A 230,438-nucleotide genomic window follows, 5' to 3' on the forward strand; every position below is an offset into this window, starting at 1 on the left:
GGTATGACGGGATATAAATAAAGCTATTATTATTATTAATAATTCTGTGTTATCTAGTTAGCACATGTAAATCTGAATAATGTGGGAATGCTAGGGACGTCAGATTTCCTCTATAAAAAAAAGGACACCTGGTCCCGCCCTGTTCTATTCCCTAACCTGCCCCATTCTACCACCAACCCCACCCCCAAACAAACCTCCCTGAGATTGGGACTGTGTTTGGAGGGCGTCTGCGCATGCATGGATGTTGCCACGATGACATCACACATGTGTGTGCATACCTATGATGTCATCACATTGATGTCTGCGCATGTTCAGACGCAGCCTTGAGGTCGAGGACTTACAAAACCTGGACAAACTGCCGGGTTTTGGAAATCCCTCCAGACACCTGGACAGTCCTCAAAAAGAGGACATGTCCAGATTTTCCCGGATGTCTGGTAACCCTAGGGAATGTTCCCTTCCAAAAAAGAAATCTAAAAAAAAAAGGCAACGTGCAGGTTAACACATGCAAACAGGCAAAATACTGTAAATTGTTTTAATGTGTTCTGCTGCCCTCCTGTGGCTATGCTGGTGAACTACACAAATCTTGAATTCACATAGAATGGTTTTATTGTTATTATTATTTTTTTTTTTTGGGTGGGTGCTCTTTTGCGGTCTGGGGCTTTTTTTGCAATACATGTTATCCTTAATGTTCTAATTATAAAGTAGTATTTTAACAGCCAACCCTAGCTCTACTGCATTGAAGAGTTTTCCTATGGGCAAAGCCTTTTTCCCAATCACTCAACCTATAACAAGGTAATTCTATAGCTGGGTGCCTGCAGAAAGTGGCATCATAACTGGTGCTTATGTGCTATGCTCTAAGGTATTATTTTACGTGCTATAGCATATAATTGCAGGGTGTACATGGGTAGGGTTACCAGACGTCCAAATTTACCCAGACATGTCTTCTTGTAAAGGACTGTCCAAGCGTCTGGATGGCTTTTCAAAACCCGGCACTTTGTCCGGGTTTTGAAAAGCTGTTGAGATCAGGGCTGAGTCTGGAGCGCACTTCTGCACATGCACGGATGCACTCCAGACTCGGCCCGAAGAGACGAGGCTTGCATGTGGATGGGGTTGGGGGATGGAACAGGGCGGGCCTGGGGTAGGAATGCAGCAGGGCCACACATTCTCTTTTTTTTTCGGATACAAACTCTGGCAACCCATTACATCACGGTAGTGCTTGGGCAGGTCTTGGGTGTATTATGAAGCGTATGCAGCTTATACTGTAGCATACTATCAGGAAAGGAATGGAAAACAAAGATGAAAACGTTATAATGCCCTTGTATTGCTCTATGGTATGGCTGCACCTCGAATACGTGTGCAGTTCTGGTCACCGTATCTCAAAAAAGATATAGCAGAATTAGAAAAGGTACAGAAAAGGGTGATGAAAATGATAAAAGGGATGGGACGACTTCCCTATGAGGAAAGGCTAAAGTGGCTTGGAGAAGAGATGGATCAAGGGCAATATGATAGAGGTCTATAAAATACTGAGTAGAGTGGAAAGGATAGATGTGAATCGCTTATTCACTTTTTCCAAAAGTACTAGGACTAGGGGACATACAATGAAGCTACTAAGTAGTAGATTTAAAACAAGAAATCCACTGCTTATTCCTAGGAAAAGTAGCATGAAATCTGTTTTACTATTTGGGATCTAACTGGGACCTGAGTTGGCCACTGTTGGAAACAGGATACTGGGCTTGATGGACCTTCAGTCTGTCTCAGTATGGCAGCTCTTATATTCTTATGTGAGCCAAGTATAGGACAATCAAACCATTGTGACCTCACTGATGAGGCTGGCTCTTAGGCATTGGTGGAATGAGGCATTATGACATCACAATCTCAGCTCTGGAATGTTGCCGCTCTTTGGATTTCTGCCGGGTACTTGGGACCTGGGTTGGCCACTGTTGGAAACAAGATATTTGGTCTGTCCCAGGATGGCAATTCTTATGTGCACTAACTTACACCAGTCACAAACCTGGCGTCAGTGGTCAGGCTTATAGTTTGGCACAACAGAGCGGCTTTATGCTGGTATTCTATAATGGTTAGGCATTGTAGCTCTCATTCTCAAATTGTGGTGCTCACAGTACTATTATTAATTATTTCTAGAGCACTACCAGACATATGCAGCGCTGTACAAAGTCACAAGGGAGACAGTCTCTGCTTGAGTGAGCTTACAATCTAAACCAGGGGTGTCCAACCTTTTGGCTTCCCTGGGCCGCATTGGCCGACAAAAATGTTTCTGGGGCCGCACAAACGCGGCTGCAAGACAGAGGAGGGAGCCGGCAAGACGGTAAACACCCGGGGGCAGCAGAGGAAAACACTGCGTTGCCCTCAACCGGGGCCGCACAAAATACTTCTCGGGCTGCAGGTTGGACACCCCTGCTCTAAACAATCAAGACAGACAAACAGGATGCCAAGGTCACTCACTTGGAGCCTTTTTGACTTTGCAGTTGAAGTAGAAGGTGGAAGTCATCACTGGACCCAATTTGGTAAATTTTCCTTTTGGTTTTTTTCTTAGAAAATGATTACTGTCTTGCTGTGAGCTTAACTAGTGCTTTACTATATATGGGTGTTTTATCCCCTGAGTCATAAAACTGTCTCCTCTTCCCACCCCCCTCCAGTTTCATAAATCCAGACTCAAGGCACTACCTAGACTGCTTCTTATATCTGCTTGGCAGCTGTGTCCACCACTGTGCTGAGGAGGTAAGAGATGAGTAGAGGTGCTGTAGCTGGGGGGGGGGGGGAGGTTGGTTAGTAGGGGAGGGAGGGAGGGATTATTCTTTTGGTACATTTTACATTTTCAAGAGCTGTTGTCATTAGTAGGCCAAAATCAGCTCAGGAAGAAGTACAGCTTGCACTTCCTAATCCATTGCCACTCTGCAGCAAAATACTAACAATCCCAAACAACTGATCAGTAAATTGAGCAAGTAAAAACATGGCAGTCTCAGAAAACCCTCCTTCCATCCCTAGACTGCTTGAAGCATAAAAGCCAGTTTGGGGAGTGTTGTGCACCCCCAATACTGAGCATACTCCTTTATGTACCTTGTTGTAAACCGCTCTAAACTTATGTATCTTGTTGTAAACATATGTTTCTTGTTGTAATCATCGCATACTCTCATTGCATGAATCTTGTTGTAAACCGCTTTGAACTTATGGTATAGCGGTATATAAGAAATAAAATTATTATTATTACATCTAGGGAGGAGAACTTTTTATTTTGCATGGCACCTTCCCCTAATCATCTTGAAATGCTGGTGCCCACGGCTTGAAGATTTGGAACCCTGCAGATTACGCGTTTCCACATTTCATTTTCATCAATTCAGCTTTTGCAAAGCTCCTTTCACAGATGCAGATTTCCAAGAACAAACCTGCTATGATGAAACCTCTTTCAAAGAGCTCTAGCCTCAAACAGAAATATGCATCTTTATTTTTCAGCTGTGTGTACAGTTGGACATCAAAAAAACGAAGCAGGCTCCAGACCTTTACCTTGGATTGTTATTTAAAAACAAACTGTAGTTTATTTCTCATGGAGAATTTCAAATCTGCCATTTCCCCATTGCTAGGAATGTTTCACGCTCAGCTGTGGCCGGGTGTGTGTCTTGACCCCCACAGTGTCTTATGGTTTCAGGCAGTAGCTCTGGTGTCCCTTAATTAAATAGTGAACGGTAATCCTTGCCCGGCCTAAAGCTGGAGGTCATAGCACTGTGGTAAGGAAAAGTGCAGTCCAGAGACTTAATATATGTCCTGTTGGGAGCTGGTGTGGCTGCCAGGGCCATAGGAAGTGCGCTGAGGAGGTGCAGGAGCAAACTTCGTAGCCATTTTCTGACCTGCTCTCATCATGGTGTCCTTGCCTGGGTTTGGCTCTGGAATTAGGAGAGTCAGATTGCATGCCTGTGCACACCAGCCAGTCCTGTGCTATGGAGCGGGGGTATCCAGCATCTACTTCCATGTAGTTGTCCAGAACTCTCCAGTATTCTTTGCCTCGGAAGAAATATGCTGCCCCTAGAAGGACACAGACACAAGCCTGGCATGAGCCAATACTGACTGCAGAGAAACAGTGAACATAAATGACGGTGAGAGTGAAACAGCGCGGTGCTTTGAAGATGCCTACAGCTTGCGGCATAAATTCAACCAAATAGCTGGGGGAGGGGAAGAAGAAAGAAGGGATCTAATCTAATCCAATCCAAGGCTTAGCTTTATATACCGAGACATCAATCCAAGAAAGCTCGACTCGGTTTACAATAGTTAATTTAACAAATAAAAACCATAAAGAATAAGACTAAGGGGTCCGTTTACAAAGCGCGCTAGCGGTTTCATCGCACGCACCGGATTAGCACATGCCATAGCGTGCACTAGCCGGAAATCTGCCGCCTGCTCAAAAGGAGGCGGTAGCGGCTAGCGCGTGCGATAATTTAGCGCGCACTATTCCGCACGTTAAGGCCCTAGCGCGGCTTTGTAAAAGGAGCCCTAAGTTTCGAAAGATTAATTTTCACAGTGTTTAGCAAATAAAGTGTTTTTTTAAAGATTTATGAAAAAAATTAAAATGGAGCAGAACTTCTTAAAAGGAGTGGGAGATCATTCCAAAGTTGAGAGAACTTAAAAATCAAAGATTGACTAAAAAAATCTTGACTCCTTTAATCCCTTTCTTGGAAGGAAGAGATAATTTAAATTGTTGATTACCTCTTTGCAAAGGAGAATCTGTAAACGTTCCAAGATAAAGGAAGGAGAGGAGTAAAGATACCATATAGGATTTTAAAAACAACACAAACACATTTGAATTGAACTCTAAAATAAACCGGGAGCCAATGGAGACTCTGGAGCAACGGAGTCACCTGATCAAATTTACGTTTCCCAAAGATCAATTTCGCAGCAGTGTTTTGAATCAGTTGCAATCTATGAAGACGAGCTTTTGTGATACTGAGGTAGATAACATTGCAATCATCGAGACGAGATAATATAATAGACTAAACTAATATGGAAAAATGTCGGTGATGAAAGAGAGGTCTAACCTTCCTCAATAAACGCAGGATAAAGAAACATTTCTTGACCACAGAGTTAATTTGATCCTTAAAAGAGAGAGAGGAGTCAAGGGGGACTCCCAAAACCTTAGCAGAAAACTCAATCTGTAGAGAAGATCACCTTTTGAATACTGAGCTCTTAAAAACGGACCAGGGTTTCAGTCTTTTTTTTTTCCAAAAGATATCTGATAAGGCAGCCTTAAGTATAGGCAGCGGCAGATCGCGCCAGGCCTGTGATACAGCCCCAATGTCTGTTTTTAAATATGTACTTTTCAAATGACACAGCCTGGGTGATGGTAGTCACTACTGTTCTTCGGCCACTGCGCACAAAGCATGGAAAGGTACAAATATCTTTGGAAAACAACAAACAAACTGCAGATAATGTACAAGACGCAGGCGTTGCTTATTGATAAAATTGCAGTAACATATACAACCTTATAGCCAACCAAGGGACCCGACACGGTCCGTGTTTCGGATAACATGCCTTCCTCAGGGGTCCATGGTGGTTAAGGTATAAAGCAAACCGCATAAAAGATAACAAACACACGCCAATGACGATCAAATGGAGTCGAACAAGTCTTGCGCAGTGGCCTGCATCTTGTACATTATCTGCAGTTTGCTTGTTGTTTTCTGCTTGCTGCCGTTTCACTGCAGACTACGTTGGATTTTTTTCCCCCAGTCACCTGAGTTGGGCTTTAACTTTCCTCTGCTTTGCTACTCTACACCTTTATTCCCATTCAGTCTGTCTCTCCTCTCTTCTCTTCTGTGAAAAGCTTGCCCTGATTTAAGGGGCACTAGTATTTGTCCTGGTCGTGCAGGGGGTTAAGTCTCTACAAGTCACCTTAAGTTAGGGTTGTCAGATTTCCTCTATCAAAAAAGAGGACATCTGGTCCCGCCCCATTCCGCCCCTAGCTCCACCCCCAACATTAACCTCCCCAAACTTGGGACCACGTCCGGAGGGCGTCTGAGCATGCACGGGTGTAGGCGCGCATGCATATGACATCATCGCATCGATGTCTGCGCATGCGCAGAAGCTCTCCAGACGCGGCCCTGAGGTTGAGGACTTTCAAAACCTGAACCAACTACTGGGTTTTGGAAATCCCTCTGGACACCCGGACTGTCCTCTAAAAAGAGGACATGTCCGGGTTTTCCCGGACGTCTGGCAACCCTACCTAAAGTTAGGCAGCAGGATGGGGTGTGCCAAATACAAATTCTATGTCTGCACTTATGCACGCAATTGCTGTTCTAGAACGCTAGAGTCAGTCCACAGTTGCACCCCTAACTTGAGGCAGGAGCACTTATGCTGGTGTAATTGCTTGCGCTTAACTGCTGTCAGCATACTGTCAGTTACGTGCTTAACTATGTGTTAGCCATACCCCTGATTTGCCCACAGGGCAGGATTAATTCGTCGAGGGCCCCTAGGCACCCAAGTACACTGGGCCCCCTGCCCCGCCCCACCCTACCATGCGCCCAGGCGGAAACAGGAAGCTGCGTCAGAGGAAAGCTTTGGGCAAGCAGCACCGCTTGCAAAATTACAGTTCCCATTGCCTTTCTTACCCGCGTTGCTTGCTTGTCTTACTTTCTGTCGATTGGGGGGGGGGGGCCCGCATTGCCGATCAGGGGGGGGGCCCGCGTTGCCGATCGATGCTGGAGGGGCCCATTGCCATTTGGAAAAAAACAATGTTGATGCCGTCCTTCATCAGGCCCCCCTGACCATTTCGGGCCCTAGGCATGTGCCTACTGGGCCTATTGGTTAATCCTGCCCTGCCTGTCCATGCTCCTCCCTGGCCCATGCCTCCTTGCAATTTGCTCAATGTGCAGAACGCCAACTAACCCCCTCTTTTACTAAGGTGCGCTATGCTTTTTAGCGCGCGGTAAATATTAGTGCCCGCTAATCACACGCTAAACGCTAACACGTGCACGTTATCCTATGGACGCGTTAGCGGTTAGAGCACATGTTGATTTAGCGCACACTAAACACGCGCTAAAACGCTTAGCGCACCTTTGTGAAAGAGGGCCTAAGGGCAGTTATGTGGAAAACTGCAAATTAGTGGTTGATGCCAATTAGCAGCTAATTTAACATGTGCAACATTGTGTGCTAATCCCCAGATTCTATATAGATTGCCAAAATTTGGGTATGGATCCCTGATCCGTGCACAAACTAAATAATGAGCCATTAGCAATCAGTAATTGCTGTTAATTACCACTCATTTAGATTTATGCGCAGATCTGTTCTGCACCCTATTCTAGAAAATGTGCACCTAAATTTTATTGTGTACAACTCAAAAGGGGCGTTCCCTGAAATTAGACACTATGTTATACTACAGGGTCATTTACATTCCCAGTTGCCATTAGTTGCTCACATAGCCAGACCTCAGTTTTTAGGTGGGTCTGGGGGAAGACTGGGTGGGCCTGACTCACACATTTCTTCTCTTGACCCCCTGTTCTGCTGAGCCGAGGCAAGCAGAAATAGGAAAAATAAATAACTTGGGATCCCTGGGCCCCGCCAGCTAAGAATCCTTTCTGGAGCGCCAAGCAGACTCATCTTCCCAGCAGTCAACAGCTTTCCCCACTACTCACACCGCCCTCAACCCTTCCTCTGTCATCACTTCCTGATCGTGGGACAAGGAAGTGATGTCAAGAGGGAAGGCTCAGCCCGTGGCAACACCAGCATGCCTCCCCCTCGGTGCATGCTCAGTTCAACTGACATCTCCCGTGTTTATATGAGCAGGAGGGAGAGAAGTGTTGGCGTTGACAGTTAGAAATGCATGGTTGACTGCCAGGAGAATGAGTCTGCTCAGGAGTCCAGAAAGGACTCTTCAACTGACAGGGCCTGGGGATCCCCGTCAGCTGCATTAACAATGTGCATCACCACTGGGTGGGCCTGAAGAAAAACTGGGCCCACCTGTGGCTATGCTAAACTAATAGTCTATAAAGGGCGCTCTGTGCAGAGTGCCTTTTGCAGAATACCAGTTTAGTACAAATCTTCCCACCACCTATCTATCAATACCATTTATAGAATTTCCCCCTAAATGTCAAATTATGTGCAAAAGTTTCTAGAATAAAGGAGATAGTGTCCACCTTTAATCCCTGTACTTTGCTTCAGATCACTCACCATCTGACCACCTCATGGCATCATCTAGTGTTTCCGGCACGCCCTTCCATGGGGTGGTCTCTGACGGATACCCGGCATCCATTCTCCGCTCCTGGTCATCATATTGCCAACAGAGGTTGTCCTTGAAGAAGTAGGTCTTGTCGTTGTGAGCCCAGGAGAACGCGGCATCAATTCCACCTAGTGGTAATCCGAAGTCTGTGATGGGGCGTGGATAGCCCTCCTCCACATTATTATCTTTGAACACCCAATATCTGTCTCCTGGGGAGGAAGGGGGGGCGAGGGAGGACAGAAGAGAAAATGACTAATGTGGCGACTGATAGAGGCTAAAGGAAGTTGGAGGATGGACAGAGAAAAAGGGATTGGAAGTGAAAGAACCAAGGTCCAGGAAAAAGGGAGGATTTTAATTTAACCCTTCCCCCTCCCTTTTCTGAAGCTGCATTAGTGTTTTTTATCTCTGGCTATGGCAGGAAAAGTTCCGACCCTCATAGGAATTCTATGAGCTTCAGAGTTTTTACTGCCATGGCCGGCAATAAAAAAAAATAATGCAGCTTCTTAAGAGGTGAGATTAATTTAATATCACTGCTCTTTCAGTCATAGAAAGTAGAAGGTGGATTACCACATAATCAATGCAAATAATCCATTTGAAAAGAAAAAGCAGTGTATAAACTTAAATTTAAAGCAATTCTTCAAAAACCCTCAGCCTATGAACACACAAATATAGTTCAAATGCTTAAAACATTTGGTAAATAACAGTTTTCAACATTTGACAAAATGGCAGATAATCAACAATTTCAGAGATCTGAGATCACTTTGGTTTTTTGGGATTTTTTTTAAAGATCCAAGGTCTGGAGATGGGGGAGGTTTGAAAATGTTGAGATTCATGGGGGTTGGCCAGTATCTTTAGCAGCTTTGAATCTCTTCTCACTAGGTGCCATAGTATGTAACCCGTATATATGCAGAAAGGTAAATTATCTAATCTCTTGTTTTCCTGTTTTATTTTCTTTATTCTTATTTTTAGTTTTGCTGAATATTTATTTATTTATTTACCACTTATATCCTAGTGGTTTACATTCTGGTACTTTATCATATTTCCTTATGTCCCAGTGGGCTCAAACTCTATCTAGTGTACCTGGGGCAATGAGGGGATTAACTACCTCTTCTATCAAACAGCGATAGCAGTTTTTAGCGCGGGGAGCCGTGCTGCTCCTGACGCTCAGAGGAACTCAATGAACGTTGGGAGCAGCACGGCTCCCCGCGCTAAAAACTACTATCGCAGTTTGATAGAAGAGGGTCTAAGTGACTTGCCCGGGTCAAAAGGAGTAGTGAGGGATTTGAATCCACAACCTCAGGGTGCTGAGGCTGTAGCTCTAACTTCTATGCCACACACTCCCCATATATGTATATAGTTATATTATTTTTTTTCTCTATTTCACTAGGCACATTGGCTTAGAATGTGAGCCATTTGGGACACAAAGGGAAGTTTTCTCAATGCGCCTTAAGATAATGCAATTTACATAAATTGTAATCCGCTTAGGAATATGCAGGTGGGGGGGGGGGGGGGGGGGGGGGGAGGGGAAGAGGTGGGGACCTGAGCAGTCAGGAGGTATTTCAGGGACGGTCAAGTCTAGTCAGGGGCCAAACCTAGAAGCACCCAGAGTGATAGAGATTTCAGATTGGAAAACGAAAGTAGGAAAATACAAATAGCAGGCAAAAGATGGCCTTAAAATGTCCTTACGTGGGTCATTCCGGAACTCTAAGGCCATTTTTACAACTGGAGTAAAATGACCACTTTTTTTTTCTATTTTTCTTATTAATGTCCATGCATTGGGGAGGGTGGGGGTGTTGGGGGAGTAGTGGCAGCAGAGAGAGCAAGCTGGATCTTTGTGTGGTGTTGGTGGGGAGACAGTAGAGCGGGCGGTGGGGTGTGAGTGAGGCTGGGATAAATGTATGTCTATTTATCTGTGATTTATACACAGGACACACTAATTTTGATCATTTCTAGTCCCAAAACTGCCCTCGATTTATACATGAGATTGACTTATCGTTGAGTATATATGGTATTTTCTTTGGGAGTATGTAGGAGAGAGTATAACGCCTGTGATCTGAATGACTGGAAGAAAATCGGAATGATCTGAGTTTTATGGGGAACTTTTAAGAACTCTAAGGCAGTGTTCTTCAACCGCCGGTCCATGGACCGGTGCCAGTCCACAGAAATTTCCTGCTGGTCCACAGGCCCGGCATGTGCATTGGGCCCCAGACAGTGCTCCTCAGCTGCCGGTCCATGGTGCGATCGATGCAGTGTTGTCTTCAGTCTGGCTCCCTCTTCCTCAGTGCTGCAGTGCACAAAGCCGTGAGCCAAGGCTCCTAAGTGCATCCCGCGCCTGAACTGTAAGCCTTCTCTCTGACGTTGCAATGTCAGAGGGAAGGCTTCCATATGAGGCGTGGGATGCGTGAGGAGCCGCTGCTCACGGCTTTGTGCACTGCAGCACTGAGGAAGAGGGAGCCAGCCCGAAGATAACACTGGGGGGCAGGCCAGAAGGCAAGACACAGCATAGAGGGAGGGAGACAACGGTAGGGGGGATGAATTAATTTTTTTCATTTAGTGATTGATTTACATCTGCTGTCTGTTCAGGAAGAAATGCATTTGTTTCTTTTCCTCTAGGGTTGAACTACATGCAGTCTTGCACACTAGGGTTTGCTTGTATATACAGTACTCTCCCGATATTCTCGGGGGTTTTGTTCCCGGAACCCCCCCGAATCTTGAAAAACTGCGAATATGGTTTATCTTGGGGGAGACTGAAGAGGGCAGCGGGAGAGCAGCCAGAGCGCAGTGAGTGCAGGAAATCACTCGCGGTATGCTCCGACCGCCTCTTCCTGCACTAAGTCGGGCCTTATCCAATCAGGAGCTGCGTGTCAAGGCCCGACTTAGTGCAGGAAGAGGTGGTCGGAGCATACCGCGAGTGATTTCCTGCACTCACTGTGCTCCGGCTGCTCTCTCCTGCCTCTCCCGCTGCCCTCTCCTTGTCGGTGGTTTGTGGTCAGAAAATACCGCGAATGACCGGGACCGCCGACGACCAGGGGAACACTGTATTAGTACTTTTAGTTTTTGGTCCCATATTTGCATAGGGGTTATCTGTGTTCTGGTAGGAATGAATATTGAGAAGCATACGGTGTGCTTTGTATAGTTTAATTTTGTGGTTAACCATTATGTCTTATTAATACGATTATATTATTTTGTGTGTGTATATATGAAAAATGAATGGAAAAAAATGCTGTTACAATTAGTACTATTATGGGGGTGGGGGAGGGGGTGGAGATTGAGTGGAGATAGGTGGGGTCTGGCCCACGACTTAGCCCAGTGTTCTTCAACTGCCGGTCCATGGACCGGTGCCGGCCCACAAAATAATTCTTTTATTTCCGCCGGTCCATAGATGTCAAAAGGTTGAAGAACACTGCTCTATGGGGTCCTTTTAATTAAGGTGCACTAACCATTTTAGCGCGCGCTAAATGCTAAGGCATCCATTATATTCTATTGTCGCTTTATCATTTAGCATGCGCTAAATCGGTTAGTGCACCTTAATAAACGGACCCCTAAATTGTTAAGCGCTATTATATACTGCAGCCTTGTAAGCGGCTTTCATGCTGGTGAAAAGTGTCATGCATATATTTTAAATTTAAAAAAGAAATAAAGATACGAAGGTGCGCTAGTGTTTTTAACGTACGCACCGGATTAGCGCGCGCTAGCTGAAAAACTACCGCCTGCTCAAGAGGAGGCGGTAGCGGCTGGCGCGTGCAGAATTTTAGCGCGCGCTATGCCGCGTGTCGAGGCCCTCACGCGCCTTCGTAAAAGGAGCCCAAAGTAAAGGAGGCAGAGTCCGTGAGTTCTCCAGGATACAGACAATGACCTGGGCTTTCTTCCTACCTTTGAAAAAGACGATCCTGTGGTCCGTGGTCCTCTCGTACACGGCATCCAGGCTGTCCATGTTTAGTGGCAGTCCCCTCCAGAAGCGATGGATCTGTGCCGGCTGCAGGGATACCAGGTGCTTGTTCCGGGTCAGCCTCCAGAAATATTTCCCTAGATGGGCAGAGATGACGTGTTACAGGATGGATAGATGCAAGAGGAGAGGGGAAAATGTATTAATAGTTCCAGAGAAATCCGCTTTTTGGTGAGGCAGAACCCCTGAAGAAAGGCATTTAATAAAGATTTATTACTAGATTTGTCAGGCTTCAGGTAGATAGTTTCCTTTTTTTAAAAAACTTTTCCTGGTGGATAGAGTTACCATAACGCCAGACTGAATGGCCGTTTGGTGGAGGATGGGCAGGGGAGGGCTTCAAATGGCTGGGAGGGTGTACATGGGCTGGAGCAAGTCTTAACAGAGATTTCAGCAGGTGGAACGCAAGCACAGTACTGGGTAAAGCTTTGGATTCTTGCCCAGAAATAGCTAAGAAGAAAAAAAAAAAAAAAAAAAAAATTTAATTGAATCAGGTTGGGCAGACTGGATGGACCATTCGGGTCTTTTTCTGCCGTCATCTACTATGTTACTATGTTACTATGAAGCAGTCATGTTTTTTGCGCCACTGTCGAAGCAGGGATGGAACTTTGAGCTACTTTTTGGAGCACGCTTTGAGACCTGATGTTCCCGCGTGAAGGCATCTACCGCCATACCCGAGAGTTCTAAACGGTTCACAACAATTGGATAACATACAAACAGTACAAGTTATTGTTTATGTCATTGTGGGGATTGCTTTTTCTGCTCTTTCTGGTGACTTTTTGCTCCACCGCAACTCTAAATTTCTGGACCTGATTATCTGACAGTAAATAGGTCTGAAACTAGAAGGAGGCACCAGGAGTGGTCCAAACTGGCCCAATAATCTGAACTCGTTTGGAAATCCCACTGTTTTTCCATCAGGCTGCTAAAGATCCATCTATCTCAGGAGCTGATGCAGAAAGCCGTGCGCCGGTGGATGAGAGAACGGCTTCGAATGCAAACTTAACAAGAACGTTTTGCCCACTAGTGCAATAAGTTAATCGTATGCAAATTTAAAACCTACACACTTGTTCGCTAATCAGGGTAAGCCTGTTGGATTCATGCACTCAAGGCTCTGCACCAATGGCAGCTAATACTGAGCAAATACTGAGCAAAAAAAAAGTGTCAGCACACGTGGGCTAGAATGTGATTCTGCAGATAAACATTGGCCTTGCAAAAATTTCTTGCGCATAAAATTTTTATGATGCTGGTATTTATTCATAGTATAATATTATAGTACAGGCATTTTTTTTTTTTTTTTTTTATAGCTCAGACTTGTACACAGAACCACTTCTTCTCATTCTGTCTTAAAAGCTGCAGGTACTCTTATATTGGCAACAAAAAGAAAAAACTGGTATTAACTCCTCTCAACTAACCCGTCTACCCCAACTCAGATCTAGTGGTGTGCTTGCCTTAAAGCCTTCTGTGCACTTTTTCTGCATCAGGGCAGAATAGCTTATATACCCTAATATAAACCTAGATTTTTGGGCCATTGATTCTGCAGTTCTTCTTCTTGTTTGGTTGACCACCACTGAGAACCACTGATTCAACACGTGGCCATAGATCAGCTTGACTTTCTTCGGAATCTGAGGACCTCCATTGAGAGCCACTGATTCTATACATAGCCATAGATCAGCTTGACCTTCTTGGGACTCTGAGGACCACCATCGAAAGTCGCCAATTCTATACATGGCTGTATATCAGCTTGACTTTCTTGGGGCTCTGAGGGCCACCATCAAGAGCCACTGATTCTGCACATGTCTGTAGAAATTTTTGAGATGATGTGTGCTCTCTCTTTCCAGTTGGTGCATAGCTAGGTTATCTTTAATAATTACATTACATTACATTAGGGACTTCTATTTTGCCTATCTCTTGCAGTTCAAGGCGGATTACAAAAGAGTTAACTGGACATTTCCAGTGAAGTTACAACAGTTTTGGGGGTGCACATAGCCAGGTTTCCAAGTTTATTTAAATTTGATACACCGTCCAATCAGGGGCCTTTCTCAGCAGTTTACAATATCGAAATTACTCATATAAGAAAATGAAAAGAACTCCATAAATAGATAGGATAAGAAATAAAAAGTATGGAATGCATCTGGTGCCAATATTATGGCCCCGGTCCAGAGTCAAGGACCTGCAGAGCTGTTTAAAAGGTCATAATGCTATATTTCATGGTTAAAAGTCAAAAGCATCCTGGAATAGGAGATTTTAATTTGGTTTTAAATGTTTGCATTGAATCGTCTGCATTGATGGGCAACAGTGAAGTATTCCAAAGAGAGGGTCCAATAACATTAAAAATGCTAGAATGGGTGGAGAGCCATTTTTGAAAAGGACATCTAAGTTCGATTTGGACATTTCCTGCTAAATGTCCAAAGTCGGAAGCAGAGAAATGCCCATTTTCGAAAGCCGAACTGCTAGATCTCAAAAAAAAATAAAAAAATATATATATATTTTTTAAAAATAGTCTACTTGGATGTCTAGGCTGACAGAATGTCCAACCCTTAGGATGCCTGACTTTATATCCCATTTTTGACCAAAGAAACTTCCAAGTTGAAAACATCCAAATCCAGACCATTTGGACGTGGGAGGGGCCAGCATTGTGATGGACTGGCCACACAGACATGCCAACAGAGCAGTGGGATATCTTAATAAAATTTTAGCTCCGCCCCCCCACCGCGTCACAGGTCGCATCGGCGCCCGGGCTCCCCTTTAAGTAGAAGGGAAGCCAGGGCACGAGGCAGACCTCGGCAGTTTTGCTTGCTTTGCTTCTTTCTACTTGCTTGTTTTGTAGGTTCGGCTGTTGCAGGGCAGGGGCCGGAGAAGGCAGGAGAGACAGCGGGGGAGGAAGCCGGAGGCAGGCAAAAAGACCCGGGGTCACGGCGAGAGGTAGCTCCGCCCCCCCCACCGCGTCACAGGTCGCATCGGCGCCCGGGCTCCCCTTTAAGTAGAAGGGAAGCCAACGGCGCCCAGCTGTTCAGCGCGCGGCGAAGGCGAGTGGCAAAGGCGCTCGCCTTAGCGAGAGCGCCTTTGCGAAGGAAGCCTTGTGAAGGAGCCCAGGCAGCCCAGCAACAAATCCAATCCAACTTCTAACCTCTATAACTTCTAACTTTAAAAAAACCCAAAAAAAAACAAAACAATTCTATTCTCCCTTATCACTCTTTCTCTCTCTCTACTTTTTCAGACAACTGCAAGCCAGGCACCACTCCCAAATCACCGAGGCCACAGGAATGGAGGCTACAGGAACCCAGGGGAGCTACCCAGTTTTCTGCATCGAGTGTCATATGTATGACTACCTCCCCTCCGGGAGGCAGGCATACATATGCAATCGATGTCAGGAACTGGATAGCCTGAAGAAGGAGGTCGGGAGACTGCAGGTTCGAGTACAAGAACTGGAGGGACTGTGCACCATGGAAGAACAGTGTTGGACAACCGTGGACACCGCCAGAGAGAGCCACATCGCAGAACAAGTTAGGGAGCTCGAGAAATTCATTGAGGAGGCCTGCAGGATGGTGGTGGCACAGGACTACCAACACACCAGGAGAGAACCGACAGTTGGACGACAGGAACCACCAGACACCATGGAACTAGGACCTTGCGGAGGACCTGGGCAGGCAGAGGAGGAGGAGATCCATCAGAGCCAGGAGGAAGGACTAGCGGAATGCGCAGATGACACAGACCTGAGACCAGGGGCGGAGACACAGCAGAGCCCAGAGGACGGACAAATGGACTGCACATATGACACAGATCTGAGACCAGAGAGACAGTTGAAGAAGGGGAGATCGGCTATCGTGGTAGGGGACTCAATCCTGAGAGGAGTAGATAGTCATATAGCCGGAGGGAGAGAGGACAGACTAGTAACATGTCTCCCGGGGGCAAGAACAAAGCACATCATCAACAATATCGAGAGGATCCTGGAGAGAGCCGAGACGGAGGAGACAGCAGTAGTGATCCACATCGGAACCAACGACATCAGCAGGAGAAACTTCAACAGGACTACACTAACTGACCAGTTCATGACCCTGGGGAGGAAACTGAGACTAAGGACAAGGAAGATAGCCTTCTCAGAGATCCTGCCAGTACCGAGAGCGGACACAAAGAGACAGAGCGAACTACAATCAATTAACGTTTGGCTGAGGAGATGGTGCGAGGAGGAGGGTTTCCACTTTGTTAGGAACTGGACTACTTTCTTGGGGAAGAACAAGCTCTACAGAAGAGATGGATTGCACCTTAGCACAGCTGGGACGAGGATGCTGGCACGCAACGTCCAGAACGTCATAGACTTGGCTTTAAACTGAGGAGAAGGGGAAAGCCGATAGTCAACCTGACCTCGACACATTGGACATCAGTACCTGACAAGGATACTGAACTGGGACATTGTAAAGGAGGACTCGGGACTGAGTGTGTATGTATTGAAAAAGGACCTAAGGACGCATTGCAGGGATCGAGGGCACAAATGGACCTGGTAAGCGGCACCAAAACAGAACAACAGGAGCCAGAGGGGCAAAGACATTGTGAAAAAGAGCCCAGGACTGAGTGGGAATTAGGAGAGCAGGAGGTGCAGGGGAAACAGGCAGAGGACGTCACACACACACAACAGGAGGAGGACGAAGCTCAGGGGCTGGCAAACCATGAGGAAAACTGCAGGAGTACCAAAGCACAAGGGAAACAAAAAGAGAGGACTAAAAACTGGGTCTTAAACTGCCTATATACAAATGCTAGGAGCCTGAGGGCCAAAATGGGAGAACTGGAAATCACTGCCAGCAATAAGGACCTAGACATAATTGGAGTCACAGAAACGTGGTGGTCCGAGGACAATCAATGGGATGTGGCCATACCAGGGTACAAACTATACAGGAGAGACAGGACACATAAAAAGGGTGGAGGAATAGCGCTGTACATAAAAGACTCCATACCATCAACCAGGATGGAAACAACAGTACGGGCGGATGGCTTGGAATCACTATGGGTTAAGCTACAGGGAGGAGCAGGAGCAGACATTAAATTGGGTCTGTACTACCGCCCACCTGGACAACCGGAAGAAATCGACTAGGAGCTGGAGGCTGAACTGAGGCAGGTATGCAGAAGCGGAAATGTGGTGGTGATGGGGGACTTCAACCATCCTGGGATAGACTGGAGTATTGGGCACTCAAACTGCGCAAGAGAGACCAAATTCATAGAGGTCACGAGGGACTGTTTCATGGAGCAACTGGTCATGGAACCAACACGGGGCGATGCCACTCTTGACCTAATTTTCAATGGACTAGGGGGGCCAGCAAAGGAGGTGGCGGTATTACCCCCGCTAGGTAACAGCGATCACAACACGATCCAGTGCAGGCTTGAATTTGGATCATCAAAGGGGAAAAGAACCACAACGACGGCAGTCAACTTCAAAAAAGGAAATTATGATGCCATGAGGAAAATAGTGGGAAAGAAACTCAAAGGCAACATAGGGAAGACGGAATCCGTAGAAAAAGCCTGGACCTTACTCAAGGAGACTGTGCACAAAGCGCAAAACATATGCATCCCCAAGTTCAGAAAAGGGTGCAAAAAAAATAGAACAAAAAACCCAGTGTGGATAACAAATGCAGTGAAGAAGGCGATAAGCGACAAGAAAGCATCGTTCAGAAAATGGAAAAAAGACCAAACAGAGGAGAACCAAAAAGTGCACAAAGAACACCAAAAGGAGTGTCACCGATTGGTTAGAAAAGCAAAAAAAGAATACGAAGAGAGACTGGCAGAGGAAGCAACAAACTTCAAGTCGTTCTTCAGATACGTCAAGGGGAAGCAACCGGCGAGAGAAGAAGTGGGACCATTGGACGATGGAGACAGAAAGGGAGTAGTAAAAGAAGAGAAAGTGATAGCTGACAGGTTAAATGAGTTCTTCACGTCAGTCTTCACGATGGAGAATATAACCAACATTCCGGAACCCGAGGAGATCGTAATAGGAGACCAAGACGATAAGCTGGTAGATTTAGAGATGAGCCAAGAGGATGTACTAAAGCAGATTGACAGACTAAAGAGCGACAAATCGCCAGGTCCAGACGGCATTCACCCAAGGGTACTCAAGGAACTAAAAGACGAAATAGCGGAGCCACTTCGACAGATATGCAACCTATCCTTAAAAACCGGAGAGATCCCGGAGGATTGGAAAATAGCAAATGTCACGCCCATCTTCAAGAAGGGCGCAAGGGGGGACCTGGGAAACTACAGGCCGGTGAGCCTGACCTCAGTCCCGGGAAAGATGATGGAGGCACTGATTAAAGACAGCATCTGTGAGCACATCGAAAAAAATGGGCAACTAAAACCGAGTCAACATGGCTTCTGTAAGGGTAGGTCATGCCTCACAAACTTATTGTACTTCTTTGAGGGAGTAAACAGCCAGGTGGATAAAGGGGAATCTATAGACATCATTTACCTTGACTTCCAAAAAGCCTTCGACAAGGTGCCACACGAGAGACTGCTTAAAAAGATATGGAACCACGGGGTACAAGGGGAGGTCCATCGATGGATCAAAAACTGGCTGGCAAACAGGAAGCAGAGGGTTGGCATGAAGGGCCACTACTCAGACTGGAAAGGGGTCACGAGCGGAGTTCCGCAGGGGTCGGTGCTGGGACGCTCCTGTTCAATATCTACATAAACGACCTAGAGGCGGGAACCAAGTGTGAAGTCATTAAATTTGCAGATGACACCAAACTATACAGCAGGGCCCAAACCAGGGAAGACTGCGAAGATCTCCAAAAGGATCTAACGCAGCTGGAAAAGTGGGCCGAAAAATGGCAGATGAGCTTCAACGTGGGGAAATGCAATGTCATGCACGTGGGGAAAAAGAACCCGATGTTCACATACAAAATGGGGGGAACACCACTAGGGGTCAGTAACCTGGAGAGAGACCTGGGAGTGATGGTAGACGCATCACTGAAGGCATCGGCGCAATGCGCCACAGCCTCTAGGAAAGCAAACAGAATGTTGGGTATCATTAAGAAGGGTATTACGACCAGGACGAAGGAAGTCATCATGCCGTTGTATCGTGCAATGGTACGGCCGCATCTGGAGTACTGTGTCCAGTACTGGTCACCGTACCTCAAGAAAGACATGGCGGTACTTGAGGGAGTACAAAGAAGAGCAACTAAACTGATAAAGGTAATGGAAAATCTCCCATATACCGACAGATTGAAGCAGTTGGGACTTTTCTCCCTGGAGAAGCGAAGACTTAGAGGAGACATGATAGAAACCTTCAAGATCCTGAAGGGATAGAAAAAGTAGACAGGGACAGATTTTTCAAATTAAGGGGCACCACGAGCACAAGGGGGCACTCGGAGAAATTGAAAGGGGACAGGCTTAGAACAAACGCTAGGAAGTTCTTTTTCACTCAGAGGGTGGTGGATACATGGAACGCGCTTCCAGAGGCTGTTGTAGACAAGAAAACCTTAAATGGTTTCAAAGAAGGTTTGTATAGATTCCTAGAAGAAAAAGGGATTGAAGGATATAGATAGGTATAGACCATTGCTCAGACAATGGGCCTGATGGGCCGCCGCGGGAGTGGACCGCTGGGCATGATGGACCTATGGTCTGCCTCAGCGGAGGCAACTTCTTATGTTCTTATGTTCTTAATGGGCACTGCTGTGAACTTCATATAAAAAGTGCCAGATGTACATCTCACCATATACCCTTATAATTTATGCTAAGCACTCCAAAACTCCCCCCAAACCTACATCCCAATAGCCCTCATGGCAGTAGAGTAGGGTTTTGGTGGGTTCACACTTTTCACCATAAATATAGTGGTTAGAGTGGCTTATGGGCTTGGGTCCTCCTCTCTATGATTCAGTAGCCCATCCATCAGGTTACTTGAGATACCTGTGTGATACTCTACTAGGCTTTCCCATACCAAGTGCTGCTGTACTAGAGACAGGTATGTATTCTTTCATTTAGATTTTTAGGGGATGAGAGGGGGTTAGTGAGCAGTGGGGTGTGCCTGTGTGTGTGTGAGATCATACTTTAACCCTTTAATTGGCAGACGGTGAAACCAGCTGCTTTATGTAACTTGATGCTGAATGTGAGCAACAGTGCCAATTAACAGGCATTTGGAGATGCAGATCTCCCATGAAAGCCTAAGAAATGCATGTGGCTTCTGAGCAACAATGCCAAATAAAGGGTTAATATATCCAATGGTCATCTGGTCAGTTTGAGTATCTTTGTGGCACTTAGATGCTTTTGAAACAGGTCTAGCTTCGAGCCTCTAAGTTCCGTCCAGGCCGTCTTGGAAAAGGTTTGATTATCGCTGCAAGACGTTCAAATTAATCACGCCCAAAGCCCACACAAAACATGCCCATGACAAGCCTCCCAGCACGCCCCCCTGGAACTCTGGACACACATAGGGAGAAACATCTCACTAGACATTTATGAAAGGGGTTTTGATTATTGGCACTTGGATGTCCCTATGATTAAGATGTCCAAATGTTGACTTTTAGGCAGGATTTTTTTTAATGTTTAGTTTTTTTGATTATGAGCCCCATAGCGTCCAAACCAATAATATAACTATGTACATCCCTACACATCAGGATTTAAAGGATTTAATTATTCACTCATGTAAAATAGCTTCCATACTCTGGAAAACCTTGATACAATTCCACAGGAGGCGTACATGGTGGTGGAGCATGAGTGGGTCATGGGTGTGTTATCAAGTGTTGCATGCAACTTATAGAATCCTATCCGTTATACACACTAACGTATGCCAGCCACAGACCTAGCACAGCATAACTCCAGCTTGGAAAGGAACTCACCTTTGAAGAAAAATGCTTCCCCTCTAATTTGTGCCACAGCATCAAAGTGAGTCGTACACCTGTCCGGCTCATCTTTTCTTGGCCTGGAGAGTGAGGGAAGGAAGAAAGTGAGACCTCTGGGGATGACCCGTCACCTAGCTAATACCCTGCAGTGGCACTTTGAAACGTGTTCTTCTAACTCCTCAACCTCCCACGTAATAACACTCTGGAACTGACCAGTGATAATGAATGTCCGGTTAGTGTTGGAAAAGAAAGAGGTTAAGGGCCTACTGCCAACCATTTGCATTGCAGCTGTGAATATACGGTTTTCGCAAGGACAAAAGATGGATGTTTCTGGTGAAACTGATTTTTGTAAAACCTTTATCACAAGCTGCCAGAGATTCTCACATAAGCTGACAAAATGGCATGGGTACTTTAGAGACAGTGGCATAGTGAGGGTAAGAGGTGCCCGAGGCAGTGATGACTCTCCCCTGCCCTCTTTTCCGCCCCTTCCTCCATCCTGCCGTGCGCGCCCCTTCCATTCCACTGTACCTCTTTAACGTTTCCAGCACAAGCAGTATCACCGACTTGCTAGCCACTCAGCATCGGCTCTCTCTCCAATGTCACTTCCATTCGAAGTTCGAGCAGCAAGAGGTATAGGATGCGCCCTTACGGTAGCAAGGAGGGGGCGGGGAAGGAGCAAGGGGTGGAAAAGAAGGTGGGGGAAGGGCACCACTGCCCCAGGTACCTCTTACCCTCGCTATGCCACTGTCTCTAAAGTAACAATCAGTCTGCAGTTGACGATGGAATTCAGTCATCAAGGTGTTAATCTAAAGCAAGGGTTCTCAACCCAGTCCTCGGGACACACCTAGACAGTCAAGTTTTCTGGATACTCACAATGAATATACAGTACATGAGAGAAATTTGCACACACTACTCCCATTCTATGTAAATCTGTCTCATGCATATTCATTGTAGGTATTCTGAAAACTGACTGGCCTGTGTGTTCCAAGGACTGGGTTGACTTCTGATCCTTGAGAGCTATGAGTGAGTCAGATTTCAAGATACATCTAATGAATATGCATGAGATAGATTTGCATATATGCTGCCTCTATCGCATTCAGGTTCATTAGAGGTATCATGTAAGCCTGAACCATGTGCAGCCCTCAAATGAATGCTTACCATTCAAGAAAACTCCTAAGATACATTTGCTGCCAGCTGGATGAGAAGAGTAGGAAGGTTTGGTCTTGAGTTGGAATATGGTCATTTCACTAAACTAATCACTAACAGGCTTGAAGTTACAACCTCATCCCCAGACTCTGAGAGAATTTTGCAAGACTTTCCATTTGCATTTTGAAACATGCTCAAATGTGTTTGCCTCATCCTATCTATATAATATCAAACCATAAAAATGTCCCCTTATCTCTCCCTACCCCATTTAAAACACAAGGTTTAAAGCTACCTCACCCCCCCCCCCCAATTATAAGTCTCTTTCCCCAAACACCTTAACAAATAACTAAGCCTTAACAGACTTGAGGAAACACTGATAGTTAACTTCACCCTTAGGATAAAGCAGCAACTCATTCTAGCAATAAAGTCTCATATGGCATATTGGGATCACAGAGAGAGCGTGTGTTCCTTCCTGTTTAGAAAGGGGGAGAGAGGAAGTTGGAGGGGGGGAAGTGAAGAAGGAGGAGAGAAGAACAGAACTAGGAAAGATCAGAAATATAAGTGTGGATGGGATGGTAAGAGATTAGAGGGAGATGAGCCCCTCCCTTTCGTACTGCGTAATCTGCAACTGCTGACTGACATTCTACAGACTTCCACTGCCTGCTTGACAGACTAATTTCTGGATCGTTCATAGGAAAACATGGATTATATGTCCCACAATGCCTTGGAACATAATCCCCTTCATTGTATACTTTGGTGCCTAAATTTTATAAGCACCATCTGCATGCTTATAGTACAGCATGTTAGCTCTTATATGGGTATGTGAACCTTTGCCCACGTAAGTGTTAGGTGAGCGCTCACTGTTCTATATTCAAAGTGATTTAACTGCCCAGAATCAGCTTCTGGCTGGTTAACTTGCCCGTTTGGGACTAACCACTCGTTTTCAGCGCCACTTAACTGGTTAGTGCCATTGAAAATAACTAGTTAACACCAAACTGAAAACTAGCTATTTTGGGGGTATCCGGGGCAAAGTTGGCCAGTTATGTGCCAATATTTAACACTTAACCGGCCAGGTTAACCACATAAAAGTCAGTCCTATCTTAACCAGCAATGCATTAGCTGGTTCCACCAACCTGGAAATTCAGGGCTGAAGCCTGAATACGGCCTGGCTTTGAATTTTTGGGTTTAATTTTAATTTTTAATTTTTTCAATTTTCTATACCGTTCTCTCAGGGGAGCTCAGAATGGTTTACATTCATTTATTCAGGTACTCAAGCATTTTCACTGGCTGAATATCAGAATATCAGGCCCGATGTGCACAAATCACGCGGTGCATAAACAGAAATGCCACATTTACCCAGATCCAGGCTGACGATTTTTGGTCAGTCCTGATTTTGAACTTACAACCCATAGCAGCATGGGATTTGTAGTGCCTGATCATTGCCTACTGAAATCAGTGCTGCATATCCAATAATGCACCAGGATGGGGAGGTCAGAAATCCAGAACTGGCCAAAAGTCTCCATCCTGGGACTGGGTGACTTGGCATCATTGTGTAAATGCAAGGGAGATATTCACAGGGGAGAAACATGGGCGGGACCAACATTTACCCATGCAACTCAAAGAATGCAATAAGTTATGCGCTACGGTGCCACACTTAGGTGCGTGCATTTATACCTGCTGTTGAAATAGTGTTAGCGTGTGTGTACCTAAATATAGATGCTGACCTTCATGAATATTCTAGAATGGAATCTTGGTGCCCAGATGCTACTGTGGAATAGCACTGGGCACACTGCATCTAAGCCTCTAATTTGTGGCACCCCGTTATAGAATTACCCCCCGTTGAACATTATTATGATTTTTACCCAGTCTAAAACTATGGCCCTCTTTTACTAAGGTGCGCGAACCGATTAGCGCGCGCTAAACACTAACTCGTGCATGTTAGTCTATGGACGCGCTAGCATTTAGCGAGCGCTAATTCGATTAGCGCACCTTAGTAAAAGAGGGGGTTTGTGAATGATAGCAAGGGATTAGTACTGTGTTTACTGTCTGGAAGGGGGTGGCCACATTTTCCACAGCCTTCGCTTACTGGATGGTGGAGCGATTCTCAGGTAGATCAGGCAGCAGTGGGTGCTCCTCGTTCTTTGGGACTTCAGGCCTGGCAGTTGGGGACACCGACTCCCGGACACCTGATTTCAAAATATTAATACAAAGTATTTTAAGCATTCAATCTATTCTTTTTTTTAAAAAAAAAAAATTTGTGTAAAGTCTGGTGGTAAACAGTACTTGTGTGTTTGCAGCAAAGTCCCCTGATGGAGAAAACAAAAACTTGGGGTTTTTAACCCTCTAATTGACCTAATTCTTCTGTCTGTCACCTATCATCCCTTCTTCCCATTTATTCACTACGGTTTTGATGTAATCTCTGATTTATTGATATGTTCAGGAAACCTATTTTTTTCCCCTCATCTGCTTATTCAGACTGGATTTGAGGAAGGGAATGTTAGTTCTCAACCTCCCCCCCCCTCGCTTTTTACAAAGTCACGCTAACAGCTGACGCTTGGCAATAGCCCCGAAGCCCTTTAAATCCCTATGGGTTTTAGGGCGGTTACCGCAGCAGCCTGTGCTAAATGGCTTCGTAAAAGAGGCCCCGAGTTTGATAAGAAACATCCTAAGTTAGGCTAATTAAAAAAAACTAATAAAACAGCTTATATATTTTTTAATTATTCACTTTTTTGTCCTCATGTAAAATAGCTTCCATACTCTGGAAAACACTCCCTGAAAGGCTTTGCGTAACATAAGACTGTCTCTACTTCAGGAAGCAGGTGAAAATATGGCTTGTCAACCAAGCCTTTAATGGATGAAGTAACCAGCTTGCTAGTATACCATAGCAGGACTTTCTTATCCACTCCTAACCTAACTAAGAACATTTCATGCACCTTTTTCAAGTCCTTGTGCAATTTTCATTAAGTTAATCACTCTCAGTGAACTATTTCTTGTATATGCGGGTAATAAGTCCCTGATGTAATGCAACTGCATAGCAACAGAAAAATGACCAAATATAAATACACTAGTACATTGGATTATTATAATGTGCTCTATCTTTCAATATCCAAGAAAAATCTGAAAAGGTTGCAGATTATCCAGAATACTGCTGTGCATTTGATTTTTGGACTGAAACGATCCAATCACGTGATGCAGTATTATCATAAACTGCACTGGTTGCCAAATAGAGGCAAAAGCGATTTTTAAGTTCGGCTGTATCTGTTTCAAGGTTCTCAGTGGGTTATTACCCAGTTATCTCATGGATCATTTTATATTTGCCAGTAGAAAACATCTACGTGATCTTTGATTTTTCTTCTGTAAAAGGATGTGGGTATAAATGCTTCTTTAGTAAGATCTTAGCGTGTCAGGCAGCATTATGTGATAAACAAATTAGTATGTATCTTCTATCTCTACTTCTTATTTGGCATTTAGAAAATGTATGAAGACTGCTCTATTTGGTAAATATTTTAATTAACTAATTGTGTTTATACTGTGTATACTCCCGAGAGAGGTGGTGGAGAGTAAAACTGTGACTGAGTTCAAAGAAGTGTGGGATGAACACAGAAGATTTAGAATCAGAAAATAATATTAAATATTGAACTAAGGCCAGTTACTGGGCAGACTTGCACGGTCTGTGTCTGTGTATGGCCGTTTGGTAGAGGATGGGCAGGGGAGGGCTTCAATGGCTGGGAGGGTGTAGATGGGCTGGAGTAAGTCTTAACAGAGATTTCGGCAGGTGGAACCCAAGCATAGTACCGGGTAAAGCTTTGGATTCTTGCCCAGAAATAGCTAAGAAGAAAAAAAAAAATAATTTTTTTTTAATTGAATCAGGTTGGGCAGACTGGATGGACCATTCGGGTCTTTATCTGTCGTCATCTACTATGTTACTATGTTACTATTTTAATTTTTGTTAACCGCACAGAACCACAAAGTAGCTGTGGTATATAAGAAATTTTGTGTCTGCATCTATGAGACAAACTTGTTTTTTTCTGTTACATAGAGCATTTTGGACCCCAGTTTGTTTACAAAAGTTAAATAGCTCTAAGTCAAATAGATGCTGGCGCTGTCATCTTGAAGCTGGGACATTAGATCATTTATTATTCTATTGTCCATTGATTCTTGCTTTTTAGAAATCAATATGGGATCAAATAAATTGTATGTTGGGAAATCCAGTGGCATTATCGTATGATACTGTGCTGTTTGGCATGTCAATGAGGGCTAAGAGCCAAATATCATCTAAGAATAACAGGCTTCTACTTATTATGACAGGGGTTGCCATACAACAGATCAGGAGAAATTGGAAAAATTGGGATCGATTGAATTATAGCTTTTGGTGGAACTCCCTATGTCATATATTTAAAATGGAAAGAGTAATTGCCATGCAGCAGGGAAATTTTAGGAAATTTTAGGATATTTGGGGACCATTAACAAAATATTGTAATGAACGAATATCATTTTCCCCCTTAAATATGCACATCCAAGGTGGGGGGAGAAGGGTGGGGGGTATTTTGGTTTTCTTATCAGTGCAAATAATGTGGAGGGGGGTTATTATATGTCTTCTTATGTTTGATGAAAGTCATTGAATATGGGGGTGGGAGGGTTACGGAATCTGAATTAAATTTTAATAGGATATTAAGTGATGTATTTAAATATATATTGATGCTATATGCTGTTGCACTTATTGTAAGTTTTAAAAATGAATAAAGAATATTAAAAAAAAGAAATTTTGTTATGTTATGTTACACTGTAATGAACTTATCATAAAAAGTCCCAAATACACATCTGACCATAACCCTCTATGGTGAGCCCTCCAAAACCCACCCAAAACCTAATGCACCCAATTATCTACCACACCAATCACCCTTATGCCTGCAGGTGTCACCTATATGTAGGTATAATGGAATTAGGGTAGGGTTTGGAAGGCTCACATATTCCACCATAAGTGTGGTAGGTAGAGTGGGATATGGGCCTAAGTCCCCATGTCTGACACTGACCACAAGGCTATTCCAGGAACTTGCTTGCTGCTCGAATAGGACTGGCCATACCATCTGAAGCTGTCATACAGGCAGGCATGTATTGTTTCATTTGCATCTTTGGGGGTGGAGTGGGGTGGGAAGGGGGGTCAGTGACCACTGGGGGAGTAAAGTGAGGTCATGCCTTCATCCCTCCAGTGGTCAACAGGCCAATTTGGGCACCTTTTTGGCACTTATTTGTTATGAAAACAGGTTTAGTCACAAATATCCAAATTGTGCTCTGAGTGTACTCTACAATGTTCCTTTATTGTTGAGAAACAGCCAAATCATAAGCCCACCCTAGCCTTGTCCAAAACATGCCTCCAACATGCCCTCTTGAGATTTAGACACATTACATAGAAACAGCATAGAAATCCATCTAGAAAAAAAGGGTTTTGAAAATAGCATCCACTTTTTTGGGATGGTTTTCTTTTTTGAAAAGGCGCCCCATAATATCAGAAATGTAAACATTTAACAGCAATGTAAAACAATCATATAGCAAAAAATACACTTCTCCCTCGTCATTCGCGGGGGATACGGGCAGAGCCTGACCGCGAATGCCGAAAAACCGCAATTATCCGGCTCTAACCCACCCTCACCTCCCTGCCGCCTTCCCGGCCTTACCTGGTGGTCTAGAGGGCTTTCGGGGCAGGAGCAATCTTCCTACGCTCCTGCCCCGTGCAGATCGCCATGAGGAAATGGCTGTAGGGAGTTCCCGACGTCGTCTCGAGAGACTACGGGAACTCCCAGCAGCCATTTCCTCATTTGCGATCTGCACGGGGCAGGAGTGTAAGAAGATCGCTCCTGCCCCGAAAGCCCTCTAGACCACCAGGTAAGGCCGGAAAGGCGGCAGGGAGGAAAAAAAGATGGATTTTTTTAAACATTAAGACTGTTTTTTTAATTTTCCCCCTCCCCAGAAAAAAAAATTGCGATTATATGAAATCGCGAGTGCAGGAACCGCAAATGGGGAGGGGGAAGTGTAAGATAAAATGTCAATAGAATACAGATGATATAAAGTGAAGAATATATATTTTAGTGCAATTAAAAATTATCCTCTCCCAGTTTTAACTGGTCACTAGATCACATAGGGGCTATTTTACTAAAGTGTATTAGATTTTGTAGCTACCGAGACTTAACCCAGGAAATAACCTCACAGCAGCTGCGAAACTAACCCGGCATCTATTGGGGGTGTTCTCAGCATTTTGTTTTACCGGGCCTGCATTAAAATGCCAAGGTGGTAAGTGGGACTGGCAAACTGCAGAAAGTCCAGTTAGCACATGGTATTTGCCTTGCACTACCTGCAAAATGTTGCTCTACCAACTTACAAAAAAAAGCTCTTAGAGGCAGATTCAAGAAAGTGCTTAAAAAATTATGCGCAAAATATTTAGGTACTAAATACCAATTCTATCATGGCAATTGCGCCTAAAATCGCCATTATGGAATAGAGCATAAGTCGCCACATGCTCCAAATTTTAGGCACAAGCACTTAAGAAAATAAGAATAGCCATACTGGGTCAGACCAATGGTCCATCTTGCCCAGTATCCTGTTCATACATTGGCCAATCCTGGTCACAAGTATCCGGCAGACACCCAAATAGTAGCAACATTCTAGAATCCCAAAGAGTAACAAGATTCCGGAATCCCGAAGAGTGGCAACATTCCACGCTACCACTCCAGGGCAAGCAGTGGCTTCCCCCATGCCATATCAAAGCTGGTGTAAATACTGGTGTTTAAAGTTGGCAATTGCATGTGTAAGTGATAGTACAGTGTTTCCCCGTGAATTCATGGTTCGTGAATTGCGGACTCGCTCATTCGTGGTCTGCTCCGACCGCCTCTTCCTGTAGTAAAGTTAGGCTACACCAATCAGGAGCTGCATGCCAAAGCAGCTCATGATTGGTGTAGCCCGACTTTACTACAGGAAGAGGCGGTCGGAGCAGGCCACAAATGATTTTCTTCACCCGCTGGCGCTCCAGCTGCCCTCTCCTGCCTCCCCTTCCTTTTGACAGGGGAAAAACCGCATTTGCGATTTTTAGAAATTTGTGGGGGTTCCTGGAACGGAACCCCCATGAATTTTGGGGGAGTACTGTATTCTATAACTTCCATGTGTAACTGTAAGACACATTCCTTATCTGTCCATGTGCACGTCCCCTTCGTAGTTGCGCGCTACAGCATTTAGACGCTAAGTTTATAGAATAGGGTCTAAGTGCAGTTACGACTGTAATTACAAATTAATGTCAAATTAGCACTAATTAACACCACTTAAGGGCCAGTGGCGTAGTGAGGGTGGGGCAGTGGCACCCCTTCCTGCCCCCCTACCACACTTGTGCACCCCTTCTCTGTATCTTTTTAACTTCATCGCCAGCAGCCACCAACTTACTGCCCATATCAGCTTCAGTGCTCTTTCTGATGTCACTTCCTAGGAGAGGGTTCCGGAAGTGACATCAGAGAGAACTCTGAAGCCAACGTGGGCAGTAAGTTGGTGGCTGCTGGCACTGAAGTTAAAAAAGGTACAGGGGGAGGAAAGGGGGCGTGTGCGTGGCAGGGGAAGGAGTGGTGGTGGGTGGAGAGGAAGAGGGTTGCCGGGGCGGACTATCCCTCTGCTTAAGGCCAATTGGTGCCTAGTTTAACAATTATAGAATAGTGACAATTGTCACTATTCTATAATTTGTGTGTGCAAATTTGCACACTAGTTAGAAATTTGGATACACAGCTTTACAGAATTTGGGGGTTAATGCACATTTTACCACACAGTAACTGCTAAAACACCCCAAAACCCATTAATGTGGCTGTGCACTAGCAGGTGCCATGTGTTAAATTCAGGGTTGTAGCGAGCCATGTGCTGACAATGAGGCCGCACAGGGTACAAGGGAGGCAGGGGCTCCAAAATTGTGTCCTGTCCATTGCCTTCCCTCCTTGGCTGTGACACAGTGGGTGGGATAGAAGTTCTGGGGTGGGGGGATATGTTTCTAGCTTAGGATGATCCTGGCTAAACTGCCTGTTAAATGTTTAATGCACTTTTGTAATAAGGCTTTGTAGAGTCTGAATTGCACCTACTAATTCCAGTTGACGTTAAAATGCTGCCTGTTGCTCTGAAGACTTCTGCATACCAGCCCAAGTCATAAGTTGGGCATCACTTGTCAATAAAAGCCACTGAGATCCTAACTCATAGGCACCGTTATGCATGATTGTCAATCATCTGCTAGGCACCATTTATAGAATCGCACCTAGTGGAGCCTAAGCGGTCTTAGGTACTGGTAGGCGTTGAATCCTTAGGCGCTCTGCCATTTAGACTAGGGTTTTCTTGGCCTAAATGAGTGTGCCAAAGTCAAACCACACCCAAAACCCATCCTGAATCTGTCCCTAACCACACCTACATGCTGGTAGGTGCCTCGGTGTAGGAGCCTACCTCATTGTGGTAGGCGCCTACTGAGTTAAGCACCTACTGACTAATAAAATTTAATTAAATTGTTTTTTTAATGACACTTTCAATTATCGATGCCAATTAAACCAATTAAGACAATTAAGTTAAGCATCATTTTATTGAATCTGGGTCTGAGTGCTCATTACAAAATGCTTTCCACTCAGTATAGCTGGTCGAGTTTTGGATAACGTGTGAAACTTACCATAGAGCTGCCAGATCCGGACTTTGTCTTCATAAGGCAGGTCATACTTAAGTGGGTCTCCCACTGGGCCTTGGTAGTATGGTCTCATGATAGACTCTAGAGCTGAGATGTGGGTCAAGCCAATTGAATGGCCAAACTCATGGACTGCCACAGCAAAGAGATCCATCCCATGAGCATCTATAATAAAACCCAACAAAGTCATAAGGTGGTATAGAATGAAATCATGTCAACGGATTAAATTCCTCTGGATTTTACCAGCCTTAGGATCCATTCAGGTGAAAAGCTTGGTACAGTGGTTAAAGCATTGGTCCATAATATAGTAGAAGGCCTAGAACATGAGTTTAAAATTTCCCTCTTCTATGCCCCTCCCCCCCAAGTGTTCTCCTTTGGACCTCACTGAAACAAGGAGTTTCTTAATTTAACTTTCTCAGGGTTCAAGCTAATTTGGTCAGATCAAAGCAAGATTTACACTGATCTATTTTCTTGCTGTTGATGAATGACAGTGCATGAAAAGTGCTTGGCCAAATTCTGCCTTCCCTCATGTTTTGCAGGGAGCCTGGCTTAATTTATTTGATTATTGGCTGAGGGAGGGAGAGAGAGGATAGAGCAATCTTGAAGCCTGATTCATTTTTGTGAGTCACACTGTCTCTCATTTCATCAGTCCATCTCCCCGTTTTGCTGATTTTTTTGCTTTCTGAATTTTTTAAAATTTTTATTTATGGCTCAACAGCTTTTGTGTTTTGATAAGCAATGCCTGACAATGAGATGCAGAGTTTCTTCAGATTTAATATTAATGCTACTGTATGAGGGAATATTTTGCCTTTATTTAAAAAAAATCCCCCCCAACAACCAACCACCACACAGAGGGCATGGGAAATGTGCCAGGAAATGGAACAGCATATAAAAGTGTACTCTCCGATCTGTCCTGTTTGCCTCAGTATTGAGCAGGTCTTAGCTGTTCTTTCAGCTGTGCTGTCACCTCGCACTGGAGCAAGAATTCTTTGTCCAGACCTTGGGATACACTAGGCTAGTCTGGTTTTCAAGATATACACAATAAATATGCATTAGATAAATTTGCACATATTGCCCCTATCATATGAAAATCTATCTCATGCATCTTCACTGGAGATATCCTGAAAACCCGACTGCCTGGGCTGAGAACATCTGCACTAGATTAATATGGATGTCGTCTGTTTATGTTTCTCCAGCAAGATGAATTGGGATCTAGTCTACCTGTTCAAAAAGTTGGTCATGGAGATCTAGTCTATATAGACCCGTTGATGCGGTTTTCCCAGAAATGCCTAGTAGAGAATGACATGGGGATAAATTTTTCCCCGTCCCCATGGGAACTCATTTTCCTGTCCCTGCCCCATTCCTGCAAGTTCCATCCTCATCTGCACAAGCTTCAAACACTTTAAAATCATAAGTAGCAACATTTTAGAGCTCAGATTGTGATGTCATAATGCCTCATTCCACCAATGCCTAAGCTCTGTCCTCATCTGCACAAGCCTCAAACACTTTAAAATCATAAGTAGCAACATTCTAGAGCTCAGATTGTGATGTCATAATGCCTCATTCCACCAATGCCCAAGCTCTGTCCTCATCTGCAGAAGCCTCAGACCCTTTAAAATCCTAAGTAGCAACATTCTAGAGCTCAGATTGTGATGTCATAATGCCTCATTCCACCAATGCCTAAGCTCTGTCCTCATCTGCACAAGCCTCAAACACTTTAAAATCATAAATGTTCGAGGCTTGTGCGGTTAAGGCAGAACTTACAGGAATGGGGCAGGGACAGGGACAGGGACAAAACTCACAAGGATGGGACAGGGAAATTGAGTTTCTGCAGGGACGGGAACAAATTTGTCTCCGTGTCATTCTCTAATGCCTAGCTTCTTGATTGTAAACCACATAGAACTCTTTGGGGGTAATTGTGGGGTAGGAGTGCTTAATGTAATGTCATGAAAAGTCTTGCTCTACGAAGGGCTGACTGAACCCTGCCGGAGTCTCCACTCTCAAGTCAGGCACCCCTGCAGCTACCACCCGGCATTTGTTGATATCGGGAGGGGAGGATCTCTCTCTCTCGGGATTTAAACAGCTGTGAGCCTCCATCTCAACCTGTTTTAACTTTATTAGAGAAGGATGACTCCATTTCCATAATAGGTTTGGATTCAACTTCTCCACAACTGACTGATCTGGACCCAAAAAGTGCCTTAACTGGAAAACAATCTGTTTTTGTATCTCCTGTTCAATGCCTACAGGACCTACTATTAGGCCCGAGATGGGTGATAAAATTGTTACGCTACGAGATGTTTGCACTGTAGTGAACAGAATAGAAAATTCATGACAGGGCACAGTGGGGCACAGTGGTCAATTTTCAACTGAAATAACAAGTAAAATGGGTGAACAAGAAACTCAATTGGCTTTAATGGGGGAAAGTATGGACAAAGTGGAAGCATCTGTTTCTGTAATGCAATCTTGTGTTGCATCTAATGTGAAGGATAATACCTTATTACATTTACAGATGGCAAAGATGGAAAACGCTATGAGATCTTGGAAACTCAGATTTCTGAATTTTCCTGTCTCATTATCTTTCTCCTTTGGAATTACTGAAAATATATTTGAAGGATATACTTTGTTATACTCAGGTAGAAAGTTTTTCTCCTGACAATCTTTATTATATACCTAGTGGTTCCAAAATGATTTTAGAAGAGGGGGGGGGGAGATCAATTAGTGTCACCTGATAGTTTAAATATCTCCCAATTCTTAGAATCGTCAAAAGATTTTATAGCCAAAAGAGCAACATTGTTGGTCACTTTGAGGACGGGAATAGAGAAACAAGCTATCCTCAAATTATATTTTCTTAATATAAATGCCCTTTTTGTGGTCAACAGATAAATATCTTTCCAGATGTCTTTAAACAGACGCAATACAGGAGGAAGCAGTTCCTGCAGCTCAAGACTTGTGTCTTGGCTGTGGGAGCTTTGTTTTTTCTTAAGTTTCCATGCAAATGTTTAGTGACTTATCAGAACAGTAGGTATATTTTTGTAGAAATTTTTCTTCAAGACAAACCTAAATTAGATATATTGCCTGTAACTAATGCAGAGGTTGAGACTGAGTGAAAAGTAGAATGGTCCATTTATAAATAATAAAAAAGGTCTTGCTCTACGTGTGTGAAAACGAATGTGACAAACTCCAAATATATTCGGATCAGTTCCTGTAGCTATTCATAGCAGTTTTTCTTTTTTTAAAATAAATCTTTATTGATTTTCAAGTAGTAGCAGTGCAATACATATGAATCTGAACGTATAACAAATCAAGAAAAGCACTTTGAACTTACAAATATTCAAAAGCAATCTTTCCCCCCACCCCCTTTACTTAATCAATATTATAAATGCAATTATTCTTCCAATAACCCACTCTTATTTAAAGTAGTAATGCATTCTCACCCCCTCCCTCCCACCCTGGATGTGTAAAGAAATCAGACAAAAATTAAAGAGAAATGACAACTATATAGAAGCAATAAAAGATGCCAATAGGCCCCACACCAAGTTAAATACATTACTATGCCACAATATTTCAGCATTCATTTTTTCATATTTGTAGCTGGAGCATAAATTCGCCCACCAAAAAGGGAAGTTAAGGCGATCATAGTTCTTCCAATTCCGTTATTATCTGCATGGCTATTCCCGTCATAATTAAGAAAAGCTGGCATTTTGTTCATAGCAGCTTTTCAAAAAAAGCATTGATAGTTCCCAAACATAAAAAGGCTCCCCACTAAGGTTTTTCTTCATTCCTACATCTTCTCATTCAGATCCAACATTATCCAGAAGCTAAACGGTATTAGAAATCAAAGGGTTAAAAAATCCCAAAATGTACTCCAGTAGGTCCAGCCCTCACTGAGCAGCTCATGGGACCTGAAGTATACAAGATAGGCTGGACCAGCAATCAAAACAAGCAAAGTCCTTCAAATCTCTCAGCTTGGGAATACCTCCAGGGAGAGAGACAGAAAAAGCTCATTACAGAAGAGAGAAAAAGGCAGAGAGTCACTTTCAAAAAGAGAGAGGAATTAGTTGCTGAGGAAATTAGGTGGCTGGGACAGTGGGATATCAGTGCAACAGTGTAGGGTGATGAGCAGATTGGCTGATTGAGGTAGCTAAGTCTAAAAGGCAGCCAGCGTGAATTCTGGTGAAGCTGTCAGGTCTGATGTGGCAGTCTGGGTCTTTTCTGCGTTCCTGGAGCATCTCTGGGCAATTGTCTGTTACATAATATCAGGGTGATGAGGGCTTCAGGTGATTATACTACTGCAACATCATTTACCTGGGATCCTATAAAAACACCATCAAACGCTTAAGAATGGTCCAAAATGCGGCTGTTCGCCTCATTTACGATCTCAAAAAATACGACCATGTAAGCCCCTATTACACCAAACTCCACTGGCTTCCAGTAGAGGCAAGAATCATCTTTAAGTTCGCCTGCCTCTGCTTCAAAACTCTAACCGGCTCTTCTCCTATCTACCTGTCTGAGCACCTTGAAATAGCAGGCCCCCTCCCGCACACGAAAAGCCTACCTGTTCACCTTTCCCTCCCTAAAAGGCTGCCTCTACAAGAGATTCCTCGATAGATCCCTAGCATTCCAAGCGGGCAAATGGAACAATTGCCTAACCGCCCTCATCTCCAACTCTCCGCCCTACCAATTGTTCAAGAAGTCATTAAAAACCTATCTCTTTAACAAATTCCTCTAACTCCCATCCCCCTCCCCTGCCCTTGATATGCCTCCAAACTCTGAACCCTCCTACCTTGCCAAGCCACTATATGGCCTCTCATAATCGATTCTGTTTATCTAAACGGTCTGTCCTTGTTACACCTATATATTATATGTCTTATCATTGCCATGTTTGTAACTTCGCTGTAAATGTACAGTCTCTTCCTCTGTTAACCGCATTGAACTTCCATGGTATTGCGGTATACAAGAATAAAGTTATTATTATTATTATGGGCAAGCTAAATTGGTCCTGCTTTTTCTGCCTTAGATCTCACTATTTGCTGCTTTTCTTCAAGATGCAATCAATGGACATTAAAAAAAATCTTCTTTGTCTAGGGGTTTGACAAATTTATCACTTAGTTGAGTATTTTTAAGATTGTAATCATATTTTTTACTTTTATAGTACGATTTTATTTTTATGGTATGAATGTATTTTGCTGACTGTCCAGTTTCTTATGGTGTAAACCGCCTAGAACTTTTGTTAATGACGGTATAAAGGAATAAATTTATTATTATTATTATGTAGGAAAACATGAATTAAAAAAATGTCGTTATTGAATTTCATAAAATGCAATAATTCAACACAACAATTAATCTAATGGCATTTAAGCCCTTCCCCCCCAACAAAATTGTAAAAGTAGACATATTGGGAGTACAAACCAGAAAGACAAGTCAATTAGCATATATTCTACAATAGTCATCTAAAAAAGCCCAAACCCTCTTTAAATATCAAACTGAACATCACCTAACAGCAGTATCTTCTTCAAATTTACACATAAGACAGACTCCAGCCCACCATGCAGGAAAAGAAAGAACTGTACTGTTTTTCTATTCTGATAAAAAATGCTGAATTGTTAGACCCATAAGAACATCAAATAATTTGGCCTTATATTTTTTAACTAAATGCGATAAGATAGTAGAACGCAAAATTTTTGTTTCAATGTATGCACTCACTAAACAAAAGCACATCCCTAGCCTGGCTCTGATAACCAACTAGCTCTTTTTTCTGTCTTGGTTTTCCCAAAATCTAAAAGACAACAAAATGGCCCATTATAATGGTAGCAGTGCTATGCAGATACATGGACCAATAAGATTTTACTTAACAACAGATAAACTGACCAATAAGATTTTACAGTATAATGGCAGCAGTGCCGTGCAGATACATGGACCAATAAGATTTTACTTAACAACAGATAAACTGACCAATAAGATTTTACAGTATAATGGCAGCAGTACCGTGCAGATACATGGACCAATGAGATTTTACATAATAACAGATAAACTGACCAATAAGATTTTACAGTATAATAGCAGCTCTGCAGCAATGCCTTTGAGATATACAAACCAATAAGGTTTTACATTAGAATAGCAGCACTGCCGTGCAAATACATGGACCAATAAGAAAATGTTTCAGCTTTTTTCTTTCCTCTGAACTTTCAGCATTTTTTTTTCTGCTAAATGTGAGGAAGAGAGATTTGGAAGAATTGGTTGGGTTGTTTAGCCAGGGGTGTAGGAATGTGTAGAGTTACAAGATTGCTTCTTTAAAAAAAAAACAACAGAGTATACATGGCCACGCCCCATTATGCCCCAGCCTAGGATTATCAGACGTCTGGATTTCCCTGGACATGTCTTCCTTTTCGAGGACATGTTTGGGGGTCCGGACAGCTTTTCAAAACCTGGCACTTTGGGTTTTGAAAAGCTTCCCGTCAAAATTGTGGTGGGGAGGGGCATGCGCAAATGCTGTCTGGGGGGCAGGGCTAGGGGCAGAACAGGGTATGACACAGGCGGAACGGGGCAGGCCAGGGGGCGTGGCCATGGGTCCGGATTTTCCTTTGGGTTAAAATCTGGTAACCCTAACTCAGCCCCGTCCCATCTCACATTCTTTCAGAGCAATTCTGGTGCCCAGAGGAAGGTGCTACTTATACTATCAAAGACGCCATTATATGACAGCGAGACATTTGTGTGCATTAGGCACCAGTGGCGTGTGGTGACATTTACAACAAGGGAATCCTTAAATAAGCCAAACAAGATAGGGCTGAAAGGAATCAATATAGCATTTCCGATCCTCACAAAAACAACAAAAAGAGCTCAGCATCCCCAACACCATAGAACATCAAGGTATCAAAAAAATCTGAACAAGCCAAATTACTACAGATCGCTAAATAGAAACTTCATGCAAACAGAATACCTGGTCCCGATTACACTAACAGAGCATAGATACCAAATACAAAATAACTGATCAAAAACTAGGAAAAGAAATATGTAGACAGGAAATTAAACTGAAATCTCATGAAGCCAGTCTAATATGTAGCACACCAGAGAAATATCTTTGTGGGGGAGAGGAGGGGCAGGGAGAGCAAACAGAGAGAGAGAGAGAGAGAAAAAAAGACCATGTCATGGCAGTGGTGGAGATTCACTGAATTCCTTGAAGGCCTTGACCTAGGGTTGCCAGATTTTCCTTTCGGAAAATCCGTACCCCTTTAGCCCCGCCCCCAGGCCCGCTTAATTATGCCCACCCCCATCTTAATCCTGCCCCCAAGCCCGCCCTAGCCCCGTCCCCTGCTCTTGTCGGGCAGGGAAGAAGTTCGCGCGTGCACGGACGCTATGTGATGACATCATGCGCATGTGACAGCCGTGCATGCATGGACTTCCTCCTTGCCCGACACAGTTTTTCACTGTGCCGGGTTTTGAAAAGCCATCCGGACCCCCGGATATGTCCTCAAAAGAAGGACATGTCTGGGGAAATCCAGATGTCTGGTAACCCTACCTTGACCACACAAAATTGCTAGGCACTATTCTATAATGTAGGTCCTTTGGCATTTAGGTGCTATTTGCAAGGGGGCAGGCCATAGGTGTGTTTCCCAGTTACACTCATGGTATATAGAATACATGTTACGTACCATTTGGCACATCTAGGCGTGCCAACTTACTCCTGCCACTGACATGGTGTGCTGACTTATGTTACCATTCTGTAATGGAATCTTGGAGCCAAGATGCTATTATAGATATCACACTAAGGGCATGGTCTCAGTGCACCTAGGCTGAGGCACCTATAGGGGAAAAGAGCTGTGACTTAGGTCTCTGATTTACATATTTCCCAGAATCCTGTGTGGTGTAAAGCCTTGAATGGTTTCAGTTCTCAGGCTGAACTATTCCGGTGGAATATAAATAAAAAGGAAGAATAACAAGTCCTACAACGCTCTTACCATGACATACCTGATGATCTAAAGGTCCAAGACTCATCATCATCAAAGTGTGTGTCTCCGGCAGTGTGGTGCTCCCCGGGGAAAAATGCATGTGCCACCGTGCCACCAGGCCCGTCAAATGGGTAGCCGTCGTTGTGGTCTGCTTTGGAGAAGTCAATCTGGATATCCGCATTATTCCCGGCCACTTCGTGGAAGTTGAGTGGGGTGATGTCGCTCCAAACTTTTAGGGCGTAGTACATTAGGGCCCGGATGGTATCGTGACCCAGGTGGGAATCTTTGGGGAAAGCTCGGACTCTTTGACCAAAAAAGAAGAAAAAAGACAAAGGCTGAGAACACAGCATAACTTGAATAAATTATTGGTATTGTGTTACTGAGAAAAGCTCTTTCTGCTGTCTAGAATGTGCAAAGTGTCATATCAAAATGACACTCAATGCACTGGCTCTGTTTAATAAAATACTGTATTATTTCCTGGCATAATTTCATGCCAGTGACTGGTAGTTGCCTCTCTTCCTTGGGTCCTGACCTTTATGAATATGTGTTTGATAGGGAACAACAGAGGAATGCAGATACCAAAACTAGAAACTCCCCCCCTCCCCCACTGATTCTGCCTCACAATGACTGAACTGGAAAGAGCTGATATTCAAAATTATTTAACATTACATTACATTCGTGATTTCTATTCCGCCATTATCTTGCGGTTCAAGGTGGATTACATAAGAATTGTCATAATATTACTAAATACATAGGTGGATTATATTAGAATTGCCGTGGTATTAGGAAATACAAAGGGTTAGTTTGAGCGTTTTAGGTTTGCTAAGGAGTAGATAGTATTGTAGGTGAAGCTTGGGACAGATCTGGATGTATTATATAGGTTTTATGTATTTTTTTGAAGAGTAGGATTTTTGTTTCTCTTTTGAAGGTTGTCATACAGTTTTCTTTGTTTGACATTTTTGGTTGGCTGGTGTGTGAATAGTGTGTGTTCTCCTGTGTCTGGTTGAGGTGGATTGAATTAGTCGGTTGTTCCAGTAGGTTGGGCTGTCTCTCTCTATAGGTTTAAATAGTAGGCAATGGAATTTGAAGTGTATTCTTACCTGTATTGGGAGCCAGTGTGAGTCGTGGTATGCCTCTGTGATGTGGTCGCATTTTTTCAGTGAAGAGATGAGTCTTAGGGCTGTGTTTTATCATGGTCGCTAGGCAGGGAAGGTAAAGTATGTTGCAGTAGTCCATTAGGCCAAGGATTAGAGATTGTACCAAAAGTTGGAATTGTTTTTTGTTGAAGAATTTTCAAACTTGTCTTAGGTTTCTCACAGTGGCGAATGATGTTTGATTCGCCCGTTCTCCCCCCCCCCATGGCCTTGTCATCTTTGGCATCGCTTGCTTTGAAATTTAGGTTTATATGCTATAAAATAGGGCAGAGGCGTGCATAACTCTTAATTCCTGCTAATTAATTACAGTAAGGTAGAAAGGTAGAAAGTTGCATCCACTGGAAACTATCCCCAGATTTGATATAGGTCACCCAAAGTTAGGCACTCACTTTTGGGCATGGATTTACAATCCGTGTGAAAACTAATTTGCTAATTAGGTACTAACAATCAATAATTGATGTTAACATGCACTTAATTAGCAGTAATTAGGAGTTACGCACGCCTCTGCCCTATTTTATAATATGTAAACCTAAATTTCAAAGCAAGCAAGGCCAAAGATGGCAAGGCCATGGGGGAGCACGGGCGAATCAAAGGCATTTCCAGAATATAGGCGCGGTGTTCACAGAATACCTGCATTTGCGCATCCAACTGCCATTAGTTGGGAATGACTATTTATGCCAGACTTTGGCAGGTGTAAATAAGCTCAAATTAAAGTACCAAATGTTCACTATGCTAGAATTCTATCAAGCCTGTTCCATGCAGAATGCCCTTTACAAAATATAAGCTTAGCGCAGATAATCCTAGTGCCTAACTTTGGGTGGCATTTATTGAAACTAGCCCTAGGTAAGCCCTGATGTGACAGAAGAACCCTGGTTTTGACTTCTCTACGAGTCCTGCTCACTTTTTATTGGCTTTTAGAATTTGTGCAGACGCTTCATCTTTAAAGTGTCTTTTTCCCAGCATTGGAGTGACACCTAGTGGACCTATAAACCACACTCCTGAGGAAGGCCTCCATTAGGAGGCTAAAACACGGACCGTATTGGGTCATTGATTATAATAATAATAATAATAACAGCTTATATACCGCATACCGTGAAGTTCTTTGCGGTTTACAAAGATTAAGCAAAGGTACAAATTGATTGACTTTAAGAGGGGAGGAAGAAAGAGGGTTAATAGGACAGGAAATCCATTTTTGAGGAGAGAGTGAAGGCTGACATGGTCTATCCCACTCCCCACTTGCTTTTTTTCTTGTTTGAATTTATGTGGGGTTTCTGTTCCCTCTCTTTTGTTCTATAAAAGAACCCTTGGATCATGACCTGGACGGAACTGTGGAGAATGAAGAAGTTCCGATTACCAAGGACATTCCAATTCCCATAGATAGAAACGTGAAGGAAAAATGGCATAGTGGTAATGTAAGAAAATAGAAGAACAGCATTAGTTCCACAAATGCTGGTACCAAGGCCTATGCTATACGTTGTATGGAAAGAGAGAGAAGATCCTCAGGTACCAAACAATACAGTTAGAGATCAAGACAATATGGCGGAAAGATCCATAAACAATCTTGACTGTATTGGGTGTCAATGATTAAAAAGAATTTCTGAGTGAACCTCGATATATGAAGTACTTTTCTGCATGAAAGAGGAGCAGGACTTGGTGTGATTGTATGTGACCTTAATGTGGTCAAACAAGTAGAAAAGTCAACAGTCAAAGTCAGAAAGTTGCTTGGGTTAGAGGAATGGCAACGGGACAAAGGAAGTAATAGTGCCTCTCTATACAGTAAGCCTCTGATGAGTCCTCATTTAGAGTCCTGGAGACTACACCTTCAACAAGGCATAAACAAGATGGAGTCAGTACAGACAGTGGCTACTAAAATGGTCAGTGGTCTTCATCATGAAGCATATGGGGATTAGGGTTACCAGATTTTCCTTTGGGAAAATCCGGACCCATGACCATACCCACAGGACCGCTCAGTTCCACCTCTGTTTCGCCCTATTCTGAACCGTCACCAGACAGCATTCGCACATGCGCGGACAAGATGCAATGATGTCACTCGCATGCCGCGCATGCGTGTGACATCACCGTGTTGCATCCATGCATGCGTGGATGCCCCTTCCCGACGCGATTATGTCGGGAGGCTTTTCAAAAACCGGACAAAGTGCTGGGTTTTGAAAAGCCATCCGGACATGCCTTCAAAAGAAGGACAAGTCTGGGAAAATCCAGATGTCTGGTAACCTTAATGGGGACAGACAAAGATTTCAATATGTATACTGTGGAAAAACAGCTGAAGAGTATCTTTCAACTGAAAGGAAGCTCTAGAATGAGGGGGCATAGGATGAAGGTGAAAGAGGACAGACTCAGGAGTAATCAAAGGAAATACTTTGGATGCATGGAATGGCCTCCCGATGGAGGTGATGGAGATAAAGACTATCTGAAGTTAAGAAAACTTGGGACAAATACTTAGGATCTCTAAGGGGCAGGAAGGGATGGTAGATGGTATGGATGGACAGACTGAATAGGCCTTATAGTCTTTATCTGTCTTTGGATCTTTTTTTCTGTTTCTGAACTCCAGAACAGTCCATGTATTGATGAGCATTAGCAGTGAATCTGAAAGATTGAGATCATCTCAAGGATACCCAACATGGGGGTAGGATTCATTCTTGTCTTGATAGGTGCAAAATTAACCCTTCTGAAGACATAGCCCCTGACAGCCTCTGGGAGAAATGATTCCCATGAGGTAAGGTTACAAGAACTAGCTGTAAGGCAATTGACCCTCATGTTGCAGCATTACAGGGACTGCTCCTGGGAAAGTGCCCTGTGAAGTTACGAAATGTCAGTGCCTTGTGGTAGATGTGTTGGTTCACCTGATTTAAATCTGTACACCAGTGGTACAGCTCTTAAGACTTCTATCATGAACCCTCAAGTCTGACAAATGAATTCCTATCTGATAAATGAAGAGATAGAAGTGGCAAAAGGATTTATTCCAGGTTCCAAGTCAGAACCTGGAACAAGAAATCGATGCTCATTTAATGAAAACACTTTTTCATGTTCTGTAACGCTGAGAAGTAGGGATGAACGTTAAGAGAAAAGCTGATACCCGGCAATCAGAGCAGATGCAGGAGCTCCTGATAACTGGAGATTGATTTTTTTGGGGTAAGAGAGAGAGAGTATCACCAGTCTTGTCATTCCCATGAAGAACGACTGGGCTGGGAGACGACTTCCTTGCCATTTTTTTCAAAAGGATGGTGCTCTTTCCTTGGGGCTGGTTGAGTAATGCTTTATGTTTGAATCCTCCCATCTGTTGCTCCCTTTGCCTAACCTTAGATTGTAAGCCTGAGGCTCGTAGTTAGAGTATGACATGGGGTTCCCGGAGGAACTCAATTTCCCCGTCCCTTCCCCGTGAGTTTTGTCGCTGTCGCTGTCCCTGTCCTGTTCCTGTAAACTCTGCCTTAACTCGAACACTTATGATTTTAAAGTGTTTGAGGTTTGTGCAGATGAGGACAGAGCTTGCAGGAATGGGGCAGGGGGCAGAAAAAGAACTTGCTGGGACAGGACGGGAAAATGAGTTCCTGCGGGGATGGGGAAAAATTTGTCCCCGTGTCATTCTCTACTTGTAGTCATGTGCATGGTCTTGTAGAGTCCCCTGTGCACTGATACAATTACAGAAATTATTAAAATATTACTCACCCTACCATACCTACATAATATTAACATGCTGTGAGACTTTTGTACACTGATAAAATTGAAAAGGTTGTAAAAGAAAAAAAATTAATAACAATACAGTTTAAAAAAAAAAATAGTCTTTCTGCATATATCTTGCTCCTAAAGCCTGAATTTATACCTTATTTTTGGTTTGGCTGTTTCCTCCTTCTGGATTTCAAAATTTGGGGCCCTTTTACTAAGCTGAGCTAAGCGCTAATGCATGCTTACCGCAGGATAAAGAACACTATTGCAGTTTTGGGACTGGCACTCACTTCCCACTTGCTAAAAAACAGAATTTATATTTTAGTGCTGGGGGCGTGTCTGGAGCAGAGAGTAGGCATATTCTGTTCTAATTGGTTAGTGCAGCTACATTGCGTGTTTACCTATTGGTGTGTGGTTAGCGCATTAGCCTTAGGGGCTGATTCTATAAAGGGCACCTAACCTAATTGGCAAAATTCCCTTAAAAGCCTCAATAGTTGGTATAAAAAAATGTAATTGGGCGATAGGCGTCTATCCAATTCTATAAAAGATATTTGATATACCACTATCTCGCTTACAAGTATATAAAGCGTTTTACAATAAAAATATTTTAAAAATCTAAATAAAACACAAAATAACTCCATCATATAAAGAAAAGCCCATCTCAAAAGCCTCCCCATAGTCAAACCCAAAAAGACACCATCATATACACACACACGCCATACACACACACTCTCATAGTTTCAGTTTTTAATGAAAAGTGAATTCTATAAAACCGGTCCCAAATAAAAAAAAGCTGTCTTTTTCGTACATTCCAATCTTGCATCATGTATATTTGAAACATCTGAAAAATGCGCTACAGAATCACACTTAGAGTTCCTTTTATCAAGCCGCGCTAGCGGTTTAACGCACATAATAGCGCGCGCTACACCGCGGGATGCGCTAGCCGCTACCGCCTCCTCTTGAGCAGGCGGTAGTTATCGGCCAGCGCGGGGGTTAACGCGTGATGACAAGTCATGCGCGTTAACCTCGCTAGCGCGGCTTGATAAAAGGAGCCCTTAGTGTTGCGGGCTTAGGTGTTCTAATCTTATGCAAGGGTTTTCTTGGTCTAAATGAGTGTGCCTATGTCCGAAACAGGCACCTACATGAAAAACACGCTGATGATCTTCCTATCCATGTCTACTTTCTTGGCGCTTTGGACTAGGCGCCTACCTCTAAGCAGTAGATTCCTACCAAATTAGGCGCCTACCATCCAATTAATTGCAATTTACATCAATTACAAAGTGCTAATTTTTAATTATCGTACCAATTAAGCCTTTTAAATAAGTTAGGCATCTAGATTTGCTAGGCACACCTATCTAGGCACTTAAATTTAGGCAACTAATATCAAAAATTTAATAAAAATAAAAAATGTATATAGAAAAAAACTAAATCAAATACAACATAAATTTATGACATAAATCATAAAATAAATCTGAAACTAAAGTGAATGCTCAGTTCAAAACACCAAATAAACTCAGAAGCAGCGTCATAATCTGGTGTTAAATCAAGACATCATTGCACCCACCTGCCTACCCTAGTCATTGATGATAGATAGAGAAATCTCTCAGTGGGTCCATGTACACAAGCTACTAAAGATGTGTAACATATAAAGCTGTTACTTAGCTTAAAGTTGAGGCATTCAATGGGCAGCCTTCGACAGGGGATATTAAAAAAAAAAAAAAAGTCGTCTATGATATCGCTTCTGCTGGAGCTAATCCAAGTGTTGAATAAACATGACAAAATCCCAAATCAACCATAACCAAAAACAAAAAACTGTGAAATATCCAAAACTTCCTCTTCCTCTACACCGATCGAGTTCCACAGATCTTGCTTCATCAGGAGGAAGAATGAAAAAAACCCTCATAGCTCCAAACGTCTGGTTTGTTGAGAAATTGAGCCGCCATTTATAGAATTGGGCCATAAGTGTGAATTATAGAATATCAATTACACATGTAATTTCTGTGATAGAATACGAGCATAAGGCTGCATTTATATACCTAAATTTAGGGCGAGTGCTTAGGCTAGCTCAATGGCTGTGTAAATACTGTAGATATAGTTAGGCGCCTTAATGCTAATATTCAATAAATTGCGTGTGATACTGCTAGGCCAGTGGCTCCCAAACCTGGTCCTGGAGGAACATCAGCCAGTCAGGTTTTCAGGATATTCACAATAAATATTAATGAGAGGGATTTCCATGCAGTGGAGACAATGCATGCAAATCTCTCTCGTGGATATTCATTGTGGCTATCCTGAATATCTGACTAGCTTGGGCACCAAAATCTTTCATCTCTGATGTTTCCAGAATTCCTCTTTCAACCCACATTTCCCCTGGAGTTGCCGAACGCTAAGGTTATACAGTAATTGAAGTGGCTTTTTTTTTGTGTTTTTTTTTTTTAATGTACCAGCAGAGGGCACTCTTATCCCACATAAATTGTACACTGAACCTGAAGCTAGTCCTTTCTGTAATTTTGTTTTTGCTGTTATTGTCACTATTTTGTTATTTTTCTTTTTCTTTTATGTTAATTACTTTGGCCGCACATGTACTAACTGTCGTGCCAATAAGCTTTGCTGAGTCTGAAAGTATGCAAGCAGGAAAAAAAACACAAACCCACCGGGAGGTAGAACTTAGGGTTCCAGGACACATTCCAATTAGAGATGATTTCACCCAATGATCTGCAGCCACTCCAGAGAATTTTAGGAGCATTCAGAGAGCGTGGGAGTAAATGTACGGTTTATATGTGTTCAAATATTAAACAATGGACTGTTTTAGACAAATGACCATGCCAATGAAAAAAGAAGATGTCCTGTCTTTAATAGGGACCTGTCAAATATCTCTGATAGTAATATTACCATCGTCATTCGCATAGCGCTACCAGGTATGTGCAGTTCCTGCACCTTAGAATTTATAAGCATAAAAGAAACAGGAGAAGCTGATTGGGAAAAAACTGGGTGAGTTATGAGGGGTACGGATTAATCAAGGTAGAACCACCAACTGAGCAAAACTGCAAGGAACAGAGGCCACTTAGGAGGCTGTTGAGAACAACTGGCGGGCAGGATGGGACACTAGGAAAGATCACCACCACAGCTTTGAGAAAGACCTTGGACAACTCCTGCAGAGTGCTTTAGTTTGTTCTTCTTATGCTGAGGCAATTTCAGTGTCAAAATCACTCAAGATCTATAAAGCAATTCTACCATACCATGCCATAACAGTATTAACTTCCAGCGGTCACACGACAAGGACTTTCCTAGGAAAAGGCAGCACTGTAAATACTGCAGAAGTAACTAGATCATCAGTATACCTATTAAAAAACTAAACAAGATGGATTAATACAGATCAATCCTGTAGACATCCAGGGTCTGATTCTATATAGGATGCCTCCACGTGGAACTTTTTTTAAAAATTGGCTTAATCAGTGTGGTAGTTTTCAGCCAAACCCCCCCCCCCCCCCCGGTTAATTAAACAAATTAAGAGTTCGGCGCTGAACTCTTAGGATGCCTCGCCCTCCCATGTCTACGGACATCTACTGACATCTATCTAGAAAAGTAGGCATGGGTAGGGGCGGAGAATAGGTGTGGTTGAATTAGGCATGGTTAGGCATCTAATTTAGGTGCTGGTAAATTAGGCCAGTGAAAACCTAGACTAATGCAGCGGCGCTAGGCATGATTCCATAAACTGTGCCTAGTGCCATTTATAGAATCAGGACCTAAACGCCCCTCTTCTACGAAACCGCGGTTTTTAGTGCAGAGAGCCGCGCTGAAAGGCCCGCACACCTCCCGACGCTCATTGAGTTCCTATGAGCGTTGGGAGCAACGCACGACATTCAGCGCGGCTCCCTGTGGTAGAAACTGCTAGTGCAGTTTCGTAGAAGAGGGGGTTATTGTTCATTGAAAGCTTCTATACCGCTACAAATGACTGGGGAGTCAATTCTGAGCGGTTTATGTGAGCTTCAGTTAAGGTGTTACAGTACGCAGTCAGGGGGTTTCTGTGGTGGTTTTCCATACATGAGTTTCTGAAATGGTGTTACAGTACAGAGGCAGATTGTTTCTGATGGAATTAGTATACAATTTATACACACTATCTTCCCCTATATATACACTAGGGAATACTATATTCAGTCTATATGCACAATTTTCTTACATATTTATTAAAAAATTTATAACCCTCAGATCCTACAAGTAACATTGCATACACAATAAAATAACTTACCAATCCTACGTCATAAAATCATTAGAAACATGAAAAACATACATTCAGATTCATATGTATCGCACTGTTACTACTTGAAAATCAATAAAGCTTGATATAAAAAAAGGAAGCATAAAAAACATAAGACATAAAAAAACCTCTAAAAACAACATTACAAAATGACAGTAATCCTTTACAACACAAATTAATTCTGCAAATGTCATTCAAAGCGTAAAAAAATAATACTGAGAACCAGATTATGAAAAAAAAATTGGCTCAAATAACCAGTATTGTATACTATTTCTTCTAAACCCTACTTATTTACACGCATAATACCGGTATTGTGTTCTATAATCATCCTAGATTTCATTCCTCCTGATACTTCTTGTTCTGTGCTTTATTTATTTATTTCCTCAGCATTCTGAGTAAATCTAATGTGATTCATTATCGTGTCATTAGTAGGAGTAGCCGGCTATTTCTTCTATGTTGCTGCTCCCTCTGTTTGTCGCATTATTAGTTAAAGTAGTCTGTCAAAAGAATGGTCTTTATTCTTTTCTTGAACTTTCTGGTGTCCTTTTCTAAGTTTAATTCCTTTGGCAGCCATCACTTAGAAAAGTGGTCTCAAACTCAAACCCTTTGCAGGGCCACATTTTGGATTTGTAGGTACTTGGGAGGGCCTCAGAAAAAAATAGTTAATGTCTTATTAAGAAATGACAATTTTGCATGAGGTAAAACTCTTTATAGTTTATAAATCTTTCCTTTTGGCTATGTCTTAAAAATAATATTGTAATTTATAGCTAAAGAGACATATGATCAAGAAACTGTTTTATTTTACTTTTGTGATTATGATAAACATACCGAGGGCCTCAAAATAGTACCTGCCGGGCCGCATGTGGCCCCTGGGCCGCGAGTTTGAAACCACTGATTTAGAACATTCTTATCCTGATGCTTTTGTATTTAATGTCTCTGAAGGATGAAATTTCCATCAGGTGTTCTTGGCTGAAGCGCAGAGTGTGTGCTAGTGTATGGTTACATATTCTGGCTGCTAGATATTACAGTTCTGAGAAATGAATTATTTTGTGTGTCAGCAGCAAGATCTTGAATTTCACTGCTTTCAATCAAGAGCCTTAGGGCCAGAATAAGGTTACCAGATTTTCCAAACGGAAAATCCGGACCCATGGCCCTGCCCCCAAGCCCGCCCTGCCTCGTTCAGCCCCCAGGCCCCCTGCCCCCTCTTGACCTGCACGAGCGACGTTGGACGGCATTCGCGCATGCAATGGTGTGACGCGATGATGTCATGAGCGTGATGTCACTGTGTTGCATCTGTGCATGCGCAAATGCCATCCCGATGTCGCTCGTTGCCAGAAGCTTTTCAAAACCCGGACAAAGTGCCGGGTTTTCAAAAGCCATCCGGATCCCTGGACATGTCCTCAAAAGGAGAACATGTCCAAGGAAATCTGGACGTCTGGTAACCTTAGTCCAGAATCTATACATGACACTGAGCGGCGTTTGTCAATCAAAAAATAGTGCAGTTTATAGAATCATGCTGACTTAGGCATTGCTAGACGTCCTAAATATAGACACCGTTCCACTAGGCCAGCATTTCACTTGCCTAATTTTGCGGTGCCTATGTTGGACACCTAACCACGCCTATTCTGTGCCCATAGCCATGCCTACTTTTTAACATACAACTTAAACAAATACTCTAAGTTGTATGTTGGAAACTCTAAGTGAAAACAGAAGGTAACAGCCATTTGCACTCTTGATTGAACAGTACTTTTTAACATAGGCATCGTCAGGCATCCCTAGTAGAGAATGACACGGTGACAAAATTCATCACCGTTCCCGTCCCCGCGGATAATCGCGGGAAACCATCTTCATGTCATTCTTTAAGGAGAGAGGGAAGAATCAGAGTATGAATGGCCACAACCACTGACCCACAAGCTTTGCTTTGAAGAATGCTGGTGTAGAAGGACTGAGGTTGAAACAGACACTACAGAATGACAATCTCTGGTATCCAGAGCAGATATTGTGATGTCATAATGCCTCATTCCACTAGTGCCTAAGAGCCAATCACATCAGTGATGTCATAATGGCTTCATTATCCTTGGCTCACATAAGAATCAGAGTATGAATGGCCACAACCACTGACCCACAAGCTTTGCTTTGAAGAATGCTGGTGTAGAAGGACTGAGGTTGAAACAGACACTACAGAATGACAGTCTCTGGTATCCAGAGCAGATATTGTGATGTCATAATGCCTCATTCCACCAGTGCCTAAGAGCCAATCATATCAGTGATGTCACAATGGCTTCATTATCCTTGGCTCACATAAGAATGAGAGCATGAATGGCCGCAACTACTGACCCACAAGCTTTGCTTTGAAAAATGCTGGTGTAGAAGGACTGAGGTTGAAAGAGACACTAGAAAATGACATGGGATTATTTCCCGTGGTTATCCGCGGGGACGGGAACGGTGATGAATTTTGTCACCGTGTCATTCTCTAATCCCTAGGCACTGGATGTGAAACAGTGAAAAGAATAAGCGTTTTGTAACTCGGGCTGCCAAAGAATAGGAACTTTAGTTGTGGTCTGATAAGATATCTTTTAAAATGCAAAACAGTCCATTTTCACACAGTTTGGCCCAATTTCCCTGCAAGCCTGACAAGCCAGCCTGCCTCAACGCAGCATCTCCTGACAATGGAATCTTGGATGAGGCAGGGCTACGGCAGAGGAAGTGAGGCCTGGTGGTTAGAGGCCTGGGCTAATATTTGAGAGATTTGCCAGTTCTGTTGGCATTCCTTTTAGCCCTGGCCTAGTCACTATTGCTATGCCTCTGGGACCCAGAAGACATTTGTCTTAGAAAGTACATTGTGTTTTTCTTACCTCCAGGACAAGTTCCTTTTATTCCATTTTGTCAGGGCCTGAATGGATCGCCTTCGCCTGGCTGTATCTAACTCAGACAGATCAGGCAGTGAACAGCGAGGGGTTTTCATCAGCTCTAGAGTGGCTTTGTCTGGGGGGGGGGGAGGAGGAGGGTTAATTGAAAGAAACAAATAATCAGCATCAGAACTGAAAAAAATTATCTTTTCTAGAGACAAAACTGCCTTATCAATCCATTTACACTGAGCAACAGAATTTCTAAAATATGAATCACAGAAAAAGACCTGAAAAGGGAATATCTCAGCCCTTCTGCAAATACAACTCTTCTTTGGCTCAGGAATTTTCCAGAATCGAGTCTTCCGTGCCCAGCGGCAGGCATGGTCAATGCCTGCGGTGGGGCACAAAATGTAAGTACCTTAGAGTTAGTGACAGATTCCAGGCTGCATTAGGGACTTGGGGCCAGACTTTCCTTAACTTGAGTTCCCAGATACAGTGGGATGGAGCCAGAGGGCAGAGAGCCAGCTGGATCTTGTCCTGCAACTAGTAGTAGCAGAACCCATTGAGTCTGACCAGATTATTATTATTTTTTTTAACCCCATGGTTTAAGCCTTCTAGGAAGGTTGAATCAGATGAGGACTGGTTACAAAGTCAAGGTCTGTCAACAAATTCCAGTATAAAAGGGATAGTTCTGTATTTAGGCCAGTGCCAGTCACTTCTGTGTCTCATATAGATACTGAATTTAGCCATTCATAAAGAATCTAGGGTCAAACATAGGCTGCCTCTCTCTCTTTTATGGCCTGACAGTTTTCCATTGCTTTTAGGTTTGTTTTTTTTAAGGGAGGTGGGTTCATTTTTTTTTTTTTTTTGGGGGGGGGGAGGAGAGGAGGTGCTGCTGCTAAGTACTAGGGAATTTTCTTTAAATATTGGAGAAGGGGAGTTGGATCAAACCAGGTTGGAGGGTGGGGCAGAGATGGAGGATGTTCTAGACACTAGGGATGTATTTTTAGGGGTGTTGGGCAGTTGGGGGTAGGGTCCAGGAAGACCAGGCTCTTAGCCTTTCTCCTCAGTACAGAGGGCAAGTCAATCCTTCTATGCCACCTCAGACCTGGCAGTAAAATTGTTATATTGTGTTCATGTTAAATCAGCTGTGCACTTCTGTTCATCAGGGTAGAATAATGAATAGTCTTGATGTCTACCGTGCAAGCTAAATCCCACGCAAAGCCTATTTCTACATTGCGCAGACCCTTAATTTCTGTACGTACTCATTATTAACCCTATGCTGCTGCTCATGAAAGCTCTCTGCAATGGGAAGAGTTTAGAAGATACTTCTGAGCTTTGTAAGTGATCCGTAACCTGTTGCTAAAATTGTCTGTAGTACCTGAAGATTGGAGGGTGGCCAATGTTAACGTAAATTTTTAAAAAGGGTTCCAGGGCAGATCCAGGAAATTACAGACTGGTAAGCCTGACTTCAGTGCCGGGCATAATAGTGGAAACAATTATAAAAATAAAATAGCGGAATACATAGACAAACATAATTTAACAGGACAGAGTCAGCATGGGTTCAGCTGAGGGAGGTCTTACCTCACCAATTTGCTTGACTTCTTTGAAGATGTGAATAAACGTGGATAAAGGTGAGCCAGTTGATATAGTATATCTAGATTTTCAGAAAGCTTTTGACAAAGTTCCTCATGAGAGGCTCCTAAGAAAATTAAAGAGTCATGGGCTAGGAAGCAATGTTCAGTTGTAGATTAAGAATTGGTTATCAGACAGAAAACAGAGGGTAGGGATAAATGGCCATTTTCCCAATGGAGGAGGGTAAATAGTGGAGTGCCACAGGGATCTGTTATGGGACAGGTGCTATATAACTTATTTATAAATGATCTGGAAATTGGAATGACAAGTGAGGTGATTAAATTTGCAGATGACAGTAAACTGTTCAAAGTTGTTAAAACGCATGTGGACTGTGAAAAATTGCAGGTGGACCTTAGGAAATTGGAAGATTTGGTTTCCAAATGATGAAATTTAATGTGGACAAATGCAAAGTGATACACATTGGGAAAAATAACCCAAATCAGTTACCAAATGCTAGGATCCACCTTGGGGGTCATTATAGACAATATACTGAAATCTATTGCCCAATGTGCAATGGCAGCCAGAAAAGCAAACAAGATGCTAGTAATTATTAGAAAAGGGATGGTAAACAAGACTAAGAATGTTATAATGCTTCTGTATCATTCCATGATGCGACTTCACCTTGAGTATTGTGTTCAATTCTGGTCACCTTATCTCAAAAAAGATATAGCAGAACTAGAAAAGGTTCAAAGAAGAGTGACCAAGAAAATAAAGGGGATAGACCTCTCATATGAGGAAAGACTAAAGATGTTTGGAAAAGAGATGGCTGAGTGGAGATATGATAGGGTACAAGTGGATCAATATTTTAGTCCATCAAAAATTAAGAAGACTAGGGGACACTCGATGAAGTTACAGGGAAATACTTTTAAAACCAATAGGAGGAAATATTTTTTCACTCGGAGAATAGTTAAACTCTGGAATACATTGCCAGAGGATGTAGGAAGAGCAGTAGAAAATGACAGGGGGATTAACATTTTCCTATCGTAATAAATTTTACGTCACGCTGGTTCCAATCGTAATTATTTTAGCAAAGTTTTGTATTATTCACCATTATCATTTATGGCTATTGTAAACATAATGTAAATAAGTCATAAGTCTGTAAATTCAAATATTTTGTGTTCCTGGCTCTTTATTAGTCCATACAGACGATTTATCCACTGTCCATGTCATTTTTGGAATGTCCCGTCATCCGGGACACATGATAGGAAAAGGTTAATTTGTCTTTGTCCCTATGGGATCTATCTCCATCCTTGTCCTGTCCCCTGAAAGTTCTATCCTTGTCACTGTCCCACCCCTGTAAGTTTTGTCCTCATCTACACATGCCTCGAACACTTATGATGAGGACAGAGCTTGCAGAGATGGGGCAGGGGCAGGGACAGGGACAGAACTTGTGGGGATGAGATGGGGATGGAGATAGATTCCATGGTAACAGGGACAAATTTGTCCCTCTGTCATTCAGAGCAGTTAAAGTAGCTGGTTTTATAAAAAAGTTTGGACAAGTTCCTGGAGAAAAAGTTCATAGTTTGCTATCAAAAGTGGGGGAAGTCACTGCATGCCCTGGATCAGTAGCATGGAATGTTGCTACTATTTGGGTTTTTGCTGGGTACTTGACCTGGATTGGCCACTTTGAAGACGGCATACTGGGCTAGATGGACCATTGGTCTGACCCAATAAGGCTATTCTTATTTAATGATTTTTTTATGCAGCCATTTTACACTGTTAGTGCAGGAAGGAAATGTTGGAAAGAAGACTTTCTGCTGGCAGATATTACTAGAACAGGGGTGGATAACCATAGTACTCAATGGCCACAAAGCATTTGGGCTTTCAAGATTTCCACAATGAACAGGCATGATATTGATTTGCATGTACTGCTTCCATTGTATGCAAGTAGATCCCATGCCTATTCTTTGTGGAAATCTTGAAAAGCTGACTATTTCTTCTTTTTTATTTCTAAGGCCATAGAGCTGGCATTCTTAAGGCTACCATCTGGATCCAGATTCACAGGACAAGGTTGATTCAGTCCTGGGTTTACCCCTTTTAATGCAGTGACTTGTAGTTCTGATATCCCTATGAATAGCAAGACTATAAGTCCCAGCATGCACTGGGGTAAACTCAGGACTGGATCAACCTTGTTCTGTGAATCTAGATCCAATTGGCAACCACATAGTGACCCTCGAGGACCGTGGTTGCCAATTGGATCTAGATTCACAGAACAAGGTTGATCCAGTCCTGAGTTTACCCCAGTGCATGCTGGGACTTATAGTCTTGCTATTCATAGGGATATCAGAACTACAAGTCACTGCATTAAAAGGGGTAAACCCAGGACTGAATCAACCTTGTCCTGTGAATCTGGATCCAGATGGTAGCCTTAAGAATGCCAGCTCTATGGCCTTAGTCTTCACTTTACACATGGCAGCTCTATGGCCTTAGTCTTCACTCCCAGTCCTGTAGGAGCACTAATAGATCAGATTGTCAGGATATTCCTAATGAATATACACTACATGAGAGAGTTTTGTTTGCTTATTACCTCCATTGTATGGAAATGCCTCTCATGAAAATTCATTGGGCATATCCTGAAAACCAGATCCGCTGTTGTCCCTGCAGGACTGAGAGTGAAGACCACTGTGCTATACTGACAAGCAGAAGGGTTTCAAAAGAAATAAAATGGCATACAAATGTATTCAGTGGCAAACCTAGGATATGTGATACCTGGGGCCGATCATTTTTTAACACCCGCTCCCCCCTTCGTATGTCACTGCCCGAGGAAGAGGATTTTGGTCTCCAAAAGTTAGTAAAAAAAAAAAAGTATTAAAATTAGTCCAATAAAAGAGATTACCTTATTTCCATTTTCTATTTATAAATGTTTATCAATACAGCTACAATACTACTTTATTCTAAAGCACCAAAAAATATCTTTTTTCTACCTTTTGTCATCTCTGGTCTCTGCTTTTCTCATCTTCTTTTCACTCTTCATTACATCCAGTGTCCACCTTCTTTCTCTGTCCCTTCCATTTTTCTCTTTCTGTCTCCACTCCCTCCCCCATGCTTTGGCATCTCTCTCTTCTCCTTTCCTTCTCTCCTTCTCACCCCAACACATCCCATGGTCTGGCATCTGCTTCCCTTCCCCCATGCCCTGGGATCTCTCTCCTCTTTTATCCTTCCACCTCTCCTTCTCCCTCCATGCTCTGGCATCTCCTTTCCTTCCCGTCCATCCTTCCCTTCCTTCCTGATGGTCTGGCATCTCAGTTTCTTTCCTTTCCCTCCCACATACCCTGGCATCTCTCTCCTCTTCTTCCTTTCCCTCCCTTCCTGATGGTCAGGCATCTCTGTCTCATTCCCGTCCCTTCCCCTATGCCCTGGAATTCCTCTCCTCTTTTTCCCTTCCATCTCTCCCTCTCCCTCCTGCTACATGCTATGGCATTTCCTTTCTTTTTTTTTTTTCCTTCCTCCCTTCCCCATGGTCCGGCATCACTCTCTCCCCTCCTCTCCCTTCAATTCCTTCTATCTTCCCCCTAACTGGATGACTTTCTTTTTTACTCCTCCCTCTCTCTAATCAGGTGCATGGCACAACATTTCTCTAGCCCCCCTCCCGATGGGTACCTGCTTTGCTGATCCTGCCTACTTCCTGCTTTCGCAAAGGCAGGACCTGGCAGAGAAGAAGGTCCAACACTGGCAGAGCAGCGAGTTGTAAAGACTGAGGCACTGATGAAAGGGGAAGTTCCCAAACCATGACGCCGACCCCGGGAGCAACCAAAGCAGAACCCCTTCCCCCCTATTGGTATGCCACTGAATCTATTCCAGGATTTGTTCCAGCTAACATCAGCCCCACCGTTATCCTGTTTCTGCCTCCGAGCCCATACTAACCTAGCACACCAGTAGCTTCCAGACCGCCAAACCGCTGCATGGCTTTGATGGCTCTTGTCAGTTTCTCCTGCGTCTGCAGCTGACCGGTGACAGGATCAGGAGGTGGCAAGTAGCCAAATTTAATCAGCCAGTCCTAGGAAGCAAGGGGAACATCAAACAGAGAGAAAGGACATTTTATAATTCTTGCCATGTCAAGATATCATGGAGCCCAAAATTGTGTCGAGATTAAAACTTTTAGCATTTCCCTTGTGATACAGCGCGCTCATATTAATGATAAGTATTTATGAAATAAGGATGTGCTTTATTTTAAAATGAAATAGGAATGTTCCATATTTCATTTTCCTTCTCTCTCCCCGCCCCCCTTTATGAAATTACGTTAAGCTTTTTTATCGCCGTCCATGGTCTATGGTGGTATTAGCTCTGGTACTCATAGGAATTCTATAAGCATCGGAGCTTTTACTGCCACAGTCGGTGATAAAAAAAAAGTCTAACATGGCTTCATAAAAGGGGGCTTTTATTTCTAAAAAGAAACAAAATGGAAAAAAATCAGTTTGGTTTTCTGTTTTTTTTTTTTTTTTTTTTAAATAAAGTAAAGCAACCATCCCTAGCTGAAAAAACCAGCACCGTCATACTCATCCCCTTGCACAAATCCACTTCCAGTCTTCCCAACACCTCTCAATTAGCCAGTTCCAGGAAAAAGATTTCAGGATAGCTCTGGATTTCTGACAACCCCCTTCTGGTGCATTATGGGGTCTTCAGCCCTGATTTCAATGGGTAGAATTACTAGCGCCATCAGGTGGAGGCTGTTTCTAGGAGCTTCCCTATCCCCTGGTTAGCACACTCGTATACAATGTCACAGGCTTGCAAGTCACAGTGATGTGTTTGTGCTGGGAGTCTGTGATTAATCCTGTAAAAGCAGTGGACCTCATCGGGGCGCTGCACAGGGCTCTCAGCATTAATGCTGATATAGCAGATAATAATAATCACAGTTCTTACATAGTGTTAATACACAAGACTCAAAATGGTTTACAATATAAAAGTGAAAAAGAATTCATAAAATAAAAATGCACAATCCTGCAATTACAATGAATCAGGGCAATTCTACAGAGATGCCAAATTATCCAGTTCCAGGCTGGGGAATTTGGGCAGTCCTGGATTTCTGACCACCCCCATCCTGGTGCATTATGGGACTGGCAATGCAGATCTCAATGGGCAGGATCAGGCATTACAAATCCCATATTGTTTTGGGATGTAAGTTCAAAACCAGTACTGTCCCAAAATCTCCAGCCTGCATCTCTGAGTCTGTTCTAACGCTGTTCTAAGTATTTATCAAATAACCACCTGATCACACACCCCTGATCCATGCTGCAGTGGCGACCTGGAGCTTTGTGTCATGCACATGTATGTCCATGTTGGGGTGTACCTGCATGCTGCATGTGCCAGTCTCAGAGCTGTCAAGTTACTCAGTTCCAGAAATGAGACCTTTTGGCCAGTTCTCGTTTTAAACATACATCCCTCAGCAGTGTGGAATTTGTAGTCCCTGATTCTTCCCATAGCAATCAGTGCTGCAAGTCCCATAATGCATTAAGGTGGGGGGATATCAGAAATCCAAGCGTGGAGAGAAATCAAGATGGTGTCGGGCACAGATGCCTGAGAGGGAGGCTCCATTTGTTCGACTCTGCCACTGTCATCTAACAGCCTTCCCCAGTCGCGAATATAGGGAAGAGGAAGGGAGCCCCTTTTCCTAACCCTCCGTCGGCAGTGGCGACCTCACAATGACTAATCCAGACAACCATTATGGGAGACTTTGCCTGCTCAGGTGAATCTGCACTACCTACCTCGGGGGAGAGCCTGACTTCTTCAGGTGAACCTGGCTTGTGACTTGACCGGACGTCTTTAAGCCCGCAGCAATGGCTGGTCCCACCCCAATCCGAAAGCACACTGGTGGCACGAGAAACTGAAGTATTGATATCCCAAGAGGAAATTTTGGACTTCAGTAATGGAGGGATTTCTCCACCAACTTTGGCAGGAGAAGGAGCAGATGAAAATTTACAACAGTTACTTTACACTAGGGCAGAGGTGCTTTAGGAGGGAACACCATTAAATTTGGAGTGCTGGAAAAACCAGCGAAGATTGATATGGAAGCACTATGGCAAGCCATATCAGTGGTTATGGATTCTAACCTTAAGTTGTCTTTTTCTACATTAAGTACTAATAATGGGACTATCTTTTCCAAAGTGAAGCATCAGGGATTGGCACTTACTAAAGTAAATGAAAAGTTGGAGAAGCAGGAAGAAAAGCTCAGTGAAATGAAAGCGTTAGAATTTGAATTGGTGAAAGAAAGATTTTTTATTGCAAGAAAAATGGAGAGCTTTGAAAATCAAATTAAGGAAAAATAACCTGAGACTTCTGATTTCACCTATTGAGATGGCAAGGAAATATTTCCGTGAAATATTACCGTAGTTATCCCAACAGAAATTTTACCCCTATTGTAAGAACAAATTACATTCAAATAAAGAAACCCGTAGGGGCGTCTACTCTTAATGTGATCCAAGGAGATACAGTAGTGGATATGAACTTATCAACTTTTCTGGAGAATTCATTGTAGATTATAACAGATAGAACAACCTTGCTGATAACTCTCGCTCTGGAAAGTGATAGAGAATATATACTTCTGTATTTACGTCATATAAATGATCAGTTTTTAGGCTCTAACATTCGTATTTTTCCTGACATGTCTCAGAAATCTCAGAGGCAGAGAAAGGAATTCTTGGAATTAAGACCAAGAATCTTAGCCTTGGGAGGGATATTTTTGTTAAAGCTTCCAGTAAAATGTTTTATTACATATCAGAATAAGAATTTCTTGTTTTTTGAGCCTAAACGGCTGTTAGAATTTATAGAATCAAGAGAAGGCATAGTAACCATAACTAATGATATGTAGCTTGTCATATAACCGGCTGTAGGATGTGCAGAATATTGCTGTTTTTTCATTTGATTCTATATATTTACAATGATTTTAATTTCTCTTTGATTTTTCTCAATATTGTGGACTAAGGGCTCCTTTTACAAAGGTGCACTAGCGTTTTTAGCGCACGCACAAGATTAGCACACGCTATAGCCTGTGCTAGCCGAAAAATTACCGTCTGCTTAAAAGGAGGCGGTAGCGGCTAGCGCGCGTGGCATTTTAGTGCGTGCTAAGCGCGCGCTAAAAATGCTAGCGCACCTTTGTAAAAGGAGCCCTAAATATCTGAGAAGTTATTTCTTCTTTTTTATTTCTACTTGGAAGTTTGGATCTGATTCAAGTTGTAACCATTATATTTGATTGTAATAAGATTTAAGTTATAAATAAAGAATAATAATAAAAAAAAGAACTCCATGAGTGCCCTAAAATTTCCCTTCTGGAACTGGGTAACTTAGAATCTCTGTAAATGCGCTATGTAAAATCTTTAACATTTATCCCAGTTCAGAGAAAACAGATCTGTTGGACAGATGCAATAAAGGATGGTCTGAAAACAGCCAGCTTAGAATATTTCAAAGGCTTGTTAGAACTTGCAAGGGGCTGGTTATGTGATTCATGATAAGATTGAGCACCAGTAGCCCAGAAGGACAGGAATAGAGTTACCATATGACTCCAGAAAAAGTAGGACGGATTGAGACATTTGGGTTTTACTTCCATTGAAAGCAATGGAAGTAAAACCTGGATGTCTCAATCCGTCCTCCTTTTTCTGGAGCCATATGGTAACCCTAGACAGGAATTATGTGATAACAGAAGGTGTGAGATACCAGTGAATCTGTAGACCACAGGTGTCAAACTCAAGGCCCGTGGGCTGAATGCGGCCCGCCTGGCCGTTTTATGCGGCCCGCAGTACGATGCCCCAGGTGTTATCTTCTGGCAGGCTCCTTCCTCCTCACTGCCGCAGTATGCACAAAGCCGGCGGTGGCGGCTCCTCACATGTCCCGCGCCTCATCTGGAACTATTCCCTCTGACGTTGCGACATCAGAGAGAAGGCTTCTGGTTGAGGCACAGGACGCGCAAGGAGCTGCCGCTCGCGGCTTTCTGCACACTGCGGCAGTTAGGAGGAGGGAGCCGGCCAGAAGATAACACCAGGGGCATTGCACCGTGGGCCGCATAAAATGGCCAGGTGGGAGCCGGCCAGAAAGAGGCACCTAGTTGAGGCACAGCATGGAGGGAGGGAGAAAACAAAGGTAGGGGGGAATGATTTTATTTTCAATTTAGTGATTGAATTGTGTCACTTTTGAGAATTTACAACTGCTGTCTATATTTTGTACTGTTCAGGAAGAAATGCATTTGTTTCTATTTCTCTGGGGGATTGTACTGCATGCAGAGTCTTGAATCTTAGGGTTTGTTTGTATATATTAGTACTTTTAGTTTTTGGTCCCGTATTTGCATAGGGGTTATCTGTGTTCTGGTAGAGAAGCATACAGTGTGCTTTGTTGTTAACCATTATGTGTTGTTAATAAGATTATATTGTGTGTATCTATGAAAAATGAATGGAAAAAATGGTGTTACAATTAGTACTATTATGGGGGCAGGGTCTGGGGCAGAGATTGGGTGGGTTCTGGCCCATGACTTAGCCTGTGTTTTGGATTTTGGCCCCCTTAATGTGATTGAGTTTGACACACCTGCTGTAGACAGAAGAGCATTTTAGGATATTAGTCAATGAATTTCTGCTGAATTTCATAAATGTCCTACCAATTGTGATGATAATGTTGACTTCATATAATGAGCTCAGAAGAAAACATCACAAGGGTCTGCTCGATAGAAAAAAAAAAAAATCTTTGTCTGGCCAGCTGGGATGTTTGCATCTGATGGATATGACTCAGAGGAATGCCACGGAGCTCATTAATTCTGTCCATCCTCTAAGACAAAAATAATTACATCCTCCAGCAACACGTAACCACTTAGAATAATGCCACTGGGGGCAAGGACTTTGGAAATTAGAGAAGTGTAGAATTAATTTGAAAAATCAAAAATGTTATGAGCCAATTATTAACCTTACTCAAGACCAGGAGAATTATTTGGCCAAGTATTTTATGTTTTTTTTTGCAGGGTCACTTCATGCTTTAGAACTGTGGATAGAATCCAAAAAATAGGCAGTGTTGAACCCGATGGACTGATAAAGCATCACTGAGAACTGGTAATCAAACAAGACAGACATCGTAGGAGCTATATCATGCAAGAAGTTATCTGCCTGTGGGTAGCTTAAACAGACCTGGCCATTATTCAGTGGAGGACACAATAGAAGTTGTTTCCCAAGCTGGAGAGAACCAATGGGAGGGAAGCAGCCAGGTGAATTGTCAAGTATGTAGATAGAGAACATGACTGCAGGTAAGCCCATGTGCCCCATTCTTACCCTGCTGACACATAGTAACTAAAGGGCTCACATCTACAAACCCGCCCAGGTCAGCACCTGGATCACCTATAAGACAGGTTGTCCTAGTGCCGATAATCAGACTGACTTTCTGGACGTGTCGAGGGACTTTTTATGCCTCTGAATGCCGCTGTGCACCCAAAGCTGAAAGGGGCGTATCTGGAGGAATGGTTAGGGTGGGATATGGGCCGACCTAGATTTAGTTGTCCTACAGGGATAATCAAATGTTTTACTAGACATCCTGGACGAAACTTAAACGTTGTGAGTTAGATGATGTAAAAACAGGAATAAGTGCCAGGTATAAGCTGTTAGGTGACCAAATAACCACTGCAGAGACAAAATAAAGACCCTCACACACTCCCCAGTGTTCACTGACCCCCCTCACCCCCCCCCAAAGATCAGAATAAAAAAGTACACACCTGTCTCCAGAACATCAGCACTTGCTATAGGAAAGCTTAGTAGAGCTGCATTCAAGTACAGTGGAACCTTGGTTTACGAGCATAATTCGTTCCAGAAGTATGCTCGTAAACCAAATTGCTCGTATATCAAAGCGAGTTTCCCCATTGGAATGAATGGAAACTCACTTTGATGCGTTCCACCAACCCCTCCTCCCACCCGAGGCTACTGGCGCGGCTCCAATTCCCCCCCTTGAGGCCACGGCCGCTGCTCCATACCCCCCCCCACGATCCGGAATCCCCCCAGTGATCCGGCATCCCCCCCGCTCAGGTCGTCCCCCCCGCGATCTTACATGCTCCCCCCGATCTTACATGCTCCCCCGAGCACCAAAACGATATCCCTTACCCTGATTGGGCACCGGCATCAGCACCAACGCACAGGACATGCCGATGCCGGTGCCCGAAGATACTCTCTCTTCTGTGCTGGGCTGGGCGGTGAATCGGCGATCCTTCCTCTTGCTTGTGCTGGTGCCGGTGCCCAATCGGGGTAAGGGATATCGTTTTGGTGCTCGGGGGAGCATGTAAGATCGCGGGGGCGGGGGAGGACGACTAGAGCGGGGGGATGCTGGATCGCGGGGGGTGGCACTCGTAAATCGAGTCAAACTCGCTTTCTGAGGCACCGATTTTGGCAATGTTTTGCTCGTCTTGCAAAACACTCGCAAACTGATGCACTCGTAAACCGAGGTTTGACTGTATTTTAAAAAGTCTGGGGGGTGGCTAGTGAACCATAGAGAGGAGGACCCAGGCCCATAAGCCACTCTAACCACTACATTTATGGTGGAACGTATGGCCACCAAAACCCCCTAAACCCTACTTTACTGCCATATAGGTGCCACCTGCAGCCATAAGGGCTATTGGGGTTGTAGACAGGTGGGTATAGTGGGTTTTGGGGGGTTTACCATAACCTATAATGGAATTCTAGTGAGATGTTTATCTGGCACCCTTTTTGTGAAGCTCACAGCAGTGCCCTGTAAGGTGCCCCACTGCTCTGTTGGCATGTCTGGATGGCCAGTCCATTACAAGAACATAAGAACATAAGAATAGCCTTTACTGGGTCAGACCAATGATGCATCAAGCCCAGTTGTCCGTTCTCACGGTGGCCAATCCAGGTCACTAGTACCTGGCCAAAACCCATCTCATGTCCAAATGGTCTTGTTCTGGGCATTTGGGACTTGAACGAAATTTTGGTCGAAAATGTGATATAAAGATAGATGTCCTGGCGATATGGATGAACAATAGCCTGGATGTCCAGACAGATGATTAAAAAAAAAAAAATTCTAGACGTATTTTTTGAAAATGGGCATTTTCCCACTGCTAAATTTGACTTAGAAGTATGTTTTGATTATGCTCCTCCACCTTTGTGGAATGTTGGACCTCTCAAATGCAAAATTTTCACCATAAAGCAGGGGCTTTCATCTCAGTCCTCAGATCAAACCCCATTCCTGATGCTCAAAAAACTTGCCTTGCAAGTAAGACTGGTTGTAGCCAGTCTTACTTGCATGGCAGCTGAGCCTCCAATGCTCAAAAGGTTTCTTGGGGGGGGGGGAGGGAGGCTTTTACTAATCATGGTAGCAGCCACTGAGAACTCTATGCAAATGCATTACAAGGAGCTCATTAGTATTTAAAATGAACATTCCTCATAATGCACAGAAGGGAATACCCACCTCTTACCGGGTCAAATTTTCAGGCAGTTCTGGAGTTGCCATTAGCTGTTTATGTGTCTGTTGTTTGAGAGTATGTCCTTTGGCCCCATCTGTGGCTACCCTGTATATGGCAAACTAATTTGAAGATCAGCATGTGAATTTGTCACTCCATTTTGAAAAGGTATTAATGTGGGTAAGATTTTCGGACGATATTTTTTTCCTGTGGAAAGGGGCTTGGAAAGAACTTGAATCTTTTGTGAATGGTCTACGACATCAGATTAACCAGCATTTACATTTTACGATGTGCTGTCAACAAAAACAGATTGAATTTTTGGACATTCTAGTTATAAAGGGAGAATCATCAACTACTTTGTATAGGAAGCCTGTTGTTCGTAACACTTTATTACATTTTGATAGTTTCCACTAGTGCAACCCGATTCACAATTCGAATCGATTCAATTTTTTTTAAAATCGGCCTCCCGATTCAATGGCCGACCCTTCCCCCATGCCTTCCTAAAGCAGGAGCTGTAGCGCTGGCTCTTGCCGTCCGTCCGCTGCTGCTTCTGCTTGAGGAGGGAGGGTCAGTCAGAAAGGCCTCCCCCAGCTTCCCCACTCTTACCTCCTTAAGGCTAATAGGGCAGCCTGCAGGCTCGCTGGTGTTATAGCGATCCCTGCAACTGCCCGTGGTCCTCGGCAGCACGTTCTTTCTGCTACATCCTGCCCCTGCTCTGACATCAGGTAAGTGCGGGGAGGTGCAGACTTGCGGAGGGAGCAGGCGTTTGTTCGCGGCGGAGAGGAGGAGAAAGAGTGCCTTCATGGCGGGGGAGAGGAGGCCTTCGTGGGGGTGAGATAAAAAGGCTGCTTTGTTTACCTCATTGGAATAACTACAAGATGGCATTGTATTTTCCAAAACAGACAATATTCGTTTATTGTTAGTATAAAAACTATAAGTATTACAGCATCAAAGACATATTGGATAAAATATATTGTCAGTTCAGAATATGCAATGGAGAGAAGAATTTGCACGCATATGCTTAGCAGGGGGCTAGCAGTTCCCCGTAGCATAAGTAAGTGAATCTCTCTGGCTTTACCTAGAATACACGTGTTTTTTATACAGAGCAATTCTTCTTTTGTCCCAAGAAAGTCCATCCCCGAATTCTGGTTATGTAATTCCCTATTGGTACATAAAAATAATGTACAGCTAACTCTTCCCATCTGTCCACGCATCTCTCTCACCTCCACACCCCCCCCCCCAGTAAAAGGGGGGCCTTACAGAAACAGAGAACTGTTGCTGAACTTCCTTCTTTCAGCACGGAGACATGCAGCTGCTAATTAGAGGTGTTACTGTGCATATTCGAGCTGGTGTCCTTGTAAGATGAAAAGTTGGCAACGAGATGGCCTTTCAACAATCCAGCTGTCTGGTTCCCATAGCTTGGTTGGGAGACAGGAAACCCATGGTTTGGTACCAAGTTCTTTCATCTCGTTACACCCACATGAGCAGAGCTCCTTGCTCATTATAAAAGTTTTATGGCTTTTTAGGGTGTCTGGCATATGAAGTCTATGAAGTCATATAGCAGTGATAACAGATCAGCATAACCTTGAAGGGATATTCTCCCAGCAGGGAAACAAGAACATCATTGTTAGCATTGCAAACAGTCTGGGCCTGGCTATGGGAAAATATGTCTGTAGTTTCCAGCAGGGTGTCCAGCATACACAAGTGAAAATCTAGGTCTGTAGAGTCCAGTTGAATCATCCATATGTCCAGGATATACATGTCAGGGGGAGCAGGCCTTCGCGGCGGGGAGGAGGAGGAGAAAAAGTGCCTTTGCAGCAGGGGGAACAGGCCTTCATGGAGGAGCAGGCCTTCGCAGCGGGGAAGAGGAGAAAAAGTGCCTTCGCGGTGGGGGGGAGCAGGCCTTCGTGGGGGGAACAGGTCTTCACGGCTGGGAGCAGGCCTTCAGGGCAGGGAGGCAGGCCTGTGCGGAGGGAGGAAGAGTTCCTTTGGCGGTGGGGAGGCAGGCCTGTACAGAGGGAGGAGGAGGAAGGAGTAAGAGAGGGGATGGGAGATGCCAGACCTGGGGTGAAGTGAAGGGAAGAGAGAGACTAAACCAAAAAGAGGAGGAGGAAAGCAGAGGAGAGGTGCTGGACACCTGGAATGCGCTTCCAGAGAATGTAATAGGGCAGAGTACGGTACTGGGATTTAAGAAAGGATTGGACAGTTTCCTGCTGGAAAAGAGGATAGAAGGGTATAAATAGAGGATTTCTGCACAGGTCCTAGACCTGTTGGGCCGCCGCGTGAGCAGACTGCTGGGCATGATGGACCTCAGGTCTGACCCAGCAGAGGCATTGCTTATGTTCTTCTGTTCTTATGACTAATGGAGAGAGGGGGAGAGAGGGAGAGGGCGAGAGAAATGCAAGACCAGAAGGGGGAAGGGTACAAGAGGGACAGATACTGCTCCAAAGTAGGTGGGCAGGATGCAGGATGGCAGGAGAGATAGTAGGAGAAAGCCTGTACCTGGGGAAGGGGGATACAGGAGGTAAGGAAGAGAGAAAGAAGAAGCTGGATATGAGGAGAGATAAGATCCTGGGCATGGAGGGAGCATAGGAACAGGGACACAAGGGGGACAGTACTGGAGAGGAGAATAGGGACACAGAAGAGAGATGCTGAATGAAAGGGTAGATGAGAAAAGGAGAGATGGTGGATCTGTGGATGGTGGGGTCCATCGCAGCAGCTGTGGGGGGATGGAAATGAAAAAAAATGAAAGATGCCAGACCTCCGGGGGAGGAAAAGGAAACAGAAGGGGAGGACAGAGATGGAAGATGGATGGTTGATCAGAAGACAACCAGACCAACATGGGACCAACAAGATTTAAAAAAATGACCAGACAACAAAAGGTAGGAAAAATAATTTTATTTTCTGTTTTGTGATTACAATATGTCAGATTTGAAATGTGTATCCTTCCAGAGCTGGTGTTGGACCACAAACGTGAGCTAGGATTTAATAGAGAGGAAAAGTATTTTTTGTTTGTTTATTTTGTTTACACCACAGGACCAGTGTGGGTAGGAGAGGGCATAGGGGGTGAAGAGGCTATAAAATAAACCCACTAGGATGTTTGGGAAAAACCACCCTATTGGGCAGGAAAATCGAATCGAATTGAAAAATCAATTCAGTAGGCTGAATCAAATCGAATCGAAATTTTTTTCCTGAATCGGGCAGCACTAGTTTCCACCCTTATAAATTAAAATTCAACCTGCTAGTAAGACAGTTTTTAAGATTACGTCGGGTGTGCCCATCCGACTATGAGTTTAAAGCCCAGGCAAAATTGTTATAACATTGTTTTTTGGCAAAGGGGTTATCCCAGCAATGCAATACGGATGGCATACTTATGAGCGAAATTTGCCTAACATAAGCTTTTGCTGCAGGGACTTGGAAAGGGGTGTTGCTTTATTCAAAAGCTGCAAATAAGTTAGTAGAGCTAATGCGTAGATATTGGCCCACACTGCAGATACTGTACATCCAAGCTTGCATGGGTTCTCAATTGTAGCTTATAGTTGGGGCAGGACAATAGAGCAACAACTTGACTGAGAGGGTGGGGCTAGGGGGTGTGTTTGGGGTGTGGTGTGGGCGTAATGGAGCAGGAGTGGGTGGAACTGGGTGGGCAGGTCTAGGGGGGTCCGGATGTTACATACGTAAAATCTGGTAACCCTACCATTGCCTTATGTGGCAGTGTAAGTTTCTGGAGAGGTGGCATATTGTATCTAATCCAGTGATTCCCAACCCTGTCCTGGAGGAACACCAGGCCAATCGGGTTTTCAGGCTAGCCCTAATGAATATGCATGAGAGAGATTTGCAAATGATGGAAGTGATAGGCATGCAAATTTGCTTCATGCATATTCATTAGGGCTAGCCTGAAAACCCGATTGGCCTGGTGTTCCTCCAGGACAGGGTTGGGAACCACTGATCTAATCTAATCTAATCTAATCTAAACCTTAAGTTTATATACCGCATCATCTCCATGAGAATGGAGCTTGACACGGTTTACAAGAACTTAAAATAGTGGGTAGAGAAGAAGAAAAAGGATTACATGAACTTATGTGTAGAAGGGGGGAGAGAAAGGGGGGAAGGATAGAGCTACAATTTGCTGAAAAGCCAGGTTTTCAGTTTTTTGCGGAATAACTGAAGGGAGCTCAGGTTCCGCAGCAGGGTGGTGAGGTCGTTCCAAAGACCTGTGATTTTGAAGAGAATATTTATCACCACTGCATATGTCCAGTAGCACTGTACATTTCTTCCGTATTCGCTGTGGTAGGGGATTAACAGACTCGCGAATACAGAAAAACCGCAAATAACTTTTTCATATGTTATTTGCTGTTTTCTATTAAAAAACATCGTGAATATGGTGAAACTGCGAATAACATGGCGGGAGACCGGGCCTGTTCCTGAAAGAGAGGCAAAACATGGTGAAGAAAGTGCTGGGCATCAGCGATTTTCTCTGTAAACGCTTGGAATCAGCGATTTCTCTCTGCAAGCTGATGTAATTGGGGGTGGGGGGGAAGGAGCCAGCAAGCTAAAACCTGTGAATAATCGAAACTGAGAATGCTGAAACCACAAATGCGGAGGGAGAAGTGTATAAAAAGAAGAAGTCTTTTTTGTACCTGGGATTTACTTAGAGGTATGCTTGAGTGGGGAATTATTCGTACCTCTCTGATGTTCAAAACCACTGTGAATTGCCAAAAATTAGAGTTTGGTAGGGTGGCTCCTTAATCAGGACCCCAGAAAAGTGCAAGTTTCCAACATCTTCCACTTGCACCTGTAAATGACCAAATTGCCACTTATCTGTATGAGCAGTTCTATGAACACACACAAAGGGCTTCTTTTACCAAGCCGCGTTAGCGGCTTTATCGCACGCACATTTTTAGCGCATGCTAACCCCTGCGCTAGCCGAGAAAATACCGCCTGCTCAAGAGAAGGCGGTAGCGGCTAGCACGGCTGACAAATTAGTGTGCTATTATGCGAGTTAAACCACTAATGCGGCTTCGTAAAAGGAGCCCAAAGTCCTGAATGATTCTCCTTCTTGAACATTTTCCTACTGTGAAATGGCTTCTTTCGATGTGTGTCCTTTGGCAGGGTTATGCAGGTTTACTCGCTGAGCCTTTTACTCAGGCAAATCTTAACATCCGTTTTCCTATCTACCAGTCCTGCACAAATGTATTCTCCACAACACTAACCCCTGACCATTCTTAGACTATTTTCCTTATTAATCAGTCCATCTTTTCACCTTCTGCTTTCAGTGCCTTTTTTTATTTTATTAATTTTCCTCTTCACAGATTTCCCTGTGCTGTTTCATTATAATTATGAGATTTTTTTTTCTCTATCAGTGGCAGCTTTAATGTTCTATTCTGCAGGGATTATGTTTAATAAAATTACTTTATTTATATTTTAAAACCTTATATTCCTCCAACCACCATGTTCTCAACAGAAAATTAGTTTGATAGTATTGGGTTTATTCGCTTCTTGGGCTAGACAGTGAAAATTCTACATAGAGGGCATCCAAAACTTTTATTTGCTTTCAGCTGAAATTGAATCTATAGCTGAAATATGCCATTACAGTTTTGGCTGGAGCCAAAGCTGAAAAAGAAAATGTTAATGGCATGCTCCCCCCCCTGTCGAATAAAAGCAGTCCTCACCCCACTCCAGCCCCTCAAACAAAAATGAGCCTCACTCTGTTCCCTGAACCAAAACGTGATTCCACCTGTAGGCCCTCCTGAAATCACTCCTGCCTATGCCAGCTCCAGTCTCAAACTGGCTCCTGTGACTTCCTGTTTGAAGTGGCAGCAGTCATTTTGAGTGTGTAGCCAGCATGGGCAGGAGTGGCAAGTGATCGCTCTTGTCTAGAGTTACCATATTTTAGGCTGCAAAACCCTGGACATATGGTCCCTCCCTATTCTGCCTCTGGCCCCGCCCCATTCTGCTCCAGCCTCACTCAGTTTTGCCTAGTCCTGCCCTACCCCACCTCCACAAAGCCTTCTCTCTTCCCCAACAAGCTCTGGCCACATCTGTAGGGCCTGGAGTATGCACCGACGTATGTGATGTCATCCATGCATTTTCAGAGGTGCTCCAGATGCGGCCGGAGCTCGCCAGGGCTTTTCAAAACCTGGATAAACTGCTGGGTTTTAGAAAGTCCATCTGGAAACTTGAACAGTCCTCTAAAAAGAGGACATGTGCGGGTTTTCCCGGACTTCTGGTATCCCTACTTTTGCCCTAACGAAGCCACCAGGTTTTGGAAGGTTGGCTGGTGGTGGTGCGGTAGTTGGACTGATTTTGCTCAGGGGGAGGCAGAATGGGTATCATAACGAGGTTTTGACCTATGATAAGAACCTATAGCCCAATACGTTGTCTTTGGAAAAACTCCATTTTTTTGACACTAGGGGAATTTGAAGTCTTTTCCCTTATTGTGTTTATCGATATCTTTTAAATCTAATCTAATCTAATCTAATCTTTGGCTTATATACCGGGTCATCTCCCAGTGGAGCTTGACTCGAGTGCATAAGGCTAGAATACATAGCTGTAGTTAAACCATTTAAAAATTGCGAGAACAACAAAGTTTTCAGGAATTTACGAAATAATTGCAGCTGGCCTAAAAGCATAATGGAGTCGGGAAGTTCATTCCAGATCTCTACAAACTTGAAAACAAAAGATCGACTGAGCTTCCCAGCAGATTTAATTCCCTTAAAGAAGAGAAGGCTAACTTATATCTTTGTTTGTTTCTCAAATGGCAAAGTCTAAGGGGATTCCAACAGAAGGGGACAAAAGGATCAAATATTCCATAGAGAAGCTTGAAGATTATGCATGCGCATTTAAACTGGATCCTAAAGCGAACTGGGAGCCAGTGAAGTTTTATCAACAAAGGGGAAACATGATCATACTTTTGTTTCCCAAAAATGAGTTTAGCTGCAGTTTATTAGCTGTGTTTATTCTCTATGTAATATTTTTATACCTGTTGTTTGTATATTTATTATGTGTGTATAATTGTAATTCACCTTGTTAAAGGCAGACTATAAATAATAAATTATAGGGGATTACTCCCTCTGATTTGATCGATTGTGGGATAAACACAGAGGTAGGGGTTACCAGATGTCCATGAAAACCCAGACCTGTCCTCTGCAGGAACTAGTTTCAAGTCAAGTTTATTAAAAGTTTGATATCCCAAGGCGGTGTACATAATTAAAACAAAGGGGAATACATAAAATATAAAAACAAACGGACCACAGTTAATCATGGAATACAAATCAAAACAGAGATTGAATCAGAAACATAAGGGAAATAGGGGAAGAACTACATTATTGTAGAACATCCTTAAAAGGATGATCATAAGTCAAAGGTATCTTTGAACAGGAATGTTTTTAGTTCCAATATGAAGGTATTTAATGAAGTAATTTCTAGGGACGGTTACAGAGAAAATGTTACTTCACATAGGGTTAATGTGTCTTAAAGAAGGGACCGAAAGCAAGTTTTGATTAATTGATCAAAGAGAATGTTGCGATGAGTGTGTGATCAGAAGTCTATAAATGAATTCTGGTTGACCAGAAGCTATAGTTTTGAAAGTCAATAACAAGATCTTGTATATTATCCGATGTTCTACAGGTAACCAGTGGGTGTTAATCAATAAAGGGGTAACATGGTCAAACTTTCTGGTATTGGTTATGATTTTGATGGAAGAGTTCTGAACAATTTGTGGACATCTAATTTCTTTCTTGGTTATTCCTTTATATAAGGCACGAGATTACTAATGAATGAATGAGAGTATTCAGTGAAGAGGAGTCCAACAGTTTGGCGAGTGAGCGTATCATGCGTAAACGATGAAAGCATTTCTGAACCACTGAGCCAATTTACTCATGATAAGATAGTCTTCCGTCAAAAATAACCCCCAATAGTTTGATAGTTTGTACAGTTTATATTGGGGTAGATTTAAGTTTGATGGGGCCGGACAAAGTTAGCCCATCCTTGATGGGGAAAATCATAGATTTAGAGGTTCCGTAAACTGCCTTGACACAGTGCTCAATGTTGAGCAGCTCCAAGACCCAGACCACATTTTTCCCCTTGCATCCTGAGATGACTATGATGCTGATGAAGCATTGAGAAATGCCTGAGAGGTCCTTGCGAGGGGCTAGGGCAATGGCTAGGCTATATCTCATGGTTTCCAATTTCCAGCAACTATTTACGACGCCTAAGGTGGATTCCTTGGTAGCACAGGTTACAAAGCGTACTTCTTTTCCCAGTGAAAGTAGTATGGTCCTGATGGATATACAGGACCGCAGACTAGGTCTGATTTGCAAAAGGCAATCTGAAGCCTTGGTTTTGGATCTTAAGGCAGTAGCAGTGGCTTCCTTCTTGGTATGCGCCTGCCGTAAAACGCTACACCAGGCTCTGGTTTCAGAGGTGAGCACCTACCCCCAGATGTTTCTGTTGGGGGATTATGTCGCAGATGCCATGTATGATGTATTTCGAGTCATACATTTCCACCTGAAGGGCGCTTTGGGTCAGACAATGGGCAGGAGATTCAGCTTCTAAAGCCATGTTGAGCCTTTAAGGGGCAGATGCTTTTTGACATGGGTTAAGAACATAAGAACATAAGAAGTTGCCTCCACTGGGTCAGACCAGAGGTCCATCTCGCCCAGCGGTCCGCTCCCGCGGTGGCCCATCAGGTCTGTGGCCTGTGAAGTGGTCTCTGACCACTTCTATAACCTACCTCAAGTTCTATTTGTACCCCTCTATCCCCTTATCCTCTAGGAACCTATCCAAACCCTCCTTGAACCCCTGTACAGAGTTCTGTCCTATCACATCCTCCGGAAGCGCGTTCCATGTGTCCACCACCCTCTGTGTAAAAAAGAACTTCCTAGCATTTGTTCTAAACCTATCCCCTTTCAATTTCTCCGAGTGACCCCTAGTGTTTGTGGCAGCCCTCAGTTTGAAGAATCTGTCCTTATTGAATTGCCTGTGTGTGTTTTCCATGTGCTATACCAGAAATCACTTTCTCTTATCCATTTTTAATTCCTGTCACCCGTGTGATTGACCTTGTTCTTCCCTTTGCTGCTCCCTCAGTTCTCTAATTGCACCTTGCAAAGATGAGCCCATGTGACAGCATAACCAGATAGAAAGATTTTACAAACACACCATTAATTGTCATATGTCTCTTCCCATTTGTGAAATATATATTTTTTATTTTACAGCACACATGTGAAACACAAGGCCTGTCTGGCCGAATCCAGACAGCCTTGCCATTTTATGTGGCCCGCAGTGACTGTGCCACATCCAAGCGCCTGACCATGCAGCCCCAGTCCCAATGGCGATCCAAACGCCTGAACGCGCTGCCCCAGTCCCCGCAGCGCTCCAAGCGCCTCACCGCGCTGCCTCAGTTCCCATTTGCAGGCAGAAGGACCCAGTCCCAATGTAAAAGCTAGGGCGCTCCACACAAGTGCCTGACTGTGCTTGTTATTTGAACATGATTAATGCATGAGGATGGCATGTGATATGGTTCTATACTTCTACTAAGACTAGGGTCCTCTTCCATCAAACTGCGATAGCAGTTTTTAGCGCAGGGAGCCGCGCTGAATGGCCCGCACAGCTTCCGATGCTCATAGGAACTCAATGAGTGTCGGGAGCAGTGCGGGCCATTCAGCGCAGCTCCCCACGCAAAAAACTGCTATAGCAGTTTGATAGAAGAGAGTCTAAGTATCTTAATAAAAAATTTGGCCCACGACTTAGCCTGCGTTTTAGATTTCAGCCCTTATGTGATTGAGTTTGACACCCCTGGTTTACAGTAACCTACTCTTAGTATCATAAAACCAGACATATAGGATTCTAGTTGTTTAGGATGAAAGATCGTTAGTGCAACATTCTGCCTGCTGCTAAGGATGGGTTGTCATTTGCAATGACACAGGAAATGTCAATGACATCCTATGTTGTTGCATGTGTCACAACCCGGGCTCTTGTAAGGCGCAGCGAGCACCTGGGAATGTGACCAAAGCTGAAACCCGACGTGTCCCTTTCCACTAAGGGATCCTTCAGGTCTTTAGAACAGGCACATTCCAAACTTATCAGCATGCAAAGTATAAAGGCATCTTAGTCAGAAATGGCAAAGCCAAAAAATAAACTTTATTTAAACCACTGGTTGAATAAATCAAAAAAATATAGGCAACAGCCTTGTAGTTCAAGATGGACTGATATTGCATGAAATACAAAGGTTCACAATAATATACTCAGGCAGTTGAATCTGGGTCAGCACTGCCTTCTGTACAGTCCCCTGCTTCTGGACTTTAATCAGTCAAGAAATACAGTTCTCTTCACCAGAGCAGTAATAATCAGATAAGTAATGCTTTTATCCAACAGTCCAGAACACATAAGAATCACAGCATTATTCAGAGTTCAAAATCAAGCAAACGTTTCCCTCTAAACGTTGCTGTAGCAATCAGGCACAGCTGAGCAGGACCATCGAGATTTCCCAGCTGAATCATCATACAGGAAATACATTCAAAATGGTTTGTCAGAAAACACACACATTCCTGCTTTACAGAAAACCTCAAAAATGTGGCTTCCCAGGAGAGCTTCACTGGCTTCAAACGGGTAAGAGACAAGCTTGCAGCATAAAGAAATTAAATCCCAATCTTAGGCTTACTGGGTCTCCATGGGTGTTGGCAGAGTGTCAGCTCCTACACAGCTTTCCTGCCCCTCCATGGCTTCTCCTTCTGGCTGTACTCCAGTGTCCCAGACAGGAGGTAACTCATCTGCCTCAGCATGGGACAGTCTGTGAGAGACTGCCTCCTTTCAGCTTCCCATTCTCCCGTCTCTCCTCTCTCTCCCTCATGTGTCCCCTGTGCCTCGTTATATCCTGTGGATAACCACTCCCCCTCTGAGAAGGTGGGGGAAGGGTTTTCCACACACCGGCTTGCTTCCTGCTATTACAGGCAGGTTTCTCCCTAGCCCTGATTTTAACAGGCTGTTCAAACTGAATAAGCTTTCTGACAGTGACAGGTCTGCATGGAGTGTAGGATTTTTCTCTTAATCTTATCCTGCCCTGTCTCTTCTACCTACATGTCAGAATCAGAGCAGAAGTCAGCTTCATCAATCAATTGGCAGGTCACCTGATCAGCCCTCCTACATCTAGGTGCACTGTGAATACTCCTGATCACTGGGGCAAAACCCGGTACGGATTCGGGTTTGCTTTGGCCAAAACCCGAAACGGACCTGGGTTTGTCACATTCCCCCACCCTTAAAAGCTGACTCCTGCTTAAAGATGAAGGACCTCCTGTATTCTCTGGGATGCGCAATAATCAATGACGTTTCTTATTTCTAGTTTTTTTACCTGAGGACTGAGTGGCTTCAGGTCCCTGTAAACTCCCTCCGAGCTGACCGGGACACAAGTGAGGGAAAAATTGTGCCCACTGCTGGGGAGAGAACCTCACCTCCTCTCCTAACATCATTGGGTCCGGTAGGGATAGATCTTCCTCTACCCTATTCATTTCAGCCTCCTCACTTAACCTAGAATTCCTACAGTCCTTCTCAAGGTCCTGTGTAATGGAAGGAGGGTCCTGAAAATCTTCAGGCCAATGTAGCACTGGTGTTTGGGTAGGCTCCATCTCTCTTTGATCCAGAACTTCTACCCCTTCCACCCGCTGAGCTAGGGCTGCAACAGCCTCAGCCCTCTCGTTCAACCTTTCCTTTTTACTCCTCCCTACTTGGGTTTGAATTTCTTTTAGTGTATTCTCCATTTTATCAAGCTGCAACTTCTGTTGTTCTACTTGGGCATCTAGTACTTGTTTCTGTTCACCCCATTTATTATTTTCTCCTTCCCTATCCTTCCATTTCCCCGATAGGGTTTCTAAGATTTTTCCCAGTTCTTCTTGCTGATGTTGGTTATCAACTACCTGTTTGCCTATTTGGGAGAGTTGCCCAGCCATCTCCGTCAGGGCTTTATTAAAGGTTTCTGCTGACTGTTGTGTATGATCGTACATTTCTTGTTTCTTTTCCTCCCTCAGGGACTTTAATTGTTCCCTCAACTCCCTCAGTTCTTGTTTGAGGACTTCCTCCATACCTGCTCTGCCCTTCCTTTGAGGTTCATGTAGTGTAATTGTTTCTGGGACACTTCCCTGTATCTTATGTTCTTGACTGCCATTCTGTTCTATCCTAACTCCCTGCTGAGCCTCTCCTGGTAGCTGTTCCTGCTTACCTTGCTCTGCGGGAATTGCCCTATCGGATGAGCCAAAGCCTTTAGCACCCCTGCCTGTTACTGGCAAGTGTACCCACTGTTGCAATTTTGCTGGCCAGATCCGCTCACATATCATCTGAGCGATGCAATCCCCCTGTCGGACCCAATAGGGCTCCGACCCCTGATTCACCAATATTACTCCCACATTACCCCGGTAATCGGGATCAATCACCCCAGCTGCCACTTCTATAGCCTTCTTCGCTGCCAAACCTGACCGTGAGGCAAGTCTTATATAGGAGCCTGGGGGTGGTGATACCTGTATGTCAGTGCATACTACTGCTCTCCCCTGAGCGGGCACCTCTACCTCTTGAGCTGCATATATGTCATAACCTGCTGCGCGCTCATAAGCTCTAGTAGGGGCCTTGGCTTTATCAGACATTGATACCCATCTTAATGTCGGCTGCCAGCCTCTCCGTACTCTCCTCGGGTAATTCTGCTTTCTTTTTGTCCATGCCCCTAATATTTGGCTACCCGCCTGTATGCTTATATTATTATGGCCGGCTACTTGGAACTCTCCTCCCTGGGTTCTTAGCCAATCCTGACCTAATATCAGGGCATAAGGTAGGTTGTGTACTAGGGCAACTTGCAATGATACCGCTGCCCCTTCACTCTTCACATTCACTATCCGCACCGGGTATTTCTTTTTATCACCATGGACACATCCTATCTCAACTTCCTTAAGGCTAGTGCTTTCAGAGATGTCACCTTTTATCTGTTGCCACAGGTCACTGGCCATAGCACTCTGTTCCGCCCCTGTGTCTAGTAAGGCAGTCACTGCTTTGTTTTGTACCCATACCTTCTGCACATAACCCCCCTGAGGGCTCCTCCTTACCTCAGTTGTTATGGTACAGTCTCTCCTCTGCCTGCATTCCCACTGTCGGTGTCCTCTTCCCCCACACTTGAAACATTGCACCCCTGTATTAGGTGTAAATTTCCTCTGGGTGTTACCCTGGGTTCTAGCAAATCTTTTCCCACTGGGTCCTATATCCCCAGATGTGTGTATCGGGATGGGTGTGGGTGGGTGTGCTCTAAAAGCAGGTCTCACAATATTTACCCTACTTTGGGCGTCCATGTACGCCTCTAACACTTGCAAAAGCCGTCCCATCATTTGTGCCTGTGCCTCCATTACATGTACAAAGTCCTTGTGGTGCCACTCTGCTGCTTCCTGGCTCGCCTGCCACAGACCTTGATTGGCGTCTATCACCTTCTTCAGCTCCTCGTTCTGCCTGTGACACTCCGCTGCCACTGCCACCAATGCTGAAGACTCCATCCTGGATCTGTGGAAATGTGAGACACAAACACTCGATCCAAGTGTGGTATCCTAACAATCACTGACCCCCCAGTACCACCCTCCTAGACCCTCTGTCTAGTGCGCTTACCGCAGTACTGGTGAGTCTTCGCCTCTGTGCTCCTTACAGGGTGCACCGCCCTTCTTCCAGGACCTCCCGGCCCCCTCTGGTTCCACTGGAAACTCCAGGGATCGTCTGGTCACCGGCTCCACTCCTGGAACACTCTCCTGCGCTGCACTGCTGTGGATTCCTCCGCTGTTGATCCAGCTGCTCCTCTGCAGGCTCCAAAACGCTGTCCTGAAGACTTCTAACTCCCAGTTCAGCAATCACTTCCAGAAGTTTAGTCCAACAAACTTTTCCTCCGGCAACATTAATCCACAGTTGAAAATCCAGAAGAACAAAAAAAAAAAAAAAAAAAAAAAAAATTTTCCACCTTGCTATGCCTTTCTTCACCTGAAGGAGGTACCAAATCGCACTCCTGACACCAAATTGTCACAACCCGGGCTCTTGTAAGGCGCAGCGAGCACCTGGGAATGTGACCAAAGCTGAAACCCGACGTGTCCCTTTCCACTAAGGGATCCTTCAGGTCTTTAGAACAGGCACATTCCAAACTTATCAGCATGCAAAGTATAAAGGCATCTTAGTCAGAAATGGCAAAGCCAAAAAATAAACTTTATTTAAACCACTGGTTGAATAAATCAAAAAAATATAGGCAACAGCCTTGTAGTTCAAGATGGACTGATATTGCATGAAATACAAAGGTTCACAATAATATACTCAGGCAGTTGAATCTGGGTCAGCACTGCCTTCTGTACAGTCCCCTGCTTCTGGACTTTAATCAGTCAAGAAATACAGTTCTCTTCACCAGAGCAGTAATAATCAGATAAGTAATGCTTTTATCCAACAGTCCAGAACACATAAGAATCACAGCATTATTCAGAGTTCAAAATCAAGCAAACGTTTCCCTCTAAACGTTGCTGTAGCAATCAGGCACAGCTGAGCAGGACCATCGAGATTTCCCAGCTGAATCATCATACAGGAAATACATTCAAAATGGTTTGTCAGAAAACACACACATTCCTGCTTTACAGAAAACCTCAAAAATGTGGCTTCCCAGGAGAGCTTCACTGGCTTCAAACGGGTAAGAGACAAGCTTGCAGCATAAAGAAATTAAATCCCAATCTTAGGCTTCCTGGGTCTCCATGGGTGTTGGCAGAGTGTCAGCTCCTACACAGCTTTCCTGCCCCTCCATGGCTTCTCCTTCTGGCTGTACTCCAGTGTCCCAGACAGGAGGTAACTCATCTGCCTCAGCATGGGACAGTCTGTGAGAGACTGCCTCCTTTCAGCTTCCCATTCTCCCGTCTCTCCTCTCTCTCCCTCATGTGTCCCCTGTGCCTCGTTATATCCTGTGGATAACCACTCCCCCTCTGAGAAGGTGGGGGAAGGGTTTTCCACACACCGGCTTGCTTCCTGCTATTACAGGCAGGTTTCTCCCTAGCCCTGATTTTAACAGGCTGTTCAAACTGAATAAGCTTTCTGACAGTGACAGGTCTGCATGGAGTGTAGGATTTTTCTCTTAATCTTATCCTGCCCTGTCTCTTCTACCTACATGTCAGAATCAGAGCAGAAGTCAGCTTCATCAATCAATTGGCAGGTCACCTGATCAGCCCTCCTACATCTAGGTGCACTGTGAATACTCCTGATCACTGGGGCAAAACCCGGTACGGATTCGGGTTTGCTTTGGCCAAAACCCGAAACGGACCTGGGTTTGTCACACATGTCATTAACGAATGAAAATGAGCAGAAATCCACCCTACCCCCATTTTATGGTTTCTTTTTTGTTTGCTGATAATTGTATGACTATCGAAAGGGTGTGCAGCTTTACTCCTGAGATGATACAATGTTGTTAATAAGGAAGAGATGATTACAGTAAGGTGCTGGTCGCCTATGTATTTTATTGTTTGTATTTTTGTTTTGTGTTGTTATAGTGTCTTGTATTGCGTGTGTATTTATTGTCGATTTTGTACGTATTTTTGTATGTAATTATGTAATTTATTGTCGATTTTGTATGCAGTTTTGAAACCCGCCCTGGTTAAGGGCGGGATATAAATAAATAAACCAAACCAAACCAATGGCCAAACAGAAAAGAATAAAAGGAACATTCCCAGAAACGACGTGGGAAATGACACAAAATGAAAAATGTTTGGCTGCCCCCCTGTGAATTGCACAGCATAGTAAAACAAAAATTCCTTCTAATCAGTGTGGGTTTTTTTTTTTGCAAAAAAAAAAATAAAAGCTGATATCCAAATGCCTGAGAAAGGAGTGTGTTTTCGAAACACGGACCGTGTCGGGTCCCGGTTTTCCACACAATTGGACCATACTTTGGATACAAACTGTTCATTGTTCCTATGATTGCGTTTAAAGTTTTCTTTTTTGTTTGTTGTTAGACATATTACTGCAATCCCCTTGGATTTTGTTTTGCTCGTGTGTGCCATCCAAATGCCAGGCCATGGGTGGAGTGATCTCTGAGTGACCCACCCCATAATAGCCAGGCCCCCTGTAACCAGTGTGAGAGTGTGTGGCGCAGTGGTTAAAGCTATAGCCTCAGCACCCTGAGGTTGTGGTTTCAAATAGAGAATGACACGGTGAAAAAATTGGTCCCCGTCACCGCCCCGTCCCCGTCTCACCATCCCCGTCACCGCCCCGTCCCCGTCTCACCATCCCCGTCACCGCCCCGTCCCCGTCTCACCATCCTCTTCACCGCCCCGTCACCGCCACTGCCACCCCATTCACCGCCCCGTCACCGCCACTGCAATCCCATTCACTTTTCTTTATTTACGTATAAAGGAAACATTCTTTAAAACTTTAAAACTTAGTTAAATATTAGTTAATAACTATACAAAAACAAAACACGCAGAGAAAAAATTAATTAATATAAATTCCCTGACTTCCCTGCACTGTCCCCCCTTGAAGGTCTGTCCCCATCCTGAAAGCCTGATGCCCCCCCCCGACGTCCGATACATCCCTCCCCCCGAAGGACCGCCGACTCCCCAACAATATCGGGCCAGGAGGGAGCCCAAATCCTCCTGGCCACGGCGACCCCCTAACCCCACCCCGCACTACATTACGGGCAGGAGGGATCCCAGGCCCTCCTGCCCTCGACGCAAACCCCCCTCCCCCCCAACGACCGCCCCCCCCCAGCTTCAAAATGATGCCTGAAGTTACCTTGGGGGTTCTGAGCACTATTAATTTTAATTTATTACAGCACTCCAGAAATATTTTTCTAATTGTTTTAACTTGGAAAAGCGAACCAGGATTGTCTTAATGAAAGGCTTATGTTCTGCACTGCAGCCCTCCTGCCCTCGACGCAAACCCCCCTCCCCCCAACGACCGCCCCCCCCCAGCCGACCCGCGACCCCCACGACCCCCCCACCCCCCTTCCCCGTACCTTTGGTAGTTGGCCGGACAGACGGGAGCCAAAACCGCCTGTCCGGCAGGCAGCCAACGAAGGAATGAGGCCGGATTGGCCCATCCATCCTAAAGCTCCGCCTACTGGTGGGGCCTAAGGCGCGTGGGCCAATCAGAATAGGCCCTGGAGCCTTAGGTCCCACCTGGGGGCGCGGCCTAAGGCACATGGTCGGGTTGGGCCCATGTGCCTCAGGCCGCGCCCCCAGGTGGGACCTAAGGCTCCAGGGCCTATTCTGATTGGCCCACGCGCCTTAGGCCCCACCAGTAGGCGGAGCTTTAGGATGGATGGGCCAATCCGGCCTCATTCCTTCGTTGGCTGCCTGCCGGACAGGCGGGTTTGGCTCCCGTCTGTCCGGCCAACTACCAAAGGTACGGGGAAGGGGGGTGGGGGGGTCGTGGGGGTCGCCAGGGGGGTCGCGGGTCGGCTGGGGGGGCGGTCGGAGGTTCTTGGGGGGGCGGTCGTTGGGGGGGGAGGGGGGTTTGCGTCGAGGGCAGGAGGGCCTGGGATCCCTCCTGCCCGTAATGTAGTGCGGGGTGGGGTTAGGGGGTCGCCGTGGCCAGGAGGGATTGGGCTCCCTTCTGGCCCGATATTGTCGGGAAGTCGGCGGTCCTTCGGGGTGGGGGGGGCGAGTGGTCCTGCCGGGGGGGGGGGATGTATCGGACGTCGGGGAGTCGGCCGGGCAAGAGGGCTTGGGCTCCCTCTTGCTCCGATCGCGGGTGCGGGTGGGAGCGGGTGCGGGTGGGAGCGCGTGCGAGCGGTCGTTCGGGGTGGGGGTGCGAGCGGTCCTGCTGGGGGGGTGAATCGGGCGTCGGGCGGTAAATAGCGGTTCCTAGAAGGGGGTACATTGGCCCGCGGGGACAAACCTGTTCACCGTTTCCGCGGTCGGTGAATGGCCTTGTCCCCGTCACCGCAGCGACTGCTAGTTTTCTTCCCCGTTTTCGGCGGTGACCCGCGGCTTAAATGCGGTGGCCGCGGGTAAACCGTCACCGTGTCATTCTCTAGTTTCAAACCCATGCTGCTCCTTGTGACCCTGGGCAAGTCACTTAATCCCCCCCCCATTGTCACAGGTACATTATATAGATTATGAGCCTGCAGGGACAGACAGGAAAAAATGCTTGAGTACCTGAATAAATTCATGTAAACCGTTCTGAGCTCCCTCGGGAGAACAGTATAGCAAATTGAATAAATAAATCTATGGAAAAGCAGCACTGGTGTGTAGCTGGACCCTTTTATTAACACTTGGGGACCTCTGAGAAAAAGCCCTGCTTCTAACCATACATATGAGGCCTGGCCTGTGTTAGTACAGTAGATCAGTATAGTGCAGGGATGTCAAAGTCCCTCCTCGAGGGCCTCAATCCAGTCGGGTTTTCAGAATTTCCCCAATGAATATGCAGGAGATCTATTAGCATACAATGAAAGCAGTGCATGCAAATAGATCTCATGCATATTCATTGGGGAAATCCTGAAAACCCGACTGGATTGCGGCCCTCGAGGAGGGACTTTGACACCCCTGGTATAGTGCTATAATCATTGGCTAGCCGTAGAATTATGAATTAAGTTTAAATAATGCTGCTCCATGTTTAAAACCTTCTATGGAAATGTACCTGATCAGTTCCCTGATCTAATTAAGCTATTAGGTAGACAAGTAGGAAATTGCAGTCGTGAAAGGCTTTTGTTATCTTCTCATTCTTTTATAGGTATTAAGTAGAAACGCATGTATCAAGGATCTCATAGTAGCTGTGCAATTAAAGTTTGGAATGCATCACCTTTAGACATCCGTCAAAGTCCATTTTATGAAGTATTCCAAAATACTTAAAATGTGGTTTTGATAACTTTATGAAATTAGATTAATTTGAATAGAATGATTCCTTTTAGTGTATATTGCTGATTCTTGTGGAACTCACTCTGAACCTGAAAATAAGGATATGGCGGGATAAGCTGTGATAGAGGTTTTAGCGTCGAGCTGGCGTTAGTTCTAGCCGCGTAGCGTGGGTTTAGCGCGCGCTAAAATGCTATCGCAGCTTAGGAAAAGGAGCCCATAGTCACGAACTCATAGTGCTGGAAAATCAAAAAGTGCATTTTGCTGGTCTTCAAAGTAAAAGTGAGACCATCCCTAGAGGGATGGAAATCCACTGGTGAAGGTGAAACCTTATAATAGGCTTTGACGCCAGTTGATGCTATTCAGATGTCCAAAGTCAGAGGCAAAGACAAAAATGCCAGGCCTGAGCCGATATGTGGTACCAAAGGAGAACTGAAAATGTTTTCTTAAGAGGATGCAAAGCAAGCTTCTGTCAGGTCAAGTCTGCTGGACCTTGTCTCTGAATCAATGAAAGAAATGTGCCCTGTAGGGATTTTCATTATAGCCCAAGTATTTAAACTACAGGGCCAGTACAATAACTGTGACTTGTGGCTAGGGGATAAGTATGGTTGAGTGGACTGGCTGATTTTCACCAGCACGTGCCTTTTCAATTTGCAGAAGATATTGAGGGGCGTAGATCATGAGGGGCATAGAGAGGGTGGATAGGGACAGATTCTTCAGACTGAAAGGGACAGCGAATACGAGGGGGCATTCGGAGAAACTGAAGGGAGATAGGTTCAAAACAAATGCAAGGAAGTTTTTTTTCACCCAAAGGGTCGTGGACACTTGGAATGCGCTACCGGAGGAAGTGATCAGGCAGAGTACGGTACAGGGATTCAAACAGGGATTGGACGGATTCCTGAGGGATAAAGGGATCGTGGGATACTGAGGGAGGAGCTGGGATGTAACACAGGTATAGAAAGCTAACCAAGTAATGAGTATAGAAACCAAACCAGGTCGTGCATGTGCAAGACCGGAAGGTTAGGACTTCGATAGGAAGACAGGACTTAAATGAGAAACCAAGGTGGCAAGGGAGCCTCTTCTGGTGATACAGACAGGTCGTGACCAGTTTGGGCCGCTGCGGGAGCGGACTGCCGGGCAGGATGGACCTATGGTCTGACCCGGCGGAGGCACTGCTTATGTTCTTATGTTCTTATGACTGGGCTTCTAAGCCACAGATATTCACAACAGCAGGTCTAATTCATCCGTGGGTAGGTATTAAATAGAACTTGATAAAGAACATGGAGGACAAACACCATTTACTTATTTTTCTGATTTACTGGCTCACCAGTTTTTAAAAAGGTACTCTAAGAGAGGCAATACAAAAAAAATCCGTATAGTTCCTCTGAATATCTGCTCTGCACTTTCTACTTAGTGGAGGAGCGGTTGGGGGTGGAGTCAGGACAGATCAGGGAGTTCACTACTATACTCTTTGCTTAGTGGAGGGAGGGGGTGGGGGTGGAGTCAGGGCAGATCATGGAGTTCACTGCACTCTGCTTAGTGGAGGGGTGGTGTCAGGGCAGACCAGGGAGTTCAATCACTACTACACTCTACTTAGTGGAGGGAGGGGTTGGGGGTGGAGTCAGGGCAGATCAGGGAGTTCACGGCACTCTCTGCTTAGTGGATGGTGATTGGGGTGGAGCCAGGAATTCTCTGCACTCTTGCTTAGTGCCAGGTTGATTGCGGAGTGAAGTCAGCCGGAAGTTCTCTGCATTCTCCGCTTAGTGCGGATTATTTCCCAATTAAACTATTTTGACTGGGCTGGGAGTAGACATTAGGGCAGCACTTAACTGTATAGTGCTTCGGAATATCTGCTCCACATTCTGCTTAGTGGAGGGGTGGTTGGGGTGGAGTCAGAGCAGATCAAAACATTCACTGCACTTTCTGCTTAGCGGAGAGGTTGTTGGAGTGGAGCCAGGAATTCTCTGCACTCTCCGCTTAGTGCAGGCCCAGGGTTGATCGGGGGAGGAGTCATGTTGGAGCCAGAAATTATCCACTTAGTACAGGAGTGGTTTGACGTAGGGTCAGGGTGGAGTCGGGAGTGTTCTGCACTCTCCAATTGGTGGTCGGGGAGGAGTCGGGACAGAGCTGAGAGTTTTCTGCATTCTTTGCTTAGTGCAGAAATGGTTGGGGAGGAGTCAGAGTGGAGTTAGGAGTTCTTTGAGCGCTGCTTAGTGGAAGGTTGGTCGGGGGTGGAGTCAGACCTAGATATTGAGTGCCGGTACATGGATAGGGGCAGCACTGAACATCTGCGTCTAGTTTGGCTGGCATCAGCCAACGTTTAAAAACCACTGACAATGGCTGACTAAATATTGCTGCATTGCAGCAATTATAAAAAAGATTAATTAAAAAACCCATGAAACATAATACACAAATATAAAAATAATCAATATCTTAAAAAAAGAAGTGAGCCACTGAGTAAAATCAAATTTCAAAACCACAGAATCAAGTAAAAGTAATAAGAACATAGAACATAAAAGTTGTCTTACCGAGACAGACCAAAAGTCCATCAAGCCCAGTATCCTGTTTCCAACAGTGGACAATCCAGGTCGCACGTACCTGGCAAGATCCCAAGGAGAAAACCAGATTTTATTGTGCCTATCCTAGGAATAAGCAGTGGATTTTCCCAAGCCATCTTAATAAGGGCTTATAGACTTCTCTTTTAGGAAATTAAACCCTGCTTTCACTACATTCTCTGGTAACAAATTCCAGAATTTAATTACTCATTGAGTGAAGAAATATTTCCTCCTATTTGTTTTCAATCTACTATTTATTTATTCAATTTTCTATACCGTTCTCCCAGGGGAGCTCAGAACGGTTTACATGCATTTATTCAGGTACTCAAGCCGTTTTCCCTGTCTGACCCGGCGGGCTCACAATCTATCTAATGTACCTGGGGTAATGGGGGTTTGAACCCACAACCTTAGGGTGCGGAGGCTGTAGCTTTAATCACTAGTCCTAGTATTTTTGGAAAGAATAAACAGGCAATTCACATCTACGCATTGCACTCCACTCAGTATTTTATAGACTTCTACCATATCTCTCCTAAGCCATCTTTTCTCCAGGCTGAAGACCCTAGCCACTTTAGCCTTTCCTCATGGAAAGTTGTCCCTTCCCTTTTATTGTTTTTGTCGCCCTTCTCTGTACCTTTTCTAATTCCATTCTATCTTTTTTGAGATGCAGCTACCAAAACTGCACATAGAGCAGTGGTTCTCAATCTTTAAAAAAAAAAAAAAAAAAAATCCTGAGGACCCTCCAGCCAGTCGGGTTTTCAAGAAATCCCTAATGAATATGCATGAGAGAGATTTATGTATAATGGAAGTGACAGGTATGCAAATCTCTCTCATGCATATTCATTAGGGATATCTTGAAAACCTGACTGGCTGGGAGGTCCCCAGGACAGGGTTGAGAACCACTGACATAGAGTGATACAAAAGCATGATAACATTTTCATCTTTGTTTTCCATCCCTTTCCTGATAATTCCTTACATTCTATTTGCTTTCTTAGCTGTCGCTGTTGCACACTGAGCCGAGGGCTTCAACGTATCCTCAATGATGACAACTAGATCCTTTTCCTGGGTGGTGACTCCTAATATATAACCCTGCATCATGTAGCTACAGTTTGGGTTCCTCTTTCCCCCACCGGAATCACTTTACACTTGCACACAGTAAACGCCATCTGCCATTGTGGTGCTCAGTCTCCAGATCTCACAAGGTCCTTGTGCAATTTTTCACAATCCTCTTGTGATTTAACAACTTTGAATAACTTTGTATCATCAGCAAATTAATTATCTCGCTAGTTATTCCTGTCTCTAGATGATTGAAAAATATGGTACAAAGCAGCAGTCCTTGCACAGACTCCTAGGGAATCTCACTATTTAAAAAAAAACAAAAAAAAAAAACCCAACCCCTCAAATACCCTTAGTGCAAATCCTGTTCTCAAAAAAGATATTTCACTTTTTACTCCTTTACAATAGCATAATTTTAAACCACTTCCTAAGGCTCAACAACACACTGTGGACTTAAAACTCAAAAAGCCACTACTATGCTGCAGGAATCTTGTAAAGGGGGAGACTCCAAGTATCTTCAGTATTAAATATTTTTTCAATAATAAATACTTTTCAAATATTTCAATAATATTTCCATCCACATGCGCTGGGAGCCCAACTCTAAACTCTTAAAGAACAGCTGTGTCGGGAGCCACCATAAAATCGCTTCCCGCTAATGTAATTGGACCGCGTCCGGATTGTGTGCCAGTATATAATGTTACTAATACTGTTATAATAAATGCTTATCTTTCCCAGCGCTGGGCTGGATCAGGCCCACGTGCCTTTCATACACACTGTTGTTCTTGTGGCAAGTCTGCTCAGCCAAAGCCAATCCCACTATTTACCCTTCTCTATTGAGAATATTGACCATTTAACCCTATTCTGTCTTCTACCTTTCAACCAGTTCTTAATCCATAATACATTACCTCCTACCCCATGACTTTCTAATTTCCTCAGAAGTCTTTCATGCAGTAATTTGTCAAATGCCTTTTCAAAATCATGATCCATAATATCAACCAGCTCACTTTTTATCCACATGTTCATTCATCCCTTCAAAGAAATGTAGTAGACTGGTGAGGCAAGATTTCCCTTGACTAAATTCATATTGGCTCTGTCTCATTAATCCATGCTTATGTATATGTTCTGTCATTTTATTCTTTATAATAGCCTCTATCGTTTTGCCTGGCACATACATCAGACTCATCAGTCTATAGTTTCCTCCGTAAAGATGGAATACTGGGCTAGATGGCGCAGTAAGGCTATTCTTATGTTCCTGGATCACCCCTAGAGTCCTATTTACAAATTGGCAGCACGATAGCCACCCTCCGGTCTTCTGATACTATGCTGGATTTTAAAGAAAAATGACAAATTACCAACAATAAGTCTGCAAATTCATTTTCAATTTTATCAGCACTCTGGCATGTATATCATGCGGTCCAGACAATTTACTATGGTTCAGTTTGTCAAATTGACCCACTACTTCTTCCAGAGATTTGTTTGAGTTTCTCTGGTTCATCAACATATACTTTTCAACACTATAGAAATGATAAATAGTAGTAAAAGTAGAAAACAGAGAGTAGGTTTATGCTATTAGATTGGTAGTACAATCAAATTGGTTAACATATTACATACATGTTCTAATGTGCTTGTGCACAGTAAAAGCAGTGAGCTATTTATTTAGGTGCAGGGCTGGCACACCATGTTATGGCACCCCGGTCCCAGACTCACTGTCTATTGGCACCCATGTCCTGGACCTGGACTCACTTTCTTATGGCATCCCCCAATGCTCTGCCCTCCCCCCACCCCGGTCCAGTTTCACCCTCCCTCCTCCGATGCTGCTGCCTGGTCAAGATGCGGTTCATAGGCCAGCTGTCACGAGGAGGGATGGTCCAGAGTCAGTATCGAGCAGCAGTGTCAGGAGGGAGGAAGGACCTCCCTCTTGTGATGCTGATGCTGACACTGGCCCTCCCCCCCCCTCACGTCAGCAGGCCTTTGAAGCCGCATCTTGTCCAGACCAGCAGTAGCGTTGGAGGAGGGATGAGGAGACTGTTCAAAAACCACATCTCAGATTAATTTATGGGCCCGTGATGTCACGGGCCCTGGGTGTTTGGTGCCCTTTAGCACCAATGCCCTGGACCACAGCCTCTCCTGGTCCATAAATTAAGCTGGCCCTATTTAGGTGAGGTGGCCGGTGTGAGTGTAGGCTTATTGCAGATTTATTCAGGATGATATATCCCAAATTTAATTGAAATTGGTCATGTTATAACAGTTTTTACTCTCTCTGTCAAAGCCGTTCTACATGTCCTTATATTGCTTCGTTCAGTTACGCATCTGTTCCATAAGTTCAGTTATGCATCTGTTCTATAATTTTTGGTTGCCTGGAAGCTCGATTATTATAACATCATTTACACTGATGTTCCAGCCTCAGTGCTCAAGAAATAACACACATTTCAAAACTCTGCAATCAAATTACTGAGTGGTGCCTGTTGTCATGATTGTGTCATCCCGTTGCTCAAGGATAATCATCGGTTCCCTATCAAGTGCCATATTGAGTAAAGGGCTCTGATTTTAGCCCACACATTCTTTCAAACTCAAGCCCGTGGGCCAAATTTGGCCCGCAGGGTAATTAAATTTGATCCACGATTTGGCCCGCCATTCCTTCCCTCCCTCTATCCCGGCTTTTGGTCTTATGTACATTAAATCAGCCAGCAGAGGATCGCTGGTTGGCTGTAGCAATCCTAGCGGGCTGCCGTAGCCTCAGCAGCACGTTCCCTCTGCCAAGATTCTGTACGTCAGAGGAGGGGCTGGACTGCGGCAGAGGGAATGTGCTGTGGAGGCTGACAGCAGCCTGCTAGGATCGCTACAGTTGACCGGTGATCCTCTGCAGGCTGCTTTAATGTGAGACCGGGAAGACGGGATGGAGGGAGGGAAGGAACAGAGGGTTGAATCTCGGGCTAAAAGGAAAGATGCCAGACCTCCGTGGGAGGGAAGGGAAACGGAAGGGAAGAAGAAAGGAGACCCTGGTAAGCGAGTTATCAGAAGACAACCAGAGCATGGGACCACAACATGATTTGAATAATGACCATACAACAAAAGGTAGAAAAAATAATTTTATTATCTGTTTTGTGATTACAATATGTCAGATTTGAAATGTGTATCCTGCCAGAGCTGGTATTAGACAGCAGGCGTGAACTAGGACCTAAAAGAGAGAGGAAAAGTATTTTTTATTTATTTTGTATACATCACAGAGCCGGCATGGGGTTGGAGAGGTTGAAACCCTATACTTCTACTAAGACTAAGGGGTCCTTTTATTAAGGTTCACATTTAATATGGACTAAATCGGTTAGTGTACCTCAATAAAAGGACCCCTAAGTATCTTAATAAATAATTTGGCCTGTGACTTAGCCTATATTTTAGATTTCGGCCCCTTATGTGATTGAGTTTGACACCCCTGCAGAGTAGAGAGAGATCTAGTTCTGGATATATAAGTATTATATGCATGAAATAAATAGACACGGGTCTACATACAGTGCAAATAAAGTCATACATTTTGTGTGTTTAGTGATTTATGTCACTGAAAGGCTATATTAAATCATTGCATTGTTTAAGTAAATTACAAAGTTAGATCTCCCTAACAGAAGCACTGGAGGAATGATTTACTAGGCAAAAGTGCATTTCCAAAGATTATAAAATATACTTATTACAACTGGCATCTTTGCAAATGCACATAGAGGGAATAGAAGTAGAATTAAAATATTTCATCTTTAAAGGTTTATATGACAAATAAAAGGAAGAAAGAAATCTCACAGTCAATAACCCTTTACCAAATGCTCAATTTCTGATTCACCTCCAAGGATCACAGTAACTCAAGGTATCCTCAAGGATAGAGTAAGCAAATCGGAAGCCAAGAGAAAATGAGGGTTTTTTTAATGTCAAGGTACGACATGGAAGCCTGTCTCAGCATGAAGCCAATAGTTGAATTGAGATGTGTGGTGCTGAGCTCTTCTGCAAACACATAGGGGAGTGAGTGTGTGGCGCAATAGTCAGAGCTACAGCCTCAGCACCCTGAGATTGTGGGTTCAAATCCCTTGCTGCTCCTTGTGATCCTGGGTGAGTCACTTAATCCCTTCATTGCCCCAGGTACACTAGATAGAGTTTGAGCCCGCCGGGACAGATAGAAATATGATAAAGTACCTGAATGCAAACCACTTAAGATATGTGGTATATAAATAATAATAAACAAATAACTAAAATATTGGGTAAATTACATTACATTACATTAGGGATTTCTATTCCGCCATTACCTTGCGGTTCAAGGCGGATTACAAAAGGTTAAATTAAAGAACAGAATTATAATGAATTATAGATTTACAGGATAGCGGAGTTGCAATGAATTACAGAATTGCAATGAATTACAGAATTACCGAATTACAGAATTGCAGGATTGTAGAGTTATATGAGTTATAATGAATAGCTTGAGGGGTAAGATGTAGATCTTAAGGGTTTTTAGAGGTCGTGTTGTTATTGTTGTTTTAGGAATTTCTTGAAAAGGGTGGTTTTTATTTCTTTTCTGAAAGTCTTGTAGTCTGGAGTGGTCATCAGAAGGTTGGTGATCTGGTTGTCCAGTCTTGCAGCTTGTGTGGCTAGGAGGCCGTCATGTAGTTTAGTTCTTTTTACTTCTTTGGATGGAGGGGGTATGAATGGGGAGTGCGTTTTTCTGTGTCTGATATTGGTTGCTTGTATGAGGCGATTGTTCAGGTATGATGGACTGTCTCCGTGTAGGGTTTTAAATAAAATGCAGTAGAATTTGAATTGGATTCTTTCTTGGATTGGGAGCCAGTGTGAGTTGATGAAGGCCTCAGTGATGTGGTCGTGTTTTTTCAATGAATAGACGAGTCTTAAGGCTGTATTTTGGATTGTTTGGAGTTGTCTTATCGTGGTTGCCGGACATGGGAGGAAGAGTATGTTACAGTAGTCCAATATACTTAGAATTAGGGATTGTACTATAAGTAGGAATTGTGTACTTTCAAAGAATTTTCGGACTTGTCTCAGGTTTCTCATGATTGCGAATGATTTTTGGGTTGTTTTGTTTATTTGGGGTTGCATTGTGCAGCGTCTGTCTATGGTCATGCCTAGTAGTTTTATGGTTGTTTGGATTGGATATTTGGTTGCGTTTATGTCTAGGGTGGTTGTGGTTTGGATCTTGTCATTTTCTAGGAGGATGAATTTGGTTTTGTCTTGGTTGAGTTTAAGTTTGTGATTTTCCATCCAGGTTGTGATTGCTTCCAGTGTTTGGTGAAGTTCGTCTGTCATGGTAGGTTTGGAGTGATCGTATGGGATGAGGATGGTGATGTCATCCGCATAGCTATAGGATGTTATACTTAGATTATCCAGATGAGTTCCTAGAGAGGCAGTGTATAGATTGAAGAGGATGGGGGATAGTGGAGATCCTTGTGGTACGCCGCAGGGGTTTGACCAGGATTCTGATTTTTCGTTATTTGATTTTACTCTGTAGGTTCTGAGTTTTAGGAATCCTTCGAACCATGAGTATACTTTATCTGAGATGCCTATTGCATCTAAGATCTGAAGAAGGATGTTGTGGTCTACTAGATCGAATGCCGCCGATAGGTCCAGTTGTATGAGTAGCATCTTTTTCCCTGTACTAAGTTGTTGTCTGACGGTATCCATGAGGGAGCCTAGTAATGTCTCTGTGCTGAAGTTTGTTCTGAATCCTGATTGCATGGGGTGGAGTAGGTTATGGTCCTCTATGTAGTTGGTGAGGAGTTTGGCTACTAGGCCTTCTATAATTTTGACATATAGCGGGATTGAGGCTATAGGTCTATAGTTGGATGGGAGGTTTTGTGGTGCCTTTGGATCTTTTTGTATTGGGGTGATGACAATTTCGCTGAGGTTGTTAGGGAATGTGCCCTCTGTGAGCGTGTATTGGATCCATTGTAGAGTTATGGTGCGGAACTTTACACTAGAGGTGGTAAGGAGATATGAGGGGCAATGGTTGAGGTCACAGGAGGCATGGCTGTATTTTTTGTAGAGTTTGTTGAATTCTGCCCATTGTATGTTTGGGAATTTAGTCCAGATTCTGTCTGCTGCGATTGCCTCTTTTCCTGTAGGGTGGATTGTGATAGGATTTAGATTGGATGGGTTGAGGATGAGAGTGGCTCTGGTATTGGTGATTTTATTCTTGAAGTGTTCTGCTAAGATGGTGGGTGATGGTGGAGGTGTGTCCGTGGAGTTAGTGTATGGTTTGGTGTCTGTTAATTCTTTCAGGATTTGGAATATTTTTTTGGAATCTTGTGTTTCTGTGCCTATGAGATTGGTTGTAGTAGCTTTTCCTCTTGTCTTTTAGTAGATTTTTGTATTGTTTGTTGATTTTTTTTCCAGTCGGTTTTTGTTTGTTCTTGGTTCTTTTTTTCTCCATTTTCTTTCTAATCTTCTACACTGTCTTTTGAGTTGGAGTAATTCACTGTCAAACCATTGGTCTGATTTCCTGCTGGTTCTGGTTTTGGTTTGTAGGGGTGCCAGATTGTCAAGGGCGTTGGTGGATTCATTTTTCCAGTGGGAGATGAAGTTTTTTGGGTCGCCTTCTTGGATGTTTTCATCTACATGTGACCAGAAGATGGTTGGGTCGATGTGTTTGCGTGAGGTATATGTGGTTTTTTTTGATTGAGGTGTGTGTTTGGTTTTGGTCCATTTGATGTTGAAGTTATAGATGTAGTGGTCTGACCATAGGGATGGGGACCATGTTCCGTTAGGGGTTTGGATTTCTTGATTGGATGGATTGTGAGACATGAATGCTGCAATGTCTAGTTGATGACCTTTTTCATGAGTGGTTTGTGGGTTTAGGATCTGGAAGGATAATGCATTGAGGAATGATAGACAATTGTTTGCTGGTGTGGAGGTTGGGTCTTCTAGGTGTAGGTTTAGGTCTCCTAGGATGAGGTTAAAATCGGCTGTTAATGAGTTTTGGTAGATGAAGTTTTCAAATTCGGGTCTCACTGTGGTCCAGTTTCCTGGTGTTATGTAGCAGAGCAGGCAGTTTAGAGAGTTTTTTTGTGTTGTGTTTGTGAGTTGGCATGCTAGGAAATCCAATTGTGGAGTGGATACTTTCTCAAGTGTGTTTAGAGTTAGGGAGTTCTTGAATATTATTGCTAGTCCACCTCCTCTTTTTTTCTCTCTGCAGGTTACTGTTATTTTGTATCCCGGTGGGCATACTTCTTTTATTCTAGGGTCTGTGTCTGAGGTTAGCCAGGTTTCAGTGAGGAATAGGCAGTCAAGTTTTTCTGTTATTATCCAGTTTTTTATGTTTTCTGTTTTGGGTCCTAGAGATCTGATGTTGACATAGGCACATGTAAGGGAGGTCGTGTTGGTCTGTGGACTGTAGGTTGTTTCCGGGTAAATGAGTGTTGTGGGGGTTGTGTGAGATTTTGTTTTCGGGGGTGTTGATCTTCTTCTCCAGAAAACAGTGATGGGGTGTTGAGTGTTGGAGTGGTGGTTTGGGATTCTTGGTGTGAGTATTCTTCTGTTGGGGATTTGGAAGTTGGTTGTACTTGCGGTTGAGGTTGTGGTGGGTTGGTTGTTTGCTGTTGTTTTCCAGCTAGAAATGAGGAGGATTATCAGGATGGTGGCTGTTTTGTATGTGTTTCGGGAGGGCTTCATGTTTGATGTCTGGTTTGGAGTGTTTGTGTTGTTAGATAGAGGGAGTGTTTCTCTCTTAGAGTCCTGGTTGGAGGGGGAGGAGCGGGGGATCTTTCGCTCCTTACCTTATAGTGGAGGTAGGCAGTAGGTCCGGTGGAGTGGTCTCCGGGGCGTATGTGTTCGCAACTCTAAGGTTCGCTGGTGCTCCTCTCCGGTGCTGCTCTCAGGTGCTCCTCTCCGGTGCTGCTCTCAGGTGCTCCTCGCTGGTGCTCCTCTCAGGTGCTCCACGAAGGCGCCCACTAAGGCGCATGCGCCTTTGTCGTGCGCCTTCGTCGGCACGCCGAACGGCGGCGCGCCGTTGGCGCTGTGTCCTTTTAAGTATGTAGTCCTCCTGCAGGTTCGGGGGGCGGAGCAGGGCTCCCACGCCGGCCCGGTGGCGCTAGGAAAATGGCGAGTGCTGTTGTAGTGTCCTTTTAAGTATGTAGTCCTCCTGCGGGTTCGGGGGGGCGGAGCAGGGCTCCCACGCCGGCCCGGTGGCGCTAGGAAAATGGCGAGTGCTGTTGTAGTGTCCTTTTAAGTATGTAGTCCTCCTGCGGGTTCGGGGGGCGGAGCAGGGCTCCCACGCCGGCCCGGTGGCGCTAGGAAAATGGCGAGTGCTGTTGTAGTGTCCTTTTAAGTATGTAGTCCTCCTGCGGGTTCGGGGGGCGGAGCAGGGCTCCCACGCCGGCCCGGTGGCGCTAGGAAAAATGGCGAGTGCTGTTGTAGTGTCCTTTTAAGTATGTAGTCCTCCTGCGGGTTCGGGGGGGCGGAGCAGGGCTCCCACGCCGGCCCGGTGGCGCTAGGAAAATGGCGAGTGCTGTTGTAGTGTCCTTTTAAGTATGTAGTCCTCCTGCGGGTTCGGGGGGCGGAGCAGGGCTCCCACGCCGGCCCGGTGGCGCTAGGAAAATGGCGAGTGCTGTTGTAGTGTCCTTTTAAGTATGTAGTCCTCCTGCGGGTTCGGGGGGCGGAGCAGGGCTCTCACGCCGGCCCGGTGGCGCTAGGAAAATGGCGAGTGCTGTTGTAGTGTCCTTTTAAGTATGTAGTCCTCCTGCGGGTTCGGGGGGCGGAGCAGGGCTCCCACGCCGGCCCGGTGGCGCTAGGAAAATGGCGAGTGCTGTTGTAGTGTCCTTTTAAGTATGTAGTCCTCCTGCGGGTTCGGGGGGCGGAGCAGGGCTCCCACGCCGGCCCGGTGGCGCTAGGAAAATGGCGAGTGCTGTTGTAGTGTCCTTTTAAGTATGTAGTCCCTCCTGCGGGTTCGGGGGGCGGAGCAGGGCTCCCACGCCGGCCCGGTGGCGCTAGGAAAATGGCGAGTGCTGTTGTAGTGTCCTTTTAAGTATGTAGTCCTCCTGCGGGTTCGGGGGGCGGAGCAGGGCTCCCACGCCGGCCCGGTGGCGCTAGGAAAATGGCGAGTGCTGTTGTAGTGTCCTTTTAAGTATGTAGTCCTCCTGCGGGTTCGGGGGGCGGAGCAGGGCTCCCACGCCGGCCCGGTGGCGCTAGGAAAATGGCGAGTGCTGTTGTAGTGTCCTTTTAAGTATGTAGTCCTCCTGCGGGTTCGGGGGGCGGAGCAGGGCTCCCACGCCGGCCCGGTGGCGCTAGGAAAATTCTATAAATGATTCTATAAATGTCACCACTGAACGCAGTTGTCCATCAACTGCTAGGCACCATTTATAGAATCCTGCTGGGTCCATGAAGGGGAGGATTCATCAAAGGGCAATAAGCTTGTTAGCACATGCAAAACACATTAGCATGTGCTAACCGCTTAAGATGCTTATTATATTCCTAGGGGCATCTTAGCAGTTTAGCGTACACTATTGCGCTTAGCGATGAATTCTCCCCTAAAGCAGTATTTCAGTGGAACTGGTGGCAGGTGAGCTAGTCTGAGCTGCTCCATTGCTCGATTCCCCAAGTTCTCAGACCACTACACTAACCATTAGGAATGCTCCTCCCACTCCGCTTACATTGTCTTCCAAAGTGACACGATCTGTTCACAGATAGAGTTGATGCCACAGGAGGATCTGATTCATCTCCAATCTCTTACAAAATGCAGAGAAATGGCTGAATTAGAACTAGGCAGCTGACCCGTACAGCTCTTTCTCCTCAATAACTGATCCCTTGAGCTGTTAATCACTAGCTTCCACCCTGTTAAGTTCAATCTATTTGTACCTTCTTTTAATCTTTTCAAACCGCATAGAACTTCACGGTCCTGCGGTATATCAAACTGTTGTTATTATTATTATTCATATGAATAGCCCAGTGGTTCTTAACCTGTCCTGCGGGACCCCGAGCCAGTCGGGTTTTCAAGATATTGTTAATGAATGTGCATGAGGCAAATTTGCATGCCTGTCACCTGTATATATGCAAATTTGCCTCATGCATATTCATTAGGGATATCTTGAAAACCTGACTGGCTGGGGGTCCTCCAGGACAGGTTTAAGAACCACTGGACTAACATCTTTATCTTTGTTCCATTGCAGCTCATTCATCAGAATTGTTCTTGTTCTGAGCCAAGGGTGGCAATCACGGTCCTTGAGGGCCACAACCTTGTCGGGTTTTCAAGATTTCCACAATTAATACGCATGAGATGATTTTTTAAAATTAGATCCTTAAAGGGAGTCACGTGATGTCGTGAGCCGGCGTGCATGTAGCTCAGCCAGCTCCGGAGCTCGTTCCCTTCATTTACAGCAAAACGGGACGAACGGCGAAAAAAAAATTCTAGCGAACTTCGGCGCTTCCAGTGGGGCATTATATGGACAGATTCCTTACAAAAAATCAGCTAGCCATGTCCACAAAATCGGCAAAGAAGGACAAGGAGAGAGGTAAAATTACGGAGGACAAAATGGCGGACACAACATGCGGTGTACTCAGACAATTCACGCCGGAGACGCTGGCGGAATTGAAAAGTATAGTCACCCAGGCATTATCTCCCAGTATGGAGCAATTGTCTGCCCAACTCACGAAACTTGAGAGTATTATGGAAGACCATTCAGCGAGGGTGACGGAGTTGGAGGAACGAGTGTCTGCAGTGGAAGATGAGGCCCGCGGGGTAACGACGGACATGGCCCGCATGAAAACACAGTTAGACCAACAACAGGCTAAGTTGGAGGACCTAGAAAATAGGTCCCGTAGGGGGAACTTAAGATTTATGGGGTTCCCAGAGACAATCACAGACTCCTCATCTGATAACTGTGCTAGAAGCATGGCTAGCTAGCGAATTGCCGATGCCTGCAAACATAGGCCCAGCGCGCTTTGAACGGGTCCACCGCGTGGGACCCCGACCAGGGAATGATCAAAGGCCAAGGGTAGTGATTGGAAAATTGCACAACTACAGGCACAAAATGGAGATACTTAAAGAATTTCGCCTTAAAAAGGGAGACACTGAATTATGATTCCATACCCATTCGAATTGGACAGGATTACTCTGTTGCTTTGACAGAAAAAAGGAAAGTATTTTACCCTCTGTGCAGGAAGCTGGCTGATCTCAAATACCGATTCCTCTTTCTTTATCCAGCTATACTGAAAATCCAGCTAGAGGGCAAATGGCATGTGTTTGAATCAGATGTATTGGCAGGGGAATTCATAAATAGACTGGGGAATCCAGGAACTTCAACAACTTGACTAACTGAAAGTTCACTAGAATTATGTGTGATATTTCACTGTATATTCATGCACTTGCTGTCTCTCCCATACTGTTTTTCTATTTTCAGCTTGTTCTGTGGGGGGGACGAGTTTCCATGCATCAGAGACGTGCTCCGCCTTCCTGTATCCTAGTGCTACAGGATGGGTCTCTGTATTGGGGGGGAAGTTAAGGAACAGGGGATTAAGGGGAGGGAGGGGGGGTATTAGCAAGGGAGGGAAAGCACACATATGTTGATTACTGTGTATCGTTAGATTTATCCTCATATGTAGTATGTCTAAGAGAATTAAGTACATATTGCGGGTTCTGTGAACAACCTAGCTCTGAAGATCCCCCAGGTGAAGGCTGGGCGCCTGGGGTTCTCCTGGAAATAATGTTGCGATATGCATGTTACCCAGGTTGTGATGAGCGGTTAGGACGCTTAGAATATTGTCCTGGAATGTAGGGGGAATAACGTCACCTATGAAACGGACTAAGATCCTTACCAGATTAAAACACCACAAGGCAGATCTTGCTTGCATTCAGGAAACTCGGCTGACTATGACCGAACATGCCAAATTACAAAAAGGATGGGTAGGACAGATTTGTTCTGCTTCTTCCCCTAACAAACATGCTGGAGTGGCACTGTTGGTGCGTAGAGGTTTTCAGGGGAGGGTGGAACAAATACATGCTGATCCCATGGGTAGATCCCTACTTTGTAGGGTGACCACATTAGATCAGAAATTTAACCTTCTTATGGTATATGGCCCTAATCAATATGATCATAAATTTTTCCAAGGTCTGGTTAAACTGGGCCAACGCGACCCAACAATATCATTAATGCTTCTGGGGGATTTTAATCAGGTCATGGACCCGGTGCAGGACCGTACTGGACCAGGCATGAGTCACTCCTCGGCACCACACAAAGGCCTACCTTATTTGTGTGACGCCCTGGACCTGGTAGACCCCTGGAGATTATTGCACCCTCGAGAGAGAGATTTCACGCATCAATCACGGGCCCACCAATCTTTCTCCAGAATAGATTACATATTAGCATCAACATCTTTATTTTCCCATATTGAGACAGCTGAAATTGGTCCTCTTTCTATATCAGACCACTGTCCGATATGGCTGGATCTGTTTACTGGGACATCTCAGAATTTGGGGGGGTGGCGTTTCCCTTCTTATTTAATTGATAATCCAGAATTCAAAACTTATTTAACGGAAAAGTGGGACGAATATCTTCGCTTTAATGATCAACACAGAGACACACCCCTTCTGTTCTGGGAGGCGGCTAAATCCGTCCTTAGGGGGGATATTATATCATATGTAGTGGCCTACAGAAAAAGGGTGGCACAGGGCATCATACATCTAGAGCGGCAATGTTTACTTCTTAAAAAACAACACCTAGCACATCCGACGCCTCGCTCCAATGAACAATTGACATCAGCACAGATTGCTCTGAATGCCTTGATTCACGAACGCACAAAAAAATGTCTATACTTCACACAACACAAATACTATAGATACGGGAACAAACAGGGCAGATTGCTTGCCTCTCTCACAAAGTTGAGAAGGCCAGATAGGTATATTCCTTGTTTGCATATGCCGGATGGCACGAAGTTGACGAAAACAGGGGAAATATCGGAAAGGTTTTTTCGTTATTATAAAAGATTTTACTCCTCGGTGGAGGATGTTGGGGGACCCGAGGCAGTGGATTTTCTGGAGGATGCGGGGATGCCCAAATTGACCTCCCCTATGCGTGACACATTAAATAGACCAATCCAGGGGAAGGAAATACAGTTAGCAATAAAACAACTAAGGAACCGAACAGCCCCGGGCCCTGATGGGTTTACCCCGGAGTTTTACAAGCTTTTACTATCGCAAATATGTGGACCCCTAGAGGCGTATTATCACGCCGCAGATGAGGGGGGAGCATTTCCGGAGGGAGCCAATCATGCATACATTACATTAATACCAAAACCTGGGAAACGAGAAACGGATATAGAATCATACAGACCAATATCATTACTTAATGTAGACATTAAAATATTGGACAAGGTATTGGCCAATAGGTTGGCGACTCTGCTTCCTCAATTGATTGTCCCAGAGCAGGTGGGCTTTGTTAAACAGCGTCATTCGGTCCTAAATGTTCGGAGATTATTGACGGCCGTACACAGAACACAACTAGCGAGACAAGATGGAATATTGGTAAGCCTAGATGCGGCTAAGCCTTTGATAAGGTCAACTGGAAATACCTATTTTCAGTGCTATCCTATATGGGAATTACTGGTTGGTTTTCAGACATGATTCGGTTATTATACACATCACCCACTGCTAGTATATTGGTAAACGGGACAAGGACTCCTTCTTTCCAGATAGCACGGGGTACGAGGCAGGGTAGTCCTCTCTCCCCTTTGTTGTTCTTGCTATATTTGGACCCTTTTCTGAGAACACTACAGAAGGATGATGGTTTGGTGGGCCTCCCTGAAGGGGATCTCTCAATTACGTGTACTGGCGTATGCTGATGACATGCTACTGACATTGGCTGACCCTCAGGCCTCTCTGACCAGAGCTCTAGCCATATTGGATGAATTTAGCCTATATTCAGGAATGGTTCTAAATTTTCAAAAATCCCTGGTACTCCCTTTATCTCGAGATATACCAAATAGGTGGAGGGGACCATTTCCATTACAATGGGCAACCCACGTCACTTGTCATACTTAGGAATACAAATACCTATGGATATTAATAGTTATATTCATTGAACGTCCTACCGCTCCTCACTATTACTAGACAGAAATTGTCAATTTGGAGGGACTTTCCAATATCATTAATGGGTAAAATTGCATTATATAATATGGTGATGTTGCCCCAGTGGCTCTATATTTTTCAAATGCTCCCAATCTTATTGTCCTCTAAACATGAGAAAGAAGTGGGGAAATGTTTAACATCATACTTGTGGAATGGTAAAAAGGCTAGGATTTTCCCTGTCTATTTTGATGCTGCCTAAGGAACAGGGAGGACTGGGGACTGCATAGCCTCCGAATGTTCTCTCAGGCGTGCCAAATGAGGCATTTTGAATGACTGGTTCAGAGGACAAGCCCATTTTTTCGGCTACTCCCTCGGAGCTGACACTATGCTACCCATATCACTTCAGCTATTTATTGCACACCTTACGTCTTCCAGGGGGACCATCACCAGTTGGAAAAATTTTATTTCAACCGCTGCGTCAGGTGTGGAGGCGTTTATGTAGACAGTTAAAGATAAACCCAATAGCCACAGCTTACCTGCCTTTCATAGATAACAACGATTTTTCAACCTGGGGACAACTAGATTTCCTGCATCGGTGTGGAGAACTTCTAATTTACAATATATTTCACAGGTGGTAACAGCACAGGGAACGGTGCCGCCATTCACTTGTGATGCAGGGCTGAATATAACTGGACTCCTAGGGACTGGCTAGCATATGCACAGATGACATCTTATATTAGATCACTACCATCGGCAGGGACTTACAAGTCCATAGTCAGGAAGCTATTTCGGAAGCGCTATGCCTGACGGCCCAGACTCAAATTCCGTTGAAATTCCATTTACGTTTTTTGCGAGAGAGTTTGGAGCCCATTTCCTATGACAATTATGCGGCCCGTTGGTCAGGGGATATACCATGTGAGGTGACTGGACAGCTTATTCAGCAGGGTCTTCAAGCAATCTTTAAAGTAACAGGTCAAGCGACCCTTATTGAATTGAATTATAAATTCTACTTACGTCTCTACAGATCACCGGCATACTTGTATCGTGCTAAAATTAGTGCTACAGACACGTGTGCTAAATGTGCTCAACCAGGAGCTTCTTTGGGTCCACCAATTTTGGACATGCCCCTTGGTACAGGGCTTCTGGATACAGCTACAACAACATATCACTTCTATGTGGCAACATGGCTATGTTAATTGTTCCGGAATTGTTATTTTCAATGGACTCAATCCCCCGGGTATCCCCGAAAGGTTTTAGAGATTTTCTGGCCCGGACATTCCTTTTGGGAAAGAAAACAATATTACATTGTTGGATTGCATCGGATCCGCCGACAGTGTCACTCTGGAGAATCCTGATGCTTCGTCAAGCATCAATGGAACGACTATCCCTGGCTTCATTGGACACTCCTACAGGACGTACATTTAGTTCCGTTTGGGAACCATTTTGGCTAACACTGACTCATAAAGCTCGAAGTAACCTATTGAACCCCGTAATAATTGGATTGATAGAGGATGGAATCTTGTTACTTAAGGATGTTGGGGGGGGTGGGGGGGATGGAGGCAGGGAGGGGGAGGAGGGGGGATGATACATGTTTGAAAAGGTGTTATACTGTTAACTTTTGTTTATTCTATAACTCAATAAACATATTTAAACATAATACGCATGAGATTAATTTGCATGGACTGCTTCCACTGTATGCAAATAAATCTCATGCATATTCATTGTGGAAATCTTGAAAACCCGACTGGGTTGTAGGCCTTAAGGATCGTGGTTTGCCATCCCTGTTCCTGAGCTATGAAACAATCTGGAATCTTTTCCAACCTGTACTGCACACTTGCCATTGGTTGAAGGTTTAGGGCTCCTTTTACTAAGGTGCGCTAGTGGTTTTTAGTATGCGCTTAGCGCACGCTACAATACCACCAGCCTACCATGTTTTCCCCGAAAATAAGACAGTGTCATATTCATTTGGGGTCCAAAAGGTACTAGGTTTTATTTTCGGGTAGGGCTTATTTTTTTCATGTACATGATCATCTCTCCCTTCCTCTCCTTCACCCCAATTCTTCCTCTTTGCTTTCCCCCACATGTACAACATCTTTCCTCCCCTCTCTCACCCATCCCCTCGTGCCTTCCCTCTGCAGCATCTTTCTATCCCTCCATCCCTCCCTTGCCCAGCTTTCCATCGCTTGTGCAAGCAGAACCCTTGAGCACCCGTCGCTGCCACAGCTGTGCAGCCGAACCCCGCTGACCTCCTTCCTTCCCTCCCGAACTGATCCCCGCCAACCATGACCATAAATACCTTGCAGCAGAGGAGCGTCAGGCCATCAGCACTTACAGGTTGCTGGGGCCGTCTGTGTACTAATGATATCATCAGTACTCAAACTGTCTCGGCGGTACCACTAGCCAGATGAGTTTTCAGGATCTCCTTAAGGAATATGCATTCAAAATACACGGGACCACACGTTCCTAAATCTTGGCTTTAATTCATTATATCTTCGTTTAATATTGATATAAAGATATTCATGAGAGCGATTTGCATATAATAGAGGTACCAGGACAATGCAAATCTGTCTCATGCATATTCCTTAGGGATATCCTGAAAACCCGACTGGCTGGTGGTCCCCCCAGGATAGGCTTGAGACTACCATGATTAGCCAATCTCAATACTGTGTTAATAACGGATGGAAAGACCTGACTGGCTGCTGAGAACAGGGAGTCACAAGGCAAGAAGCACATGTCCACAGTCTTTACTGAGTCTGAAACAGGGATTCTCCTAGGACAAGCAGGATGAGTCAGCCACATATTGGGTGTTGTCCCAACAGCTCCCAATTTGCAGATAAGCTCTCCAATAGCTCAGAGAGATTTTTTTTTTTTTTTTCTCTGAGCACGTGAGTGCCCGGGCCCACTGGGCTGCCCGAGCCCTAACCCATTTCCCCCTGCTTCCCCCTAATCCCCAGTCTGAAACATGGATTTCTCATCCCAGTCCTTGGCATACACCTCGCCAGTCAGGTTTTCAAGATATCCATAATGAATATGCATAAGATTAGATTTGTAGACAATGGAGGATAGTGCATGCAGATTTCTCTCATGTATATTGGTTGGGTGTGTCCTGACTGACTTATGAACTACTGGTCAAAATACTGGTGTAGCGAGGGTGGGACGGTGTCCTTGGGGGGCGGTGCTCCCATGCTCCTTCTCCTCCGTCACGCCCTTCCCTTCCCCCATTACCTGTATAGCTTCCCGGTGCGAGCAGCATCTCCGGCTTGCCGCCCCCAACGGCGTTTGGATCTCCCTCTGACATCCATTCCTGGTCGTGGGACCCGGAAGTAACGTCAGAGGGGAGCAGGTTGGAGCTGCTGCCTCGTGCCAGTGAGGAACTAGAGGTACGGTGGGGGGAAGGGAAGGTGTACATGTGGTGGTGGGGGGGGGGTAGAGAGGAGAGGTGCCGTTACCCCCACCAAGATGGCGCCTGGTGCGGTCCACCTTCCCCCCCCCTTACTATGCCACGGTCTAAAAGATGATAAAACCTGACATGGCCCTGTTTCATCTGTGGGCTGCATCAGGAGTTGATACAAAATAGGCAGAACTATAACACATGAAAGGACACAGTAACATAGTAGCATATAAATAAATAACATATATATTACAGTTAATGATATGTTCTGAAAGACAATTAAAATAAAAAGTAATATACAACAAAATAAATAATAAACTTGTATTTTGTGACTATTCATTTCATTATGTAAAAGTAGATACATAAAATCTGACTTATAATTACAATAAGTATATATATTTCTAATAAAATAATAATCCTGTCAAAGAGGGAATTATAAGCTATTACAAATGCACAGAGCACATAGCAAGCAATTGTGCATTAGAAGGTACAAGACTGAATTCATTGGAACAAATCTCAGATTCAACCACTTTGTGTGCTGTGTATAAAAAAGTATTCTTGAACAATACTACTGCAGGAAAAAATACACATTAAATTAGAGCCTTATATAAGATTTTGAAACATTTCTTTAAGAAAAAAAAAATATATATATTTTACTTTAAACAAAGTAAAAAAACAAAATAACAAAAAGGTCCTTTTACTGGTTAGTCTATTTGATACGCTAAGCTGCTTAAATAGTGCAACACAAAGGGGTCCTTTTTTTTTTTTAAAGGCGTGCTAACTGATTTAGCGCATGCCAAATGCTAAGGCATCCATTATATTCTATGGATGCCTTAGCATTTAGTGTGTGCTGATTGGTTAGCGCACCTTAATGAAAGGACCCCAAAGGAAGGCAATATCAGAGCCAAATCATAAACTGTGTTAGTCTGAGCTCAAGGAGAGACTACCACAGTGGGATATCAGTGGTGCGTCAAAATATGCTCTAATGGATAGAAGCTTCCAGAGAGAAAAAAACACTTTTTGACCAAAGAGTCTACCTGGTCTTTCATGGTTAGGCACTGGTCCAGCGTTACACCCAGAACCTTTAGAGTGGGTTGAATGGGGTAACTAAGATTATTTGCGTAGTGGAGTTGTAGTTCGTGGGTGTGGCGAAGCTATGAAAAATTTTTTTTTCTGAATTGAGCTTCAGTCTAAACTCAGTCACCATTGTTCCATCGAGTTTAGTGCTTCTGTTGCCAGGGAGTACTTCTGAGAGAGAGGTGGCGAATGGGATGATGATCGTAAAGTCGTCTGCATAACAGAATAATTTTTTCCTAGTTGGGACAGTTGTGCACCTAATGTTGACATGTAAACATTGAAAAGTAATGGGGATAGTTGTGACCCTGTGGGACGCCAGATGGGTTACTCCAGGTGTCTGAGAGATTGCAATCAAAACGAACTTGATAGGTGCGGGATATAAGGAAGCCTCGGAACCAGTCTAACACCTCTCCTCTGATACCAATTGCATCTAAGCATTGTAGCAATTTCTTATGGTCTACTAAGTCAAAGGCGGAACTCATATCAAATTGCATAATCAGGGCATTGAGGCCTCTACTAAACAAGGAGCGTAAGTTATTAATAACATCTGCCACTCACTAATAGAACTATCATTAGTCAGACAAACCTTCCTTCTTTTATAATCTTTAGATGTGAACATTTCATATTGATCCCTCTTCGCATATAGTATCCAATAATTATTTTTGGTTGAAAAATCTATTAACTTTTGACAGCCACTTAACTGAAATGATTAGTGTTGGGTGTCTCAGGCTGCGACAAGATCAGAACCATTAAATACTGTCCACAAAGCTCAAATTACTCAATGACTTATTTCTATAAATAAAACCAATCATTCTTTTATGCCAGATTCCAAAGCAATTAGCACGGTTCTTTCCTTTGTCTTGTTTTTCAGTTTGCTCAAAAGGAAAAATATTCTATACTTAAAAATTTTTGTGATTGCTCCATCCATTCTTTCATAGTCTCTAGCAGGGACTCCTAATGATTGAACACTAAACTAGAACAAGACAAGAACTAGGATTGCTCACGATGAGCCTTAATGTCATTGAACTTCCAAGAAGTAAATCTGGCACAAAAGAGCACACAAGGATTACTGGAAATACAAAACACAGCTAGGCATGTGCTGTCTATGGCAAATTTTCATGAAGAAGAATAACTCCTCCTGGCTGGTTTCCAACCTGAAAGTCACAAGTTCAAGGTTGGCTGTGTCTGATAGCTCTTAACATTGGAAAAAAAAAAAAAAAAAAAGGCTGAGATTTAATTCCAGTAGAAAGAGACCTGCTATTTTGAAGTTTATCTCTGTCCTTTTAGATTAGAAATGATGATAAGGGAAAGGGGAATGCCATTTCAAACAAAAGCAAATCGGTAATAAAATCAGGCCATGTAGTGAACCATTGAACCTAAGGAAAAGGTTTAAGGGGCTCTTTTACAAAGCTGCAGTGAGCACCAACACCTGCTTACCCAGGCAATAAATAGCGTGGGTTCAAACCCCGCGCTGCTCCTTGTGACCCTGGGCAAGTCATTTAATCCTCCATAGCCCCAGGTACGTTAGATAGATTGTGAGCCCACCGGGACAGATAGGGAAAATGCTTGAGTACCTGATTGTAAAACCGCTTAGATAACCTTGATAGGCGGTATATAAAAATCCTAATAAACTTGAAACTTGAAACTTACTGCAGGGCATGCTGAGGTATCCTGCAATAATGTTGGAATGTGCTGGGGTGGGTGTGAGTGTGGAAAGTGAGAGTGTTAGGTTAATGTAGCTAAATTGCTGTGTGCTAAGAGATTAGTGTATACTTAGTGCACGATCCCGTATCGCCTACATAATAGGTGGTGGTGGTCTTTGTACAATGACAACATATAATGACTGGATTAATGCCCATGATTGCTTGGGTCTAGGCGGAGTCCTGGGCCATGACTTCTGGCTGAGGACCGTCACGGTAATGATCAAGCGAAGAGAGTTAGAAGGGGGACCATATAATAGGGTACCCTCCCCCCTCAAACGGTTGAAAATGCAAGTTCATTGTTCTTGTAGTCTAGTGCAGTGGTTCCCAACCCTGTCCTGGAGGAACACCAGGCCAATCGGGTTTTCAGGCTAGCCCTAATGAATATGCATGAGAGAGATTTGCATATGATGGAAGTGAGAGGCATGCAAATTTGCTTCATGCATATTCATTAGGGCTAGCCTGAAAACCCGATTGGCCTGGTGTTCCTCCAGGACAGGGTTGGGAACCACTGGTCTAGTGGAGCCTGGTTCCAACTCGGATGGAAGCTTCAAGAAGATGAAGGAAAACTAAAAGCAAGATTGTGTTCTAAACATGAGATAAAACCAGAAAAAAGTATGGGGATTTTAGCTGTCATAAACAATGCTTGAAAGTGTTTTGTTCCAGTGATGGTGCTTGAAATTATGTCTACAGAGCAGAAGTTCCACTGATTGCTGGATGTTTCAGCTCCTGCAACTTGCTCTCTCAGTTAACTTCTCATTTCATATTAGAAATCTCTAGCTTTTTCCTAGGAGGCCCAAAATGATGAAATCTTTTCAATATCAAAGTCTCAGGAGTGGAGATGTGTAATGACCTGCAGTGTGTTGCCAAGAACAGCAGTAACAGGAATCAGACAGCAGCTTGAACTGAAGCAGGGGCCGTCTTTGATGTCCCTTCCATGAGAGCCCTGAGCATGGAGGCTAGTTTGGGAGGGGAATAGAATATCATAGGCTTCTGCTCTGCTCCCTTCTTTCCCTGTGTTAGTGCTGAGACTGTGCCAGTGCCTCGCATGATGCCAACATGCTTTTCCAACAGACTCAACAATTAATGTTTGCACATTAACAACTGATCCAAAATTTTCCATTTTAGACTAAATAGCTGGTTCTGAGCCAATCCTGGTTTTATCCCTATTGTATCTATGGCTACAGACAGCTGTGGTCAGAAAAACTCAAACTACAAATAAAACCTAGACTACCTAGACTTCCATAGGATTGAGCTGTCTAGCCACCTTAGTACCATGGTGGTGGTTGAGAGATGCTGGACGGGGCCCTCATGTCTTCTCCTTCGTCGAGGGTGGAAGGGATCTAGTTTCAGCCCCTTTACACACCATGCCGACTGCTGCGTACTCCCGTTTCTCTGCCTTTTGAAATTGGACCAGTGGGGAGGAGGATGGCGCATCAAAATGAGCTCAGAGGCAGTGCTTCTGAGAAGAGGATGGCCCCGGTAGGATCCCAATATGTGCGGCCGAAGGAGCAGTCACCCTGCCTGGGAACTGGCCCATTCATTGGAGGGACCCCGAGATCTTTGAGAGCGGCTGACGGGTCTGATAATGGTGGCGGTTGGCCATTTGATACAGCTGATGCACCGAGATGATAGTGGCGGTTGCCCGGCTGATGCGGAGTGCATATGATCCAAATGACAATCTGCATTTTGGCACTCAGGTCTGCATCCTGTGACACCTCATGGCTGAAATAATGTGTGGTGGGTGGGGGGCTTCATACTTCAGGCTCAATGAGCATACCAGCTTTCGCTCCTTCGCATGTCGTCTTTACGAACTTCAAACATCAGATCCTATTGTCTGACTGGAATTTACTTTATTTTATATTTATATATACTAGTATTTTAGCCCGTTACATTAACGGGTGCTAGAATATATGTCTGTCTGTCTTTATTTGTTTCTCTTTTCCCTCCCGTTGTCTTTCTTTCTGTCTGTCTCTCTCCCTGGCCCCCTTTGTCTTTCTGTCTTTCTGTGTCTCTCCCTGCCCCTGTGTCTTTCTTCTTTTCTTTCTGTCTCCCTTCCTCCCGCTGTCTGTCTTTCTTTCTATCTATCTGTCTCTCTCCCTGCCTCCTATGCAGAAGCATTTCTTTCCCCCACTTCCTTGTGCAGCAGCCACAGCAGTATTCCTCCCCCTCCATTTCCCTGTGCAGCAGCCACAGCAGCAGCATTCCCTACCCCTCCATTCCCCTCCCCCACACCACTTCCCTATGCAGCAGCAGCATTTCCCTACCTCTTCTTTCTCTTCCCGTGGTCTGGCCGGCTCCCTTACTGCACCCCTTCCCTTCCCGCGGTCCCGACAAACCTGCCGATTCCATCAGCGTGTGCAGCATTGTACACACGCTGCTTCGGGCCTTCTACTGCCCTGATTTACTCTGATGACATCATCAGAGACGTGGCAGAGCAAATCAGGGCAGTAGAAGACCCCAAAGCAGCGTGTGTAGAGTGCTGCACACGCTGCTGGAATCGTCAGGTTTGTAGTCGGGACTGCGGGATGGGAAGGGGGGGGCAGTAAGGGAGTCATGTCTCTGTCTCGCAGCGGGCTTGCCGGCTCCGGCCAGCCAAAGTTCATTTTTTAGTTCAAAGCCGACGCTGTGTCTCCTTTCTCTGGTGAGGTTCGATAGAGGAGCCGCGGCGGGGGCTTTGAACAAAAAATGAACTTTGTCTGGCTGGAGCCGGTAAGCCCGCTGCGAGACAGAGAGATGCGTGGTAAGCGCGCATGCGCATTCTGCTGGCCACGGAACTACAGATCAGGCAACACAGCGTTAAGAGTGCGCATGTGCGCTTAGCGTTTTATTATTATAGATATACTAGTGTTTAAGCCAGTTACATTAACGGGTGCTAGTAAAGCCTCTTTCCCTCACATGTCCCCTATTTTCAGTCCCAGCTCCAAACCCATTTTTACCCCCCCAGCCCCAGCCCTCTTCACCCATCTTTTCATCAGGAAGGAGCATAACCAGTTCAAAACTGTTCCACCCACCCCACTGCACTGTTGCTGACCTCAGCGTCTTCTGTCCACTGTGGCCAGCCCTACCGGAAACAGAAAGTTGTCAGAGGGTGGGCCACAGTGGAGAGAAGATGGCGAGGCCATCTGCAGCACGGCGCAGCGCTTTTCTTTGAAGTTAAATGCGGCGGGCGGGTGAGCAGACAAGGGGGAGAAATAGATGCCGGCAGGGGCGCCTGTCCCCCCCCCCGTTCCGACGCCTATGGAGGTTTCTCTGGTGGTGAGTGAGGACAGGAGGAGGAGAGTCGCTGGCATGTTTCCTGCCTCCATGTTCGAAAATGGAATTCGAAACGAAGGGACACTGTCAGGAAACACGCTGTCCTAAGTGCACATGCGCGCTTAGGATTTTATTATAGAAGATATTTTTTATTTTATTTTAATTTTTAATTTAAATTTAATTTACTCACTGAATACTTGTTGGGATGTACATATCACATCTCTATCTTTTCTATCTGAATATGTTTAATGGATTTCCTTTCAGTATTCAATTGTTACATTGTAAACCACTTAGGTCAGTAAAATGCAGGAGCGGTACATCAAAAATCTTAATAAACATAAACATACAGTGATTCCAAGGCCAGTCCTTGGGATGCCCCCAGTTAGTCTGATTTTTCAGGCTATTTCCAATGCCTAAGAAGGATTCGTAAGCACTGCCTCTGCTGTATGTAAATTTAATCTCATGCATATTCATTGTGGGTATTCAGAAAATCTGACTGGGTAAACTCCAAGGATTAGTTCATTTGACTGTCACTAGAAAGGTTGATGGTTCAAGTATAACATAACATAATATAAGTTTATTTTTATATACCGCCCAAATGCTTTTCGGTTCAAGGTGGTATACAACAAGAATACATTAAAAAAATTTTGTTAATATTAGAGACAGGCTAAACCATACCAGGACACATAGACATCCCCTTTCTGTCCCAGACGAGATCACAATTTATGCTTAGTAGCCTAAAGGTGAATGGTAGGAACTATATGCATATAATAAAATAGAAATATTAAAATCACAATAATAGAAAGAAGAAAAAAATTGTTAGCATTTAAAGAATGAAAAATGGGATGGGAAGAAAAGCAGGAATGTAATATACTGAGGACTGGGGCTTTGGTATTCAATTCAGTCCTTGAGGGCTGCCAACGGGTCAGGTTTGCAGGATAATCCTAATAAATATGCATGAGGGATTTGCATAGAATAGAGTCTTTAGGCATGCAAATGCCTCTCATACATATTCCTTAGAAGTGGCCTAAAAACTTGACCTGCTGAAACCATTTAAGGTGCTGGAATGAAGTCCAGCATACATTTCCCCAGTCCTGTTCTGATCATTCTACACCCAGATCAGGTTTTCAGGGTATGCACAATGAAAATGCATGAAATAATTTGCATAATATTGGAGAAGTTTCACTTGTGGTGTGTCTCTTATGTTCTTTAGTTTATCCATTGACCATTCCATTATATTCTGAAAAATCGGACTGAAGGTGGTCACCAGGGCAGATTTGGGAATCTTGCATTATGAAAATCAGATTTAGAACACCAGGACTAGATTAATTTCAAGTAGAGCCAAAATTGATAAAATTAAGAGAGACAAAACATAGAAACATGTGGAAGATAAAGGCCGAATGGCCCATCCAGTCGGCACATCCACAACATCCACTGTCTCCTCCTCTCCCTAAGAGAGCCCATGTGCCTGTCCCATGCTTTCTTGAATTAAGATACTGTCTTCATCTCCACCACCTCCATCGGGAGACTATTGCGTCACATCTACCACCTTTTCTGTAAAGAAGTAGTACTCCTGAGCCTAACTTTTAGTGGTGGGAGAGTAACACTAAGAAGAGATTACAAAAGGAGTGCAGAAAAAAAAGGACAAATTGTACAATACAAGCATGGAAAGTTTTTGTGTCACAAAAAGTATCTGTTTCTCATCCTTTTTGTGCACAAAAACCTCTAATTCTATAAAAATGAATGAAAATTACACATGCAATTTGGGTGCACAATTTAATTGCATGACAAGCTAATTAGTGCTGGTAATTAGTGTTTTAACAAGTAATTATTAGCACTAATTAGAATTAATTACAAGTTACATGTGTAAATTTTGGGTGTTGGATCCACACCTAAATTTTACACAAGAGTCAAAAAAGGGGGTGCAGAAATTGATGGGTTATGGACAGATTAGGGTGTTCCTTTTTTTAAATTAGGTGTGTATTTATAGAATAAGGGCATCTGCACCTAAATTTAGGCGTGGGCATTTTGAACCATGTTTTTACTGGTGCAAATAGCTGTGCCTGAAGTTAGGCATGGTTCCTGGGCATAAGCGTTATTCTTTAAACTGCGCCTAACTTTAAGCGCTAGTTTATAGAACAGAACATTTTTCAATGATGATTTTTTTAGGCACCATATATAGAATGTGCCCCAATTTGTTTTCCTCTACAAAAGTGTCATTCATCTCTCTCTCTCTCTCTCTTTCCAGAAGGCAATTATATATTATATTATAAAAGCATTATTGTTCTTGTCCTTCTCTACAGATTTGCATCTTCAACCCTAGGGAGCAGGAACCAGACATAAGACCATAAGAGCTGCCATACTTGGATAGACCAAAGATTGATCAAGCCCAGTATCCTGCTTCCAATAGTGGCCAGCCCAGGTCAAAAGTACCTGGCAAGATCCCAAGGAGTAAAACAGATTTTATGCTGCTTATCCTATGAATAAGCAGTGGATTTTCCCATGTTCACCATAATAATGTCTTATGGACTTTTGTTCTAGGAAATTTTCCAAACCTTTTTCAAACCCTGCTAAGCTAACCTCTTTTCACCATATTCTCTAGCAATGAATTCCAGAGTTTAATTGCACATTGAATGAATATTTTCTCTGATTTGTTTTAAATCTACTACTTAGTAGCTTTCATCTCATGCCCCCCTAGTCCTAATATTTTTTGGAAAAAAAAGTGATTCACATCTACCCATTCTACTCCACTCAGTATTTTATATACCCCTATCATAGATCTCGTATCCTCTTTCTCCACTCCCCCAGACTGTGGACTTCAACCATCAGGCTGGCTCAAGTATAAAAGGGATTTGAAAAGGTGGTTAAGAAGCCATGTATTAGTAGTTCTTAACCTGTCCTATCCAGTCTGGAGTTCAAGATATTTACAATGAATATATGAGAGGGTGCTGAAACGTTCTCAACTCAACAATAAAGAGAACGATGTGGATATGGTTCAACCAATGATCTGAAACAATGTCAAAACATAGATTTTTGCTTCTGCAAATTAGCACTTAACAAAATAAGATAACACTCTTTTCAGCTACAGTGGCAAAATAACGCTCAGAGTTTAGGAAGTTGGCTGGTTGGGCTGAGAACTTTTAAGCACCCCCCTTGTAAGTGATCCCTGCCTGGGCTCTCTTTTGTGCCTCAATCTTCTAACATTCTCTTACCAATTTTCATAGATTCGTTTAATAGCAGAAGTAGTTGATCAGGAGGAAACTTTCCAAATTTTTAAAGTACAACACAAACATATCTTGAAAAATGAATTTCTAAATCAGTGCAAAAGCATATGCATTTTATAGATTTTGTTGTTTTTATCTCTAAAATGACAACAGATTTTTATGTAAGGAAAGGAATAAGAGGAAAAGGAACTCAATATATCTCTCCAAACAAGCATCTGAAGGAAATAAAGGACAAAGAAGATGGCATTTATGAAATACAGAAGAATGCAAAAAAAAAAAAAAAAAAGAAGAGAAAACAGAAAAAGAATACCGCATAAAACTCAAAGAAGTGAAGAAAGAAATACAGCTAGTGAAAGCGTGAGCTGAAGAAAAATATGGCTAGAGACATAAAAGAGAGGTGACAAAATAATTTTGTCAGGTGTATTGGGGAAAGAATGTGACAAACTCCACAATCAGTCCCCTCACGCCCATTGTTTCAAGGTTCTTTCTGTGTGGTGCCCGGAGCATCTTTAAACCACTCTGGGAATCTCATTTCTGCATCACATTCTGGAATGGTGTTGAGTGTGGCTGTTTTTTTGTGTGAAGCAGTCTGGGCTTCTGTGGCCTGTTTTGCCCCTCTCGGCCCATAATACACCAGCCTCTTCATGACTGAAAAAGTTCACTGCCAAATTGTAAAATTCTGAAATTGAAATCTCCCAGAAAGCTGCCTCTATGAAAGTTTTGGATGGCACCGCTCAAAAATACTATTCTCTGAAAGGAGGAAGGCTAGAAATGGAATTGTGAGCCTGAAAGCTGCTGAGAACAAAAACCGCCTTGCTTATGATGCCAGTGCTAGATAGAACTCTAATACCTTGCTAGACAGACTAAATGGACTGCACAGGTCTTTATCTGCCAACATTTACTATGTTACTATGAATGAAATGTCAGGCTTACTCAGCAACAGCATTTTCAAAAACAGGTACCCAGGAGAGGCTTTGCCTTAGAGTTGGACCATATTCACTGGTTTGAAATTAATTTGAAGATATCCATTTCCGAGGCTCATCTTGCTCTTATGATCATCTATGAATTGGATAGAGAAACTGGGCCTCTTTTCCCTTGAACAGAGGAGATTGAGAGGGGACATGATTGAAACATTCAAGGTACTGAAGGGAATAGACTTAGTAGATAAGGACAGGTTGTTCACCCTCTCCAAGGTAGGGAGAACGAGAGGGCATTCTAAAATTGAAAGGGGATAGATTCCGTATGAACGTAAGGAAATTCTTCTTCACCCAGAGAGTGGTAGAAAACTGGAATGCTCTTCCGGAGTCTGTTATAGGGGAAAACACCCTCCAGGGATTCAAGACAAAGTTAGACAAATTCCTGCTGAACCGGAATATACACAGGTAGGGCTAGTCCTCAGTTAGGGCGCTGGTCTTTGACCAGAGGGCCGCCGCGTGAGCGGACTGCTGGCCACGTTGGACCACTGGTCTGACCCAGCAGTGGCAATTCTTATGCTCTTATGTACAATGTTACTCTAAAGATAAACAGTTCTGAGAGTCTCCGCTTGTTCTTATGATGATCTATGGATTGGATAGAGGCTACAACATTTGTTGCCAAGGTGTCTGGTTTAAGTAGTTGTATAGCAAAGAAAACCACCAAGGACCTAGCAGAATGGGATAATTAGAGCTCTCTTTATTGGATGACCCAACACGGGCCGTGTTTCAGCAGAATTGTCTGCATCAGGGGTCCATACAGCTGTCTCCAGATGATCAGTATGACAAAATCGGTTTTGTGAGGTATGCAGGTGCTTTATAAAATAAGCAGTGAGGATTATTTTGAGAGTTAGATTGTGTACTACTGATCATCTGGAGACAGTTGTATGGACCCCTGATGCAGGCAATTCTGCCAAAACACGACCCGTATTGGGTCATCCAATAAAGAGAGCTCTATTATCCCATTCTGCTAGGTCCTTGGTGTTTTTCTTTACTTCACTGTCTGGTGTGTACTTCGATTCCCTCCTCTGATTATCTTGTCTTAAGAAGTACTATGCCATTTTTTTTTTCTTTTTTGCCTGTAGCTTTGACTATTTTTTCTTTTTGGCCTGTAGCTTTGACTATTTAGTGCAGCGTTTCTTAAACTCATCCTTGGAGGTACACCTAGCCAGCGGAGTTTTCAGAGTTAACAAAATAAATATGCAAGAGAGAGATTTGCATATACCTCCAGATTCTATAAATGGTGCACAAATTTCTACGCTAAAAATTGTACGCTATCCTGAGATGCACATGTAATTAAATCGGCTAATGAGCCAATAAGCAGTGGCATAATAAAAGGGGGCGAACTGCCCTGGGCACTATTTTGGTGGGAGTGCCAGCACCTCTCCGTCCTCCTATGCCATGTTTGTGCCCTCTCTTCCCTGCCCCCCCAGTTCCTATTTAAAATCTTTGCCAGCATAGCCAACTACTTCTAGCCTGGCCTGGCTCCTTCTGAAATCACTTCTGGGCCGTGGGGCCAGGAAGTGATGTCAGAGGGAAAGCTAGCATGAGCAGTGGGCTGGAGAAGATGCTCGTGCTCGCAAAGATTTTAAGAGGTATAGGGTTGGGAAGGGAGGGCATGAGTGTGTTGCGGAAGGAGCAGGGTGGGGGTTTGGAGAGGAGGGTATGGGGGATTGATGTGGAAGGTGCGGGGGCGGAGAGGAGAATGCCTGGGGTATCACCGCACCAGTGCCAATAATTAGGTGCTAACAATTAATTCTAGAAACATAGAAACATAGAAAATGACGGCAGAAAAGGGCCACGGACCATCTAGTCGGCCCACTAATGACCCACCCCCTAACTACCTCCATGAAGAGATCCCACATGCCAATCCCATCTTTTCTTAAAATCTGGCACGCTGCTTGCCTCAATTACCTGTTGTGGCAACAATTTTAATTTGTGCGCATATAATGCTAGGCCATAGGAGGGGCATGAATAGTTTGGGGTGCCCAAAGTTTGGCATGGAAATTGGCTGTAAACACTTTTATAAACAGCACTCAACTTGAAGCACCGTTTAAAGAACAGTGCTGCATGTGCAGTAGCATAGTAAGGGGGGGGGGGGACGGTGGACCGTCCCAGGTGCCATTTTGGTGCAGGCGCCAGCATCTCTCCACCCCCCACACCACGCTTGCATCCTCCCTTCCCCAACCCCCACATCTCTTTAAAATCTTTACCAGTGCAAGCAGCAAACTCTAGCCTGCTGCTCACATCAGCCTGGCTCCCTCTGAAATCACTTCCTGGGTCGCAGGGCCAGGAAGTGACATCAGATGGAAAGCCAACACTGGTGCGAGCAGCAGGCTGGGGGTGGGGAAGGAGGGGGGTTGGCATAGGAGGGGGTGGAGAGGAGGGTGTGAGGGGGGGGGCACCACTGCCCCAGGTGCCTCCAACCCTCACTATGCTACTGTCTATCTGGGCTTTTTTCGTTGTTGGTGTTGAGCATCATTTACTGAACCAAGTCCATAATAAGCCTCTAATAAATACAAATGTATCTCATACATATTCATTGTGGTAATCCAGCAACCCTAACTGACTAGGGAGAAGGCTGTGATGTGCTATTTTGCTTTAGTTCATACTGATTTTCAGCCAATGAATTGGTTTAATGGCATTTGTAAGTACTGTACATCATTCATCTGAAGTGGCAGCCCCCTCCCATCCCCCCCCCACATTTTAATGCATTTTCATTCCATCTCCCTTGACTTACTTATTGCAGACTCAGAGGTATCAGGGAGATGGATGTTATGGATTCAGAATCTGATTTGGTCAGAGGATTGGCCTTGGGAAACCATCAATCCTTTCGCCTTTGTATAAAATTTGGGCATAGAAATACTTATATGGGATATCTCACTTAGAAGAAAGCTTCACTTCCTGAATACAGGATGATGCTCTAGATTTTTTCCATGATAGGCAGCAATATCCACTTCCCATCAATTACACTTTCTTCTTTTGAGATAGTTTGAAGTCTGCCAAAAATGCAGTATTTCTGTAGTCCTAGAACCAAGCATGCGAGTGTGATAACATCAGCCTTCCTATCAGGGCAGGCAAGGGAATGCCATGAAGGTGGTGAACTTGACGTAGGAGGGACAGGGAATACCATATCAACCAGTGAGGGATACCAAGGGCGTGTCTGAGAAAGCATTCCTCTTCTCTTGGGCAAACGAGAGGTGTTCATGGCAACTGGCCATACTGTCTGGGTCAAAGGATAGTGGCTAGTATGCTGGGTAGGAAGAAAAGGGAATTCTAGCAAAACCAAAGTATCTTTGAACATGCAGGTGGTTGGAATGGACTCTTGAAGGAAGTGCTGGGCATGGAATAAACACAGAGGATCTCTTATTAGCAAGAGGATGGTAACAATGCAGTAGGATACTTGCATGAAACAGCCATTCTGCCCAAACGGCAGTAAAATGGTTACACTGTGCTTTGCAATGCAGCAAGGGAGTTGTAACCTGCACAGAGTGGCATTTATTTATTCAATTTTCTACACTGTTCTCCCCAGGGAGCTCAGAATGGTTTACATCAGGAGTGTCCAACCTGCGGCCCCGAGGGCCACATGCGGCCCCTTGAAGTATTTTGTGCGGCCCCCCGTTCGAGAGCGATGCAGTGTTTTCCTCTGCTGCCCCTGGGTGTTTACCGTCTTGCAGGCTCCCTCCTCTGTCTTGCTGCCGCGTTTGCGCATTTGTGCGGCCCCAGAAACATTTTTTTCGGCCAATGCGGCCCAGGGAAGCCAAAAGGTTGGACATCCCTTGTTTACATGAATTTATTCAGGTACTCAAGCATTTTTCCCTGTCTGTCCTGGCGGGCTCACAATCTAGCTAATGTACTTGGGGCAATAGAGGGATTACGTGACTTGCTCAGGGTCACAAAGAGCAGCATGGGTTTGAACCCACAACCTCAGGGTGCTGAGGCTGTAGCTTTGATTACTGCAACAAACAAAACAAAACTGCAGACTGTGTACAATATGCAGGCAAAATTTATTGTGACAAGAATAAAAATATATAAAACCCTTTTACCAATCAAGGGACCCGATACGGTCCGTGCTTTTGTTGCTTTGATTACTGCACCACACTCTCCCCCATAGGGGGCAATTGGCCCCAAGCAGCAGTTAAGAACATGGGGAGCATGAACTTGAGACATAGGATGGAAGAATGAAGGGAGTGAGGGAAAGAGATGTTGAGGTAGGGGAATAAAAAGGGAGAATTGTTGGGCATGGGTGTCTGAGTGAGGGAAAGAGAGATGGTGCACAGGGAGGGGAATGAAGAAAGCGGTGAATTGTTGGGCATAGGGAGGGAGAGAGAAAATATTGGACATAGTGGGTGGGAGAGGCGTGGGGAAGAGAGGAAGATATGTTGGATGTGGTGGTGGAGAGGGAACAGTGGGATGGATGAAGAGCGAAAGTAAGTGTAAAATTATTTTTTCTTTCTATTTAAACTACAATACTTTACCTTGAAGACTGGTTCTTTAATGCTTTTATAGTCTGTGTACTGTACAGGGTCAGAGTTACATACAAATTCAACTTAAGAATGGTTTGAAAAATGGAACTTGTTCTTAACCCTGTACCCGGCGAAATGGAGAATTAAGGGACTTGCTCAGTGTCACAAGGAGGAGCAACGCTGCGATTTGAACCCACAATCTCAGGGTACTGAGGCATCAGCTCTACCACTAGGCCACGCCTCACCTCAACGCTTTTGGCTTTTTCCACCTTCTTTTAAACTAAGAATACTTTAATCATTTCAGAGTTTATTGTTTTGTATGTGTCCGACCTAAATTTCATAATTGTAGCCTTGTATCTCCCACACTTTAGTAAGTAGCCTTCGTAAAGGTAAAAATAAATCTTTTCATTTTATTTTTTGATCTCGCTCAAACTTATCCCTGCGAACGACTTCCCTCACTCCTGCTAACAGCCGATGGGGTGGAGCGAGGACCATTTGCAGACACAGGTTGGCTTGAGACACAGATTGATGAAAGCAGCGAGGGCCTCTTCATATCAATTAGAATGGACAGTAAAGCGAAGTGGAAATGAAAAGTGGAAAATAATCATGATTTGCGTGCCTCATTTCATTGCCGCTGCCTTCCACCACATGCAGAATTTAGAGGTTGAGTAATCGGCAATGCACCTTTCAAGGTGATAAAATGGAAAGTCTTTCCAAATACTTTCAGGCTATTAATACTGCCAGACAGAATATAATGAGACGAGGAATAAAAAGGATGGGCATTAATTTTGGGGCGGTGACAGTCCCTACTGTATCTTTCATTACAGTATGTGTGCAGTGGGGAAAAGCCACAGCGTACACTGCCAAGAGATACACTGATATTCTGAAGGGCGATATGTCTTGCCTGCTTTTCAAGGTGAACAAGGCAGTGGTGGTCAGCTTAAGGCAGAGATGCACAAATCCTCCACCCTACGAAACACGAATCCATCCTATGCTTTAACTACTGTTCCTCAGAGGGAGCGGGAGGAGAGGTGATTGCCAGTGCTCCATAAAGATCTCGTGGAATTTATAGCGATCAATGCTCTGGCAATTAATACCGAGCGAATCTATTATAATGGCCCGCTGAAAGCAGTGTGCACTCAGGCGAGCCTGTCAAGCAGAGACCGACGAGATGTTGCTAATTTGCAGAGCTTGTGCTCACTGATGGAATGCATCGTCCCTTCATTTACCCTAGGCGCTGACATTTTATTAAAATAACAACCACATATTGTCACAACGTTTGAAATTGTCTATTTTTTTTTCCCCCTGCGGCGTCTGTTGCTAAAGACAGGCTGGAATGCAGCCTTATTGTTACAACTACCATCATGTCATGTATCTAAAGTGCTACAAGGCTTGAACTGCACTGCACAGATGCATGTAAGAGAGAGAAAGTCTTATAGTCAAGATAAATGTACAAGTCAAGCAAGATTCTACAGGAAATGATAAAGAAGTGATTTAAGATTTCAAAGCAACCCTCAGGGGAGTTTTGGGGCCAGATTTGGAACATGACCAGAGTGGAATCTTGATAACTGAGACTTGGTGGTCGGTATACAGGCGAGACGCTACACAAAGGGAGAATAGCCTTGAGGAAACCCTTTGGGTGAAACATGTTGGCTTGTTAGTCCCTGAGAATTTGACCACTAAAATATTTAAAGCTACGTATTCAAATATCTTTAAGAACCTTAATGGCATAACAACTTATTTGATAAAATATATTTGATTATAAGAAAGACCTGGTGAGGATTGGATGCATAAAGCCAGATACTATGAAATCTTTTGAGTATCATGGTGGCATCTCTGAGGGCCTATTTCATTAACTGTTTTAAGTGAGAGTTCAAAGAGGTAGTCTGAGTTGGACTATCTTCGATGTGGTGAACTGTATGATCTACTCTCTCATAATATATTCCTATACTACATATGGTGCTGGTTAAAAAATTCAGAGTGGAATCATGGCATACCCCTCACATGGGGGGAGGGGTGTGGCAATTTTTATAATTTGGTGCAGGGGTGAAGGGGTGGTGCAGTTGTTAGAACTACAGTCTCAGCACCCTGCGATTGTGGGTTCAAACCCTGTGCTGCTCCTTGTAACCCTGGACAAGTCACTTAATCCTCCACTGCCCCAGGTACATTAGATAGATTGGGAGCCCACCAGGACAGATAGGGAAAATGCTTGAAGTACCAGTATGTCAGGTATCTCAAAGTCCTTCCTTGAGGGCCACAATCCAGTCGGGTTTTTCAGGATTTCCCCAATGAATATGCATTGAAAGCAGTGCATGCACATAAGATCTCATGCATATTCACTAGGGAAATCCTGAAAACCCGACTGGTTATGTAAACCGCTTTGAGTGTGGTTGTATAACTACAAAAAGGCGGTATACAAGTCCCAATCCGAATCCAATCCATGTTGGTCCTCGAGGGCTGCAATCCAGTCAGGATTTCCTCAATGAATATGCATGAGATCTATTAGCATACAATGAAAGCAGTGCATGCAAATAGATCTCATGCATATTCATTGGGGAAATCTTGAAGACCCGCCTGGATTGTGGCCCTCGAGGACTGACATTTGATACCCCTGATTTAGGGCATAGTTTTAAGTACCACAATGGGTAGGGTTACCAGATTTGTTTGATGACACGTGGCTCCGCCCTTTTCTGCCTATAGCCCTGCCCCATTGTCCTGAGCCCCGCCCCTACATAAACATCATCTCTTTTTCCCTGAGTCCAGGCTGCATTTGGAGGGCCTCTGAGCATGCGCAGATGCAATATGATGATGTCACATGCACGCGACATCATTGTGTCACATCAATGGCTCTCCAGACGTGACCCCCCAAACTCAGGGCCTTCCAAAACCTGGACAAACTGCCAGGTTTTGGAAATCCATACAGGCACCCAGACGGTCTTCTAAAAATAGGACATGTCTGGGTTTTCATGGATATTTGGTAACCCCAAATCAGGGGTCTCAAAGTCCCTCCACGAGGGCCGCAATCCAGTCGGGTTTTCAGGATTTCCCCAATGAATATGCATGAGATCTATGTGCATGCACTGCTTTCAATGCATATTCGTTGGGGAAATCCTGAAAACCCAACTGGATTGCAGCCCTCAAGGAGGGACTTTGAGATCCCTGCCCTAAATGGAGATGCTTAGCACTATTTCTGTAATTGTTTCAAGTTTTTATTAAAATTTGATTTAGTCCCTTATCCAATTTCTAAGCGAGTTTACAAGGTAAAATGTAAAAGGGAATACATGATAAAGATAAAAACAATGCCATTGACATTAACAGAAGAAATACAATTTAAAAGAAACATCATCTAATAAATGGCATATTGAAGGGGGGCAAATGTGACAGACAAACGTGAGACAAAAGGAAATTGGGTTAGAACTACAATAGGAACGAAAGCAAAAATAAGGAGAAAACAAAAGGAAAGCGAACATTATAGAATACTAGCACAAATAGGCATCGGTAGACCAAAATTTAGGCATGCCTATATATCACAGGTCAATGGATGGCATAAATTGGTCCAAGGCATCTACCAGAAAGTAGGCTTGGTTAGGGGTGGATCATGGGCATAGTTTTACATATAGACAGTGGTGTAGTAAGAGGGGGACAGGAGGGGGGGAGGTCCACCCTAGGTGCCATATTGGTGGGGTTGACATGGCACCCCTCTTCCTTTCCGCCCCCACCTCTTCCCACTCCTCCCCCTCACCACGTTTGCACCCCCTTCCCCCGTACCTCACATGCTCGTCTCTCCTGCTGACGTCACTTCCGGGTGCCGCGCGTCGGAAGTGACATCAGAGGGAGAGCCGATGAGGTCACAAAGAGCACGTTGAAGTTCTTGTTGCTCGTAGCGGTGAACAACTAGATGTACAGGGAAGGGTGGGCACATGCAGCAGGGGATCATGGAAGGAACGGGGGGGGGATGACATAAGGGTGGGGGAGGGGTGTCACCGCCTCAGGCGCCTCTCACCCTCGCTACGCCACTGCATGTAGGTGCTTGTTTTAGATTTAGGCACTGGTATTTAGGCCAAGAAAATCCTGGCATAACTATAGTGTGCCTAAGGTTAAGAACATAAGGACATAAGAACATAAGAAGTTGCCTCCACTGGGTCAGACCAGAGGTCCATCTCGCCCAGCGGTCTGCTCCCACGGCGAGATGGACCTATGACCTGTGAAGTGGTTTCTGACCACTTCTATGACCTACCTCTAGTTCTATCTGTACCCCTCGATCCCCTTATCCTCCAGGAACCTATCCAAACCTTCCTTGAACCCCTGTAAAGTGCTCTGGCCTATCACATCCTCCGGAAGCGCGTTCCATGTGTCCAACACCCTCTGGGTAAAAAAGAACTTCCTAGCATTTGTTCTAAACCTGTCCCCTTTCAATTTCTCCGAGTGACCCCTAGTGGTTGTGGGTCCCCACAGTTTGAAGAATCGGTCCTTATTCACCTTCTCAATGCCCTTTAGGATTTTGAAGGTTTCTATCATGTCCCCTCTAAGTCTCCTCTTCTCCAGGGAGAACAGCCCCGGCATTTTTAACCTGTCAGCGTATGCAAAATTTTCCATACCCCTTATCAGTTTAGTCGCTCTTCTCTGGACCCCCTCGAGTACCGCCATGTCCTTCTTGAGGTACGGCGACCAGTACTGGACACAGTACTCCAGGTGCGGGCGCACCATTGCGCGATACAGCGGCATGATGACTTCCTTCGTCCTGGTTGTGATACCCTTTTTGATGATGCCCAGCATTCTGTTTGCTTTCTTTGAGGCTGTCGCACACGGCGCCAAAGGTTTCAATGTTGTGTCCACCATCACCCCCAGGTCTCTTTCAAGGACACCTATCAATGCCGGTGCCGCTAGGCATGATTCTCTAAAGTGCGCCTAAGTTTTATAGAATCGTGCCTAAGCGCCACACTACTTGGTGCCTAGGTTTTAGGCACCTTGTATAGAATTGGGCCCTTGGTGACATGTCCATGGCCCACCCATGCTTCATCCATGTGTGTACTGCCCTTGAAGTTACTCACTAAGGCCAGATTCTATAAATAGTGCTTAATCATGGCCCCGATTCCTGCATCCAAACTTTGGGTGCCATAGTTATGCCTGCTAAAATCTGGTGGAAATGCTGGTGCCCAAGTTGACCCATTGTTCTGTAACAGCATGGGCGAATTTTCAAAATGCCCCCTGACATGCACATGCTCCTCCCATGGTGACGCCTTCTTCTGAGATACTTACTATGGGAGTTAGGCACACTGCCTTGTAGAATATGCACAACCAGACATAGGCAAGGGGAACGGAAAGGGGGTACAGGGGTCATGGCCTCCCCCCCAAAATTGGTAGGACCTCTTGTGTGGCTCATAGCTCCCCCCTGGGTTCCAAAGTCCCCTTCACCTCAAAGACTGCAGCAAGGAGGGTGCAGGCTCGGTACCGATTCTCCAGCACTGCCGGGGTCCTTCTCTGCACTGTTCTTCTGCTATGACTAACCCCCACTGTGAAGCAACTTCCTGTTTCTGGTTGGGCGGACCATGGCAAAGGAAGTGTGCAGAGGAGGCCGCGAGTGGCGCAAGAGAATTGTTCCCGCATTGTAGTTTTCAAGATGAGGGGGTGCTTAGGATCCAGGTGGGGAGGTTATTTGGTGGAACAGGTGTGAGGGAAGGAGAAAGAAGTGAGAGATGTTGAATTTGGAGGAGCAGAAAGGAGAGGAATGGGGGACACAGATGAAAGGGAGGGGGAGGAGATGGTGCACATGGATGGAGAGAAGTGTGTGAAGTTTAAGTTTGGTTGTTTTTGTTTTAAGGTTTTATTTGGTTTAGCTCCTAAATACATAACTGAGCTTTTCTCTTTTGCAACCAACAAACATAAGAGAAGCTCACACCTGAATTTTGTTTTTCCGCTGGTTAGAGGATGTAAACTTAAAAAACATCATCAATATCTTTTTTCATATCAGGCAGCATTATGATCTAGAACAATTGTTTCTGCTTGCTGATACTTATGGGGAGACATCTAAAAATTTATCTGTTTTTAAAGTACTTAGGTAGTTGATTTATAGAATTTTATAATGCAATAATCAGATTTTTTAGGGTTTTTTTAGTTATTGGCTTTTACTTTTTTAGTTTTATTCAATATGTTGTATTTTTAACTATTGTAAACCACATAGAACTTTGTGGACTTGCAGTATATAAACTGTTATTATTATCTATATATATAAAATCGGATGTATGTATGTATGTGCCGCGATCACGCAAAAACGGCTTGACCGATTTGAACGAAACTTGGTATGCAGATCCCTCACTACCCGGGATGATATGTTCTGGGGGTCTCGCGGCCCACCTGCACACGTGGGCGGAGCTACAAACAGATAATCGGATTTCACCCATTCATGTCAATGGAAAAAATGTAAAGAGCTGCCAACGCAAAAACGGCTTGCCCGATTTGAACGAAACTTGGTATGCCGATCCCCCACTACCTGGGGTGATATGTTCTGGGGGTCTCACGGCCCACCTGCACATGTGGGCGGAGCTACAAACATAAAATCAGATTTCACCCATTCATGTCAATGGAAAAAATGTAAAACAGCTGCCAACGCAAAAACGGCTTGCCCGATTTGAACGAAACTTGGTATGCAGATCCCTCACTACCTGGGGTGATATGTTCTGGGGGTATCGCGGCCAACCTGCACACCTGGGCGGAGCTACAAACAGAAAATCAGATTTCACCCATTCATGTCAATGGAAAAAATGTAAAAACTGCCTCCACAAAACCGGCTTGCACAATTTGAACGAAACTTGGTATGCGGATCCCTCACTACCCGGGATGATATGTTCTGGGGGTCTCGCGGCCCACCTGCACACGTGGGCGGAGCTACAAACAGAAAATCAGATTTCACCCATTCATGTCAATGGAAAAAATGTAAAAAGCTGCCATTCTCACAGTAATTCACAAACGGCTTGACCGATTTGAACGAAACTTGGTATGCAGATCCCTCACTACCTGGGATGATATGTTCTGGGGGGTCTCGCGGCCCACCTGCACATGTGGGCGGAGCTACAAACAGAAAATCAGATTTCACCCATTCATGTCAATGGAAAAAATGTAAAAAGCTGCCATTCTCACAGTAATTCACAAACGGCTTGACCGATTTGAACGAAACTTGGTATGCAGATCCCTCACTACCTGGGGTGATATGTTCTGGGGGTCTCGCGGCCCTCCTGCACACGTGGGCGGAGCTACAAACAGAAAATCAGATTTCACCCATTCATGTCAATGGAAAAAATGTAAAAAGCTGCCATTCTCACTGTGACCAATTTGGACGAAACTTGGTATGCAGATCCCTCACTACCTGGGGTGATATGTTCTGGGGGTCTCGCGGCCCACCTGCACATGTGGGCGGAGCTACAAACAGAAAATCAGATTTCACCCATTCATGTCAATGGAAAAAATGTAAAAAGCTGCCATTCTCACAGTAATTCACAAACGGCTTGACCGATTTGAACGAAACTTGGTATGCAGATCCCTCACTACCTGGGGTGATATGTTCTGGGGGTCTCGCGGCCCTCCTGCACATGTGGGCGGAGCTACAAACAGAAAATCAGATTTCACCCATTCATGTCAATGGAAAAAATGTAAAAAGCTGCCATTCTCACTGTGACCAATTTGGACGAAACTTGGTATGCAGATCCCTCACTACCTGGGGTGATATGTTCTGGGGGTCTCACGGCCCACAACTCTATGTTGCTTGCTCAAGGGTGGGTTCACCCAAGAATTTATTTGTTCTTGCTCCAGGAGGTGAAACTAAAATTGTTGTTTATAATCACGTTTTGCGTTAGTTGTATTGTATTCATTTTGTCAAATATTTCACATTATAATTTGAATATTGTACTTTTTATTAAGCTGTAAAACAATAATTTCATTCACCACTATAAAGTATCTTTATTTCAATCCGTTTACTGTGTTATTGCTATTATTAAATACCCGTGCAACGCCAGGGCATCAGCTAGTTATTAATAAAAGAAGAGGGAAGAAATGGTGCACATGGATGGGGGAAAGTAAGAGGGGAGGGAAAGGAGATGATGCACATAGATGGAGGGAAGTTGAAAAGGAGGGAAGAGATGGTGCACATGGATGGAGGAGAGGGGAAGAGATGGAAAGGTAGATAGATATGAGATGGAAGCAGAAAAATGGGAAAAAAACCCTGAATATGAAAACCAGTGCCAAAGATGGATGAAGTTCAAAAGGTGAAGGAGTGGAAAGGAACAGCAAATGCATAAGGAGGCCTTGGAAACAGAATTTAGAGCACATAAGGAACAAGATGATCAGCAAAAATAATTGCCAGATAACAAAGGTTTGTGATTGAAATATGTCAATTTAGAAAATTTACATCTGTTGGTTTTATATTTTGAACTGTTCAAGAAGAAATGCATTTCTTTCTATTTCTTTTGTGGTGTACTGTTTGCAGAGTCTGGCACATTAGGGTTTCGTTTATGTACAATAGCACTTTTTTATTTGTGGGTTTGTATTTGAAAAGGTTTTTTTTCTGTTTTCTGCACATGTGACTGAGGACAAGTGTTCTGGTGTGGATGGACGTCCAGAAACTTTGATTGGTGTCGTGGCCCCTAAATAGGACTCGCAACAGCCCCAACTTAAAAATTAGCGAAAATAAGGCTCCCATATATATATCTGCAAGTCTTACATCCTAAGGGTCGCAGTGCGGTTTTAAGATGGGTGTCCTAATTTGTTAGTTAGTTAGGTTGGGAGAGTAATGGTGAGTACTGGTGGGGCGGGGTGGAGAGTATCATTGGGGGGGAAGGAGAGGGGGGAGTTGAGGAAGGGAAATGGGGTGTATTGAAGGTTCTGGCAATTAGTCAAAGAAAGGATAAGTGGTTCAGGTGGGGGGAAGGCGTGGTGTGACATTTTTGGGGTTCATAAGAGTACAGGGCTTTGGAGTACCTTTCCACCCTCATTAATCTCACTTGCTCTATGTAGAGAAGGAAGGGGAGGGAGTTTGGTTGATGTTACTCTTTTATTGTATATGCTTGTTCTATTATTGTATATGATGCATTATTATTTGTACTGTGCACCTTTGGGGTGCGCTGGTGTTGTATTTGCTGTGTTTGCATCAATAAAAATGGTTTGAACCTAAAAATTAGTGAAGACCACTGTCCCACCGCCTACTGTATTTTTGCAGCGATTTGTGTTGAGAGTGGGCACTGAAGAAGTCACAACACTTTGCATTTTGTGCAATGCATGTTGTGTATTAAATTTAAATAGTTACAGAAAAAAAAAGGAAACAGGATATTATGCTAGATGAACCATTGGTCTGACCCAGTTGCTATTCTTATGCTCTGTGGCGGGTTTTCTATTACTTCTTGATGTACTTCTTTGGAACTGAAGGGAAATTTTCTGAGGTGACATTGCATCTGCCTTGACCTCTCTGAAAAGAGCAGAATATAAATGAGAGTTAATTAAAATTTTCTCTGCATACAGTGTGCTTTGTACAGTTTAATTATGTGGTTACCATTATGTATTGTTAATAAGATTATATTGTGTGTATGTGAAGAATAAATGGAAGAAATGGCATTACAATTAGTACTATTATTATGGGGCAGGGTCTGTGGCGGAGATTGGACGGGGCTTGGGTGCATTCTAGGGTGGAATGTTTGGGCCCCCCCCCAAACATAAAAAGCGTTCTGCTGCCTATGCAACGAGATGCACACATAATTGATATATTTGAGTGCCAATGTCCTATGCTACCATGGCTGTCTAAAATACTTCTAATTACTCAACATTTATTACCTTAAGATCTCGACAACTCTTTGGTACTTCTTAAGTAACTATTATGACATCTCTTATGCTATTCCTGTAAACTTTTATGTAATTCTTGATAACTTTTATGTGATCCGCCTTGAATCGCAAGGCATTGGCGGAATAGAAATCACTAATGTAATGCAATGTAATGCACATGAATGTCCATATAACTGTAATGTACCTTGAATGTCTAATATAACTGACTGTTATGTGTCTATTGTGAATGTGCTTTTGCAACCCGTTCTGAACTCACGGGAGGACGGGATAGAAATCTAAATAAATAAATATTAAAGAGTGCCAATTAACATCATGAATTGGATGCTGGCACCCAATTATTGCCGTCATTGAGTTCATTAAGATATTAATTTGCTCTTGCATCTCACACACAAACCTGGGCACCATATATAGAATCCGGGGGTAAGCAATTTTGGCACATACATTATATTTTTGTGCATTACTGCCAATTCTTGGCACCTCCAACACGCATAAGTGCCAAGTCATAGAATGAGGGGGAGGAGGAATTCTATTCCAGTTTAATGGTTAATGGTACCCTCTCTAAAACATCGGAGGTGACCAGTGGAGTGCCGCAGGGCTTGGTCCTGGGTCCTCTCCTTTTCAACATATTCATAGGGGATCTGACTCAAGGGCTTCAAGGTAAAATAACACTATTCGCCGATGACGCCAAACTATGTAATATAGTAAGTGAATGCAATTTACAGAATTATATGGCGCAGGACCTGCTTACATTGGAAAGTTGGTCCTCAACCTGGCAGCTAGGCTTCAATGCTAAGAAATGTAAGGTCATGCACCTCGGAAGCGGAAATCCATGCAGGACGTACTTCTTGAATGGAGAAACTTTAACTAGGACTTCAGCAGAATGAGATTTAGGAGTAATCATCAGTGCAGACATGAAAACTGCCAATCAAGTGGAGAAGGCTTCATCTAAGGCAAGGCAGATATTTGGTTGTATCAATAGAAGTTTCATCAGCCGAAAGCCTGAAGTCATAATGCCGTTGTACAGGGCCATGGTGAGACCTCATCTGGAGTACTGTGTGCAATTCTGGAGGCCACATTACAGTAAAGATGTGCGCAGAATTGAATCGGTTCAACGGACGGCCACCAGGATGATCTTGGGGCTCAAGGGTCTCTCGTACGAAGAGAGACTGAACAAATTGCAGCTCTACACTTTTGAGGAACGTAGGGAGAGGGGAGACATGATCGAAACATTTAAGTACCTCACGGGACGTGTCGAAGTGGAAGATGATATTTTCTTTCTCAAGGGACCCTCGGCCACAAGAGGGCACCCGCTCAAACTCAGGGGCGGAAAATTTCATGGCGACACCAGAAAGTATTTCTTCACAGAGAGAGTGGTTGATCATTGGAACAAGCTTCCAGTGCAGGTGATCGAGGCAGACAGCGTGCCAGACTTTAAGAATAAATGGGATACCCATGTGGGATCCCTACGAGGGTCAAGATAAGGAAATTGGGTCATTAGGGCATAGACAGGGGGTGGGTAAGCAGAGTGGACAGACTTGATGGGCTGTAGCCCTTTTCTGCCGTCATCTTCTATGTTTCTATGTTTCTATAGTGCAGTAAAGTGGAAGAAGCAGAGTTGGGAGCCAACGATGAAGGAGAAGGCCACAGGTAAGTCAGATACAAGGAAGAGTGTAGGAAGAGAGAAGAGCAGCTGCTGAGTGAATGCATTTGTAGGTATACTGGAGTGGATGAATAGTCATGATGACACAGAAAAAAAGATTGGCCATGCAGCTATATTTTAAGTAGGCTGTCACGGAGAAAGATGGTTCAGTGGGAGGTCTGTGAAAATCAGGTTGTAGTAGTGTAAGAGAAAGGAGGGGACAGGCTTTAGCTGTGTTTAAAAGGAAGAAATGAAGCTGTGTTTTGGATGTGTGTAGGGACGCATGACTGATAGCACTACAAATTAGAGAATGACACGGTGACAAAATTCATCACCGTTCCCGTCCCCGTGGATAACCGCGGGAAACCATCTTCATGTCATTCTTTAAAGAGAGAGGGGAGAATCAGAGTATAAATGGCCACAACCACTGACCCGCAAGCTTTGCTTTGAAGAATGCTGGTGTAGAAGGACTGAGGTTGAAATAGACACTAGAAAATGACATGGGATTATTTCCCACGGTTATTCGCGGGGACGGGAACGGTGATGAATTTTGTCACCGTGTTATTCTCTACTACAAATGACTCCTTTGATGCATCAAGATGACATGCAGTAGAGATGGCTCCCTGCAATCCACAGTTATTGTCCGAACTGAAACTAGAGTGCCAATGCTGGCGGGAATCTCCCAGCAGAAGAGAGTTCTGAGCCTTGAGTTTGGGAACAAGCATGAAGGATGTTTTTTTGTATCTATGTCTGAACTATTCAGATGCCGTCTGAATTGCAGAGGATACATCAGTGGAGATCTGGGTTCTGATGGCTGCTAGAGGATCAATTATGGAGGAAACCAACTAGAAGTTGATTTAATACAGGCTGTGTATGTAGTAGCTACGGTAACCAGAAATTGCAGGGCTGTAAGAAAGGTACTGTGGATTAGAAAAGCTAAAAGCCATCTCACCAGGTGATAATAGCAGCGTTCTGTTCAGTCCATTAAACGGTAGCACCTTTGCTATAGAAAACGGAGTTGAGTAAGGAGAAAACTGGGTAGCTTTTCAGGTTAGACAAGTGTGAGTGACGGCTGATCTCTTCCAAGCTTGGTCAGCTGGGCAGTACTGTGGGCAGGCTCCACGGGGCACCCTCTTTAGGAACTTGCTGGTGCCACAAAATAAGCTTATTGGGAAAATCACTAACAGCATTTAATGAGGAAGCTTTGCTCAGAATAGCATGGAAGAGCCGGGAGAGCTCATGCCAGTGAAATCAAGCGTTGTGTAAGCTCGATGGCATGCTCCTCTTAAGAAGCTGCTCTATTATAGATAATAGTATTGCGTGCCACAAACACGGGATGCAGACTGCAAAGCGGTTGTAAATTTGTATTTCTGGAAGGGATAAAAGGGAAACATCCGAGAGCTCCAGAGTTACTGAAGAGGACCACAAGAGCAGCGGTACGGTGCATTAAGAATCATATAACAGCAAAATGTGAAACGGAGTTTGGCATCTCTCAGAGGGGAGAGAAAGGCCTGCCAATCATTTCGGAATACGGAATTTATGAAACCACTGAACCAGCTGGAAGACTGGCATGCTGGGCCGGGCCAAGATACCGCTCATTTCAAGGGCTGATAGCCAAGGAAGGGGCTGTCATGATTTCAAAACTACTAAAAGATGGATTGGCTGGAACAGAGAGGGTGGACACATAACAGACCCAGCACAGGCAAAAATACTCTGCTCCAGACCAGCATGTACTCACCCTGGTGTTTAAAATACATACTGTACCTGCAGTGGCGTAGTAAGGGTGGCGGGGGATGTGGACCGCCCTGGGCACCAGAACCTCTCTGCCCCGCCCTACCACACTGCCCCATGCCACGCTTACGCCGTCCTTCCCCCCTCCCTATACCTCCGTAGATCATCGCTAGCGCGAGCAACTTCTCCTGCATGTTGCTCGCGCCAGCCTGGCTCCCCTGTGATCACTTCTGTGTGTTTGTGCCCCTTGCCATTTTGTTACCATTCTGGCTGTTCTCCCATCTCACCCATCCCAGAGGGATTACTCGGAGAGGTAGGGATACCATATTGCAGAATCGGCTTAGGGGGGCCTAATTAAATAGAGCATTCGGTGGTATATTGTGTACAAGAAAGTATTAGCGGAAGCCAATGCGAAAGTAGTTTGTCATGTAATAATAGTGAAATAGAGGATGTTAAGGATTTGGGTGCTGGAGAGCAGGGCTGGTGTTAGACATTCAGGGGCTCAAGGCAAAAACTGGGGAATGGGCCCCAAAGCTGGTCTTCAGCCTATGACTTCTTCAGCCTGAGCAGGGCAGGATTAACGGGTAGGCCAAGTAGGCATGTGCCTTGGGCCCAAAGAGTTCAGTGAGGCCCGGAACACTGCCTGCTCCGATGACGTCAGTATACCTGCTTCCAGGCCCAGGTCCAGACATCCAAGTATTGCCTTCTTCATTATTCAGTGCAGTTGAACTTGCAGTCTTCAAAAGGTCATGGGCAGCGGTTCTTACACACCGCTCATGGCTGACCCGGAAGCCTTTCCTCTGACACTGGGATTTTGAAGACTGCAAGTTCAGCTGTACTGAATATTGAAGGATGGAGAAGGTGCTTCTTGGACTTCTGGAGCTGGGTCCATAGATACACACTTACAGGAGGAGGGACACGGGGGAGGGGCAGGTCCAGGGAGGGGGGCCCAGTGTACCTAGGGCCCATCAATGAATTAATCCTGCCCTGAGCCTGAGGGATACTTGCAGGTCCCCTGTAGTATGAGGGTCCAGGGCATTTGCCCTGTGTGATACATCCTAACACTGGCCCTGCCAGAGAAACAAAAGGCCAGTGGTGCTTAACCCCCAGACTTTGATGGAATGGGTGCTGTAGGAATCAAAGATATGCGTAATAGACAGACGGTGGGGGAATGTGGTTTTAAGGCAACCCCTGATAAGAAAATTGATGTCAGTGCATAGGACTTCTATGGTCCTTGCATAACCCAGACAGAGTTGTGATCAGGCCATTGAAGCGGTTGAAACTTTGTGACTCTTAAAGGCCAGACACCCAAGTGATTTAGGTAGACCAAGGGTTCCCTAGCCAGTCAGGTTTTCTGGATATCTATAATGAATATGCATGAGATAGATTTGCACACTAAGAAGACAGTGTATGCAAACTGATCTCATGAATATTCATCGCGAATATCCTAAAGCCTGACAGACTGGGGTTCCCTCAAGGCAGTTTAGGAATCACTGAGATCATCGTTTCTGGGAAGGTAGTATTTATGGAACATGCAGTTTCAATTAGTTGCATTGCATATTTGTTAAAAGTACCATGCTGTGGCTCTCTTCTATCAATTTGACGTCATATATTATTATTTGATTCTGATGTGATGGGAGGGAGTAGCCGGGGGGAGGGGGAAGGTTACAAAAATGTGCAGAAGTGCTGCTTTCCATGACTTAGTTGCATCCTAGGCTATGCAGTAAGCCAAGTTTCTGCTTGGAGGTATGTGTGTGTGTGTGTGGGTGGGGGTGGCAGGCGGGTGATCCCTATCTACTTCCCTATTGCATGTCAACACTGTTGCTACTTCCATCATGTTATTATTTTGGTTCTATTCTGTTTAGTAAACTATGTCCCAGTGCCCTTGAACCCTTGCTTTCGGTCACTCCAATAATAACTTTGGAAATGTGGCTAGGTAAGAGAGGCTGACTTCCTGTACTAAAGTCTCCTCACAAATGAGCAAGTAAATATTTAAAATAAATGTAGACGTCAAGGGGTAGAGAGAATTCACCGAGATGAAATGATGACCAGTAAATTTGGTATCACAATTAATTCCCCATGAAGCAACCTACCCTACGTCCATTGACGGCTCACAGAAGGGTCATTAGAGAATGACACGGGGACAAATTTTTCCCCATCCCCGTGGGAACTCATTTTCCTGTCCCATCCCAGAGAGTTTTTTTTCTTCAAGGTTTATTAAAAATTTCTTATACCGCTTAATCTAAAATTCTATTATCAGCATACAATAGAAGGAAACAGAGGATTAAAAACAAAACGTATCATTACTGGGGATTGGTCAATAAAAACAAAAATACATGCATCAAACAAACAAAGTAAAACAAGAGGGAAAAGGAGGAGCTACAATAAGTAAAGAAAAGAACAATTAAGGGAAGAACAATAAGAAAGGGATAACCTGAAAAACAACAATGAGATTATTGCCCTTACGAGGGCAGTTATATTTCAAACCTGTCTAAAATATAGGAAAGTTTTCAATTTTATCTTCTCCCTGCCCCATTCCTGCCAGCTCCGTCCTCATCTGCGCAAGCCTCAAACACTTTAAAATCATAAGTAGCAACATTCTAGAGCTCAGATTGTGATGTCATAATGCCTCATTCCACCCATGCCTAAGCTCCGTCCTCATCTGCACAAGCCTCAAACGCTTTAAAATCATAAGTAGCAACATTCTAGAGCTCAGATTGTGATGCCATAATGCCTCATTCCACCCATGCCTAAGCTCCGTCCTCATCTGCACAAGCCTCAAAACGCTTTAAAATCATAAGTAGCAACATTCTAGAGCTCAGATTATGATGCCATAATGCCTCATTCCACCCATGCCTAAGCTCCGTCCTCATCTGCACAAGCCTCAAACGCTTTAAAATCATAAGTAGCAACATTCTAGAGCTCAGATTGTGATGTCATAATGCCTCATTCCACCAATGCCTAAGCTCTGTCCTCATCTGCACAAGCCTCAAACACTTTAAAATCATAAGTGTTCGAGGCTTGTGCGGTTAAAGCAGAGCTTACAGGAAAGGGACAGGGACGACGACAAAACTCTTGGGGACGGGACGGGGAAATTGAGTTCCTGTGGGGATGGGGACAAATTTGTCCCCATGTCATTCTCTAAGGATCATATCATTGTAAGAGATGCAACCATTGTGTGAGCCACGATCTTCCTCAGCTAGTGCTGCACATAGATGTTTATATCCTTACTTACCTCATTAGGTGGTTCTTACCTTCCATTCACAAATGGTGGGAGCTCAGTTTTTGGGAGGGAGTAGCTGCACATTTCATTTCTGCTAAGGAGGGGGTCAGTACCATGGATTTAGAGGTTCCATTTATGCAGATTACTCGGCTGTCACATTTAATCAGGTTCCAGTGCTCAGTAGATCAATAGTGACAGACTATTTATTTTCCACAGGAACATTCATGGAGTTAATTTTCTGTTTAAGCTTCACAGTGGAACGGGGTCAAGGTTCATCTGTCAAATAGTGCTAACTACAGTGCTAACCATCAGTGTGCGGACAGTGATGTATTGTAGGCATTTGAAGAAGAAAGAGCAAGAGAAAAGGGCAGTGGAATTGAACGATCAACACTTTGGGAGGGGAGACCCCAATTTGTACCCAGTGACTAGGTAAATGATGCGAGTCTCTATGCAGTGGGCACACATAAACTCACTTATAGGAACTGCTATGGAGATTCTTCCCAACCCCTGCTGAAAATTTAGGGGCAACTTCTGTACCCTTCCCACTGCAAAATTAGGGACACATTACCTAATATACTCAAATATAAACCTATCTGAATATAAATCGAGATAACATTTCCCTCCCCCCCTTTTTTTAAGGGGAAAATGTTAACTCAAATATAAACCGATGGATTATATTCAAGTACCGAGGCAAAAGCAATCTCTCTCTTCCCGGAGGTGTCTTGTCTGCTGGCTCTACCAGTCCGCCCCCCCCTTTCCCCCTCCTTGTCCCAGTCCTTACTGCCTTAGTGGTCCAGTGGTGTGGGAAGCTGGAGCCGGAGCCACTAGTCCCACCCTCCCCTTCCAGTGGTGACTTTTACCTCCTCCCCTTCCCCCCTCTCCCGGTCCCTCCACAGGCCTACCTGAGGTCCTTGGTGGTGCAGCAGTGAGCGGTCTCCTTAGTTATAAAAATGGCTGCCACGAGTTCCCACAAACGTCACCAAGGGGAAGGGAGGGAGGATGGGATTGGTAGCTCTGGAGGGCAGTACTGTATGCCCGCAGAGAGGCATGCGGTGGGTCCAACAGGAGGGGGCCGGCTGGATGGGACTCGAATAACAACCAAGACGTCCATTTTGGGGGCCAAAAATCTTGGTTTATATCTACTTCTCACTTTTACCTCAGTGAGATGAAGAATGTCTCCAGTGGCAAAAAAAGGGAGAGGGAGGTGAGTCACAGAAAAGGCGAAGAACAAACCAGAGTGCCCACAAAACCAAAACCTTTACTAGACAAATAGAGCTCTGTGCTTCTATATCAAGATATTTTTTTTAAATTTTGCAACAAGCTCACATGGAAGGAGTTTTAGCAACTTTTAAATCATCTGTTTCCAATCTGTATCTCTGAAAGACTGCAGGGCAGCTGAAAGATTGACTTCTAAGCCCAGCGCTGATAACATCAACCAGCGTAATACACAGGTTTCAGAGCTTCAACCTTCCATTAATTGTGTCAAATAGCACTAAATCTTTAATGTGATCCACAGGGCAAAGGTGTAATCGCCTTATTCTGTATTGACTTTCAGGTCATTTCAGCGCCAGGATAAAAGGTTCTGCTGTAAACACAGAAGACTTTTGATGTTATCAGACAGTTTGGTTTTGTTTTTTTTTTTTGGGGGGGGGGGGTTTATCGGGCCCCAGCATGGATTCCAAATTTAGAGCCAACTTTAATAAGGAGTTTTTCTGCACACATGTGGCAAGTAATTTCATAGCATAAAATAAAATTTCAGAAAAGTGTTTATTTTATGTCTATTTTATAAAGGCCATAAAATTGTGAGGATTCAGTTAGATTTCTATCTCAGATATCAAATAAAGCTTCAATATTTCTCCATTCTTAAAAGCCAATTCTGGACTCCTTTTACTAAACAGTGGTAGAGGTTTCTTTCTATCGTGAGCCGGTGAGGTAAATGCACTGATGCTCAGAGGAATTCTATGAGTTTCGGAAAAGATACCTCGCCGGCCCACAGTAACAACCTCTACCACCATTTAGTGAAACCCAGTGTCTTTAGCTGATGCCTAAATTTAGGAATGGGTCCCAACTGGAAACAAAGAAGCACACCAGTATGGTAAAATTAGCTTTAATGATACAATTTTGTGGCCACATTTCGGCAAATGTCTGCCACAGGGCATTGACAAATCGCTTCATGAGCAGGTACAATTGAATTAAAACTTCTGAACTCAGATTGAAAGGTAGGCATCTAAATCACAGAGAACACAAGGGGAAAAAACCAACCAAATCTGTGGTGGAGGATCCGAAAGCAAAACAAAGAAAACTGCAGAAATACAGTACAACAATGCAGGCTGAGTTTATTGTATCAAAAGCAGTTAAAAACAACACCTTAAAACACACCAGGGGACCTGACACGGTCCGTGTTTCGGAAAACACGCCTTCATCAGGGGTCCTAAGGAATCATGAATAGCAAATGCTTGTACATAATAATAACGGAAAATATGTATATATATATATATATATATATACACATATCTATAATAATAAAATGCTAAGCGCGCATGCGCACTCGTGCCGCGTGTTCTCTGATCCCTTTTCTGTCGGGAAGTGGCCACAAGAGTGCGCACGCGTGCTTTTTACGTCACACATGGCAACTCGACTCACTCAGGAAAAGCGAAGGGCCCGACACGGTGGAAGAACAGCAGCAGCCCCCGAAGCTCCTCACCAGTCCAATCCCTCTCCAATATCACCGACGACGAAGAAGCTGCAGCTGGGGCAGTCGGGGCCTCCCCTGTCGCGCACAACCCGCTCCCTCTCCTGCAGCTCAGGCAACACAGAAGCCGCGAAATCTACTGAGCGTGAAAGCGCGCAACCCGGTCCCCGCGCCTGCCTACTCCCCCAACACAGCACATCTAAGCCGCGGCGGCGGCTACTCTCTCAAACCGCACCAGGCGGGGATTGAGAGAGAAGCCTCAGCGTCGGCTTTGAATTAAAAAAGCGCCGTCCTTTCAGAGCCTCAATCTTCACCAGCAGCAAGCAGCGTGACTGATACATGCTTCTCACGCCAGCCCTACATTCTTCCTTCTGACACATTCTGCCTCTGCAGAAACAGGAAGTTGCATCAGAAGGAGGCTGTGGGGCTGGCATGAGCAGTGTGCTTCATTATTAGAACGCAAAATGTGTCATAGCCAGGAAGGTAAACATTTTTAGAAAAGGCACCCATGGGCATGGGCAGTTACAAGATGGCAATGGGCAGTTAGTACTCTCTCTTAGGGGAAGGAGAGCAGGCCCGGGATTCGTCCAGCCCTGGCTAGGCAAGATCCCCCTTCCCCGCCGCACTCAGGCCCCAGTGGTCCCCGCCGGCAGAGGCGGAAAGAGATCTAAGCCAACAACTCCCGACTCCGGATGACAAAGTTCATTTTTAAAAATCAAAACCACAGCCTCGGCTCCTCTCTCGAACCGCACCAGGCGGGGATCGAGAGAGGAGCCGCGGCGTGGGCTTTGAATTAAAAAATGAACTTTGTCATCCGGAACCGGCACCTGTCATGCTCGATGCCAATACTGATCCAAAACTAAATTATCTCATTTGCATACCACCTCCCCGCCTCTCCCTCGAAAACCTATGTATTGAGATCACAACTCACATCCGGGTAATAGTAGGCGCGTTATACGGTTGCCATAACAATGTTGCATCAGGTTACTAATAGACCTGTTCCACGTGCTAACTTTCGCATTTAAATGAGTGTCAAGTGACGGTTTGACCTACACAAGTCACTCTGTGCCTATTTCATACTTTGGACCATTTCTACTGTGCCGATTTACTTCAAACAACTTACTCTGTGTAACTTCCCTTATTACAAAAAAAAAGGTAAGTGACAGACATCTCCACACACAGAAAATACACACACTGAAGTACAAGGGGGCTACAAATACAGATTCAAAGAGACAGACACCAAAATAAAGACAGACAGACAGACAGACAATGGATAAGGAAAATTACTTGAGAGACAGACAAACAGGAAAAAAAGACAGACACAGAAGGACAAGGGGGATACAGATACAGATTCAAAGAGACAGACACCAAAACAAAGAGAGACAGACAGACATGACACACAGCAAAAAAAAAAAAAATACTGCAGAGACAGACAAATAGGAAAAAAAAAGAAACACAAAGGAGAGAGAGACAGAAAAAAAACCCCACACACCCATATAGCAGCCAAAGAGACAAACACCAAAACAAACACAGAGAGACCAAAAGTAAGAATTACAGTCAGCAGCCAAACAGATAGACAGAAGGTGACTGTCAAAAAACCAAACAGAAGAAACACATTTAAAGAAAAAAAAAATTTGCACAAGGAGAGAGACAAACAGAAAAAAAAAGACACACACAGAAGGACAGGGGGCTACAGACACATATTCGAAGAGACAGACACCAAAACAAAGACAGACAAACAGACATTGGTCAAGGAGACACACAGCAACAACAACAACAACAACAACAAAAAAAAACCCAGGGAGGCAGACATACACAGAAAAAAAAGACATGCATATAGCAGCCAAAGATACAAACAACAAAACAAACTCAGACAGAGAGACCACAAGTAAGAAATACAGACATCAGCCAAAGATATAGACAGAAAGTGACAGTCAAAAAACCACACAAAAGACCAGGGGTCTAAAGAGACAGATTTAAAGAAAAAACAAGTAGAGAGAGACAACAAACAGGTAAAAAAAGACACACATAGAAGGACAGGGGGCTACAGAGACAGATTCAAAGAGACAGACACCAAAACAAAGACATATATTCTAGCACCCGTTAATATAACGGGCTTAAAAACTAGTATATATATATATAATAAATATGAAAATGTGCACTTAAACACCTAAAAGAAAAGAACTTAAAAGCCAAAACACCCAAATTGAAACGAGCATAATGCAAGCTATAAAAAGAAATAAATGTCGCAACAGCAGTTTATGGACCTTTCCTCCAGGAACTTGCCCAAGCCTTTTTTAAAACCAGCTACATTAACCAGGTCACTAGTACCTGGCAGAAACCCAAAGAGTAGCAAGATTTCATGTTAAAGCAGCGGCTTCCTCCTTGTCTCTCAATAGCAGATTTTGCACTTTTCCTAAAGGAACTTGTCGAAACATTTTTTTTTAACCCACATATGATAACCACTGTTACAGGGCCACTTAAAACTGTGAGACCTCACATAGTAACAATCCCAATAGTCCAATCCCTAGTCCTAGGTCTAGTGGACTATTGCAATATCCTCTATCTACCATGCCCCGCAAACATGATAAAACAACTAAAGACTGTACAAAACACAGCCCTCAGATTGATCTATTCACTAAGAAAATTTGACCACATCACCACTGCCTACCTATACTCACACTGGCTACCTATATAAGCATGAATTCAATTCAAATTATACTGTCTATTATTCAAAGTAATAAATGGCACTGACCCCACTTACCTAAACAATCGCCTAAACCGGAACCTCATAACCAGACAAAGGAGAACTCAGACCCCATTTACCTACCGCCCATTCAAAGGTACTCAGCGCAAGAAGATGTACGACAACCTACTAGCGACGCAAGCAGCTAAACTAGGCCCCTCCAACTCCAACTTGCTGACAGCAACGAACGACTTCAAATCATTTCGAAAAGAAATCAGAACCCTGCTATTCAAAAAATTTATCCAGATATCTTAACTCTCCCCCTTGTCCATCCCCTCCCTTGTAAAGTTCTCCCCTCAAAGTCTCTACCTCTCTTGTAATCTCTCCTCAAAGTCTCAATTATGTAAACAGCTCCCTAAATTGTAATATTCCTGGAAATGTCCAGTTATCTTCTGTTGTAATCCGCCTAGAACTGCAAGGTACAGGCGGAATAGAAGTCACTAATGTAATACTGTATAATGTAATGATCTGCATGGTTCATTTCAGTCTGACCAATAGGATAAACTGAAAACATAAGGTACGATGGCGCAATATAACATATACATGCTTGATCTTGATTTGATCTTGCCATTTTGGAGGCATAGACCAGAGAAGTCTGCTCAGCACTGGTCTTCTTCTCCAACTACTGGAGTTGATGTTAAAGCCCCACTCTAGCCCATCCAGATCTGCCTAGTCATAACTGGGACACAGATCATAGAAGTCTTTCCAGCACTGGCCAACTGTGTAAGTGAACACTGGAGCTAGTGGCGTAGGGAGGGTGAGTGGCAACCAGAGTGGTTGCGCTCCTCCCTTGCCCTCTTCTCTGCCCCTCCCCCGCTCCTTCCCAATCCCCCCCATGCCGCGTGCACCCCCTTCCCTTCTCACATGCCTTTTTAATTTTCCGAACTAAACTATAAACTCCTCTAAGTTTGCCGAAAGGTGCTTAAAAAGATACAAAAAAGGAGGCAAAAAATGTCAATAAGGACTCTATGAGTGTGTCTGTCAGCCAATCACTCCTAGAGAAGCGACACTGACACGGGCAGCAAGTTCATCATTCTGCTTGTGCGGGGGAAAAATGAAAAAGGTACGGGGCTAAGGGGTGGGGTGCGCCTGCGTGGGAGGGGGTGTCGGGAAAGAACAGGGCATGGAAAAGAGGGCAGGGAAGGGGTGCCCCACTCACCCTTGCTACAGCATGCCTGCGGAGAGGCGGATGGGTGCCAGTGCCTTTACCAAGACCGTGCCCGGGGTGGACCGCTCCTCCCTTACTATGTCACTGACTGGAGCTAACATGGCAGCATTTCTATTCTGGAAAGCAGATAACTGTATTGTGCATATGTCTGAGAGGTTAACTGAGCTGACACAAGGTGCTCAATGAGCAGAGAAGTTGCCTTGAGGACAGAAGAATAGCCTGATTTGCTAAGAGCCTATGAAGTCAGGGTTCGATCCCACCGATGATCCTTGTGATGTAGGACAAGTCACTTAACCCTCTTGCTTCGCATATAAACCTAGGGCCCCTTTTACAAAGCAGCGGTAGTGAGTACCGCGTGGCAAATGTGACACGGCCCACTCAGTTCCTAAGGGCCGTGTCGCATTTGCCATGCCAGGTCTCCTGGGGCCTTTAGATTGTGAGCCCTCTCAAGTCAGGAGAATCCCTAGCATCCCTGAAAGTAACTCACCTTGCAAAGGCCTGAGACAAATCCAAAGCCAGGGCGGTCAGGCAAGAGCCTCTGCATTTATGCTCAGTTATTTTGGGTGCCCCTATTTGTACCCTCTTTTGAAACAGAATGCTTTGGAGAGAGACATTTGTGTGCCTTTAGTCTACCAGAACCATCCACAATAGCGCACAAATACTCATGCACAAATTTATACCTAATTCAAGGCAGGTGTCCATGTGCACATATAATTCTATGTGTGCATGGTTAATTTCTGTACTAGTAATTATTTTTTGGTATAAGTTGAGTAGCCACCCTCTTCTTTACGGAGAGGGTGGTGGATGCCTGGAATGCGCTCCCGAGAGAGGTGGTGGAGATGAAAACGGTGACGGAGTTCAAAAGAGCGTGGGATGAACACAAAGGATCTAGAATCAGAAAACAATAGTAAATATTGAAGAACTAAGGCCAGTACTGGGCAGACTTGCACTGTCTGTGTCTGTATATGGCCGTTTGGTGGAGGATGGACTGGGGAGGGCTTCAATGGCTGGAAGGGTGTAGATGAGCTGGAGTGAGCTTTGGCAGAGACTTCAGTAGTTAGAATCTAAGAACAGTACCGGGCATAGCTTTGGATTCTTGTCCAGAAATAGATAAGAAGAAGAAGAAAAAACAATTTTTTAAATTGAATCAGGTTGGGCAGACTAGATGGACCATTTGGGTCTTTATCTGCCATCATCTACTATGTTACTATGTTACTAGCTGTAGTCATTTTTAAAAAAAAGTACATTGTATTGTTTATTTTATATTTTATAATATGCTTCTTTATTGTATAATGTTTTAGGTTCATAGACGAAAGCGCGCGAGGACAAAGCCGCTAAGACAAATGCACACAGGACATCAGCGCACCAGATTAAAAGGTAAGGTTAAAGCACTCCGAGGGGGTATATGGGGAAATCCCCCCGATTTTACTTAGAAGTGTTAAGGGTTTGGGGGACCCCCCCATTAGAGAGGAAAGTGCGCGCTGATGTCACGCTGATGTCCTGCATGCATTTGTCTTAGCGTCTTTGTCCGCGCGCGATTGTCTGGCGTGCTATAGTCCCGTGGACCATTGTTTTATTGCAAACCTCTTTAATACTTCTTGTGCTAAGTGTTCTATCAAATAAATACGAGTAAATCAAATCATGTGCATATTTCATAAAGTACATGTTTACATCACAGCTCTATTCCAGCTCTGCCCAGACTATGCCTTGTGAATGCCGATGTGAAGATTGGATAAAGTAGGTGCTATTTTATAATAGCCATTTTCCATGTGTAAAGTACACATTACAAGCAGAAAATGCTGTCTAAAATTATTTCACAATGGGTAGAACGCCTTAATAAATCTCATCTGATAGAGTCAGGATGGACGTCTGAGTTGTTCTCAACTGCAAATTAAAATGTCACTTTCGGCCACTGCGATAATAATATTAATACTATCAGTCCTACGCCTCTGGTGATATGAGCTGCTGCAGGTTTATACACAGAGGCATAGCCTCGTTTCCAAAGAACTGAGAAGTTACGGGCTAGATTTACTAATGTGTGCTGCAGGATTCGAGTGTGTTATTAGTAAATAGATCCCACCGCATAAAATGGGACCTGTGGTGAATAACATGTGTTGATGTGTGTTAGCCAAAAAACCAAATCCAAGGAGGAGAACAAGGTTCAACTGTCTACAGTGAAAAACAATCCAGAACAAACAAAGCAAAAAACTGCAGACCTGGTACACGATGCAGGCAGGCTTTATTATGACAAGAAAATTTAGGTTAAAAACCTTTTACCAGGTGAGGGACCCAACACGGTCCGTGTTTCGGACTAACCTTCGTCAGGGGTCCTAATAGGTACAAATACAATATTTAAAACAAACATATTTAAAAATACAGTATATTTAAAAAATTTTTAAAAAACAATATATTAATTACAATAATGGTCCAATTTATTCAATTAAAAAAATAGATTATATTAAAAAATAAAAAGAAGAGAAAGAAGGAAAAATATTCCATAAAAAGAATAAATGATATGATGGATAATTTAATTTTTAATTAATCTATATATATCTAATGAGAAACACATAAAATATACCGAGGAAATAAAAAAAGGAAAGTGAAGAAAGAAGAACCAATAAAAACAAATTAAATAATGTAAATATATGATACATACCAATTTTGGTAAAGCAGAAAATTATCAAAAGAAAAAAGCCTTGGGTGATTAGCTATCAAGGGACATAAAAAAAAGGCATATCAACAATAAAAATCATCATAAACATATAACTTAGTCAAAATTAAAATGAATAATATAATTTGGGATGAAATGTAACACTAGCCAAATAAAAATCATAAAACACTATGATATACAGCAATGATAACAATGGTAATTAAAAATAAAGACAATTAACAACAATTAGAAACAATTAGAATATTAGCACTATAAGTCACTATGATATACAGCAATGAAACAACAATGATGATTAGAAATAAGGAAATTGACACCAGTTGAGAGCAATTAGAAACAATACAACCATTAGGTAATTACTAATCGTATACTATTGAATGTGAAAGGAAGCCAATTAACAACAATTAAAAGTAATTAAAAACAGTACAACCATAGGATAGTTACTGATCATATGCTATTAAAATGAGAAGACAACCCAGATAATGAGAGGTATACTCATGTTAAAAAATCATCATTTTTTATGAAAAACCTTAACCCTGCAGTGATTATGAAATCAATAAAGAGATATATATGTATATATGCCAAACCACTATATATTTACTCATTTGCAGAGGCACCCCAACCAAATATTATATTTTTTGTATTCTATTATAACAAGAGAAACACCATATAGAGATACTTGTGGCTTACAAAAGAAAGTAGGATTCAGAGCAGATGTCACAGATTGTATGCTTTAAAGACAGATATTACAAAATAAAGAATATGCAGAAAAAATGTGAAACATAATAAATGAAATTGAACAGCAGAGTGTTTGAAAAAGATAAACAGCAGAACTAAGAGAAAAGCAGGCATATACAAAAGAGAGGAGAGAAGTAAAAGGCACAACAACAAATAAAGATGAAAAAGAGACTTACCCGATAGGTGACATGCTGAAAAAACCGCCCGAGTGAAACTGAAGTTTGATTCCAGTGAAGCTATATATGGAAAGAGGCCGTAAAGTGCAATCGCAAATTTGCCGAAAAATTGTAGTAAAATGCCAGATCAATTGTGAAAAAATGAAAGATACTAAGAATTAAAAAAACAACAAACAAACATGCTGAAGAAGGAAGGGATTAATTGTAAAATATATGTCTGTTGGGCCAGTTGATGTGTGTTAGCCATCACACACCAAACTATTTTTCACCAAACTATTCACCAAACTATTTTTCTATAAATAAAAAATAGGGGAAGGCCTCAGTATTTTGAGTTCCGTATGACTTGGTTAAGAAAACCGAATAGAGTATTGTTGACTTCTGTCATAAGGGTAAAGGAAAATAATGCAGAGCTTTGTGATGTCTAACAGAGCACACTAAGAACCAGGAAGAATTATACAAATCTACGGTATTAGTCTAGAGCAGGAGTAGGCAATTCTGGTCCTCGAGAGCCACAGGCAGGTCAGATTTTCAGGATATCCACAATGAATATGTATGAGATGGATTTGCATGCACTGCCTCCTTGAGATGCAAATCTATCTCATGCATATTTATGGTGGATATCCTGAAAACCTGACCTGCCTGTGGCTCTCCAGGACTGAAATTCTGTCCTATAGGACCCTCGACCACCAGAGGGCATCCACTGAAAATCAGGGGAGGGAAGTTTCATGGTGATTCCAGGAAGTACTTCTTCACAGAAAGAGTGGTTGATCATTGGAACAGTCTACCTCTGCAGGTGATTGAGGCAAATAGCATGTCAGATTTTAAGAGAAAATGGGATATTCACGTGGAAACTCTAGGGGAGTAAAGTCAGGGAGGTGGATCATTGGGGTGGGCAGACTTGATGGGCTATGGCCCTTTTCTGCTATCATATTCTATGTTTCTATGTCTATCCCTGGTCTAGAACATGGATTCTCAACTCAATCCTTGGTACATACTCTGCCAGTTGGATTTTCAGGATATCCACCATGAATATGCATGAGGCAGATTTGCATGCTTGGCTTCCCTAGTATACATATCTCTCTCATGCAGATTCATATGAAAACTCGACTGGCATGGTATGTCCTGAGGACTGGGTTGAGAACCAGTGGTCTAGAAGGTCCCACCAGCCTCTGTGTTGGCTTTGCTATAATAAATTAACATGGCTACTCCTTTTACATTACATTGGTGTTTTTCCAAACATACAAAAAGAAAGAAAGGGAACTAAATGAGGGGTTCGACTCTGAATTACTAACTCTAAAACAGGAACTGAGAAAACTAGAAAGAACCTGGTGAAAAACAAACAAAGAGGAAGACAAAATACACTGGAAACAAAAAATGAAAAACTACAAAGATCTGATTAGAGAAAAACGAACAAAACACTATGCACAAAAAATAGGGACACCCAAAACAAATAGCAAAGAACTGTTCAAGTTGGTAAAGAGACTAACAGACACTACCCAAATCCTGCTACAGGAAAATTAATGTATGCCCTCAGCAGAAACCCTTGCCACTTTTTTCAACAATAAAATCTTAGTCGTAAGAGCGACCATACCTTCACCCTCACCCAACTTCGAATTCCAACTCGGACCCCATGAAAAAGAACCCAGAGTAGACATGCTTTGGAACCATTTTTAACCTCCAAACTGGCACCAATTTCTAACCCTGTTCAATAAATATACCAAATCAAACTGCCTACTGGATGTATGTCCTTCCAAGACCTTGAAAACGGCCACACTAGATTTTAAAAAGGATCTTTTTAATTGGATAACAACCACTCTCACGGAAGGAACATTTCACGAGGAAATGTGACATACTGATCACACCCATCCCTAAAGATCGATAAAACTCACTAGCCTTGAAAACAAACTACAGACCCATAGCAAGCATCCCCTTATTTACCAAGCTACTTGAATGATTGGTCAACTTGGAGCTAGTGAACTACTGTATCTAGACAAATTTAGCATACTCAATGAACACCAATCAGGATTCAGAAAAGGTTAAAGAACTGAGGCAGTCCTAGCCTTAATCCTTAATCACCTATATGGCTTATTCAGCAAAGGAACAAGTGCTCTGATTTTACAACTAGACTTCAGCAGTACTTTTGATCTTGTTAATCACGAAATAATGCTACACTGCCTAGATGCAATAGGACGTACGGGAAGAGTAAGGAACTGGATACAGGGTTTCCTAACAAAGAGATCATACCGTGTGGTTAGTGATGGAACATACTCAAACTCCTGGAAAAACCCCTCGGGAGTACCACAGGAGTACCACTATCACCTACACTATTCAACATCTACATATCATCCCTAGGGCACTTACTGCAAAAGCTAAACTTAAACTACTACATATATGCAGATGACATTTCCATTTTAATCCCAGTGAACAGCATAACAAACGAAACCTCAGAATACATTTTCTCATATTATGACTGAAATAGAACATTGGACAATCAACTTCAAACTGAAACTAAACACAGAAAAAACAAAAATCTTCCTTGCAAGCCCAACAGACAAAATTACCAAAACAATACTACATATAAAAGATCACGACTACCCGATTACTTAAACAATAAAAATATTGGGAGTCACATTAGACACACATTTGACAATGATTGAACACACGAAAAAAGTGTTTCCTGACATTATGGAAATTAAAGACCATCAAAAAATACTTCGACCCATTATCATTTAGATTACTAGTGCAATCACTAGTGTTTTCTACACTGGACTATTGCAATATCGTTTATATGGGTATACCCAAGAAAACAGTGAGGAAACTTAGAATTGTTCAGAACACAACGGTCCGCTTGATGTTTGGATTGAAAAGAAAGCGACCATGTTAGCCCCTACTACAGATTGCTGCCAGTCGAGGCACGAATAATATTCAAGTTCTCTTGCATATGCTTCAAGCTGGTTTGGGGACTAGCTCCTACATATCTCACTTCGTATTATACAGCCCTATAAGACAAACCAGACACTGCAATCTATTTGCATACCCAAGCATTACCGGCTGTAAATACAAAACCTTTCTGGATAGAACTTTTATGTACCAAGCAAACAAACAACAACACTGGTTAGACAACTACATTAATGGAGCTAGACTGACCTACGATGCTTTTAGAAGTCATAAAAACTGCCTTATTCGACAGATATATCACCTAAACAGTAACTACACCAAACACTAAATCCAGTTCTATTATTTCTAATATGTCCACTCTGAAATTCCTAATAAACTGTATGTTATATTGTAATTCGCTGCATTTTAAGATTCTGCATACTGTAATTTCACTGACTATCTGCATATTGTAACTCGCTGATTGTCCAGCTCTCTTCAATGTGAACCGCCTAGAAGTTGCACAATTATGGCGGTATAGAAGAATAAAGTTATTATTATTATTCTAGGCGGTTCTAGGCGGATTACAATAAGAGGAGATTCTGGTCATATCCAGAAGATTACAAGATAACTATTTGGTTGGAGCATTATTTAGCCGGCCAGGAGCTGTTGATGGCCAGTTTTTGATCAGATATGCTTTTTTACTTCTTGACTCTTAGCCTGAGTCAGCAACTTTTAGTCTTCTAAGTGGTGACCTTTCCACTGGGCTACAGGGTCAGGCACAGGCGATGTTCTCAAGGTCACACAATGAGTAATGAAGAAGGGAATCAAAGAATTAGATTTCTGTCCAACACTGCTATGAGAAAGTGTACAGTGTAAGAAATACGCAAAACACATATACACCCATGGATCTGTACATTGCATAGTTATGCATGTGGATATAGTCATCTATAATCTTTGTGACTTGCTGTAAGTCATACTGGACTGCCTTTCTTTGGACTGGCAAGGTAGGGTATAAGTCAGAAACAGAAGATTATGTTCTTAGTGTCCTTCAAGAACCATTGCCAAATCTGGTTTCAGGTTAATGAAAACAAGAAAGTGAAACTCACTCTCACATCAAATGCATGCAAATATGTCTGATGAATATTCATTACCGAAATCTAAACAAAGACTGGCTTAAAGTCCTTGAGGACTGGATGTGAATACCTTTAGACTGTAACAACTGATCATCTGGCTTAACGCCTGTAGCTCTGCTGATCAGTCAAAATGAGTGGGCCTTACTGACAAAGCAGTGGAACCACTTTCTGACCTCAAACGACCTTCTCTTTAGAAAAGAAAAGATGAAGCTAAAGTTAGAAACTTTAGCTGAAGTAAACAAGATTGGAAAGATGCCCTCCTTGGAGTACACAACATTTTCAACAGAGCTGGCTCAAGGAATTATGGAACCTTAAAGCCAACTTGCTTTGGCACCCTGTACCACATTGCTTCTGTCCCCAGCATCCCCTTCCCCTGTGGGTCCAGCATTTCTCCCTCACTCTTTCAGTTCAGCATCCCTCCCTACCTGGCACTCTATCCCTCCCTCCCTCTTCCGCTGTGGTCCTGTACACTTTACCTTGGTTAGTGGCAACAGCAGCTTTCAAACAGCCCCTGCATCTTCCCTCTGATACACCTCGTCTTCTCTGACGCAAGTTCCTGTGGGTGGGATGTAGCAGAATGAAGGCACAGGGGAAGGCGGAAAACTGCCTCTTGTCCATGTTGTCTCTGCCAGCAACCAAAGCAAAGTATACAGTATAGGTGGAAAAGGAAGGGAAGGCTAAATTTTTAGATCAGGTGAGACACGGGCAGTGATGTCAGAGGGTGGGGATTTTGACAGCCTTTGATCACCTGGTGACCTGAGCTGGTGCCTCATCTGGTCCAATGGTTTTGCTGGCCCTGATTTTCCAAAGTGTTCTTGACTGCCTCTCTCCCACTAAATCTCTGTTTTCACTGTACCTCCCAGCTCAGTGTACCCTACCCTAACTCAGGTGCGATCCTCTCTCTATTTCCCCCACTCTAAATGTAATAACATACGAATAGCCATACTGGATCAGACCAATGGTCAATTTATCCTAATTTCCTGTTTCCAACAGTGGCCAATCCAGGTCAAAAGAACCTGGCAGAAACCTAAACAGCAACATTCCATGCTACTGATCCCAGGGCAAGCAGTGGCTTCCTCCATGTCTATCTCAATAGCAGACCATGGACTTTTCTTCCAGGATCTTGTTTTAAAAGTATCTTCCTCCTTTAGCCCTCTCATGCCCCTTTTCTATTCCCATTGAGATGCAGTTCTGCCTCCTTTCTTGCATATTCATCCCATTCCTTCTTAGATGTAGCATATCTCTCCTTTCCTTTGCCCTTCATGCCCTTTTCCCTCTCCCAATCTCATTCTATGATTTTCTTCCCGACCTCTACCCTGCTCTCAGTCTCTGACTTGGGCTAAAGGACATTCTCCTTTTCTGAGGTCCAACGTTGCCGCCATTTTCTGGGTCCCAATCAGGGCCAAACATCCTCCTCTTTGCCTTTCGCTGACAGGGCCTGAGAAACACATCCAACTCCACAGATCTGTAATACCTGGACAATCCTGCATGCCACCCATATCTAATCAACAGTTCGTCATGTTTGATCTTCTGCTTAATATAAATTTATGCACATAACCCTCCCGGATTTTATAAAGTTGCATACACAAATTTCTGACTAGTGTACAAATTTAGATGTGCAAGCTATAGAATAGTCATTTAAGTACAAAAACACCACTTTAAAGCTATAGAATACAGTAGTGTCAGTTGCACGCGTAACTATATTGTTAAATTAAGTGCAATTAGACTTAACTACCAATAAATAGCCCTTAAGTAGTGTTAATTGGCATTAATTTGAAGTTAATCACATAATGGCACTTAGGCGCTATTCTATAAGCTTGAGGGCTGATATTCAAAGCAATTTAACCAGCCAGAAATGGCTCCTGACTGGTTAAATCAGTTGCTCACAGCTAACCAGTCATTTACAGCCTCACTTAGCTGGTTGGTGCTGCTGAAAATGACCAACTAGGGCCAGACTGTATTCCTATGAGCATCGGAGCAGCTACCGCTGCTGCTGGCGCTAAAAACCACGCTATGCGTTTGTAAAAGAGGGGGTAAAATCCATGCCTAACCTAAATTGCTTCATTTAGATTAAATGGCTTGGTAATTAACTGTCTTCTGGATAAGGAAAAATTAGGAGATGTTCAATTAACTGACTTAAGTGAAATGGAGAACCAACTCATATCAAGTTGATTTTGTTACCAGACCTCAAACACCCAAGGCACTAATTGATTTTTCATGCCCTTACAGGGGTGATGCGTTCATCATCGGTCTTTTTTTTAATTTATATATCTTTATTCATTTTTAAGCCATAAAAAAATGCAACACATAATACAATCATATTATACTATAAAAGCACTTAAATACAATTAAAATTGTAATCTATGACAAACAGATATATCCCCCAGAATTATATTCAAATTAAGGAATTAAAAATATGATCAAAGGGCAAAATCAGACCTCACTCATTGCAAAATTTTGTCAATGGCTCTCAAATCTTCAGAAACTTCTTATAATGTCCCTGTTGTATAGCCATAGTACGTTCCATTTTAAAGACATGACACAGGGACTCCCACCAAAAGGTATAGTTTTGGTAGAATGACATCTACTGTGCTTATGGTACTATAAAGGAAAGGCATTGGCTTTTGTGCTTACTATTTTGACCGGGACAGTGATTTCAAAAATATTTTCACTAGAAAACTGGCTAAATTTGTGCAAGTATCCAATGAGGCATAGCCCCTGATGAAACCTAGAGTGAAACGGTTGGGCAGCCATCGGGCATAAAGATAAGTGCCTTTCTTTTATAGCACCATAAGCACATAAGACCTCCCAGGAAAGAGACTTTGGAGTTCTGATCGACAAGTCGATGAATCCATCCGTGTAATGTGCGGCGGCGGCGAAAAGGGCGAACAGAATGCTAGGAACTAACAGATCGGAGAAGGTTATCATGCCGCTGTACCGGGCCATGGTGTGCCCTCACCTGGAGTACTACATCCAGCACTGGTCGCCATACATGAAGAAGGACACGGTACTACTCGAAAGGGTTCAGAGAAGAGTGACTAAAATGGTTAAGGGGCTAGAGGAGTTGCCGTACAGCGGAAGATTGAATAAACTGGGCCTCTTCTTCCTTGTAAAGAAGAGACTGAGAGGGGACATGATCGAAGTATTCAAGATAATGAAGGGAATGTACTTAGTAGATAAAGAAAGGTTGTTCACCCTCTCCAAGGTAGAGAGAACGAGAGGGCGCTCTCTAAAGTTAAAAGGGGATAGATTCCGTACTAATGTAAGGAAGTTCTTCTTCACCTAGAGAGTGGTGGAAAGCTGGAATGTTCTTCTGGAGGCTGTTATAGGGGAAAACATCCTCCAGGGATTGAAAACAAAGTTGGACAAGTTCCTGCTAAACTGGAACGTATGCAGATGAGGCTGGACTCATTTAGAGCACTGGTCTTTGACCTGGGGGCTACCGCGTGAGCGGACTTCTGGGCACAATGGACTACTGGTCTGACCCAGCAGCGGCAATTCTTATGTTCTTATGCTCTTATGTATCACTTTTTGAGCCTGTAAAAATAATGAAAACATTAAGAAATTAATAGATGTATTCTACCAAGACCGATGATGAACACATTACCCCTGTAAGGGCACGAAAAATCAAGAAGTAGTGCCTCGGGTGTTTGAGGTCTGGTAACAAAATCAACTTGATATGAGTTGGTTCTCCATTTCACTTTGGTAATTAACTGTGCCTTTGAAGTTAATTGAATAATTTTTTTAAAAATGAAAAGCTAGGCGCAGAATTCCACGCAGTGCCTCGTAATGCCTATGTTGAGGCGCCTTCTGATGCCTACTTGAAAAGTGGGCATAGTTAGGGGCGGAGAATAGGTGTGGTTGACTTAGGCATCAACTATACAGGTGCCTACCTCTAGGATACCTAGTGATGCCTAGGCAGGATTCTATAAATGGCGCCTAGCAAATGATTTACAACCGCACCAAATGGAGTCTGTATAGGCACAGGTCCAGGAAGTGATGTCAGAGGAAGAGCAGACACTGGTGTGACAGCAGCTTGGGGGTTGCTGCTTGGGCCAGGAACATTACAGAGGTGCTGGGAAAGGGACGTGGCATGCACGCGCAGAAGTGGGGGGAGCTTGGGGGGGGAACTGCTAACCTCAGGTGCGAGTATTTATACCAGCCTTTGTCATGTTGCGCTTAAAGTTAGGTGCACGTGCCGATTACACTGTATTCTGTAATGACAATTTCATGCACAATCACTGTTATGGAAATGCTGTCTGATATTCAGAAATATTTAACAGGTCAGGAACAGCTTCCTGGCTAGCTAAAGAGGGAATTCATTAAAGGGCTTACCGCATTAGCGTGTGCTAAATGCTAAAGACGCCCATAGGAATATAATGGGAGTCTTTAGAGTTTAACGTATGCTAATGCGTTTAGTGTGCAGTAGCGCCCTTTGATAACTTCTCTCTAAATAGCGCTGTCAGCTAACCGCTAATATTCAGCAGGAGATAGTCGGCTGTCTCCCACTGAATATCCTGGTTAGCCCGGTCACCGGCTATGTCATGTGACATTGTCGGTCGACACCAATATTCACTGGCTGACCAGCTAAGTCTAGCAGCCAGATAGACCCACATAAATAGCAGGTCTATCTTTGGCTGCTATGGCTTAGCCCGTCAGCCGATGAATATTGACTCGACCGTCTACGTCAACCTTGGCTTTAAATAGACCAGAAATTCAAAGCCAGTCGCCAGATATGTCGCTGGCATTGAATTTCTGGGTTCACCGTCAACTGCGGGAGGTAGCTTGGCTGTCTCCGGTGGTCTGAAAGTCGGCCCCTTAGAGCTAAGCACCCACATTTTTTTTTGTGACTAAGGGCTCCTTTTACAAAGCCGCGCTAGCAGTTTAACGCGCGTAATAGCGCACGCTAAACCACCGGCCACGCTAGCCGCTACCGCCTCCTCTTGAGCAGGCGGTAGTTTTTAGGCCAGTGCGGGGGTTAACGCATGATGAAAAGTCACACGCGTTAACCCCCGCTAATGCGGCTTAATAAAAGGAGCCCTAAGTTTTTGGCGTACTTTCTTGCATCTACCCTGACATTACCAAGCCAGGAAGGTATGTTTCTAATTTCTAGGGATGTTCATGGGGGAAAAAAATCCCTTTCTGTTCAATTTTAGTTTCTGTTACTATGTCGCAATTTAGTCTACTCTAAATCAGTTTAGCAGACATTTCAATGACTTAGGTGCTAAAAATCAGAAATGAAATAAAGTTTTGCTTATAGAATCATACTTAGTGGTACCTGGGCATGCTTAGGCATCATTAAGTGCTCTTGTGGTAGGTGCTGGTAATGGTATGTTAGTACCTATCAAAGATGTTTAGCAACACCTAAGTCAACCACGTCCAGTCTCCACCCCTAACCACACCTACTTTTCAGGTAGGTGTTATTGGGCATCAGTAGGTGCCTTGACTTAGTCATCGCATACAACCTTAATTAAGACCTCCTATTATCAAGCAGCGGTAGAGCCTTTTACTGCAGGCCGGCGAGGTAAATGCAACTTGAGCATTCACTTTGCCGGCCCGTGGTAAAAGGCTCTACCGCTGCTTGTTAAAAGGAGCCCAAAGTAATTAAAACAATTTTTAATTGGTTTAAAATGACGTGGTCAATTACCACACCAATTAAAATAAATTGCATGCAAATTTTAGTTAGGCATCGCTAGGCGTCTGTGGTGCGTAACCTAGGCCCAATTTATAGAATTTACCCCTTTGTGCTTTGAATGGAAAACGACACAGAATTAAAACAATTATAATTTTCTTGTTGTTTATAAATGACAGCACATTCCTGGCCATTTCCTGCACGCAGTTGGAAAAATGACCACAGATGGACACGTTGTCAGGCCCAGAAGACATTTCTCCAGTATTTACTGGATTAAGCCGCTAAATAGAATCACTGATGCATTTCCAGGGCTGCTAACTCTTGCCCAGAAAGTTGAGGTCTCTGGGTACCAGCTGCACAGTGACTAGCTACCAGTTTGCAGTTGTTGAGATGCCAGTCGGAGTGATCTGTGTTCTTTCTCCTTTGATCATCTTTCAAAGTGTAAGACCGCAATGGGAAAAATGACTCATAAAAATAGCTGCCCATTGTCCCATTTTAAAGCAGATTCTAAAGTGGCAAACTCTGGAAAACTGGTTCTGCTCCTTAACAGGCATTCCTGCACTTTTTTGTTAGTCCTTAGCATCTGGCTACTAATTTCGGAATCTCTCCCCGCCACCATGTACTATATAGAAATAAAACAAAATCATAAAGGAAATAAAGTAATATGATTAGCTTTCGAAGGTAACCCATTCTTCAGATCAGAAATAAGCCTGCCATGCAACATCTTTCTGTCTTGCTCTGGTCTATCTCAAGAGCATCTTCTCTCTCTCTGTTTCTTTAAATTGGGGGTTTATTATGATTTATTTAATGCACCTGAGTGATTATACAGCAAGAACAGTCTGGACATAGGCAATAGGCAATTTCAGCAGAAAACAATATTCAAATGACAGTATAGATCAGGGGTGTCAAAGTCCCTTCTCGAGGGCTGCAATCCAGTCTATGAGATCTATTAGCATACAACAAAAGCAGTGCATGCAAATAGATCTCATGCATATACATTGGGGAAATCCTGAAAACCAGACTGGATTGCGGCCCTCGAGGAGGGACTTTGAAACCCCTGGTATAGATTATGACATATGAGGGATCTTCAAAAGGTTTCTGCACTTTTATATTTTTTAACATTATTATGTATCTCAAAAGCAAATTACATCACTTTTCCACATAATCACCCTGCTTGGCCTGACTGACTAGTCACCTGACATTCCACAACACGCCCTCTTACCATTTCTCCCGTCCTAACCATTTCTCGCAAAAATATGAAAGTGCGGAAACTTTTTGACGAACCTTCGTAGTATGCTACTTTCAATGTCAACATAATTCGTATTAAAAACCATCCAAACACACTGCATAGGGTGCAAGCAGAAGTGGAAAACCAGGTAAGCTAGGGTAACATGAACTGGACTAACATAGGGAAAGATTCTCAAAATGTTAACGAGGTCACTAAAACGGTTTAGCGTTTGTGTATTTTAGTGGCGGATTATCAAAATGGCTTACCGTGATCTTTTCTGAGCTTCCTAGCATTCTCCGACACTGCCATGTAGATGTATTGCAACAAGGTCATTAATATTTAAATGAGCACTCTGGGCGATTCTCTATTATTGCCGAGTGATTCCCTAACCTCGCTGTTCTACATTTGCAAGCAAAATTTTCCAGCAGGTTTGAGCTGTCCTAGCCTTACTTTTGGGTCAGTGCCTGAGCGCTGATTGGCTCAGTCATTGACCGGAAAGTTAGGCTTCACAGCTCAGACCTGCCAGAAAATTTTGCTGCCATCAAGCAATCCCCCCACACCTGGCAGCCATTAAGCAACCCCCCTGACACCCCCCCCCCCCAGCCACTTCCTCCTGCCACCAAGCAACCTAACCGACACCTTCCTGGCAACGGGAGAGATGCCCGTTCTCTCCTGCAGCCAAGCAATTCCCCCAACATCCCCCCGGCAACGGAAGGGATGCCTACTCCCTCCCACTGCTGCCACAGTACCCCTGATGATCCCCCGTGCCTCTGACAACCCCCGCCCCTTATTTTGTTTACAAAGGCCAGCTGGAGGATGCCTCCTACTTTCAGTCAGCAGGCCCGTCTCTTCAAAATGGTGGGCCTTCCCCTCCCGAGTGCATCCTGGGATATACCGGGAAGGGGCTAAGGCTCTGATTGGTCCAGGTTGCTTAAAAATAGATATATAAAATCTCAGCTAGGAGTGGATACAAGAAGAACTGCTACAGTATGCACAGCTGGTGTTAGTCCTAGTGTGTGTGACTGGCTAATTAGTTAGGCTTGGGAGATTAGAATTCCGAGTACATTGTTTTAAATTTCCTCCTACTTAGTAAAGTGACAATAACATTTGCTTCTAATACTCTCTTTCTCTGCCATGCAGCGTCTTCTTTCTGTCTGTTTCTTTCTCTCTGTCTCAGCATCTTTTTTTTTCCTGTTTCTCTCTGCCATGCACCATCTCCTTTCTTTCTGTCTCTCTCTGCCTATCTCTCCTCCTACCATGTGGTCAGCCTCAGAATTCTCTTATTCAGGGCTTCTGTTCTCTTTCTACATCCACATTAAATTATTGCTTGCTAGCTTTCTGTATGACCTCTTGTGAGGGTTTCACATACAAACTCAATGTCATGTGACCTTATAAATTGGAACCAAGTGACATCTATGTGCCCGGAATTCTGAAGAATGTTAAGTGATTGATTGTCTCTGTATTATGTTGTAAAAAATGCCTATAAAACCTTAGGCAGCGGAATGAGGAAGGGGTCAGGGTCAGAGGGAACTTGGGGGCAGGGCTGGAGCTTGGTTTGTGTGACCACTCTGACCAAAGGATTGTTCTGCTGCCCCTTTAATGTACTCAAGGGAGGCTTAAATTCTGGGGTATGACCTGGAATGAAGAACCACCACTTCTTCCCAAACTCCAATGCAAGGGGGGGGGGGGGTTACTGTTCCAGCCCCTCTTTTCCAGGAATCCTGCAGGGAAGAGGGGAGAGGGCGAGCCTCCAGTAGAGCAGAGAACAGATACTCTGCTCCTTAATCCTTTTTCTGCAGATTTTGTCCCTGGATCCACAGTTCCACTAAATCCCTAAGGGCAAAAAAAAAAAAAATACTCTAAATTCTGGTATGAATACCCAGTTCTAGCAAGTCTCCTCTCCAGAACTGATAAGTTATCCAGTTCCGGGGGGGGGGGGGGGGGGGGGGGGGGGGAGGGGGAGGGGGGAGATTTTGGCCAGTCCTAGTTTTGAATTTATATCCCCCATGCACTCAGGCATTTGTAGTCCCTGATTTTCCCCATCATAAGCACTGCAGCAAGTCCCATAATGCCTCAAGATGGGGTGGTCACAAATGCAGGACTAATCCAAAATCTCTCTCTTGGCACTGGGCAACTTGGCAACTCTGCCTCTCCTTGGTAATGCCACATCTGACATGGACTTCATCATGCAGCCCTTTTCCGAAGACCATTCCCACCTCACCAACTCAGGGTTCATCTGTGCTCATAGAATGCAAGCACTAGGCAAATCGTACCGTATACCGTATAGGAGCCAGTTTTCTGGGTGCTGTGGGTGCTTGAACACTGCCAATATTGAACCAACTCTTTGACTTTGTCTAGGACAGGGGTGGGCTATTCCAGTCCTCGAGAGCCGGAATCCAGTCAGGTTTTCAGGATTTCCCCAAAGAATATGCATGAGATCTATTTGCATGCATTGCTTTCAATGCATATTCATTGGGGAAATCCCGAAAACCTGACTGGATTCCGGCCCTTGAGGACCGGACCCTTCAATTTATTTCCTTCCATTTGACAATAAACCATAAAATGTTACAATGCTGAAGGTTGGTTGGGTCAGGGTACCAGTGGCCCACCCTATTCTGCTGCCTATGGACGGGGTGGGGTGGAGGTCTCTTTGAGAGATGCAGCAGTGGCTTGGAGCACTATTAAAAACAGAAGAAATATTTTCTTGGAACTCACCAGGACTTTCATTTAAATGTTTTTTGTTTTTTGTTTTAAATATTTCTTTCAGAGGGCATATACTGCACACACTTTCATGCTTGACACCCTTGGGAAGCCTTTCAACCTCACCAGCTTTGAGTGGTAAGGTTGAAATGTCTCTTTAAAGAATTAGCAAGCAGTACCTCAGCAAAGGCGAAAAGCCAAAGATTTGCTTTAGGCTTCACTTGACTGAGCTCTGCAGATGGATTTCCATATGTAAGAGCCTGAACACACGAGTGAGGTGAATAAAAGATTTATGCTGTTGGCAGGATAAGAAACTGAGAAGTGTGGCTGATGATACCGGTGCTGGAGCGGGTGACAATGCCGTGCAGGGCGAACGAAGCGCTACACGGAAATCAACATCAGAGAGGGCCACGAAGAACGAGCCTGGATCCGGGTTAAAGCCAAGGCAGACTGCAATCTCCCTTCCCACTAGAAGGAATACAAAATAGGGTTCATAGACAACAACGTGGAAGACAAAGGCACGTGCCGACAACTGAGCGCAAGACGGAGGCGCGCGCCAAAAAATTTACTGTTTTTAGGGGCTTCGATGGGGGGTTTTGTTGGGGAGCACCCCCAGTTTACTTACTACAAATCGCGCCGGTGTTGTGGGGGGTTTGGGGGGTTGTAACCCCCCACATTTTACTGTAAACTTAACCTTTTCCCTAAAAACAGGGAAAAAGTGAAGTTTTCAGTAAAATTTGGGGGGTTACAACCCCCCAAAACCCCCACTATGCCCCCACAACGCGGCGTGATTTGTATTAAGTAACGTGGGGGGTTCCCCCCCACGCCCCCCCCGTCAGAGCCCTAAAAACAGTAATTTTCTTCGGTGCGTGCCTCCGCGCTGTGCTCAATTGTCTGCTCACGCCTTTGTCCCGGCGCGCTTTTGACCTGACACCACAAATAGCACTGCATTCCATGACTGTGTCCTTTATTAATCTTGTCAGTATTTTTTTTTTTTTATAAATCTTTATTTAGTTTCAATCATAGTGCATATCAGTTATTTGCACAAATAATGTAACAGTAAAAGCACTTTTAACTAATACCTAACAATCACTTTAACCCCCCACCCTCAAATTAATAATCCATTACACATAATCAGGTTAGAATTGTTGGGACTGGGAATGGTATACAGTGGAACCTTGGTTTACGAGCATAATTCGTTCCAGAAGCATGCACGTAAACCAAATTGCTCGTATGTCAAAACGAGTTTCCCCATAGAAAGTAAGGGAAACTCGCTTGATTCTCGGAGAGATCGGGAACTCGAAGGCCTTGAGCATGTGCAGATGCTCAAGGCCCAGCAAAAAGGACGGCAGATCGGGCACCGGCACCGGCATGTCCTGTGCGTTGGTGCCGTGCCGGGTGCCAGATGGGGGTAAGCGATGTGTTCGGGTGGGTGGATGGGTGCATGGGGGATGCTGGATCGTGGCCGGAGGGGGGGGGGGGGAAGGTTGACGCGAGCGGGGGGGGATGCCGGATCGCAGGAGGAGGTGTTCGTACATCGAGGCAAGCTCGGTTTCTGAGGCACCGATTTTGCGAATGTTTTGCTCGTCTTGCAAAACCCTCGCAAGCCGGTGCACTCGTAAACCGAGGTACCACCGTACTGCCTTTTTGTAATTTTTCAAGCACACTCAAATCGGTTTACATACAGGTACTTCAAGCATTTTCCCGAGCTGTCCCAGTGGGCTCTCGATCTATCTAATATACCTGGGGCAGTGGAGGATTAAAGGGCAAATTCTATAAGAAGCGCACAAACGTTAGGCGCCGAATTAGGCACCGTTCAGCGCGATTCGAGTAAAATTGGGTGCTGTTTAGTGAATCATGCTGAGCGGCACCTATTTTGGAGGCGCCCAATAAATAGGCCCGCTCTAGGCACGACTAAAACTTAGGTGCCCATGCGAGCGCTTAAGCACACTTAAGAGCAGCGATTTTGTAATGAGGCGACTAGCACGCATAGCGCCTATTTTTTTTTTTTTTGGAAGGCCGCCTAAATTTTTAGAGGCGCCTTGTTAAGGAATCGCTCTTTCTTGATCGGCGCCTGGGTTTCAATTAGTGCTGATTAAAAAGCTTAGTTGAGCTTGTTGTTCAATTCAGATAGGCGCCTTATCTAGTTGGGCGCCCCCAAAATAGGTGTCTAACATTAGGCGCCGGTTACAGAATTTGGGCCTAAGTGACTTGCCAGGGTGACAAGGAGCAGCACAGGGTTTGAACCCGTAACCTATTAAGGGCCCAAACTTCAGCCCGCAGAGGTCAGCATTTTGCTGACCACCACCAGTGTTATCCCTAGAAATTCAACGTCAGGTCATGTTCGAGCTCCAGCATAGAATTTCCAGGTATACGCTGACAGAGGACACATAGCCGGTTAAATGCAATTTTCAGCTCTTAACTGGTTATGGTGAACTGCATACAGAAAGGACCGGCTTGGTCGGTTAAGTACTGAATATTGGCATTTAACCAGACCAATTCGCTTTGATGTACGAGTGCTTTGGATTACAAGCATGCTTCTGGAATGACTCATGCTCGTAAACCATATCATATAGGGCTCCTTTTACAAAGCCGTGCTAGCGGGGTTCATGCGTGCAACTTTTCATCATGCACTAACCCCCGTGCTGGCCCAAAACTACCACCTGCTCAAGAGGAGGCGGTAGCGGCTAGCACGTCCAGCGGTTTAGCGTGCGCTATTACACCCGTTAAACCGCTAGCGCGCCTTTGTAAAAGGAGCCCATAGTGTGTGTCTGTTATAACTTAGATTGCAAGCTCTTTTGAGAAGGGACTGACTCTTGCATGCTTAATGGACAGCACTGCGTGCATCTAGTAGCAATATAGAAATAATAAACAGTAGTAGTATTGGTGATCAAGTCTGCCAATCCATATCAGCTACTAAGCTCTACTATCCCTTTAGAAATTCTTTTGATTGGCTCATGATTTTTTTTTTCCTCAGATACAGTCTTTTTCTCTACCACCTTCTCAGGAACGCTGTTCCACGCATCCACCACTCTTTCCATAAATGAATATTTCCTTAGATTATTCTTGAGTCTACACCTTTCGCCCTGGGGATATGATTTCAGGGAATTTTACAAGTTTGAAGCCCAATGGTATTTTATAACCCTGATCCTTATAAAAATTACAGTTACTAAGTAATCCCTCTCTGTTCATGCAGAATAATGAAAAATCTCCAGCTACTGTAGCCATGGGCTGAGTATCCCCCCTCAGGCACAGATGAAAAGGAAGACAAGAGTTTAAGGGCCAGGCTGGAAATGATTTATGACATACAATAGATGCATTTAAGCACATTGATTATTTGGTGAGGCTCTAAAAATTTAATGAGATGGCTTTGTATTTTAGTGCCTTTTATTTCTTCCCACGCTACCATTTGTACATCCTAAAAGCAATTCAATTAGAAAGAACTCGGGGTAGTCTTCTGTCATCCAGCCTTTTGCTTCCTGCGAGATTATGAACCCTGGTTAAAGTTTCCAGGTTCACTGCTTCACAAGTGCTCGAAATCTCTCAAGCATGTTTTTTTTGTTTATCAGTCAGGATTTTTTTTTTTTTTTTTTAGTTCACCCCAGTTGTCCATTATGGAGGTGATCAAAAGTTAGGTGCCTCAAGTATTTGTGCTAAGCGCAAATTCTTTAATGGTAATTATGCGTGTAATTGCCATTATAGAATACTAGTGTAAATCGCATTTAAGCATGTAACTTGGCAGGCATAAGTGTGGCATTTAGATGTGTAACCAGGGGCATACTTACCACTGAATGAGTCTGACAAAATGCCCTGGGCAGCCCAATTGTAGGGGCTGCCTGCAGCTAAAAACTCCCTTCTGAGGCCCCTCCCCAGGTACAGCACCTCTCCCTCCTGGGCCAAGCTGCTTACTCACCTGCTACAGCAGCAGAGACAGCGCTAAAAGCTGTCTCTCTGGGCAGGGCCTTTCCTCTGCTGCATCTCACCACTCTGCTGCAAATTCCTGTAGGTGGAACAGGGCAGAGGAAAGGCCAGCCAGAGTTGCAGCCTTTAGCTCTGTCTCTGTCTGGACAGAGGTGTAGCGAAGGTAGGAGGTGCCCGGGGTGGTAGTACCCTCCTATCTGCCCCATGCCTCCCTGCCACAGTCACGCCCTCCCTTCCCACCTCTGAATCTCTTTAAATCTTGCCAGCGCGAACAACTTTTCCAGCCTGCTGCTCGCGCCAGCATTGGCTTTCCTTCTGATGTCACTTCCTGGCCCTACAACCCGGATGTGATTTCAGAGGGAGATAGGTCAGCGCGAGCAGCAGGCCTGAGTAGTTGCTTGCATTGGCGAAGATTTAAAGAGGTATGGGAGGGGGCGCGAGCGTGGCATGGGGGGGGGGGGGTGTGGCGAGGTGCCGGTGCTCCCATCAAGATGGTGCCCAGGGTGCTCCTAAGTAATACCATGCCCAACATCCACCCCAAATCCATCCCTAACCATGCCTATTTGCCAATAGGCATTTCGGTGTAGATGCCTGCCAGGTAATTAATTAATTTTTTTAATGTTTTTTTTTGTATTGGTATTTAATAGCGCTTTCAATTATCAGTGCTGATTAAGCCAATTAAAAAAAATGAAGTTTGGCGCTTAGATGAACTGGGCACATTGATCTAGGTGCCTAACTTCAGGCATCGTTTATAGAATCTGGGCCTTCATATTATAAGTGGTTGGCGTGCCCCTTCTCCACCCATGTGCATATCCTTTTTTTGCAGTTGCGCGCTATAGAATTTAAACACTAACCTTACAAATAACGTCTAAAAGCAATTATATACATAAGTTAGTGTCAGTCAGTGCCAGTCAACTCCAATTACTGTCAATTTGCACCCAATTAAATAGTTAACTTATGCACGTAACTTTCCACCGTTCTATAATCTATGGGGTTGATTTTCAGAAAAGACCGACGTCCAAAAGGCAGCACTTGGACATATTATTAGTCAAAATGTCCAAGTGGGCATCCTCAAAACAGACTTTATGGTTGTTTTGTCTCTGGTGCATCCAGAGCTTAAGGGGGCATGTCAGAGGCATGTTTAGGGTGGGCTTAGGACTTGGACGCTTAGCAGGCATAATCAAACCTTTAATAAAACGTCCAGGGCTTTCCTTTTTTTTTTTTTTTAAGACATTTGGAGCTAGACCAGGGATCTCAAAGTCCCTCCTTGAGGGCTGCAATCCAGTCGGGTTTTCAGGATTTCCCCAATGAATATGCATTGAAAGCAGTGCATGCACATAGATCTCATGCATATTCATTGGGGAAATCCTGAAAACCCGACTGGATTGCGGCCCTCAAGGAGGGACTTTGAGACCCCTGAGCTAGACCTTAGGTGTTTTAAAAGCGTCTAAATGCTAAAAAGTGCCTAAACTGACCAGGTGACCCCTGGAGGGATTAAGACATGACCACCCCCTGACTCCCCTCCCACCACCAAAAGATGTGGAAAAAAACCAGTTAGCCTGTATTACAAGGGGGTGCGGAAAAGTTCTCAGTCAAGCAACCAACGTCCTAAATTCTGAGCATTATTTTGCCACTGTAGCTGAAAAGAGTTATTTCGTTAAGTGCCAATTTGTAGAAACAAAAATCCTATGTTTTTGACATTGTTTCAGATCATCGACTGAACCATGCCCATGTCATTCTCTTCCTGGTTGGGCTGAGAACTTTTCAGCATCCCATCCCACAGCTTCAGATGGTCACATAGACATCATTCTGAGCCCAGAGAGCAAAGGGGCACTCTAAGGGTTATTGCAGTGAATTTCACATTAAAAGTCCCAGGTACAGATGTCCCTGTAACTTGTTCATATTGTACGGCGAGCCCTCCAAATCCTACTGTACTTACATTATGATGACACCTGCAGGCATAAGGGCTATTGTGATGTACAGGTGAGTACAGTACATTTTGGGTAGGTTTTGGAGGGCTCACCATACAATATAAGCAAGTTATAGGGACATCTGTACCTGGAACTTTTTATGTGGCATTCACTACAGTACTGCTATGCTCAGCTGTCTGAACAGTTTGCTAAGAATGCAGGCTGCCTGGACATTGGGAAAGCTTGCTTTTTTGCATTTTTCATGTGGACATCTTTATATTCGGGAATGGCCAAAAAAGATACACATACTAAGAGCCAAAACATCTAGATAAATTATTAAAAAAAAAAAAAATAAATAAAAAAGATAGACATCTTGCAGTTTTAAAAATGAACATTTTCTCTGCTGGATTTCTGGACATCTTTCCCCAAAATGTCCAAACACAGACTTAGATGTCCTATCGAAAATGCCCTACCACATGTGTAACTGTGCACCCAAGGCATGTAAATTTGAGCACAAGGTTATAGAGCAAAGGGATATGTGACTTGCAGTTCCCATTTGATGAGCTTAAACCTCTTGCCTTACAAAGGGCTTGTCCCTTGTTGTATCTATGGAAAGCACATGAATAAGCTAAAGTTAGAGGGCGACCCTGGTGCTGTTCACATTGCCCTTTCTGAGAAGCTACAGAGAAACAAAAGGCTGGTAGAAGGGAAGCTGTCAGTCACTGCACATTGCTGAAAGGAGAGGTGACAACCATACAGCAGACTAACAACCAAACATCTTAAAACTTGTTAGCTCATTAAAGATGACCAAGGCGGCCATGTTTCTACAGTTCACTCAGTCAGCATCTGACCAGGAAGAGGTGGTGGCGGCGGTGTGGAAACTGCTGCATAATGCCTGAAATGTTTCAGCGGAAGGGGATGATATTTAAAGGCTATGGTCAGTATTTTTTTTTTTTGAATGCCAGCTGTGGCATCAATGCCCTCATCCGTGGAAGCAGTAACCTTGAATATATGTAGAGAGTAGGAACCATCACCGCTCTACTGATAGGACATTATTCAGTTGCTATCATATCATAAGCAGGTTCTGCAGTCTGTAGCACTGATTACTGTAACATTGTATTTCTAGGAATGTCATCTTCTACTATGCATGCATTACAAGTCACACAAAATTCTATTATTCATTCTCTGTCTGGAGTGCAGAGATAGGATCACGTTTCCTCACACTTTGTTACTTTATACTGATTGACTATGGAATATAGAGTACAAATATGATAATGCCTCCACATATATCTCTGGTTGAGACCTCATTTGGAGTACTGTGTACAGTTCTGGAGGCCACACCTTCTAAAAGGTATTAACAGATGGAGTCCGTCCAGAGGATAGTTACTAGAATGGTCAGTGGTGGTCATCATAAAGCATATAGGGACAGACTTGTGGATCTCAAAGATAGAAAACAAACAAACTGTGGAGTCTGATGTTACCGATGTTGGCTTTATTGATGTGAAAAAAGTTATTCACAGTCTTAAGGCAATGAGGTACAGTACTCCCCCCAAATTTGCGGGGGTTCCGTTCCAAGAACCCCTGTGAATTTCAAAAAACCGCGAATACGGTTTTTAGGCAGGGGAGACAGAAGAGGGCACCAGCGAGTGAAGAAAATCATTCACTATATTCTCTGACCGCCTCTTCGTTTACTAAAGTTGGGCCTCACCAATCAAGAACTGCTTTGACACGCAGCTTCTGACTGGTAAGGCCCAACTTTAGTACAGGAAGAGGTGGCCAGAGCATACAGCGAGTGATTTCCTTCACTTGCCGGTGCTCCGGCTGCCCTCTTCTGCCTCTCCAACTGCCCTCTCCTGCCACCCCTGCCCAGTCATTCGTGGTTGGAAAATACCGCAAATGACTGGGACCACGAACCGCCGACCATGAATTCACGGGGGAGCACTTTACATCCACAACTATAGTCAGTGAAGAGGACCCAACACGATCCCGATAGGTCTCTTCTGAGATTTTGTGGATATACCAATCTACGCCCAGCATAGGTCAAATAAATGATTCCCACAATCCGCATGCTTGAGGGAATCATTTATTTAACCTACGCTGGGCATAGATTGCTATATCCACAAAATCTCAGAAGAGACCAATTGGGACCCCTGAGGAAGACCTTTCTGATTGAAACACGGACCGTGCTGGGTCCTCGTCACTGACTAAAGTTGTGGATGTACCTCATTGCCTTTAGACTGTGAATAACTTTTTTTCACATCAATAAAGCTGACATTGAGTAACATCAGACTCCACAGTTTGTTTTTGCTTAGATTTCTATTTTCTGTGGATTCAAGGGGTCAATTCCTTGGTTTTCTTCGATCTCAAAGATAGGACATTAGTAAGACATTTAAATACCTTCCTATAAATCCAGTCACTCCCTTCCAACCATATGTATTCTAATACTAGATCCACTTTGTTAACTGAAGATGGAAATAACCTTATGTTAACTCAAAATGACCAAATTGTATGCTAAACTTGACTCTTTGTATAGCTAATGTTACTGTACACTTGTAAATTCATAATTTGTTTGTCTATGCATCATGTACGTCAACCTTGTTACCCGTTCTGCATTCATTGGGGAGGAAGGGTTATAAAACTAACCAAATAAATAAATAAAAGTTATTAATGCTGGTCTAACCAAGTATATTCGTATATCAATTGGCACCAAAATATTTACAGGATTGTGTGTTCTGTGGCGCACTTTGAATTGGTCATCCTCACCCGAAAAGAAACTTGGAAAGCGTGAGAACAAGTGAGTTCTCGTGTACAGGTCCCACAAAATGGAATAAGCTCCCAGTTTACACCAGGCGGCAGAAGGACTTAGGAAATTCTAAGAAAATGTTGACGCGTCATTTATTTTGTAAGATGAAATATGATTACTGATGTTTCATAGAAACAGGATATGTGTCTGGTGTGTTGTATTAGTTGTATGTTGCATTTCATGCTTATTATGTGTGTACGGTTGTAAACCACTTTGTTAAAGGCAGACTGTCCTCTATAATAAAACCCTAAGCATGCATGCGCACTTAGGAGGCCTTGTTCCCTGCCACCGTGCTGTGTGCTTCTATGGCCGTATTCTATTTGCAGTGCGTGCGGCGGCTTGAGGCGCATGTGCCGGCTTGCGGTGCGTGCAGTGATTTCAGCAACGGTGGTGGTTTGACTCCTGTGCTGCCGCTGCCGGGACGCCTCTTCTCACCCCCGGACCAGCAAATGCAGCAGCCGCTGGGCATTTGCTAGGCCGGCCCACTTTGATAATATGAGGTGGGCCGGCCTAGCAAAAGCCCCAAGGCTGCCCGGGCTAGCGGATGCTGGACAGGGGGATCAGGTAAGGGGTGCTGCTGGACAGGGGGGAGGTAAAAGGAAGGGAGAAGACCTACTGCTGGACAGGGGTAGCAGGGAAGAGCTGCTGCTGGACAGGGGGGAGGTAAAAGGAAGGGAGAAGGGCTGCTGCTGGACAGGGGGAGCAGGGAAGGGGTGCTGCTGGACACAGGGAAGGTAAAAGGAAGGGAGAAGGGCTACTGCTGGACAGGGGAAGCAGGCAAGGGGTGGTGGTGGACAGCCAAGGAAAGAGAGAGACAGAAAGAAAGAAAGACAGACAGAAAGCAGCCAAGGAGAGGGAAAGAAAGACAGACAGACACACACATCTATTCTAGCACCCGTTAATGTAATGGGCTTAAAGACTAGTAGAATAATGAACTATAAACTATATAGCTAAGCAGTTTAATTTAGGAGAGCCTTTTTGCTGGCCTAAATTAAATCTCTTAGTTGTGTAGATTATGGCCGAATCTCTGTGTACTTAGGAGAACACCTATGCTGCACTCTAGCTTTATGGGTGGGGGTAGATCTCAAAAGGTCACCTACAGTTAGGCACTGGGATGCTGCGTTCTGAGCGCAGATTCTGTAACAGCAATTGCGTGTGCAATTATTGTTATAAAATATCCCTGTAGTCTGCAGTTATGTTATGTTAATCAGGCTTTCTAATCCGCCTTTACCTATTCAGTTGAAGATTGGATTATGAACCTATCTATAAGCGTGAGCACTTATTTTAGCCAAATGGCTGGTATAAATCAGTGGCGTAGTAAGGGTGGGTGGGTGAGGGGGGTGGTCCGCTCCGGGTGCCATGTTGGTGGGGGCACTGACACCCCTCCTCTTCGCCCTCCGCCTCTTCCCATTCCTTCCCTCCATGCGCACGTCCCCTCCCAAGTTAGGCACCTACCAGCTAATTAACTGCAATTTAATCATTTTTTATGGCCTATTGAATAATTAAAGCCCCCTTTTATGAAGCTGCATTGGGCTTTTTTTTATCACCAGATGTGGCAGTATTAGCTCCGATGCTGATAGGAATTCTATGAGCATTGGAGCTTTTACCACTGCAGCTGGCGATAAAAAAAAAAAGCCTAATGCGGCTTCATAAAAGGGGGGTAAATTAGGCACCAATATTGGCCCGGTGCGCCGATCTAGGCGCCTAACTTCAGGTGTCATTTATAGAATCTGGGCCTTAATTTCTAGAGTACAGACTAGGTGCATTTACACACCTAAATGCTACTAGACATACGCAGCACTGTACATCAAAATACAGAAGAGACATAAGAGCTCAAAAGAGCTTACAGTCCAGTCAAGACAGACAAATTGGACAAGAAGTCACATCAATTCACAGTGCTCAGGTGTGGAATTACAGAGGGAATGATAAGACAGATATTGGTGCTTAGAAGGTGGATTGGAGATTGGAATTGAAAACATCTTCAAAGAAGTGGGCTTTGAGTCTGGATTTGAACACTGCCAGAGACGGATGTTGACGTACCGAGTCAGGCAGTTTGTACCAGGGATATGGTGCCGCAAGGTGCGAAGGGACGGAGTCTAGAGTTGGCCATAGAGGTGAAGGGTGCAGATTAAGAGAAACGTCCCCAATGAGCGGGGTGCCTGGGGGTTGGGGGTATGTGGGGAGAGAGGAGAGATACTGAGAAGTTGCGGAGTGAATACACTTGCAGGTCATTAAGAGGAGTTTGAACTGTATGCGGAAACTGATAGGGAGCCAGTGAATTAACTCTGGGATAGCTGTTCCCAAAGTATTGTGGTCGATATAATTGAACAACTTTTCTTTTTTTGTGGAAATTATTGATCTAACTCAAGTAATAATAATAATAACAGCTTATATACTGCAATACCGTGAAGTTCTATGCGGTTTACAGAAGATTAAGCAAAGGTAACAAATTGAATTGACTTTAAGAGGGGAGGAAGAAAGAGAATTAATAGGACAGGAAATTCATTGTTGAGGAGAGAGTGATCAAAAGGACAAGTTAATCGCTATAGAGGGGAGAGAGAAGAGAGGATCAGTTGTCTAGATGCTTAAGTAGTTATATATTATACTTGATTGTAAATAAGAAAAGTGATAAATAATAAAATAAAATAAAAAAAAACAACAACTTGAGGATAGGGGTAATGTGAGCTTAGCGATACTGACGGAATATGAGGAGTGCAGCAGACTTCTGAACAGGCTGAAGTGGTCTCAAACATGAGGCCCTCGGTATGTTTATCATAATCACAAAAGTAAAATAACAGTTTCTTTGATCATAAGTCTCTTTAGCTATAAATGACAATATTATTATTAAGACTTAGCTAAAAGGAAAGATTGATAAACTATAAAGAGCTTTACCTCATGCAAAATTGTTATTTCTTTAATAAGATATTAACTATTTTTCCCGAGGCCCTCCAAGTACCTACAAATCCAAAATGTGGCCCTGCAAAGGGTTTGAGTTTGAGACCACTGTTGTAGAGAAACAAATAGGCTTTGGCAGTCTGTTGGATATGTGAAGAGAAGGAGAGAAATGAGTCAAAGATTTCCCAATTAGCACCAATTATATCCAATAATTAGTTGTTCATGCCAATCAGCAGCTCATTAGCTAATTAAGTTGCATGTACACCTGCCCCAACATTTTTCCAAATAACCCAAAACTGTCCTACTGCAGCAGAAATTTGAGACGTTTCGGAGTATTTTATTTTTAAACATTGAGCTTGCAAAACAGTTGAGCCCTTAATTAACAAAACCCTAGAATTCACTGAGCCAATGGTGTCAAAGACTCTGTGAATGTGTCAAGGTTGAATACAAATTATGAATGAACTAAGCAAAAAAACCATTATATTAATGCATTCCCAAAGATCATACAAAATGTTTCAACAACTGCAAAGTATTTTGAAACTATGCGAGGGTTCCCATTTTTTTCCTGGACACATTACATTACATTAGGGACTTCTATTCCGCCTATACCTTGCAGTTCAAGGCGGATTACAAAAGAGCTAACTGGACATTTCCATGGAAGTTACAACAGTTTTGGGGTTTTTTGTTTTTTTTTGGTTACAAGGGAGGAGAGGTACCTGGATTAATTCCGGAAGAACTTGCAAATTGGATATTAAATTGACTGTACGTTACTGTGTGGTATAACAAATAGATTACAGTTAGAGTACAAATAAGATTACGTTACATTTCAGGGATCTGAATACTTGGTTGGTGTTTTGGGGAGGAAGAGATTATTTAAGTGGAGGTTTTGGGGGAGAATTTATCTAGGAGGAGGGGGAAGGATTGGGTTAAGATATCTGGATAAATTTTTTGAAAGTAGGGTTTTGATTTCTTTTCGAAAAGTTTTGAAGTCGCCTGTTGCCGTCAACAGGTTGGAGATGGAGTGGTTAAGTTTTGCTGCTTGCGTCGCCAGAAGGTTATCGAACATCTTTTTGCGCTGAGTGCCCTTGAGTGGAGGGAAGGCAAAAAGGTTCGGAGTTCTTCTTTGTCTTGAGGTGAGGATCTGGTTTAGGCGGTTGTTTAGATAGGGGGGGGGGGGGGGGGCGGAGCCGTTTAATGCTTTGAATAATAGACAGTAGAATTTGAATTGAATTCGTGCTCGCCTGGATTCTCTATGCTGCGACTAAAGCTGCCCATGGAAATCTGTGAGCTTTGCAGATTCGTGTGCACAACTTAATTGGTTAACAAACCAAATCAGCACCGATAATTGCCAATTAGCAATCAATTATTGGCACTAATTAGAATTTACACTCACAACTTTCTAAGCATATTCTATAAAATAGCGAGCTTAAATTCTAGTGTGTGGCTCTCAAAAGGTTGCATGGCCAGGGGAGAAGCATGGCAGGTTTAGAGCGTTCCTAAACGTTAGGCGAACTGTTATAGAATAGGTCCAATCTGCATACAACTCAGCCACAGGCATTTAGGCCTGGTTTTCGTTGGCATAAATGTCAGTTGTGCAGATGGGCATTACGCGTGATTCTATAAACTGTGCTTAACTCCAGAGGTGGTTTACAGAAAAGCACTAAGCACTCACTGATTTTTTTTTTTTTTTGCACAAGTTTGCATGCTAGTCACAAAATTGGGCATGCAATTTTATAGAATTGGAGGATATCTGAATAGTGCCAGGGTGGTATGACTGAATTTTCAGTGGTATTACCCAGATAGGAGACTTACCCAGTCCTAAGTGTCTAGACATTCTATCTCTTTTCTCCAGCTATAAAGGGGAAAGCATTGCTATTAGAACAAAAGAGGTACCAGAGAGTGGTAGACAACTGGAACGCTCTTCCAGAGTCTGTTATTGGGGAAAACACCCTCCAGGGATTCAAGACAAAGTCGGACAAGTTCCTGCTAAACTGGAACGTATGCAGGTGAAGCTGGACTCATTTAGAGCACTGGTCTTTGACCTGAAGACCACCGTGTGAGCAGGATGGACCACCGGTATGACCCAGTAGCGGCAATTCTTATGTTCTTACATCACAAGTGAGATCCAATCTGCAATACTTTGCCCAATTTGGCAAGCCACAACTCTGGAAGGACAGACACAAAGTAGAGCTAGTCCAGAGAAAGACTACCAAACCATCTGCTTCACAAACCCTTAGAAATAGCCAGTGGCATAGCAAGGGTATGAGATACCTGGGATGGTAGCGCCTCCCTGCACCCTCCTCTGCGTTCCCCAGCTCATTCCATGTCATCCCCCACGCCTTCTGTGACACCGCCTGTGCCAACCTCCTCTCCGCTTCTTCCACACCCCACCACACTCACACCCTACCTTCCCACCCTGTACCTCTTTAAATCTTCGCCAACACGAGCAGCTTCTCCGGCCTGCTGCTTGTGCTGGCTTTCCCTCTGATGTCACTTCCTTGCCCCATGATCCAGAAGTGATTTCAGAGGAGCCAGGCCTGGCGCGAGCGGCAGGTTGGAGTAGTTGCCCATATTGGCAAAGATTTTAAAGAGATACATGGGGATGGAGAAAGGGAGGACGCGAGTGTGGCATGAGGGTGCGGAGAGGTGCCGGCACCACCACCAAGATGGCACCCAGGGTGGTCTGCTCCCCCTTACTACGCCACTGGAAATAGCTATAGAGGAACTATAGCTATAGAGAAACTCATTCAGCACTAGGGTAGGTATGAAGAGTTAGAACTGAGTATGGCCAGAATACTTACATGCATAGGCGCCAGCTCTGTGGGTGCCTGAGCACCCCCAATATTTTCCCCTGTAAGTCTACAGAATCAAAGAGCACAAGGGGCCTTGCAGAATTACATTACATTAGGGATTTCTATTCCGCCATTATCTTGCAGTTCAAGGCTGATTACAAATGGATTTCCAGGACATTAGAAGTATTTAGGGAGTAGTTTGTACATTTCTTTGAGTTGCTAAGGATTACATTTGAATTGTCATGGTATTAGAAGTGCATATGGAGTAGTTGCAGGTGATGCTTGAGACATTTCTGATTGAGTTAATTCGGTTTTATGTGTTTTTTGAATAGAAGGGATTTTATTTCTTTTTGGAAGGTTTTGTAGTCTGTGGTTGAGGTCAATAGGTTGTAGAGTTGGCGGTTGAGTGTTACAGCTCGATTGGCTAGGAGGTTGTCGTACAGTTTTTTTCTTTTGACATTTTTGGTTGGAGGGTGTGTGAATAGTGCATGGGTTCTTCTATGTCTGGTTGAGGTGGATTGAATTAGTTGATTGTTCCAAAAAGCTGGGCTGTCTCCGTTTATTGCTTTAAATAGTAGGCAGTATAATTTGAAGTGTACTCTCGCTTGTATTGGGAGCCAATGAGAGTCGTGCTATGCCTCTGTGTTGTGGTTGAATTTCTTCAGTGAGTAGACCAGTCTTAGGGCTGTGTTTTGTATTGTTTATAGTTGTTTTATCATGGTTGCTGTGCAGGAGAGATATAGTATGTTGCAGTAGTCTATGAGACCTAGGATTAGGAATTGCACCAAGAGTTGGAATTGTTTTCTGTCGAAGAATTTTCTGACTTGCCTCAAGTTTCTCATGACTGTGAATGATTTTTTTTTTTTTATCTGCGAGGCTCTAGGTGCTGTCGGTGTTTGGTGCATACCCCTCCTTGCTGTTTTATTATTGTTTCTGTAAGTCTAAACATCTGGAGCAGCTAGGGTTACCATATGCCCAGATTTATCCAAACAGGTCCCCTTTTTAGAGGATTGTCCAGGTCCGTATGGTTTCCTAAAATCTGGCAGTTTGTTTGGGTTTGGGAATGGCAATGAGACTAACGTGTGCAAATCAGAGCAAACCCAAAACTGAAAGCATCCGCTTTCTGCTTAAATGTAAGCTTTTCAAGTGCAAAAAAATTTGAAAACTTATATTTAAAGATGCAGAAAACAGGTGCCAGTTTGTGTGTTTAGGTTTGCTGGGTGCATGGACACAAAAACTGAGCTTACCGCATAACTCTTGGGCACGTGCACCAGGCCCATTCCTCCCCTTGAACTTCCCAATGCTCGACCCTAACGATGCGCATATAATTAGCATGCCACTTTTTCTCTATGACATCACCAAAATTCAACCTTTCCCCTCTGTGCACACTACCCGTTTCCACTCCCTCATCACCTCTCGCCTAGACTATTGCAACCTGCTTCTCACTTGGCTCCCACATAACCATCTCTCTCCCCTTTGATTCATTCAAGTTTCAAGTTTATTTATTATTTGATTAATCGCCTATTCCAAATACTAAGCGATGTACAAATTGGTAAAATAGATTGTCTAAAATATACATAAATAGACCATAAATCACAAAAACAAACTAATTAAAATACGACAAGCATACAGTAGGACAGGTGGGATAGAAATACAATCTTAGATAGGAAAGAATCAACAATTAGGGTAAAACACAACAGGAATAGGAGGACAAATAAATAAGTAAAGATAAGAATAGACAAAAGAGCAATTAACGAAAGAGCAAATGAAAAAAAATAAGACATCCCCCGAAAATAAGCCCTAATATGTTTTTTTGGTCCCCAAATTAATATGACACTGTCTTATTTTCGGGAAAACACGGTATTTATTATTTCTATAGTGCTAATAAAGTCCACTAGGCAAGTCATTTAATCCTCCATTGCCTCAGGTGAGCTCTATGGGTAAAGGAAAAATCCTAGTGTACTACTGAAAAAGGTGTGAACAAAAATAAATAAATAAATGAATAAATAAAGAGGTTGCTGTGGGCAGTGTAAGAATTATGATATCAAAAATATATTATGCTATTTTTTCTGCTTCCAAAAGAGGGCACTCTCACAACACCAAGAACATGTTCTTAGGAAACCTACAGTGCTCTCCTATAGCATCATAAATGACAGGAATACCGAGCACAGGGTCGTTGTTATTTTTAAGCTACATTCATCCACTGCTTTATTTTTGTTCTTTATTGATTGGAAAGACAAGATGGAAGAAAGGTCAGGTTTTTGTGTTCCCTTATGACCTTTAGTTTTTATGAGTTAACTTTCTACAGGGCCCAGATTCAAGCAGGGATCCTATGGCACAGAAAAGTCCTGATGTTCCTTGGCTTGTTCTGCTCACCTGGGGTGTGCAGTTCTTTTTTTAAAAAAGAAGAAACTGGAAGCCCAGTTTCTCGGACCTGCATGAAGGTTCGCTCAGTTGGTCGTAGGAGCATTTATAATTTATAAATGAAGAAACTTCTGACCTGCTGAATATCGGAGTGGAGTCACTTTCAAGGATTCTAAAGTAGATTTATTGGCCTCGGTGGAGTCGGATCTTTGCAAAACAAGACTAAAAATAAGAAAACCAAAACAAAACCCAACAACCCTTAAATCAGATCAGTACCAAAATCAGTGAAAAATCTGAAATCAACAATTGTGCTCTAAAGACTTATGGTCCCACAGTCTAATCAGTAGATTATCCCTCCATCCCTTTCACCATATTAACAAAAGGCCTATTTTTTAAAAAAAACAAAACTGTCAGATAGAGCCCCTGAGATTTTATTGGCTGGTTGCAGATGCATGCATCCTCTCATACGCCTGTTCTTATGGAAAACCTCAGGCACAAATGAGAAGGGAACAGTTAATGGAAGCCAGGACCAGAAGAGATGTCAACAGTTAATCTTAATTCTCTTGCTTTTCTCTTCTTGCTCAGCGAAAGACTTGTTAATGTCAAATAGCTCCAGGAGAAAAATCCCTCCAGCCTCCAACAATATGCTAAGAAATGCCAGACGCTTATCTAATATTGCATTTCCCAAGGTGAAGCTTTGGCAGGACCCTGCTGAAGTCTTCCAGCCCACTGCACTCTCTCTGGAGTGGGAAATACCTGCCATCACGGGAGCTAACGGGGACGGTGCCAGGTACACAATAGGCTATAGGGTTTTGTGAAGTGTAGCAGGGAAGAACCTGTGTTTCATTGTGAGACTAGTGAAGGGTAAGTGAGGTCTCTGCTGCAGCTTAGAAAACTCTCTTGACAAATTCAAGCCAAAACTCAAAACTTTCCTTTTCAAAGATGCTTCCGACCTCTGACCTTTAAAACAGAATCCATGTAGTTCATCCATGGACATGTTAATATTAAATAAGCGCTTCACCCTACCATATTGCTTCTACCTCTTCCCTCACTTTCCTCCCCTTTATGGTTTAATTTTTATTCTCAATGTATTTTTTTCAACGTACCTGATCCCCTCTTTCCCTTATTTGTTCCAGTAAGTCAGTTTGTTATGTGCTTCCCTTTTAATAATTTGTTGTTGTTTTTTTTCTTTTATCATTTTCTTTGTATCATTTTTATTAAGGAGTCAACAGAGTAGGCCTATGGAAAGTGAATTTACATTTTTCTCTTATCGTTTTCTTTTTTTTAAAAAAAATTTCTTTATTCTTTTTCAAGCTTACATCAAGTGCACAAAAAGAACAACATGAAATATTATCATATAACACTTGAACACATACATTATATTCTTAATATGTAAATTAATTAAAAACCCTCCCCCTCCCATCTTTCTATACAATCATTAAAACTATCATATTCCTTCAAAATTTCAATTTCGCTACATCTTATCTTCCAATCCCCCCACCCCCCTATGTATATTATCAAAGAAAAATGATGCCTATTCACTACAAAAATCAACCATCGGTCTCCATATCTTTAAAAAAATTTTATAACTTCCTTTCTGTATTGCGATTGCTCTTTCCATCTTGTAAATAGACACAGGAAATTCCACCAAAACGTATAATTGAGATTACTATAATTTTTCCAGTTGTTAGTAATATGTTGCATAGCAACACCCGTCATTATCATCAAAAGCTTATTGTTATGTGCTGATAATTGACTTTTTTTCCTCATAGACATACCGAACAGAACAGTATCGTTTTCTTTTTAATTAATTTTTTTTATTGTAAACCGTTTAGTTACTTGTTTGATAAACAGTACATCAAAGAATAAAGAAACTTGGAAACTTGGTTACTTACCATGTCCTGAAAATTCATTGCAGTAAGGTATCTCAGTGAAATGACTGATGGGACCTAAACACTGTCTTTTTTTTTCAAAAAAACAATTTACACTTGTATGATATTGGAAACAGAGTCCTAAAGCAGTTGAACTGCTGTTCTGATTCAGTTGCCCATTCCTGTGCACAAATGTTTGCCTTTCTTTTGAATTTTGGGCGGGTCTTTTTCAGTAGGTGAGGTATGTTTAGGATTACCCGATGCCTAGGAAAACCCGGACGTGTCCTTTTTTTAGAGGACTGTCTGGGTGCCCGGAGGGACTTTCCAAAACCTGGCAGTTTGTCTGGGTTATGGAAAGCCCCGACTGCCTGAAGATTTTTAAATACAGCGGCGGGGAGCTAGTAGGAGAATAAGGATCTGGGGAGAGATCAGATCCAGCTAAGAGGAGGGGGGGGGGGGCTGGAGTTGGGAATAAGGGAAGGACAGATGCTGCAAGGGGGTGGGGGGAAGTTAGGAAGGGAGGGAAAGAAAGATGCTGCCAGTGGGTGAGGGAACAGGAAAAGAGAACTGTTGGATATAGGTGTGGAGTGAGAGGGAAAGACATGGTGCACATGGGGAAAAGAAGAAAGAGGAAAATTGGGCAGAGAGAGAGAGAGAGAGAGGTAGAGATGCATGGGGGAGAGAAGATTTTTGGAAAAGCCATGTTTTCAACTTTTTGCAAAATAGAGTAGTGATGTACACCAATTTATGCCTGTCATTCACCTGGTGTAAATGGTGATCCCTAAAATGTCAGCACAATGACACGGGGACAAATTTGTCCCCGTCCCCGCAGGAACTCAATTTCCCCGTTCCGTCCCCGCAAGTCCTTTTCCTGTCCCTGCCCAATTCCTGCAAGTTCCATCCTCATCTGCACAACCCTCAAACACTTTAAAATCATAAGCGTCCGAGGCTTGTGCGGTTAAGGCAGAGCTTATAGGAATGGGGCAGGGACAGCGACAAAACTCAGGGGGACGGGATGGGGAAATTGAGTTCCTGTGGGGAAGGGGACAAATTTGTCCCTGTGTCATTCTCCACATCTATTCAGATTCACGCTAGTATTCTATAACAGTATCTTGGCGCACAGATGCAAATTGTTCATAGAATAGCACTCTGGCCCCGATTCTATAAATAACGCCTAATGTTAGGCGCCTAGATTGCCATGCCTAGCTGATCTAGGAGCTTAATTATTTAAAAATCTTAATTGGCGCTGATAATTGGCAATTAACAACTTGTAGTTGATGTTAATTGCCCTTTGTTGGATGGTAGGCACCTACCACTTTCAGATAGGCACCTAGTCCATGGGAGGTGGATCGTGGGTGTGTTTTACATGTAGGCACCTGTTATGGACTGGAGCTGGTATTTAGACCAAGCAAACCCTGGCTCAAATATGGTGTACATTCCGCAGATATCCAAAGGAAGGAAAAATAAGAACAAAGGAGAACCAGCTTGGCTAACTAAAGAGGTGAAGGATGCAGTAAGGGAAAAGAGGAACTCGTTTAAAAAATGGAAACACACAACGGAGGCCTGGAACAATCACAAGGTCGACCAGAAGAAGTGTCACAAGGCGGTAAGAGACGCCAAAAAGGCCTATGAGGAAAAGATAGCGCAAGAAGCCAAAAACTTCAAGCCCTTTTTTTAGATACATAAAAGGGAAAAAACCAGCAAAGGAGGCAGTGGGCCCTCTCGATGACCAAGGAAGAAAAGGGTGCATCAAGGAAGACAAACAGATTGTAGATAGGCTAAACTCATTCTTTGCGTCTGTCTTTACCAAGGAGGACACTGCATCAATGCCCAAAACAGGAAAAGTATTCAAAGGAGAAATTGAGGAAAGCCTCACCACAGTGAACGTGGATTTGGACATGATATACTATCAGATCGACAAACTAAAAAGTGACAAATCCCCTGGACCAGATGGAATTCACCCAAGAGTGCTAAAGGAGCTTAAGGTAGAAATCGGAGAACTATTACAATCCCTAGCTAACTTGTCAATTAGAACCGGGTGAATACCAGATGACTGGAAGATAGCGAATGTCACCCCAATCTTCAAAGAAGGATCGAGAGGAGAACCGGGCAACTATAGACCTGTGAGTCTTACGTCGGTTCCTGGGAAGATGGTTGAAGCACTAATAAAGGATAGCATAGTGCAACACCTGGAAAATCACGAACTGATCAGAGCTAGTCAACACGGCTTCAGGAAGGGGAAATCATGTTTGACGAATTTACTTCAATTTTTTGAGGAGGTGAACAAACAAATCGATAGCGGTGAACCGGTGGATATAAGATACTTGGACTTCCAGAAAGCGTTCGACAAGGTTCCACATGCAAGGCTTCTGAAGAAACTACAAAGCCATGGAATAGAAGGGGAAATACTAAGATGGATAGGCGAATGGCTGGAAAACAGATTGCAGAGGGTGGGCATAAATGGGAAGTTCTTGGACTGGGAGAAGGTGACAAGCGGTGTGCCCCAGGGTTCGGTTCTTGGGCCCATCATGTTCAATATCTTCATAAACGACCTAGAAGGCATAAGTGAAGAGAGATAGTGAGGGGCAGATAGATGAATGCATTTGATATGAAATGAAATGAAAAGTGTGGAATAACTTGTAAGTTTCATGGCTCCACATCTTTCTCTTCTTGGCTGGGCTGAGAACTTTCAGCAGACCCTCATAGTCCATACTGTGTAAACTAGTGTTCTTCAACCACCGGTCCATGGACCGGTGCCGGTCTGCAGAAATTTCCTGCCAGTCCACAGGGCCAGCACGTGCATTGGGCCCCAGAAAGTGCTCTTCAGCCGCCGGTCCACGGTGTGATCGATGCAGTGTTGTCTTCGGGCCGGCTCCCTCTTCCTCAGTGCTGCAGTGCACAAAGCCGTGGGCAGAGGCTCCTATGCATGTCCTGTGCCTGAATCGGAAGCCTTTCCAGGAAGAAATGCATTTGTTCAGAAAGAAATGCATTTGTTTCTTTTCCTCTGGGGTTGTACTGCTCACAGTCTTGCATCTTATGGTTTGTGTGTATATATTAGTACTTTTCGTTTTTGGTCCCATATTTGTATGGGATTATCTGTGCTCTGTTAGGAATGAATGTTGAGAAGCATACAGTGTGCTTTGTGTAGTTTAATTTTGTGATTAACCATTATGTGTTGCTAATACGATTATATTGTGTGTGTGTGTATATGAAAAATGAATGGAAAAAATGGTGTTACAATTAGTACTATTATGGGGGCGGGGTCTGGGGCGGAGATTGGGTGGAGATGGGGGGCGGGGTCTGGCCCACGACTTAGCCAAGTGTTCTTCAACTGCTGGCTGTCTGTGGACCGGTGCCGGTCCACAAAATAATTATTTTATTTCTGCCGGTCCATAAGTGTCAAAAGGTTGAAAAACAATGGTGTAAACCACACAAAAAGCAGAAACAGCCTCTGAGATATATTCAGATTCTAAAATTTAAAATTAATGTATGCAGGAGTCTAATATTTCAGCTCTGATGACAGCAAATGAGATCAAACTATTAATAAACAAGAAACCTAGAAAATTTGCCACAGACGGTTAATATTTACATTCATGAAGCTTCATGAGTTGCTCAAGAGCAGACTCAATAGCACAACATTATAGGGTACAATATGTTACATTCGAATGCATTAGCAGGAGTAAAATATTTGTGCTATGTTTTAACAGAAGTTGTAAAGGATTTCAATCTCCTGGGCTCTTTCGTAAACAAAGAAGCAACTAGCAGGAAATAAATACTCCACAGAATAGCATTGGGTCGCTCTTCAATGAATGCTCATGACAAAGAATTCAAAGGCAAGGCAGAAACACTCCAAACAAGGATCAAGCTTGTCCACACACTCATTATCTCAGTGGTCAATTATGGATGTGAAAACTGGACAATACGGAAACAAGGCGGAAAGAAGATTGATTCATTTGAGCTTTGGTGCTGAAGAAGGGTTTTATGTGTGCTGTGGACCGTAAGAAGAACTAACAAATTGATTTTTGGAAGAGATCAAACTGGCTATGTCCCTCAAAGCAAAAATGATGAAATGATGACTGTCATATTTTGGTCACATCGTCAGAAGAGAAAGATCATTGGAGAAGGACATTATGTTTGGGAAGATCAAAGGAACCAGGCAAGGTGGGCGATCTGGAATCAGATGGCTGGACATGCTGAAAAAAGCCCCATGGGGTTGACCCTGGAGAACCTTACCAGACTAGCATAAAACTGATCTCTTACATCTGTAGTTCATCAAGTCGATAGGACTTGAGCCCGAGTCGATGGCACATAACTACCTTTAACAGAAAGCAGATAAAATGGGAAAAAAAAACACCCCACACAAACAAAATAACCCAATACAGTTTTAATGGACCTTCCCAGTCTTCCTAATACTACCAAAAGATTCTGTTTGGCAGGTGCATTACAGTTTGTGTCATAGGTAGTGGAACAGAATGGACCGCTAGGGTCATGGCCTTACCACCATTTTGCCCCACACGGCATCGGCAACTAGGGAGATGGAGGGGAGGGGAGAGGAGAAAGCTGGGTTAGTTTCATCCTCCCATGCAAAGATGCTCTACTGCCCTGTTTTGGCTCGGTTTTGAGGAATAGTTAATCCAGTGCTCGCCAGTCTTTCTGAGGCCACAACCCCAAATTGCATGTGATCCCTGGTGGTGCAGGATAATGACATCCTATAATGTGCCTAACCAGACTATGACCCCCCAAATGCAGGTTTCAAGATCCCATATGGGATCTGACCTATGTTTTGTGAAGCTCTGCGTTAAAAAACATCCATGGTATAATTTCTGTACTCAAACTGGTAGGCACCTAACAAGTTAGGCGCCTCCCCTCTAATTAAGTGCAATTAATGTCACTTATAAGTTGTTAATGATCATCTCTCCTTCTTCTCCTCCACCCCAATTCTTCCTATTTCCTTTCTCCCCCCCCCATGTGCAGCATCTTTCCTCCCCTCTCACCCATCCCCTTCTGCAGTGTCTTTCTATCCCTCCCTCCCATCCCTTGTGCAGCTGAAAAGTATAGTTACTTACCTGTAACGTAGGTTCTCTGTGGACAGCAGGATAGTCAGCCACATATGGGTGTTGTCCCAACAGCTCCCAATTTGCAGATAAGCTCTCCAATAGCTCAGAGAGATTTTTTTTTCTCTTACTGCTGTCGACTTACCTTGATGCATGCAGGGACTCAGGGCAGAGCCCAGGCATCCTGAAGGCTCCTTACCCCTGCCAATTTTACATACCCCATTGCTGCCTTACGATCAGGCTGGCTGTGCAGGCTGATTCCCAGGCTTCACTCCTTTCCATGGAGTTTCTCAGTGTCCTCTTCATCAGCTGGAGTGCTCACAAAACCAGGTGGGCACATTTCCAGAAGGGCTGGTTCGGCTTATGTGCGTGCGGATACAAGCAGGCACAATGTAAGCAGGGGTCAGCTTGCGTGCTCACGAAGACGTGTGCGCACAATGCAAGCAACACGGAACCTCGTGCGCCGGATCCAATCCATGGACGCACAATTCATGAGGGTCCAATGCATTCATCCTTCTCCTGCATCCCAGTTATTTCTTTGATGATTCAGGCATCTTCAAGGTGATGAGCAGAAAAGTTGTAATGGAGAGCTGTAGAAAATCTGACCGATGGGAATGGGTGGAAACTAAAGACTGGAAATTAGGGGGAAATGGGTAGTGCTCGGGCATGCCCAGTGGGGCCCGGGCACTGCATGTGCTCAGAAAGAGAGAGAGAAAAAAAATCTCTCTGAGCTATTGGAGAGCTTATCCGCAAATTGGGAGCTGTTGGGACAACACCCATATGTGGCTGACTCATCCTGCTTGTCCTAGGAGAAACATAGGACCCAACATGGTCCGTGTTTCGACAAGATTGTCTTCTTCAGGGGTCCTATAAATGATAGGTACATTGGAATACTATGTAAACGATTTAAAACAATCTCTGTCTATCTAATGTACCTGGGGCAATGGGGAAGAATAGTCGCAGAAGAAGCGCCAAAAGAATGTTTTGTGTGGATTTGGTGTGAGCTCTGCACGGAAGGTCCTGACCTTTGCCTGTGATGCAGGAACACCTTAACCCCTGACGCAGCATAGTGAAATGGAGATTTCTCTGTCGGGTTCATCTGGCTGCGGTGTCTGGGTGAAAGAGCGCTGATTGAGGTCGCTTGTGAGACAGCCTGGACGTCGTCGGCAGCTAAGTTTTCGGGGGGGGGGGGGGGGGGGAGGGGGTTCCTGCTTGTTTAGCAATGTCACAATCGTTAGTGACCTTTTTTTTTTTTTTTTGCTGAGGTGTAGATTTTCCCACGCAATTGGTTTATGAGAGTGTTTTCGGCGTGCTTTTTTCATACGGTGATTTTTTTTCTGAGGGCTGCTACAGTGCCTGTCTTTCTACCATTGCTTATTAAACCACACGTGTGCAAGTGCTTTCATTATTTTTGCTTGCTTTATGAGAAGTATAGGTTTTGTTTTTTTTTTGCCATACGAAGCTTAACTGAGGCCTTTTCTCTACTTCTTTTCCTTTCTTCTTGTTTTTGAGTGAGTGGAGCGCGTGTGTACGTGTGTGGTGGTGAGGCCTTGCAGTGTCTCAAGGATCCCTGTTTGTTCCATATAGGACATATATTTGAGTTACTGCGATTGTATATAGTTCCTCTTCCTGAGTCTTGCCCACAACCTCAAGGTGCTGCGGCTGTAGCTTTAACCACTGCGCCACACTCTCCCCTATGCACCCAAGCATCCTCCTGGCTTTTTCTACCTGCTTTGCCAACTTGCGCTCTTCAGGCACAATCACCCCCCAAGTCTTGCTCTTCTTTCGTACACAGAAGTATTTCGCCGGTGGCAAGTCAAATGCGAGCTAGACAAAAGTGCGTGGACAAATGCGTGAAGACAAGTAAGTGCAAGACAATTGCGCGCAAGGACAACTCCACGCAGGACAATTCAGCTCAACGACAAATGACCGCAAGGACAATTGCGTGCAAGGACAATTGAGCGCAAGACAACTGAGCGCAATGACAATTGAGCGCACGCACCACAAAATGGCGGAGCGCGATCACGTGCACATTCACCACGTTCACGTAAACCTGTGTGAATGCATTTTCAATACTATGGTTACTTTTCCTCCTCATATAGGTGCTCAGAACAGCCCGCCTTCCTTTCGCTGCCTCACTGTGTCCGTTATAGGCAAAGGTCTGGTTTTGCTAGAACTTGCTCTATAACAGGTATTTGTCTTGCGTGGATTTCACTCACCTTTGGTGAGAGCGACACTACTTCCAAATTTCTTCATTTGCAGGTATGCATTTTACTATGAACCATTCGCGCTGAATTGTCTTGCGCTCAGATGTCTTGCGCTCACTTATCTTGCGCTCACTTGTCTTGGCGCTCACTTGTCTGCGCCCATTTGTCCGCGCGCTTATGTCATGCGCACATCTGACTATGAACCACTTCGCCCCCCTATACTATACTGTTTTCTTGCAGCTCAAGTGCACGACCCTGCATTTTTTTTTTGAGCATTAAATCCCAGTTGCCAATTTCTGCGCAATTCTTCAAGCTTTGCTAGATCCCGCCTCATGTTATCTACACCCTCCGTGATATCTGCCCTATTACAGAGTTTGGTATTATATGCAAAAAGACAAACTTTACCAGTCGAGCAAACTTTACTAGACAGTCCTTCTGCAATATCACTCACAAAGATGTTAAAAAAGAGCCTGCCCAAGGAGAGATCCCTGCAGCATTCCACTAACATTATTCTTTTCCATGGGGCAAACTCCATTTACCACTACCCTTTGCCTCCTTCCATTTAACCAATTTTTAATCCAGTCTGTCACTTTAGATCCCATACCGAACACAACTCAGTTTTTCAGCTGCCTATTGCAGAACTGTGGGCTCTTTTTACAAAGTCGCATTAGCGGTTTAGCGCGCGTAATAGTGCGTGTTAATTTGCCGGGTGCGCTAGCCGGGACAGACTTAAAGATCTCAATATGTATACTTTAGAAGAAAGGCAGGAGAGGGGAAATATGTAGACAAGTTTAAATACCCACATGGCATAAATGCGCATGAGTCGCGTCTCTTTCATTTGAAAGGAAGCTCTGCAATGAGAGGGCATAGGGATGATAAAATACTGAGTGGAGTGAAGTGGAGTAGTATTCCAAAAATACTAGGACTAGGGGGCATGTGATGAAGATGTAAAACAAACCGTAGAAAATATTTCTTCACACAACATGTAATTAAACTCTGGAATTTGCTGCCGGAGAATGTGGTGAAATCAGTTAGATTAGCAGGGTTTAAAAAAAGGCTTGGATAAAAGAGAAGTCCATAAGCCATTATTGAGATGGCTTGGAGAAATCCACTGCATATTCCTAGGATAAGCAGCATAAAATCTGTTTTACTACTTGGGATCTAGCTAGGTACTTGGGCTGGAGGATACTGGGCTTGAAGGACCTTTGGTCTGTCCCAGTATGGCAATTCTTATGTTCTTATAGAATAGCGTGACTGCTGAATTTGGCACTCTACTTTGGTCACGAGGACTTATGCCAGTATATGTCGCTCCTCTCCTTAAATCATTTCACTGGCTCCCTATCCGCCTTCGCATACAGTTCAAGCTTCTATTCCTGACCTACAAGTGTGTTCATTCTGCTGCCCCTCAATATCTCTGCTCTCTCCTTATACACCTCCCAGAAAACTCTGTTCCTCAGATCAGCTGCTCTTAGCTGTACCCTTCTTCTCCACTGCCAATTCCAGACTTCGTTCCTTTTATCTAGCTGCCCCCTATGCCTGGAATAAATTACCCGAGTTTGTCTACCAAGCCCCTTCCCTTCCCTTGTTTAAAAGAAGACTGAAAACCCACCTTTTTGATATAGACTTCAATCCATAATCCTACTCCTCACTGCCCACCAACCCAGCTAGTAGATTAACCATTCCCCTTAACTGTATCCATGTCATCCTGTTTGTCTTGTCTGTTTAGAATGTAAGCTCTTTTGAACAGGGACTGTCTTCTTTGTGACTCTGCAAAGCACTGCGTGATATAGAAATAATTCATAGTAGTAGTAGTAGTAATATGAAGAGTTTCAGTCTTTGGGAAGCAGAGCTGAGATTGTGATGTCATAATGCCTCATTCCACCAATAAGAATCAACCTCATCAGTGATGTCACAATGGCTTGTACTTCCCTCTGCCTGCCAACCCAGCCAGCAGATTATCCATTCCCCTTAACTGCATGTGTTTGTCTGTCTTGTCTGTTTAGAGGGTAAGCTCTTTTGAGCATGGACGGTCTTCTTTGTGACTCTGTACAGTGCTGTGTACATCTGGTAGCGCTACAGAAATAATTAATAGTAGTTGTATATGCATATGCCAGCATTGCAGTTTTTGCAGCTTTGCAGAAGAGCAATACCTAAAAATAAAGGGGTCGGGGTTGGGAGGATGGAACCTACAGGAAGCAGCATTTACAGCCCAAAAACAGAGGGAAGAGGGATTTAAGGGAACAGCAGATACAATCCTGACTTTGCATCCAGGGCAGGATTAATTCGTCGAGGGCCCCTAGACACACAAGTACAATGGGCCCCTTGCCCCGCCCCATCCCACCACGCGCCCAGGCTGAAACAGGAAGCTGCGTCAGAAGGAAGCTTTGGGCAAGCAGCACCGCTTGCACAATTACAGTTCACGTTGCCTTTCTTACCCGTGTTGCTTGCTTGTCTTACTTTCCGTCGATTGGGGGGGGGGGGGGGCCACATTGCCGATCAGGGTGGGGCCCGCATTGCCGATCGGGGGGGGGGGGCATGTTGCTGATCGATGCTGGAGGGGCCCATCGCCGTTTAGAACAAACAATGTTGATGCCCTCCTTTATTGGGCCCCCTTGACCATTTCGGGCCCTAGGCATGTGCCTACTTGGCCTATTGGCTTCATTTACTATATACTATGAATTATGCTTTTTTACTAACCCTGTTCTTAGCAAGAAGTAAAAATGTGTACTGCTGGAATCAGGTGTGTGACATTATTATTAGAGCAACAGGGTGACTTTCTTACAAAACCAAGGGCACTGTTGAGAATCCAGCAGGTGAACAGGAGTGCCCCATAGACAAACACATTTCCTAGGGGCTGGCTGAGCAATTTGCCTTAACCACACCAGTAATTTAGCGCGGTAGGCCCCACATTAAACAGAAAGGCTGCATCTCCAAGTTGGGTCACTGAATGTAAATATAGAGAGGCAAGGTCTGAAACAGCTGCTCTTCAAGAGTGGTTTAAAGTGGTCAGAGCCTCTTTCCTGTTTCAGCATTCTGACCATCTGTCTGTGGAGCTGCTTTGGGTAGCTTCCTTAGGTTCTGTAATCTGCCTCTGAGAAGTGACGCATCAGAGGAAAAGCCCTGCCGGGGCTGGCTGCAACCAGCTTGTGTCTCCTGCTGACCGATGCGCTTCAGGTAAGGAAGCGATGGAGGAAGGGAGGGAGTAGCTCTGGACCGCTGCCTGCTTCTGCCACTTTGGGGTTTGAGGGAGGGAAGGAGTAGGACTTTGCAGCTCAGGACTGCTGCTGCACTGGTGTTTTGGGCGGGAAGAAGGGGGGTTCGTACCTGCTTGGGGCTTGAGGGAGGGAGGATTTGCGGCTCAGGATGCTGCTGCTGGTGCTTCGGGGGAATTTTAATTTTTTTTTTTTTTTTTTACACCGGCAATTGTTTTGCCGGTTGTGTCACAGGCCTGGTTAACAGACCCAGTTAACCAAGACTCTACTGTCCTTCCATATAATTTCATTCAGTGTCCTCTGGTTTATACTTTTTTGAAATGGTGAAAAATCGATTCACTCTTACCCATTCTACACCAGGATTTTGTAGATCTCAATCATATGATTAGTGGAATTAGAAAAGTTACATCAACCAAAACTGTGCGCAATACTCAAGGTAATAATAATTTTATTTTCTTGTATACCACCCCACCAACAGTTCTAGGCGGTTCACAACAGTAAACTGAAACTAGTCAGCAAGAAATACAATTTCAAAATACACTTCTGCATACAACCATTAGTACAACATTGATTAAAAATATGATAAACAGAAATAAAATAGTACAAAATTGATTAAAATATGTTAAACAAAAGTGAAATAGAAGAATAAAAACACCATCATGAATATTAAAGGGAGAGGGATTATTCGATATAGTCTAGAATTTGATGTTATATTAAGTGTGATTTAAGTATAAATGATTGTATTATATGTTACACTTACTGGGAGCTTTAAAAATGAATAAAGATTAATTAATATAACAAGTTATGGGGGGGGAATGATTGTTTTATGTATTAATTGTGTATTTAAAGTGCCTTTCTTGTAGTGTTTACGGTATATCTAAATTAATTGTGCGGCACTGTCAAAGTTTGAAAATCAATAAAGATTAATAATAAAAAAAAGAATATTAAATGAATCAACATTCTTGCTCATCAAATAAATAAGTTTTTAATGATTTCCTAAATGTAAAATAAGATTAGGCTTGAGTAATCAATGGGCCCATCCAGGAGTTCATCTTCCCTGCTTGATACTCCAATGTGCTGTCCAAAAAGGTCTTATAACGGCAGGCCCTTAGGGTAGGGAAGATGAACATACCGGAATTTCTAGTACATTTTGTTGAATAAGACAATTTCAAATAGGATACCAAATAAGAAGGTAATAATCCAAAAAGTGCCTTATAACAAAATACACCCAAAGTTATAAAAACACTGGCCCCAAATGGCAGCCAGTGCAGGCTCAGGCGCCATGTTGGTCAGGGGTGCTGGCACCCCTCCTCCTCTCTGCCCTGCCTCTTTCCACTCCTCCCCATGGCCCCATCCCTTCCCCATACCTCTAATTGTCCACTGCCTGCCAAGAGCAACAACTTCAATGTGCTCCTCGCGACCGCGTCGTCTCTCCTGCTGACGTCACTTCTGGGTGCCACGCATGGGAAGTGATGTCAAAGGAAGAGTCGACGGAGTCGTGAGGAGCACGCTGAAGTTCTTGTTGCTCGCAGCGGCGAATTAGAGATAGGGGGGAAAGGAAAGGAAGGAGGATCGTGGAAGGAGCAGGGGGGCAGAGAAGAGGATGGGGGAGGGGCATCACTGCCCTGGGCTCCAATCACCCTCGCTAAGCCATTGGATGGAGTGACTCCTTTATGAGAAGAGAAGAGACAGCTAAGCTAAAATCCTGAGTGGCATGGCACAGGTAGAGGTGAATCACTTGTCTACTATTTCCCAAAATACAAAGACAAGGGGGCATGCGATGAAGTTACTAATCAGAGAAAACATTTCTTCACTCAGAGGCTAATTCTGTAAGTGGCAGCTGCTGCGGCAGGTGCCTACAAATCGGGTGAATGCCGTGTGTCAATCACTGACAGGCGCTGCGTCCAGAATTGCAGCTTGATGTGACCCTAGGTGCCGGAAATGTAGGCCAAGTTTTCACAGGCCTACATTTCTGTTGCGGCCAGTGACGCAGAAATCTGGCACTGCCCCTAACCACGGCTGCTCCCAGGTCTCAGCATCACTATGCGCCACTAGCCAGCAGGGACTTAAGCACCGGTCCCTGAAGACTGCGTAGCGGTGCCTTTTTTTTTTTTTTTAATTACTTTTAATTGCTTTCAAATGACACGGTCAATTACTGCGTCATTTAGCACCAAGTAAAACAATTAAGTTAGGCATCCTACCACCACCTAACTTTCGGCGTCCCGATGAGAATCCGGGCCTCAGTGTAATGTAATGTAATGTAATTTATTTCTTATATACCGCTACATCCGTTAGGTTCTAAGCGGTTTGAAGAAAATATGTAAAAGTGTGTAAATAACCTCTGGAATTCATTACCAGAGAATGTAATAAAAGTCATTAAAGAAGGTTTTAAAAATGATTTGGACAGGTTCCTGGAAAAATATTCCATAAACTGTTATTAAAGTGCACCTGAGGAAAATCCATTGCTTATTCCTAGGATAAAGAGCATGAGATCTGTTTATTCTTTTGGAATCCTGTACTTGTGACCTGGATTAGCTACTTCTGGAAACAGGATACTCGACTCGGTGGACATTTGAACTTTTCCAATAGGGCAATGCTTATGTTCTTATTATGTACTAGTTTTTTTAGCCCGTTACATTAACGGGTGCTAGAACAGATGTGTAGACTTAGGCATTTCTTTCTTTCTGCCCCCTGTCTGTCTTCCCTTCTCCATTCCTTTTACCTCCCCCCCCTGTCCAGTAGTACCCCTTTTCCCTTACCTGCTCACTGTCCAGAATCTGCTAGGCCAGGCAGCGTTGTGGCTTTTGCTAGGCCGGCCCGCCTCGCATTATCGAAGTAGGCCGGCCTAGCAAATGCCCCGCGGCTGCTGCCGCTGCTGGTGAGAAGGAGAGGTGTCGTCAGAAGTCAGCCGGTGTCGGAGATCGGGGCAGGAACGTTGCTGGTTAAACCGCCGCACGCGTCGCAAACCGCTGCGGCGACACGGAGCCATGGATCAGGGATCACGGCCGCACGGAGTTTCAACTGCGCATGCGCGCTAAGGGTTTTATTATAGCGGATTGTAGAATCAACAAGTTTCTGCCAGGTACCCCCTCAACAGGAGGACAGATAAAAGAACTTCAGATCATTTCCCTTTCATTTCATTGTGCCCAATAAAGAATCAAATTATTTTAGTTTGGGACTGTTTAAGAGTTCTCTGGTTTTTCTTTAGGATACCTAGATAATGCTTAAGTAAGTATTTCAAAATCCAGATGACTCCTATGAGATCTAGTGCTTCATAACTGTACTCACATCTTGAAGTGAACTGAAATTGTTTTCTTTATGTAGTCCTTTATTGGAACTGAACCATTTTGATGCTTGTATTAAATCCATCAGTCAAAAAGACTGGATTTGATTACAACCTACTGGCAGGCTCTGGCAGCCATTTTTCCTCACTGAAGAGGTGGACCTTTACTGCATATTTTTGAGTCCTACTATTCTTGTGACTTTGTAAAAGCCACAGAATATGTTTTGTCTGCTTGCTCCATATCCCTGATGCATATATTGGAGGTTTCACTAAAGCAATCAGATACCTAGGCCGGGAAGCAGACACCTCTCTTCCGAGCTGACTGAACTTCACAAATGTCAAGTAAACCCAGCTGAATGAAAAACAGCAAAATAAATCTATCTGCATTTCCCCTTGCTTTCTTACTTATCATTTGTTAGGGGGGCAAAGAGGGGAGAGGAGGTATTATTGGGTAGGAGCTTTATAATATGCTGGCTTGATCATTCTAAAGTGTACACTTCCTATCCCTTGGTTAAAGACTGAAAGACAAAAAAACAAAACAAAACTGTATGGCACAATTTTCACAAACGCTACTGGTCAGTTATCTCAGCTAATGAAAAACCAATGCCCACAAGATCTTCCCTGGGCATATATTATTTAGCGTCAGTAAAGCTACACATGGGGCTCCTTTTACTAAGCTGCGCAAGTGGTTTTAGCGCGCGCTACACGCTAACGCCTCCACAGAGCTGGCATTAGTATTTTCTGCGTAGCGCACCTTAGTAAAAGGAGCCCATAGTTTCCCAAATGTTGAGTTGGTTTCTGCGCACTTTCTTCTCGGTATCTACAATCAGTAAGTAGACAAGAAACAGCTACCTTACTAGGATGCAAAAACATAGCCGAGATGCAAATTTGCTGTCGGGATACTTTCTTTTCACCTGCTCCTTCTCCGCCCTTTGGTACCAGACCTGGTGGGTTTAATCCCGCACTACAGTACTGTACATTTTTTCTAGCCTTCCAATTGGATTCATCAACTGGTGGGCATACCTCTGCAAGCCTTCCTACTCCCACACCCACCCCGGTCCTCACAGAGACGGCCTTCTCTTGTCACTGCCACCTCTTTGCCCATAGCAAATCTCTTCGGATGGTGGCATAAGGAATAAACAGCAGTTGAACAACAGAATTCAGCTGATTCCACAGGTTGATGGTATTGGTTCCCTCAGCAAACTGGAACACAAACATGCCTTCTATACAGCTTTCCTTGTTTTTTCTCAATTCCACCATCCAATCAATTCTTTTCCTCTCAAATGAACGCTAAGTGACATGTTTGAATTTCTTCTCTCCGGTGCATTTTGCTGAATGTAATATTATGCAGAAGTCTACATTTTTTTTAATGGAATTTGCATGGCTGTCCATTTTCTGCACTTTTTTGTAAGGTGTGTGGTTGATTACAATTGACTGGAGTTGCTGCTTGCAAATCACCTTGTTTTACAAGGGGCCGCTGAAAAGTTCTCAGCCCAACCAACATTACGAGAAACAATAAGGAAAAATACGGAAAGAAAAAACTGGAAAATCGCCGGACTAAGTGTACAGCTCTCGATGGAGACTGCCCTAACTTTGTTGGTTTGTCTAGGAACTTCTCCGCAGCTCCTTGTACGGATTATGTGCTAGAATCTCACAGCGATTCCAAATTATTAAATTGACCAGAACAATACAATAGTTAAGTGCTTTGCTGGAGTCTTTCTGATGGCTGGGCACTACTTCTGGATGTGCAAAAATAATAATAAAAACAAAACACTTTTCTTCCCCGGATTTTCAGTTCTATGTTTTGGACACGCACGGTCTGCTCTTATCACCTATCGGGGGGGGTGCTGAAAAGCTCTCAGCCCAACCAAGAAAAGAGTGATGTGGATATGGTTCAATCAACGATCTGCAACAATGTCAAAACCTAGAATTTTGTTTCTGCAGATTGGCACTTAATGAAATAAGATAATACTCTTTTCAGCTACAGTGGCAAGATAAGGCTCAGAATTTAGGAAGCCGGTTGGCTGGGCTGAGAACTTTTCAGCACCCCCTCTTATTTGGCAGGGAAGAAATCTCGGCAAGCATTTATTCTTCCAGGCAGCACTAAACTGCATAATATGATTTTCTGCCTTTGAGCAGGTGCAACGGATTTAAGCTACACTCCTCTCTGCCTAGACTATCTCTGTTTATTGACGGGTTACAGCATTTTAGCAGTTTTCAAGCTGACTTTTTCAGGGACGAGTGGAGGTTTCTATTTCCATAGTTACAACATATCGGTTTTCCAGTGGCATTGTTGGGAAAGCACATCTGCATGTTGTGCTCCTTGGCGTTGAGGGAACACAATATATTTAGGGAATTTGTATTGATAAATTCCCTTAAGCCAGTGTTTAGAGCAGGGGTAGGCAACTCCGGTCCTCGAGAGCCATATTCCAGTCAGGTTTTCAGGATTTCCCCAATGAATATGCATTGAAAGCAGTGCATGCAAATAGATCTCATGCATATTCATTGGGGAAATCCTGAAAACCCGACTGGAATACGGCTCTCGGGGAATGGAGTTCCCTACCCCTGGTTTAGAGAAACAAGGTTCAAATGCTAGGAGGTGGTGAGAATTAAAGTGCAATAGACATACACTTTAGGAAAAAAAAAAAAAAAAGGATTATAAAAGATATAATTTCAAACAAAGAAAAAGCAAATAAGCTGTTCCAAAACCTGTATCCTTAGCCTTTCATTCACACTGAAAATGGCTACAGAAAGGTTACACTGAAATTTCGTTTTCCGGGTGTGCTCTAGCACAGTGGTTCCCAACCCTGTCCTGGAGGACCACCAGGCCAGTCGGGTTTTCAGGATAGCCCTAATGAATATGCATGGAGCAGATTTGCATGCCTGGCGCCCCATTATATGCAGATCTCTCTCATGCATATTCATTAGGGCTATCCTGAAAACCCAACTGGCCTGGTGGTCCTCCAGGACAGGGTTGGGAACCACTGTGCTAGAGCACACCCGGAACCACTGCTCTAGCATTTTATCTTCTCTAGAACAGACTTGGCTAAAAACGTTTATTAACATCCAAACCTTTCAATGGGGTGGGGGGGGGGGGGGTTATTATATACTCTTATGAGTCCATATCAGACTACTTAGCTAGATCTCCTAGGCGTTTTGCAATGCTGGTTCAAATGCCCCATTTAGTTTTGCGGTCACCCTGGTTGCAATCGCCCGCTGCGAATGTCACCCTATAATTACCTGACTGGATTCCTTTAGAAGAAAAGGAGGCGTATTTAGCTTCCCCCGCCTGAGCCAGGGCCAGAATAAAGGGTTCCTTCCTACCTTTGGACAAACCGCATCGTGCAGTGGGGGTGCGACTAAACTCGGCTGACAGCAGATTTACCAGTGGGTAGACTTCGTAATCTGCCGACCACTGGATTAACCTCCCCCTCCCTCTTTACCGCCACTCACCACCTTTGCAATTTCCTGGAGCAGGCAGGACATATAGATACACCTGACTGTAGTCAAGCCTGCAAGATTGGGCAGGCATTACCACCCAGCAGGGTCATAAAATCCTCATCCCTGCTGCTGTTTTTGTGAGCAGCCTGCACATTGGGAGAAAGGAGAGTCTGGGACTACCGCTCAGCCCCTATTGATTCCCCTCTGCCTTGGTTCCATTTCTAGTTAAGAACTCTTGCACAAATTTTTAAGTGCAACTAGAATGACCCCAGTGTTGCAAAGTCGAGCATCAATTTTTGTGCTGTGTTAACTTATTTTTTTTTTGGCCTGTCAGCAGATTTGGGTGAGCAAATGGGGTGGGGGGGAAGAATAAATGGACAAAAGTGATTTGTTTAAAGCAGCCTCGGCACTCGGTGCTGAAACCGAGCCCCTTTTAAGCTTACACAGTCCCGTGGATTTGTTTTCCCACTCTGTGAAGCTTGCACACGAAAGCCGAAATCTGCTGCATGAATGAGTGGCACGAGAACAGAATGAAAGAATAAAAGGCATCCTCTTATGCACAGCCCCCCTCCCTGTCTGTCTGCTCAGGAAATAAAATGCATCATTTCTCCACGATTGTGGTCTTTAGGTTGTTGTTGTTTTTTCTAGTGCCCCCCGTCTTTGATATACTAAAAGAATATCAAACCCTCTGGACAATCTGCACCTCTCTCTCTTAGACTTCAGTGATCAAAGCATTGCAAACAGCCGCAGCTCAACCTTTTGCGAGAAAAGAGAGATGTGCGCCCGAATGAAGAAAAAAAAACGTGGTCACTTACAACTCCTTGGTTAATCTCCTCGGCCTTGGGGGCGGCGGAAGGGGCAGCGAAGGCTTCCTGCAAAGCAACCAGGAGGGCGATCAGAAACATCTCCCGGGGGAAAGACTTCGTGTCTCTTCGGGGCAGCGGCAGTTGCATTCCTCCACCAGCGCGGGAGGCGAGACTCCGTCTCGGCTCTAGCGACCGGCTCCGTTCACCGAGTCACATCCCTCCCGAATTCATCACTTCAGCCAACGAAGAACAAAAGACCCCCAAATCCGGCGGCTCCAATACAGACGAGAGCAAAAGAAATCACATTTTTTTTTTAAAAAATTACCTTGATACTTCTTGGGGGGTGGGGGTAGAATTGCAAAAAAAAAAAAGAAAGAAAAAGAAAGAAAACCGAGATAGATCCAGGCTACATGACTTTAGTTTCCCCGGGCTAAAGGATCACTGGAACGCTCCAGAGCAGGACCACGGACAGCTCCAAGCGCCGCGAAATGGGAGAAAAAGTTGCTCCTCGGTCTCCTCTAGCGCTAGAGACTCCTCAGAGATCCGCGACCAGTGTGGATTGCTGAGCAGATCTGGAGAAAGGGAAGCACTAGACAGCCTCCACGGTGTCCTGTCTGCTCCCTCTCGCATTCATCTCCCAGGACTGGAGGCTGGGAGCATCATCAGCTCCTCAAGCCCTCCAAGGAGAGAAAGAAAGAGAGAGAGAAAAAAAGAAAAGCTATGTTAATGAGAGGCCAGAGGAGGGGGGGGGGGGGGGGCGAGGCCAGCCTCTTAAAGGGGACGGCTGCTTGTTGTACCCATTCTCTGCATGGATGGACCAATTCCGGGAAGTCTTGGGCTATGGAATTCTGCCCTCAGCCTTCTGTGAAAATCATCCTCTCTCCTCTCCCTCTCCCTCTCAGCACTCGTTTAAAACAAGAGACCATTAAAAGCAGGGATGGATCAAAACAGTCGTATAAACTGTGGCATGAAAGAATCCCCCCGCCTCCCGCTCGCCCACCCACCCTCCCCCCTGTGTTAAGAGCTCCCACAGAAAAGAGAAACCACATAATTGGGGAGGTGGGGAAGGACATATCTGTGGCCTGGGAAGAAAGCTTTGAATACAATTTGAACTGATCGATTAAAAAAAAAAAATTAATGACTAGGAAGGGCTGATTGCGCTAAAGTTCTGTACTAAAGCTCAGCCCAAGGCTTGTAAATGCACGCCTAAGAGAAAAAAAAAAATCCCTGCTCCCCCGATGCAGCAAACAAATCAAATAATCTGGGTGCCAAAAATGTGCACTAATTCAGGGGAGCACATCAGACTCGTGCACACCAGTCTGCAGCTGGTTTTTATGGCGCTCAAGTAAATCCTATCGGCACCAAAGTTGCTCAGGTGCTGGAACGATATTCTGCCATAAATAGGGATTACAAAATGACATGTATGACACCTGCACCCAGATGTGCGCATGCAAATGGAAGTGCTGATAAATACTGTAACATTTATAAATATCAACAGTCCAGCATTTCTTTGCTCTACTATCTCCTCCTTCAAGCTTCTCCTGTTTAAGGAAGCTAGAAAAAGTTGGGGGTCCTGTATGCTCTTCAGTACAAAGAAACAAGCGTTAAAACTCGTGTGCTAACCTTCAGATCTTTGGTAAAATTCTCTGCACCTGTGTGGAATTCCTAATACAGTACCTTCAACTCCATGAGGCTTACATCAGCACCACCAAGAGACAAAGCTGGGCCTGGGGCAAACATTCTCATACTTGAATACAAATGAACTACTTGGTTGTGAAGCAGTAACTTTTTTTTTATATAAATCTTTATTCATTTTTAAAACTCACAATAAGTGTATCATAAAATACAATCATTTTATACTTTAACATCATTTAATATATCATCAAATTCGAACTCTCATCAAATATTCCCCCTCCCTTATATCCAACAATTATGCATAAGCAAAAGAAATCATGAAATATTCCCCCCCATCCCACCATGGACGTGTATGAACAAAGGGAAAAAAACTAATATTTATTCTATGCAGTAATTTCAATCTTTACAGTATCTTGTTAATGGCTCCCAAATATTATTGCTCGTCTCCTGCTCCTTGTGCTGGGTTATCTCCTTAATTCTGCTGGGCCGGCCACGGATCCTTCTTCCTGCCTTCCTGTTTCCGCTTAGGTGGGACATGGCAGGAAAGAAAGACCCGTGGCTGGCCGAGAAGAGTTAAAATGTTAACTCAGCATGAGGAGCACGACCAAGTCAGCCTTCTGCCTGCCACCGGAGGGAAAGTCGCTGGTATCACTGACCTCATAGACCCTGCAGATCTCATTGACACGTCCTTAAAATCTACTTACCTCAGTTTTGACAGCTGTGGTTTGTGATTTCAGTTTATATCTGATGGACCTCTAAATAAGGATCCCACGGACCCCAGGCACCTCGTGGATGTCTACCACACCACCTTAAAAAGAAAGCAACCATGGCATGGGGTCTGCAGGGATCCTTAACTCCCACTGACTCACCAATCCCGCTCACCCCATGTATCCTCACCTTAACCCCTCCAGCGGTATCCGTGAAGTCCACAGGAGTTATAACAAGGATCCGCAAAGTGAGCAAGATCTATGCAAAGTCTGCGGGAGTTAAAAACTGAGGATCCCTGGGGACCCCATACCACGGCTGCTTTCTTTTTAAGGCTTTCATTTAAGTTCTGTGGGGGTCTGGGTTTTAACTTCTGCACTTGCTGGTTTCTTTTCTGTTTGTGGTTGGGATTGTTGGTGCTGTACACTGCATGAATTTCCTGCTGTCTCATCCTAGCTCTCCCTTTTGTTGTGCCCAGATTTTCTGCACCCCAGTGCCCCAAATGCCTTCTACCTGGGGGCCCCCATGGCTCCTGCGGAGCTAATGTGCAAGGCCTTAAAAAGGAAACGGGGTGTGGGGTCCACAGGGATCCTCATTTTAATTCTCGCAGACCTCACGGTTCCCACTCACCCCCGAGGTAAGCAGATTTTTAAGGAGGTGCGGTAGAGATTCACAAGGTCCTCGTTTTATCCCCTCCCCTGAAAAAGTGCTTTTCTATTGCTGATGCTTGGCTCTCCTTGGAAGTCAGGCCCAGGGGAATCTTGTCCCCTTGTCCACTCCCCCTTTTGGGGAGGACCTGGTTTTAAATGTGTTTAACATGTTTGCTCTCAGCTTGCATGCAAAATTTCTTTTTTTTTTTTTTTAATTCTTTATTCATTTTCAAACTTACAATAAGTGTGATAAAATGTCCAAACAAATTAACAATATCTACATCACTTAATAATCATCAATGGTAACAGTGATAAATACTTAACTCCCACCCTTCCCCCCTTACCTATCAAATAATCAATACTTATACAATACATAACTATAAAATCCCCCCCCCTTCCCTCACAATTGAACTTGTAAATTTAAGGGAAAAGAAAATTTCATCTAATCAGTACAATACTTTGTTAATGGCTCCCAAACATCTTGAAATTTCTTGAAACTACCCTGCTATATTGCCAGAAATCTCTCCATTTTATATATATGACATAAGGAATTCCACCAAAAATTATAATTTAATCTACTCCAGTTTTTCCAATTATACGTGATTTGTTGAATGGCAACACCAGTCATTATGAGTAATAATTTGTTATTGTTTGTTTTCATATTTTGCCTCTCCAATATTGTGCGCTAAAAGTACGCTCCCCTATGCAAAGCTTGTTGTAGGGTTATGGGTTGCATTGACCCCTAATCCCTTGCCTCTATAAACTTATCTGATCCTTTTTATGTCTAGCGAGCAAAGTTGCACATGCAGATTGTAGAGCAGTGGCAACTTATGTGCATAACTTAGTTTAATAATGAGCTGTTAATGGATGTTAACGAGCTATAAATATGGATATCATTGCTGTTGAATGGTGCTAACTGATACTAATTAGCAGTTGTGTGCGTAGCTGCCATTGGTTGTTATTCTACAAAACATTCTAGGAAATCTCATGCGCTATTTGCGTTTCCGTCCGCTAAGGGTTGTAAATCTAAGAGATTTCATCCGCGCCTTTTGTCCTTTCAAGCAGCATCTTGGGACAAGGATCTGAATCATCTAATTGCGTCCTCCGATACCTATCCCCAATTCAGACTATCTTTAAAAGCCTATCTTTTTATTAAATCTTTTGAAAGTTAGATATATTCTGTTTATTGCATTTATTTTGTAGATTCTTTATCTTTTGTGGACTGCAAAGAACTTAACGGTTTTGCGGTATAAAAGTGCATTTTTAGGTTATGTTTTTACATGCATCTGCAATGGAAGGGGAATGGATTGCCGCGCCTAACTGGCTACCTTTAGACATACACTTCCCCCTCCCCATTCGCGGTTTCAGTAATCGCGATTTCACATATTTGCGATGTTTTGGGGAGGGGGATAAAAATTAAAAAAACTCATCCTCAAGTCTTCCTCCTGGCATCCCGGCCTTACCTGGTGATCTAGCGGGCTTTCGGGGCAGGAGCGATCTTCCTACGCACCTGCCCCGTGCAGATCGCCATTAGGAAATAGCTGTAGGGAGTTCCCATCGTAGTCTCGAGAGCCTACGGGAACTCACAGCAGCCAGGAAGGACGCCTACATTGTAGGCGTATGTTGTCCTAGGGAGATGCGTAGAGACACTTATGGATGCTCAAGGCATGGCATGGGCATGGTCTCTACTGGAAGTGGCCTTGGGCATCCGTAAGCTTCCCAACATGTCGCTGTAGGCACGAGGCAGATACCTTAAATGTAGGCCTGTAAAATGTTGGCCTACATTTAAGGCATCTGTTAGTATAAGTACACACGATTCTATATAGGATGCTGATGCGTGATTGACATGCACTTTGCGGCCGCTTCTTAGGTGGCCTCTGAGATCGGCGACCTTTAGAGAATCAGGCCCTACATGTGTTATGATTTTAAGAAGGAATAATAGTAGCCACAGATGACTGAATGGATACTTCTGTTCTCTTTGATGCCATGAGCCACAAATAAGCACATACAACAGATGACAAGATGTGTACAGATCACACTCTAAAAGTATAGAGATTTATTTTGCCAGTCAGATGATTTGCTTTGGGTTTGTGCATCGTCTCTTCATCCCTTCTCTTGACCTAGTACTTGAGCATTTTTTAATGCCAGTTGTGGGGTTTCATTTTGCACAAAATATTCAATTAGTACCTAACAGTCTCTAAGCTGACTCAATTGTCTTTTTATCATTTCTGGGCATTAAGTGAAATGAAATCAGTGTTATCTATGAAAGATTTCCACTTAGTGGTACAGAGTTTAGGGTTATCACAATTCAATTATTGCAGTGCTTTGTATTTAGGCATTGTTCAAACTTAGATGAATTTCTTTAATATATAAGATCTATACTTAGAGATTCTCACAATACTATTAGTAACTTTCTTTCTCCAAATTTATAAAACTTATACCAGCATTACTAGAGTGTCTTCAGATCCTCAGCGCCACAACTCAGCTGGTCAATAAACTTTCATAGCGGTATGCTTTATGTATCAAATTGTCACTGGCTTCACTTTACGATAAACTTCCTAAGACCTAAGTAAATGTTTTGTGCTCTCAATTAGACAAATTTTTAATGTACTCTCTTTGTTAAATATATATAAATAGGTGATGGGTCAAAGCTGTGCAGACAATGGAGCACCAACAATCGCACGCAGGATGTCTACGCACTAGATTTAAACAGTATTTTAAAGCCTTTCGAGGGTATGTGTGTGGGGGAACCCCCCACTTTATTTTGAACTGTTGGCGCTCCAGTTGGGGTGGGGGGGAAACTGTATTTTTCTCCTAAAAAACAGGGAAAAAGCTGTTTCCTCTATAATGGGGTGTTCCCCCAACACCCCTCACAACGGGAGTGCCAACAGTTCTAAGCAAAGTGTGTGTGGGGGTTCCCCACTCAAACCATCCCTCAGAGCATTTTAAAATACTGTTCAAATCCAGCATGTAGACGTCCTGTGCACGATTGTTGGCGCGGCTTTGTCTCACGAGGTTTCGTCTATGTACCATATAAATATTCTATCATTTCTCAAACATTAAGATAAATCACTTAGCTCTCAAATTTCTCCCTCATTTAGCTTGACTCGGGAGGGCTGGACCGACATGTTTCGCACAAGCTTTCTCAAGGGTCCCCCCCCGAAGCCGCCAATGTCATCCTTCCTTTGGCATGTCAGAGGCATGAAGTAAAAACATTGCAAATGAGTGAGGCAGTCAGATTGACGGATGGGATAAGTTGTGATGAGCTTATTACTCAGATGTTGCTTGGGAACTAAAGAATACAGTTAAGAGGTGCCCACGGATGGTGTTAGGCTGGTAGCAGCCCCCGGCATGCCAGGTCTGGGTCTTCTTGGAGTCGGGTTGTTTAGGAATGCAGCCCAAACAGGTGGTAAACTCCATCTAAGGCTAAATACCGGCATGAGAATGATAGTGGACAAATACCGTAAGGGAGAGTTGAAAATAACTTTGAAGAGTTCAACAGGGCATAAACTGTTGATGTTAGTGCCAAAAGTTTTATTTGGTTTGGCATCATGCTATAAGATACATGCTTTGGAACTTTATCGTCCTCCATAAACATTGCAATCTAGTGGAAAAAGACTACTTTCATTGCCAGTGCTAAAGTGTGTCGTATGGTGACTAGGGAAACAGCTTTCTCAACTGCAGATCTTGTATTTGGAATAGAGTGCCAGAAAAATGATGACTGGTCTCAGACTCCCTCAGCTCTAGAAAGCAGATGAAGACTTCTCTATTTGTGCAGGCGTTTGCAGCTGACAACGAAGGTGTTCAGATATTAGACTGTGGCAGATGGAGCAGGTTGCCTGTTATCTGTTTGTGATGTGATATGTTATTACACACACTTTAGATAATGCCTAGATAATGGGCAGGTTAGAAATAAGTAAATACATAAATAATAAGGTTAGAGGCGAGTGGGTGGGGTGGAAGTTTCTTTCTTATGGATAGTTGGGTTCCTGTTTTATTCTTGTGGCTAAATTTGATCTTAATGCCAGCATAAGCTTCAATTGGATAACAAGTCAATTGAATAACACAGTGTTGTATTTATTCTTGTTAAGAAGGCTTTCGCTTGAATATCAATGTGTTTGGGCTCTCCTTGAAAGGATGGGGGCTAGCAGGGTAATTCTTATCATCAGGAGTGGCACTGCAGAAGGATGTGAATTCTTTAGAAAGCCATGGTGGTTTTAGATTCTTGATAAAGGGAAGAAAAAGCAGCTTAGGGATATGATCAAAACCAATATGAAGACAGATGCAAACTTGAAAGAACTAGCTGGAGTTCAAATCCATAGTCTGCTGTTGAGAGAGGCATGGGGGAAGCCACTGCTTGCCCTGGGATTGGTAGGATGGATTCTCGTTACTCTTTGGGATTCTGTCAGGTACTTGTGACCTGGACTGGCCGCTGTTGGAAGTAGATGGACCGTCGATTTGACCCAGTATGGCTATTCTTACGTTCTTATGCAGAAATGGGTTCAAAATTTGCTCCTTTCTCCAGTGTTTAAATACCACAGCCAGCACAGACTTCAGACACTGACCCCAGCATTTAAATCTATACCAGATATTCCGTACGGGACTGTACCTTGATCCTGCCACTGAATACCTGGGTATAACTTTTGGTGGTGGCCTTATCCAATAACACCAGTATTCAGTGTGGGTACCCAGGTAATTTTGAGAACTAGTTAGCCATTTTTTTGTCCTAACTTGTCCGATACTGGCACTGAATATTGGTGCTACCCAGATAACTTAAAGCTTTGCCTTGACTCCATCCCAAGACTGTTGTAACATTAACTAGGTAATGCTGGGACGGTCAAAGACTTTCAGTGGCATTATCCTGATGATACTGCTGAAAATCAGTGAATGGCAGTAACATAGACAATAGTCCTATGCTACTGGGGAAGGGGGTCCTATGTTATTGGGGAAGGGGCCCCAGGAATGGACTGGAGGGCCCCCTCACTTTTCCCCTTTGCCCTTCCTTTTCCTCAAGTTAAATTAATATCTTGGCTGGTGGGTATGCCTAAGCCCTGCCAGTGGAACAAGTCCTCTGTCTGAATCCTCATGCCATCTGAGTAATGGGGAAGTGGGTGGCACATTTCCAGCTGTCAACACTGGAACTCCCCACACATGCTCAGTTCATGTGCAGGGATTCCTGTTTCACCTAATGGTATGAAGCCTAAGACTTAGGCCAAGCAAGTCATGAACCATCTTTGCTGCCCTGAAGCATTCTGGATGTATTTACAAGAACTGTGTGTTTGTGTACAGTCAATGATTTTTTACCATCTCTGCATGTCCATGCCTATGTGAACGTGAACGTGGAGGAATGTTACTTTCTCATCTATGGTTATGAACTGTGCTTTGTGCTCTTATCATCTGTGGAAAGTCTTACTGACTACCAAGGCCTTTGCACAAGAAGAACACTGTTCATTCCCTGCTGTTCTGCATTGATTGGTCCTCGAGGGTCACCTGACACAAGGGAAGGATTGAGGTGATTTTCAGAGTTAGACAATTTTGGGTCTGAGGGAACTCAGTCCTACAATTGAAAACTCCTTAAATGGCACTGTTTTACAATAAGAACTGATAAGAAGAATTTCTCTGTACAGGTCATTGGTGAGGCCCCACTTGGAGTATTGTGTTCAGTTTTGGAGACCGTATCTGGCGAAAGACGTAAGAAGACTTGAGGCGGTCCAGAGGAGGGCGACGAAAATGATAGGAGGCTTGCGCCAGAAGACGTATGAGGAGAGACTGGAAGCCCTGAATATGTATACCCTAGAGGAAAGGAGAGACAGGGGAGATATGATTCAGACGTTCAAATACTTAAAGGGTATTAACGTAGAACAAAATCTTTTCCAGAGAAAGGAAAATGGTAAAACCAGAGGACATAATTTGAGGCTGAGGGGTGGTAGATTCAGGGGCAATGTTAGGAAATTCTACTTTACGGAGAGGGTGGTGGATGCCTGGAATGCGCTCCCGAGAGAGGTGGTGGAGAGTAAAACTGTGACTGAGTTCAAAGAAGCGTGGGATGAACACAGAAGATTTAGAATCAGAAAATAATATTAAAGATTGAACTAGGCCAGTTACTGGGCAGACTTGTACGGTCTGTGTCTGTGCATGGCCGTTTGGAGGAGGATGGGCAGGGGAGGGCTTCAATGGCGGGGAGGGTGTAGATGGGCTGGAGTAAGTCTTAACAGAGATTTCGGCAGTTGGAACCCAAGCACAGTACCGGGTAAAGCTTTGGATTCTCGCCCAGAAATAGCTAAGAAGAAAAAAAATAATAAATAAATAATTTAAATTGAATCAGATTGGGCAGACTGGATGGACCATTCGGGTCTTTATCTGCCGTCATCTACTATGTTATGTTACTATGTGACCTTGTTCTCGGCTGAGAGTAAACGAAGCAGAACTGTTCTTTCGGACATAACTGAACTTTCTCTGGTTTGCATCACAAGAAGGACTGGCAATATATATTTTAGCTGTACCTGTGATGAACGACTTGTGCTGACAAGACAAAATATCTACAACCGCAAGACTCCAGACTCGCTCCATGCTGGAAGCCTAAACTAAACTAACTAAACTAAACCTTAAGTTTATATACCGCATCCTCTCCATGAATATAGAGCTCGGCACAGTTTATAAGAGCTTAATAAAGGAAGGTATAGCACATTGGGTTTGGTGGTTGAGTATAGGGGGAGGAGAGCATTATATTTTTGTGAAAAGCCTAGTTTTCAGGTGCTTATGGAATAGTTGGAAGGAGACTTGATTCCGTAGTGGGGTGGTAAGGTTATTCCAAAGCCCTGTGATTCTGAAGAAGAGAGATTTTCCCACACAGAGGATACCTTTTAGTGAGGGGAAGGATAGTTTAAGTTTTTGGGTGGGCCTGGTGTTGTCAGGACTCTAGGAGTTCCAAGATAGAGGGATTAGAGGAGGGAGGATGCCGTGTAGGATTTTAAAAGCTAGACAGGAACATTTAAAATGAACCCTGGCAATTATTGGGAGCCAGTGGAGTTTGGACAAAAGTGGGGAAACATGGTCAAATTTACTTTTTGCGAAGACCAACTTGGCCGCAGTGTTCTGAATTAGTTGAAGTCTATGAAGACTCTTTTTGGTTAGACTATTCCTCCATCTGGATCCACGGATTGTGGCTGCATCCATGGTGAGGCAGGAATTATCTTGTTTCAGTTTTGCTGGAATAGTTAGAATTTTGTTTTGTATGGACAGGAACGTTAGGTCCCCTTGGTGAAAAGCTATCATAAGTTTGCTTCTATACTTATAAGTAACTAGCTGATGCCCCGGCGTTGCACGGGTATTTAATTATAGCAATAACACTGTAATGGATTCAAATAAAGATACTTTATAGTGGTGAATGAAATTATTTTTTACAGCTTTATAAAAAGTACAATATTCAAATTATAATGTGAAATATTTGAAAAATGAATACAATACAACTAACACAAAACTTGATTATAAACAACATTTTTAGTTTCACCTCCAGGAGCAAGAACATATAGATTCTTGGGTGAAGAGACCCCCAGAACATATCACCCCAGGTAGTGAGGGAGCTGCATACCAAGTTTTGTTCAAATCGGTCAAGCCGTTTGTGATGTACGGTGAGAATGGCAGCTGTTTACATTTTTTCCATTGAAATGAATGGGTGAAATCTGATTTTCTGTTTGTAGCTCCGGCCACATGTGCAGGTGGGCAGCGAGACCCCCAGAACATATCACCCCAGGTAGTGAGGGATCTGCATACCAAGTTTCGTTCAAATCGGTCAAGCCGTTTTTGAATTACTGTGAGAATGGCAGCTTTTTACTTTTTTTCCATTGACAGGAATGGGTGAAATCTGATTTTCTGTTTGTAGCTCCGCCCACGTGTGCAGGTGGGCCGCGAGACCCCCAGAACATATTATCCCAGGTTGTGAGGGATCTGCATACCAAGGTTCGTTCAAATCGGTCAAGCCGTTTTTGAATTACTGTGAGAATGGCAGCTTTTTACATTTTTTCCATTGACATGAATGGGTGAAATCTGATGTTCTGTTTGTAGCTCCGCCCACGTGTGCAGGAGGGCCACAAGACCCCCAGAACATATCACCCCAGGTAGTGAGGGATCTGCATACCAAGTTTCGTTCAAATCGGTCAAGCCATTTGTGAAGTACTGTGAGAATGGCAGCTGTTTACATTTTTTCCATTGACATGAATGGGTGAAATCTGATTTTATGTTTGTAGCTCCGCCCACGTGTGCAAGTGGGCCGCGAGACCCCCAGAACATATCATCCCAGGTAGTGAGGGATCTGCATACCAAGTTTCGTTCAAATCGGTCAAGCCGTTTTTGCGTGATCGCGGCACATACACACACACATACACACATACATACCTCCGATTTTATATATATATAGATAAGTATTGTAAGGAATTATATATTGTGTGCGAATTAGTCATATTTACTAATTACTTAGGGGTCCTTTTACTAAGGCGCACTAGTGTGTCAGCGCCTGTTAAATGCTACTGCGTAGCAACACATACATTATATCCTATGGACATGTTAGTATTTAGCACACGCTAATATATAGCGCACACTAAAACGCACTAGCGTGCCTTAGTAAAAGGACCTCTTAGTGATTAATGTTGTACTAGTTGTGAGCTGACATTTATATATATATATATATATACACACACACACACACACACACACACACACATATATATATATATATATACAGAGATAGTGTGAATAATTATTAGCTGGTTATTTACTGCTGGCTATATGTGAATATATTTTTCTATCTTTATAATAAAATCTATTACAGATATCTTGGCCTCCGTTTTAATCTTGTAAGAAGGCATAAGGCTGAACCTGTCAGGCAGTTGGTGTAATACCCCTAGACATGAGATGTTTAGTTAATTGTTTCATTACAGCATAAATACTCCTACACTGCCAGCATCAGCAACTGGAAGCAAGCTGCTGACTTTCTCTTGCTCAGGCAGCATGGGGAGCTTGGGCAGAGGACCTCGTCCATTGGATGGGTTTAGACATTCCTCCCAGTCATTGCAATGAATGCCACACTTTTGGAGGGGTATGAACCCAAAGTGGAGGGAGGGGGCAGGCCCCCCAAGACCATCCAGGCCCAGATGGCTATTCAACTGGTTGACCCTAATGGCACATTTGAGAAGAAACTGCACCTGCTTGGATAATTGCTGCTGAAGACTGAAGCCTTTGCCTTTTGCCTGGGCCTTTGACATTCAGATGTCTTGGATAACTGTTCAATATTTTAATACTAGTCTTTGGCCTTTTCTATTTCACCTACTTTTAGACTAACAATACTTTCATCACATCAAAGTTTATGCGGTTCATTTTCAAAAAAGATAGATGTCCAAAAGATGGCATAAACCGGTACTTGGATGTCTTACTAGTCAAAATGTCCAAGTGGCCATTTTTGAAACTGACTTTGTAGATGTCTTTCTGGTCATTTTGTCTCCAGTATGCCTAAATCTTAAGGGGGCGTCTAAGAGATGTGTTTTTGGTGGGCTTAGGACTTGGACGTTTTGCAAGGATAATCAAACTTTTAACAAAATGTCCAGGGCATTATTTAGATGTTTGGGGATAGACCTGTTTTAAAAATGAATAAGGACCAAAAAGGTACCCAAACTGACCAGATGACCACTGGAGGGATTAAGGCATGCCCCCCCCCCTTTACTCCCTCAGTGGTCACCGATCCCCTCTCACCACCTAAAGATGTGAAAGAAATAATACATTCCAGTCTGTATTACAGCTTCAGATGGCCACACAAACACAGCTCAGCACCCTAAGGGGTACTGCAGAGAACGTCACATTAAAAAGTCCTAGGTACACATGATACTATAACCTGCTTATATTGTATGGTGAGCCCTCCAAAGCCCACCCAAACGCTACGGTATTTAAATAAATATGACACCTGCAGGCATAAGGGCGATTGTTGTGTATAAGTGGGTATAGTATAAGCAGGTTATAGTGGCATGTGTACCTGGCACTTTTTAATGTGATGTTTACTGCAGTACCCCCTAGAATGTCCCTCTGCTGAGTTCAGCTGTCTGTGTGGCCAGTTTGCTAAGAATGCTGGCTGCTTGTATGTAGCTTGTTTTTGTGCAATTTTCATTTGGACATTTTTGTCAAATGTCCATAAAAGATAGATGCCATAAAATGGCCATAAAAGATAGATGCACTAAGGACCAAAATGTCTAAATAGGTCATTAAAAAAAAAGATAGATGTCTTATGGTTTTGAAATTGGACATTTTCTCTATGGAATTTTTGGACATCTTTTCCAAAATGGCCAAACTCAGACTTGGACATCCTATCAAAAATGTGCCTTCACGTGTCTGACTTATATTTCACAACTGTAGCTTGATTGTTTAATTTTAATTTTTTTTTTTGCAGATCTGAAGTGAAAAAGACACCAATCAACAGAGATTTCACTGCAAAAGAGTGTGAACTGCTGATGAAATACAAGGGGAGTTCATTAATTTATCTGCCTCAGTAGGAACATAAGAATTGCCGCTACTGGGTCAGACCAGTGGTCCATCGTGTCCAGCAGTCTGCTCACGTGGCGGCCCTAGGTCAAAGACCAGTGCCCTATTTGAGTCTAGCCTTACCTCCGTATGTTCTGGTTCAGCAGGAACATATCTAACCTTTTCTTGAATCCCTGGAGGGTGCTTTCCCCTATAACAGCCTCTGGAAGAGCGTTCCAGATTTCTACCATTCTCTGGGTGAAGAACTTCCTTACGTTTGTACAGAATCTATCCCCTTTTAACTTTAGAGAGTGCCCTCTCGTTCTCTCCACCTTGGAGAGGGTGAACAATCTCTCTTTCTCTATTAAGTCTATTCCCTTCAATATCTTGAATGTTTCGATCATGTCCCCTCTCAGTCTCCTCTTTTCAAGGGAGAAGAGGCCCAGTTTCTCTAGCCTCTCACTGTATGGCAACTCCTCCAGTCCCTTAACCATTTTTGTCGCTCTTCTCTGGATCCTTTTGAGTAGTACTATGTCCTTTTTCATGTACGAGGACCAGTGCTTTCAAAAATTTTTGTTTTATTTTTCAATATAGCTCCCTGATAGCTCCATACACTTCATTCACTTTTTCTGCAATGATTTTAACCCTTTTGAAAATAATTCTTTTTGGCCTTCAAACCAGGATGTCACAGCTTCCTTGACATCTTCATCACTTGAAAACCATTCTTCACGGAGAGATTTCTTCAAAACTTGGAACAGGAAATAATCTGAGGGAGTCAGGGCAGTACAGTAGGGTACACATGTCTCAGTAATCACAGGCTGCCATTTGAGAATGTTGGTTTCAGCAGCTAAACCATCCATCCTACAGTCCTGACCTGGCTGCCTCGGATTATTTCCTGTTCTGAGTTTTGATTATGAACACTTATGTACATATGTGATGATTTTAAAGTGGCCAAACAGGTTTAAAAGGCAACAGTGAAAGCCAGATGGATGCTAAAGTGCTAGTAGGAAAAAAGAGGTATTGACAGTGGTATAGTAAGAGTAGGAGGCACCCGGGACAGTGGTGCCCCTCTCCATGACCCCATTCCTTCTGCATCCCCCACTCCTTCCCGCCCCCCTATTCCACACTTGTGCTCTCCCTCTCCCCGTACCTCTTAGTCTTCACCAGCAAGAGTGTCTTCTGCAAGCATGCTCCTTGCACCAACATTGGATTTCCTCTGACATCACTTCCTGGCCCCGTGACCTGGAAGTGATTCAGAGGAGAACCATTCTGGCACAAGCAACAGGCAGATGCTGTTTGCGCTAGCAAAGATAATGCGGAGGGACAGGGTAGGGGAAGGATGGCGCAAGGGTGGCAGGGTGGGGTGGAGAGATGCCAGTGCCCCCACCAACTTTGTGCCCAGGGCGGTCTATACCCCCTTTACCCCCCCTTACTATACCACTAGGTATTGATGCCCCTGTATAAGACTCTGGTGAGACCTTATTTAGAATATTGTGTACAATTCTGGAGGCTGCACCTTCAAAAAGATATAAAAAGGATGGAGTCAGTCCAGAGGAAGGCTACTAAAATGGTCTTCATCAAAAGGTGTATGGGGACAGACTTAAAGATCTTAATCTGTATACTTTGAAGGAAAGGCAGGAGAGGGGAGATATGATAGACGTTTAAATACCTACGTGGCATAAATGCACATGAGGAGAATCTCTTTCATTTGGAATGAGAGGAAATAGGATGGAGTTAAGAGGTGATAGGCTCAAGAGTAATTTAAGAAAATTATTTTCTTTACAGAGAGTGTAGTAGATGCGTGGAATAAGCTCTTGGTAGAGATGGAGACAAAGGGACTTGCCCCTAAAAACATAAATGACCTTTTCTCCTTCTCTGCCAACAGACACAAGAGAAGCTCACATTCCTACTTCGTTTCCCCCCCAGTTAGAGGTTGTAAACTGAAAAAACACCATGAACACCTTCTTTCACATCAAGCAGCATTGTGGGGCAAAGACCTAGATCAACTGCTTTCGCCCACTACTTATGAGGAATTCAGAAAACGTCTAAAAACTCAACTGTTCCTAAAGTATCTAGACAACTGACCCACTCATCTTCTTTCTCCTCCATAGTGATTCCTCTGTCCTATTAATCTCTTTCTCCTCAACAACGCATTTCCGGTCCTATTAACTCTCCTCTTCCCCCCTCTTAAATTCAATCAATTTGTACCTCGCTTAATCTATTGTAAACCGCATAGAACTGAACGGTATTGCGGTATATAAACTGTTATTATTATTATTATTATTCTATATTGTACCTGAATGTAAGTGGCCTTGAGCTACCAAAGAGCACATTAAGTTACTCCAATAAAAAATATATTATTTTTATTCCTTTATGTTTTTGTCTTATTTCTACATATTACCTTAAAAATGAATATAAAATGTTGTTTTCTCTTTCTGAATTTATGAAGAAAAGGCATTTGCTTTTCTACTCATATTCTATTTCCAGCTTACACCATAAAGGTCATTGTTTAGATATTTGATGCATGACTCCATGTAGACCTGGACAGCTCTAAAGTTGTCATCATGAGATGCCCTCTCCACCCAAAGTTCATTCTCCCGCATGGAGTTGGTTAGTCTGCTACAGAAGCTATATGAGAATCACACATTCACACATGTGCTCTCTCCATCCTGCCTCATCTCCAACTAAAACCAACCCGGTCCCTAAAAATCTGATCTTTTATAAATTGAACATGTATAACTCACTGATGTATTCAACTGAGTAGACATGATGAGTTAGTTAATAACTGGTAGGTGAATCACTTGCCAAAGTAACTGCTGAAGTCACTAATGCTTAGATGGGTTCTTTCCCAAGTACAATATGACAACAACAGAACAAAAAATCTACACATTTTTGGCGTTTGTGATGATAGTGGAGTGACTGAGGTGTTTGAGGGCCATTCTTCGCTGCTGAGTCCAAGGGGTAAACCCTAATTCAGATTTGGTCAGATAGAAGTACGTTCCTCTATGGCTTTCTGAGTAATAAAGAACAATGATTGTTCTTTCACCCAAGTCCCCTTCACAAGCTGTTATGCAATAAAAACCATAGATCACCAGAACCTCACTCCAGAGGTGACTGCATGTGTATTTCTAAATTCTTAATATTATTGTTTGAGATTTGGATTTTACATTTATAGTTTTTAGTTCATAGATCATAGATTTATAGTTTATTTTTCACTTACCTTTTCTAAATTTGAGCTCAAGGTGAGTTAGATATTATTTCCCTGCCCATACTGGCTTACAATTGATGTATTTGCACCAGAGGCGATGAAGATGAAATGTCTTTACCAACCAATTATCATGTGGCCCCAGTTTGGTCCTCCTTATTAGCCTTTTCCTGACATACACAAAAGAGGCTCAACAGTGAAAATGGCTACAGAAAGGTTACACTGAAATCTTGTATGACTGCACATGACCCTGCATCACTCTGCACCCCCGTTATCAGGTGGCCTTTGTTTGGGTTTAATAACTCTCTTTTCCAAACCTATGCTTAGAGCAAGTTATAATTCAGGGATAGTTGAGCCCATTCTTCCAGAGGTTTACAATCTAAGTTGGTTCCTGAGGCAATGGAGGGTGAAGTGACTTCAAAACAAACAAAAAATCCAACAGGGCTACCGTGATGATTGAACAAAGACAAACCAAAAACAAGCAAACTGCAGAAGCGATGCACAAGATGTTAGGACTTTATTGAGATCAATAAAAACATTGTAACTCAAAGATTGGTTCACTAAAGTAAAAAAAAAAACCATGGACCTAACACAGTCCGTGTTTCGAAAAACTCCTTCCTCAGGGGACCAAGGTCTTGTATTACTCAAAGGAAATGAACCAAATGAGATGCAACTTTTACATGGAGACGAATTACAATTGCATTGTTTTGGCGCTCACTCACTCTGATTTTCTTCGTAAAGTTGCGTCCCGTTTGGTTCGTTTCCTCTGGGTAATACGAGACCTTGGGCCCCCTGGGGGGGGGGTTTTCGGAACACGGACTGTGTCAAGTCGATGTTTTTTTTACTTTAGTGAACCAATCTTTGGGCTACAACGTTTTTATTGATCTTAATAAAGTCCTAACATCTTATACATCGCTTCTGCAGTTTTTTCTGGGTGAAGTGACTTCCCCAAGGTCACAAAGAACCTCAGTGGGAGATCCAGGAGAAATGGGATGCTTCCCTGGTTCTCAGACCCTGCGCTCATCACTAGGCAGTAAGCTTCAATATGCTGTGTGATAGGGTAAGACCACTGCAATGTGATACTTTCCCACAGGGGTTGGCAATTTTGACAACATTACACTTGTCAGAAATCACGAGGCACATTTCTATTAGGCGAAGGGGAAAAAGAGAGATGAAGGGGGAGACAGAGATATTTTAGCGGCATTCAAATATCTGCAAGGTATTAACACACAAGAGGCAAGTACTTTTCAGTGGAAAGAAAATTAAGAACCAAGAAATGTTAAAAAAGCAGCCTCAGGAATAATATTAGAAAATATTTCTTCACTGAAAGAATAGTGGATGCATGAAATGGGATTGTAGAGACATTGCCATTACAGAATATACAGTTAAGCATGTAGACTGAAAGAGATTTGCCTAATGTGCATTTGTACCACATAGGTACTTAAACATCTCTATCATATCTCCTATCTCCCACCTTTCCTCCAAGGTATGCATATTGAGATCTTTAAGCTTGTCCCCATACACCTTACGACGAAGACCACGCACCATTTTAGTAGTCTTCCTCTGGACCAATTGTATTCTGTTTATATGGGGTGGGGGAGAGCGATGGCACATGTGGTGGGACACAATGGAGAGGAACCAGTGCCCTTAACGACTCAGCACCCAGGACGGCTGCACCCACCCGCACCCCCCTTACTATGTCACTGTGTCTGGCCACACCCCTGCTTACACCAGCTCAATGGATGGCATAAATTCTTGTGCCTAACTGTACACAGTTAAGCATGTAGATGCTACTGTGTTTTCCCTGAAAATAAGACACTGTCATATTAATTTGGGGCCCAAAAAAGGCACTAGGTCTTATTTTCGGGGATGTCTTATTTTTTTCATGTAATGATCATCTCTCCCTTCCTCTCTTCCAACCCAGTTCTTCCTATTTCCTTTCTCTCCCCCACATGTGCAGCATCTTTCCTCCCCTCTTACCCATCCCCTTGTGCAGTATCTTTCTAGCCCTCCCTCCCGACCCTTTGTGCAGCTTCTATCCCTCCCATCCCCCCGTGCAGCATCTTTCTATCCCCCCGCCTGCTGACCCATCTCTTCCTCCCATCTGAACCGCGAGACAAGAATACCTTATAACAAACCAGCAGCGTCGGCACTCAGCATGCTGATGACGTCATCAGCAGAGGAATGCCCAGGAGAAAGAAGGCCGCAAAGCAGCCTGTGTAGATTGCTGCTGAGTGCCAGCGCTAACAGTTTGTTATAAGGTATTCTTATCTTGCGGTTTGGATGGGAGGGTAAGATGGGTCAGCGGGGTGTGTGTGTGCGGTGGCGGCGGGGGGAAGCGCTGCAGCCGCCGGTGACTAGGGCTTATTTTTGGGAGTAGGGCTTTTAGTAAGACCTACCCTGAAAATCATGCTAGGGCTTATATTTGGGTTAGGTCTTATTTTCGGGGAAACATGGTAGTATTCTATAACTTGTGTGCATAACTGCCTGACAACAAGCCCTCAACTTACCCATGCACCTCCCAGGTCTACACCCTCTCAAAGCTGCATTCTCTGGAATCTGAGTGTGCAAATGTAGTGACTAAGGGCAGTTATGCGTGCAAATGCCAATTATAGCCTATTATTGATCATTAACACCATATTAGTGCATTATTATATTAAGTTATGCATCCAACCCACCTTATTCTATAACTTGCACAGGGAAATTTGCCTCCCAGTTTCAAATTTGGGAAAGTTGCCCTAATTGGCAACAAGTGTACGTGCGCCAATGAACTTTTCACACAGCCCTTGCACCTAGAGCACTTTAACATTTACTGTTAAAGCATGCTACGTGCAAAACTTAGAACACTTTAGTTAAAGACCCACTTTATTTTCTAAAACCCATGGCTATTTTGCTGGAAGTCCTTTTGACCTACCTTAGAGGCAGCACCTTCACCTTCTTCAGCCTCGGACATCGTAATCAGATCAGCAGTGACAGAGGAGAAAGCCCAGAACTTCCGATGAAAGGTTATTTACTGCAGAACAGTTATTTCTACCAAGATTAATCCCTACAGGCAGCAAAGAAAGGTGATAATTTGGTTTCCTATTATACAAGTAGTGGCTTGATTGCTATCTGCCCTTCTCACACAGCTTGGACACTTCACATGATCCGTTTCTTTGAACTGTGCTGCAGCTGGAGGTCTGAGTTGCTGAGCAAAGTTCCTCTGGTTACCAGGAACCACACAGAGACCACCAACTCATTTCAACAGTACCACGAGAACCATCAGGAGAGTCTGACTAATGTGGACCTGATCTAGTGCGGAATTTGTGACCAAGAGGTGGAATGCTTTATGTTAACCTATTAAACCATGAAGGCCCTCCAAGCACTTTACTGTGCACTTGTAAGAAGCCCCATCCCCGCAGAAATGGCAATTTCTGGTAGCCCTATACAGTACAATGACTGCTTAATGAACTTGGATGCATTTAAAATATATTTAACAAGATTGTACAAAAGAAGCTATTTCTGGAAGGATTTTTCATGTGCTGGTGTTAAATAATACAAAAGATACTTATTTGACATACAGTTTTAATATAGAGAAGATGAAATCACAAGGTAATATAAATAACAGCCAAGCATTTTTCTTCTTGCTCCAGAAGAGTTCTGCTTCCCCTAAAACTGCTTATTAAATTGTTGTCTTTTTTTCCCCCTCACTGCCCCCTTAACACTCCCACACACAGCTTTCGCACAGCAAGGTTTGGGGGCATGGTGTTTTCGATCCTGTCAGTGAACTTAAGCGATGAAGAGCGGGGCTGTAAAATTATGACCAAGTGATAAAGACGTAGGTGCTGTTGAAAAGTCAGCTGCCATCCTCCAGGGCAGGAAAGTTATTTTTCTATATGCAGCACAAAACAATGAGTTCTTTTTTTTTTCTTTCTTTCGAGTCGTTTCCAGAATCAGGGCTCCTAAGGAGCCGGCCTTGTAGGCCAGGATTTTATAGGCCTACATTTCCCTGAATTGTGGCCAGCGGGCCATAGTGATGCTGAGGTTCAGTGCCACCCCTAATCATGCCCACTTCCAGGCTTCGGTGTCACTATGCGCTGTTAGCTGCCCGAGACCTAGGCTGTAATTGTATTTTTAAAATTACAGGACATGACATCACTGATTTGCAAAAAAACAAAACAAAACAACAACCCCAACCCCCCCCCCCCCCCACAAACCCAACCACCCTGATGGAACAACTTACATGTTATAGTGACACTTCCACGATTTTCACTTAGGTCTTTGGTTAGGATCTGAATCACAGAAAAAAAAAAAAAAGCCAGTCTGATACTTTGCCATTCAACTGAATGCTACTTCTGTTTCTACTACTAATAAGCACCCCAAACTAACTACAAGTCTTTCAGCCCAGAAATGTTGGATAATCCTCCTCCTAACAGTAGCAGCGGCTACTTTGTTTTAAAACAAGGGTCTAATTGGATTTTAATGGTGCGACCAATTATCACGCCACTTAATCCCAATTAAACCAATTAAGTTAGGCGGCAGTAGGGCAGCTACCACTGCTTTTCGTCAGCTTTTGCAGAATCTAGCCCATAATGCATTTCTTTAAGGAACAAAATTATCCAAACACCTACATCACCCCCATGAACAAGTTCCTGCCTCATTAAACTTAATAACCAGTTGCACCAATTTATAGCAGCAATAATTGCAATCAAATGCTTCCTATAATTTGATATCAGTCTTTCGTATTGCTACAAAGCATACACAGTGCTGTACACATTATATGTAGTGCTTTTTCTGTCCTTAGCCTAGTGGGCTCACAATGTAAATTGAGTACCTGGGACAATGTACAAATAGGGCTAATTGACTTGCCCAAAGTCACAAGGAGCTATAGTAAGAGATGAACCTAGTTCACCAGGATTAAAGCCCATTGGTCTATCCACTAGGCTACTCCTCTCTACCACTGATCTTCATACAAACTACTTGCAAGCAGAATCTCTCACCTCTGTCGCATACAGACCACAGACCAACTCTCACCAATTACAGTATAAATGATCAAAAATTACAAATGGAAAAACTGAGAAGACACAATGTCTAAGTAGTACAATGTAGACGAAAAAAAGTACTTAAGAACACGAAAACATAAGAATAGCCTTACTGGGTCAGACCAATGGTCCATCTAGCCCAGTATCTCGTCTTCATAATGGCCAATCCAGGTCACTAGTATCTGGCAAAAATCCAAAGAATAACAACATTCCATGCTACCGATCCAGGGCAAGCTGTGGCTTGCCCCATGTCTTTCTCAATAACAGACTATGGACTTTTCCACCAGGAAATTGTCCAAACCTGTCTTAAAACCAGGTACGTTAACCACTCTTACCACAACCTCTGGCAACGTGTTCCAGAGCTTAACTATTCTCTTGAGTGAAAAAATATTTCCTCCTATTAGTTTTAAAAGTATTTTTCTGTAGCTTCGAGTGTCCCCTAGTCTGTAAATTTTGACAGGGTAAAAAATTGATCCGTTTGTACACAGTCATATTCATTAGTATTTTTCCTCAATAAATTTGTCAGACATTTTTACTGCATGACAAAGGAAAAAAAATACTAGTTATATCTAGATAAAAACAAAGCCAGGCACAGTTTGCCCTGGATCGGTAACATGAAATTTTGCTACTCCTTGGGTTTTGGCCAGGTACTAGTGACCTGGATTGGCCACTGTGAGAATGGGCTACTGGGCTGACCCAGTAAGGCTATTCTTATGTTCTTATGTTAGTTCATGACCCCATATCTATGACCTCTGATGCAGATATTTGCTGAAACAAAGCCTGTGTTGGGTCCTTAATAAATTTTGGATGCTACCCATCTTTCAAGGCTCATTGGCTTTTTTTTTTGTTTTTTTTGTAGGTACCTTAATTTCCTGTACTTTGGATTCCCTGATCTCTGTTTGTCACAATGGCTGGTAGCAAGTTTCTGAAATATCTATTTTAATGTATAAATTAAAAAGTTTCTATAGTTATAGGAGTAAGAACGGATGAGTGCCATGGCACCCGTAAAAATCCTAAGGATCTCTCCCACTAATGTTGCTGTCATAATGCTGCCGCTACTGAACAAAAAGAAAAAAAAGAAGAGAAACCGCGGGCTGCACTGTCCTTCCTCACAGCTGCCAGTTCTTCCCTGAAACAAGAAGTGATATCAGAGGTGGGCAGGACCGGCAACCACGAGGATGAGCAGTGTAGTCTCACAGTTCTTTTTCCTTTGAGAACAGCAGAAATAGTGGGACAGGTATCGGGTGGGGGGATGAAGGGTTAGATGCTGGATGTGGGAGGGGAAGAAAGGGGACAGATGCTGGATGAGGGAGAAACAAGGGGTAGATGCTGGATGTGGGAGGGAGAGTAAAGGAACAGACACTAGACGTGTAGGAGCACTTAGTGCTATAAACTAATTTTAAGTAATTAGTCCAGAGTTATATGGCTTTCGTGTCTAGGGGAAAGCACTAAACTACAAAACCCAGAGAACAAACTTCACTTGTATAAGACAGACCAAGTTATGCACAAAATGCTTTTAATCAGAACTCTAGCAAGTTATAGAAAAATAAAGTCATGGCATAAAACAATGCTAAGACTTAGGTACATGCATAAATAAGTAGGCACTGCTAAGCAGCATTTGCAAACACTTATCATATCTGGGTCAGATAAAGACTATGCATAAGAAACTTAGATTACTTAGAGGCAAGAAAGATGCACAGCTAAGGTTTATCACTGAACTAATTATCATATCCCATAAACCTTTCCTTATCATGCAAATGCTCTGGAATCTATCTACAACCAGTGGAACAATAGGAAATCCCTCCTCTCATCATCAGGCCAAAGAAAGGCATCTCCAAGGGTGTGGAGGAATTCCTCTCTCTCCGGGCAGTCAGCCAAGGTGTTTGTGAGGTCTGCTGGTCTTAGACGAAATTCGCACTGCTGATGAACCAGATCTTACAGGAGGATAAATGCTAGCACCAAAGCTGTCAGCCTTTCTTTGTCTTTCAGAGAAAAAGTTAACAGACTCTGATTTAAGAAAGTCCTTCACTTTCTCTCTCTTCCCAGCGCAGCAAGACATAAGGAGACTGTTCTCTGCAATCTTGTTTCAGGTGCAGCACACGAAGTCCAGTCTAACTATCAAACTTCTCCAGCCACTTTCTTTGTCCAAGCTTTTCTCTCTCCAGTTCCGATCTTGACTCCTCACTCTTCCAGCTCTAAACTTTGACTCTAAATTATGCCCCATTTTCCTTTCTCCTCACCACAGGTCCTCAATGAGAACCAATTGGTGCCCATTCTACAGGAGCATCTTTCGGTCATATAGCAAAATCCTGAAGCCTCCTTGTTGGCGTCAGATGGAACCACAAATTATCCAAATAAGATAAGGTACCAGGCATGAATTGTGCAAGTTCTACAGATGTAGTCTTTTTCCTCTAGTCATTCTGGAGGTGGAGGCACACACACAGCTTATAAAATTTCAAGATGCTGCAGGCGGGAAGAAAATTTTTCTTGGCCTAAGTCAAACCACAGTCTACAATGGCAGCAAAAATAGCCTGCAGATGAAGGGGTAGAGAAAGGGGACAGATTCTGGATGTAGGGGGAGGGGGGTGGACAAATTCTGGAGGTGGGAAGAGGAAGAAAGGGGACAGATATTGGAAGGGGGAAAGAGGGTAGATGATGGATGTGGAGATGGAGAGAGGAGGCAGACACTTAGAAGGGGGAGACAAGGAGAGGGAGTAGATATTGGATGGAAGGGGAAGAAAGAGGAGGGACAGATGCTGGATGAAAGTGGGAGACATGGTCAAATGCTGGATGGGGAGAAGAAAGAAGAAAGTTAGAGACTGGGAAATAAGAGGAAGTAAAATAGGAGAGTCAGAGTAAGGGAAACAGATTGCATGCTGTAGGTAGACATTGTAAAAAAAGTGGAACTGTAGACTTTATAGTAGTAAAGAATTAAACCCCCCCTTTTATTAATAATAATAATAATAATAACTTTATTTTTGTATACCGCCATACCCAGAAGAGTTCTAGGCGGTTCACATTGGTTAGAACAAATTACAAGAGGTTACATGCCAAATTGATCATAGAGTTGCGAACAGCAAGGAGAAAGAAGTTACAAATGGGTACATATCAAATTAATCATAGAGTTGCGAATAGCAAGGAGAAAGTAGTTACAAGTGGTTACATTCCAAATTGATCATAGAATTGCGAACTACAAGGAAGAAGAAGGGAGGAGAGGAGGGAGACGGGGGGGAGAAGTTTCGGTAGGAGGGAGGAGGAGGATTGAAGGAAGGGGCATTAGGGACTTTAAGGGTCTTGCTCTCAGAATAGGTGGGTTTTAAGTGTTTTTCTGAAGTCGAGGTAGTTGTGGGCTTTGAGGACCATTTGGGCTAGCCAAGTGTTTAGTTTGGCGGCTTGGAAGGCATAGGTTTTGTCAAGGAATTTTTTTGAGTGGCATAGTTTTAGGGAGGGGTAGGCGAAGAGTTGGATTTTGCGGGAGGTCTTATAGTTGTGGTTTAGGGTAAAGTGAGGGGTGATGTAGCTTGGGGATAAACCAAATATTGTTTTGTAGCAAAAACAGGCGAATTTGAATATGATTCTGGATTCTAGTGGGAGCCAGTGGAGTTTGTGGTAGAAGGAGGTGATGTGGTCCCATTTTTTCAGGTCGAATATGAGACGGACAGCAGTGTTTTGGATCATCCTAAGTCTCCTGATGGTTTTCTTTGTGGTGCACAAGTAAATGATGTTGCAATAGTCCAATATGCTGAGGATGGAGGATTGTACTAAGAGGCGGAAGGAAGTGTCGTCAAAGTATTTTTTTATGGTGCGAAGTTTCCATAGTATCGAGATACTTTTCCTGACTGTGATATCGGTGTGTTTCTCAAGGGATAGATGTTTGTCTAGTGTTACTCCTAGTATTTTTAAGGTTTGTTCGAGGGGGAAAATGGATCCTTTTACTTGAATTGAGGTGTCTTTGATTTTGTCTTTGGGGATTGCTAGGAAGAATTTTGTTTTGTCTGGGTTTAGTTTTAGTCTGTAGGATAGCATCCAGAGTTCTATCTGATTCAGTATGCTTGTGAGGGAGTTGAGGAGCTCTTTAGTGAAACTGGTTAGAGGGATGTCTATGGTAATGCCATCTGCGTAGATAAAGAATTTTAGCTTGAGGTTTTGCAGGAGGTTTCCTAGGGAGGTGAGGTAGATATTGAACAGGGTGGGGGACAGGGGGGGAGCCCTGAGGCACACCGCAAGAGTTTACCCAGGAGTAGGGGAGGGAGTCGTTTTTAAATACCCTGTAAGATCTGTTCCGTAGGAATCCGTTGAACCAGTTGAGGACCTGGCCGGAGATGCCAATACAGGCAAGGCAGTTTAGGAGAATGTCGTGGTCGACTAGATCAAAAGCACTGCTCAGGTCCAGTTGTAAAATCAGAGCACTTTATTAATATAACTTTATTAAGTTGTGGTAGAGGTTTCTACCATTGCCCAAATCGTTAAATGCTCTGACACTCATAGAATTCTATGAACGTCAGAGTAGCATTGCAGCATCTAGCGAACGGGCTGTGTTAGAAACTTCTACTGCAGTAAAGTAGAAGTGGGGGGGGGGGGGGGTGTTTAAATCTGGACAGAAGCAGAAAAATAAATGGAAAGAAGCTGAGTGGAAAAGGAGAAAAATGACAAACTGACAGAAAATCTTGGCAAGAGAGTTAAGAGGAAAACAAGGAAAGCAGAAACCAGAGACTGGGACCAACATATTTAGCAAAAGTAAATGACCAGAGAACAAAGGTAGAAAAAGAAATTTTATTTTTAGTTTAAGATAAAGTAGTATGGTAGTTGTGCTAATGAATATGAATAAATAATGAAAATGGAAATAAGGTGATATCTTTTTATTGGACTAATTTTAATAATTTTATATTAATGTTTGGAGAACAAAACTCTCCTTCCTCATGTCAGAACAGGATATAATAACTGCTGTATACTGTCCTGACCTGAGAAAGAAGTTTTGGCCTCTAAAAACTGATTGAAAAATATATTTAGTCCAATAAAATGGTATCATATTACCCACATTTTATTTTTTTTATATTTGTTAACCTATAGTGCAATGATTGTAATATGTCAGTTTTCAAAATTTATTTCTGCTCTCTTTAGATTTTGCACAGTACAGGGGAACATGCATCATTTTTTTCTCCAGTGTTGCACTATGGCTTCATGGGAGATCATCGGAGGGGGGGGGGGGGGGGGGATGGAGAACATGGGGTGAAGGCTGTAGAGGAGAGAATCAGGGAGGGGGACTGGAAAGCATGGGGGGGGGCTATAAAGTATTGGGGATGGGGTTGTAGACATGAGAGGGGGGGCTGTCTCAAATGTTGTTTATAGCTTATTATCAGTAGTAAAAAAAATATTTTAGTAGCTTGACAATTTTCACTTTCATTTTTCAAGTGCAATGTGAACCTTTTTGAGTTAATTACATATGGAATGGTACAGCTGAATTAAATATTGTTAAACTAGTAAATAGAATTCCTATTAAAACAGCAGTCATTGGGAGCTCAGAAAGGAGAGGCTTTTTTATGTGATGGGTGTTTGATTTTTATTACATTTTAAATAGAGATAGAATGGGGTTGATTAAGCTTGTTCTATTAGCTGCTTTAAGAGAGAGAAAGAGAGAGAGAGAGAGAGAAAGGAAAACTCCTTTCAGACATGGCATTAAGGAATGCAGATGTTTCAATGTGCTTTGTGTAGTTTAATTTGGTGGTTAAATAAGATTATATTGCGTGCCTATGAAGAATGAATGGAAGAAATGACATTACAATCCGTACTATTATTATGGAGCAGGGTCTGTGGCAGAGCCTGGGAACCCCCAACCATAAAGGCATTTAATTGCCCCAACTATAGGACACATTTCATTCTTTGGTAATGCTTGAGGAATTGTATCTTCATATCAGATTTAAAAAAATGAGCAGCATATATATCTAATCCGATTCCGTACACCATCTCTTGGATTATATATTGTCAGCAGAAGGGCCTTAGAGAATGTTTTGCATTACTGTCCTACAGGACTTCCAGGATAACTTTACATTACATTTCATCCTCTGATATCTCTTACTTTTCACATTTTTTTTTTTTTGCACTTATTCAGACCTGATTTATGAAACCAATAGCAGTGTGCCAAGAGTACTAAGACTTCTTACTGGTTGAAGGCACTCTGCCCAGTTCCACAGTTCATAGTGCCTTGAGGCATCCATGATAAATAATTTTCTAACTGGCCAAACTGTCTCATGCTCTTATGTAGTTGAATGTTTTTTGCAAATCTAAACATTTAGAATATTTGCAGTGTGGGCTATGAGAACTCTGAACGTGAATTAAAATATTTTAAATATATATTACTGTTATGTCAGAGTACAATATGCAAATTGGAGTGTGGGGCACGTATGCCAATATTCTGACAGGTTGTTTCAATTAAGCTGATGTACATAGAATATATCTAATATGGATATTAATCCTATTTAATAAAAAACGGGGTTACATCCTTTGCTCTGTTACAGAAAGCTAAAATTTGTGTTCTAGTCCATGGAAAGGTTAAACAGGAATAATTTACTTTTTTTCTGCATCACTAAAATATAAATCTATGAGACAGGTTTCACAGTTCCACACAGCCTGGAGTCTGCCTTATAGGATAAGAAGGAAATGGAAATTTCCAAGACTTACCCCCTCTTTTACTACGGTTCTCTAACTGATTAGCGTGTGGTAAATGCTAACGCATCCATAGACTAACATGCATGCATTAGTGTTTAGCGTGCACTAAAATGATTAGTGCATGCCAATCGGTTAGCGCACCTTAGTAAAAGAAGGCCTTAGAGCTCAGGATGTGCAGTGGAACCTCTTACATACCGTATGTTGACATGATCAGTTGGAGGCCAGCCAGCAGCTCAGCAACTGTGATTGACCATTGATGAATATCCCATTGATGTGTTTATAGGGTCATAGGATTCCCAGATGTCCATGCCACCTAGGAAGGGCTGAATCAGGTTCTACATGGGCCCCCATTACGTGGATGGAAATATAGTTTTGGATCAAAGCAGGACTTCAAGCTCAGTCTAGTTTCATCTTGTGAACTTCCTGTGATTTGTGGTTCCTCGGTTCCTCTGTACTTTTCCCTATCAAACTTATTTCCAGATGTTCATTTCAAATATGGTTTCCTCCTCCCAGCTCCTACCTTCTGCCATAATATTCGATTCTCTGCTGAAATATCCAGTCTCTATGAGTACAGCAAGATACACAGGCTGCAGGTCAGAAATACAAGTATCCATGAGACATGGAAGGAGGTCGTAGACAAAATGAGAAAGTTTAATAAAAATGGTAATTCATGACGTGCCATATCTTTTCTCAGATTGCTCTTGGCTTAGAGACACACCAAGTGGCTTTAAGCCAATCAGAATGACTTAGATGACATGGTCTGCTGCACTTGATGTGGTTGAGGAAGAGTTTCCATTCGCCTGTAACCAAGATAAGTTTTCCAATTACCTATTATCTGTAAGCAACTCTTGTTACCAAATTAGTTCATATTTTCTTGTTTTTCCTTTACAGTCTGATGGTTTATTACCAACTGTGTTGGTTTGTGTTATTCTCTGATGAACATTTGGACAGATACTAGTGCATTCAGACCCAGGCTGGAAATTAAAGGCAGATGTGTTAATCCCTGTTTTTATTTTGCATTTGCAAACTTATGTCATGAATCTCTATGTTTTATCTTTAAGTCACACGGTTCAGTAGACATCCTGGACAAAGTGGGATCAAGCTCAACGGATGTTGCACATTTTTCAAAGAATTAGTCCATTACTGGCTCCATTACTGCATAGAAGTCAGCTGTAAAGAACTTAATGACATGGTGCAATGTGTCCCTCTAGTGATTATGACCAGAATACCTCCCCCTCCCCCATGAATACTAACCTCATTCTGTAATTTTAGTGCCTAAACTATAAGTGCCTTTGGTGTGCATTCACTCTGCAGTTCCTCAATATCTCTCCTCTCTTATCTCTCCCTATAGTCCTCCCTGAAAACTCCATTCATTGGGCAATTTTCTTATATCTGTACCCTTCTCCTCTACTGCCACCTCCAGACTATGTCCCTTCTCTCTTGCTGCACCATAAGCCTGGAACAGACTGCTTGAGTCAGTATGTCAAGCTTCGTCCCTGGCATTATTCAAGTCAAGGCAGCTTTTAACTCTTCATCTCCACTCACTTGTATATTACCTATGCCTGAGAAAAGTCCTCACCCCCCACTTGTCCCGTTTGTCTATTGATTAGATTGTAAGCTCTACTGAGCAGGGACTGTCTCTTGAATGTTTTAATGTACAGTGCTGCGTATTCTAGCAGCGCTATAGAAATGATAAGTAGTAGTGTGCTAAAATGATAGAATATTAGAACTTAAATAGATGATGGTTGATTTTTCTGAACGCTCAGCACTGTTCTATAATTTAGGTGCGCAACTCACCCCCTAATCCCCAAATTCTGCATATGGCACCTAAGGATGTGTACACATATCGGCATGTGTAACCAATGTTCACGCACAACCTAATTGTTTAATTGGTTTAACTGGTGCCGATAATTGCTAATTAACACCGGTTAAATAGCGCAAATTGGCATCCGTTGGAAATTATGCACACAATATAGTACATTTCTTAGTGTTATGCTCCAAGTCCAGTGCGCTAATCTAAAAGGGGGTGTGGCCAGAGGTGGATCATGAGCAGATCACGGAAGTTAGGAGTTGATTTGTTGGTCAGTACATAACGTAGGCACAGGCATTTGGGCCTGGTTTCAGCTGGCCTATATGGGTGTGCTAACCAAGTTGTAACATGTACTGGCACTAAGCGTGATGCTGTAAGGTGCACATACCTTTTATACGAGTAGAATCATGCCAAGTGCCGGACTAGTCAGCACCAATTTTTTATAAAATAAGGTCAGTTGTGAGCGGAACTTAATTTAACTAATTGGCTTAAATTGGTGTCAATTGGCACCAACTGGCAGTTGCATGCACAACCGACCTTAGTTGCTATTCTAGAAACTGCATGTGCAATTTCTGTCATGCACAACTTCTAGGGGGCGTGGCCATGGGAAGGGCATGGGCAGCTCAGGGGTGTGTCTATGGGTTATGCATACAGGTTATGTACCTAACTGACAACAGTTCGATGTGAGCAGTTTGACCAGCCTTTGACATGATATAAATGCTCACGCCTAAGGTTATGTGCAAAAATGCGAACTTATGCTAGTGTTCAATAAGGGGAATTCTACACAAAACTGCTGTTATAGAATTTGTACTTTGCATACACTATCCTGGTGCCTAAAATTTGGTCAAAAATGAAACCCTCAGGACAATGTTGTTGCCAATAATGTCCAATCTAGTATCCAATCTATAATTGGCTAACACTTAATCCCTTGGGGAGAATGTTTGGACTTAGATAAAAATGGACGGGCTCATACTGATGCCCATTATTCAAAAAATTTTGTTATAAAAATTTTTTTGTAATAGTCCATTTTTGTCTAAGTCCAAACATTCTCCCCAAGGGATTAAGAGTGTTAGCCAATTATAGATTGCCTAAAATTTGGTGCCATTTATTTCATTAAAAAAAAATTATATGTTTATTGAATCAAAAGCTCCAACTCCATAGCCAGTTCAATTGATAATACAAAAGACAACGTGAATTGAAGTATATCAAAACACAAAGGTTTCCTTTTTCACCCCTCCCATCACCCATCCTCCCCTGCTCTATGTCCAAGATTAATAATATTGTCAAACTCTTGGCATATGTGCACTCATAACAAAATATGAGATATAATTACAAATTTAACAGACTGTGGACCGTAGGTGTTAATAAATTCCAAAAGGGTTCCCAGGTGGCTTGCAACTATTTCCCACCAAGGGAGTTCATGTCTACAATCATCTGTCTTTCTGTCTGGAGGAGTTGTATCATGCCTGCCCTCCACTGTGTCAAAGAAGGAGGTGCAGCATCCAACTATCTTACTAAAGTAATATGTAGCCCCCTGCTCTCTCTTGCTGCCTCTAACCCCACCTCCTGCAGCCTCAGACTGGTGCCTAACTACTGCCTGGCTGTAGCCCCTCCCAATCAAGCACTCAGGTGACCTCACAAACCTTGCTAAGCCCTCTCAGGCCATCACACAATGAAGGAGCACAAATAAGGAGCATGTGCTCCTTATTGCACTCCTTCGTGCACTTCTTGAGGGTGCCTCCCTTTTCTCACTATCATACATTTTGTATATTTCTGTTTCCTTTCTCTATCCCTCTCCTTATGAGTCCAATTCACTTTCTGCTTCTCATACTCACTCTCCCCAATCTTACTCCCTATCCCCTTCCACTCCACTCCAAAAGTCCTTAGTATCCTCCTTTTCCTATCCCCTCACCAACCATCTTGTCATCTACCTTATTCTCCTCACTCAAGCTCGAACATTCATTCTCTTCCATTCAACTCCTTTCTCTTTGAGCACCTCTCATCTTCGTCATTGCTGTCACTCTTCCCCCGTAGCTTCAATGCACTCGCCTACTCCTTCTGTTCCCTTCAGGGGATGTCAATCCCATCCCTGTCCCTCCATGCCATATGCTTCACCACATGTGCAACTGTCCCAACCTTATTCCTATCCTCCCCTTCCATCCTCCTCTCTCCTCATGCGCCCTATAGAATGTTCACTCTGCCTCCAACAAACTACCTTACGTTTGTTGGAGGCAGGGAGATGACCTCTTCATCTCCCATTCCCTCTACCTGCTTTCTCTGAGGCATGGATTTGCCCTGAGGATTCCACTGTAGCTGCTGCCCTCTCCCATGGGAGCTACCACTTCTAAACTAAACTAAAACTTAACTTTGTACACCGGGTCATCACCAAACAAGGATGACATACAGGATGATAATAGAAAGAAAAAAAAGCCAATACATCAAATAGAAGAAGGCTAAGAGTGATTTTCAAAATGATTTGCAAACAGAATTGTCTTTAAAGATTTACGAAAGGATTGAAAGGAGCCAGAGACCCTTAAAGTAAGGGGAATTCCATTCTATAGTTTTGCTAGTTTGAAAATAAAAGATTGACTAAGTTTCTTTTTTTTTTTTTTTTTAATACCTTGATCATTTTAAAGCCAAAAATAAGTGCAACATATTATACAGACTGACTAAGTTTCTTAATTGCTTTCATTCCTTTACCTGAGGGAAAAGAAAGCGCAAATTGTTGGGTGCTTCTCGTAAGACAAAATCTATGAGCATTCCAAGACAGAGGAAGAAGATGAGAAAAGATACCATAGAGGATCTTGAAGGCACTTTTGAAATGAATCCACCACCATGCCCTACTGGTCGAGGCGGAGGTGTTGGGCTTCTTTCTCCTTGAAGATTTCAACCTCTTCCCCCACCACAATCACACCACCCTTCCACCTAAGGCGGCATACAGCAGGTATAATTCAACAAAAAACTTACACTTTGTTAACAGCATAACAGTAGTTATACTCAAATATATACATAGATACAATGAATGTGGTAAAGTTGAAATCAGTAGATTGAAACTTAATAATAGGACTTCCACGAAACAGTTTTAAAAATACAGCACTGAAATTCAACTGAGAGAGATATAATATATGAAAAAAAGGGAGATATAATACTTATGCAGCATCCAATAAACACAAATCAGAACATTCAAATAACATAAATATGGCGCTAACCCCCTCTTTTACTAAGGTGCGCTATGCTTTTTAGCGCATGGTAAATATTAGCGCACGCTAATCACGCGCTAAACGCTAATGTGTGCATGTTATCCTAGGGACGCATTAGCGTTTAGCGCACATGTTGATTTAGTGCGCGCTAAATGTGCGCTAAAACGCTTAGCACACCTTAGTAAAAGAGGGCCTAAGGCTTTTATATAATACAAGTTATTGTATAGCTGAGCGGTCAAAGTCTCTTTGGATTTTTCTGCACTACCTAGTTTTTTTCAAAGCTTGATTACTTTAATTCTCTCCAAATTGGTCTTCTTCAATATCAGCTTTTTTGAGATGTGATGACCAGAATTGCGTACCATGGAGTTATGGTGCTCTATGTTGGGCAGCAGTAGGTGTCCTACCACCACCTAACTTGTTTTAATTGCTGATAACCTGTTTAAAACCAGTGAAAACCAATTAAAAAATGGAGGTGCCTCCAAAATGGCCACCGTGCTTCCATCTACAGAGGCGCTGTAGGTGTGGCTAATGCCAGAAGTGCCAGAAATGTTATAAAGTGCCCTGTAGCTGTGATTCTTATGAATGATAGGCATCATAAATGTAGGCCTTTAAAACCCCGGCCTACATTTCACGAAGCTGCAATTCTAGAAACGGTGCCATTGGGTGACTGACACGCAATTGGTGGCTTGGTTTTTAGGCGGCTGCCAACAGCCGTGCTGTTTATAGAATCTGGCCCTTTCTGCCCGTCATTTTTGTTTTCTATTCCTTTCTTAATAATTCCTAAGATTCTGTTTACTTTCTTCACCACCGCTGCACGCAACATCAGTGATGAGACCAAGATCCTTTCCCAGATGGGGTAAGATTTAATAAGAAGATCCTAAAGCTAGGGGATAAGCCTGAGAGGATTCGGTACACCAAAGTGCATAGTTTAAACTGAGCTCATGCCTGAACTGGATCTGAAGAGAGGAGAAGCCCATTCAGATTTTCTGCCTTACATTGCCGTATTCTGTGAGGTTTGTAATCTTTTCTGAACTAATCCTGATGATTTTTTCTTCTGATCATTTCAGACTAGTGATAATATTGGTGCACCATGATTATCGTAACTTAGTTTATCTCAACAAATTACGATAATCTAGGGGCACCAAAATTATCACTAGTCTGAAATAATCAGAAGAAAAAATATTTGAATGGTTCATAGCTGCTTCATCTTATATATCTTTTTTTGTTTGTTTGAATCTGAGTTTCCATTGTTAATTTAGAACCAAACTGAATACTCACTACCTTGAAAACAGATTCCAATATAAAATTTTGTCCATGAATTATTATTCTCTCATTAGTTGGGTGAAAAACCTAAGCTAAGCATCTTCATTGTGTACTTTTTTAGCTATAAGCGATACAGCCTTCCATTGTCCTATTTCTTCAAAGCAATTGTGAATAATTACTGTGGTTTTGTCCCAGTCTGTTGAAAATGAAATTACGACCTTCATATCATCTGCGTAAGTATAAAAACAGACAGATAAGAGCAACAAAAGATTCCCCAAAAGAGTAAGTTTAATAAAATTGGCAAGAGTGGGGATCCCTGATGGACCCCACAATATACTCCCCAGCTTTGGACATTTCATCTGCTGCCTTCTTTTTTTTTTTTTGCTTCGTGGCAAGTTCACACAGAGACTTTGGATCAGCGTGTATCTTCAATTTATCCAGGCTCATGTTTATTTTTGTTTGGGTTTGATTTGATACCTTGTCAATCTAGGACCCCTGATGAAGGCGTGTTAACCGAAACATGGACCGTGTCAGGTCCCTTGGTTTGTTAAAAGGTGGTGACATTAACCGCAATCGATAATTGATATAATAAACATAGCCTGCATCTTGTATGCTTGTTTTCAGTTTTTCTTTGTTTTTCCTTTGTGCTGGTTCTTTAAGTTAAACATCCTTGTGACCAATTAAAATCACTATTTAATTTAATAATTGCAATATCTTGTAGCAAAGAAAGATAGATTCAGTCCCTGACACACAGCTGTCCACTTCTTGAGGACAGGTTAGCACTCTAG

General features: G+C 43.6%; 1 protein-coding gene across 2 annotated transcripts; it reads right to left on the reverse strand.

Annotated features, from left to right (window-relative positions):
• Positions 1-3,440: 3,440 nt before the first annotated feature.
• MMP17 (matrix metallopeptidase 17) lies at positions 3,441-195,226 on the reverse strand. Of its 2 annotated transcripts, none has more exons than XM_033953675.1 (10): positions 195,002-195,226; positions 56,197-56,329; positions 50,704-50,833; positions 38,778-39,061; positions 30,801-30,977; positions 24,213-24,312; positions 20,978-21,060; positions 12,092-12,244; positions 8,170-8,427; positions 3,441-4,038 (listed from the first exon to the last, which is right to left on the reverse strand). In XM_033953675.1, exons 1-10 carry the CDS (start codon positions 195,137-195,139, stop codon positions 3,731-3,733), a joined length of 1,764 nt encoding a protein of 587 aa, XP_033809566.1. In that variant the 5' UTR covers positions 195,140-195,226; the 3' UTR covers positions 3,441-3,730. The 2 variants fall into 2 exon arrangements, with proteins under 2 accessions (XP_033809566.1, XP_033809567.1); XM_033953676.1 differs by lacking the exon at positions 195,002-195,226 and adding an exon at positions 56,829-56,930.
• Positions 195,227-230,438: the final 35,212 nt, after the last annotated feature.

This window comes from Geotrypetes seraphini, chromosome 8 (genome assembly GCF_902459505.1).
Source record: "Geotrypetes seraphini chromosome 8, aGeoSer1.1, whole genome shotgun sequence".
Classification (NCBI taxonomy): domain Eukaryota; kingdom Metazoa; phylum Chordata; class Amphibia; order Gymnophiona; family Dermophiidae; genus Geotrypetes; species Geotrypetes seraphini.

What these genes read in the sequence shown, in the direction of transcription:
- MMP17 (XM_033953675.1), bottom strand. Translation starts at nt 195,139, where the DNA reads ATGCAACTGCCGCTGCCCCGAAGAGACACGAAGTCTTTCCCCCGGGAG. An exon ending in GGAAGCTACTGGTGTGCTAG is followed by an intron (nt 50,834 to 56,196) that starts GTTAGTATGGGC and finishes CCCCCCCCCCAG; the next exon opens with ACAAAGCCACTCTAGAGCTG. An exon ending in AAAAGGAACTTGTCCTGGAG is followed by an intron (nt 39,062 to 50,703) that starts GTAAGAAAAACA and finishes TTTTGGTCAAAG; the next exon opens with AGTCCGAGCTTTCCCCAAAG.